The sequence below is a fragment of the Oncorhynchus nerka genome, linkage group LG26 (genome assembly GCF_034236695.1).
Source record: "Oncorhynchus nerka isolate Pitt River linkage group LG26, Oner_Uvic_2.0, whole genome shotgun sequence".
In the NCBI taxonomy this organism is placed as follows: Eukaryota; Metazoa; Chordata; class Actinopteri; order Salmoniformes; family Salmonidae; genus Oncorhynchus; species Oncorhynchus nerka.
The window spans coordinates 6,175,551-6,463,908 of record NC_088421.1 but is presented as its reverse complement, the minus strand read 5'-3'; the positions used below and the strand labels follow the sequence as shown (position 1 = coordinate 6,463,908).

At 41.9% G+C, this 288,358-nt stretch overlaps 1 protein-coding gene and 2 long non-coding RNA genes across 3 annotated transcripts; 2 read left to right on the top strand and 1 right to left on the bottom strand.

Moving 5' to 3' along the window:
• The first annotated feature begins 13,725 nt into the window (after positions 1–13,725).
• Positions 13,726–14,882, top strand: LOC135564645 (uncharacterized). Its single transcript, XR_010461177.1, has 3 exons — positions 13,726–14,299; positions 14,580–14,673; positions 14,785–14,882. It is a non-coding gene; the product is annotated as an uncharacterized LOC135564645 (long non-coding RNA).
• A 19-nt stretch (positions 14,883–14,901) lies between these two features.
• LOC115109848 (uncharacterized) lies at positions 14,902–17,570 on the top strand. Its single transcript, XR_010461176.1, has 4 exons — positions 14,902–15,069; positions 15,238–15,433; positions 15,518–15,645; positions 15,740–17,570. It is a non-coding gene; the product is annotated as an uncharacterized LOC115109848 (long non-coding RNA).
• A 92,995-nt stretch (positions 17,571–110,565) lies between these two features.
• On the bottom strand, positions 110,566–275,481 carry LOC115110128 (corticotropin-releasing factor receptor 1-like). Its single transcript, XM_029635516.2, has 14 exons — positions 274,442–275,481; positions 237,552–237,639; positions 222,354–222,407; positions 212,042–212,161; positions 181,188–181,270; positions 164,215–164,321; positions 145,283–145,403; positions 139,422–139,575; positions 139,246–139,306; positions 137,204–137,276; positions 134,451–134,536; positions 123,890–124,028; positions 123,639–123,680; positions 110,566–111,834 (listed from the first exon to the last, which is right to left on the bottom strand). The coding sequence occupies exons 1-14, from the start codon at positions 274,463–274,465 to the stop codon at positions 111,694–111,696; spliced, it is 1,293 nt and encodes a 430-aa protein (XP_029491376.1). The 5' UTR covers positions 274,466–275,481; the 3' UTR covers positions 110,566–111,693.
• Between the last annotated feature and the right edge of the window lie 12,877 nt (positions 275,482–288,358).

The window sequence follows — 288,358 nt, the reverse complement described above, 5'->3', positions numbered from 1 at the left end:
TAAAGCTTAAGAGGGTGTGAATGATGTTGTATGGGTGTAGACAATGAAGAGTTGTTCACTAGATACCAAAACATTCCATTCCAAAACAAGGCCATTTTCTCAAAAGTGAGAGTTCAAGTTGATCAACTTTCAAAGCAGAATTACTTTCCCATTGTTCCTCAACAATGCAGTGTATGATATACCATTTTGTAGCTCTGAGTCTCTACTTTTATCCAATGTAAAAACCACAATTTCAAATGTTGCTACATAAGACCAAATCCAGGTGGTGAGTCACATATAGCTATAGCTCTCTCTCTTGCTTCTCCATTTTTTTGTTCAATTTCGTTAAACTATTGTCTTTCTCTCTCTTTGAGTCAACTACTCAACACATTTTATGCACTGAGGTGCTAGCTAGCTGTAGCTTATACTATCAGTACTAGATTCATTCTCTGATCCATTGATTGGGTGGACAGCATATCAATTCATGCTGCAAGAGCTCTAACAGGTTGGAGACGTCCTCCGGAAGTTGTCGTAATTACTGTGTAAGTCTACGGAAGGGGGTGAGAACCATGAGCCTCCTAGGTTTTGCATTGAAGTCAATGTACCCAGATGAGGATGGAAGCTAGTTGTCCTCCGCCTACACCATAGTGCTGCCCTACACCATAGTGCTGCCCTACATAGTGCTGTTGAGGCTTTTAATAGATTATTTGGTGCTGTGAAAATATTTAATATAGTTTGATCTAAAAAGGCTAACCTTTTTTAGGTTTGACTATTTTTAAGAAATTCACTGAGGAGGATAGTGTCCGCATTTGACCCCCCCAGAGTGAGAGGAATTGAAAGAATAGGAGGACCTTTGCCAACCCCAATAGACGAGGGACATGACTTATTCAAGTAGCGTTTAAAGTCTGGGAATCAACTTACTTGCACTGGCCCAATGTGACTTCCCTTTAAATTTTTGTCTGTAAAGTCAAGTTTCTTCTGGTCTCTGTTCAACAATCCAAAAAAACAATGTTTCTTATGCATCGTTTTATAGGAAAAGGAAGACATTTTAACCGTTCTAAAGTTTTCTATCAATATAATTTCAAATAAAAAGTTTTATAAAAAGACAGAATAACAGTGCTTATGAGTGCTTTCAGCTCTTTCCCTCCCACAACTAGTAAGCGGGTGTTTTTCTTTCGGCTTTGGAAGAAGCCCTAATTTGACAAAATGCAGGACATCAGGCTGCTTCTTTGTTTTGGCATTTCTATTCCATTTTCTCTTCATCATTTGTATTTGAACAGCAATTTGTCATGCCACCTGCTGTGTATGACTACATCTATACCCTATTTGACATTTCTTCAGGCTAACAATGAACCTTTGACAGAGAACATTTTTGAATAGCTGTTCCATGCTCTGATGAAACATAGTCATTACCTTTTTGAGAGTTTCTAGTATGTTCTAGTGCTAGTCTATTACAATTATTTTGGATGGCAGGGAATGGGTACACCAAGAGATGGATGTAACTGAATATGAAAGTTGTCATAACACAGCAAAAGGATACAACACTGAAAAATAGTGCCCCATCTTTTTGTCTTTGCGAATCGCTCCAATTTAAGACCTTTAAATACCAGCCCCACTGACCCATTACCCTGGTTTTAAACTTCCAGTCTTTTACCTTTTGAAGCTGGCCTGTTGTCACTAGCATCCAGACTAGCATCCAGACTAGACTAGCATCAATCTCTTTTACTTGATTAATACTATACAGTGCATTCGGAAAGTGTTCAGACCCATTGGTCTTTTCCACATTTTGTTATGTTACAGCCTTATTCTAAAATGCGTTAAAAAAAATATTTTCCTCATCAATCTACACACAATACCCAATAATAACAAAGCAAAAACAGATGTTTACAGAAATAACTTATTCACACCCTTTGCTATGAGACTCGAAATTGAGCTCAGGTGCTTCTTGTTTCCATTGATGATCTTTGAGATGTTTCTACAACTTGATTGGAATCCACCTGAAGTAAATTCAGTTGATTGGATATGATTTGGAAAGGCACATACCTGTCTATATAATGTCCTACAGTTGACAGTGCATGTCAGAGCAAAAACCAAGCAATGAGGTTGAAGGAATTGTCCCTAAAGCTCCGAGACAGGATTGTGTCGAGGCACAGATCTGGGGAAGGGTACCAAAACATTTCTGCAACATTGAAGGTCCCCAAGATCACAGTGGCCTCCATCATTCTTAAATGCAAGAAGTTTGGAACCCACAAGACTCTTCCTAGAGCTGGCTGCCTGGCCTAACTGAGTAATCGGGGAAGAAGGGCTTTTGGTCAGGGAGGTGACCCTGGTCAGGGAGGTGGTCACTCAAAGAGCTCCAGAGTTTGTCTGTGGAGATTGGAGAACCTTCCAGTACTCTGCAGTACTCAAATCAGGCTTTTATGGTAGAGTGGCCAGACGGAAGCCGCTCCTCAGTAAAAAGGCACATGACAGGCCGCTTGGAGTTTGCCAAAAGGCACCTAAAGGACTTTCGGACCATGAGAAACAAGATTGTCTGGTCTGATTAAACCAAGATTGAACTCTTTGGCCTGAATGCCAAATGTTAAATCTGGAGAAAACCTGGCAACATCCCTACGGTGAAGCATGGTGGTGGCAGCATCATGCTGTGGGGATGTTTTTCAGTGGCAAGGACCACTAGACTAGTCAGGATCAAGGCAAAGATGAACGGAGCAAAGTACAGAGAGATCCTTGATGAAAACCTGCTCCAGAGCGCTCAGGACCTCAGACTGGGGTGAAGGTTCACCTTCCAACAGGACACAACCCTAATCACACAGCCAACACAATGCAGGAGTGGCTTCGGGACAAGTCTCTTAATGTCCTTGAGTGGCCCAGCCAGAGCCTGGACTTGAGGAGACCTGAACATAGCTGTGAAGCAATGCTCCCCATCCAACCTGACAGAGCATGAGGATCTGCAGAGAGGAATGGCGTTTTGTAATTATGGGGTATTGTGTGTAGATTGATGAGAGAAAGAAAACTATTTCATTCATTTTAGAATAAGGCTGTAACTTAACAAAATGTGGAAAAATTGAAAGGGTCTGAATACTTTCCAAATGCAAAGTACATTATCCACCAATCAAATGAGATACTGCATGTTGATGAGACTTACCTCATATTACCTATTTTATTAATGGCTTCCAATCTATACTCTTAGAAAAGTGTCCCTAAAGGGTTCCTAAAGGTTTTTTGGCTGTCCCCATAGGAAAACCCTTTTGGGTTCCATGTTGAAAGCAAAAGGAAAGGGGTGGAAAGTTCAAACATGGAAAGGGTTCTACATGGAACCAAAAAAGGTTCTTCAAAGGGCTCTCCTATGAGTACAGCGAATAACTTTTTTAGATTCTAGATAGCACCTTAGAACATTATTTGCTTTGATTTAAATTGTCACCCCATGGCCCCGACTCCCAGCTCCCTTATCCTAAAGAAATCACAGTACCTCATAACCAAGGCCATGCGGATTACAATGGGTTTCATAATTCTGGGTGGGCTCCCAGGTGCGGAAATGCAGAGCCCTCCGTTTTCACCCAAGGTGGCTCTCAATGCTGAAAAGAGCTAATATGTGTAAATCTTTGTGATGATGGGTAAAATGGAGGCAGTTTGCTGACCCTCGAGAGAGGCCCAAAAAAACAGAGCACCAAACCACTTTGTCATATCATTGTTGTATCTTTGTGGCATGAACTTGAATCTTAGGCCCACCGTGAATTATTCATACATTGGCTTTTCCTTGTGGGTAAGGGGTGAGGTTGGGACAGGCTATTATTGGAGCATCATAACATGGGTCTAGCAATATAGTACAGATGTAGGATCTTACATTTGACCAGTATTGTTGTTGCAAAATGATCCTGCAGCAACAGGATTTGAATGTTTAGTCCATAATGTTGCTTGATCGATGGTTAGGCTATTAGCTGGACAGAAGTAGGCTAAATGAAAAAAGTAATACTGTTAATATAACCCTATTTTAGTGCAGGTTTTCAGTGAATTTATTTAAATCACAAAGCTCATCTGCATTTCCTGCAGCAAAGAAAAATTCAACAAAAGAGTGATCAAATTAAATCCTACACCTGTTTGGTTTACAGTATTGTTTTCTATATGAGTTTGCTACTATGTGAGAAGATGGTCTGGATTATAGTCAACTCAGGGCCATCAGTTGTCTTTGAAGAACATAGGTTTTAAAGGGGTAGAGTATGGAAAGTGTCGTTAAGGCCTGTGGGCTGAGGGCAGGGTTGACGACAACAACCGTGTCCTCACAAGCACCACCAGAATGACACACCAAGAAGACCTTGAAGGAGGCAACCATTGGCATGTCATGAAAGGATAATTGAACAAGGGGCCAGTGGAATTTTTGCAGGGCCTTTGGGTGTGCATTAATGGGAGTGATTCCAAGCAATATTCCTATTCCCGCTCTGCCCCCAGGGAAAGTAGAGCTATTCCGTGTTTGTTTCCAGGCTTGCTGAGATTTCACCCTAGTTAAAAGATTCTGACATGTGGGTACCTCAACAAGACTGTAATGTGCCAGTGCCACAGGCTGAATAAGTCTTAAGACAGTGAAGAGGCTGCTCCCAAAACAAACCAGCAACGACATAGGGATAAACACATCCATATTCATGGAGAGGAAAGTAGACAATAGATTAATCTGTGTGCTCTCTTAGTAAACAAGAAACTGCAAGTTGTTCGTAGACTTATGTCGGAATAATCTCGCAAGATTCAAATGACATAACACAGAAGTCCATTTCCATTTCCATAGACTGAAGGTGCCCTTATAGGCTGGTTTAAAGCCAGTTGTTCATGTTGAGTGATATAGGTTCAGGATTAGTGGTATGTTGTATGTTGTATCAGCATTTCATGTTGAGTGATATAGGTTCAGGATTAGTGGTATGTTGTATGTTGTATCAGCATTTCCGTGGTTACGTCTCAAAGTCCATAAGTAGCTCAACTTGCTCATCCATTTGAGTATCTATCTAAGTGGTTCCAAGGCAGGCCCGGCGCCATGAAGGTGCAAAAGGAATTGGAATATTGTGCCCCCTCAGTTTTGTATCCCTATCACGTTTGAGGTAAGACCCAGATGCAGACCACGTCGAATTAACAACAGTTTATTAATCCAAAGGGGGAAGGCAAAAGACAGGTCAAGGCAGGCAGGTGTCAATAATCCAGATAGGTGGGCCTCTCCTTGTAGTTACTTCCGGCGCCGACAGAGATGGCCGCCTCGCTTCGCGTTCCTAGGAAACTATGCAGTTTTTTGTTTTTTTACGTGTTATTTCTTACATTAGTACCCCAGGTCATCTTAGGTTTCATTACATACAGTCGAGAAGAACTACTGAATATAAGATCAGCGTCAACTCACCATCAGTACGACCAAGAATATGTTTTCCGCAACGCGGATCCTGTGTTCTGCCTTACAAACAGGACAACGGAATGGATCGCATGCAGCGACCCAAGGAAACGACTCCGAAAAAGAGGGAAACGTAGCGGTCTTCTGGTCAGACTCAGGACAAGGGCACATCACGCACCACTCCCCAGCATTCTTCTTGCCAATGTCCAGTCTCTTGACAACAAGGTTGATGAAATCCGAGCAAGGGTAGCATTCCAGAGGGACATCAGAGACTGCAACGTTCTCTGCTTCACGGAAACATGGCTTACTGGGAAGACGCTATCCGATGCGGTGCAGCCAACGGGTTTCTCCACGCATCGCGCCGACAGAAACAAACATCTTTCTGGTAAGAAGAGTGGCGGGCGTATGCCTCATGACTAACGAGACATGGTGTGATGAAGGAAACATACAGGAACTCAAATCCTTCTGTTCACCTGATTTAGAATTCCTCACAATCAAATGTAGACCGCATTATCTTCCAAGAGAATTCTCTTCGATTATAATCACAGCCGTATATATCCCCCCCAAGCAGACACGTCGATGGCTCTGAACGAACTTTATTTAACTCTTTGCAAACTGGAAACCATTTATCCGGAGGCTGCATTCATTGTAGCTGGGGATTTTAACAAAGCTAATCTGAAAACAAGACTCCCTAAATTTTATCAGCATATTGATTGCGCAACCAGGGTGGTAAAACCCTGGATCACTGTTACTCTAACTTCCGCGACGCATATAAGGCCCTGCCCCGCCCCCCTTTCGGAAAAGCTGACCACGACTCCATTTTGTTGATCCCTGCCTACAGGCAGAAACTGAAACAAGAGGCTCCCACGCTGAGGTCTGTCCAACGCTGGTCAGACCAAGCTGACTCCACACTCCAAGACTGCTTCCATCACGTGGACTGGGACATGTTTCGTATTGCGTCAGATAAAAATATTGACGAATACGCTGATTCGGTGTGCGAGTTCATTAGAACGTGCGTTGAAGATGTCGTTCCCATAGCAACGATAAAAACATTCCCTAACCAGAAACCGTGGATTGATGGCAGCATTCGCGTGAAACTGAAAGCGCGAACCACTGCTTTTAATCGGGGCAAGGTGTCTGGCAACATGACCGAATACAAACAGTGCAGCTATTCCCTCCGCAAGGCTATTAAACAAGCTAAGCATCAGTACAGAGACAAAGTAGAATCTCAATTCAACGGCTCAGACACAAGAGGCATGTGGCAGGGTCTACAGTCAATCACGGACTACAAGAAGAAACCCAGCCCAGTCACGGACCAGGATGTCTTGCTCCCAGGCAGACTAAATAACTTTTTGCCCGCTCGAGGACAATACAGTGCCACTGACACGGCCTGCAACGAAAACATGCGGTCTCTCCTTCACTGCAGCCGAGGTGAGTAAGACATTTAAACGTGTTAACCCTCGCAAGGCTGCAGGCCCAGACGGCATCCCCAGCCGCGCTCCCTCAGAGCATGCGCAGACCAGCTGGCCGGTGTGTTTACGGACATATTCAATCAATCCCTATACCAGTCTGCTGTTCCCACATGCTTCAAGAGGGCCACCATTGTTCCTGTTCCCAAGAAAGCTAAGGTAACTGAGCTAAACGACTACCGCCCTGTAGCACTCACTTCCGTCATCATGAAGTGCTTTGAGAGACTAGTCAAGGACCATATCACCTCCACCCTACCTGACACCCTAGACCCACTCCAATTTGCTTACCGCCCAAATAGGTCCACAGACGATGCAATCTCAACCACACTGCACACTGCCCTAACATTTACATTTACATTTAAGTCATTTAGCAGACGCTCCTAACCCACCTGGACAAGAGGAATACCTATGTGAGAATGCTGTTCATCGACTACAGCTCGGCATTCAACACCATAGTACCCTCCAAGCTCGTCATCAAGCTCGAGACCCTGGGTCTCGACCCTGCCCTGTGCAACTGGGTACTGGACTTCCTGACGTGCCGCCCCCAGGTGGTGAGGGTAGGCAACAACATCTCCTCCCCGCTGATCCTCAACACGGGGGCCCCACAAGGGTGCGTTCTGAGCCCTCTCCTGTACTCCCTGTTCACCCACGACTGCGTGGCCACGCACGCCTCCAACTCAATCATCAAGTTTGCGGACGACACAACAGTGGTAGGCTTGATTACCAACAACGACGAGACGGCCTACAGGGAGGAGGTGAGGGCCCTCGGAGTGTGGTGTCAGGAAAATAACCTCACACTCAACGTCAACAAAACTAAGGAGATGATTGTGGACTTCAGGAAACAGCAGAGGGAACACCCCCCTATCCACATCGATGGAACAGTAGTGGAGAGGGTAGCAAGTTTTAAGTTCCTCGGCATACACATCACAGACAAACTGAATTGGTCCACTCACACTGACAGCGTCGTGAAGAAGGCGCAGCAGCGCCTCTTCAACCTCAGGAGGCTGAAGAAATTCGGCTTGTCACCAAAAGCACTCACAAACTTCTACAGATGCACAATCGAGAGCATCCTGGCGGGCTGTATCACCGCCTGGTACGGCAACTGCTCCGCCCTCAACCGTAAGGCTCTCCAGAGGGTAGTGAGGTCTGCACAACGCATCACTGGGGGCAAACTACCTGCCCTCCAGGACACCTACACCACCCGATGTTACAGGAAGGCCATAAAGATCATCAAGGACATCAACCACCCGAACCACTGCCTGTTCACCCCGCTATCATCCAGAAGGCGAGGTCAGTACAGGTGCATCAAAGCTGGGACCGAGAGACTGAAAACAGCTTCTATCTCAAGGCCATCAGACTGTTAAACAGCCACCACTAACATTGAGTGGCTGCTGCCAACACACTGTCATTGACACTGACCCAACTCCAGCCACTTTAATAATGGGAATTGATGGGAAATGTTGTAAATATATCACTAGCCACTTTAAACAATGCTACCTTATATAATGTTACTTACCCTACATTATTCATCTCATATGCATACGTATATACTGTACTCTACATCATCGACTGCATCCTTATGTAATACATGTATCACTAGCCACTTTAACTATGCCACTTTGTTTACTTTGTCTACATTCTCATCTCATATGTATATACTGTACTCGATACCATCTACTGTATGCTGCTCTGTACCATCACTCATTCATATATCCTTATGTACATATTCTTTATCCCCTTACACTGTGTATAAGACAGTAGTTTTGGAATTGTTAGTTAGATTACTTGTTGGTTATCACTGCATTGTCGGAACTAGAAGCACAAGCATTTCGCTACACTCGCATTAACATCTGCTAACCATGTGTATGTGACAAATAAAATTTGATTTGATTTGATTTGAAAGGTACAGGATGGCAGGCTCAGGGTCAGGGCAGGGCAGAAAGGTCAAAACCGGGAACTAGAAAACAGGAACAATCGAGAGAAACGAACTGGCAACAGACAAACAGAGAACACAGGTATAAATACACAGGGGATAATGGGAAGATGGGCAACACCTGGAGGGGGGTGGAGACAATCACAAAGACAGGTGAAACAGATCAGGGTGTAACAGTCCCACAATCTGCCATCTCCGTCATGCCCAACCGATTTGTTGTGTATGCTTCATTCATGCAACTTCCTTGCATGCATCATACGTCATACACATTTTACCAGTTGAAAAAACACATTTGGATTGGCCTTCACAGTAGAAGGGCAGGGTTAATTTGACCGTTTAGGTTTACTTTCAAAGTTACATACTACAGAAAAAAAAAGTTTCACTGCGCAGCTGGATGGAATTGAGCTAATCTTAACAGTTAGGTAGGTAGCTGATACCATGATGGATATTAGAAAGTGGCTTAGGTACAACGGCAGCATCAGATCAAAGTGGCGGGAAGGGAGAGAAGCATGCCACAGAGGCCAAGGTCGCTGAGCCGACGCTAATCACCGATGCCAAGGCTGTCGAGCCCAGCAGAAAAGGCACCTGCGCAACCGTGTTGCAGCCTGGTGATATAGGAGGTAACCAACCCGAGGAGGGGCCTGCAGCCGCCAAGACTGAACCTAGCAGCAGCACCGCCAGGATATTACAAGCACTGATGCCTCCGTTAGTGCCTGACGACCTCAGTGATGAGGAACCAGCGCAGGTTTGTTTGGGGAAATACCCCCCGCCTGTACTGTGGGAGAAAACGGGCATTTTGTAGCACGTGGTTCAAAGGCAGAGAGTGGCTGGAATATTCCTGCAATGCAGATGCAGCTTTCTGCTATCCTTGTAGAAAATGTAACATTGTCTCCAATGCTAACACCGATAAGGCATTCACCGAAATTGGATATAATAACTGGAGACATGCCATTGATAGCAACAAGGGACTGGGGAGGCACTGATAAAGCAATGAGCATTTGAAATGCATGGTATTTTGGACAGAAAGACAAGCAAGGAATGCACAGGAAGTGGAGGTTTCAACACTTGTGTGAATTCTGCACAGCTTCCATGAAATTGTATGTGTTTGTCATCAATTGTGGACTTTCTTGCTGTCGACTAGCTTCCTCTCAGGGGAACTTTGGATGTGATGGATGCAAGAGGGGAGGGGGCGGTGGACTAATACTGGCAATGTTAGATTATACGCTCAGGAAAGACAAGGAACTTTGCTAGTGCCTTAAGTACAATTCCCCGCAATGCCACATACACATCTCATGACATCCAGAACGAAATTATTGGGCTCATGAGTGAGGTAGTCACAGAGGAAATTGTGAAGGAAGTAGGGGAGTCATGGTACACACTTCAAGTGGATGGGACTAAAGACCCAACCGGGTGCGAGAACATTTCAATTGTACTCCGTTACGTGGGCGAAAACAGCCGTGTTTGTGAATGGCAACGAGTAAAGAATGTGATGCTTTATCGCTGACTAACTTGGTCCTGTCAGAGCTAACAAATATTGGCCTTAGCACCAAGAAGATTCTTAGTCAATGTTATGATGGGACCGGTGTGATGTCTGGTAAACATGGGGGCATGCAAAAGGTAGTGCAGGACAAGCTGAATCGGGAAGCGCTGTGTGTGCATTGCTTTAACCACAGGCTGCATTTAGTCATAGTGCACGCTATGTCCTCTGAGGGTGCACTGGATTACTTTTTGAATGTGTGTAATTCCCTTTACAAGTTTCTCAGGAAACCAACTGTGGCTGCGCAATATACATAAGATAAACTGAAACGGCTGCTTGAGCAGCGCTGGACTGGTCATCTGGCCACGGTGAGTGTTGTTATAAAATCTCTGGACAACATTACCCAAGCTGTTTCTGAGCCGAGTTTCAGATTCAGATTCCCCCCTAACAAGTTACTTCAAAATGAAGAAACTGGTCTATACACTGGCATCCGACGCCCACAATTCCATGGAAAAACTGCGACGTGACAGTGAGTTTGATGAGTTATGGGAGAAATACAATCACATGGACACCCCCGCTCCAAGCAAACCGCAAAGAGTAGTAATCTGAAAGAATGTGGTCGAAACATCAATGGGCCAGCAAGAAGAGGATAATGCACTCTGGATGCTGTACTGGGAGAAATGTCAGCACGATTTAACGAACGAAACAGCCAACTTGTTGAGGCCCTGTGTGCCTTGCACCCAGAGAATGAAACCTTTATGGATGTGGAAAAGGTGAAACCACTGCTGGACTTAATCTCAGGAGACTGAGGAAACTGAGTTTACTGTAGCATGCCAGTTTCTACAGAATGAAATTGTCCAACCTGGAGAAGAAAAATGGACTACGCAGAGCATTTTGGATAGATACTCCGGGCCTCTAACAGCGATTCCTACTGTGATGTTGGCATTGAAGCTGGGATTAACATTTGGAGTATCGACGACAACTGGCGAGAATTCTTTTTCAACATTGAAAAACGTATTCAGTGAGCACAGATGGAGCATGTGGCAGGAGGAAAGCGCAGCTGATTCAACTGGCATTTGCTCTTATCCAGAGCGACTTACACAAATTGGTGCTTTCACCTTATGACATCCAGTGGAACAGCCACTTTACAATAGTTCTAGGTCTTTTAAGGGGGAGGGGGAGAAGCAAATTCCGTGGGGAGTGGAACGAGAGACTGCTGAGGAGGTTCAACACAGCATTTAAGGTGGCTGCAACTCTTTTGAATCTGGGTAAGAACAGGCAGCCTGGATGGGCTTGTGTTATTTTGTTATTTGCTAGCTTTTGGAAATCAGAAATAGGTAATAGGTGTAGACGTGATTTTCTTTATTAGTGTTGCTGCCATGTCTCCTGCTTGATTTCTGTGATGTGATTGGAAATGTTTGTTTATAATATAATCAGATTGTTTTTAATGTTGTTTTCTATGGTAGAAGAGGTGTTTTGCATTTCATTGATGAGGGTGGGCAGACCTTGACCAATGATTGAGTAACGATGTAGCTATAGTGTTGCCATAAACAACTTGTTGCTATGGAATACTACTTTCTCTATCATACGCAGCGAAGTATCGCACTCTTGTGAGAAGACAGTTTGGTAGTTGCGTCGAAGCTGCATTGTACCGATAAATCGCGGTGGTGCAAACATTATTGTTTGCTTTACGCGATTGGAAATGCATTGTATTGGCATGGGGAAGTGTTATTACAGTAATTGCATTGATGGGTATTGTACATAACTTGCCCCCTAAGTAATTTCTGATGCCCCTCTTGCCAAGTTAATCCTGCCGCTGGGCCTGTTCCAAGGGCAATGTAGTTAGTTTTTTTTCTGACAAGGATTTGTTCAACTTTTCAAAACAATACTGTAGGGTTGTTTTAGGGCATGCAAGTGTGATTGAAAGGGAATCCCCACTAGGAAGTCAAACTTTGGGAAAGTGTTGTGTATGCATTCCAAAACATGGAACCAGTTTCTAGCCATGTCAATACAAATTGACAGTTTATTCGATTCATATGATAATGGACAGTGGTGGAAAAAGTACTCAATTGTCATACTAGTAAAAGTAAAGACACCTTAATAGAAAATGACTGAAGTAAAAGTCAAAAAGTCAAATATTAAATGTCAAAGTATTTGGTTTTAAATACAGTTAAGTATCAAAAGTCAATGTAATTGGTCAAATATACTTAAGTATCAAAAGTAAAAGTGTAAATAATTTAAAATTCCTTTTATTAAGCAAACCAGTTAGCACAATTTTTTTGTTTTTGTTTTTCATTTACAGATAGAAAAGAGGCACACTCCAACACTCAGACATAATTTACATACAAAGCATGTGTGTTTAGTAACTCTGTCTGATCAGCGGCAGTACGGATGATCAGGGGTGTTCTTGTCACGTTCTGACCTTAGTTCCTTTGTTTTGTCTTTTGTTTTAGCATGGTCAGGGTGTGAGTTGGGTGGGTTGTCTATGTTAGTTTGTCTATGATTTTCTATTTCTGTGTTTGGCCTGGTATGGTTCTCAATCAGAGGCAGCTGTCAATCGTTGTCCCTGATTGAGAACCATATTTAGGTAGCCTGTTTTCCATTGTGTTTTGTGGGTGGTTATTTTCTGTTTAGTGTTGTACCTTACAGGACTGTTCGTTGGTTGTTTATTATTTGGTTTCAGTGTTCATTAAAATATTTAAAATATGAACACTTACCATTCTGCACCTTGGTCCTCCTCTCCTTCCCCAGACGATAAGCGTTACAGTTCTCTTGGTAAATACGTGAATTGAACCATTTTCCTGTCCTGCTAAGCATTCAAAATGTAACTACACAGTAAAATCACCCGTGGTAAATTCACGGTGTAAAAAGTGATCAACTCCCATAGAGTTGTTTTAGCAACTGGCAGTGCCAAATGACCCCTGGAGTCAGTGCTGATAACTGGTGTTAATTGCTAAGGTGTACAATTTTACTCTACTGGTGTAGACTTTAACTCAGTCAGTGTAAACATCACAACCCCACCCATGAATTCAGTTTCTGCGTTCAAATTTCCTCTTTTCTCGACACCATTGTTGGATCAACAAAATCCTAATGTGTTCCCCACAAAGGTGAGTTTTAAACAACTGTTTTACTGATATTATTTAGCATTTTGATACATGGATGTCAGACTGCAGTGTAACATAAATAGTCTTGATTGTGTGTGTGTGTGTGTGCAGCTAATGTTAGAGTTGCTAGCTAACTAGGTCACCCCTCTCTTTTGCAGTTAGTCTGCTCCACGGTTCCATGGGCGCGTCTCATTTCAGCACCAAGCTTTTTCGCCTCATGCTAGTTTGTTCTCTTTATTTCGGGTGCTTACTATATATTGAGGACTAATCTGATTAAGGTGAGTTAATCAGAAAGCGTCAAATATCTGATGGTGAAGCAAAAAATGTACGTTTGTAAAATCATTCTTCAATTCCCTTGGCATCAAATCGATTTTTCATTGCTTCACTTTTTTACAGCTAATAGAGAGCATACTGGGGAAAAAAGCCTGGTGGAGAGGTTGTCATCAAGGAATACTCTAAAACTAAAAGCCTGGTGGAGAGGTTGTCATCAAGGAATACTCTAAAACTAAAAGCCTGGTGGAGAGGTTGTCATCAAGGAATACTCCAAAACTAAAAGCCTGGTGGAGAGGTTGTCATCAAGGAATACTCTAAAACTAAAAGCCTGGTGGAGAGGTTGTCATCAAGGAATACTCTAAAACTAAAAGCCTGGTGGAGAGGTTGTCATCAAGGAATACTCCAAAACTAAAAGCCTGGTGGAGAGGTTGTCATCAAGGAATACTCCAAAACTAAAAGCCTGGTGGAGAGGTTGTCATCAAGGAATACTCTAAAACTAAAAGCCTGGTGGAGAGGTTGTCATCAAGGAATACTCTAAAACTAAAAGCCTGGTGGAGAGGTTGTCATCAATGAATACTCTAAAACTAAAAGCCTGGTGGAGAGGTTGTCATCAAGGAATACTCCAAAACTAAAAGTCTGACTGACCTGACCAGATGAAAGATGATCAACGTTCTTGTTTCAGGCGATGACGGAGACTCATGGGTAAGTTTAAAGGAAAGATTCCAAATACAAATTGTTGAGTGTTACTTGCTCCCATATCTGCTGAATGTTAAAAATGACTTCTGTATCAGTATCTCAGTCACATAATTGGTTAAGCTACTGCTGACCATCCACTGCTATTGGTAGACGATTTATCTTGTATCAAACTCGATGGGCATGATACTGATTAAAAAAATCACTCCTGATATTTAGCTGACTGGGGACCAGTGCTGCTTGTGGAGATTCTGATTGCTGCCTAAACATAACATTATATTTTTGTCAGGACATCAGCACCGCGCAGTGTGAGAGAAACGTTTGCACAAGGCATTGTGTCCTTGTTCCCATACCTGAATGATCCCTACATCACAAATGGATATGTAAGTATACATTACAACTGCGTTTAATTCGTCTGGTACAGTATCTGAGCAAATGGGACTTGGTTATTTGTTTTTTCTTTCAAGATTAGTAACCATGTTCATTTTCTTAAGGAACATTATTACGACCCTAATAGTGGAGAAGGGTACCTCTCGTATAGAATCAAAACCATTCAGAGGAATTTGGCTTCATCAGAGAAACTGCCCACTCAACTATACTCTGAAGTGCCAACTGTTGAGAGGGAGCCCAGTCCATCCACTTTGGCTACCCTGAGTGACGACCAGTGCTGAGAGGCTAGGAAATTGACGCTTGAGTACAGGAAGAAGATGACCCACGACCCGGGTAAATGCTCCACCATCCTAACCGAATTTCCACACTTTCTGGATGTGAAGGGCTTGGTAAGACTTTTTAATTAAAACAGTTTCAAATTGTATAAATTGCATTTAAGCTCTAGATGTCAATTTGGGTTGGCCAATAATAGTCGTTCAAATAATGTGTGGGCTGGTGATTTACTCAGACTCTGTTTTGGAGGTTAAAGTGGAATGTTTTTGTCTTATTTGTTTCAGATTGAACAGGATTTTATGCTGCTGTTTGGAGAGGGAACATCAGACACGTTTTTGGAGAGGTGGCCAACTACATTCAAGCAAAATACCATCATGCTAAGCAAGACCCTAAGCAAGGCCACTCAGGGAGCTGAACTTCAGGAGCTGATCCAGATAGCAGAATCTGCAGTTGATGAGGGAGCTGACACAAATGCTGATGGTTAGATGATCATAATTTATCATTTATATTGCAAATAACTCTGACATGTTAATATCAGTGATGAAATTTCCAATTTTTGTTTAGGATGGGACGATGACCTTTCGTCCATCCTTCTCCTGCTCCATTTGATTCTTCCTTCATCACAAGGCCGAAAAAGACCAGGCAAGATGTCTGCATCCCAAACTGAACAGCATCTTGTGATATTCCAAAAGGTTTGTATTGGCATTCTTATTCTTGGACAGTGCTGCAGCCGTTATGATGAACTAATGATGGTGTTTGTTTTTGTCGTCTTCAGGCAGGAACCAGTATCCAGGAGCACCTTGATGTGATTAACCAGAGCCGCCAACCATGTCGTCTTGCAGTCGAGACCAGGAAGAGCAGCATCCACGCTTACTTCTTCCTCCTGGACAAGCGAGCCTTGCCGTGCAAGTCAACGAGCGCTCTTGGTGCCTTCGATGAGCTTTTCAAGACTCACTTTCACTTCTTACAATACAATGCTGCGCAACATGTACACCTTCATACAGACAGCGTATACAACATAGACATTGGGAAGGTTAAGGAGACTCCGAGGGTTGCTGAGCTCAGAACTAAACTCCTGTACTAACGCTGATTAAGTTCTAATAATATGTTTTGTTTGCCATGCTAGTCATGGAAGTACCAACTTGTTCGTGAGGCATCTCAAGTTGATGCATGGATTGTGCCCTGGTAGAACTCGTAGACTAACATGTGGTCAAGCAGATTGTTGTCGGGGATTTGGTACATTTTCAGGCTTCAGGAAGCAGTTGAGAAGGGCACATTCCGGAGACTCAAATTTTGTTAAACACTAACTTGGATGCTAATACAGCCATTGATAGTGAGCCAAATAATGCTAATTTCCCTTCAAATTCTAGTTGTAACCATGTTGTACCAATATCTAACAAAAACACACTTGATATGTGTACGTCTGCTATTGCACAACTGCAGGCTGCAGGTGTTGGTCAGATGACTGTAAATAGTTTTGTATCTTCCATGGAAGAAGCAGTTCAAGAGATACAGGGTCAAGCTAAAGTGACTGCTCTTACACGTATATCTTCAAAAGACACAGAAACTGTCAGAAAAATCAAACATTCTTTTCAGGATATTGAAAATCCTTGCACATTGTTGAATTCGGTATCAAAACGAAGTGCTTATTTCATACAAAAATGGGGAACAGTTCAACCAGTTGAGAAAGTCCTTGGTGTTAGATTTGACAATAGAAGAAACAACACTACTGGAAGTTATGATCAAATAGTCATAACTGATACATTTTCTGACGTTCCAATTCTCCAGACATTGCAGTCAATTTTGAAGAACCCAAACACAAGTGGCATGTTTAACTTGGGGCACAATTTTAAAGATGGAGTTTACTTTGATTTGGAAGATGGACTATATATGAAGAGACATATATAGGTCGTATACATGGCAGTATCGTCCAAGTAACTGGAGATAATCTTGGTATACATTGCCTGTTTGGTTTTGTGGAATCTTTTAGTGCTAGTTTTTGTTGACGTTTTTGCCTCACCGAGAAAGTGTATTTTCAAACTGTTCTCTGAGGATGACCCAAGAGTGACTTTACGAACAAAACACATGCACTCAGACCATTGTGAAACTATTCAGTCAAACCCAACACTACCTCATGTGTACGGTGTGAAGCATGCTTACTTATTGAACTCTCTGCAGTACTTCAATACGACAGACACTTTTTCCGTTGAAATAATGCATGACATTTTAGAAGGAGTTGCACAATTTGAGGTAAAACTTGTCTTACAGTAAGATGATAAATACTGGCAGCTACTTCTGTTACTACTACTACTCATTGTAAATATTGACTATCTGTCTGAAGCAGTTAATTGCTGAACATCATAGGTTTTTCAAGTATCTGTTTCCTGACAGAAATCTGTTTACCGAAACACCAATGCATGATACAATATCCTCATTGTATAAGGAATATTGGGCCCATTCTTCACTCGTGTATGCGCTACAAGGCAAAACAGAATTTCTTTAAAAAAGCAATTGTAGAGTTTTAAGAATGTCACTATGAACTTAGCCAAGGAACACCAAAATCACATGGCATATAATTGGGAAACGTTCAGCCAGGATAGACTAGCTTCAGATCAAGGCTCAAGGCTGAAAAAAGGCCATGAGATCGCTGCCAAGTTGAATGTCTCAGTGCGCACAAATGTTTTGTCAGTTAAATGGGAAAGCCCCATGGTATAGAATATAGTATTGATTTGGTCATATGTGGTGAAGTAGCCATTGAAATGCCAGTATTTGACAAGATTACGGTTATTGTTCTGAAATAGGAAAATGTTGTTTTGGGTTGGGTCAGCTCTTGAAGCATTATGTTTTGATCATTTGCATGCATTTACAGTTGTTCTGAAGCAAAGTCCACCATGCAAGGTATTTCATGTAAATGACATCATGTACCACAAACCTTTTCATTTGCTCATGTCATATGGAGCAATGGATTTTCTTGACTACATTGTCCCCTACTGTGACTTGATAACAGTTTTAAGCCAGGGCTGAGAGTTATGGATAGGTTGTGAGAAACATATTTGAATGTTGAAACAGCTTTGCTTGAGTTTATTGTGAAATTCCAAGTGCTTTTACAAAATATAATTTCCATTTACATGGGGGAAGAGTAAATAAATTAACACTGAAGAATAAACACATTGTTACTTTAATGGGAGTCACCCTAGATCAACACTAGTGAGTGTCACTATAACACTCAAAGTGTTGATTACCTCTTTGTGTTACATTTTATCAAGGCCGGCCAGTGTACTGCAGTGTTAACTTTTTGCACTCTTCAGTGTTAAATCAACACTAGAAATGTAACACTTTGATCAGTGTGCTTTTTACTCTGTGTAGAGTGGGACCATATGTACTCACTGACAGTCTTAAATGTAACACTTCAGGTGTTGATTTAACCCTTTCAAATTTACTGTGTAGTACTTTTAGGTGTCAGGGAACATGTATGGAGTAAAAAGTACATGATTTTCTTTAGGAATGTAGTAAAGTAAAAGTTGTCAAAAATAGTAAAGTACAGATACCCCCAAAAATGACTTAAGTAGTACTTTAAAGTATTTTTGCTTGATTTCTTTACACTACTGATAATGGAGGAAGCGAGGAAACCTTTCTTTTTGAAAATCTGAACACAAACATTCACCACAGGATGTATCAAAGAAACAAATTAGTTAAAAATGAAAGAGAACATGAAGGAAACCATAAAACTATTACATTTTGTCAAATGGAATGACTGTGCCAGTTAAACAAGCAAGCTTGCCTCCCACACGGCGTCCATTGAGCCATCAAAGAAGAGAGGGGAAAGAAAACATGGATCGAGTGTTGATTGTTTATGGATCGGGGAAAAACACAGGCAGGGGGTGAGCTGAGCAAAAACATGCATGGCACCATCCGCTTCCATGATGCATTCAGATGCTCCCCGTGACTGACTGACATGCACGTGCACATGCAGATTCACACGGCATGTCTTTCTCTCCACACATTCTGATCCAACGCAGGGGACCTCTCTTCCCTTTAACATTTTTCATTGTCAGTTGGTTTAACAAAATATACAAATGAAGTTTTGCCCTCTGGGGGAGCTTGCCCATTCTCCATCTGCCCAGGGTGCACTTGTTACATTTTGGATGTTAAAAAATATGTAATGAAAAGAAGAAACCACGTGTTCAAGGGATGGCTGCCAAAAGGAGTTTTAACATTATGCAGTTAACCTCCTTATTGAATGTAATGATGCTTTCCCTCAACTTCCCCCTCAGCATCTTATATTCTCTTAGAAAAAAAGGATTCCAAAAGGGTTCTTCAACTATCCCTGTAGGAGAACCCTTTTGGTTCCAGGGAGAATTATTTTGGGTTCCACATAGAACCCTTTAGGGTTCCATGTAGAACCATCTGTGGAAAGGGTCCTACATGGAACCCAAAAGGGTTATATCTGGAACCAAACATGGTTCTTCAAAGGGTTCTCCTATATGGACAGCAGAAGAACACTTAGGTTCAGATAGTTCCTTTTCTAAGAGTGTACAAGCACAACACATTCATTTTCATTAGTGGGCACTTTGCGGATCACTGCTCTGACACACCTGGGTCTCCTTATGGCCTGTTAGAGAGTCTATGGACAGCAGTCTGACAATGCTGCCCTCATTCCTCAGGTGCTCTGGGACACACACACACACACACACACACACACACACACAAAGAGCATCACAGCCCGCCGAGTATCTATGGACAGCACTCTGACAATGCTGCCCTCATTCCTCATCTGCTCTGGGACACACACACACACACACACACACAAAGAGCATCACAGCCCGCCGAGTATCTATGGACAGCACTCTGACAATGCTGCCCTCATTCCTCATCTGCTCTGGGACACACACACACACACACACACACAAAGAGCATCACAGCCCGGCGTGTATCTATGGACAGCACTCTGACAATGCTGCCCTGACAATGCTACCTCTCAGCTTCCATATCAAATCTGAAAATTTCAAGCAATCTTAAATTAAATGATAAAATATACAGACTACAAATTCAAATAGGCTTTTAACCAAATTACCATATGACCACATATTCACCCTGCACACTCTAATTGACAGACAAACAAAACAAAACCAAGGCAAAGGATTCTTGTGCTTTGTTGATTTAAAAAAATCTTCAGAGTCAATTTGGCATGAGGGTCTGCTATACAAATTGACAGAAAGTGGTGTTCGGGGAAAAACATGTAAACATTTCTTTCCACAGGGCCGGGGATGAGATAGTGAGGCTTAAGCTGCATCCCTCTCTTCAAAATATATATCAACAAATTGGCGAGGGCACTTGAACAGTCTGCAGCACCCGGCCTCACCATACTAGAGATTTGAAGTCAAATGTCTACTGTTTGCTGATGATCTGGTGCTTCTGTCCCCAACCAAGGAGGGCCTTCAGCAGCACCTAGATCTTCTGCAGAGATACTGTCAGTCCTGGGCAGTGACAGTAAATTTCAGTAAGACATCAAATTACAGAAATACTCATCATAAAGATTGTTGAAAAATACAAGTTTATACATAGGATTAAAGATAAACGTCTTGTTAATCCAGCCGCTGTGTCAGATTTCAAAAAGGCTTTACGGCGAAAGCACACCACTCGATTATGTTATGTCAGTGCCTAGCCACAGAAAACCATACAGCCATTTTCCAACCAAGGAGAGGTGTCACAAAAGTCAGAAATGGCGTTAAAATTAATCACTTACCTTTGATGATCTTCATCTGGTGGCACTCCCAGGTCTCCATGTTAGACAATAAATGTTTGTTTTGTTCAATAATGTCTCTCTCTATGTCCAAAAACCTTAATAGAAACATGTCAAATGATGTTTAAAATCAATCCTCAGGTTGTTTTTGTCATAAATAATCAATAATATTTCAACCGGACAAAAGCTTCGTCAATAGAAAAGGAGAAACATCATCCCGATCACGTAAAAGCTTGAAATAATGCCTATAGACTGGCCACATGTAGAAGAAGCCATAGAGATCGTGCACTGGGTCCCAAGTCTTTATATGGTGGATAGGCTTTCAATGGAAAAACAGCCTTTTAAAATAATAATGCTTCCTGGATGGATTTTCCTCAGGTTTTTGCCTTCCATATCAGTTCTGTTATACTCACAGACATTATTTTAACAGTTTTGGAAAATTTAGAGTGTTCTATCCAAATCTACTAATTACAGTGGGGCAAAAAAGTATTTAGTCAGCCACCAATTGTGCCTGTTCTCCCACTTAAAAAGATGAGGCCTGTAATTTTCATCATAGGTACACTTCAACTATGACAGACAAAATTAGTAAAAAAAATCCAGAAAATCAATACTTTGTTATATACCCTTTGTTGGCAATGACAGAGGTCAAACGTTTTCTGTAAGTCTTCACAAGGTTTTCACACACTGTTGCTGGTATTTTGGCCCATTCCTCCATGCAGATTTCCTCTAGAGCAGTGATGTTTTGGGGCTGTTGCTTGGCAACAAGGACTTTCAACTCCCTCCAAATATTTTCTATGGGGTTGAGATCTGGAGACTGGCTAGGCCACTCCAGGACCTTGAAATGCTTCTTACGAAGCCACTCCTTCGTTGCCTGGGCGGTGTGTTTGGGATCATTGTCATGCTGAAAGACCCAGCCACGTTTCATCTTCAATGCCCTTGCTGATGGAAGGAGGTTTTCATTCAAAATCTCACGATACATGGCCCCATTCATTCTTTCCTTTACACGAATCAGTCGTCCTGGTCCCTTTGCAGAAAAACAGCCCCAAAGCATGATGTTTCCACCCCCATGCTTCACAGTAGCTATGGTGTTCTTTGGATGCAACTCAGCATTCTTTGTCCTCCAAAAACGACGAGTTGAGTTTTTACCAAAAGGTTCTATTTTGGTTTCATCTGACCATATGACATTCTCCCAATCTTCTTCTGGATCATCCAAATGCTCTCTAGCAAACTTCAGACGGGCCTGGACATGTACTGGCTTAAGCAGGGGGACACGTCTGGCACTGCAGGATTTGAGTCCCTGGTGGCGTAGTGTGTTACTGATGGTAGGCTTTGTTACTTTGGTCCCAGCTCTCTGCAGGTCATTCACTAGGTCCCCCCGTGTGGTTCTGGGATTTTTGCTCACCATTCTTGTGATCATTTTGACCCCACGGGGTGAGATCTTGCGTGGAGCCCCATATCGAGAGAGATTATCAGTGGTCTTGTATGTCTTCCATTTCCTAATAATTGCTCCCACAGTTGATTTCATCAAACCAAGCTTCTTACCTATTACAGATTCAGTCTTCCTAGCCTGGTGCAGGTCTACAATTTTGTTTCTGGTGTCCTTTGACAGCTCTTTGGTCTTGGCAATAGTGGAGTTTGGAGTGTGACTGTTTGAGTTTGTGGACAGGTGTCTTTTATACTGATAACAAGTTCAAACAGGTGCCATTAATACAGGTAACGAGTGGAGGACAGATGAGCCTCTTAAAGAAGAAGTTACAGGTCTGTGAGAGACAGAAATATTGCTTGTTTGTAGGTGACCAAATACTTATTTTCCATCATAATTTGCAAATAAATTCATTAAAAATCCTACAATGTGATTTTCTGGATTTTTTCCCCCATTTTGTCTGTCATAGGTGAAGTGTACCTATGATGAAAGTTACAGGCCTCTCTCATATTTTTAAGTGGGAGAACTTGCACAATTGGTGGCTGACTAAATACTTTTTTGCCCCACTGTATATGCATATCCTAGCTTCTGGGCCTGAGTAGCAGGCAGTTTAATTTGGGCACACTTTTCATCCAAAATTCCGAATGCTGCCCCCTACCCTAGTTACATTACATTTACATTTAAGTCATTTAGCAGACGAAGTTCAACTTTAAAGGGAACATCATATTACATTCTTTCACAAAAGGTTTTATCTTTACTCATTCATTTCATACAAGAATTATATGCAAACCCCATCATTGACTAATTTACATATTCAGAGATATAGTCATGTGTGTTTCCTGTCCTCTCTGAGGTCACCAAATGAAACACACTCGTCATTACCCGTCTCTTAAGTGTCCACGGACCATTCCCACCTTCTCACAAGTGGACATTTTGTATCAGATCCTCAATTTGGGCATTTAGGAGTTTGCCATTTGAAATCCTTTGTTCTCTCTATGTGTCTATTTCTGTATGGCCAGGGGGAGAGAGTCTCCTCCAGGAATTTATGACCTGAGATAACAGAACCTGGGTGTAGGAGAGAGAGAGGGAGAGAGACAGGGGGAAGCCACTAGCTATATCCAAAAAGGACCACGTCATGACACACGTCTCTGAGCTCCTCCCTATAGGCTGTCTCATCGTTGTCGGGCCTACCACTGTTGTGTCGTCAGCAAACATAATGATGGTGTTGGAGTTGTGCTTGGCCATGCAGGGGTGTGTGAACTGGGAGTACAGCTGGACTAAGAGGTGTTGTGTTGAGGATCAGCGTGGCAGATGAGTTGTTGCCTAGCCTTACCACCTGGGGCGGCCTGTCAGGAGGTCCAGGAAATGCAGCCAACCAATGCATAAGGGGTTGATATTAAGCCTATGCCCTCAGGACAGCAAATTAACCTCCTGCTCAAGAAAACAATAGATAAGATGGCCTGATTTAAAAAGCTATTTTCCTACAATCTGAGAAGAAAAGGTGTTTTATACTGTAGAACCCCAAGGAACCTTTTTTTGAGATGTACAGATATCACAACAATAAAAAATTTGTCAACTGTAACATATCTTTGTGCTTCTGTACAACTAAGGAAACCTGTCATCACTATATCAGGGCCGTGTCTCCCTTTTTAGCTGGTGTCCTCTAACATCAGTGTTCAAGGGGCAGGGGGGAGCAAAGCAGCCGAAATAGAGGGTAATGTGTAAGAGCATATATATTGTATTAGGCCTGAATCCTAACTTGAGATCTGCACAAGTAATTCAAATGTTAACACAAATCTGGCTTCTGTCTCTTACCTTTTCTTCTTACCTCTTCTCTCCACCTCTCCCTCTTTCTTTCAGACATTTAAGAGTGCTCCCACCTTTGACCTGTGCTATTGAGTCCTATGGGTGGGTCTCGTCTGCAGTCACTATTGAATGCACCACTGATGGCTCATGTAGAGTGTCTTCATATTAACGCCGCAGCACAGATCAATGATGTTGTACATTGTTGAGAAGCGTTGTCAGCGTGTTGTCGTTGAGCGCTGTGGCAAACATCCCCACCAAGTCAATTACATTGTCAGTGTTTCCCTGTACCATGGCTCTCTCAAATATTTGCACACACACAAGGATCAGGGGATTTTTGGTCTGTTGCGGTGACGATATTACCGCCACACCGGCAGTTATGACTGCAGGCAAACTCCACTTTAAATTGAGTCATGGTAATCTCCTTTTATGCACTCTGGACATGTGTTGGTAGTACCCAACTCTCTAAGACTGTCAGGTCACTAATGGCCTGGTACTCAGCGCTCTGTTGTCACTCTCTCACTCCAACATCATTGCAAATGAAGTCAAAGATCACATTTAACACTAATCAAAAACAGTATCATGCTTTTAAAACTCAGCTCACTGTGATCGATCATTTTTGAAGAAATTGAGTGGAAAACATGGTTGTTGTGGATATTGTTTCAAAGCCAAACATAACGAAATGGACAGCGCTTTCTAAGGTGATGATTAATTCAAAACACCTATAGGCATATTAAAGCTTATATCAGGTATGAAGGTAAGACCCAGATGCAGACACGTCAAATTAACAATGGTTTAATAATCCAACAGGAGCAGGTAATAGACAGGTCAAGGCAGGCAGGGGTCAGTAAACCAGAGGTGAGGCAACGATACCAGACGGCAGGCAGGCTCAGCGTGGGCAGAGGTCAATAATCCAGAGGTGGGGCAAAGGTTCTGGCAGGCTCAGGGTCAGGCAGGCGGGCTCAGAGTCAGCACACGCAAGGGTCAAACCAGGAGGGCGAGAAAAAGAGAGACTGGGAAAAGCAGGGGCTGAGAACAAAAACGCTGTGTGCCTTGACAAACAAGACAAACTGGCAACAGACAAACAGAGAACACAGGTATAAATACATAAGGGATAATGGGGAAGATGGGTGACACCTGGAGTGGGGTGGAGACAATCACAAAGACAGGTAAAACAGATCAAGGTGTGACCGCTTATGCATACGCATAACTGAATTACCACATATTACACATGGCAGAAAAAAACTGATTTAATATGTCTTTGGTACATAATTGGTCTAGTCTACACTCCAAAATTAAACAAATTCTAGTAATTGCCTTTGAGTGTGGACTGTATTATTATGCATGCTGGATGGACTGATACCTTATGCTACACTCCAAACTTTCTATAGAGTCTGGGAGAAAACGTATAGGCCTAGGCGATGCTGTTGGTTCAGGGATTGTGCAGCGTGGATTACAGAGTTAGTTGTATTTGATTTTTAATAGCCTAGTAATGGGGAATTGTAATTGCTGACATTTCCATCTCCTCCTCTATCTCCTTCATTCCTTTCTCAAGTGCATAGAGACAGGGGCTGCCAACAGTTTAATGAAATATGTTTTAGTTGTGAAAACATGTTACTATAGACATTCCCAAACAGATTTCACTTGGATTCTAAAATGAAGCACTGGGTAGCTGCAGGAACAAGGGTTGGAGAGCCCATGGCCTACAGAGTTTGGGCTGAATATCACCTGTCGAGTAGCGAGAGGCTGCAAGCTCCTCAAACAGTGGTTGATGCGTGGAGTGAAATAGGTGAAGTGTTATTATAAGCCCAGATATTTCTACATGCAATCCCGTGTGAATGCAGAGTGTTGATGGTTGCCACTGAAAAGATGAGGATCCCAGCTGCTACTATATTTATTTCTCGGTTGCTAATATTAAGCAAATGCTCTTCTATAAAACCGGAGTAGCCTTCCCAGCACAAACTGCTGGAAAGCACCTCGATTCGCTATTTGAGTGAATACAGATGACATGTCTTTTCCCCTGCCCCTGTTCCTGCACATTTGATAATGGCCCATTCTGATTTCGAAACTAATTTGACATATTAGAAAATACCAAATTAAATTGAGAATAGCGTGATAGGTGAAAATATGTTCACTTGATGAGAACCGCACATGCAGACTGAGGCAAGGAACAGTGTAAGCTTTTTTTTGTGACTTTTTCCAATCATCAATATCCTATAATCGCATCATGCAGCTCATAAATGTTTTGATTTCTAAGACATTCTAAGGTTTGTATCATTCACAACTAAAGTTGCCAAATAACTCAACATCTAGCATATAGAACCTGTTTCAAATGATCACACTCAACATAGCTACTTCGTATGGGCACTCGCTCCGGAATGGAAAAAATATACTTTATATTTTATTCAGCTAAGTTCAATTATATTCTTCTTACTATATCATCATACATACTCTTAGAAAAAAAGGTTATGGATACAACAAAAAAGGGTTATATTGCTTGCTTCATGTATGGCACCCCTAAAGGTTCTTTATAGAACCCTTTTTGTAGGGTTTTTTGATTAGAACCCTAGAGGTTATTTTTCACTCTACCAAAATTGGTTTCGAAATAGAACCCTTGGGTTCCAGTCATGTACATGACAATAACCATATGACAAAATGCCATGACCACCACAGCCCTAGTCACGGCTTGTCTTACTTACATTCACTCTTTGGCTGCCTCTGTCTGACTAAAGCCTCTGTCTCAATTGGAATCTGAATCTGAGTTGTGCCAAGTCAGTGTAGTCTGTAAAGGTGTTTAAGCTGGGAGGGGTGCTGAAAGGCGATGAAGGGCTCACCTCTGAGAGGAAGACGTTTTTTTTTTAAAAGGGAGAAGCGTTTTGGAATCCAGAAGAATCCCGTCTTTTGCAACTGTTTGTTCAACTGCTGCTTCTCTGAAGTGCATGCTGTGCGTTAGACAGGTGCACAGATATATCATTATACTCATACTTGTCGTCGCATCATCAAACCAATTATTCACTCTTTATTTGAACATCTTCCAACAACCCTGCATGAACAATTTCAATAATTGCAGCAAATCTTTTTAACAGCATGGTTTGTTGCAATTTGGAGAGCTAGCATGGACCCTCTGTGCTATGCACACAATGCAGAGCTGACACCTTCAGCACATGGAACTGTGAAGGCACTTAAACCATACAAATAACATCCCTGTCACAACAAACACAACAAAGGATGTTTCTCGCTACTGTAGGGACGAAACAACACCTACTGGGGAACTGCCTTCAGAAAAACAGCTGGTTGAGTCTCATAAAATAAACACTATTTAACCATAAACTAACTTTACACACACACACTGGTGAAATGTCCCCACTTGTACAAATTTGCCTCCGGTTCCCATAAGGATAGTAAAACCAAAAGCGTGCACACACACACACACACGTTAAGGCTGTGGAAGTGGAACTGAGTGTAACAGTGACTGTTTGGCATTGGTTTTTCCTACCCACCTGTATATCTAGCCAATCAACACAGTAGGTGGCTAACTTTACCTAGGCTAGGGGCTAAGATTATGGGTTAGATAACATGCTAGCTCAGTAGTAAAAGGGTTAAGTTTAGGGTTAGAAGTTAAGTTAAAGGGTTCAAGTTATGGTTTGGTGAAGGGTTAGCTAACATGATAAAGAGTTGCAAAAGAGCTAGAAAAGTAGTAAGTAGTTGCAAAGTTAGTTAACTAAATGTGTCCGTGATTAGATTTGAACACGTTTGCGTTACAAGCATACCCTCCCTACTATAGTTTCTGTCTTAAGTAACCTACTGTCTTTATCTGTGATTGAAATTCACTGTATTTAAAATAGTGTACTGCGCACAATAGTGTACTGTCACCAATTTCCAATAAGCCATTCATGCCTTTTTCACAAAAATCTTTGATACTGGGTTGGGACAAGCCTCCTGAAGGTTGACATACAAACAAAGATGCCCACAGATACAGATGTCAAGGCTTTTACACTTGGTTAAACTTGAGAATTTTGTGGGAAACTGGAAATATAATTTTTTTAGGTAGAACAAGGATAGACAATCATCTTTCCTTTCATCTGTAGAATTTGAACAATATCATCCGGAATTAAATCGTTCCTGACATGCAATAGGAGGACTGATGATTCTTGAATAAAGTGTCAACCGCAGTTCTATTTCACTAAATACTGTATGTCCATTAATATGTGTAATAAAAATGTTGTATTTCCTCTACACGTTTCTGCACAGTTGATATCATCGGTAGAAATGGGCCACTACTGTACATTTCCTGGTTGTAAAGCAAACCACAAAATCCAGAATTCATAGCGATTTCAGGACATGGAGGACCTCCCCATGGAGGTGTATGTGAGAAATATCAAAATCTCTGTTTGTAGCCAGCACTTTCAGACAGAGGATTTTGAAACGGAACTGAAGCCTCAATTCACAGGGTTGCTATGTTGTCGAACGTTGAAAAGTGATGCTATTCCATCGATTTTCCTCTTCCCTTCAAATTTACTGAAAAAAATATCAACAGTTTTAAAGATTTTACCGAGTTACAGTTCTACAGTGCATTCAGAAAGTATTCACACCCCTTGATTTTTTTTACATTAAAGCCTTATTTTAAAATATATTTTAGTTTTCTATCATCAATCTACACATAATGACAAAGCGAAAACAGGCTTTTACAATTTTATTACAAATATAAAACAGAAATACCTTATTTACATAAGTAAGACCCTTTGCTATGAGAATCGAAAATTATCTCAGGTGCATCGTGTTTCAGTTGATCATCCTTGAGATGGTTCAAACTCTTGGAGTCCACCTGTAGTAAATTAAATTGATTGGACATGATTTGGAAAGGCACACACAATTATGACAATTCCAGTGGGTCAGAAGTTACATACGCTAAGTTGACTGTGCCTTTAAACAACTTGGAAAATATCAGAAAATGATGTCATGGCTTTAGACGCATAGGCTGATTGACATAATTTGAGTCCATTGGAGGTGTACCTGTGGATGTATTTCAAGGCCTACCTTCAAACTCAGTCCCTCTTTGCTTGACACCATGGGAGAAATTGTACACCTCCACAAGTTTGGTTCATCCTTGGGAGCAATTTCCAAACGCCTGAAGCTACCACGTTCATCTGTACAAATAATAGTACGCAAGTATAAACACCATGAGACCACACAGCCGTCATAACGCTCAAGAAGGAGACGCGTTCTGTCTCCTAGAGATGAACATACTTTGGTGCGAAATGTGCAAATCAATCCCAGAACAACAGCAAAGTGCCTTGTGAAGATGTGGAGGAAACAGCTACAAAAGTATCTATATCCACAGTAAAACGAGTCCTATATCGACATAACCAGAAAGGCTGCTCAGCAAGGAAAACGCCACTGCTCCATACAGCGATTAAAAAAAGCCAGACTACGGTTTGCAACTGCACATGGGGACAAAGATTGTACTTTTTGGAGAAATGTCCTCTGGTCTGATGAAACAGATATAGAACTGTTTGGCAATAATGACCATTGTTATATTTGGAGGAAAAAGGGGATGCTTGCAAGGTGACAAACACCATCCCAACCGTGAAGCAAGGGGGTGGCAGCATCATGTTGTGGGGGTGCTTTGCTGCAGGAGGGACTGGTGCACTTCACAAAATAGATGGCATCATGAGGTAGGAAAATTATGTGGATAAATTGAAGCAACATGTCAAGACATCAGTCAGGAAGTTAAAGCTTGGTCGCAAATGGGTCTTCCAAATGGACAATGACCCCAAGCATACTTCCAAAGTTGTAGCAAAATGGCTTAAGGACAACAAAGTCAAGGTATTGGAGTGGCCATCACAAAGCCCTGACCTCAATCCTATAGAAAATATGTGGGCAGAACTGAAAAAGTGTGTGCGAGCAATGAGGCCTACAAACCCGACTCAGTTACACCAACTCTGTCAGGAGGGATCTGCCAAAATTCACCAAACGTATTGTGGGAAGCTTATGGAAGGCTACCCGAAATGTTTGACTCAAGTTAAACAATTTAAAGGCAATGCTACCAAATACTAATTGAGTGTATGTAAACTTCTGACCCACAGGGAATGTGATGAAAGAAATAAAAGCTGAAATTAATAATTCTCTCTACTATTATTCTGACATTTCACATTCTTCAAATAAAGTGGTAGTCCTAACTGACCTAAGACAAGGATTTTTTACTAGAATTAAATGTCAGGAGTTGTGAAAAACTGAATTTAAATGTATTTGGCTAAGGTGTATGTAAACTTCCGACTTCAACTGTATAACGTCCCACAGTTGACAGTGCATGTCAGAGCAAAAACCCATCCATGAGATCAATGGATTTGTCCGTAGAGCTCCAAGACAGAATTGTATCGAGGCACAGTTCTGGGAAAGGGTACCAAAACATTTCTGCATTATTGAAGGTCCCCAAGAACACAGTGCCCTCCATCAATTTTAAATGAAATAAGTTTGGAACCACCCAGACTCTTCCTAGAGCTGGCCGCCTGGTGCAAAATGAGCAATCGAGGAGAAGGGCCTTGGTCAGGGAGGTGACTCACTCTGACAGAGCTCCAGAGTTCCTCTGTGGCGATGGGAGATCCTTCCAGAAGGACAACCATCTATGCAGCACTCAAGTCAGGCTTTTATGGTAGAGGGACCAGACGGAAGCAACTCCTCAGTAAAAGGCACATCACCCGCTTGGAGTTTTCCACATGGCACCTAAAGGACACAGACCATGAGAAACAAGATTCTATGGTCTGATGAAACCAAGATTGAACTCTTTGGCCTGAATACCAAGCTTATAGTCTGGAGGAAACCTGGCACCATCCCTACGGTGAAGTATGGTGGTGGCAGCATCATGATTTGGGGATGTTTTTCAGTGGCAGGGACTGGGAGACTAGTAAGGGTGGAGAGAAAGATGAACGGAGCAAAGTACAGAGAGGTCCTTGATGAAAACCTGCTCCAGAGCGCTCAGGACCTCAGACTGGGGTGAAGGTTCACCTTCCAACAGGACAACCCTAAGCACACAGCCAAGACAACCCAGGAGTGGCTTTGGGACAAGTCTCTGAGCGTCCTTGAGTGGCCCAGCAAGAGCCCGAACTTGATCCCGGTTGAACATCTCTGGAGAGACCTGAAAATAGCTGTGCAGCAACACTCCCCATCCTACCTGACAGAGCTTGAGATGATCTGCAGAGAAGAATGGGAGAAACTCCTCACATACAGGTGTGCCAAGCTTGTAACATCACATGCAAGAAAACTCGAGGCTGTAATCACTGCCAAAGGTGCTTCAACAAAGTACTGAGTAAAAGGTCTGAATAGTTATGTAGATGTGATTTCTTGTTATTCAGTTGCAAAAACGTGTTTCTTTGTCATGACTTTACTTTCATTAATCTGATTACTTATTTATTTAATCCATTAACCAGTATGTTTCATTTTTAGCCGATTAAAATAATAATGTAACGACAACTCATTAGGAATTTGGGGCACCACGGATGAGGTTGTTTAAATAGTTACCATCTCCTGAATGAATCTCTAACTATTATGTTGATAAACAGTCATTTTTATTAATCATTACCTCTTATCATATTATTCTGAATGGTCGTAACCTCATGCATTTGCTAAAACCCCAGCCTTGCTCATTATTAAGTTCTACAAATGTTTTATTATTTATTTACTTACTAGCTAACTGATTAATTAAATAATAAACATACACCCTTTACATGAGACAAACGTTCTCTAGTGAACTGACAAAATATGACGGCTTGTTACAACATAGATGGAGTGGGAAAGGCACACTTATCGTCGAGACATATCAGAATGGTTCTCACAGTAACGTTAATCATATAGTTTGCACACAAACTGACGCCTGTTTGGAATGAGAAATCATGAATGTATTTACGTGTGTTTTATCTCTATCGGAACCAAGCCTTCTTGTAAAGGGTTTGTTTGGGCCTTTCTGCGGCCCACTTGTACATGCTCTGATTGTCCACCAGAGGTCACAATGTCCTTCTTCTTAGTTGTCCGGTCTCCATGGGTGTTCATTCCTTAGGACAGCTACTTAGCTGTACCAGTGATTGTCTGAGAGGGGAGTTCTCCTCTCTTCTCAAAGTTCCAAACCACTTTACACGCACAGCTGCAGACTGGCAGCTTGGATTAGCTAACGACATGCCATTGGAACACATGAGTGTTGGTTGCTGATAAAGGGCCTCTGTACACCTATGTAGATATTCCATAAAAAATCAAATCTGCCGTTTCCAGCTACAATGGTCATTTACAACATTAACAATGTCTACACTGTATTTCTGATCAATTTGTTGTTATTTTAATGGTTAAAAAATTCATTTTCTTAAAAAAAAAAAAGGACATTTCTATGTGACTTCAAACTTTTGAACAGTAGTGTAGGTTTAAATGTTTTTTTGGGGGGACCCCAGTGATTTTACCTATGCACCGCTACTAGATTCCATGGCACATGGATTATGAACTGATACGCTGGATTCAAAACTTACCGTTTTTCAATTAAAATTATTAAACAAAGTTCTTGCAACCAATATAATGTTGTATCGGTTGCAAGAATTATTGAAACATGTTCTTAGAACGTTATTTAATTACTTTCAAGTAACGTATAATTTCAGTTCTCAGAACGTCAATAAAACCTCCAAGGAATACTCTCAGGGAACTATAGTAAAATGTTCTCAGAACCTCCCTGCAACCTAAAAATGTACATTCCCAGAAAAGGCATCATTTTCACTTCCGTATTCGGAACGTTTAAAAAACCATTCAGTTTTACCTGTCACCAATCTTATGGCTTCGTTCCCAGAACTAATGGAAAAACAAACTTCCAATGTTCCAAATGTGCTTAGCTGGGCAGCATGCTCGGCCAATGACAATTTAGAGCCGGACATGGACAGGTGCTGTTGCCGGGTAGACTCTTTCATTGTTTAAATGTTCTCTCTCTCTCTGAGGGCCTTTTTCACCTTTTGAGTAAGGATCTTAGTGATTTCATTACAGGTGCCAATTCACATTCTAGATTGTATACACTGTGGTGTTTCCAGAACATGTATAGTGTCATATGGGATAAATGAGGAGTATGAGGCAGGAGGGTGTTGGCTGTGTCAGTGGCTTTCTTGAATCGTGTCTCTTCTGTGTTACACCACATTAACGGTATACCTTGGAAATACATGTTATACTGTACATGTGCTATGAGCATAACCAGGTTTGTAAAACCATGCAGAAATGCTGATATCGTTCCTTCATATTACTTAACATTAGCAAGAGGTGTAGAACAGTGATGTTGGTATCATGTTAAGTTGGACCCCTGTAAGGATTCATCACTCTGCATTTTTAAATACCAAACCCCTTCCTGTGACTTAGTGTTATTTAATTACAGAGAACAAAAATGACAGAACATTTCTCAACACTAGGACAATATCATTAAGATGGCGCCAGAGGGGATGGCTTTATGGGCTCTTAACCAACCGTATTATTTTGTTAGCTCTTTTGCATTGTTTAACTTATTTTGTACATACTGTTGCTACTACCCTCTCTTATGACCGAAAGAGCTTCTGGACATCAGAACAGCGATTACTCATCTTGAACTGGAAAAATCATTTTTCTTTAATGAGTCGGACGAGAGGGATTTACTCCAAACACCCGAACAGGCCCTCATCACCGTCTTTCGAAGGAGAAAGAGACGGAGGTATCATGGAAGGAGATTGGGATGCCTTGCGAGGATCCGGCGACAAGTGCCTAATCTGCCTTTGCCATTGGTACTATTGGCCAAAGTACAATCGCTGGATAATAAAGTGGACAAACTACAGGCACGTATATCCTACCAACGGGACATTAAAAAACTGTATCTTATGTTTCACTGAGGCGTGGCGGAACAATGACATGAAAAACATATAGCTGGCGGGTTATACACTGTATCGGCAGGATAGAAGAGCAGCCTCTGGTAAGACAAGGGGTGCCGGACTATGTACATTTGTAAACAACAGCTGGTGCTCGATATCTAAGGAAGTCTCAAGGTTTTGCCGCCTGAGGATATAGTATCTCATGATAAGCTGTAGACTACACTATCTACCTAGAGAGTTTTGATCTATATTCTTCATAGCTGTCTATTTACCGCCACAATCCGATGCTGGAACTAAGACCGCACTCAATGAGCTGTGTACGCCCATAAGCAAACTGGAAAACGTTCTAACCCGGAAGCTTGTAAGAAATCCCACTATGCCCTCCGACGAACCATCAAACAGGCAAAGCATCAATACAGGACTAAGATCGAATGGTACTACACCGGCTCTGACACTTGTCGGATGTGGCAGGGCTTGCAAACTATTACAGACAACAAAGGGAAGCACAGCCGAGAGCTGCCCAGTGACACAAGCCTACCAGACGAGCTAAATTACTTCTATGCTAACTTCGAGGCAAGTAACACTGAAACATGCATGAGAGCTTCAGCTGTTCCGGACGACTGTATGATCACGCTCTCCGCAGTCGATGTGTGTAAGAACTTTAAACAGGTCAACATTCACAAGGCCTCAGGGCCAGATGGATTATCAGGATGTGTACTCCGAGCATGCGCTGACCAAGTGGCAAGTATCTTCTCTGACGTTTTCAACCTCTCCCTGTCGGAGTCTGTAATACCAACATGTATCAAGAAGGCCACCACAGTCCCTGTGTCCTAGAACACTAAGGTAACCTGCCTAAATTACTACCGACCTGTAGCACTCACGTCTGTAGTCATGAAGTACTTTGAAAGGCTGGTCATGGCTCACATCAACACCATTATCCCAGAAACCCTAGACCCACTCCAATTTGCATACCGCCCCAACAGATCCACAGATGATGCAGTCTCTATTGCACTCCACACTGCCCTTTCACACCTGGACAAAATTAACACCTACACCTACACCTTGCGTGCTGCCGCAGAATTCTATGACATGTTATTTAACCTCTTCAACCTATGGGGGCGCTATGTCATTATTGGATAAAAAGACGTGCCCGTTTTAAGCGCAATATTTTGTCACGAAAAGATGCTCGACTATGCATGGAATTGACAGCCTTGGAAAGACAAAACTCTGACGTTTCCAAAACTGCAAAGATATTATCTGTGAGTGCCCCAGAACTAATGCTACAGGCGAAACCAAGATGAAGTTTCATACTGGAAATGCCCCAGATTCTGAAGGCGCTGTGTTCCAATGTCTCCTTATATGGCTGTGAATGCGCCAGGAATGAGCCTGCCCTTTGTGTCGTTTCTCCAAGGTGTCTGCAGCATTGTGACGTGTTTGTAGGCATATCATTGGAAGATTGACCATAAGAGACTACATTTACCTGGTGTCCCGCCCGGTGTCCTGTGTCGAAATTATTGCGTAATCTGTAGGTCCATGCAGATTACGCAATAATTTAGGCAGGTTACCTTAGTGTTCTAGGACACAGGGACTGTGGTGGCCTTCTTGATACATGTTGGTATTACAGACTCCGACAGGGAGAGGTTGAAAACGTCAGAGAAGATACTTGCCACTTGGTCAGCGCGTTCCATTTCGCGTTTTAATGACTTAATATTTTTTTTTTTTTTACCCAAACGTGATGAACAAAACGGGGCGATTAGTCGACACAAATAATATTTTTTGTAAAAACGGAACATTTGAGTCTCTTCATTGAAAACATCTGAAGTTCTTCAAAGGTAAATGATTTTATTTGAATCCTAATTCTGGTTTTTGTGAAAATGTTGCATGCTGAAAGACAGGCATAATCCTATGCTAGGCTATCAATACTGTTACACAAATGCTTGTTTAGCTATGGTTCAAAAGCATATTTTGAAAATCTGAGATGACAGTGTTGTTAACCTGTTGCTTCTACTCGGGACGCTTGCGTCCCAACTAGAGCTCTGGAAATGCAAATGCGCTACGCTAAATGCTAATAGTATTAGTTAAAACTCAAAAGTTCATTAAAATACACATGCAGGGTATCGAATTAAAGCTACACTCGTTGTGAATCCAGGCAACAAGTCAGATTTTTAAAATGCTTTTCGGCGAAAGCATGAGAAGCTATTATCTGATAGCATGCAACACCCCAAAAGACCCACAGGGGACGTAAACAAAATAATTAGCATTTCGGCGTTACACAAACCGCACAATAAAATAGAAAACATTCATTACCTTTCACCATCTTCTTTGTTGGCACTCCTAGATGTCCCATAAACACTATTTGGGTCTTTATTTCGATTAAATCGGTCCATATAAAGCCTAGATATCGTTATATGTAGACTGTGTGATAAACGAAAAAAACATTGTTTCAAAACGTAACGTCATTTTTTTAAATTCAAAAAGTCGACGATAAACTTTCACAAAACACTTCGAAATACGTTTGTAATGCAACTTTAGGTATTAGTAAACGTTAATAAGCGATACAATTCATCAGGAGGCGATGTAAAGATCATTAGCTGTCCGTCTGGAAAAATGTCCGGCTAGAAAGTCAACGAAAATATCCGGTCCTAGACCGGAGGAGATACGGTGTCCTGTATGTGTTTGACCAAGAAAAAACTCGAAGGGAAATGACAAGACTCTAGACACCGTGTGGAAGCTGTAGGTACTGCAACCTCAGTCAATTAATTGTGGTTCACGTTTATCAATGGGTTCAAGTAGCGCATGGATTTTCCCATTTTCAGTGATCAGTTTTTCCTGTGCTTTTCGATGTACATGCCGTTCTGGTAAAGCCACAGCAGTGATTTAACCAGTTTTTTTAAACGTCTGAGTGTTTTCTATCCACACAGACTAAGCAAATGCATATACTATATTCCTGGCATGAGTAGCAGGGCGCTGAAATGTTGCGCGATTTTTAACAGAATGTTCAAAAAAGTAGAGGGTCGACTTAAGAGGTTAACAAAAGGCTAAGCTTGAGAACAAATAGTTTAATTTAATTTAATTTGCGATTTTCATGAATAGGTAACGTTGTGTTATGCTAATGAGCTTGCGGATAGATTTACACAATCCTGGATACAGGTTTTTTTCGTAGCTAAACGTTACGCAGAAAACGGAGCGATTTGTCCAAAACAAATAATCTTTCAGGAAAAACTGAACATTTGCTATCTGATAGTCTCCTCATTGAAAACATCCGAAGTTCTTCAAAGGTAAATGATTTTATTTGAATGCTTTTCTGTTTTTTGTGAAAATGTTGCCTGCTGAATGCTAACGCTAAATGCTACGCTAAATGCTACGCTAGCTATCAATACTGTTACACAAATGCTTGTTTTGCAATGGTTGAGAAGCATATTTTGAAAATCTGAGATGACAGTGTTGTTAACAAAAGGCTAAGCTTGAGAGCAAATAGATTAATTTCATTTCATTTGCGATTTTCATGAATAGTTAACGTTGCGTTATGGTAATGAGCTTGAGGCTGTAGTCACGATACCGGATCCGGGATGGCTCGACGCAAGTTAATTGTCAGCCATTGTTGCCATTAATGCTAGTTAGTGCTAGTTTGACCAGCAGCGGGCATCTTTGAGAAGCATTTGACAGTCTTCAATATTGTCTGTACCAGAGAATTTAACATCTTAAGGATCCGCACCTTTTTTCAATTTTCTCCTAAAATGACATACCCAAATCTAACTGCCTGTAGCTTAGGACCTGAAGCAAGGATATGCATATTATTGATACCGTTTGAAAGGAAACACTTTGAAGTTTGTGGAAATGTGAAATGAATGTAGGAGAACAACACATTAGACCTGATAAAAGATAATAGAAAGAAAACAACAACATGCATTTTCCACATCCTAATTGTAATCTAACCAATACGATTCAGTGAAAATAAACATCTCATTGATTTATTAAGACCAGTCCCCATGCTTGTCTCAGAGCAGCGCGAAATGGTGTTGAAATAGTTGACCACAGGCTATTGCTTCAAATCCTAACTTCAATATGCTTTAAATGCTTTAAATGCCACACTGTCGCAAATAATTGAACATACACAATTCTTAAAACTCTAATGCTTTACTATTTAATAATTTCTGCCCTCCGAGTTCATGTTCATTATATAAATAGGCCCATGTGCACCTTGATATTGGGGTTGCACCACAGGGCCATTCCTTAACGGGGAAAGAGACACGGCAGTATGGCGCACCCCAACGGGGAAAGGGGGGATGGAGCTGGTTGGGCGCAACCCAGGCGACATGGAGATGCTGGGATCTGAGCTCGGGTGAGAGCCGACGCCACCCTCCCGGCCCAGAACCCAGCTCCGAGGGAATGGAGAAGCGGAAGGCGTGGGCTCCCTACCCTACCCAGTCCTCAGAGAGTCATAGATAACCCTCTACATACACATTTCTTTACCAAATCTGTAAATGAAAATACTGTCAGATCCACAAAATGTCCTTGTACAGTAGTAGATCTAATTAAATTTGGAGGATTCTAAATGAAGGAGCTTTTATACACTTATAATGCAGGGTAAAATAGTTGACTGAAATAGTTGACCACACGCAGGTATGCTATTGCTTGTTGAGGGGGGGATTTTCACACAGTAGCCGGGCTATTAAACTAATCCAACAGATCGGCTCTCAGAACTCATTAACATGCGTTAATGTGTGTGTTTCGATATTCTCTCTCTCTCTCGCAGAACTCATTAACACGCATTACTGTGTGTGTTTCGATATTCTCTCTCTCTCTCTCTCTCTCTCTCTCTCTCTCTCTCTCTCTCACTCACACTCACACTCACACACACGCACACACACACACACTTGCTGTCTTGACCTGTGAATGCTCGGCAATGAAAAGCCAACTAACATTTACTCCAACACTTGAAAAAGGTTCCTTGAGTATCCTTTAGGGGTTCTTCAAATTGAAACTTCTTCAAAGAACCATTGAAAAATATTATTCAAAGCACCACTTATAATGGTTCCTCGAAGAACCTTTTGAGGCTAATTTTTCATAATGATTATACAAATATTGACAATATTGATTTAAATATTTAATTGTTTATTTATTGGCACAACAAATGTGAATGATTATTTACAAAGTAAGTTACCAAACAAAACACATTACAAATTTGCAAAAATAAAAGTAATCTTTATTTAACTGGGCAAGTCAGTTAAGAACACATTTTTATTTACAATGACGTTCTACTCCGGCAAACCCAGATGACGATGGGCCAATTGTGTTCCGCTCTATGGGGCTCCCAATCACGGCCAGATGTGATACAGCCTGGATTCAAAGCAGGGACTGTAGTGATGCCTTTGCACTGAAATGCAGCCCCTTAGACCGCTGCGCCACTTGGGAGCCATGACCAACAAATATATTTATTTTCTTCAGAACATTAACCATGTGTGTTCTCTTGTTTTGTACAGTTCTGTAGTTTCAACCCAATGATTTGTCTGACAAACAAATACATTTGCGTCCTGCAGGCCCAGGCATGGATCAAAGCTGGCGAGTATTTGTATCATTATTTTATTAACGAAAGCATAAAGATGTTGATGAAGAAGCCACATTTGCCTCATTTACCATACAATTGTTTTGATGGTGGCATTTGTACGTATGAGTTTACATTCCCATTCAACAAGCCTCAAAATATAAAGGTTGAATATGTTGAATTCTGTTTTGTGTTTAAGTTTTCCTGTCTCCTTCTCCAGAGTTAGCAGATGTATATAATGAGATTTTATTCTGTGGAACCATGCGTTTTTTTTCTCGGTGTGGCCCGTTGTCCAGCCCTTTGTCCACTGATCTCCACGGATGGTTGTCGGAATGGTTTTTGTAAGATCTGCTTCCAACTCACACTGTCAAACACATAGATTCCCTGAACGCAGCTCACTCTCCAGATCCCAATCACCTGAATTCTGATCACCTGTTCACACACCTGTATGTCATTTTGTATACCTTCTATTTGGAGGGCTGTTTATTTCCATATTAGTCCTCCTGTGTATCGTAGTTTTGGCCATCTTCACTAACAACGTACTTTTGCCTATCTGATATCCTGTCATCAATCTCTTGCCTGATCTCCCGGACTACGTTATAAGCCTATCCCCCTGCCTATATTGTTACCTTTTTGGATTCCCTGTGTATGACCTTCTGCCTGTCCATGGACCCTGCTACCTGCCTCCACCTGTGGTCCTTTACTAAATAAACACCTGCTGCACCCTGCGCTTGAAACCAGCACTCTGTCTCCCATCATACTCATTACAGTTATATGCTCGGTAAAAACACATTCACGTTTTAAGTACACAATTATCGATTTTATTACACAGTATGCCTACACATTGATAGGCTATATAAAAAAAATGTTGTCATAAAATGCACTGAAACCAAAATACTTAAAGTTTTGGAGATCCTCTCAGCTGCGGCTCATTTTCAAGTCTTCTGGTGGTTACAGTCCTAACCCTGGAACAGGTAGCACCAAAATAAATAAAGTAAAGATCTACAACACCTATGGTAGGCCTACAATATATCCAAAAATATTTTTTTCATCTCTACATGTAGGTGTCCTGATTTAAACCTGATCGAACTTGTTTGGCATCAACTGAAAACATTCATCCGTAACGATACAATTCTCCCCGTACCCTCTTTCTTGGCAAGAGTCTATTGTCCTGCAAATAGCCCATAATGAGTGGATCGATGGCTTCTTTTTAATTCCAATGTATTGAACGAATGTATTAATTAGTCATTTACCATTCTCAGCCTGGAAACGTTGTTTGCAGTTCACAATCTCATTTTCAAGTCCTTGTTTAAAAAATAACGACATTTTGGAGTTGATTTTGTTTTCAAGTAACCGAAAGTGAGCGGTTGTAATCGGAATAAAAGGAAAAAGTCTATTGTCCTGCTAATAGCCCATCCTAGAAACGTTGTTTGCTGAATTCACAGCCTGCTAAGCTTGTTTTCTCTCCCTGTTGTGCGTCACCTCAGGGGTCTACCGGTCGCAGCCAGCATGGGTATTGAATCAGCATCTGAAGCAACAAAGTTTGCACTCCAATGCAGTGTCTTAGACCACTGGCGCCACTCGGAAGATGCCATCCACAAAGTTTTTAAAGCTGATCAATTGCCTTGCACAAAGTATCAAAATACTAAAACACGCACAATTTATACAGCCAACCTAACTAAGAAATACATTTGACGATACAATTCTCCCCCTACCCTCCTTCTTGGAAAGATTCTGTTTTCCTGCTAATAGCCCATATTGGCAATGTACAATGTGACCGGTCAGGAATAGGTTACAGCACTACAGTAAGAGCAAAATAATCCTAACATTTCCACACCCTAATTGTAGTCTAACCAATACCCAAACGGAGAGTCAGTGAAAATAAAAGACTGATTGATTTGTCAGGAGAATTGGCATGGGTCCTCAGGTCCTCAAAAGGTTCTACAGCTGCACCATTGAGAGCATCCTGACAGGTTGCATCACTGCCTGGTATGGCAACTGCTCGGCCTCCGACTGCAAGGCACTACAGAGGGTAGTGCGTACGGCCTAGTACATCACTGGGCCAAGCTTCCTGCCATCCAGGACCTCTGTACCAGGCGGTGTCAGAGGAAGGCCCTAAAAACTGTAAAAGCCTCCAGCCACCCTAGTCATAGACTGTTCTCTCTGCTATTGTATGGCAAGCGGTACTGGAGCACCAAGTCTAGGTCCAAAATGCTTCTAAACAGTTTCTACCCCCAAGCTATAAGACTCCTGAACATCTTGTCAAATGGCTAGCCAGACTATTTGCTTTGTTGCTGCCTCCCCCCCTTTTATGCTGCTGCTGCTCTGTTATTATCTATGCATAGTCACTTCAATAACTCTACCTACATGTACAAATTACCTCGACTAACCTGTGCCCCCACACAATGACTGTACCGGTACCCCCTGTATATAGCCTTTCTATTTTACTGCTGCTCTTTAATTATTTGTTACTTTTATTTCTTTAGGTATTTTTCTAAACTGAATTATTGGTTCAGGGCTTGTAAGGAAGCATTTGTTGTATTCGGCACATGTGACAAATAATATTTGATTAACAGACAACTTGGGGCTTGGATTAATCAAATTACTGCACTGCTAATTTACAACACCTTCCTAACATGGGCCCCATTAGAAACCATGGTTCCAAACTGCTACTGCTGCCTCACATTACCAGAAGCTGTTCTTGGACAGTCTGAGAATGTACACAGCCGTGAAATTGCCTTTCTTTGGACTGCGCCGGCATGCTAGCTTGTTAGCAGTGCTAAAACCTGCACTGAACAAAGAGCCTGTGGCTGTCCAATGAGAGCGTACAGGAGGGAATGACCTGCGTGGGAAGATACCCTCAATGGGATTCCTTCAGTGTAGCCCTATATCACAATGCTAACGTCCAATTACACAAACAGATGTAATATGAGAAGCAAGAGGTAGAGGCGCATCTGTAATTACACGTTCATCGGAGAAGTCAGGGAATTTGTGTGCTGAAGTCGTCCGGTTACTGTGTGTTATAGACTAGAAGAACTTGTGTGCTGTGAGGGACTGGTATTGGCTTTGGCTTTGAAAACAACAACAACAACAACAACAACCAGTGGGTTTTTGTTTTGCTCAATCAAAAACATTTGAAATACGATTGACTTTTGCAATGGCCACCTGACAACTTGCTTCTCCCTGGCCTATCCCCTTAGTCCTTCTCCAATCTCTTCACCAGTCCAGCTCTCGATAGCCTGGTTGCCAGTCTGTTTAGCTTACATTCGTCTCCAGGCATAAGCGACATAAGCGGTCACTTGGGGCCCACTGCAGTTTTTTCTTTTTTTTGGGGGGGGGGTCTCAGTCGGGGTCTCAACTTAATGTTGAGAGTTACAATAGTAGAATACACAAGGTCAAATTTCTAAATTTGGTTGTGCATCAGCAGTTTCTCTTGTTATGTCAGTCACTGACTGTTACTCAGTGTCAGCAAGTTAGTCTTGTCAGCTTTTTAAAGTGGAACTGACAGCGTTTTAACTACCCATGCAGATATGAAACAGACCATCATAACATCAGTCAAAACTATCACATCTCCAGTTCACGCTACAGAACCAGCTTTATAAAGAGGTTTTGACTCAATATTCCATGACATAGAGTAGGTCATTATTGACAGAAGAGATGGATGCAGTTCAATGCATGATTAATAACAAATATTGCTATCATGTTGTAAATCACAGCTGGCCTGGTACATTATTTGCTACCTCCAGCCATTTAGGATGAACTGTTTCAGTTTCAATTACTCAATATTTTGGACAAAAACGGATGAATCTGAAGACTGGGAATGTGAATACAATTAAACTAGCAAATGCCTTAGTATACGTAATTCCCAAGCATTTTATGAAAACGTTAAAATGACTAATTTCTCGCTTGTCAAATAAAAAAAAAAAAAGCAACATATTCTTCCTGGGGGTGTAAATGAACAGATGTCATGTTGCTAAAAAGCTGTCAGTTCCACTTTAAACTTGAAGTAATCATGGCCGAATACTGATCGGGCATGCAAGGCAGGTGACTTCCAGGGGACCCCCACTGATTTTGTTATTAAATCTCACTCTGATATCATAAACTCTTGGCAAAATGTATAGACTTGCAGGAAATTAGCTTTAAAACTGCAAAGATTTCTCTCCACCCCATGACAAAATGACTAGAAATCTGCTGTAAAACTGCAATTTCTTTCTCTCTTGCCCATGGCAAAATGTGCACAATTGCAAAAAGATTCCTTCCTTTAGAGGCCTTGGACTGTCACTCACGTTACATTTTGGGAACATGCCTCGGCTCAGTTCGACAGCACCACCCATTAATTGGAATGGACAACGACCCTGGCTCACACAAGGTGTGTGTCCATCAGCAGTGTTTTGCTACAGGTTTAGGATATTCATTTGATTTGTAGCTGAGAATTTTCCTGTGACTGAAATCTAAATGTGTCTTGTTATTTAGATAAATTCCCTTAAACCTGCAGTTATCTTTCGCTCTCGCTCGCTCAAACGCTAAAACACCAGACAGAATAAATCTCCTACTTCTGCAAAAGGAATTTCCTGTTAGGAATGATCACTTAAATGTTTTTTATTATTATAATAATAATCCCCATGCTGCAGGATTACAGAACGAAACTAGTAAAATAAGATCCTATGTCGTATGTATATGTATGTATGTCGTCTAGTCTCCCTTCACTCATCTCTTAATTATTTAAATGATTCAGACCTACTTTAATGACTTGAAGCCATAGTAACATACACCAGAGCAGGGTTTCCCAAGCTTGGTCCTTGGGCCCCCTGGGGTGCCCCAGCACTACACAGTGGTTTCAGAACCAAATTTGGGCAACCCTGCACTAGACTAGGATTCTACAACCCTGGGGAGCTACTTCTTGGGGAGCTACCGTCCTGTCTCTTTCCACTCCAACCCCAGTTATAACTAACCTGATTCAGTTTATCAACCAGCTAATTATTAGAATCAGGTGCGCTAGATTAAGGTGAGAAAAAAACTGGTTAGTGCTAAACAGAATACTTGGGACATCCCTGGGATACTTGGGACATCCCTACCCTAAATCTAACCTTAACTTACCCTAACCTTAATCATAACCATAAACCATTTTAGATTTCAACTTCAATGGGTTAGGGATGTCCCCAGTGGTGATTTTAGCATGTTAATCTTGGTGGGGCAAAAATAAAAGTGGGATGCATGCCAGCAAAGCCACTACACTACACAACACAATACTAAACAATTAATGAATTGCACTATAACGTTGACAAACGGTGCCCACAAATGACCTATACATAAAGCTGTCCCAACAGCTGTCTCAACATCTTACCAGTGCTACACATGGCTATCAGCAGAGCCTTGTCTGGCAGTGAAACAGTTAATTCAGCCTCATTTACTGCCTTAAAATACATAGCTAATATGGCTGACTTGCTTAAACAAGTGTAGTTTCTAATGACAATTGAGATGTACAAACTATGGCATAATGGGACGACAAGTGGATAAGAGGCAATCCGTAATTTCGATTAAGACATTAATGAACGAGCTAGAATGGACTTAGGCAATATAACTATTTGTTTCGCACTTTTGAAATGTGTGTTCTCCCTGTACACCAAGTCAGAACCGTAGGATAAATAAAGGGGGCATATAAGCCGACAATAAAAGCTCTTACAATATTTGATGATTACATTTCTCTAAAACAGGTTATAGGCTAGATGTGCACCACCAAGTCAGAACACTAGACAAAATGAATCAGGGTAAATTGACCAAATTATTAGGGTGAGGCACATAGTCTACTATTATCTTACTACACAACATACACTCAGTATTGCTTTCTTAGCAACAATATACATACCTTCCTGGCATATTACAGAATTTATGCAGCAGCATACAAGATATTTTTGGATTCACCTTGTTGTGCTGTACTCACATGAAGGTGGCGCAGCGGTCTTTTGTGGGCAAATGTTGTCATCAAAGTCTGGCATTCTATGGATTAATGGTGCTTTCAAAACAACTAGGAACTGTGAAAAAAACAAGATTGAATCATGATAGCATCAATGATCTTCCGGTCGTAGCTCAAGAAAGAGGCCAGATTTACAATTCCGAGTTGGATGACCATTCAAAACGTATTTTCCCAGTCATAGCTTGTTTATTCCCGACTTCCCAGTTGTCTTGAACTCACCGAAGTCAAGTTTTTGCAGTTCCGAGTTAACAATTGTTTTGAGTGCAGCACAAATTATGCTTCATTGATAGCATAACCAGTGTTGAATGTTTATCATTTTAACAGCCCCTTAATCCCAGATTTGGGACCACACAGCCACTCCACTGAATAGCAGGCTATTAGCCTGTCACTAATTCCTTCCAAATTCATTGTTGAATTTGCAATTTCCAACATGTTGTGTAATGTTTATGTCCAATGTCTGATGAGTACCGATATGTTTTATCTATCATTTCTCTTCTTTATTTTTCTTCATATGACAAGGATTAAAAATGATTTGCCAGTAGCTTGTCGATTTTGAAAGTATGATGTTGACATCAGTCCAATCAAAGCTATTATACATATAACGTGATTTGAAGTCATTTTATCTGTGGCCAATGACTTTGCGCCTTCTTGGATGGGCAGTTCTAATTTAACTCTATGGCAGCACCCAAGGGGCTAGAAGAGTGTGCAAAGCTGTCAAGGCAAAATGTGGCTATTGTGAAGATTCTCAAATATGTTTAAGACTTTTTTTGGTTACTACACCATTACATATGTGTTATTTCATATTTTTGATGTCTTCACTATTATTCTACAATGTAGAAAATAGGAAAAATAAAGAAAAATCCTTGAATGAGTAAGTGTGTCCAAACTTTGACTGGTACTGTAGACAGGTGTGCCTTTCCAAATCATGTCCAGTCAATTGAAGTGACCACAGGTGGACTCCAATCAAGTTGTAGAAACATCTCACGTATGATCCATGGAAACAGGATGCACCTGAGCTAAATTTTGAAACTCATAGCAAAGTGTCTGAATACTTATGTAAATAAGGTATCTGTTTTTTATTTTTAGTAAATATCCAAACATTTCTAAAAACCTGTTTTCACTTTGTCACTGTGGAGTATTGTGTGTAGATTGCTGAGGATTTAATTTAATTTAATACATTTTAGAATAAGGCTGTGATGTAACAAAATGTGGAGAAAAAAAATCAAAGGATCGGAATACTTTCCAAAGGCACTGTAAACTGGGTAAATCAGTTGAAGAATAGCAAAGAAATAAGTAATATACTTTTAGGTCATGTTTTTCAGAATGGAAATGTTTGTCTGTTTTTTTCCCTCCAGAAAATGCATTTAGTCCTACCCACTAATTTATTAAAAATATCTTAGAATAAAATGAAGTTAAACATTGCAAATGTATTAAATCAGTCTACAAAACATCTGTTTAAGAGTATTGTATTGTGTAATCCACTTGACTCTTTATCTGTAGTACAGGAGGCAATCACTGACAGAGAGAAGGAACACAGAAAGAACAAAGTAATTCCCTGTCCGCACAAATTGAATAATCACTTGAGAGGAAACGTAATAGAGACAGACAATACAATTGCAGTAAATGCAGGTATCAAAAACACACAGTGATTTCCAAAACAAGCTACAAATTGGCTATGGTTTTATTTTGACAATGCAGGCAAGGTACAATAATTGCTTTCAGAGGGCTTTCGATAGCGAACAAGTCTTGCCTATTGATAGAGGGTCATGATCAGTGACATCGAAAATAAACACTGGCTTTATATTCAATAAAACATTGCCATTTGTGTGTGTGTGATTGTGTGTGTGTGTGCATCATTTTAGAATTACAATCAATTCTACGCTGTAATAAAAGACTAGGCAACCCCCCCCCCCCCCCAAAGTAACACAATATATAATGAGTCATTCACACTGTGTTGGTTCGATCATTACTGGAGTGAGTTTGGATTATTGATGCTTAAGTTGAGATGGAGGAATGTCTGGTGTTTTGAACATACTGCGAATCTTACTTACAGACTGAATCCCACGGCTTTGTCGCAGACAGACAGCAGCTCATGATACTGATACACCAGAGGAGCAGCTTGAGGAGCTCATTGGCAAACACTTGTGGTTAGTAAGCCCTGAGCATGCAGGCTAAGTAGCGGCAGAGGATGTTTAGAGAGTCTGACTGTTTTCCCAGGCATATCGACGGGTCCCTTTGACCCTTTCTTCCCAGTGTACATCCATTTCAAACCTCCACTTGCCTCCCTCCGGCCCCTCTGCATCCACTCACTAGCCCGCATCCAACTCAATGCAAGTGAGCTAGGAAGACAGTACTCTGGAGAGCTGCACAGCACTCTCACAAGAGACACTCTGAAAGTGGAGAAGCATTGATGTTTCATAGCAATCTTCTCCCAGAATCGATCTATAGTGAACAAAAGAGACTTGGCTCAAAAAGGACTGCCGATTAAAATGCTGAGCTTGAATGGTGGCCGTTTAAATAGAATAGGTAGTATTCAATTCAATTCAAGGTTCTTTATTGGCATGGGAAACATGTGTTAACATTGCCAAAGCAAGTGAGATAGATAATATACAAAAGTGAAATAAACAATAACAATTAACAGTAAACAATACACATACAGAAGTTTCAAAACAATAAAGACATTACAAATGTCATATTATGTATATATACAGTGTTGTAACAATGTACAAATGGTTATTCTAGAATAGTATTCTAGAATAGTATTCTGGTAGTGAAAGAGAGTCGGAGACACTGTAATCGAGCCCTAAAACATTAAGGTAGTAGAGGACAAGAGTGAAAGTGTGTGAAAGCCATCTCATCTAAGAAAAAGGGAATTATAAACACTTAAATTGTGGAGTGAAAGTCACTGAATCAATTCATGAAAGGACGCTTTAGGACTCGGGGAGCAACGCCTGAAATCTTGCTGGTCGTTTAAGTGAAAGTATCTAAAATCAAATCAAATTTATTTATATAGCCCTTCGTACATCAGCTGATATCTCAAAGTGCTGTACAGAAACCCAGCCTAAAACCCCAAACAGCAAGCAATGCAGGTGTAGAAGCATGGTGGCTAGGAAAAACTCCCTAGAAAGGCCAAAACCTAGGAAGGAACCTAGAGAGAAACCAGGCTATGTGGGGTAGCCAGTCCTCTTCTGGCTGTGCCGGGTGGAGATTATAACAGAACATGGCCAAGATGTTCAAATGTTCATAAATGACCAGCATGGTCGAATAATAATAAGGCAGAACAGTTGAAACTGGAGCAGCAGCACGGTCAGGTGGACTGGGGACAGCAAGGAGTCATCATGTCAGGTAGTCCTGGGGCATGGTCCTAGGGCTCAGGTCCTCCGAGAGAGAGAAAGAAAGAGAGAAGGAGAGAATTAGAGAACGCACACTTAGATTCACACAGGACACCGAATAGGACAGGAGAAGTACTCCAGATACAACAAACTGACACTAGCCCCCCGACACATAAACTACTGCAGCATAAATACTGGAGGCTGAGACAGGAGGGGTCAGGAGACACTGTGGCCCCATCCGAGGACACCCCCGGACAGGGCCAAACAGGAAGGATATAACCCCACCCACTTTGCCAAAGCACAGCTCCCACACCACTAGAGGGATATCTTCAAACACCAACTTACCATCCTGAGACAAGGCTGAGTATAGCCCACAAAGATCTCCGCCATGGCACAACCCAAGGGGGGGCGCCAACCCAGACAGGATGACCACATCAGTGAATCAACCCACTCAGGTGACGCACCCCTTCCAGGGACGGCATGAGAGAGCCCCAGTAAGCCAGTGACTCAGCCTCTATAATAGGGTTAGAGGCAGAGAATCCCAGTGGAAAGAGGGGAACCGGCCAGGCAGAGACAGCAAGGGCGGTTCGTTGCTCCAGAGCCTTTCCGTTCACCTTCCCACTCCTGGGCCAGACTACACTCAATCATATGACCCACTGAAGAGATAAGTCTTCAGTAAAGACTTAAAGGTTGAGACAGAGTTTGCGTCTCTGACATGGGTAGGCAGACCGTTCCATAAAAATGGAGCTCTATAGGAGAAAGCCCTGCCTCCAGCTGTTTGCTTAGAAATTCTAGGGACAATTAGGGGGCCTGCGTCTTGTGACCATAGCGTACGTGTAGGTATATATACAATATGCCAGGGTTCTTACACACACAATTATGAACTCAAGCAAATGTGAACTAATCATCGGATTTTAGTCTAATCACCTCTTTTGCTCTTTATTCATATCCTACCTCCTCACCCTTTTTTTCAATATTTTGAGGAAATGTATAATCTCATGCCATGTGGTCAAGCAATCACGCTTCGCTCGTTACAACTTAATGTTCAATTTGACTGCTTCAGCATCTGACTGAGCCCCCTATCCTTCTCTACCTGCCTGCCATTACTCTTAGAGTTAATAACCTTTTCTAATTACAATGTCCTTTGGGATATCATAATTATAATTTCAAAATTAAATCATCACTCGATTGGCACGCGATAAAAAGGAATGATGCAGATGTGCCAAAGATGAAGTGTACACAGTTTGAATTATTATTAGTGTTACTGATGTTATAGACAGATGTAAGAAATAACCCAAACAGACATATTAAAAATACATTATTCAAAACATATGGTTTAATAAGTATATTTGGAAAGTCTTTATAGGGGCTGTCTTTGAGTATAATGGTAAGTTGTTGATATCGCGCTATACTGAGTATTCGTTAATTTGGAACTTCCAAAATGATATGTTCTTATTACAGACATGTTCCTGTTACAGGCTTTTGTTTTTCCATTTATATTTCGAGGTTGGACGTTAGCACGTGGGGCGGATCAATTGGTGTCACCTCGTTAGTCATTATGTGTAACACCTGTGCTGGTTTGTCATCTCGTTAGTGGGAAGATGTTTCACCTCTGCTGGCCCAGGTTATATTTAAGAGTGGCTGGCTCAGTGCTCTTGAGAGATGTGGCGGGTTAACACCTTTAGTTGGTGCTCCCTATTTTCTAGAAAAACATTCCTTTGTCTGATCTTCCCTATTTTCATTTTGCTCCACTTTTTGGTTTGCTTCCTGTCTTTAAGTTTGGCATGGGTTTTTATTTTGTTTGCCTTTTAGTGGGCAAATGTAGTTTGTGCTCATGGTGGATGTCTTTTAGGACCCAGTTGTTGCTAGTCAACGTTCAGTGGACACCCTCATGAGTATCTTTCAGAACCCCTCCTAAAACCCCACTTGTTTTGGATGTTGTCAGTGACTCTTTGTTAGTTCCCTTTTCTGTTTGAGTGACATTTTTGTTTTTCTTGCTGGGGAACACAACAGTTCAGTTGGACTTATCCCAAGATAAATTTGATTATACGATTATCCTGTAACTAGTACAATATGTGTTTCAGTCTGGGATTGTTTTGCCTCGTTAAAATTTATTTACAAACCTTATTTTTTCCCCTTGGGGACAGTACTGTAGTATTGGGCGGATGGAAGAATGCCTGAGGGAGGTTGGAAAGAAATGTGAACCGTTCACATGTAGTGGTTAGCAGTATTGGACACATTAAAATGGGCTCTTATAAGGCCAGAGCAAGGAGTACTCCAATATTTCAATATCTCAGTATCGTTCTAGCTAGATGAGTAATGGACATGGATTTGGCCTCAAAAACAGTACCAAACAGTTATGTTGTGCACTTAAACACTCAGTTCCTTGAAAATCCACTTGATGAAACCATAGTTGAAGAATTCACTCTGACTTCTCCATCTGCCCATTCACTGCCCATAGCCCAGTGACTGGTTCCATGGAGTGCATTGAGCCTCTGGCAGATCTGATAACAGATGGGATCTGGACTGGGTTCACGTTATGATAATAAACAGGGGTTGGAACCAAAGTTATTTTCCAAATGTTTTTGTTCTGAACAGAACCATTATTTTCTTTTGTTCCACTTTTCTGACCAGCAACCATTTCTGAACCTGTTTAAACCCCAAAAAGTTATGGTTTTATATTGTTCCTTTTAAAGTCTGAAATATATATTTTTTTACATTTAGTTCAGCATGAAATTACTTCACCAATAGATGCTGTCAACAGGTCAATCAAACTCAACCAAAAACAATGGAATTGCCATAGAAATGTTATGGGGGAAAAATCCCAACTCTCATTGCTCTGTAGCTAAATTTGCCTACATTTAGGCTATTGTTTATGTGTATTTCATACTATGTTGAGGTAAAAATTGGAGTATAATACTTGTATGAATGTCAACCCCAACATGATGTTCATGTCATTGTCACCAATCAAATGCATTACAGTTAAAAAAATAACTGACTACCACCACTGATTTCTGTATGCTAAACCAGCTTGTACTGTATGAACTGGAGTTAGCATTTAGCAGTCACTTCTAAACCTGAAAAGGGATACCTTCTAGATGTTCTCCAGCGATTAAAAACAGACAAATCCAAATCAGACTTAAGTAACCACTTTTTGGTGCTAATTTCAGAATCACGATTGTAATGTCAGTAGGCTACTAGACTATGCTTCGGTTGGGAAGGGCAGGTTGCCTACATGCGCGCGCACACACTGACTGGCAAAGATTTTCAGCTGGCAGGCGGACAGACATTGGAATACATTTCTGAGTGACTAGGGCTGTTGGGTAGACCGTATTACCACCACACCAGGGTCATGAGTCATGAAAGCAATCAAATTCCACGGGACCGTTTAGTCATAGTAATTAGGCTTCTCCAAGCTCTGATGCTGCTGATGGTCATTAATAGCTTACCAAACTTGCTAACTGCCTGGTACTCAGCACTCAATTGTCCATCTAATCACTCTGACATCAATGCAAATGTCATCAAAAATCTAATCAAACACTTAATGAGAGCCCATGACCTCGTGTTGCGCAACATTTCTATAGGCTCTGCAATTATGAGAGAAAACAGAGTGATGGCCTCTTAAAAAGAGGCTAGGCCTAATATATTTATTTCTCAAATTGTCCTAATATTAAGCACATTGCTTCTCTTTAAGATAGGAGTATAGCCTACCTGGCTGGCATGAAAATGAACCACTGGAAAAGCGTCCTCCATTCGCTATTTAAGTGCAGAGATGACGTATTTTTCCGCCCTGTTTCAAGACAAATGCATGATAATGGTCCATTCTAAATCAAAATGAATTCACATATATTATTTAGTATATGTAAAGACAATATTAAATCAAGAATAGCCTGATGGGTGACAATATTAGCTCATTTGTGAATTATATATTATCACTTGTGAATGATGCCCAGCTAAAGGCAAGAGACAATGGCTTTTTCAAATCAAGTCTCACACCTCAGGTAGCCTAGCACATAGGCCTATATGTTTGATAAGGTTTGTATCACAACTAAATTGGCCAAATAACTTCTTAAAATGAAGCACATGAACCTTCTTTACAAGGGGTGTAGAGCATAATTGGCATACATAAGCAGTACGTGAGTTTCATGTTTGGGGAAGATAAATTTCACCATTTAAAAATGCACTTTTTGTACTAAAAGCATTACATGCATAATTGCATTTGCGGTCACTTTTGATAATGGTGTTTTCATGCTATGGAACATTCGTGCTTATAGCCTACTGCTTTGTATGCATTGCTGCACTTATAATGTGAATAGCCTAATAGTTTATAAACATTTTAAGCTTAACGTTCTGGTCTGTTGAGTCAGCCTCATTGCATAAAAAAGTTTGTTTGATGCTAGTGGTTGTATTAATTTGGGATCTATCGCATCCCACAACTGTCCCAGACAATGTTTGGAATATAATTTTTTGGGGACAGAATAGGTCAACTTTGTACTATGAGGGATAGTAGATTGACATAGGCTAGTGCTTTTGCTGTTCGTTAGGTTTACTCATCTTGTTGGCTGACGAAAAGTAGATGTGGACAGTTCTTCCAATATCTTCAATATGCACCTCGGGAATTGAATAAGGACACGCAGTTGCGTCTCAGATGTGTCTGTTTTCACTTGTAGCCTGTGAGAAAGACTCGATCACTTGATGGAGAGCCATGTGAGTGAGATGAGGGGAGCAGGCAGGCATTTTTTTAGGGTGCATTATGGCCACACAAAGGGGATGCCTGTCACGACCTCTGCTGATGTCGGTTCCTCTCCTTGTTCGGGCGGTGTTCGGCGGTCGACGTCACCGGTCTTCTAGCCATCGCCGATCCATTTTCCATTTGTTTTGTCTTGTTTTCCCACACACCTGGTTTTCATTTCCCTCATTACGTGTTGTATATTTAACCATCTGTTCCCCCCCCATGTCTTTGTGTGGTATTGTTTGTTGTAAGTGCTTGTGCACATGTTGACTGGTGCGTGTTTTGGTTTTGTACCCATGTTGTTATTTTCTTGATGCTGTTGGTTTTGGAAATTAACTGCTCCGGCTATTACCTAGTTCTGCTCTCCTACATCTGACTTCCCTGCCACCAGTTACGCACCCCCTTACAATGCCGTCGGGACATTAGAGGCATTATCAAGTGCTTCTTAAATTGTGAATGAGAGTCTGACGAACTATGTACAGCCTGCGCACATTTTTTATTAATTAATTCATGCCTTTCAAGTAACTTTTTTCAAATCATCATGCAACCTTACTGTCACACCCTGACCATAGTAAGCTGTTAATTCTCTGTGTTAGTTGGGGCATGATAGTGACTTGGGTGGGTCATCTAGGTGTTTTGTATTTCTATGGTGGCCTGATATGGTTCCCAATCAGTCAGCTGTTTATCGTTGTCTCTGATTGGGGATCATATTTAGGTAGCCATTTCCCCATGGTTATTCGTGGGATCTTGTCTACGAATAGTTGCCTGTGTGCACCAGTAGCTTCACGTTTCGTTTGTTTTGTTTTGCTGAGTTTCAGTTTATTAAAAATATGTGGAACTCTACTTACGCTGCCTTGGTCTACTCATTACAATGAGCGTGACAGAAGATCCCACGGACCAAGCAGCGGACCAAGGAGGACTGGACCTGGGAGGAAATCCTGGAGGGAGCAGGACCCTGGACAAGGGCTGAGGAGTATCGCCGTCCGAAGGATAGGAGGAGTTAGCTCAACGAAGTAAGCACGAGAGGCAGCCCCAAAATAGTCAGGGTTCAGACCTGAGCCAACTCCCCATGCTTACCGTGGGGAGCGTGTGAACGGTCAGGCACCGTGTTATGCGGTTATGCGCATGGTGTCTCCAGTGCGCATTCACAGCCCGGTGCGCTCTGTTCCAGCTTCCCGCAGTTACCGTGCTAGAGTGGGCATTCAGCCAGGACTTATTGTGCCGGCTCACTGCTCCTGGTGTCCAGTACGTCTCCTCGGTTCAGCATATCCTGCAACGGTTCTACGCACGGTGTCGCCAGTGCGCCTTCACAACCCAGTGCATCCTGTGCCAGCTTCCCGCATTTGCCGGGCTGGAGTGAGCATCCAGTCAGGAAGAGTTGTGCCAGCTCTGCACTCCAGACCTCCAGTGTGCCTCCACAGTCCAGTGCGTCCTGTGCCTCCTCCCCGCACTCGCCCTGAGGTACGTGTCACCAGCCCGGTACCACCAGTGCCGGAACCACGCATCAGGCCTCCAGTGCGCCTCCACAGTCCAGAGCTTCTGACTACAGTTCCCAGTCCAGAGCTTCTGGCGACAGTTCCCTGTCCAGAGCTTCTGGTGACAGTTCCCATTCCAGAGCTTCCGGCAGACAGGAAGGGTCAGGAGACACTGTGGCCCCCTCTGATGATACCCCCAGACAGGGCCAAACAGGAAGGATATACTCCACCCACTTTTCCAAAGCACAACCCCCACACCACTAGAGGGATATCTTCAACCACCAACTTACCATCCTGAGACAAGGCCGAGTATAGCCCACAAAGATTTCCGCCGCGGCACAACCCAAGGGGGGGCGCCAACCCAGACAGGAAGATCACATCAGTGACTCAACCCACGCAAGTGACGCACCCCTCCTAGGGACGGCATGAAAGCCATTAAGCCAGTAAGCCAGTGACTCAGCCCCTGTAATAGGGTTAGATGCAGAGAATCCCAGTGGAAAGAGGGGAACCGGCCAGGCAGAGACAGCAAGGGCAGTTTGTTGCTCCAGAGCCTTTCCGTTCACCTTCACACTCCTGGTCCAGACTACACTCAATCATAGGACCTACTGAAGAGATGAGTCTTCAGTAAAGACTTAAAGGTTGAGCCCAAGTTTGCGTCTCTTACATGAGTAGGCAGACCATTCCATAAAAATGGAGCTCTATAGGAGAAAGCCCTGCCTCCAGCTGTTTGCTTAGAAATTCTAGGGACAATTAGGAGGCCTGCGTCTTGTGACCGTAGCGTACGTGTAGGTATGTACGGCAGGACCAAATCAGAGAGATAGGTAGGAGCAAGCCCATGTAATGCTTTGTAGGTTAGCAGTAAAACCTTGAAATCAGCCCTTGCCTTGACAAGAAGCCAGGTTAGGGAGGCTAGCACTGGAGTAATATGATCAAATTTTTGGGTTCTAGTCAGGATTCTAGCAGCCGTATTTAGCACTAACTGAAGTTTATTTAGTGCTTTATCCGGGTACCCGGAAAGTAGAGCATTGCAGTAGTCTAATCTAGAAGTAACAAAAGCATGGATTAATTTTTCTGCATCATTTTTGGTCAGAAAGTTTCAGATTTTTGCAATGTTACGTAGATGGAAAAAAGCTGTCCTTGAAACAGTCTTGATATGTTTGTCAAAAGAGAGATCAGGGTAAAGAGTAACGCCGAGGTCCTTCACAGTTTTATTTGAGACGACTGTACAACCATTAAGATTAATTGTCAGATTCAACAGAAGATCTCTTTGTTTCTTGGGACCTAGAACAAGCATCTCTGTTTAAAAGTAGAATGTTTGCAGCCATCCACTTCCTTATGTCTGAAACACAGGCTTCTAGCGAGGGCAATTTTGGGGCTTCACCATGTTTTATTGAAATGTACAGCTGTGTGTCATCTGCATAGCAGTTAACATTATGTTTTCGAATTACATCCCCAAGAGGTAAAATATATAGTGAAAACAATAGTGGTCCTAAAACGGAACCTTGAGGACCACCGACATTTACAGTTGATTTGTCAGAGGACAAACCATTCACAGAGACAAACTGATATCTTTCCGACAGATAAGATCTAAAGCAGGCCAGAACTTGTCCGTGTAGACCAATTTGGGTTTCCAACAAAGTACTGAGTAAAGGGTTTGATGTTTTGAATACCATTCCACTCATTCTGCTCCAGGCATTACCATGAGCTAGTCCTCCCCAATTAAGGTGTCACCAACCTCCTGTGATGCATTTTTTTCTTTTTCACACACACCAATTCTTACCCAAATGTTCCCTTACTTAAAGTGACTTGTGTAATTTTGACCAACCAATAGAATTTTCACTCTGTGGCACATTGCCATGTGGTCTCCCGATTTTAAATTGGCGGATGGTGAAGTCGATGTGGTTGTTGTTCATATACCGGAAAAGTTGAGCTATCTTGCAATTCCATAAACAATTTCCCCTTAGGTTTACATGCACAACATTTAATTCTATCGCACATTTGGAGACGTTACAAGCTAGCTAAGCAAACTTAATAATTTCAATTAAATGAATGTCTCAAGCTTCCTCTTTAGACATTCATTTAGAAAATGTCTAACAGAGGCAGAAAAACATAGGCTACTTCTGTATGATTTGAGGATAAAACTGCATCTTGGGTGGTGATTGGTGAAACTATGTCTCACGGAGGCGTTATATACTATTCATCAGCTAACACTTAAACTTTACACATGTTAAGGTTTTGGAATAAGTCCTATCAACTTTGAACATGTCTTAAATCTCCACAATGCTGACATATTCATTTCTTCGCCATAAATCATCCCCGGATGGCTACCGCGCTGTGGAATCATCATGCATGAGGTGTCAGCCAGTCGAATACATGCTGCCTGTATTACACTCATTGATCTCTGGCAAGGTCACACCAACTGCTCACTATCAGATAATAAGGGCTGCCAAATACCTTTTACATTGTGCTGCTGATATATGGGATGGATTCACACTAGCCCACTACACTGGGTGCTGGTGGTGTGGAGAAGAGGTGTGATGCCTGAGATAAAGGAGTTGGTGGTCGTTGAGGCTAACTGTAGCTAATGAGACATAGTGGACAACCATGGGGGGAAAAAAAGGATTGATAAAACGTGGTAAGGTCGTAGTCAGCAGGTCACAAAAATGTAACCCGGAGGGTTTACCTTAAATTGTCTGATGCTTTAACATTGCTAGACACACATATGCGCGCACACACACACACTAGCTGGATTCCCCAGCCCCACACCCAACACCAAAGTTACTTGGGGTAGCAAAGGCTGTTTCGCCTTTTTAATCTCAGTATCCTCAAACACAGAGCGGCTCCCGAGAGCCTGTGTAATAAAGTCGAATTGCAGACTCTGGCTTGACTAATCTCTCTGCACCCACTCCACTCCACCCTCTCTGCTAATTGTTATTAGGGGAGCTATGCCAGCCTCAAGGCAGAATCGAACTCTCTCCTTTTATCTAAGATGTTTTTCAATCAGAGGTGAGGAGATGGTCAGGGTGGGATGCCGATGATAACCTGAGAGGCTGTTTCCGTTCCTATTGGGAAGGAGGGAATTAGTTCCATGGATTTGGCAACGGGAACCGGCAACACAAGCAAAATAACCCTCCAGTGTAGCTCTTAACAGAACTGTTTGTACGTTTCTCAGAAGTTGTGGTGAGAAAGTCGGGATGTCAGTGAGGCTCTGCCGTCTCTTTAAGTCACAATTATTGACTTCCTCAATTGATTGGTTGTTTTCTTCTCACTCCTACTGTACTAAGTTGTTTTGAGCATTTGTAATGAGTTGTATGGTCAAGGTTTAAACAAGGAGAATTGAGAGCTGCACTCAAGTGAACTGTTTTCCTCTACAAGCATCCCCATGACAATTTAGCATAATTAGTAAGTGAATCATGTCATTTGTGTAGCTTTACAAAGTTTGAGTAAAGCTTCCTGGACTCAAGTTGCTTTCTTTCGTTTGCTTGAGTGCACAAAACTATATTGTTCTGACTCCCCAATTAAAATATGTTTTTGACAGGATTATGATACATTAAAAGGTAAGAAATGTCTGCCAACCTGCTCTCTGTGAGAGATCCATAATGGGATGGTGCTGTACAATGTTGTTCGCATCAGTTCACCCTTTCAGGAAAATCAGTGAGTCAAAATTGCTTTGCATCCAATTATATGTTTCTGAGAGAGGTTCAGAAAGGTTGATAATGGACAAGCATACGCAATATTTCCATTTCCTTTCCATTTCTTGGAAATATGATTTATTACATTGAAAATGAATAATTCAAGGGATAAGGGAGGAGTGGATGATAGAGTTGAACATCTTTAACATCATTCATCGATCGTCCGCAACCATCCAACCGACCTTGCGCAGTTATGCCTTGAGGTTATAGTATACAGTATCTTCTGACAGTGTGCTTGAGACAGTCGTATATGAGTGCTGTCGCCAAACGATATGAGTGCTGTCTCAGCCATTGGTACTTTAGCATGTTTTGTTACTTGGCTGGTTGACAACCAAAATGGCTAAATGTGTCATTCCCTGTGACTTTTACACTGAAGAAATGCATGATTTTGTTTGATATCCAAAATGGATGATGACTGCTTCCCTTCACAGTGAATTGAATGGTTCATGAGGGGGAAATAAGATGCTTCAGCCCATCCAACATTATGTAGGGGAAAAGTCTTCTCAGATTGTAAAATGGTTTGTGAAAACAATGCTGGAAATGTTCTGAGGTGAGTTTCCCAAAAGCTATTTGGCACATAATCTCTCTCAACAAATGCAGCTGCACAGCCGCAAGAGTGTAACAAAAACGGCAAGACAATCGTAAATGAACAAAATGATTCAAATGGAGCTCTGCACTGGTCTGGGTCTTTGAGAGAAACAAAGTACCACATTAGCAACAAAGATTTTAGGAAACTCAAACTAGTTTTGACCAGCTCGTTTAATACCATATGATCGGTTGGGGGTAAACAGTGTGCACATACAGGTATCTGCCAAAATAATGGAAACAATTGAGTAAATTAGAGTTCTGGCAGCTCTCATGGTGTGGGGTGCATTTTACTGGCATGGTTTAGGTCCTCTCATCCCTCATCCCACACCTGACCAGTAACACGCTCCTTACCGTAAGCACGAGGAGTTGGCTCAGATCTGAACCCCGACTGCCACACTCCCCGTGTGACTCCCCCAAACATTTTTTTTTGTTGAGCTGCCTCTCGTGCTTGCCTCGTTGCCGTGACTCCTGGTATCGCCGCCGTTCCTCCCTTGCTGTTTCCATGGCAGGGTCTTGTCCCCTGCCATGCCCATGAGGTCCTCCACTCCCTCTTCTCCTGGGCCCAGGATCCCTACTCCTCCTGGCCACGCTGCGTGGTCCTTTGGTGGTGGGTAGTTCTGTCACGGCTCTCGTCGCAATGAGGATCAGACCAAAGCGCAGCGTGGTAAGTGTTCATGATTTTATTAGATCACAAAACACTCGAACGAAATAAACAAGAGGGAAAACCGAAACAGTTCTGTAAGGTGCATAAACTATACAGAAAACAACTACCCACAAAACACGTGGGAAAAGGGCTGCCTAAGTATGATTCCCAATCAGAGACAATGATAGACAGTTGTCCCTGATTGAGAACAATACCCGGCCAAAACATAGAAATAAAGAAACTAGAATGCCCACCCTAGTCACACCCTGGCCTAACCAAAATAGAGAATAAAACCTCTCTATGGCAAAGGTGTGACACCATTTCAATTATTTTATAAATAGGCTTTCTTTGAATATCCTACAAAACTCTCACTTGTCTTCTGATATGAAAGAATAATGGATAAATATAATAATTTGACCTCATCCAGGCCCTAAGGCAAGGAGGCAGATGAGGACATAGGCAAGGAAACTTCTATAGACAGTTGACCTGGCCCAAGGCCGCAGGAAGATATTTTGGGGTGGGGGTGCTGTCGACAGGGGGATACTTTTTGTTGTGGTGTTCACTTGTGTACAGTTTCCAGCTTTTGAAGCAAGCTTGGAGAGATTTGCTATGTGAATTTCATGGTGAAATGTGGAAAGATTCTATTTGATTTCTGGAGCATTTAATATTCAATGGTTATTTGTATGACTTATTGAAAACTGTCTATGAATGGCTGCAATTTAGCCTCATAGCATTCATTTTCAAAGACCAAAGTAGGCATATCAGATTTGAAGTATATGATTATACTTACAAAATTGGGAATAAGTGGAATAATAAAATATGTTTGGGGAATAACAGTAGTTCTTTCTGACAAGCAGAGTAAATACCCTATATTTAAGGGTAAGGCCTGGGTTTGATCCTGGGCTGTATCACAGCCATCCGTGACTGGGAGACACACAAGGTGGTGCACAATTGGCCCAGCGTCGTCTGGGTTAGGGGAGGGTTTGTCCTTGTGCTCTAGTGACTCCTTGCGGTGGGTCGGGCACTTGCAAGCTGATTTCGGTCATCAGTTGTACGGTGTTTCCTCTGACACATTGGTGCGGCTGGCTTCTGGGTTAAGCGAGCAGTGTGTCAAGAAGCAGTGTGGCTTGGCAGGGTTGTGTTTTGGACGCACGGTTCTCGACCTTCACCTCTCCCGAGTCTGTATGGGAGTTGGAGCAATGGGACTAAACTGTAGCTATCAACTTGGATATCACAAAAAACGGGTAAAAGTAAAAAAAAAAAAAAAGATAAAAAAAAAAGATGAATAATTAATAATCAGACTAAATAAAGTAAATAGATAAAATCTTGTAAAGACAAGATGACATAAATCCATTCATAGTCCCCCCCTCTAGAATGAAACTTTTCTGACCAAATTAATTTCACAGGTACAAATATAAAAACATGTAGGTCTGTCTGCTGCCTTTTCGTTGTCACAGCCTAAATGCCAATCACCAAACGAGGGGCTAATGCGGAATAAATCGACTTTATTACATGCTGTCAATTGGCTGCATTCTGCAATAGGGATGGGAGTAACAGCAAACTCATTTTGTTGACAACATTGTACATAAAACAGCACTACCGTGCTGCTCATTTGATAAACTCTGCGAAGAACATTCTCTCCCCATTTAGCCACTCTGATCATTTCATTTAAACATGCATCCAATCCCCTTGATCCCTTACATAACTAGACCAATCATATGCTTCAATGTGCTGCGGTTCACAGTTCTGTGGCAAAACAGGACAATGATACAGGTTCTGCTCGTGATGTCAAATTGCAGGCACAGATGCTCCGATTTCTAAACGATTTGGAGCACAGTTGAAAAGTTAACTATACAATGGATTAGTTAGACTTTTTTTTTTTTTTTTACTTTTCAATGCATGAAATATAAAAGGTGTGCTGTAAGAGCTTGAGACGAGAGTCAAATGCATGTCTCAGGGCCAATGTGTGAGAGTTGGCAGTTCTGAGTTTCACATGTGGAATCGCTGTTTTGACATGTCAAGCTTAAATTTCACACGTGAAACCATATTTCACATGTGTTACATTTAGTGTTTACATGTTAACACCACCTTTTCACACGTGAGGAGAAAACAACATGTTTTCGCCTCACATGTGAATAGTAGTTTCACATGTGATAATCTTGTCCATCTTTGGTTGTTACCCTAGTCTTTGCTTTCACTGACTTTTTCCCAGTTGTACGTTTTGGCACATTCATTCCAGCAACATAGCACCCTGCATCCTACTGCTGGTTTGCCTCTGAAGCTAATTAGGGTTGGTCCTTGGATGGGAGACCAGATGTAGCTGGAAGTGGTGGGGAATTTGTCTTTTCACAGGTGATACAACTGTGTGGAGGGAAAGCCGTCATGGGGTAATAATATGACAGAGCTATTTATTCTGTGTGAGAGCGAGCCCATTGGAATAGGTGTCCACTGACCAACTCATCACTTAAGTAATGGAATTCTCACCTTGCGAAGAGAAGGGATTCTTAACCTTATTTTATCCACTTTAATCATTTACCATTTTCTTGCTCATTATCATTGTTATTCACCATTGTACTTCACCATTTTTCTCCCTCGTACTTGCCCTTCCCTACTGTAAGTGATACATTGTTTACAAAGGCTTTCTATCAATAGCAGATCACAAAACAAAATCAACTTAGAATTGTGGACTGATTTCATAAATGGATTTGAAATCCTCTCTCAAACACAGTTTAAAGAAAAATTATTGTGCACATGTTTTTAAGATGACATTTGTGGTGAATCAATTACTTCAGTGTATTAAGGTTTCTAAACAGCCTATCATTCTATTATATCGGGTTACTACAGGAAACTGCCAAAATAAAGGAAACACCTGAAACCCCACCTCTTTAAGGAATACCTAGGATAGGATAAAGTAATCCCTCTCACCCCCCCTCCCCCTGAAAAGATTTAGATGCACTACTGTTCCACTGGAGGTCATAAGGTGAATGCACCAATTTGTAAGTCGCTCTGGATAAGAGCGTCTGCTAAATGACTTAAATGTAAATGTTAAATGTGAAACACCAACATAGTGTCTTAATTGGACCTTGGGCCACCAGGAGCCGCCAGAATATAGATTCTACAAGTGTCTGGAACACTATTGGAGGGATACGACACCATTCTTCCATGAGAAATTCTATAATTTGTTTCTTTGTTGATGGTGGGGGAAACGCTGTTTCGGGCGCCACCCAGAATCTCTCATAAGTGTTTAATTGGGTTGAGATCTGGTGACAGAGACACATCGACACTGCAACTCAATGTCACGTTTCAGGTATTGATGGGGACAGATGCCTATTGACTTGTTTATCTCTGCATCGGGTTCTCTTCCTGGTCCGTTGCTATTTACCCAGACCTATTGTACTGCTGCATCAGATAAGCTTCTCCAGGCTCGCTGTTTCTTGGAGTCACACAATGACATGTTGTGTGGTCTTCCCACTACTACTCGTGAAAGCATGCAGTTGATTAGGCTACAGACAACTTCACAGGGTGGTGAAAGTGAAAGATGATGAGCTTGATGCTCCTTTCGAATAAATATTGAGGGGCTTTTTCTGGTGACCGGATGGTCAAGTCAATTTGATGGAAAATGGGAAAATGCACATGTTTGCGGATTTTCTAATATTTGCGTAAATCTGTTGCCAATTGGATGGAAACTTAGCTGGTGATCTTTGTCCATGTCAATAACGGAGGATGGAGTAATGGACATGCAAATGGTTTATGTTTGTGTGTTCAGACTCTTAGTATTTACTGTCATGAGACTGTTGATGATATGTGGGTGGTTTCTGGACACACAGAACTTACAGCCAGGTATAATCAGAGTATTGAGCGGCTGGCAGAATTCTACATGAGCAGGGCAGTCAGATTGAGGTGTCTAAATGATTTGTTGGCCCTATTTATTGATTCATGTTGACCTATTGATCTATGCTGGATTAACGTAAAGGTCAATCTTATATATTATGACAGGAGCCCACCTATCAGGATGGCGGTCGACGTCGCCAGTCTTCTAGCCATCATCAATCTATTTTCCATTTGTTTTGTCTGGTTTTCACACTCATCTGGTTTCAATTCCCTCATTACATGTTTTATATGTTCCCTCTGTTTCCCCCATGCTCTTGTCGGGAATTGTTTATTGTAAGTACGTGTGCTTTATGTACTGCTGCGATACGGGTTTCATGCCCATGTGTTTTGTTATTTTTGTATACCGGTAGTTATGTACATTAAACGCCTACGGCTATTTACCAAGTTCTGCTCTCCTGCGTTTGAGAGAGCAGTTATGCAGTTATGCAGTTATGCACCACCAGTTATGCACCACCAGTTATGCACCACCAGTTATGCACCACCAGTTATGCACCACCAGTTATGCACCCCCAGTTATGCACCACCAGTTATGCACCACCAGTTATGCACCGCCAGTTATGCACCACCAGTTATGCACCACCAGTTATGCACCCCTTGACAGTGTCCTGTAATGTTGAGTTTTTGCATCTTTTACTTTAGGATGAAAATACATTTTTTTTTGTCATGAATAATATATTTCACAGCAGTTTAGGTGGTACTGTGATTCTCTACACAATAACTGATTGTTTTGTCACCAACTGATATTAGGTGACCTATTAGAATTTCAGTGACCAGAAAATGGCAGCACAATTTCTGCATAATGTATCTTTAAGACTGCAGAACTAGCAATGTACAAGCTTAAACTTAAATCAAACAACATCATTAACTGGCATGGCAATCCATCTAATCAGAGGCTAAAAATATAAAAAAAAGCCATGCCTCCAAGTCTTCTAATAGGCTACTACCTCTACAATATATTTTGTCAAAATACTTTTTTAATTGTACTTGACAGATACCAAAAACAGTAACATGCATTTAAATGACAACAACAAAAAATACTACAAACATGATACATTATCGGTCATGTAGTGAATCCATGTCTTTCATGTGCATAATATGACAAATAAACAAGCGAACTTGACACGTGAATTGCAACCAACATCCAACTGGAAGAACTTAACCTGTACTAGGTCATTCCATGAAATGAGTGCCTTTGATATGTTAAGTGGAAATGATGCAACAATATTGCCTGTTTTTGAAATGAAGTGCCCTTAAGTATGATTTTCAATATGAATAAAGACTTGCTAAAGTGACAATTCAGCAATTTGACATGTCCTTCTGTGCACGTTGTGACTTCTAGGAAGATTTTAAAACACTAACCCCCCAAAATACTCCCAAGTTCTCAACATTGTAAAGCCCTAGTTATGTTCTTGCTTTGACAGTTATTTCTGAAGATTATTAATTATTTCATGCGAAATAGTGATTTATGTCTGTCCCTCATTTTAAGGTCAACCCTGTTTGAACTGAACTATCATTTTAAATATGGTGATACTATTCTTTTTCAAATATGTATTTCAAAATAAACATTGAACATCTAGTAGTTAAAACAGTGTAAATCCAGGTGAGCTGGTTTTACTCTTTTTGGTGTTGTGGTAAACTGAGCGTGTTGAGCATAACATGTTAACACTGTTACTCATAGACAAGTTAGAAATGTTTTAACAATTGACGTTTTTTGTGAATCTTGCATTCAATTGCCCATCCTTGTTGCACAAAACAAGCTTAATGGCTGATTTAACTAGTAATTACCAGACGGAGGGCCATCTACAGTTGAAGTCATACACCTACATACACCTTAGCCAAATACATTAAACTCAGTTATTCACAATTCCTGACATTTAATCCTTGTAAAAATTCCCTGTCGTAGGCCAGTTAGGGTCACAACTTTATTTTAAGAATGTGAAATGTTAGAATAATAGTAGAGAGAATGATTTATTTAAGCTTGTATTTCTTTCATCACATTCCCAGCATACATATTTGGTAGCATTGCCTTTAAATTGTTTAACTTGGGTCAAACGCTTCAGGTAGCCTTCCACAAGCTTCCCACAATAAGTTGGGTGAATTTTGGCCCATTCCTCCTGACAGAGCTGGTGCCACTGAGTCAGGTGTGGAGGCCTCCTTGCTCGCACAAGCTTTTTCAGTTCTGCCCACAAATGTTCTATTGGATACAGGTCAGGGCTTTGTGATGGCCACTCCAATACCTTGACTTTGTTGTCCTTAAGCCATTTTCCACAACTTTGGAAGTATGCTTGGGGTCATTGTCCATTTGGAAGATCCATTTGCGACCAACTCTAACTTCCTGACTGATGTCTTGAGACGTTGCTTGTATATATCCACATAATTTATATTCCCCATGATGCCATCTATTTTGTGAAGTGCACCAGTCCCTCCTGCAGCAAAGCACCCCACAACATGATGCTCCCATCCCCATGCTTCACGGTTGGGATGGTGTTCTTCAGCTTGCAAGCCTCTCCCTTTTTCCTCCAAACACAATGATGGTCATTATGGCTAAACAGTTCTATTTTTGTTTCATCAGAGGACCAGAGGACATTTCTTCAAAAAGTATGACCCATGTGCAGTTGCAAACCGTAGTCTGGCGTTTTTATGGTGGTTTTGGAGCAGTGGCTTCTTCCTTGCTGACCGGCCTTTCTGGTTATGTCGATATTGGGCTCGTTTTACTGTGGATATAGATACTTTGTACCTGTTTCCTCCAGCATCTTCACAAGGTCCTTTGCTGTTGTACTGGGATTGATTTGCACTTTTTGCACCAAAATACATTAATCTCTAGGAGACAATGCGTCTCCTTCCTGAGCGGTATGATGGCTGCGTGGTCCCATGGTGTTTATACCTGCGTACTATTGTTTGTACAGATCAACGTGGTACCTTCAGGCGTTTGGAAATTGCTCCCAAGGATGAACCAGACTTGTGGAGGTCTACATTTTTTTCTGAGGTCTTGGCTGATGTCTTTTGACTTTCCCATGATGTCAAGCAAAGAGGCACTGAGTTTGAAGGTAGGCCTAGAAATACATCCACAGGTACACCTCCAATTGACTCGTGTGACGTCAATTAGCCTATCAGAAGCTTCTAAAGCCATGACATATTCTGGAATTTTCCAAGCTGTTTAAAGGCACAGTCAACTGAGTGTACGTAAACTTCTGACCCACTGGAATTGTGATTATTTCACTTATAATTCACTCTGTCTGTAAACAATTGTTGGAAAAATTACTTGTGTCATGCACAAAGTAGATGTCCTAACGGACTTGCCAAAACTATAGTTTAGCAAGATATTAAAACTAGTTTTCATGACTCCAACCTAAGTGTATGTAAACACCCGACTTCAACTGTAAGTGGATTTTTCCAAGTTGTGGTATATTCCCACTTAATTACAAACACCACATAACACTGCTAAACATCCACTGTAGAGGTGGGGGGTGCAACTCAATATTAGGTGTACTCAGTGTACAGTATGTACATGCATCTCTAGAATACATTAATGAATTACATGCATTTTAGCATAGATTTTTGAATTACATTTTTGGGCCACACCTTCTGCTATACTCAGGTTAGGACAAGAGGATTCTATTATCCCATAACTATTTGCATAAATTAGGAAGAATTCTAGACAAAGGCACCAGCGATGCTAGTTAGTAACGGCACTGGTCCCATAAGTCTGTTTATTTCTTAAAGCTTCTGCATTGGAATACGCGGTTGTACCTGTATCTTCAACCTAGACCTCCTGTGCTCCTTTGTTTGGTATCTTAGAGGTTAAATGGCTTCCAACTTCAAGCTGTTCATGGGTAAAAATCTCTGCTACTGAGCCCTTCCATTCCAAAGTGTCAAAGAACATTACTCATCACCCAAAGTTTGACAATTTTATCGGCACCAAAATCCTTAAATGTGGATTAAAGAGTTGCAAAGGGCTGCAGCCGCCAACGTGTCAGGTTGAATTTATCACGGTAGTATTTCACAACTTCAACATGCTCTGCTTTGATCCAAGTAGTTGATGTCAGATCAGTCATGAGGTTTCTGTTCCCTCTCTGTAGGGGATCAAAGAACTAGATGTCCGTGTGAAAAAGGAAATCAAGGAGAAATTATCCTGATAATATATGCTGTAAATGTCACGCCTGCTCCCGCTCTTCCCCCCCCTGGTGCCCCCTGGCGCCCTCTTCCCCCCCTGGCACCCCCTGGCGCCCTGGCGCCCTCTCCCCCTGTATCAAATGTAAATGTATGAATATGCTTAAGTATCAAAAGTATAAATCATTCCAATTTCCTTATATAAACAGACCAGATGGAACCATTTTCTAGTTTTTATGGAAAGTCAGGGGCACACTCCAACAATCAGACATCATTTACCAAAGAAGCGTATATGTTCAGTGAGTCCGCCAGATAAGAGGCAGTATGGCTGCCCAGGAATGTTCTAGAGGTGAAAAGGTAGCCTAGTGGTTAGTGCATTGGGCCAGTCACTGAAAGGTTGCTGGATCAAATCCCTGAGCTGACACGGTTAAATGATGTTGTTCTGCTGCTGAAAAAGGCATAACCCATTGTTCCCCAGTAGGCTGTCATTGTAAATAAGAATTTTTACTTAAACTGACTTGCCAAGTTAAATAAAGGTTAAGTAAAAAAAAATCTTTCAGTCCCTGAATTGGACTTTTCCTGTCCTGCTAAGCATTCAAAATGTACTTTTGTGTGTAAAGGAAAATGTATGGAGTAAAAAGGACATCATTTCCTTTAGGAATGTAGTGAAGTTGTCTAAAATATAAATAGTACAGATACCACCAAAAATGACTTAAGTAGTACTTTATAATATTTTTACTTAAGTACTTTCACCACTGCATGTACACTGTTCTTCTACTGCATAATAATGACATTTCTGCAGAGGGTTTTGTCTTCATTTTGGTAGATCATCTTTATTATAAAAACAAACTCTATTCATAGATTCAGATAACAACAAAAACAGTACAATCCCAACCCCTCATTCTCCCATCCATCCCATCCCCTCCCTCCAAACCACCCACCCACCAAGGCATCTATAAAAGTAATTAAATAGGAAAAGAACATACAGTAATAGAAACAAAAACAGTGATTTACAAAGATTATCAGCACTAATGGCCACTAGAACGGACAGGACTGCTTACCAAGATATGCAAGTTACACTAAGTAAAAGACAGGCTTTCCAAATATTATATTAATGGGGACCAGTTGAAGTCAAACTTTTGTTGGGACCCATACACAGTGTACCTAACCTACTCCAGAGGCAGAGATCACATCATCTCCTTAACCCACTGCATAAAGGAGGGCGGCTTGCAGACTTCCAGTGAAAGAGGACAAGGCGGCGAGCTAGCAGCGAGGCTGATGCGTGGTAGCATTCTGGTCTAGGGGAAATATCCCAAAAATGGCAGTGACTGTGTTGGGGCTAACAGTTGTGTTGCACATATGTGAGAATGCCTAAAAAATGAGGTCCCAGAGGCCACTCAAAGATTGGCATGACCAAAACATGTGTCCCACAGTCGCATCTCAAACACTTGGGGTCAACATTTGGGTATATTTTTGCCAATCTGTCATTTGAGTAATGAAGACGGTGCAAATCCTTAAACTGAATAAGCCCATGCCTTGTGCAAAATGTTGACATGTTGATACGCTCAATACCTTGTTGCCATGTATCATCGGGTAGCTCGCCACCCATGTCTTGCTCCCATGCAGATTTTGTATTGGCAAAGGACGGCGGATTAATGTTCTGTATTATGTTGTATAATCTGGAGATTGTGCCCTTCAGACAAGGGTTAAGATCTAAGCACCTCTCGACTGGATACTTAGTAGGCTTGAGTGGAAATGAAAGGAAATGTTTTTTGGCAAAGCTGCGAGTTTGTAGATATCTAAAAAATGGGTATTGGGAATGTTATGGTTAACCCTCAGAGTATCGAATGAGACTAATTTGTTATCAACAAATGGGTCACAAATAACACCAGACTGTTCCAATGCCAGAACTGGAATGCAGTGTCAATATGCGACGCTGGGAAGAGATGATTAGATGTTAATGGAGAGAAGCCACTTGCTCGTTTAAGGGTAAAGTGATTTCGGAATTGGGACCAGAAGGGAGTTAAGGGAGTTCTTAACAATGGGGTTCAAAACATGGGTACCAAGGTTCATGCGCATTGGGGAGCACAGGAGCAAGACAGGAGAAGTTGGAAGGCTTGACTGTAACTCCATGATGCCCCAAGTTGGGCCATCCTTGTTTTCAAATGTAGAAACCCAATAAACACATTTAGAAATATTTTCTCCCCAGTAGTAGTGTACATTTTTTTCTATATATACCTTTCTCATTCGTGGATTTGACTTATTCCAAATTAAGTTGGAAATGTAGCTGTCCAGTCGTTTAAACATCGACTTGGGGAAAAATTGGAATCATTTGGAATAAGTACAAAAACCTAGGTAGTACAGTCATCTTAACAAAATTCAATGTTACCTGCTAATGAAATGGGAAGAGACGAGAGTTATGTTTAAACAGAGCCTTAAATGAGCATGTGACCTTAATCCCCAAATAATTAAAGACCTGATGCACCACCTTAAATGGGAAATTGGCATACCCAATTCCTTCTGCTAACTGATTAATGGGGAGGAGCACACTTTTAATTAGGTTTAACTTATAACCAGAGATGTCCCAAATCCTTGTAGCATGTCTAAAAGAGAGGGCATAGACTCCACAGGGTTAGAGAGTTGTGAGTTATGTTGCCCCTTAGCAAGAGGCTCAATAGCCATATCAAATAGGAAAGGAGATAAACAGCAACCCTGCCTGGCCCCCCTGTGGAGAGGGAAGTAGCTGGAGGTAACCTTGTTGTTGCGAATAGAAGCGACTGGGGACGAGTACAAAATCTTAATCCAGGAAAGGAATGACGGGCTAAACCCAAATCTTTCTAGTACCATAAATAGATATTCCCACTCAACCCGGTCGAAAGCATTTTACAGCATCAAGAGAGATGACGACCTCTGGCTGTAGAGTGGAGTGGGCAGAATAAAAAACATTAAATAGACGGTGCATATTATATGCAATAATTAATCGATTTTAAATACAGATAATTGTTTGAATAAATGACCAATAAGCTCATGAGGCATGTATGTTATATTATTCAAGAATCAATGGGTAAGTATAATTATAATTCATTTATAAGTGCAAGAATGGATTTGGCAACTGGGGGTTGCCCCTTTAAACAGTGGAAACACCTGGTTAATTTGCTCACCATCATGCTACCTGTCCCTTGTGTACAAGCTGTTTACGAAATATATCAAATGAGTTGTGAAAACTTGATTAGCTATGTGCAGTGTCGCTCTGATCAAAGGTCTAACAATAGATTAAACTTTCCCCCAACAACAATCATCTGTCTCATCACATACTAGTATCTGGGAACTTTAAGTTCATTTTATGGCAATGTTAGAGGTCAATTTAGTTGTAATTGTCCTTTAACATTGATTTTGAGTCTGTTTTCCAGTCTACTGCTGTCCGGTCAGAGTTTTGGATGAGTTTGGGCATTTTGGCTGAGGCTGCTGCCCAGTGCTAGTCACAGCATTACAGTCAAGGCCCTGTGCCCAGACCGATCAGCTAGGCTGCTTCGCACTGTTCATCTCAAATCAACTTCTCTCCTATGTGATTGTTCATTCTCTCCTTGCCATAATGCGTCTGCATGAATCTCACACACACACAAACTACGATAAAGTCAACGAGCAAAACGAACGAGTGAGTTCTTCAAGGTTCTTAATCTCAACCTATTACAGATGTCCTCAGAAACATGCTTTTTCCATTACTCTGAGCGTGTTTTTTTGTCCATCTCTCAGTGGAGGTCGACAGTTGTGTGCATAGAGATGCTTTCTCTTTTCACTAAAAAAAGTTATTCTTGAACAAAGGGATTCAAACTTCCAGTTGAACATGGTCTCATTTGTAAGCTATGTGCTGACAGCATAATCAACAACATTCTCTCTCTTTCCAAACCCGTGGGCAAGCCATTTCATACTGCCTCGCTAACTGCCGCTTCTAACTTTTATGTGCCCAACTGTAATGTTGTGCAATGGGAGTTTTGATCTCTATGACTTTCATTTGCAGATTTAAAACAATATGGAAGTTGTTTTAATATTGGCTTTATTCATTGTCTGTCCATAGATGCCCGGCAGCGAATCTGCTACTATTCAACATTTTTAGATGTGGGAAAAACAGTCACGGTTCGTGTCCATACGTGGAAATATTTCCATTGAGAGTCATTTGCCCTAAATACAATATTCCCACTGTTTTGTATCTTAGAGATGCATGTTCAGAGACCTTCACTGAGCTGCCATTTTTTATTTTCCCACAGTGCATTATTCACTTGGATCATAAAGGAAAATCTTTTTTGACATCTTGCCAGTCTTTCGCTATTTTAGGTTTGTTGACACAGAGAAATATATAACAGTATATACTTGATCTAAGCACTTGATACTTGATACTTGATCGAAAGTAAAGTATGGTGTCAGAATACCCACGGCCAACATTCAGAATTCCTACCCAGAGACTGATTTTAAATGATTATAACTTCACACTTGCCACAATACTGTCACCGCAAGGACAGCCATGTTCTTTTAAATTAAAATTGACATATTTTAAGTGGGGTCAAGCCAAAGAGGATCAAAGTTTTCATCAGAATATCCCTTTTCCACAACCATGTGTTTTCCCTGCCTGTCAAAAGGGAGGAAAAATACTTGTGGTCTTGGAAAACTGTAGACAAGACTCAAGTAACAGGGTTTGAAAGGTACAGCTATCATCCCTGATCTGCAGAGTTCTCACATAAATTGTCACGTGATTTGCGGAAAGAATGTGTTGACACTTGTCAAGTTGTCAGACAATGTCACATGGAGAATCTTGATATCAACTCCAGTGAATGTTATTTTATTGTGACTACATTAACTTATGGGTGAGGAATTCAACAGCATCACTCTTGGGCAGACGACAGCGAAGTTATTGAGAGGGAGAAAAAAATAAACTGAGAAAATAATGGAAAGAGAGAAACTAATGAAAAGTTCACATTTTCAACCCTTGCGTTGTCTCAATTGTTTACTCTATTTAAACTTGAATACAAGGCCAGTGTTTCTTTCAAAACACTTTACCTTTTCAATATGACATCCCCTACATAAGCACATACACACTGAATCTAGTCCATTCTTTGTGTGCACTCTGTCATGCCTTTCGTTGATGATGATGATAATAATAATAATGCTTTCACATAATAATCATTGGAAACTTTGAAAATGGCTGACATATTAAAGGAAGAATCCACCCAAAAGCAATAATTGCTATAACTTGCAGTGTTAAATAACACTATGTGAGAACATTTGAACAAATGTTTAATTTTGTTATGAGGTTGGTAGCAAAGTGAAAATCGTTGTGGAAATCTGTTGCAGCTCAAGTCGACTACAAAACCCACAATGCAATGCTCTCTGGGCTGGCTGGCTAGCTATAATACCAAAGTCAATATCAGCATGTGAAGTAGCTAGCTATCGATTTGAGTAATCCACTCTTTCAACGTGCAGAGAAAGGAATCCAAAAACTTTGTTAAAACAAGTCATAATACGTTTCTATTTAATCCTCAGGTACCCTAAAATGTAATTAAACTATAATATTTCACAGGAAAAGAAGTATGTAAAATTTGCAAGCCTGAAACCTTGAACAAAATCTGTTGACATCTAGTGGAAGTCATAGGGATTGCAATCTGGGAGCTGGAATTGCATAGGACCCATAGCTTTCCATTGAAAGAGCATGGGCTCTCAAAAAAATATAATTTCCGATTGGTTTTTCTTTGGATTTTTGGCTACCATATCAATTGTTATAGTCTCATACATTATTTTAACATTTATACAAACTTCAAAGTGTTTCTATCCAATGGTACCAATTATATGCATATCCTGGCTTCTGGGCCTGAGTAACAGGCCGTTTACTCTGGGCACGTCAGTCAGACAGGAAGTGGAGAAAAATAGACCCTAGCCTGAAGAAGCTTAGTGCAGTTTGTTTTACAGCTATCAACTTAGGAGTTTACAATCTCTCCATGATCAACCTGAAGATTGTATGCTTCGCAGAGAGAGATGTTCGCAACTACACCATGCAATGCACCCTGGACTGAAGAGGCAGAAAAATTGGAGAAATGTGGTGGACCCTCTGTTGAATTACACATTTCTTGAGGTAGGGATATTGCTAAAATATGATCAATGGCTCATTCGAGAGAAGACAACGTCCCGCATTATGACTTTGACCAGTATTGAAATCTGACATGTATGATAGACGTTTTCACGATCTAAAAGTCATCTTCCTATTAACTTCCAGTGTAGTGAGAGCAGCATTATCACAACGCTAGAGGGGTTATGGCTATTGACATGACTTTTGTCAGTTCCTGTACTTTATTTCCCAGAGTGCTCTCTTCTTCCGGCGATTCTAAAGTTGTTTTCACATCTCATTCTGCACATAGCGAGGCTAAGCAGATGGCCTTGTGTTTGTCATTGAGACGCCACTTTTGGCTCCTCTCCCACCTAGGAACGCTTCCAGCATCCAGCATCAGAACTGGCCTGCTCTGCTCTGTCGTCCACAGCTCACAGACCAATTGCAGCCTGACATCACTGATAGGTTCACTGGAGTATAGCAGCATTTGAGATAGTGTAGAGAGCTAGCCACTGTCTTTGTTTATGGCCTCGTGAAATAGTCCGATTCTTCCAGGCAAATGGGCTGGGGTTACCATTTTAATCTCTCACTTTTGTGATGGTTGAGCTGACATGGCTGGTGTGATGGAGGTGATAGGATGACTGACTGCAGTGGAAATGTGCCAACAGCAGTGGATGGGGGATGTTTCACCATGTAGCCACTAGAGAAACAGGGTGAGGGTCTGATTCAAGGCTTGTAGGTGGTTGGTGTGTAAATTAGTTGAGCTCAGAAGGCACTCACACTCAGAGTAGAATATTAGTAATATGTCAGCAGTAACATGCACATTATGTGCCTGAGAGTGAATATATTTGAGCTTCAGTACCTTGATTATCTTTATCGTCTTTCGATCTTCATTGAGAAAATATAATCATCTTTAAGGAGATGGATGTCAAAGGGAAGTAGGAAAGCTGCTGTTTACACTTACTGTTTAGCTGATGAAAGCTCAATTACTGTATCTCTAATCAACTCATAACGATCCCTTGGAAATTATATGCTGCTGATTTTTTTTCTCATTTCAAATGCCCCCTTTGACCCTCTAAACATCGTGTAATTTTCCTCTCATTGGAATTCAGATCATGTCTCGGTGGTTTTAAAACACGGACTGGTGACCACCCGCATGTCACAATCAGACCTATTACCGTGAAACGTTAAAACACCATCTTTACCACTGCCTTCATAACACAAGACATCCACAAGAGAGGATTGAGTATCACAACAAATTAGTTTCTGCGTCCCTAAAATGGATTTACTTTCCTCCAGGAAGAGTCAACTCTATAAAGGATATCATGACAAATTGTCTCGGAGCCCACTTTTTTTCATTTAACCGGTAATTAATCACTGTGAATAAGCAGCTTTGGAGATCTAATATACTTCTCCTGCATTCCTCAGGAAAGAGAGGCTGGGCTCTGGTCAAAGGTAGTGCACTATATACTGTAGGGTAGCATTTGGAGCACAGACTGCCTGTGTGCGAGGTGAATAAAATGGCTGACCCGTTGGCTGGAAGGCAGGCTGTTAATTATCCTCCATGTTGGTATTCCCATGGGAGGTTCAGTCCCAGGGTGGGCTCTGACACTGGGTGATAAATTATACAAACATTACACCTCTTATGCAGATTCAGAAAGTAGCTTAAAATACAGTGTCTTCAGAAAGTATTCACACCCTTTTACTTTTTCCACGTTTTGTTTTGTTAGCCTGACTTTAAAATGGATTCAACTTTGATTTTGTTATGGCAAGCCACAATACATTCAGGAGTAAAATGTGCTTAAGTTATTTTGTTAAGTTGCATGGACTCATTCTGTGTTCAATAATAGTGGTTAACATGCTTTTTGAATGACAACATCATCTCTGTACCCCACACATACAATTATCTGTAAGGTCTCTCAATAAAAGTAGTGAATTTCAAGCATAGATTCAACCACAAAGAACAGGGAAGTTGTTTAATGCCTCTCAAAGAAGGGCACTGATTGGTAGATATGTAAAAGAAAAAAAAAGAAAAAAGCTGAAGCTGAATATCCATTTGAGCATGGTGACATTATTAATTAGGCTTTGAATGGCGTATCAATACACCCAGTCATTACAAATATACAAGTGTCCTTCCTAACTCAGTTGCCAGAGAGGAAGTAAACTGGTGATTTTATAACTGTTACAGAGTGTAATGGTTGTGATATGAGAACCTAGCATGAGGCAACATTATAGTTACTCCACAATACTAACCTAAATGGCAGACTGAAAAGAAGGAAGTCTGTACAGAATAAAAATACTACAAAACATGCCACATTAAGACATACTGCAAAAACATTACCAAAGAAATACACTTTGTCCTGAATAATATGTTAGTGTGTTTGGGGCAAATACAATATGTTACTGAGTACCACTTTTCATATTTTCAAGCATGCTGGTGGCTGCATCATGTTATGGGTATGCTTGTCATCTGCAAAGACTAGAGAGTTTGTTTTGATAAAAAGAAATGGCAAATTCTTAGAGGATAACCTGTATCAGTCTTCTTTCAGTTTTTAGCAGGACATTAATCTAAAATACTAGGCCAAATATACACTAGTTTCTTACCAAGACAACATTAAATGTAACTGAGTGGCTTTGTTACAGTTTTGACTCAAATGTGCTTGAAACTCTACGGCAACACTTGAAAATGGCTGTGTAGCAATGATCAACAACTAACTTGACAGAACTTGAAGAATTGTAAAAATAATTGGCACATATTGTACAATCCAGGTGTAGCAGACCTCTTAAACTTACCCAAAAATACTTGCAGCTGTATTTCTTACATGTATTATCAAGGGTTTTAATACTTATTTAAATAAGATATTTCTGTATTTAATTTTCAATCAATGTGCAACATATTATAAAATCATGTTTTCCATTTTTTATTATTTGTCAAATGTTTGTTGAAATTCAGGCTGTAACACAAAATGTTTAGTAAGTCAAGGGGTATCAATGCTTTCTGAAGGCACAGTACATCACAATAATGTGTACTCCCTGTTCACCCATGACTGCGTGGCATCAACTCAATGATCACTTTTTTTCTTTTGCATTTTCCTATTTGACTCCTGCATACTTTGTTGACTACAAACTTTCTTTACCCAACCGTGGGACAGACTGCTTGTTCCCACAATCAGGACAATGACTCCCTGTTGGTTACACAGACATTTGGTCTCTCGCTGGCTTTGTATTCATGTTACCTGATGAAATTGCTGTACAATATGATCTTGTTGCCATCTGATGGACATTCAGCACTGCAGAGCTCTCCCTGTCCTCTGCCGTGCCTTGATTGCATTACTGTTGATGATATCTGGAAATGTACATGTACACCCTGTTGCTAGCCCCAATTCTGACTTGTGCTCTGATATCTGCTCCGCTGACTTCTGCTCTCGTAAAAGCCTGGGTTTTCTGCACGTTAACACAAGAAACTGTCACGAACCGGCTCAAAGCCCGTAACAAAGGGAGACAACGTGGAGATAAAGAGTAGAAAATATATATTTATTAAATAAGTAACTAAGTATAATATACAATGGTGTGTGTAATCAGTAATCAGTAGTGTAAGTGAGTGTTTTGCATGCATGAATGTGATAATGCAGGGTGTTGAAAGGTGCCAAAGCAAACAAACAAAAGGCCACCAAGAACCACAACACAATCTACAAAGGTGTCTGCATGGAGAGAGTCTCCTCCATAAATGTGGAAGAGGTCTATTTATCCTGGGAGACACCTGGCCCAGGTGTTTCCCATGTAGCTGACGACCCTCCCAACTCCGCCCACCGGCATCCTAATAATGAAACAAGAACAAAGACAGAATACGGCAGACAGAGTGGGAGGGTCGTCACAAAACTTATTAAGTAAAATGGATAAATTGAAAGTGTGGGTTCACAGCTCCAATCCAGATGTGTTGGTCATTACTGAGACGTGGTTAAGATAGTGTTATGAATACTGATGTTAACCTTTCTGGTTATAACCTTTTTAGGTAAGACAGATCTTCCAAAGGTGGGGGAGTGGCAATCTTCACCAAGGATCACCTTCAGTGCTCGGTTGTCTCCACCAAGTCTGTCCCCAAACAACTTGATTTGCTGGTTTTAAGCATTAAACTTTCAAATAGCTCTTTGTTGACTTTTGCTGGGTGCTATTGTCATCCATCAGCACTGGCTTGTATCCTACCTGCCCTAAACTCTCTCCTGGCCCCTTACACTAAGTCTGAATTTGTCCTGCTAGGTGACCTAAACTGGGACATGCTTAAACCACCTGACCAAGTCCTAAAGCAATGGAACTCCCTAAATCTTTCTCAGATTATCACCAATTCCACAAGGTATGACTCCAAACATCAAGAAAAGGCTACTATCCTCACAAATAATCCTGATAGGTATCAGTCTGGTGTTTTCTGTAATACCTTAGTGATCACTGTTTTTCAGCCTGTGTTCGTAATGGCTGCTCAGTGAAACGACCTGTCCTGACTTGTCATAGAAGCTTACTAAAACACTTTAATGAGCAAGCCTTCCTTCATGAACTGGCCTCTGTAAAATGGTATAGAATCAGCTTTGACCTTACATTTACATTTACATTTAAGTCATTTAGCAGACGCTCTTATCCAGAGCGACTTACAAATTGGTGCTTTCACCTTATGACATCCAGTGGAACAGCCACTTTACAATAGTGCATCTAGGTCTTTTAAGGGGGGGGGGGAGGGGGAGAAGGATTACTTTATCCTATCCTAGGTATTCCTTAAAGAGGTGGGGTTTCAGGTGTCTCCGGAAGGTGGTGATTGACTCCGCTGTCCTGGCGTCGTGAGGGAGTTTGTTCCACCATTGGGGGGCCAGAGCAGCGAACAGTTTTGACTGGGCTGAGCGGGAACTGTACTTCCTCAGTGGTAGGGAGGCGAGCAGGCCAGAGGTGGATGAACGCAGTGCCCTTGTTTGGGTGTAGGGCCTGATCAGAGCCTGGAGGTAGTGAGGTGCCGTTCCCCTCACAGCTTCTTTTTTGATATTTCAGTTGTATTGTTAACAAACATTCCCCCATAAAGTGAGAATTGAAAACAGGTTCAGCCCCTGGTTCGACCGTGATATTGCAGAGTTACTCCACCTCAAGAATTGCATTTGGTGAAAGGCTCGGCACACGCATACTCAAGCTGACTGGCTATCGGTCTGGCAAACTAGAAATAAGTGCACTCAGGCTAACCAGAAGGCCAAAGTTAGTTCCTTTTAAGGAGCAGTTCTCTCTCTGTGGGTCTAACCCCAAGAAGTTCTGCAAAATGGTTAAAGACCTGGAGAATAAACCCTCCTCCTCACAGCTGCCCATGTCCCTTAATGTTGTTGTGGTTATTACTGACAAGAAGCACATGGCTGAGCTCTTTAATCACCACTTCATTAAGTCAGGATTCATATTTGACTCAGCCATGCCTCCTTGCCCGTCCAACATTTCCTCATCTCCCACCCCTTCTAATGTGACTATCCCTGATGCTTCTCCCTCTTTTTTCCCCCTGTCCCACTACAAAGTTTCTCCCTGCAGGCAATCACTGAGTCTGAGGTGCTAAAGGAGCTCCTTAAACTGGACCCCCCAAAAAAACACCTGGGTCAGATGGTTTAGACCCTTTCTTCTTTAAGGTTGCTGCCCATATCATCGCCAAGCCTGTCTCTCCTTTCTGGGGATGTTCCCATTGCTTGGAAGGCAGCCACAGTTTGTCCTTTATTTAAAGGGGGAGATCAAGCTGATCCTAACTGTTATAGGCCCATTTCTATTTTGCCCTGTTTATCAAAAGTGTTGGAAAAACTTGTTAATAATCAACTGACTGACTTTCTTGATGTCTATAGTATTCTCTCGGGTATGCAATCTGGTTTCCGCTCAGGTTATGGATGTGTCACTGCAACCTTAACCAGTTGGATTTAGGGGGCACTATTTTAATTTTTGGATGAAAAACGTTCCCGTTTTAATGGAAGCCTCTCAAATATAATCCAGGTAGAATCAGGAATTTACCCAAGGTAGCTTTTTAGGCCCCTTACATTTTCAATCTTTACTAACGACATGCGTTTGAGTAACACCAGTGTGTCCATGTACAGTATGTGGATGACTCAACACTATGCACGTCAGCAACACTTGACTGCAAACTTAACAAAGAGTGTGGGTAGCAAGGAATAAGTTAGTCCTAAATATTTCTAAAACTAAAAGCATTGTATTTGGGACAAATCGTTCATCTAAACCCTATACCGCAATGACATCTCATAATGAATAATGTTGAAATTGAGCAAGTTGAGGTAAACTGCTTGGAGTAACCCTGGATTGTAAACTGTCATGGTCAAAACATATTGATACAACAGTAGCTAAGATGGGGAGAAGTCTGTCCATAATAAAGCAGTGCTCTGCCTTCTTAACAACACTATAAACAAGGCATGTCCTACAGGCCCTAGTTGTCGCACCTAGACTACTGTTCAGTAGTGTGGTCAGGTGCCACAAAGAGGGACTTAGGAAAATTGCAGTTGGCTCAGAACAGGGCAGCACGGCTGGCCCTTAAAAGTACACTGAGAGCTAACATTTAATGACATGCATGCCAATCTCTCACGGCTAAAAGTGGAAGAGAGATTGACTTCACCGAGCTGTACTGTACTGTGAAGAGACACACACAAAGGCATTGTGACATTGTTGTATAGTGGTATCAAACATTTTGTATTATATATGTAGTGTAATAATGTTATTTGATGTATTGTTTTGATGTAATGTTTTATCTTTTGACTTAATGTAATGTAAGTGCTTTAATATGTTTGGACCCCAGGAAGAGAAGCTGCTGCCTTGGCCACAGCCAGGAGCTAGCATATATAGCATTGTCCAAATTCATGAATGTAAACAGCTGGACCGATGTCAGCGATGCTGCATTGCAAGCAGAAACTTCCGAAAAACACTGAACTATCCCTTTAATAACTTGTCCCTCAGTGTCACAGCTACAGCGTTCCCTACTGTTAAAAAAATGTACCTTGGGTCTGGACAAACAGAAAATAATCCCATTTGGCTTAAGTGGTGTGTGAAGTGGGCACTTGATAATATGGTAAGGCTGTATATGCTGTTAAAGAGAGAGCACTTAAGGAAATCCAATAATTGGAGGGGAAAGGGATGCAAAGCAGTTAAAACTGACCGAGCTACAGTCTTCCTTAGTAGTTAAAACTGACCGAGCTACAGTCTTCCTTAGTAGTTAAAACTGACCGAGCTACAGTTTTCCTTAGTAGTTAAAACTGACCGAGCTACAGTCTTCCTTAGTAGTTAAAACTGACCGAGCTACAGTCTTCCTTAGTAGTTAAAACTGACCGAGCTACAGTCTTCCTTAGTAGTTAAAACTGACCGAGCTACAGTTTTCCTTAGTAGTTAAAACTGACCGAGCTACAGATTTCCTTAGTAGTTAAAACTGACCGAGCTACAGTTTTCCTTAGTAGTTAAAACTGACCGAGCTACAGATTTCCTTAGTAGTTAAAACTGATGGAGCTACAGATTTCCTTAGTAGTTAAAACTGATGGAGCTACAGTCTTCCTTGGTAGTTAAAACTGACAAAGCTACAGTCTTCCTTAGTAGTTAAAACTGACAAAGCTACAGTCTCCCTTGTTGGAGGAACTGTTAAAACAGGGATGGAAGGGATCTTTAACTGTGGTGACTGCCTGCTTGCTGGACACTCCAGGCAAGCTTATGTCCCTGCCATCACCCACTGTGTCTGGTGAATGATTCCTTGGGCCACCAACTTCTCATCTCAACCCCTAATCTGTTTAGACACCTCAGAAGGGCTACCCCGGTATCCTCTAACTGATTTATTCATCTAAACACACACACACACACACACACACACACACACACACACACACACACAGATTGACCTCTGTCTAACTTCCTCCTCTTAGCTGAACAGTAGTTATTTGGATGCGGAGAGGCTCTTTGGAAAGTAAATGTATTTGAGTTAAACGTAACAGACATGCTGACATTTCCTGACATACTTCCAATAGCTTATTTCCAAACATATCATGCAATTTTGCTCAAAGGTCGCATGTACAGTATCTGTATACAGTGCCTTCAGAAAGTATTCAAAAAAAGTATCACCCACCTTGACCTTTTCTACATTTTGTTGTTACAGACTGAATTTAAAATGGATAACATTGAGATTTGTGTCACTGGCATACACAATACCCCATATTGTCAAAGTGGAATGTTTTTTATACACTACTGTTCAAAGGTTTGGGGTCACATAGAAATGTCCTTGTTTTTGAAAGAAAAGCAAATGTTTTTGTCCATTAAAATAACATAACATTGATCAGAAATACAGTGTATTACAGACATTTAACGTTGTAAATGACTATTGTAGCTGGAAAATGCTGATTTTTAATGGAATATCTACATAGGCGTACAAGAGGCCCATTATCAGCAACCACCACTCCTGTGTTCCAATGGCATGTTGTGTTAGCTAATCCAAGTTTATAATTTTAGAAGGCTAATTGTTCATTAGAAAACCATTTTGCAATTATGTTAGCACAGCTGAAAACTGTTTTTCTGATTAAAGAAGCAATAAAACTGGCCTTCTTTAGACTAGTTGAGTATCTGGAGCATCAGCATTTGTGGGTTTGATTACAGGCTCAAAATGAGCAGAAACAAAGTACTTCATTCTGAAACTTGTCAGTCAATACTTGTTCTGAGAAATGAAGGCTATTCCATGCCAGAAATTACCAAGAAACAGAAGATCTCATACAACGCTGTGTACTATTCCCTACACAGAACAGTGCAAACTGGCGCTAACCAGAATAGAAAGAGTGGGAGGCCAATATCAAAGAAAAAGCCATATCTCAGACTGGCCAATAAAAATAAAATATTAAGATGAGCACTGGACGGAGGAACTCTGCCTAGAAGGCCAGCATCCCGGAGTCGCGTCTTCACTGTTGACGTTGAGACTGGTGCCTTGAAGGTACTATTTTTTTAAGCTGCCAGTTGAGGACTTGTGAGGCATCTGTTTCTCAAAACATTGAAACATATATTTTTAGATATACTGTAGGCGACATGAGTCTCACTAATGTTGAGTAATGTGCTGTTAAGTGGTGTAGGTCTTATTTATTTTTATTGAACTTCTACCTTCCCTCAGAGTGGGGTTCTGGGCCAGGAGGCTCGAGCTCGGATCCCCTCATCTCCATGTCGCCTGGGTTGCGCCCGACCGGCTCCATCCCCTCTTTCCCCATAAGGCACGGCCGCACGACGCACCCTCAATAGCAAGGTGCAGATGGGCATATTTATATAATGAATAGGAATTCAGAGGGCAGAAATGATTAAATAGTAAAGCATTAGTGTACGTTCAATTATTTGTGACATTGTGGCATTTAAAGCACATTGAAGTAAGAAGCAATAGGATATGAAGCAATAGCCTACCGGCATGTGGTCAACTATTTCAGCAGACAAGCATGGGGACTGGTCTTGATAAATAAATAATTTTTCTTTTCACTGAATCACCGTTTGGGTATTGGTTAGACTACAATTAGGGTGTGGAAATGTTATGCTCTTAGTACTGTAGCCTACTCCCGACCGGTCACATTGTACAATGCCATATTTACCTAACTGAAACCGAGGCTTTTTTTTTCTTGGAATAGAAACACCACAATAATAATCAAATTAAGCTACATTTCTTAATCAATCCCATATACCAGGTTCTTACAAAAAAAGGGTGTGAGTACAGCCAATATTGAAGACTGTCAAATGCTTCCCAAAGATGCCCTCTGGTGGTCAAACCAACGCGACCTAGCATTAGTAGCAACAAGCTGACAATTAAATAACATGCCATAGAATTCTGCAGCAGCCCACCACGTGTGTTGCAGTATGACCCAACTTTTACAGGAGGAACCACTGTACCTGCTGCTTCCATTTGTTGAGGCAGTATTCTGTAACATATACACTGGGAGTCAGAATGCAAGAGCAGGTGGTGAGTTTAATAATAAATGGAACATAGCCCAATACAAGAACCACGAGTAGCGTATAGACATGAAACACAGTCAATGGACCAAAAGAGGTGACAGATATAGGGGAGGTAATCAGTGAAGTGATGGAGTCCCGATGTGTCTCATGATGAGACACAGGTGCGCGTAATGATGGGTGCCAGGTGCTTGTAAAGATGGTTGCCTTGGGAAGGTGGTTAGTAAACCGACGACGTCGAACCCCGGAGGGGAGCAGCGGGAGTGGACGTGACACTTTCAAAATTAAATTTCACTAAATTAATTTTCATCTTTGAAGTAGTCAACCTTGCATGTTAAATGTAATAATAAAAAGTAAATCAGTCAATTTAATGCTGTCTGCTTTACTTTGAGACAGCGGATGCTTATCACAGGAAAACATCTGCATTTGTTTACAGAGAAGCACGGTTTGACTTTGAGAGGAAAAACTAAGGCAAGAAACAAAACATCGATTTCACAGTCAGTTTAGGGATAATAGTCACAGTATAATAAGAACCAGGCCTCCAACTCTAACAGCCAGACTCCCGGGGTTGATTTTATTAACCAAAACATAAAAAGCAACTGCTGCCATAATACCTATTTAGTTTATGCCAGATTTTTTTTAACCAAATCTGCTGTGAGACACAGGGATGGCCTCTAATGGCTAAATGGCTGGTCTGGTAAATATCTTGGCATAGTGTGTCCTTGCATTGATATTCTCCACATGGTTGCCTTAGCCTGGTAACTCTTTGATAGCCTGGTTAAACCAGACAACGCACAGTGTCCAGTCTGGTTTATTCAAAATAGCTAATTGACACTAGTAGTGCATTGGGCAAGGGGAGGTCAAGGTTGACAGGTAGGAGGTAGGCACTCTAAACCAGCTTAAAGGGATAGTTCAGGCAAAATCTATATTTGGGTGAAATTGCTCTTACTTTGAGTTGTGTCTGAAGGCCCATAGTTACAGAATCCACATTATGAACTGGCTGGTTCGAGCCTTGAATGCTGATTGGCTGATAGCCGTGGAAATTCACTCTGTATACCATTGGTATGACAGAACATGTATTTTTACTGCTCAATTACATTGGTAACCAGTTTATAATAGCAGAAGGCATCTCGGGGGGGTTGTGGTATATGGCCAACGTACCATGGCTAAGGGCTTTGTCCAGGCACTCTGTGTTGCGTCACACGCAATAATCACAGTAAAATAAGAACCAGGCCTCCAACTCTAACAGCCAGACCCCTGTGGTTGATGTTATTAACCAAAACATAAAAAGCAACTGCTGCCGTAATGGCTATTTAGTTTATGCCAGATTTATACGTTAAAAGACAACTAAAAAAACGGCCAATCATTTCAGGTCCAGTATCCTCGTTGGGCCGCCGGTGTGAAAGATTCAGCAGGCTACCGGCATTACACATCTGGCTAAAGGATTACTGTAGCTCTGCTGGAATCACTTTTATAGATAACTTTGACACCTTCTGGAAAGATACTCTACAGGAATGAAGGAGTCTATCCAAATCAACTTGGCTCCTGGGCCCTCATTTATCAATGTTGCGTAGAAAAGCTCCTAAATGAACTCATATGAAGAACATTTTGAATGTTAGCAAATACAAAAAGTTGGTATTCATCAATTGCTCTTACGATTTATTTACACACACCTGTAGGTATTTTGCCTTGATAAATCAGACACGTTCTAAAACCCTGTGCCTAGTGCACGTGAAGCTTCGTTTACATAAAGAACCGCACTAAATGACCATATATGGTCACAAACTCTCCCTTTATAGCTGCAAGAAATATCACTAATTTCTGTCCGTCAACATGGAGAAATCAAAGAAGACGCAGAAATACAACAAGCCATACTTTTTGGAGCCCTCAGCAATGGCTTGACAAATAAGAGAAAAAATATTGCTTGGGAGCAGGTTAGAAATGATAAAGAAATGGTTTGATTTCAAAGCATATGCAAAAAAAGATCCAGGGCAGTGTGCCTCTTCACTGTCAGCTATGGACCAGCGCATTAGCACCATAATTGGAGAGACCCCAGTGTCTGGCATCATTTGTGATGGTGATACTGAGGACCCTCTCCCAGACCTTGAAGGAATACCAGACACCATCAATTGTCAAGCTTTATTTTTGCAACCATATTCAGACATGGATCACATAAATACATATTTTTTCTTGATAAATATACACTACCGATCAAAAGTTTGGGGTCACTTAAATGTCCTTGTTTTTAAGGAAAATCACATTTTTGTCCTTTAAAATAACATAAAATTGATCAGAAATACATTGTTGACAATGGTGCAGTTAATGTTGTAAATGACTATTGTTGCTGGAAATGGCTTATTTATTTTATGGGATATCTACATACAGTAGACATTTTCACTTAGGGGTGTACTCACTTTTGTTGCCAGCGCTTTAGACATTAATGGCTGTGTGTTGAGTTATTTTGAGGGGACAGCAAATGTACACTGTTATACAAGCTGTAGACTCACTACTTTACATTGTAGCAAAGTGTCATTTCTTCAGTGTTGTCACATGAAAATAAATACTCAAATATTTACAACAATGTGAGGGGTGTACTCACTTTTGTAATATACTGTAGGTGTACAGACGTGGACCCCACTTCACCATAGTTTTTGTCCGCCTCCTCAACCGCCCCCGTGGCCTCTTATGAGCGGCGACCCTCGGACTGGGGACCCTCGCCACGGGTCCCGAATGGACGGGAGATTCCGGCAGCGCCGGACAGGCGGGAGACTCTGGAGACTCTATGAGATAACACTGACAGAGGAGATTTACGATATTTTTGTGCTATACTATACCAGGGTGAGACGGTTCCAGTTTGGAGTAGGAGGACCAGACACTGGTCTATACAATGAAAACTGTTGACACAGCAGGTACTGTCTGCTATGTATTATAGATACCTTTCATACAAATCTTAATCTTGTGACCAGTATATGTATCTGTTGTTCGTCATGTAGGTTGAGAGGGGTGTATCTTGGCTATAAAAGATCTTTGTACTTTTGTGTTGTCACTTTCAATGGTTCATTAGAAATGGAGCATCATTGAAAGTCATTGCTATTGCAAAGCTCTTATTATTAAAGATGTAGTTTAAGTATAACTCTGACTCGTGTGTGAAGTTTGTCTCTCTCCTCAATTGGTAATACAGAAATTAACCACCGCAAATTTTAGTTGAGCAACCACTGTAATCAGAACATATCCAAGATGGTTGATGAACTGGGATACCTACTTTATCAACACCACGACCATCTGGCGCAACTGGGGGTGCTATGGAAGAGGTTCTTTGTAGTCTTCAATCTCTCGAATATGATTGAGAAGCGTTGCCTTCATCTAGTGAAGGATACTCTGCCACCAGTCAACCTAGTGAGCCAGCACACCAGTCCACTCAGCAGTCCACCAGTTCAGTGACGCATGCCTGTCCCTCCTGGGTAAATATGATGGAACCCCATCTAATTGCCACAGCTTTCTACTCCAGTGCTCCCACTATTTTGCGCTCCAGATGGGAGTTCCCACCACTGAGAGGTCCAAGGTTGCCACAGTTATTTCTCTGCTGACTGGGCAGGCAATGGAGTGGGCTACGGACACCTGGGAGAGAGGAGGAGCTGAATTCGTATAAGGGGTTCATGTTATCTTTGATCATCCACCGAAGGGGGGTGGGCGCTTATTCCATCTACGGCAGGATGACCAGACCGATGCTGAGTACTCACTCACTTTATGGACTGTAGCAGCATCCAGCGGATGGAATGAGCTGGCGCTCTGTACACTATTCAGAAGAGGACTGCGTGAGGAGTTCCAGACGGAACTGGCACGTCGAGATGAGAACCTCTCCTTGGACACACTCATCGCACTGAGTAACCTGCTTCTCTCCCTCCCTCAGTAACCACTTTGTATCAGAAACTGAGCCAATGGAGGAGAGGGTCACACACCTCACCGTGGCTGAACGACGTAGACGGATACAGCTGGGGCTCTATCCCTATTGTGGTCATGGAGGGCAACAGCTTCAGCAATGTCTGGTATGTCCCAACTCGGGATCCATGAGAGCAGAGGGATAGTAACATGATATTCCACCCCTGCTGAAGGTGTGAGTATCCCATCTTCAAAATGTTCTGCCAGACCCTTTTTCATGTCATTCACACAAGCTGGCTGTCCCTCGGGTACTGTTTCTACAGCGCTAGTGGATTCCGGTGCCGCAGGGAACTTTATTGACCAGATCCTTGTCTCCTCTCTTAATATAACCTCATACCCACTCTCCTCTCTGTTTCCAGTCCAAGCCCTTGATAATCGACCACCAGGATCCGGAACCATCACGCACATCACCACACCACTCACCCTCACCATGGAGTCCATTCATCAGGAGAATATTCCCGTGCCTCAGTGTCCCTGGTCTCATCTGTCCATTGACTTTGTTACTGATCTCCCCTCTTCTGACGGATTCACCACCATTCTGGCGGTTGTGGACAGATTTTCAAAACTATGGCTGTTTTTCCCTCTCTCTGGTCTCCCCACAGCTCTCCAGGTCACTGGGGCACTGTTCCAGCAGGTATTCCGGCACTATGGCCTTCCGGAGGACATCGTCTCCGACCGTGGGCCCCAATTCACGTCACAGTGTGGAAGGCGTTCATGGAGAAACTGGGGGTTATGGTCAGCCTCACTTCCGGGTACCGGTCTCAGTCCAATGGGCAACTAGAGAGGATGAAACAGGAGCTGGGGAGGTTCCTGAGGAGTCACTGCCAGGACCGGCAGGGGGAGTGGGCCCGATTCCTTCCCTGGGCGGAATACAACCAAAATTCATTACGTCACTCCTCCACCGGGTTACTCCCTTCCTGGGTTATCAGCCGACACTGGCTCCGTGGACTCCGAGCCAGACCTAAGCCCCTGCGGTGGACGAATGGTTCTGGTGCACCAATGAGGTTTGGAGTGAAGCTCATGTGAGGCGCAAGCGCGCTATCCCATTACCAGAAGAAGCAGGCGGATTGCCACCGCAGTGAGACGCCCGTGTTCCATCATGGTCATCATGTCTGGCTTTCTATCAGGAACCGCCCACTCCGCCTGCCCTGCGAGAAGCTGAGCCCCCGGTTTGTGGGGCCATTTAAGGTTCTCCAGAGGGTCAACGAGGTGACGTATACCTTACAGCTTCCCAGGAACTACCGTATCTCACGTCACGAACCACTCATTCACCAAAGCAATTTAATTGTGTTTGAAAAAAACTGGAGAAAATAACAGGACAAATCCCATTTCAACCCTGAAATCAATTAACCATGTTCTACTACATAGTAATTTAGTGAACACTGTATTTCAATGACTTACAAACAGCAATAGAATGAGGCTTTCTATAGAGTTCAGTCCAAAAACATTTGGACTGAATGCTTCACCATAAAATATTTTCTAAATATGTTAGCAAAGTATTGTCAGGACTTAGGGAGAACACAACCATAACTATATTAATCGACTATAGTTCCTCCCTGTTTGTATTGTCAGTATAGTCATAACTCCGGTGGTTCAGTTTTGAATTTTAACAGTCCTCTTGTGACTGACATTGGGACCCTTTTCAAATCTATTGTTCATACCACCCCTAACAGAATATCAACAAAGCTTACTTACAGACTCTGGATTCATCTTGTGAGTGAATATTTTAAAATATGAATAATGTGCATGCTGTTTATACCCAGAGTGCCATGCATTGTTTGACATAACAGAACTATATGTCAAAAATCAAATCTTTGAAAGCTTTCCCCGCTAAGTGTTTTGACAACCACATGTTTAATAGCCAACCTCTAACTTCTTACTGCGGTGTTAAGTTATGTAATGTTGTCAAAACTCAGCATTCATTAGACCCTGCTTGTTTGGTTGGTTACACCGGTTAGGTCATTAATGTCACACGTTTGTCAAAGTATGGATCAGGCTCTGCCGCTAATTGCAAGTGTGGGATTGAATGTATAATTAACACCTGTTTAAAGTGATATTAAAAAGTTCATGCACTTTCATCTATCTCATTAAAAATGTTAAATCTGTGGGCGAAGTATCACTTAGCTAGCTGTCTACCAAACTGAAACTTACAACTGCATATGTTATACATACTACAGTCTTCATGTGACAATATGGCACTGTAGAATCACTGATCAAAGATGTTGATTTGACCCTGACAAGTCAACTTCATTTTAACAGCCAACATGTAGTTCAGAGGGCCATAAATATTAAAGACCCCCCCCCATCTTCACAGCACCTCCATTTGAAATAAGAAACTCAGTTATAACCTTGTTTTTTAGGACCATAAATCAAGGTAATCATAGAGGTAATCCTTAAAACACCTGACTCCTCTTGTTTAGCTTTGGCAGCCCTCCATTTTGCATGAGTGCTCACTTTCTTGCCATTTTGTTTGAGTATCTATTAAAAAGGAGGATAAATTACATATCACTGGCAAATGTTAAATTGATTCCAGTCTCCTGTGTCTCGTCCACAGTATAACATCTACATTAAGAAGCTTTACTCTGCCATCTTCTTAGTATCTCATTTCAGCATTTTAGATGCTGGCTCAAAACTTTGGAGGTCGTTGTTGTTTTTGCCATTCGAGCTCCTCCACTCTGCCAAGTAACCAATCTAAATAAGGAAGTCAGTCACATTTGTTATGGTATTGTCTTCCTACCCGACCTGATGATGAGTCATTTCGCCTCGGCAGGATACTGCTGTCTGCTATAATACAGCTTTGACTGCAGAAGCTGTTCCTTATATGTAGACAGAGGAGGCACCATTCATATCTGAATCTAAAACGTAATATCCACATCTATAACAACATCTATAAGTAATGCATATTTGTATGTACTAACACCCAGTGCCATGGTGAGAGAGGTTATGCATTGAATGATGTCTCATATTTTGTTGACAAACGTTGTCCTGGATATGTGTATTTCCTTATGTTACAAATGATCAATTTATACCAAGTGCATGTTTACCTAGCTGTTCATGTGAGAACCCAAGTTTGCAGTGTAGAAGTGAGCCTATCCTCATTAAACACTGGAAACTGACTTGGAAATCGTTTGCTGGGAAGAGGCATGCAAGAGACTCATTAGCGCACTGTACAGTGGAGGACAATAATAACGTGGAAATAACTGTGTGGGAGTAAATTAATTATGTTTGTGGTCTGATAATGGTATGAGAACTAGTTTGAGAAGTTTATGAAACTCATTAACATATAGTAGAGCATAACAGGAGAAACAGCAGATGAACTGAATAAATAATGTAGAAAAAAAACATAGAAAAAAGAAAAATAACTCCAGGTGACTGTGTTAATAAAATGTGCTTATTGAAATGAAATGGAGTGTTTTCATAGTAGCCAATCTCTGTTAGAGAAAAGTCCTTGGAGATTTCCCAGCTAGAAGCAGGAAGCAGGCTGGTGGGAGGAGCTATAGAAGGTCAAGCTCATTGTCAAGCTCATTGTACACAAAACAGGTGCTGTGTCTAGAACCTAAAAGGGTTATTCGGCTGTCCCCATAGGAAAACTCTTTGAACAACCCTTTTTGGTCCAAGGTAGAACCCTTTTGGTTCCAAAAAGGGTACTACCTGGAATCAGAAAGGGTTCTCCTATGGGGACAGCCAAAGAACCCTTTAAGAACCCTTTGTTCTTAGAGTGTAATGGATGGAATGGAATAAATGGAAATATCAAAGATATGGAAACACATGTTCCCCAGGTCGTTGGTGTAAATGAGAATGTGTTCTCAGTCAACTTACCTGGTATAATAAGGGTACATTTAAAACATTTTTTAAATGTTTGACTCCGTTACATTTATTTCATTCCAGAGAGAGCCAGCAGCCTTGTGAAGGAGTTGATCCCTGGACATTATCAGTGTGTCACTTGCTGGCGAGATTAAACAGATTTTCTCTTCTCTCAGTACTGTGGAATAATGGAAGTGACATGAGGGAGGAATCTTCTGGGCCCAGGAGAGGCCACAGTTTAATATAAATTAACTGAAGCATTGCGAGTGTGTGTGTGTGGGGTTCACTGTTATGTGAAAAGATAACATCTGCCTTTCGGTCAAGTTCTCTATCTCTCTCTCCTTTTTCACATCCTCTCTGTGACACACACACACACACACACACACACACACACACACACACACACACACACACACACACACACACACACACACACACACACACACACACACACACACACACACACACACACACACACACACACACACACACACACACACACACACACACACACACACACACACACACACACACACACGCCCCCATACGTGGACAATCCCTATCCAATGGTGCATAATAGCCTCTCATCTCTGTATGCCATGTCAGCCACCATTGTCCATTGAGGAAGTAGACAACTGTAAATAACAACCTCCTGCTGGGAGCCGTATAGTTGTGTCAATGTGTGAGTGTCGGTGCCCAATGCATTTCCGTCCTACCAACCCCATCAACCAGTTGGAGGATAGAAAAGAACACCAGAGGGGTGGCAATATTTGTGTTTTGAGTGAAGGCGGTATGGGGATAGACGGGGCATATTATTGCCAAACCAGTCACAGCAGGTTAGGATGTGTTTTGAATTAAATGCAGGTGCGGCTGGATTCTATACTCCTCAGGTGGACATGTTTTAGGTCGGTGAGGATGCGATGGAAGTTGGCACTGATTTCAAAGGGGCTCTAGCTGCCCTAATGGTGACTGAGGGGAAGAGGACTGTGTGTGTGGGTGTCTGTATGTGAGTGTGAGTGTGTCTGTGTGTCTGTGTCGAGGTTCACAAATGAGCTCAGCCTATGGACAACATCACTGTCACCGATCTCCTGAGTAAGGCAGGTTGAGGTGTCCTAGAGGGGTGACTCCTCTATCCCTTACCTGTTGGGATGGGCCTGTCTGACTCTAGCATAAATATAGATGGTGTCGGAGGACCATGAATATAGATGCTGATAGCAGAGGGGCTACTATTAATAACAGGACCTTGATCTTTCCCTGGATGGAGATTGTGTAGAAAGAAGAAGTGGGGATGTCACGGTAAGTGAACTGTCCTCATTCTTCAAGTGGGGCACACTGTTTGGAAGGCTTACAAACGGAAGGCACACATTTTAGGGGGGCATTAGTCAAATCCATAGGCACCCACTTGTTGATGTGATGGATATTAGAAGTGACAGTATATTAATATGGAGGAAGCAGTGTGTCCCCTGGAGCAAGACTTAGTTTACTGGGCGAGTCCACTGAAGTAAACAGGCACTAATAAAGTTGGAAATGACTGATAGTAATGCACCCTCCCAATGGCACACAGCCATGTTCATTGATCCAATGGGGAGGGGTAATGAGGATTACAGGAAGTGACACAATTGCACTTCCTCTCTGGTTGCCCAGGACCCAGGAAGTGCAATGCCTTAAGGCAATGTCCTTGCTATTTTGGCACAGCAAGGAGGACAGCAGAAAACCGCTGAGGAGACAATAAATACAGTACTGTCAGACTTCATACAGTAATAGCAGTCCTTAGCAGAAGAAAAATATTATGAAGTGGATACAAGCATGAAATTTGGAACAAACATTCCTCAGGTGATACAGTATGAAAACATATCATAAGAGGTGCCATTTCAAAGTTATTGTGAAAATTCAAAATGGCTGCCACAATAGCTGGTATTTGACCAGAAAAACTGTTATGCAACAGATAAAAGCATGGAATTTGGTACAAACATTCCTCAGATTATAGAAACATATCCTATTAGTGGTGCTCAGTTTTGAATTAAACAGGAAGTGTATTTCAAAATGGCCACCGATGGAGATGGTAATACATCCATAGTTTTGTTTAATGACTTTCCATCATCCCAAGTTTGACACTTCTGAGAACAAAGGGGCTCACTTTTGCAGGAGTTCTCTGCAAGCTTTGTCAGTCTCTGGCCCATCCCAAAACTTATGGTGAAGGTTCCGATTGGTCCAGCAGGTATATCTCACTGGTCATCCCCAAAGCCAACACCTGCTTTGGCCGCCTTTCCTTCCAGTTCTCTGCTGCCAGAGACTGGAACGAATTGCAAAAATCGCTGAAGCTGGAGACTTACATTTCCCTCACTAACTTTAAACATCAGCTATCTGAGCAGCTAACTGATCACTGCAGCTGTACATAGTCCATGTGTAAATAGCCCAACCAATCTACCTACCTCATCCCCATATTTTTTAAATTTACTTTGCTGCTCTTTTGCACACCAGTATCACTACTTACACATCATCTGATCATCATCATCTGCTCATCTATCACTCCAGTGTTAATCTGCTAAATTGTAATTACTTTGCTACTATGGCCTATTTATTGCCTTATCTCCTCATGCCATTTGCACACACTGTATATAGACTTCTTTTTTTCTATTGTGTTATTGACTGTACGCTTGTTTATTCCATGTATAACTCTGTGTTGTTGTTTCTGTCGCACTGCTTTGCTTTATCTTGGCCAGGTCGCAGTTGTAAATGAGAACTTGTTCTCAACTAGCTTACCTGGTTAAATAAAGGTTAAATAAAAAAAATGGTTTTCAGACTTGTTGACCAAATGCTGGTTTGGCACACTGCTCGGTCTGAATGGTGCAGCCTGTGTTGGGGGGGGGGGGGGGGGATGTTCTCCATTCAGAATGACCTCTTTGAGAAGAGAGCCTTCCTCAGATCATTGAAACAATCTAGGATGATTGTTTAGACATAGATGGCACAGCTGTATCTCTCAAGTAATGTAAAAGTGGATGAATCCAGATCAAGGGGTTAAAATGGTTCAGCTGCCATGGAAACAAAGGCATCAGTCACCTCTGGAAATTACTTAAATGCACTTCAAGCTGTCTTTTTGCCCTTTCCATTCAATTCTGAAGTTCTATCACAACCTGTGAATGCGTGGAAGCCTCACAAAGCCAAACTTGTGCATTCCAAGCTTCTTGTAGATGGTGTTGATGCAAATATGCTGGTAGGTTTTAACCAAACCAAAAGCAACCCACGGCTTTATGGTAGGATAATCCTTGGTAAGATGGAAGAACAGCCCAGCAAGGAGGACAATGATGTTTGTATCAACTGATCGAATGATAATGGTTTGTGCACCCTTTTGAAGGGTATTTTTACGATGAAGGCATACTCCTGTGTCTGCATCTTTGTGGTCACATTCAGGAAATGATGTCGGCCAGTTCTTTGAACTCTTTTTTCCATCTTCAAATCCATTGGCACACACCTTCTGCGTCAACATTTGGAAAAGCTCCTGTTTGTTGTTATGATTTCTGGGAAAGTCAGAGAACTTACATGGAAGCTTGGTTGTCTTCAGACTTTCATCGATTCTCTCTCATTGAGTATTTAATTTGTATGTGTCTCACGTTATCAATTAAATTGCAGGTTTTCAACTTAAGCTCGACACTACTGCCATATTTGCCAAATGTGGAAACTTGGTGGGTAGGCAAGGACTGGACAATGAGAGCTCCATCAATGATTTTGGCATCAAAGGAAGAGAGCACAGGTGGGTAGGAATCTATAGTGATCAGGCCTAGCCGATCAGATTTTTGGGTTTGTATTTCGTTATTTGAATGGGCTGGAGGACATGGGTTATCCTCGCGAGAGAAAAATAAATCTAGGTTTTCATCTCAGAACTTGTTCGCGTTGTAAAGTCGGCTCAAAAGTGTAAAATCACTTTTGAATGCAGTTAGTTGCTTTCCCTCTTTTGTGACTGGCTTTGCTTTGGCATTTTCAAGCAGTGGTACATTATTCCTCTTACATTTACATTTACATTTAAGTCATTTAGCAGACGCTCTTATCCAGAGCGACTTACAAATTGGTGCTTTCACCTTATGACATCCAGTGGAACAGCCACTTTACAATAGTGCATCTAGGTCTTTTAAGGGGGGGAGGATTACTTTATCCTATCCTAGGTATTCCTTAAAGAGGTGGGGTTTCAGGTGTCTCCGGAAGGTGGTGATTGACTCCGCTGTCCTGGCGTCGTGAGGGAGTTTGTTCCACCATTGGGGGGCCAGAGCAGCGAACAGTTTTGACTGGGCTGAGCGGGAACTGTACTTCCTCAGTGGTAGGGAGGCGAGCAGGCCAGAGGTGGATGAACGCAGTGCCCTTGTTTGGGTGTAGGGCCTGATCAGAGCCTGGAGGTACTGAGGTGCCGTTCCCCTCACAGCTCCGTAGGCAAGCACCTCTTAATGCTCTGATGGATGGATGTGTTTCTATACACAATGACTTCCTGGAGATATTTAAGATTTTTAAGAAGTGCCTAGTTTCTCAATGGTGCAGACAGTGGCAATAACATCTTTGCTTGCACAATTGCGTGTATCCAAAACCAGTGTCACGCCCTGACCTTAGAGAGCCTTTTATTTTTCTATTTTTTTGGTTAGGTCAGAGTGTGATTAGGGTGGGCATTCAAGGTTTTCTGTTTATATGTTTTCTATTTCTTTGTTGTTTTTACTATGTGTGGCTCCCAATCAGAGGCAGCTGTCTATCATTGTCTCTGATTGGGGATCTGTCACACTCTGACCATGATTTTATTCTGCTGTCTCTCCGTCTCGTCCCTACAGGTGCTCCCACCTGTCCAGCGCTGCCAGAGTCTCCTGTCTGTCCTGAGCCGCCAGAGTCTCCCGTCTGTCCTGAGCCGCCAGAGTCTCCCGTCTGTCCTGAGCCGCCAGAGTCTCCCGTCTGTCCTGAGCCGCTAGAGTCTCCCGTCTGTCCTGAGCCGCTAGAGTCTCCCGTCTGTCCTGAGCCGCTAGAGTCTCCCGTCTGTCCTGAGCCGCTAGAGTCTCCCGTCTGTCCTGAGCCGCTAGAGTCTCCCGTCTGTCCTGAGCCGCTAGAGTCTCCCGTCTGTCCTGAGCCGCTAGAGTCTCCCGTCTGTCCTGAGCCGTCAGAGCCGCCAGTCTGTCCTGAGCTGTCAGAGCCGCCAGTCTGTCCTGAGCCGTCAGTCAGCCAGGACCTGCCAGAGCCGTCAGCCAGCCAGGAGCTGCCAGAGCCACCAGTCAGCCAGGAGCTGCCAGAGCCGTCAGCCAGCCAGGACCTGCCAGAGCCGTCAACCAGCCAGGAGCTGCCAGAGCCGTCAGCCAGCCAGGAGCTACTGTCACACTCTGACCATTATTTGAGTTGTTTGTTTCTATGTATTGTTTGGTCAGGGTGTGATATGAGTGGGCATTCTATTTCTAGTTGCCTGTGTCTGCACATTTGTAGTATAGCTTCATGTTTGTTTAGTTGTTTTGTAGTTTGTTTAGTGTCCGTGTTCATTAAAATATAAGATGTATTCAATTCACGCTGCACCTTGGTCATCTCCCTACGATGAACGTGACAGGATCATATACAGTGCCTTGCGAAAGTATTCGGCTCCCTTGAACTTTGCGACCTTTTGCCACATTTCAGGCTTCAAACATAAATATATAAAACTGTATTTTTTTGTGAAGAATCAACAACAAGTGGGACACAATCATGAAGTGGAACGACATTTATTGGATATTTCAAACTTTTTTAACAAATCAAAAACTGAAAAATTGGGCGTGCAAAATTATTCAGCCCCCTTAAGTTAATACTTTGTAGCGCCACATTTTGCTGCGATTACAGCTGTAAGTCGCTTGGGGTATGTCTCTATCAGTTTTGCACATCGAGAGACTGACATTTTTTCCCATTCGTCCTTGCAAAACAGCTCAAGCTCAGTGAGGTTGGATGGAGAGCATTTGTGAACAGCAGTTTTCAGTTCTTTCCACAGATTCTCGATTGGATTCAGGTCTGGACTTTGACTTGGCCATTCTAACACCTGGATATGTTTATTTTTGAACCATTCCATTGTAGATTTTGCTTTATGTTTTGGATCATTGTCTTGTTGGAAGACAAATCTCCATCCCAGTCTCAGGTCTTTTGCAGACTCCATCAGGTTTTCTTCCAGAATGGTCCTGTATTTGGCTCCATCCATCTTCCCATCAATTTTAACCATCTTCCCTGTCCCTGCTGAAGAAAAGCAGGCCCAAACCATGATGCTGCCACCACCATGTTTGACAGTGGGAATGGTGTGTTCAGGGTGTTGCTTTTACGCCAAACATAACGTTTTGCATTGTTGCCAAAAAGTTCAATTTTGGTTTCATCTGACCAGAGCACCTTCTTCCACATGTTTGGTGTGTCTCCCAGGTGGCTTGTGGCAAACTTTAAACAACACTTTTTATGGATATCTTTAAGAAATGGCTTTCTTCTTGCCACTCTTCCATAAAGGTCAGATTTGTGCAATATACGACTGATTGTTGTCCTATGGAAAGAGTCTCCCACCTCAGCTGTAGATCTTCTTCATGATGCTCTCTGCGCTTTTAACGGACTTCTGAGACTATCACAGTGCAGGTGCATTTATACGGAGACTTGATTACACACAGGTGGATTGTATTTATCATCATTAGTCATTTAGGTCAACATTGGATCATTCAGAGATCCTCACTGAACTTCTGGAGAGAGTTTGCTGCACTGAAAGTAAAGGGGCTGAATAATTTTGCACGCCCAATTTTTCAGTTTTTGATTTGTTAAAAAAGTTTGAAATATCCAATAAATGTCGTTCCAGTTCATGATTGTGTCCCACTTGTTGTTGATTCTTCACAAAAAAATACAGTTTTATATCTTTATGTTTGAAGCCTGAAATGTGGCAAAAGGTCGCAAAGTTCAAGGGGGCCGAATACTTTCGCAAGGCACTGTATAAGTTGTGATTTTCCGTTTGGGTTTTGTGGGGAGTTATTTTCTGTTTAGCTGTTTTGTTGCCTGCCAGAACTGTGGTCTTTCGTTTTTTCTGCTTTGTTATTTTGTTGCGGTGTTGAATATTACAACTACAGTTTGGAACTAGCAACATTTTCCATTGGCTGAGTTTTTGGCTAGTTGTCATGTAGTTTTGGTATTTACAAAATGTTTGGAATTTCCCAGCTAGCTCCTCAGCTGATATTGACATCCTAGGGACGTTCCAACATTTCCCCTCAGGACGTACTTTTGTTAGCTGTGTAGTTAGTTTGAATTAATATTAATAATACCATGAAACAAGATTAACCAGGTGTAAAGGAGGCATTGCGCTTACATAACTGAAAGTGAGTTGATTAGACAAACAAATGTATTAGCTAGCTTCAAAGACTCGTATTATTGATTAGTGTTACGAATTCCCTACTGCTGCACACTCCACTGCCCATCCCCCATGACAGGAGCTTGAGAGTCTATGGGGTAGCATAAACCTGCCTCTCAAATCCTCTGACCTGTGTGACCTGTGCCCAGCTAGGTAGCTAGGGAGGTTAGTAGGGGGCTGTATATCTGCCCATCCTCTTGACTATACAGGTCATACAATACAAAGTCTCCATCAAGCAGTGGCAGAGCGCAACATCTCTGTCTTAATTATTTATTGACTAACTAACTAATCAAATCACAGAAATACATGAAAACATACACACAATTAGCTACACATGGGGTATTACATAATACAAAGGAAAAAGTCCCTAGCAGACAAAACCGATATGACGGCTTGGTAGACAAAGGAAAGGGGTGGGAACCGCTCAATAGCGGGAAACTGATAGCTGATAACTACACTCATAGAAATTGCTAATACTTTACATGAACGACCCCTTATTGCAATTTACATATTTACGAGTGTATTTCTTGCTGTCTCTCTCTGTCGGTGCTGGTCCATCTGCTGAAGAGACTCGACAGAAAAGTCTCTGGTTGGGTTCCCCAGAAGTCACATTCTGTCGTAGTTGTTATAATGAATACTTCAGAGTACCATTCGGAAATCTTCTTAGAATTGGGTGCGTTTACCAAACTTAAGTATTTAAACAGCTGCAGTCTGAATATTTATTTGTTAGTTTGTAGACTTCTTCGCCATTTCAACATGGGAATGATCTCCACGTTCTCTGGTCTTGTCTTTTGGTAGAGTTGTAGTTAAACCACTTCACACACCAGCGTCACCCGGCATGTTTTGGTCTAAGAAATTCAAACATTTGCAACCTTAGCTTACATCGTGGTTTGCGTGGTCTGGTGTGAATTGCATCACGGGGGCTTTTTTGCTTGGGTAGCAAAGGGCTGTCTCATCATGTTTGTGCCCACCTGGGCGTGGTTACTGATTGTGCATAAGTTACCATAAAACAACGAACTCTCATTTAGAAGACTAAATCACATTATCTTTTCAAAAGTAGTATTATACTTATTCATCCATCTTACACAACATTCAGAAGTAAACCTGACAGCTGGGAAATGTACACTTTAAGAGATATAGTTATGTGTGTTTCCTGTCCTTCATGAGATCACCAAATGAAACACACTCGACATGACTGTCCCTTAAGTGTCCACGGACCACTCCCACATTCTTGACTGAATGTATTAATGTCTTCTATGTTTTTAGTGTATGCGACATGATGGACTGACTGGTTTAAAAGTGCATGATGTGAGAATGTATGTTATGTGGAAGGTCATGCCAAAGAAAAATGTCCATCCTGGATGGACAATCACATTTTTTTCTATTCTATTTCATTACGACCTCACCTACCATCAATAGGTACCATGACTGAACACAACACATCAAAACAATTTCCTTTTTCTACAATTATTTGAAGGCATTTCTCCATAACTGACAAAGCGGTTCAGGTTAATCTAAAAACGATAGCCTTTATATGAAATCCATTTAAAGTGCCAACTCATCATGTTTGCGATGCAGATCCTTTCCAGCATCTGAATAAATATTTTTGAGGATTTACTTCAACTTCAACCTCTACACGTCATGCTATTATCTATCATGTGTTCCCTTCATGTATTTTAAATCAAAAATAGAACATTCAAAGGAACATTTTTGAGGTTCTTATTCGTCTCCATGAGCTAGTACATGTCATACCCATGTGCTTCATTTTAGGTCATTTGATTTTAAATGACTTTAAAGTCAGCTCTCTGAACTCTGCACAGTGTGTCTTGCTTTCATTACGAATCATTTTACTGTGTTCCCTGGCATCACTGTCTAACAGCCCTGGCAGACAGCAGATGTATTGGGGTGAGGGTGTGCTGGCTCAGCTTGGTGAGAGTATGGCTTAGATTAAATCAGATCAAGCGTTAACCTGCTATGCCTCGTGGGCATAAAGATCCAACAAAGCCTCATTGTTTGTGTGCTTTCTTTCTCTCTCCTCTCTCTCTCTCTCTGTCTTTGTATCTAGCACTGAGATGCAATCCCTTAGACCGCTGCGCCACTTGGGAGCCCATATGATAGTGGCAATTAGATTTTGATGTGAAAGTTTTTCACATGTGAAAATGCAATTCCATATGTGAGACTTAGAGTTCAGAAGTCCTCTACAGATTCATTACCTATAATACAGCTCTGCACTTAGAAAAAGAGTGTCATCTGCATTGCTATATTAGTTAATCCTATCAATTAATCCGCTATCAATTAATCCAATTTTTGTCTCGTCATTGATTTAATTGACTTATTTAAGCAATTTGAGGGTTTTCCTTATAGTTATCTAATGTTGGTGGGGCATATGACAAATATAATATTTTTTCTTGATTGTATTTTTAGAAACCTGAGATTTCCTTTGAAGTCCAAAGTGTAGGAATACAGGTGAAATCAGTTATAGACACAGACATGGTGGCATTGTCACGTTCTGACCTTAGTTCCTTTATTATGTCATTGTGTTAGTTTGGTCGGGGTGGGTAGTCTATGTTATTTTTTCTATGTTGTATTTCTGTGTTTGGCCTGGTATGGTTCTCAATCAGAGGCAGCTGTCGATCGTTGTCTCTGATTGAGAATCATACTTAGGTAGCCTGTTTTCCCCCAATTTGGTTGTGGGTGATTGTTTTCTGTGTCTGTGGTTTCCACACAGAACTGTTTTCAGTTTGTGTAGTGGTCAGTTTTGATTAAAAATATGACGAACACTTACCACGCTGCGTATTGTTCCGATCCTTCCTACTCCTCCTCAGAAGAGGACGAAAACCGTTACAGGCATGGCAAGAAGATGGGAATGCAATGAACCAAGAGGTTGTGGGTTTAAATCCCAAATAAGCACATGCTGAATAATAATTGATGTATAAATAAACATACACAATGGAGTCATGTGTGTCAAATATGTACAAATGTGTGTATAATAAGGACTTGTTTTTGTTTGCAGGTCATCACAAATTGTTATCCCCATGTGAAAGACTGATCACATGTGAAAATCCATATGTGAAACTTCATAGAATGTCACTTGAAGTGATCCAAAAACACATGATTTTACATGTGAAATCATGTGTTTTCTTCCACCCCGTAAGGGACACACCCGTCTACACATATGCATGTACACTTTAGTCTGACAGAACAACATAGCCACAAACACAGCAGCCAACTTTAAGTTTGACTTGGAAATCGTCTCGCTAGAGGTTGAAGATAACATCACTTTCAGTGGTACACACTCTTAGTGTAATCTATTTTCCCTTTCTACATGTCTGCTTTCAGTTAATAGTGCTCTGTGTTATTGAACCCAGACCTCTTCTAAGAAGCTGTACTGTGTTCAGAGAAAGACAATCTTTTGCTCTATAGAATCCCAGTGACCAATGGAGAGATCGCAATGGAAGCAGATGACATAAGTAAGCCCACAGCCCTCGCCTGGGCTGAATAGTTTGTAATAAGTCAAATGAGGATAAAATGTCTTAAGCAAACTTATAAGTAACGACTGTGTGAAGTGTTCGTTCGAACAAAAACACACCCACGCAACTTGTAAAGCTCTCACTCGTCATCGGCTTGACCCGTGGCTCTCTCCACTGGGCTGCTGTGAGATAGGTATGTTTACTCAGTTTTCACTCTTCTCCTTAGTCAGAGATTATCTCATCCACATTAAATCCTCTGGACTTTGCTGGCGGGGCTGTTTCTGTGTAAAGCATTTGAATTGCAACCACGTGGAGGGATCACAAGCTAAAGGCCTTTCATTTACATTTACATTTGTAAAGGTGTGCATGTATGAATGAGTTGCTCTGGCTTGTACAAGGCTTAATGACTTTACTTACTTAAAGCTAGAATCCGCAGTTGAAACAATAACAAAAGGGTTATGAAACCTCTGTTTTGGTAAAATGCTGAGGGATTTGCCTGGAGAAATGTAACCACTCTAAAATTTATAGAGGTATGGAAGTAAGAACTGGCCATCCACAATATCAAAATTATAGTTTTAACCATGTTTTGAGGCTATACAGTGTTTGTTTTTATCAAACATTGGCGTAAGCTTATATTTTGGGTTATTGATGGGGTACGACAGTTCAATTGAGCACATGAGGCATTTATACGTTATATTCTTCAAGAACCAAAGGGTGTATCATTCATTTATAATTCCAAAAATGGCTGTAGCAACTACGGATTCCAGCTTTAAAGGTGTATGTATGTATGGGTTTGTCAGATCAATACATATGTTTTGCTTGTCATGCGGAAGGGATCAAAGGCTAGTCTGTAAGAATCTCTGATCATCTTCTTATTCATATGGTGACGATAACAATGAATGTACTGTACATACAGTGACATGTATCTGCCAGTTGTCATGAGAGCACTGACAAATAAAAGGCTTAATGCCACAGAATTCTATTGACAGTATTTATACAGTATACAGTTTAACTCGGAAGTGTACATACACCTTAGCCAAATACATGTAAACACAGTTTTTCACAATTCCTGACATTTAATCCTAGTAAAAATCCCCTGCCTAAGGTCAGTTAGGATCACCACTTTATTGTGTGAATGTGAAATGTCAGAATAATAGTAGAAAGTGATTTATTTCAGCTTTTATTTCTTTCATCACATTCCCTGTGGGCCTTTTTGAGTTTACATACACTCAATTAGTATTTGGTAGCATTGCCTTTGAATTGTTTAACTTGGGTCACACATTTTGGGTAGCACTCCACAAGCTTCCCACAATAAATTGGATGAATTTTGGGCCCATTCCTCCTGACAGAGCTGGTGTAACTGAGTCAGGTTTGTTGGCCTCCTTGCTCGCACACGCTTTTTCAGTTATGCTCATATATTTTCTATAGGATTGAGGTCAGGGCTTTGTGAAGGCCACTCCAATACCTTGACTTTGTTGTCATTAAGCCATTTTGCCACAACTTTGGAAAATTGCTTGGGGTCCATTCGGTAGACCCATTTGCGACCAAGCTACAACTTCCTGACTGATGTCTTGAGACGTTGCTTCAATATATCCACATAATCTTCCTGCCTCTTGATGCCATCTATTTTGTGAAGTGCACCAGTCCCTCCTGTAGCAAATCACCCCAACAACATGATGCTGCCACCCCCTTGCTTCACGGTTGGGATGGTGTTCTTAGGCTTACAAGCCTCCCCCTATTTCCTCCAAACATAACGATGGTCATTGTGGCCAAACAGTTCTATTTTGGTTACATCAGACCAGAGGACATTTCTCCAAAAAGTACGATCTTTGTCCCCATGTGCAGTTGCAAACCGTAGTCTGGCTTTTCTATGGCGGTTTTGGAGCAGTGGCTTCTTTCTTGCTGAGAGGCCTTTCAGGTTATGTCGATATAGGACTCATTTTTACTGTGGATTTAAATACTTTTGTACCTGTTTCCTCCAGCATCTTCCCAAGGTCCTTTGCTGTTGTTCTAGGATTGATTTGCACTTTTTGCACCAAAGTACGTTCATCTCTAGGAGACAGAACGCATCTCCTTCCTGAGCGGTATGATGGCTGCTTGGTGCCATGGTGTTTATACTAGCATACTATTGTTTGTACAGATGAACGTGGTATCTTCAGACGTTTGGAAATTGCTCCCAAGGATGAACCACACTTATGGAGGTCTACAATTTTTTTCTGAGGTCTTGGCTGATTTATTTTGATTTTCCCATGATGCCAAGCAAAGAGGCACTGAGTTTGAAGGTAGGCCTCGAAATACATCCACAGATACACCTCCAATTGATTCAAATTATGTCAATTAGCCTATCAGAAGCTTCTAAAGCCATGACGTAATTTTCTGGAATTTTCCAAGCTGTTTAAAGGCACAGTCAACTTAGTGTATGTAAACTTCTGACCCACTGGAATTGTGATACAGGGAATTTATAAGACAAATAATCTTGTCTGTAAACAATTGTTGGAAAAATTACTTGTGTCATGCACAAAGTGGATGTCCTAACCGACTTGCCAAAACTATAGTTTGTTAACATGACATTTTTGGAGTGGTTGAAGAATGAGATTTATTGACTTCAACCAAAGTGTATGTATTTCCGATCTTTCTGATACATTGCCTTCAGAAAGTATTTACACCCCTTGACTTTTTCCACATTTTGTGTAAAAGCCTGAACATATAATTGTTTAAACTGAGATTTTGTGTCACTGGCCTACACATAATACCCCATAATGTTAAGTGGAAATATGCTCTTACAAATTCATTTAAAATGAAAAGCTGAAATGTCTTTAGTCAATAAGTATTCAACCCCTTTGCAAGCCTAAATAAATTCAGGAGTAAAAATGTTTGTAACAAGTCACATAATAGGATGCATGGACTCACTCTGTGTACAATAACAGTGTTCATGACTTGAATGACTACCTCATCTCAGTACCCCACACATATGTTAGGTCCCTCAGCTGAGAAGTGCATTTCAAACCCAGTTTCAGGGAGGTTTTCCAATGCCTCACAAAGAAGGACACCTTTTGGTAGTTGGGTAAACATAAAAAAAGTAGACATTGAGCATGGTGAAGTAATTAATTACCCTTTGACATAAAGCACAGAGTCACTACAAAGATACAGACGTCCTTCCTAACTGATTTGCAGAGAGGAAGGAAACCGCTCAGGTAGTTCACCATGTGTGCTTGTAATTGGCTTGGACTAAAGGAGATTTTTTTGGGATAAAAGTAAACGGAATAGAGCTACTGTAAAAAATCCTATAGGAAAACCTTTATCAGTCTGTTTTCCAACAGAATAATTCACCTTTCAGCAGGACAATGACCTAAAACACAAGGCCAAATATACACTGCAGTTGCTTACCTAGACGACAATAAATGTTCCTGAGTGGGCTAGTTAAAATGTTGATTTAAATCGGCATGCAACTCTACGGAAATACTTGAAATTGGCTGTCTAAGCAATAATCAACAGCCAAAGGTGATTCTAACATGTATTGACTCAGGGAGTGGAATACTTACGTAATCAAGATATTAGTGTTGTATTTTTCATATTTGTCTTCCACTTTGAAATTACAGAATATTCTGTGTAGATTGATGTCACCCAGTAAAATACTACTTGAGTAAAAGTCTAAAAGTACTCGGTTTTAAGTATCAAAAGTAAATATATTTTCTAAAGTATTCTTAAGTATTAAAAGTACAAGTAAAAGTTTGAGAAACAGACACCTCACCGGTCCTCAACTGGCAGCTTCATTAAATAGTACCTGCAAACACCAGTCTCAATGTCAACAGTGACAGATTTTTTGGGGTTGTTAAAAAAAACAAATTTTAATGCACAATTTATGTAGTAGCACTGTTCCATATATCTTGATCTCTCTCCACATATACTTTTTCTCATTAGATTGCTTCTTTTTTTTAAATATTTTTTTTTACAAACTATGTACGATTCCTTAACGCTTTCCAACATTGAACAAGTAGAGTCATAAACATAATAAATACCATTTTTCCTTATTGGACTTTGAAAGAGGAAAGAAGAAGAATTGCAACATTATCAAACATAACAACAAAAGTGAAAAAAATGACATCAAACTACGTATCGCACCTTTCATCACAAAATCTTAAGTAGACACATTGTGGACATAATTAGATTTATTTATCAATCTATAGTATAGGTAATGTGGGCCTGTGTCCTTCAATAAAAGTTGTACCCTTTAAATAATGTGATAAATATTTAAAAAATCTGTGTGCCTTAGACAGTTAAATAAATACAAATATTTTTGGTTCTTACACCTTCACAACAAAAGACGAACACATTGTAAATACCCGAGAAAGAACACTTACATACATCGCTGTTATCGTAACTATAACTGCATCGAGACAAATCGGTCAAGACCCCTCTGCACAATTTAAGGAAACAAATCAAACCCAATAAACAATCAAAAAAGAGAGAGGGCAGCAGCAGACTTTCTTATTGAAATAAAGAGAGAGGGCAGCAGCAGACTTTCTTATTGAAATAAAGAGAGAGGGCAGCAGCAGACTTTCTTATTGAAATAAAGAGAGAGGGCAGCAGCAGACTTTCTTATTGAAATAAAGAGAGAGGGCAGCAGCAGACTTTCTTATTGAAATAAAGAGAGAGGGCAGCAGCAGACTTTCTTATTGAAATAAAGAGAGAGGGCAGCAGCAGACTTTCTTATTGAAATAAAGAGATAGGGCAAGAAATAAGAACAGCCTATAGACTAGATAGATGCGCTTGTGCCTTTGGAGGATGTCCGTGCCCACAACTATTTTGGTAATGACAAAGAAAAACGAGAGTACATTTGATTACACTGATGTTGCTGACAGGCAGTGGAATGACAGCTGATTACACTAATAGCATATGTGCAAATAACTGGAATTCACGATGAAGCTGTCTGTGTACTGTATACTGGAGCCATTTTCAATGTCGGCATTATATTAAAGAAGTATGAGGACTACGACACACTTTGAGAGACATCTACTGTATATAGAATGATGATAATAATACTAGTAATAATGACGGCTGCCTCAAGAAACGACTTCCCTGGATTGACGTCAGTTAGCAAAATGAGAATTTCAAAATCGGAGTCTGACCATGCACCTGTATACATGAAAATATTTTATTAACTAAAATATTCCTGTTTCCTGGAAAAGGAAGGAAAATAGCTGTATTGTCCATTTGCTACAAAATACTGAAATACTGCATTTCATTGAACATCTTTTCAATAGGATCTGGTTATTGGTTATGATAACTGGAATATGTGATCAAAATATAATTACATTCAGTGTTTGGAATACAAGTCTCGGAAATCTGGTAGCAGTGATATAGAACAGGGTTCTTGTAACATTATAACAGAGAACCAACTGGCTTTGGAATTCCAGGGTAAATCATTTTGGTTAAGAGATAACATATTTTCATGACAGAGGCAGGTACCTGGAATTGGAATGCATAACACTATCATACATTGGCAATTCCATTCCAGGCCAACCTCTAATCTCATGAATGTAATATCGTCATGTATCCTGGCTGTTGAGGAATACATGGTGTGTGTTGGAGGGCAGTAGCATCCCTGGCTGGGTGAGCGAAGAGTTCGTTTTGACATATCAACCGCCAGACATTCTCTCTCTCTCTCTTCAATTTGTTAAACAGCATGACAGGTACATAAACAATGGGATTGTGGAATAAACTGTGCTCTGTTAGATGGGGTTGGACAGTAGTTTTATCACATTTTCCACATGAAAAATAAATCAGCCTGCCTTCAGCAGACATAGATGAAGCCACATCTGTGATTCTTGTGACCGTTTCTGTCAGCGATTAGGATACATCTGCCTGACAATACGTTCTAGAACTATTACTTAAAGCGATCTGTAAACATTGCCAATGAAATCACATATTTTATTCTGACTGCTTTATGCCAATGATCAAAAGGGACCGGGAGGAAAAAAGGATTCAGATCAAACCATTTTTGTTGTCTATAGACATATCTGGCAACAGAGGATTGGCTTTGTTTTACTTTGAAAAATAAACACAGCAGTTTATTTTCTTTTGGTGTTTAAATGTCAGTTAGCGCTTCAGGATGCATTTCAACTGAATACCCACTCGGCACAGAAGTCACTTCAATGTCTAGTTTTAATATTCATTTGGTTGAGTTGTCAACTAACGTGAATTCAACGTGAAATACACCAAAAATGCCACCCTGTCATTTGATTGGTGTGAGATAAAGGCCAAAATCCCATCAATTTAAAAATCCAATCAGTTTCCCACGTTGATTAAACACCACATTGAATTTTTGGGTTGAAATGACGATTCAACCAGTTTTTTTGAAATACTGTTTATAATTGTGTTCCAAATAAGCACAAAAGTATGAATGAACAAATACAGCACTTTATGCCTTTCAAAGCCAAAAGAAAAACATCAAAACAATCCCTCTTTCTGGTCCCTGGTTGTGAACTATGGCCTGGGGGCGTGGAGTGAGGGTGCTTTCACCGTTATACTTTTTTAAATGTAGATTTATCAGGGGTGCTGCAGCAACCTCAATACCCCTACTTCATGCGGCTATGCCCGGGGGAACATTTTAAGTCAAATCCCAGCAAGTCCCAGTTCCTATCCCTGCCTCTATCCATACCACAAAAGCCCTTTTCATTTCATTCTCAGTTCTTCCATTCACTCGCTCATTCATAGAGATGCTGCACAGCAGGGAACTGTGTCAGGATACAGGCTTTGGTACTATTCTCTCTTTCCTGAATTGTCCCTTGCGCTCAGCTTTCAGTCAAACTAGCTGTGACTTCCCTGCAGATAGAGCTAATTAGCAGACCATGCTAATTAGCAGACCACGTGCACGAGAGAGAGTGCGGCAGATGAGAAGTCCTTGTGGGTGAGGCCATTATAACTCTCACAGTCCTCTCACAGCTCTACCTACTGGGGTGAGCTATCTTAACAACACCAAGTAAAACTTTGGTCTTAATTGGTTTCATCCTATGCTGTGTGGGGTAGTGTGTGGAAGCCAACTGGTTCTCTGAGCCCAGAGATTCAAGCTTCAAGCTCACAAGCTTTTTGGGAGGGCTCCCACGTGAGCCAATGTACAGAACAACAAAAACAAGGGAGATTTTGGGGAGCTGATGATTGTGAATTATTTTTGCTTTTGTACTCATAATTACAATATTTTTCAGCGAGAGAGTGAGGGGGGAATCCTACTGCAAAACATTTGAGACTGGTCCTGTCTAGACAACGTCTATCTGAAGATGCATAACTATATTCCCCTTTGTCAGAACAAACCACAAGAAGTCAGCATTCACTCAATCATCTGCCAGACAGTGTCAATCTTTTCCTAGTTACTTGGACTTATTCATGTGTCATTCAAAAAAATAAAAAGTTGTGCTATGTGCATGACAATATCTGATAAATGGTTTTATGTTCTGGAATTGGAATGATGATCAGATGTGTTACGGTCCTTCATAATGGGTGGTTAAATTTGAATGGATTTGCAGAATTTCAGCAAAGTATTGTCAGTACCCACTGGGTACAGGCGTCAATTCAATGTCTATTCCATGTTGGTTCAATGTAATTGTGTTGAAATGATGTGGAAACAATGTTGATTCAACCAGTGTGTGTGCCCATTGGGTACCTTCTATGACACAATAGCAATGTAACATATTGCCTGTTTGATGGCAAGAAAGAGTTTGAAGAACAAAATGATTTAGTCTGAAGATTTAGTATCGATACGTTTTGCAAGTTGCAGAGATGAAGCATCCAAAAACATCCACGTTCCTCTCAGACCTTAACATGGCTAGCCCAAAAAAATGATATTAATAATTGGCATTTCTCCCAATCCAGCTTTCAACAACGATATACTAAAGTGGACGTTATCTTATTATTAAATTAAATTATTATTATTAAAGTCCTGGTAATTTTGGAATTTGAAATAAATAAAAGTGCTTTTAATAAAGGAGTGCTTATTCGGTTGAAAATTAACACCTTTTACAACCTTACGCAACAGAAAAAAATATATTCAGTTATGTTTCATACTGTAGCCTATGATAAGTCCTCTCCATATGTGTGTGTTTGTATTTGCTTGAGCCTCAAAAAAACCTTACCAGGCGTGAAATGCCTTATTGATGTTAAACTGCTGCTCATCCTTCACCCCCCCAGGTCTGACTATATCTAAGCCAACTTTACGTTTGAGTCCCAGGAAAAGGCTAAGATGAAAGGGAGGAGAAGAAGTCCTCACAGTTTGAGGAGAGTTATGCTAAATACTTACTTCCTGAAAGAACTGGGCAACACAAACACAACTGTTTTGTCCTCTAGGTAAATTTGACGGTGTGTACCAATGTTCACAGTTCATTCCCATTAGTAACAGTCTTGGATGTCACATCACGTTTTTTCCGCTTGCACAATGTCTTGGTTGTTGTTGTAAGGATAACGGGGAAGGCATCCATCTTCAATGGTGGCCTAAGATTTCACATCAGAACATGGTCTCTATGAAGATAATAATTCATCAGAAAAACAGAAGGAAGGAATGGGAGAATGTTTACTAGAGACAGTAGTCTGGACAGACATGAAATGAATGGTCCATGGCGGTCATTCGCTTTATGATGCAGCGCCAGAAAGCATAGCCAGCTCAAAGTTCAAAAATTGCTCCACAGGAAATAAAAACATGCAAAGGAACAAGAATCAAATTGTTTGTGTCAATGATCTTGAACAGGTCAGTTAGTCCAACAGGGATAATGTATTTGACACGTGCCCCAGTACCATTTTCTTCCCACTTTCTGAGTATTCTTATGGACTCCAACTCCATCCATATGGACTCCAACTTCTGGATTTTGCAGAATAAAAAACAATAAGAGAACACTGGACTTACTGACAAACGTGATTTAAAAAAAAAAACGGACATCAAAAGTCACCTCTCAGCTGAATCTGCCAACGCCACAGGGATTGTACCAATTCCCTGTGCTGCCTTTTGGCAAAAAGTCAGCTCTTGACATTGCTTAGCTTGGCCGTTGTCATCCTGACCGTCTGTAGCTTCCAGAGGGAATGCACTGAGCGAACGTACCTCAATGTATTAGCAGGCGAGAGACTACAGAGGTCACCGCACCCTGGGAGGGGGTATGTGAGGTCTGTGTTTACAGACCAAGTGTACCCTGTGTGAACCATCACGGTAGCTGTTTCCCTCGGTTGGTTTGGAGAGAAGAGGGGAAAGCGGTGCTCTGTGGGGGACATGTTGGAGGGGTGGTTGGCGGTGAGAGGTTAGAAGGGGGCGTTCAGCCAAAGCAGAGTGTTGCTGGTCCTCAAACAGCTGAGGACTGCTTGATGCTGTGAAAGCTGACCCGCGTGGGCGACGTGGGGATGGACATGGCGCGCGCCACCCTAGCCCTGATTGAATGCTTGTCCTGCCAGCGGTGCCATCTCTTCCTAACTGCAGAACGCACCTGAGAGGATAGCAGAGAGAGAGAGACGGAGAAAAAGAGGGAAAATTCAAATTTTGTTTGGTCTGATGGTGTAAATTGTTAACGAAAGTAACATGTATTGTATTCACTTTCTTCACAGAAACTATATAAATCGGCAATGTCAGTTTGATTGAATACCACTTATAAAACAACCTAAGTAATGTACACTGCTCAAAAAAATTAAGGGAACACTAAAATAACACATCCTAGATCTGAATGAATGAAATATTTTTATTAAATACTTTTTTCTTTACATAGTTGAATGTGCTGACAACGAAATCACACAAAAATTATCAATGGAAATCAAATTGATCAACCCATGGAGGTCTGGATTTTGAGTCACACTCAAAATTAAAGTGGAAAACCACACTACAGGCTGATCCAACTTTGATGTAATGTACTTAAAACAAGTCAAAATGAGGCTCAGTAGTGTGTGTGGCCTCCACGTGCCTGTATGACCTCCCTACAACGCCTGGGCATGCTCCTGATGAGGTGGCGGATGGTCTCCTGAGGGATCTCCTGGACTAAAGCATCCGCCAACTCCTGGACAGTCTGTGGTGCAACGTGGCGTTGGTGGATGGAGCTCAATTGTGCTAAATTGGATTCAGGTCTGGGGAACGGGCGGACCAGTCCATAGCATCAATGCCTTCCTCTTGCAGTAACTGCTGACACACTCCAGCCACATCAGGTCTAGCATTGTCTTGCATTAGGAGGAACCCAGGGCCAACCGCACCAGCATATGGTCTCACAAGGGGTCTGAGGATCTCATCTCGGTACCTAATGGCAGTCAGGCTACCTCTGGCGAGCACATGGAGGGCTGTGCGGTCCCCCAAAGAAATGCCACCCCACACCATGACTGACCCACCGCCAAACCGGTCATGCTGGAGGATGTTGCAGGCAGCAGAACGTTCTCCACTGTGTCTCCAGACTGTCACGTCTTTCACATGTGCTCAGTGTGAACCTGCTTTCATCTGTGAAGAGCACAGGGCGCCAGTGGCGAATTTGCCAATCTTGGTGTTCTCTGGCAAATGCCAAACGTCCTGCACGGTGTTGGGATGTAAGCACAACCCCCACCTGTGGACGTCGGGCCATCATACCACCCTCATGGAGTCTGTTTCTGACCGTTTGAGCAGACACATGCACATTTGTGGCCTGCTGGAGGTCATTTGCAGGGCTCTGGCAGTACTCCTCCTTCTCCTCCTTGCACAAAGGCGGAGGTAGCGGTCTTGCTGCTGGGTTGTTGCCCTCCTACGGCCTCCTCCACGTCTCCTGATGTACTGGCCTGTCTCCTGGTAGCGCCTCCATGCTCTGGACACTACGCTGACAGACACAGCAAACCTTCTTGCCACAGCTCGCATTGATGTGCCATCCTGGATGAACTGCACTACCTGAGCCACTTGTGTGGATTGTAGACTCCGTCTCATGCTACCTCATGCTCATGCTACCACTAGAGTGAAAGCACCGCCAGCATTCAAAAGTGACCAAAACATCAGCCAGGAATTATAGGAACTGAGAAGTGGTCTTGCTAATTGCCTATAATTTCCACCTGCTGTCTATTCCATTTGCACAACAGCATGTGAAATTTATTGTCAATCAGTGTTGCTTCCTAAGTGGACAGTTTGATTTCACAGAAGTGTGATTGACTTGGAGTTACATTGTGTTGTTTAAGTGTTCCCTCTATTTTTTTGAGCAGTGTAGTTAACTGCCACGTTAAGTGAGTTTCCATTTAATTGTTTTCACCTAATTAAAATATGATCTCATTTATGCAATTTCCAAATTGTGGTAACCAAGGAGAAGTGGACAGTGTTGGGACACTGCCATGGGATTAAAAATAAGAGGGAGGTAGAAGCTTTTAAGGCACTGGACTTCTGCCACACCATGAGGACCACCATGTTTTCTCTAATAACAAGTCAGTGACATGACTACTTTCCTTATTTGCTTTTTGATTGTATTAACCTCATTAGAAGCCCAAACTTTGACTGGATGTATCAAAGGATAAGTGTACAGGCCCCTTTCTCACTAATGACTGAGTTTACAAAAGGAGAAGCGGCACTATGTTCTTTGGCTCCCCGGTTTAAGTGTGCTGAAAGATACAACATCTAAGTTCTGGTTGTTCCCTTTCTAAACTTATATTCATGAAACTGTGTGCTCCATAGAGCTTCCACATCTTGAATAGCACTCTTTCTTCAGCAGGAAAGTGTTTATTTGATTTGTATCCATGATTCTACCAAAACACAGGCTTTACGTAAGACGCCGATCACAGTATATTTAATCAAAGCCAACCTGTTTTTTGTTCACCTGCTTCTAAAGAACTAGAGCAACAAGCAGCTCTATCTTTTCACTTTGTATCATGTCAAACCCTGCAGGCCCCTTTGGAACACTTCACACAGTTGGCTGCGGAATTGAAGGAAATATGTCACAGAGGATGAGGACTGTGTACAGTAGGGGTGTGAACGCAGTAAAGACACATTTGGTTATGTCTGCGGAAAGAGCCTTGAGTGTTTAATACAGAATTAGAATAACATACGGTATATTCATGATCATAGATAGAATAGCTGCCTGACAGTTGGATTACACTGTGGGAGTGATTTCATGGATAAAAGGAAAAAGGAATCACTTTCCCGCTCTTTTCTCAGAGACTGGAAGCCTTTCACACAAAAGAGGTTTCCATCTAACCTTTTTATTAGAGTAAAGTACATTGGATAAAACATGTAAAGACAAGCCTGTTGGAAACAGCTAATTTGTCGACAAAACTAAATATGTGGGCAAATTCTTTGGTCTGTGAAACAGAATATGCGACAATTGCAGTAGAAAAGCTTTTATCTGCAAATATTTATCGCATACTGTTTGTGCCAAAACCAGCGTCAGAAATAAAACTAGGGTGGAAACGCAGAACTTCTGTTTTATTCAGTAAATTAGTAAATATGTAAATTAAATCAGTACATTTTTTAAATATGTGGATTTTAGAATATCCACATTGAAATCTGTCACAAATTGGATGTAAACCTGATCCATTTAAAAGAAATGCCAACCAAGGCGGAGATTGTGGAATTAGTGAATGCGTATGTGTGAGGTGAGTGAATGCGTATGACATAAAACCTTCGATTATTTCCTGTGCTTTTCATTCTAATCATGTCTTATATCAGAGTGAGCTCAACTTATTGGGACAGGGACTCTGTACTCCAGCACTTTGGATTTGAAATGATATAATACACAAATATCATAACCCCCTCCCCCCCAAGATGCTAACCTCCCCTGTTATTGTAATGATGAGAGGTTAGCATGTCTTGGAGGTATGATATTTGTGCGTCTAACATTCTCACTCGTTTAGGATTATCCGTAATCATGGTAGCATCCACATTAATGTAGAAGTGTTTATAAATATTTTCTGTTATTTACAATAAAAGTGACTCAAAGTTACACATTATTTACAATTCATTTCTATTGGGCACAAAATCATCTGAAACACTACCAAAACAAACATAATGCATCAAACTAATTTATAGCGTCACAAACTTGAAGTAGTCATTGTGTATGCAATGAATATGGGACCAAATACGTACATTTTTACTACTTTAATACACTGAAGTGAATTTATCCCTATACTTTTGGTCCCCTAAAAGTGAGGGACTATGTACAAAAAGTGCTGTAATTTCTAAATGGTTAATCAGATATGAAGGAAAATACCCTAAAATTAAAGCAGACATTCTGCACTTTAATCTCATAGACATTGAATAATTTTTAAATGGAAATTGCTGAAGTACAGGCCAAAATAATAGATGTGTCACTGTCCAAATACTTTTGGAGCTCACTGTAAACTGAGCGTACAAAACATTACGAACGCTTTCCTAATATTGAGTTGCCCCCTGTTTTGGATCAGAATAGCCTCAATTCATAGTGCTGAGGTAGTGCTGAGCGATTTGTGTTTCTTGAGGTCGGTTCGGTTTCGGTTCCTTTGTAAATAAATAAATAAAATAAAAAATAAAAAATAACAGTTTTCGGTTATATATTTTTTTACATTAATGGATCCAGTGGATTTACTGACTGGCAAAACTGAACTTTTTTTTTTAACATTCTGTGAACAGAAGTGACAATTTTGCCTGTTCTGGGAATGTTTATTTTTAGGTTGCAGGGAGGTTCTGAGAATGTTTTACTCTGACCACCACTTGGTTTTCATGGGATTCAATACATGTTATGACACACTGTGTTTATCAGCTTGTGGGGTCCAGTGGCTTTGACACAAACTACAAAAAGACTCTGCCCGGACTACGGAATATTGAACAAATACACCATAACTACCACCACAACCCAGGTATTGCTCAGTCTCTTCACACAGGAGTTTTTACTCAGGACTACACGCTTAGATACCCAACAGATCCAATTTAAGGAGCATTTTCTCCCTGCTTAGCACAAGGTGAAGGAGAGCTGTATTAGATAGGAATGCTAAAATACCAGTGATTGAAGTCAGTCGCGGCTGACTGGTACGGAAAAACCGGCACCTCTTTCTACTCTCTTTCCTACTGCTTGAGTAACGGCACTTCTTCTAGAATATCAGAGTAGAGAAGGCTAGTTAATAACATTTACCTGTGTGTCTGATGTTAGTACTACTCTGGTTCTCCTTATGTGGTAAATGGTGAAAAAAAGCTGGAAAAAAAACAATCGGTCCTGGCTTTACTTCACAGATCGCTGATGGTTCATGATAACATATGAACACCCGCCGAACTCCACCATTTGCCCTTAGGATGTAGTCCCATGACTCCACCAAGAGCAACGAATTAGCTGCTGCTCGACATTAGCAAGCCGACAGGAGAAACGGAGGTTGATTAGCTAAGCAAACTGCCAGCACACATCTATTGAGTGGCCACTTTTGCCCTAAGTAACTGCGCCTCAATGGGAGATATCTGCCACACTAAGTGGCGTCATGCTAACATATTGTACATTGACCTCTACTCAGCATTAGTGTGTAGGCTTCATTTCATTTCGATTATACATTTTTCACATTGGTGCACTATGAATTATCTGGGTTGAATCCTGTGATAACACTGAATACAACAATAATAATCCCATGATGGTATGGACTGCCCATTAATGCTTATCACTTATTAAACATGATTTATTCACTTCGCTTTAATCAAATATTTCCGTTGTTGTGAATAAAACATTAGTTTTATTTGATGACTTTATTATTTAATTCCAAGTCATATTCTCATCTCTATAGAGCTGCTGCCTATGCTGTCTGACAAAATCACTTTTTCCTTTCAATTAAGACCTAGAAATCCAGGTGAGGGGTGTTCCATTCTAATTAGTGACCTTAATTCACCAATCAAGCATAAGGGTGGAGCAAAATCCCACAGACACTCGGCCCTCCACTTGATGTAGCTTATTGGCCTGTTGGAAACTATATCTCCTTACTACCCTCATACTCAACTCTGGACCTCGAAGCCAGGTCCACTGCATTTTCTTTTATTGTTCCCCTCTAATCAGTGACTGATTTAGACCTGGGACACCAGGTGTGTGCATCTCATTATCCGATAGAACAGAAAACCAGCAGGTGCCAGACCTCGTATGGTAAGAGTTGATTACCCCTGTCCTACTCAATGGCACAGTTCAGGCTGGATCTGATTTATCTCTAGAGAAACTGTGCTATGTGCGCACAGAAAAAAAAACGGAACAAAATGCAATTCAAATAAGTCAATTGGTTGTTTTAAAAAACGAAAAAGAACCAACATTTCGGTAATCACTCAACACTATCATCAGGGCAAGGACTCTACAAGATTTTGAAAGCGTTCCACAGGGATGCTGGCCTATGTTGACTCCAATGCTTCCCACAGTTGTCAAGTTAGCTGGATGTCCTTTGGGTGGTGGACCATTCTTCATATACACGAGAAACTGCTGAGCGTGAAAAACCCAGCTGTGTTGCAGTACTTGACACAAACCTGTGCGCCTGGCACCTATTACCATACCCCTTTCAAAGGCACTTAAATCTTTTGTCTTGCCTATTCACCCTCTGAATGGCACATATACACAATCCATGTCTCATTTGTCTCAATGTTTAACAATGCTTCTTTAACCTGTCTCCTCCCCTTCATCTACGCAGATTGAGGTGGATTTAACAAGTGGCATCAATACTGGATCATAGCTTTCACCTGGATTATTTCCCCTGGTCAGTCTGTCATGGAAAGAGCAGGTGTTCATACTATTTTCTACACTCAATGTTTGTGATAACCTACAGTATTTTACTGAATGAAAATGATTCATGATGTGTTAGTCCAGCCTTAAAGTATGGGTCGCAGCATCTGTGTGATGCCTCAAAAAGCATCTGGTTTCAAAAATGTAAATGACTTCTTGTATTATAACAGCAACATTTCCACCCTAGAAAGATATATATGTAAGAGCGTTTTTAATGGAGAAAAATAAACATGAATAGCTATTTATATGGGTATTTTATTGTTATTTGTTTATATTGCAATTTTTCTAGGCATAAGGGCAATGAAATGTACTGATATCTACAGTTGAAATCAGAGGTTTGCATACACCTTAGCCAAATACGTTTAAACTCATTTTTTTTTTTTTTTTTTTTACAATTCCTGACATTTAATCCTAGTAACAATTCCCTGTCTTAGGTCAGTTAGGATCTCCACTTTATTTGAAGAATGTGAACTGTCAGAATAATAGTAGAGATAATGATTTATTATAGCTTTAATTTCTTTCAGCACATTCCCAGTGGGCCAGAAGTTTACAAACACTGAATTAGTATTTGGTAGCATTGCCTTTAAATTGTTTAGCTGAGGTCAAACATTTCAGGTAGCCTTCCACAAGCTTCCCGCAATAAGTTGGGTACATTTTGGCCCATTCCTCCTGACAAAGCTGGTGTAACTGAGTCAGGATTGTAGGCATCCTTGCTCGCATGCACCTTTTCAGTTCTGCCCACAAATTTTCTATAGGAGTGTGGTCAGGGCTTTGTGATGGCCACTCCAATACCTTGACTTTGTTGTCCTAAAGCCATTTTGCCACAACTTTGGAAGTATGCTTGGAATGTGCTTCCATTTGGAAGACCCATTTGCGACCAAGCCACAACTTCCTGACTGATGTCTTGAGACGTTGCTTCAATATATCCACATCATTTTCCCGCCTCATGATGCCATCTATTTTGTGAAGTGCACCAGTCCCTCCTGCAGCAAAGCACCCCCACAACATGATGCTGCCACCCCCGTGCTTCACGGTTGGGATGTTGTTCTTCAGCTTGCAAGCCTCCCCCTTTTCCTCCAAACATAACAATGGTCATTATGGCCAAACAGCTCTATTTTTGTTTCATCAGACCAGAGGACATTTCTCCAAAAAGTACAATCTTTGTCCCTATGTGCAGTTGCAAACTGTAGTCTGTTTTTTTTAATGAAAGCAGTGGCTTCTTCATTGCTGAGCAACCTTTCAGGTTATGTCGATATAGGACTCGTTTTACTGTGGATATAGATACTTTTGTACCTGACATAATTTTCTGGAATTTTCCAAGCTGTTTAAAGACAGTCAACTTAGTGTATGTAAACTTCTGACACACTGGAATTGTGATACAGTGAAATAATCTGTCTGTAAACAGTTGTTGAAAACATTACTTGTGTAATGTACAAAGTAGATGTCCTAACCGACTTGCAAAACTATAGTTTGTTAAGAAATTTGTGGAGTGGTTGAAAAATGAGTTTTAATGACTCCAACCTAAGTGTATGTAAACTTCCGACTTCAACTGTACGTATAGTTGCATGTTTTCATAAGCTTGGGTTCCAGGAAAACAGAATTTCTCATTTGGGTCCCAGGCTGAAAAGGTTTAAGAACCCTGTGTTAGTCTAATAACAGTATGCAGCTTTGATGTAGCGATTTGCACTACACTATAATTATTCACAGGTTATTGTAGGTGAATGTCAGATCTACTCAAATGTGAGTTTTACATGTATTTCCATAAGGTTGGAGGTGATTACTGTAGTATAGGCTAGGCTGGGAGTTTGGCCTGCTCTTTTTCTTGTGCGTGGGTGTGAAAATGTAACTGGCCTATTGTCCTGACAGGTTTGACAATCTTATACACAGCCTGCCATGAGTGTGAAATCATTAACATTTCAAAATAGCGAAGGCAATTGTGTAAGGCTAAAGAGTCGCCAGAGAAATTAAGGTTTGAAAAACCACATAATTTCACATGGAAAAATCACAGGATTTCAAATGTGACATTTCCATTTAGTTTTGGAACACTTCACGTGGATTTTCACAAGTGATCACATGTGAAACTATATGGTTTTGGAACACTTCACGTGATGATATTTCGTATTTAGTTTTAGAACACTTGATGATATTTCCTGTGGATTTTCACGTGTGATCACATAACCTTTCACATGTGGAATCATGTGTTGTAGGAGCATTTGTTTTTAGTTTCACACTGGTTGTGGGAACAAAGCCATATGCTTACTGACCGGTGAGAACGTTTTGCCTGTTCTGGGGACGTTTATTTATAGGTTGTAGGGAGGTTCTGAGAACGTTTTATTCTGACCACCACTTGGTTTTCATGGGATTCAATACATGACATTCAATTCAATAGGTTTATCTGCTTGTGGGGTCCAGTGGCTTTGAAACACACTACAAAAAGACATCCGTCCGGACTCTGGAATATTGAACAAATACACCATAGCTATCACTACAATTCAGGTATTGCTCAGTCTTTTCACACAGGAGTTTTTACTCAGGACTACATGCATAGATACCCAGCAGATCCAATTTAAAGGGCATTTTCTCCCTGCTAGTGAGGTTAGCACAAGGTGAGTGAATCTTTGTTTTGGCTAGGCTAGGTTTTCCCCTTGCAGCATGCTTTACGTCTGTCATTAGAGTCAGAGTTGTGTGTATTGCTTCAAGGGATCTCCCAGCAGCATAGGAGTTATTAAAATAATATTCTGGAGAGGAGAGAAGGTTAAAACCCTGCTGTTCATCATGATTTCAGTGCAGTTGGTTAGCGTTAATATCAGTTAGGTCATTAACCGAGCTTGCACTGTAAGTGTGACGGAGAGCTGTATTAGATTGAAGTTGGCCGCGGCTGACTGGTACGGAAAAGCGGCACCTCTTTCTACTCTTTTTCCTACTGCTTGAGTAACGGCACTTCTTCTAGAATATCAGAGTAGAGAAGGCTAGTTAATAACATTTACCTGTGTGTCTGAGGTTAGTACTACTCTGGTTCTCCTTATGTGGTAAATGGTGAAAAAAAGCTGAAAAAAAAACAATCGGTCCTGGCTTTACTTCACAGATCGCTGATGGTTCATGATAACATATGAACACCCGCCGAACTCCACCATTTGTCCTTTGGATGTAGTCCCATGACTCCATCAAGAGCAATGAATTAGCTGCTGCTCGACATTAGCAAGCCGACGGGAGAAACGGAGGTTGATTAGCTAAGCAAACTGCCAGCACACATCTATTGAGTGGCCACTTTTGCCCTAAGTAACCGCACCTCAGTGGGAGATATCTGCCACACTAAGTGGCGTCATGCTAACATATTGTACATTGATCTCTTTTCAGCGTTAGTGTGGAGGCTTCACTTCATCCTTCATGACTCTCCTTGTAATGAGGTAAAATTAATGCATTTATAAACCAAAATACACGGATGAGTTATCCAGGAGACATGATCCGGATAGTCTCCTGTTGAGAAAGAATGCTCCAGGGAGAATGGGATACCTGAGGAGGTAACTGCAATGTTTACATCAAGCTGTGTAGCAAGAGTACTTTCACAGCTCTCCCAAGGGTTTTTCAGGTTTTAGGGCAAGCCATTTTTTGTAACTCCAGACAGATTTAGGTTTCTCACCGGTTAATATTTTATGACAAATCCATTTAGGCATCCTATTCCTTATTATAGTGCACTACCTCTTAACATGGTACCATGCAGCCTCTGACATGGGGTGTGTATACAGTGGGGCAAAAAAGTATTTAGTCAGCCACCAATTGTGCAAGTTCTCCCACTTAAAAAGATGAGAGGCCTGTAATTTTCATCATAGGTACACTTCAAGTATGACAGACAAAATGAGAAAAAAAATCCAGAAAATCACATTGTAGGATTTTTTATGAATTTATTTGCAAATTATGCTGGAAAATAAGTATTTGGTCACCTACAAACAAGCAAGATTTCTGGCTCTCACAGACCTGTAACTTCTTCTTTAAGAAGCTCCTCTGTCCTCCACTCGTTACCTGTATTAATGGCACCTGTTTGAACTTGTTATCAGTATAAAAGACACCTGTCCATAACCTCAAACAGTCACACTCCAAACTCCACTATGGCCAAGACCAAAGAGCTGTCAAAGGACACCAGAAACAAAATTGTAGACCTGCACCAGGCTGGGAAGACTGAATCTGCAATACGTAAGCAGCTTGGTTTGAAGAAATCAACTGTGGGAGCAATTATTAGGAAATGAAAGACATACAAGACCACTGATAATCTCCCTCGATCTGGGGCTCCACGCAAGATCTCACCCCGTGGGGTCAAAATGATCACAACCACACGGGGGGACGTAGTGAATGACCTGCAGAGAGCTGGGACCAAAGTAACAAAGCCTACCATCAGTAACACACTACGCTGCCAGGGACTCAAATCCTGCAGTGCCAGACGTGTCCCCCTGCTTAAGCCAGTACATGTCCAGGCCCGTCTGAAGTTTGCTAGAGAGCATTTGGATGATCCAGAAGAAGATTGGGAGATTGGTCAGATGAAACCAAAATATAACTTTTTGGTAAAAACTCAACTCGTCGTGTTTGGAGGACAAAGAATGCTGAGTTGCATCCAAAGAACACCATACCTACTGTGAAGCATGGGGGTTGAAACATCATGCTTTGGGGCTGTTTTTCTGCAAAGGGACCAGTTCGACTGATCTGTGTAAAGGAAAGAATGAATGGAGCCATGTATTGTGAGATTTTGAGTGTTCCATCAGCAAGGGCATTGAATATGAAACGTGGCTGGGTCTTTCAGCATGACAATGATCCCAAACACACCACCCGGACAACGAAGGAGTGGTTTCGTAAGAAGCATTTCAAGGTCCTGGAGTGGCCTAGCCAGTCTCCAGATCTCAACCCCATAGACAATCTTTGGAGGGAGTTGAAAGCCCGTGTTGCCCAGCAACAGCCCCAAAACATCACTGCTCTAGAGGAGATCTGCATGGGGGAATGGGCCAAAATACCAGCAACAGTGTGTGAAAACCTTGTGACGACTTACAGAAAACGTTTGACCTCTGTCATTGCCAACAAAGGGTATATAACAAAGTATTGAGATAAACTTTTGTTATTGACCAAATACTTATTTTCCACCAAAATTTCAAATAAAGTCATAAAAAATCCTACAATGTGATTTTCTGGATTTTTTCCCCCTCATTTTGTCTGTCATAGTTGAAGTGTACCTATGATGAAAATTACAGGCCTCTCTCATCTTTTTAAGTGGGAGAACTTGCACAATTGGTGGCTGACTAAATAGTTTTTTGCCCCACTGTATATGTGTTGGGCTAGGGTGAAGCTCATTGTGATCCTATTAATTCTGCTGTCCAGTGGTGTAAATCTGCATGTCCAAGGTAACCCTGCTGCTTGCCTTGCATTTTAGATGACACAATACATTTTTAGCTCTGCATGTAATGGTGCCAAGTGGACATGTTTCTAATAGTCCTGGGAGGAATGAGAGTAGGGTTGGAGGGAGGGATAGTGGGAGGGAGGGATCGGAAAGGAAAACGCATTAAGGGTACAGTGTGAGCGGTGGGGGATCATGGGACAAACATGAATCTGCTTACCTCGCTGTTCAGGAAGCAATAAAACACTGACACGAAAAAGCCCTGGAGAACAGAGACAAAGGGAAAGATGGCGAGAGGAGAGAGAAAGAGTGTTAAACATTTGAAGATAGGATGAGCAGTGCGAGCAGCACTACATTGTACTGTAGCCTACATCTATTTTTTTTTGTGACACGTTATATGCTTCAGAATGTTTACAGCGTCAAACAAGTTCTCAAACCCTCTATAACACTTTTCATTTGGCCTGGGCATACCTGAAAAGACTCCAGGATGGAGTTGAAGTAGATGAAGACTATTTGGGCGACCTCATCCTCCCCTCCCGGGTTGACGAAAAATAGCATGTAGGTGATGCCCAGGAGAGGCAGCAGCACCAGAGTGGCCTTCACTGCTTTCCTGATGGACACACAGTAACACAAGAGTCAAATTATTAAATAAAGACCTGGCCGCCAACTAGAGAGTCAATTAGAAACAGACACAGAGCCATACTAAAACACAAATAGATACCTAAAATAGACCTGCCAGACAACTAGTGGGCCAATACTAATTTGCTAACGGCTGCCAAGTTTTTTTTTTCTCCTGTTCTGTGATTTTATGGTTCATGAGAGCAACTCACAATACTGTCGTGTGTAGTTTGGATTTATGGTGTCGACATATCTTTAAGGGCAGTGATAATGTTTGTCAAGTTCTTACAATACTTTGATTCCACACTGGGTCTGGGGTTACATATTCAAACCAAGGCAGCAGTTTCCAGTTCACATGCATACTGAATTACCTCATAGTCCTTACAGCACTATAACAGGTAGACGAATAACTCCCAATTTGAATTGCTCTGTTAATATATTTATGTTCTTAAACTTGCTCAGTCAGTGGCTGTGTGTTTGTTTCTGTGTGTGTGTGTATATGTCTGTTTCTGTGTGTTTGTTTCTGTGTGTGTGTGTATATGTCTGTTTCTGTGTGTGTGTATATGTCTGTTTCTGTGTGTGTGTGTATATGTCTGTTTCTGTGTGTTTGTGTCCGTGTTTGTGTGTGTGCGTGCATGGCATTTATGCCATGTGAATGCCTGTGCGCGTGCGTATGTGTCATCCTCGGCCTCCCCATGGCGCTCTCACACCTGTGAATGAGTGAGTGGCAGCTGTGTCCATCACTTCCATGCAGAGACCCCCGATGTCAGCTGCTGAAACTGTTACCCAGCGCTGTCAGAGCTAGCATGTTGCCGTACTGCCCTAAATGAATGTACAATTTTTAATGTGACACGGACACATTCTTTCAATTCATCCATTTCCCAGTGGAAGTGCATTGCTGTGGTGCATTCCAGCTATACGGCCCACCAAGGGGTTAATGTATGAGGACAAGGTCATGTTCTAGGTCATACTGGCCTCTCATCCATCAGCATATTATTCATCATCAGTGAAGTGCTGACCAGGAGAGTCCAATAGAGGAGCACTAGCTGAGGCTCAATGGCGCGAGACCCACAAAATGGCACCCTATTCCCTACATAGTGCACTACTTTTGACCAGGGCCGGCCCTGGTTAAAAGTGGTGCACTGTATAGATAATAAGGTGCCATTTGGGACGCAGGCTAAAAGCTGACTGTAGGGTAACGAACGTAGCCTTTATAATCACATTAGTGAAGCCAAATTGAATTTGCTCAATAAGAAGTTTGATTGACAAATGACTCCATTAGAATAACAATAATGAGATATTTGCTTGGCTACTTTCCAATCAGATGACCCCATGCAGCGTCTGCCACTCTGGTTTCATTATCCAAGGAATCAGTCTGATTTTACTGTTCCAAAAAAAGGTGTGAAAATTATTACGGCTTGTGAATAGTCAGCATGGTGTGTTGTGTTAGCTGGTTACAGTAGCTGTGAAGGGTGCGAGTGTTTCTGAAGATACAGCTACACACAGGCACGGGCATGGGCACGCACACACGCGGAACACACGCACACACTCTCCCACCCCACCTGGTTCCATACAAAAATAAATTATTACAATTCAACCAGACAGGTATCGATCATTAGGTTTCTTCCAACGAGGCCATTGATGTTTCCTGGGCGTGTATTAATTAACAGCATATTGATGTCTACTTTACAGCTGAGGCTGGCTCAGCTGACCCTGGATGCGTCCAAAATGGCACCCTAATCCCTACAGTGCCTATAGAAAGTCTACACCCCCTTGGACTTTTTTTCACATTTTGTTGTGCATTCAGACCCCTTTTTTAGGCAAGCCTAAATAAGTTCAGAGGTCAAATTTAGCTTAAAAAATAATATAATAAGTTCTATGGACTAATAGGGGTTGATATTATTTTTTTATGACCACCCCTTCCTCTGTCCCCCCCATACATTCAGCATCTGTAATGTCCCTCAGTCAAGTGTTACATTTCAAGCACCTATTCAACTACAAAGACCAGGGAGCTTTTCAAAAGCCTCATAAATAAGGGCAGTGATTGGTAAATGGGTAACAATAACAAATGACATATTCAATATCCTTAAGCATGGTCAAGTTAATAATTATGCTGTGGATGATGTATTAAACCTCACAGACACATCAAAGATGCAGTCATCCTTCTGCACTGAGCTGCAGGACAGGAAGGAAACTTCTAAGGGATGTCACCATGAGGCCATTGGTGATGTTAAAACAGCTGCAAAGTTCAATGGCTGTGATGGGAGAAAACGGAGGATGGATCAACAACATTGTAGCGACTCCACAATAATGACCTAAATGACAGAGTGAAAAGAAGAATTCAAATACACAAAACATGCATACAGTATGTATGCAACAAAGCATCAAAGTCATACCAACAACAACAAAAAACATGGCAAAGGAATACACTTTTGGCCTCAATGCAAAGCCTTATGTTTGCAGAAAATCCAATACAACACATCACTGAATAACTTCCTCCTTATTTCTAAGCATGGCTGCATCATGGTATGGGTATGCTTGACATCGGCAAAGACTGGGATAGAGCTAAGCAAAACATCCTAGAGGAACACCTGCTTCAGTCTGCTTTCCACCAGACACTGGGAGAGGAGTTCACCTTTCAGCAGGACAATAACCTACAACACAAACCAAATCTACACGAGTTGCTTACCAAGAAGACAGTGAATGTTCCTTATTGGTCAAGTTACAGTTTTGACTTAAATCTGCTTAAAAATCTATGCCAATACCTTAAAATTGCTGTCTGGCCATGATCCCCAACAAATAAAGCAAAATCAAATTGTATTTGTCACGATACACATGGTTAGCAGATGTTAATGCGAGTGTAGCAAAATGCTTGTGCTTCTAGTTCCGACAGTGCAGTAATATAACAATACCCCAAGTCATCTAACAATACCCCAACATCTAAAGGGGCGAATGAGAATATGTACATGTAAATATATGTATGAGTATATCAAACTTTTTTTTATATACTCAGAGGACCAGCATGTTTTAGCCACTCCTATATAAACGTTAGATTATCAGAACATGCAACAAGGAGGTCTGATTTCATTATTACTGAAACAGGATCCAAGTGGTGTGTGTATATATATATATATATATATATATATATATATATATATATATAAAGATCGAGGCCTCTTACACTTTAGTGTTGTGATGCAAAAATTTGAGCTAAATGCTTGGCACATAGAATTAAAAAGGTATTGTCAGACATTACTCATCCTAATCAGACAGGTATTTTACAGGGACGATACATTGGAGATAATATAAGACAAGTACTGGAAACAATAGAATACTATGGAATTTTGGGGAAACCAGTCCTGGTTTTCATAGCTGATTTTGAAAAGGTTTTTGATAAAGTACGACTGGAGTTTATATATAAATGCCAAGAATACTTACATTTTGGAGAAACTCTTATCAATAGGTTGAAGTTATGTATAGTATCCCTAGGTGTAAAATAGTAAATAATGGCTACATCTCAAACTTTTAAACTGTCAAAAGGGGGTTAAACAAGGTTGTCCACAATTTTTATAGGAAAGGAAAAAACCTGTCTATTTGTGGAAAAATCACCCTGATTAACTCTTAAGTCATATCACAGTTTACCTATTTGCTTATGGTTTTGCCTATACCTAGTGACCTGCTTTTTAAATAATAAACTCAGCAAAAAACAAAACTACCCCTCACTGTCAACTGCGTTTATTTTCAGCAAACTTAACGTGTAAATGGGGGGGGGGGATCAAAGTAACAGTCAGTATCTGGTGTGGCCACCAGCAGCAATAGGTACTGCAGTGCATCTCCTCCTATTGGACTGCACCAGATTTGCCAGTTCTTGCTGTGAGATGTTGCTCCACTCTTCCACCAAGGCACCTGCAAGTTCCCGAACATTTCTGGGGGAATGGCATTAGCCCTCACCCTCCAATCCAACAGGTTCCAGAAGTGCTCAATGGGACTGAGATCCATGCTCGTTGCTGGCCATGCAGAACACTGACATTCCTGTCTTGCAGGAAATCCCGCACAGAACGAGCAGTATGGCTGGTGGCATTGTCATGCTGGAGGGTCATGTCAGGATGAGCCTGCAGGAAGGGTACCACATGAGGGAGGAGGATGTCTTCCCTGTAATCCACAGTGGACTGAACAAGCTCAGTCCGATGATGCTGTGACACACCACCCCAGACCATGACGGACCATCCACCTCCAAATCGATCCCACTCCAGAGTACAGGCCTCGGTGTAAACGCTCATTCCTTCGATGATAAAAGCGATCCTGACCATCACCTCTTCTGAGACAAAACCACACTTTTTCCAGTCCTGTCTGATGGTGGGTTTGTGCCCATAGGCAACATTGTTGCCGGTGATGTCTGATGAGGACCTGCCTCTCTCAGCCTATTGCGGACAGTCTGAGCACTGATGGAGAGATTGTGCGTTCCTGGTGTAACTCGGGCAGTTGTTGTTGCCATCCTGTAGCTGTCCCGCAGGTGTGATGTTTCGGATGTACCGATCCTGTGCAGGTGTTACACATGGTATGCCACTGCGAGGACAATCAGCTGTCAATCCTGTCTCCCTGTAGTGCTGTTTTCGGCGTTTCAGTACGGACATTGCAATTTATTGCCCTGGCCACATCTGCAGTCCTCATGCCTCCTTGCAGCATGTCTAAGGCATGTTCATGCAAATGAGAAGGGACCCTGGGCATCTTTCTTTTGGTGTTTTGCAGAGTCAGTAGAAAGGCCTCTTTAGTGTCCTAAGTTTTCAGAACTGTGACCTTAATTGCCTACTGTCTGTAAGCTGTCTGTATGCTGTTAGTGTCTTAATGACCGCTCCACAGGTGCATGTTCATTAATTGTTTATGGCTCATTGAACAAGCATGGGAAACAGTGTTTAAACCCTTTACAATGAAGATCTGTGAAGTTATTTGGATTTTTACGAATTATCTTTGAATGACAGGGTCTTGAAAAAGGGACGTTTCTTTTTTTGCTGAGATTATGAACGGCAAGCCAGACAAAATTAAAAGGGCCTATTTATATAACGAATATGAATTCGGAGGGCAGAAATAATTAAATAGTACAGCATTAGACCTCTCACTAAAGGCATCAGTCACACAAAAGTTATACTTAAAACCTAAATGGTTCTCTAGTAAATTAATAAGAATACCTCACCCCATGTTCAAGAATGGCCTTTTTTCTTTTTTTCAGATTATAACTGCTCACTTTCGGTTATTTGACAATGAAATCATCTCCAAATATCATTTTTTTAAACAAGCCTTAGAAAGTTGATAGCAATTTCAGTTTAATCCACCTGAAAAGACAGAACAAATAATACAACAAATATTGTGGTTAAACTCAAATATACTAATTGAATAAAAAATTTAACAAATTGATTAAATTTTTTAAAAAAGGTATAATTTTTGTAAATGATCATAAATAGGACTGGTGGAGTTGTCACACATGCAGCTATCACAGACATATGGAAATGTCTGCTCTACCCAAAATTATAACCAACTAATTGCAACAATACCACAAAAATGGAAGAGGAAAGTAGAATGGGGAAAAGTAAGGAACTTGTCTGTCGGCCCTGCATTAAAGACCATAAATGGTTTTAAAAAAGGTGATAAATAAAACCACATACCAATTTAATTTAAGGACCAACAAATTGACAGCTGTGCCATATAAATTGAAAAATATTTGGGAAGAGATTTTCAATGTACTGATCCCATGGCACATCGTTTATGAATTGACATGCAAAACAACGCCGGATTCAAAACTTCAAATTTTTCAATTGAAATGATTATACAAAATTCTTGCAAACAATAGAATGTTATATTTATATGGGGGATACAATCTTCCCAGCTCTGCGGATTTTGCTGCGAGGAGGCAGTGATTAGATCATATATTCCTGTTGTACGCTGAACGAGGAAGAGCTCGGTTTTGTTTGTTTGGAAAGTTTGTTGGAAAGTTCTTGGCTTGCCTAGCTTCTTATGATGGATCCAGGGACGCAGTTGGCATCAGTTGCTGGGACTGCTTGTATCTTTCCAGTGATCCTACCGACCAAGGACGGGTCTGAGGAGCTATTTGGCATCGCAGCTAGCCTAACAAGCTGGATATCAAGCTAGCGAGGTGTTCTTAAACGCAGCCCGTGGCGCAGTTAGCCATTGTGCCTGGGACCGCGGATTGTCCCGGGTTTGAGGCTGGCTAGATCTCTGCTGTTTGTTGTTTTCAATTTTCCCCATGACCTGCCCTGTCTGGAACTGCGAGGAGTAACAGCCTAACATATGTTGCTAGCTACCATGACAAATACCAAAGCCAGCGGGAGTACCATTGAGGACAGTGCCAGTGGTGTCTCTCTATCACATGTGAAGGATATTTTAAACCTATAACCTATAAGCAGTTGTTACAACAACAATAAAATAGTTTCAAGTGTTTTGTCCAAATACTTGTGGATCCTACTAACAAAAGAATGGACGACCAGACCAAAGAGGTCCAGAACCTGAAGAACAGTTTGCAGTTCTCCCAGGGTCAGCTCGACGAGTTGAAACAGGAGAACGGCAAGATGACAGCAATCTGTAAGTCATTGAGAGAGGACATTGGTGTGAATCCATGATAACAATTACAGATAAATCAGACTCTCGAGAGAGGTGAAACAACATGGTTGTTGACGGAATTGCAGAACTCCACATGAGACCTGGATGGAGTCTGAGGACAAAGTGAGGGAAATGAGAAATCTCTGAGAAATTGAAGATGGACCACAGCAAGGTCAATGTGGAGCACTCCCACAGGACTGGAAAACCCACCACCGGCCCAGGTGATAGGTCCAGGCCGATAGTGGTCAAGTTCCTGAGGTTCAAGGACAAGGTAGCTGTTCTGGAAAGAGCCAAGAACTTGAGAGGAACGTATATCTTCCTCAACGAGGACTATCCCGAAGCTGTGCGCCAGAAGAGAAAATAACTGATCCCAACAATGAAAGCTGCCAGAGCGCATGGGTACATTGCGTACATCTGCTACGACAGGCTCATTGTCCACCCTCCCTCCCAGAAGCCTGCAATGGATGAGTGAGCCAAGCCTATGGGTTCGTGGCCTCAACCCCGCAGCGCACACACAAACCAATTGATTCACGGACTGCTGAATGTATATATTTTTTTATCTTGTTTTGTCTGCTCTTTTCAATATTATGTCTATCTCCGATAAGCTTCCCAGGAAAGGGCTGAAAATAGCCCATATTAATACATGTAGCCTTAGAAAAAAGGTTCATGAAATCAATAACTTGCTAACATCGGATAACAATCATATATTAGCCATTTCTGAGACTCACCTAGATAATTCATTTGATGATACAGCAGTAGCAATACAAGGATATACCATTGTTACGGATACATTTATCCTGTGTGTGTGTGTATCCTGTGTGTGTGTTTCTTTTCTCTCCTTCTCCCCTCACAGGTGAAAACCATCACTGCCCAATCAGTCAACAATCAATCATCAATCAGAAGACACACCTCCTCCTACTTCCTAGCCTATCACAGTTCCTCCCCCATGGTTTAAAAACCCCATCATTTGTTTGTTCTAGAGCTCAATCTCTCTGTAAATGCCATGTCTGTAGGTCTCTGTGGTTCACTCTCGCTTTGTGTCTTAAACCTCTCTTTTGTTTAAAGCACCTCCATAGCACTTTGTCATCACCTGTGAGTATTGTTTTTGGTTATGGTGTTTGTTTGTTGCTGGTGGGAAAAGGGGGAAACCAAGACAAGTCGCCCATGGGCATACACTACCCGTAGGTGAACTTTGTTAAATACACTAGTTAGAACTGGGCGGACCACCCACTGTATTTTTGGTTAGTTAGTTAGCTGTTGTTAAAGTAGGCTAGTCTAGCTTAGGGGTGTTTTTGAATACTTATTGTTTCTTTTCTTGGGTCCAGCTCAGCCCCTTTTCCTGCTCCCCCCATTACCGTGTGTTTATAAATAAACCTAGAGTTTGACGGTAGATTTCTGTTGTCGTGGTTATTTCGTGCACACTTTTACTTTGTCACAATAATAATTTGCATGAGTTATGTTACGGGTCTCATTACCATCCCCCCTAGACTGTCGGGCCAAAAGGGATTCGTAACAACCATCTATGGAAGAGACAGAAATGCTTATGGGGGAGGAGTTGCTGTATATATTCAGAGCCATATCCCTGTAATGCTTAGAGAAGACCTTATGTCAAGTGTTATTGAAGTGTTGTGGTTGCAGATTCACTTGGCACATCTGAAGCCTTTTTCTTTCGGGGTGTTGCTATAGGCCACCAAGTGCTAACAGTCAGTATCTAAATAATATGTGTGAAATGCTCGATAGTGTATGTGATGTAAACAGAGAAGTCTACTTTCTTGGGGATCTGAATATTGACTGGTTTTCATCAAGCTGTATTCTCAAGAGGAAGCTTTTTACTGTAATCAGTGCCTGTAATCTGGTTCAGGTTATTAATCAACCTACCAGGGTGTTTACAACTACTACAGGAGCAAGATCATCCACATGTACTTTTACTAATGCTGTAGAACTTTGTTCTAAAGCTATATCCATGCCCATTGGATGCAGTGATCACAACATAGTGGCTATACCCAGGAAAAGCCACAGTTCCAACAACTGGACATAACATTTAATATAAGAGATCATACAAAAGATTTTGCTGTGACTCTTATTTGATGATGTTAAAAGTATTTGTTTTTCTGATGTGATTAATGAGGTGCATCCAGATGCTGCACTTGATGAATTTATGAAATTACTTCCAATTAATGATAAATATGCACCAGTTAAGAAACTGACTGTTAGAAATGTTAAGGCCCTATGGATTGATGAGGAATTAAAATACTGTATGGTTGAAAGAGTGGCTAATAAGTCTGGCGGTACATCTGACTGGCTTACTTACTGCAAATTGAGAGATTCTGTAACTAAACTCAACAAAAAGAAAAAAAAACTTCATTATGAAGCCAAAATCAATGATACAGTGGGGCAAAAAAGTATTTAGTCAGCCACCAATTGTGCAAGTTCTCCCGCTTAAAAAGATGAGAGGCCTGTAATTTTCATCATAGGTACACTTCAACTATGACAGACAAAATGAGTTTTAAAAAATTCAGAAAGTCACATTGTAGGATTTTTAATGAATTTATTTCAGTGGGTCACGCTATAACCACACTATAACTTCCTGACTGATGTCTTGAGATGTTGCTTCAATATATCCACATAATTCCCCCCCGTCATGATGCCATCTATTTGTGAAGTGCAACAGTCACTCCTGCAGAAAAGCACCCTCACAATATGATGCTGCCACTCCCATGCTTCACAGTTGGGATGGTGTTCTTCAGCTTGCAACCCTCCCCCTTTTTGTTACATCAGACCAGAGGACATTTCTCCAAAAAGTACGATCTTTGTCCCCATGTGCAGTTGCAAACCGTAGTCTGGCTTTTTTTATGGCGGTTTTGGAGCAGTGGCTTCTTCCTTGCTGAACGGCCTTTCAGGTTATGTCGATATGGGCTCATTTTTACTGTGGATATAGATACTTTTGTACCTGTTTCTACCAGCATCTTCACAAGGTCCTTTGCTGTTATTCTGGGATTGATTTGCACTTTTCGCACCAAAGTACGTTCATCTCTAGGAGACAGAAAGCGTCTCCTTCCTGAGCGGTATGACGGCTGCGTGGCCCCATGGTGTTTATACTTGTGTACTATTGTTTATACAGATGAACGTGATACCTTCAGGAGTTTGGAAATTGCTCCCAAGGATGAGCCAGACTTGTGGAGGTCTACAATTTTGTTTCTGAGGTCTTGCCTGATTTCTTTAGATTTTCCCATGATGTCAAGCAAAGAGGCACTGAGTTTGAAGGTAGGCCTTGAAATACATCCACAGGTACACCTCCAATTGACTCAAATGATGTCAATTAGCCTATCAGAAGCTTCTAAAGTCATGACACAATTTTCTGGAATTTAGAGGAACTTAAAACTTTCCACCTTCTCCAGCAAAGTGGAGATGTTGTTTCCTACCTTCACCACCTTGACAGCGCTCGAAGAATGTTGGAAATAACAATGGGCAAATATTGTACAATACATGTGTACAAAGCGCTTACCCAAGAAGACTCACTGCTGTAACCGCTGCCCAAGGTGTTTGTAACATATATTGACTCAGGGGCATAAATACTTATCTAATCAAGTTATATTAGTATTTTATTTTTCATTATTCTTTAAATATACTTTTTCTTCCACTTTGACGAGTAGATAATAATTAAATGTATTTTAATCAACACAACAACACAATAAAATGTGAAGAAATCCAAGGAGGTAGAGCACTACCTATGGGGGCCTGGTTAAAAGTAATCCACTGTAAAAGGTATAGGGGGGCATTTGGGGCCCTGGTCCTGGCTCACCTGTACTGTATTGTCTCTGAGGTTGTGGAGGCTCTCAGCTTGGTCATTAGGATTCTCACAATGTTGAAGAGGAATATAAAGTTGATCTGAAAACAGAGAGAAAATAAGAATGTAGGAAGATTTACATTGGTAAGTTATGAGAAAGAAACATTTAATAAAACAATCTTTGTCTGTGCTGGAAATAACTGTCACATGGTTGACATTTTTCTCAATACATTTCAGGAAATTAGAAAAGATGTGTCACAGGCTTGACCTTTCTCTCAGTACATTGCAGTCAATGGGAAAATATGAGTGTAACAGGTTAGACATTATTTTCAATACATTGCAGTCAATGCGAAAATATGATAGTCACAGGGTTTCAAGTTTTCAGACTGATATTGGGCTGATACAGTATCTTGACTGTATGTCAAACAAGGAGTAAAAAAAAGCCAATTTAATGCTTCAGAGCAAGGTCTTAGGATTATTGACTACTGAGGAAAATCAATAAAAATCCATTTTTTACATTAAAATGTGGGAGTTACCTCTGTTGCAGAGGATTGGTTCATTAGAGTTACCAGCCCAAAAAATTGCTTCGAAGGGTTCAAGCAAGACACATCTCAACATCAAGGAGACTGTGTGAATCAGGCCTTCATGGTCAAATTGATGCAAAGAAACCACTACTAAAGGACAGCAATAATAAGAAGACTTGGTTGAGCAAAAAAAACATGGGCAATGGACATTAGAACAGTGGAAATCTGTCCTTTGGTCTGGTCTGATGAGTCCAAATTTGAGATTTGTGGTTCCAACTGCCGTGTATTTCTGAGACGCAGAGTAGGTGAACGGATTATCTCCGCATGTGTGGTTCACACCATGGAGCATGGAGGAGTTGGTGTGAGGGTGCTTTGCTGGTAACACTGTCAGTGATTTATTTAGAATTCAAGGCACACTTAACCAGCATGGCTACCACAGCATTCTGGAGTGATACGCCATCCCATCTGGTTTACGCTTAGTGGGAATATCATTTGTTATTGAACAGGACAATGACCCAACACACCTCCAGGCTGTGTAAAGTCTATTTGACCAAGATGTAGAGTGATGGAGTGCTGCATCAGATGACCTGGTCTCCACAATCACCCGACCTCAACCCAATTTTGAGATGGTTTGGGATGAGTTGGACCACAGAGTGAAGGAAAAGCAGCCAACAAGTACTCAGCATATGTGGGAACTCATTCAAGACTGTTGGAAAAGCATTTCAGGTGAAGCTGGTTGAGAGAATGCCAACAGTGTGCAAATCTGACAAAATGTGGCTACTTTGAAGAATCTCAAATATAAAATATGTTTTGATATGTTTAACACTTTTTTTGTTTACTACATGATTCCAGTGTGTTATTTCATAGTTTTGATGTCTTCACTATTATTCTACAATATAGAAAATAGTAAAAACATTGAATGAGTAGTTGTCCAAACCTTTGACTGGTACTGTATTTTCAATCATGTTCCAACGTTATGTGTGAGTATCTGATTAGTTATGTAGGGAGAAGGCATCAAATCAAATTTATTTATATAGCCCTTCGTACATCAGCTGATATCTCAAAGTGCTGTACAGAAACCCAGCCTAAAACCCCAAACAGCAAGCAATGCTGGTGTAGAAGCACGGTGGCTAGGAAAAACTCCATAGAAAGGCCAAAACCTAGGAAGAAACCTAGAGAGGAACCAGGCTATGTGGGGTGGCCAGTCCTCTTCTGGCTGTGCCGGGTGGAGATTATAACAGAACATGGCCAAGATGTTCAAATGTTTATAATGACCAGCATGGTCGAATAATAATAAGGCAGAACAGTTGAAACTGGAGCAGCAGCACGGTCAGGTGGACTGGGGACAGCAAGGAGTCATCATGTCAGGTAGTCCTGGGGCATGGTCCTAGGGCTCAGGTCAGTTGGAACTGGAGCATGAGATAAACAGTCACCTTTTTAAACTTTCTGATAATCAAAGGTTAGTGATTCATTTGATCTATATTTATTCTTTTGTGACTGAAAAATCGCTGTGTGCGCTTTTGAATTTGGTGGTCATCTAACGTAAATATATGTTGTTTTCGCTGTAAAAACATTTTAAAAATCGGACACGATGGGTAGATTAACAAGATGTTTATCTTTCATTTGCTGTATTGGACTTGTTAATGTGTGAAAGTTAAATATTTCTAAATAATATTTTTTTTCAGCTGAATGGGAGGGGGTGTTCCCTTTAGGGGACTCCTTGTGCCCCCTAGTCCCAACAGGTTAAGGAGGAAATGAGAGTGTAAAGAGAGTCAAAGTGAGCTAAAACGGTCACAGTTTAGCATGCTGCCAATCATTTACGATTCATACATATTCCTCATATCATATTCATTCCAACTGACCCAGTCAGTTCTCAATATGTGTAGTAGGTGTCACACCGTTCAAATAGCTTCACACAATGGTATTACTGCATGTGCGTGAGTGTGTGCGTTGGAAGGCTGCGGTATAAAGTTCACACACCATTGAATGTCAATGACCTTTCTACTGTTTGTCTTGAAGGAATTACTTGACGTCGGAAAACAATTTTCTGCTTGAGTGCCACAATAATGTTATTTTGTCAGTGTTCCTAACTGTGCGGTGCTGTAAATACAAACACACTTAGAGGGAAGATGTAAAGGGGAAGAACTTGGTGTAGGACAAGGCTAGAACACTATGTCTATAAATGTCTATACTAGGAGGACAAATATGGAGAAATGTGAAAAGGATTGTGGAACACTGTCTTACCAGCAACACCAGGATCATTGGGCCCTGGTAGATGTAATCTGTGTACACTCCTGCCTTCTTCCCAAACCAGCACCTGCAATTTAGAACACAGAGAGTTGAGCCAATCATACTGGCAGATGCAGAAGGTCCACCACAGTCACATTTTGTCAATGACAAAGCAGACTGCGGGACCTTTGCCAACATTTTTTTTTATAGTTGACTAAAATGAGCATCGGCCTCGGCCAATCACAATTGACATCATAGGTAGGTGAGAGGGCTTAGCCTATCAAAGCCAGTACTGGCAGAGAACAAGAGGCCTTTGTAAAGTCCAGCACTCATCTCTAGCAAAGAATTTTGTGGAATTACATCCACTTTGCAGTGGGATGAAAAAAGGATGAATAAAGGAAGCGAAGACACTCTCCGAGGGGATGAGATGCCTCAGATTCACTCATTCTACAGACTCAGTTCAGTGGAGTGAATCGTTCATTTGTTCTGTCTTCACCTTGTTGGTATCAGAGCGAGAGAGCAAAACGGCTCATGGTAAAACAAAGCAGAGGGATTGGGGGAACTATGTCTGGATAGAAAAGCCAAGTGCACTACTTTTATGATTTAAAAAAAAATATATATTATTATAAACTCAGCAAAAAAGAAACATCCTCTCACTGTCAACTGTTGATTTTCAGCAAATTTAACATGTGAATATATTTGTATGAACATAACAAGATTCAACAACTGAGACATAAACTGAACAAGTTCCACAGACATGTGACTAACAGAAATGGAATAATGTGTCCCTGATCACTGGGGGGGGTCAAAGTAACAGTCAGTATCTGGTGTGACCACCAGCTGCATTAAGTACTGCAGTGCATCTCCTCCTCATGGACTGCACCAGATTTGCCATTTCTTGCTGTGATATGTTACCCCACTCTTCCACCAAGGCACCTGCAAGTTCTCGGACATTTCTGGAGGGAATAGCCCTAGCCGTCACCCTCCGATCCAACAGGTCCCAGACGTGCTCAATGGAATTGAGATCCGGGCTCTTCGCTGGTCATGGCAGAACACTGACATTCCTGTCTTGCAGGAAATCACGCACAGAACGAGCAGTATGCCTGGTGGCATTGTCATGCTGGAGGGTCATGTCAGGATGAGCACCACATGAGGGAGGAGAATGTCTTCCCTGTAACGCACAGTGTTGAGATTGCCTGAAATGATAACAAGCTCAGTCCAGCCTCTCTCAGCCTATTGTGGACAGTCTGAGCACTGATGGAGGGATTGTGCGTTCCTGGTGTAATTTGGGCAGTTGTTGCCATCCAGTACCTGTCCCGCAGGTGTGATGTTCGGATGTAATAATCTTGCGCGGGTGTTGTTGCAAGTGGTCTGCAATTGTGACGACGATCAATTGTCCTTCCTGTAGTGCTGTCTTGCCCTGGCCACAACTGCAGTCCACATGCCTCCTTGCAGCATGCCTAAGGCACGTTCACGCAAATGAGCAGGGACCCTGGGCATCTTTCTTTTGGTGTTTTTCATAATTAATCTTGTTTTGGAGACAGCTCTGCACTAGCTGGCACAGCCACAAAGTCCAAAAATCTGATTTTAAACCGAACCCTAACCTTAATCCTAACCTTAACTATACTGCTAGCCCTAATGCCTAACCTTAAATTGAAACCAAAAAGGCAATCTCTGTTTTCATGATTTTTTGCAATATAGCCAATTTTGACCTGGCAAATAAGGGGACATCGCTCAGTTCTGCCACCAGGGCAAGACTCATGACAATAAATGTCAACCTGCTATTCTGTATGCAGAGAAATGGCTGGTTACAGGTTCACTAAGACTCCCTTAAAATGTGAATTAATTGGTTGTTTAATGACTTGGCAGAAAGCACAATTAAGGAGATGACTAGGCGGCATCCATCTCTCATCCACTACAATGATCACTCTGATGGGTCTGAGAGGAGCTAGACACGGACAAGATTGTTGCCTGATTCCAAAGACAAATCGATACCACAGGGACATGAATAGAGATAGAGAGAACCCGAGAGAGAATGAGAAAAAAAAAGTGCTTACTTTTCGTTGTCGTAGTAAAGCTTGCCAATGGCCCATGCGATGATGATTGGAAGAGGGATACCTGTAAAACATCACACATCGTCTCTGTTACAGTTGACTTTCATTCTTTGTGATGAGTGAAATTAATCAATCAACCCACATCCGTCTTTCCTTTGATGAACTAAGTGTTAACTCACACCACCCGATGCAGATGAACATCCACTTGCGTAGCTTGTCCGTAGAGTAGGTGAGCACGATGGCTGTATGCAGGTAGCAGCCCTCCCCAAACATCCAGAAGAAGTTTGTCACGTGGAAATAGTTATAGGCTGCCGTGACAAGCCGGCACCACAACTTTTATAGAGAGGAAGGAAAGAATAACAAAAAATATTAAGGCTAGTAAAAATGAAAAAAAGTGAGAGCTGTCAAGCCACCACTGGTTCCTTTCCTCACTCCTTAGGGGGTTGTTGCCGATCCAGGCTGCATCTGAAATGGCGCCCTGTAGGCCCTTGTCAAAAGTAGTGCTCTATATAGGGAATAGGGTGCCATTTCGGATGCAGCCCTGGTTCTCTAAAAAACACTAAATTTGCGAGTGACACTCCCACTGTGGAATCCGTATTTAATTAACATATGCAGCTTGTTGAGCTCTGAGCTCTGAGTAGTGTCAAAAGGTCTCTCTGAATGTTTCCAATTTGGGACTGGTATATAGGCAGATGTCTGGCAAACAAAGATCACCGTGGCAGTATAAGAATGGCAAATTTGACCTCCTGCATTACTTGTTAAACTGCATCATAGCTCTCACTTCCCATGGCCTATGATAGTCTGAGTCATCCAACACTGACAATACCTCTCAACAAGTCCAAAGTCTATATAGATCTGCTATCTTAACCTCACTTGGGTAGGGGTCAGTATTTTCACGCCCGGATGAAAAGAGTGCCCAAAGTAAACTGCCTGTTACTCAGGCCCAGAAGCTAGGATATGCATCTAATTGATAGATTTGGACAGAAAACACTCTAAAGTTTCTAAAACTGTTAAAATAATGTATGTGACTATAACAGAACTGATATGGCAGGTGAAACCCCGAAAACAAACCATCCCCCCCAAGAAAAATTCAGCCTACCACTATTTTCAATGGCTGTCACCTTTATTATAAGGCGAAGTCCTCCCAGATTACAGTTCCTAGGGCTTCCACTAGATGTCAACAGTCTTTAGAAAGAGTTTCAGGCTGTTTTTTGGAAAAATGAGCCAGAAATTGTTTTTCTAGGTGTCTCCCATTTTGGCTGTAGTGTTTCCAAGCGTGTGAATGAGAGCGCGTTCTTTGGTATTTTTCTCCGGAAAAGACTAACGATTCTCCGTCTTAAATTGTATAGTTTATTTACTTATTAGGGTACCTAAGGTTTTATTATAAATGTTGTTTGACTTGTTTGGAAAAGTTTATTAGTAAGGTTTGGGATTCCGTTTTTTTATGGAGGGAAACTGGGTGGATGATTGACTGAAGCTCGCCAGCTAAACTAAGTTTTTATGGATATTGTAACGGTATTCTTTAGGTGAAGTAGAGGCGGACCAAAATGCAGCGTGGTTGTTATTCATTGTACTTTAATAAAGAAACTGTACACGAATAAACTAACAAAACAACAAACGTGCGAAAACCTAAAACAGTCCTATTTGGTGCAAAACACAGAGACAGGAACAATCACCCACAAACACACAGTGAAACCCAGGCTACCTAAATATGGTTCCCAATCAGAGACAATGACTAACACCTGCCTCTGATTGAGAACCATATCAGGCCAGAAATAGAAATAGACAAACCAGACATCCAACATAGAATGCCCACTCAGATCACACCCTGACCAACCAAAACATAGAAACATACAAAGCAAACTATGGTCAGGGTGTGACAGATATAAAGAAGGACACTATCGAACAAATGGACCATTTGATGTAACTGGTACCTTTTGGAGTGCCAAGAGAAGAAGATCATCAAAAGTAAGGCATTAATTATATCACTATTTTTGACTTTCGTGTCGCACCTGCCTGGTTGAAATATGTTTTTCATGGTTTTGTATGCGAGGCGCTGTCCTCAGATAATCGCATGGTGTGCTTTCGCCGCGAAGACTTTTTGAAATCTGACACAGCTGCTGGATTAACAAGAAGTTAAGCTTTATTTTGATGTATTACACTTGTGATTTTATGAAAGTTAAATATGTATAATTCTGTAGTTTGAATTTCGCGATCTGCAATTTCACCGGATGTTGGCCAGGTGGGACGCTACCGTCCCACCTGCCCATAAGACGTTAATTTGATCACTCTGTTGTCGCAGAGAATTTTCCTGCGCAGCAGAAAATTCTAATTGTAGTGTATTCGAGGTTTAGAAAGGGTTCTAAAGTTTGCAATTTTCACTTAGAAATGTAAAACTATTTGTCCTAAAGAAATCTTTATCAACACCAACAAAAATGTCCATTAATTCAAATCCACATAATAATTCACATTCTCTGCTGCTGCAGGATTATTTTCATGCTGTGAGAAACTGGTCAATTTAAGATAGTACACATCTGTATGCCACTTTTAGCACTTCAACCTCTATCTTTGACAATTACTGAGACCAGGTCATTGAGGGCCACTTGGGAGTTACTTTGGATTGAAAGAGTCAGAGAATGGCACTTGGGGGAGTCTGGACTAGGTGTTGTGAGAGCAAAATTGAAAGACTATGTCATAATACTGTAATTGCGTCAAATGGTTGTTTTATGCAACAGAATAGAGGGTTCTTATAACTCTATTGTGTCTGTGTGAACTGATAGTGGGCCTCTTGGAGATTTAACACTGACAGAAGATGCATGATGTCTTTGGTTGATAAACCTAAAGAGACCACATTCCATAGCATGGGTTATGTTTCTGTACTGGTGTACCAGGGGGAGATGGCTCCGGTATGGAGTTGGGGGGACAGACCCTGGTCTCTATACAATGAAAATAGTCTCCATAGGAGATACTGTCTGCTGTGAATTCTAAGCATCTTAACCTTGTGACTCAATCCATACATCTGTTGTTTGTCATGTAGACTGAAGGGGGTGTATCGTTGCTATAAAAGACCATGGTATCTTTTGACGTTGGGCTCTCAACTAATCGCTTACGGGTGGTTCGTTGACAACCTCCATTACTGCAGTCATTAAATAATAAAGTTTACTTGTTTTGAAGAAATTGAAAAGTCTCTCCTTTTGATTACAATAATTCCACAACAGTGTCTACAGCTGGGAGATGAGACAGGAGATTTGTCAGTCTTTAATCTCTCTCTCAAGATTGAGGAAAGATGACTCATTGGGCAATGATATCAGTTCGGAAAGAGGGGGGAGATGCTCCTCTTTGGCGTTTGTTCAAAAGTAGCAAAGCCCATCTCTGAAGGCCTGTGATGAATATGTTGTCTAAGTGTTTAACTATAGTAGTTTCATGAAAATTCCTTAACATATGTAAGACTAGAATCTTAGACGAGAACTCCTTATTGTCATGCAGGTCGGGAGTGGCCTTGGTTCACAATCAGGTGTTTCTTATTTACCTCATTTTCACGACAATAAGAAAAAATATTCTAATTTAGCATTTGTTCAGGTAGTTATTCATATGGTACCTAGTGAAAAGAAAAGAGTAATGTACTGAGTGGGAAATATCTCTATTCAATATGAAAGTGTCATTGACTCCTTGTCTAGCTTCACAGTCTCACCCCACTTACTTCAAGGACATACCAAAAGACTCCCTGACCCTGTACTACCCATCCAATCATCAAAGTCGCAAAGAAAATGGGACTCTATAGCTAGCAATCTCAGTGTATTTGGGCTAAGATCCCAAGTTACCCTTTCCAATTCCCTCCACTCTACCCCTTGTGTAGTCTAAAGGCATTTCAGGGCAGCTGTCAAATCAGGATCGCAGTTCATTCACAACTCTCCATTTTCTCTAGCCTCTACTCTAATCGACCCATTGAGGGTGAGAGACTCCCAGTCCGATCAGTGAAGTGGGGCCGTGGTTGAGTGTGATAGCGTGATATCGCTACCATCCTGACATCCCCGCCACTGACACACGTCCCCTCTATATTCGCAGGGGGAACCCAGTGTACCAAGGACAAGAAAAAACACAAAAATGACAGCTTTCAAAAGTGAAAAATAACTCTCCTGAGGTTCGAGAGTTGCTTTTGACCGAGCCAACTCCCGTTTTGAAAATAGAGAATCATCTTTTGAGGCAACAGCTGATAAACAGGTGAGGGGATGCACTGTACCAAAATGATTGAATGGCAGGAATCAACGCAATTGCGCATTAGCTGACGTGTTCTCAGTTAGGATAAGCCTAGTATGCTGATATTTTGTCTTTAACTGCATTCGTTTTTCATAAACAGTACGCTGTAAATAGTATGTAGTACGACTGCAACACAGTTACAGTGCCGCAAAATAGGATTCTTGCATACAGAACTGCTTTAACTCAGTGACATTTAAGGGTTTCAAGCTGCGCATGAACTGCTCATTTAAAGTCCTGCCACATCTCAATTGGGAAAAGGTCTGGACTTTGACGAGGCCATTCTAAAACTTCCAATTTGTTTGCTTTTGAACTATTTTCATGACTTGATTGTGTGTTTTGGATCATTGTCTTGCTGCATTGTCTTGCTTCAGCTCACAGACGGATGGACATTCAGCATGATCTGATACAGCGCAGAATCCATAGTTCCTTTTATTAAGGAAAGTAGTCCAGGTCCTGATGCAGCAAAGCATCCCCAAACCATCACACTACCACTGCCATGCTCGACCGTTGGCATTCGGGTTCTTACTGTGGAATGTAATGTTTGGGTTTTAACCAGACATAATTGGACCCATCTCGTTGGACAAGGGACATCTCAGCCGGCCAAACCCTCTCCTAACCCAGACGACGCTGAGCTAATTGTGTGTCGCCTCATGGGTCTCCCGGTTGCGGCCAGGATCAAACCAGGATCTGTAGTGACGCCTCTAGCACTACGATACAGTGCCTTTAATTTTTTTTTTTTACCTTTATTTAACTAGGCAAGTCAGTTAAGAACAAATTCTTATTTTCAATGACGGCCTAGGAACAGTGGGTTAACTGCCTTGTTCAAGGGCAGAACGACAGATTTCTACCTTGTCAGCTCGGAGTTTCGATCTTGAAACCTTTGGGTTACTAAACCAACACTCTAACCACTAGGCTACCTGCCGCCTTAAATGACTGCGCCACTCTGGAGGCCTCTGGGTTGCTTTGAGCACGCCCAGTCTGTCTTCTTAGGTCAGATATTGACAGTGAGGGTTGGATTCATTCCTTACTGAGGGCTGGGGGGCCGAGCTAATTAGTAAAGTACTAGTAAAGTCTAATTGAAAGAGCTGGGAAGGAAAAGAAGCATGTTCTCTTTTCTCTGAGATGAGTGATGTTTGCAGAAGCAATAACATGAAGAGGCAGGCGAGCTGAGGGGCAATTAACAGTGAACCAGGACGACATGATGGTACTCCAAAGCCTGTTAGGTAGTTCGGAGTATGTGTGCGTGCGCCCGGACCCTGGAGATGTTTTTGAAATGATAGCTGTGACATTGCAATACAATTTGATCGGAGAGAGGAAAAAGGAGGATGAGTGAAAGTGAAAGTTTGAATGTGTGTGTGTGTTCATTAGTGAGCCTGGAGAGGGGGAAAGTAATAGAAGGAAAGAGTGGGGATTTTTGTATGGGTGTCTGAATGTGTGTGTGTGTGTGTGTGTTTCCTTATCTGCATGAATGTATTGCCCTTCTGTGTTTGTGTTGCCTCACAGTGTATCACAGCAAACTATATACAGGTAACTGCCAAAATAAAGGAAACACTTGAGTTGTTTGAGCTGTTATAGTGTGGGGTGCATTTTCATGGAATGGTTTAGGTCCACTGAAACCCTTAGAGGGCAAGGCAAGTTAAACAGCAATAAATACACAGACATTCTGAGTGATCAAATTCAGTCTATGGTGTGTAATTTATATCCTTATTTTGGCAGTTACCTGTATGTATATTGCATATAAAGCGGCCTGAAATTGATGTACAATTAACTCCCTTGTACTCACCACATTGCTCTCGTGCACCTCAGGGTTCATGGTAAGCTGTACGACGAACCAAGTGGCGTTCCTCAGGATGAAAGCTGTGATCAGGTTCCAGTGGATGATGTTTCTCAAGCAGCGGATACTCCTGGTGGGAGAGAGGAGAATAGAGGAAAAGGTAAGCACGGGTACCTATTCATTATACTGTACAGTGCAACATGGTATCAATGCTATGCATCACATTGTGAATCTTTTGAAAAAAGATATGTATCAAGGTTCTTGATGCCTAAGTCAATACATTGCACCGTTAATACTCCTGGTGGTAGAGGAGAGAACAGATGACAGGTTAAGGGCTGGTGGTATGTAGTATAATTATTGCAGTGTTTGCAGTGAGTGCAGTTTTTCCTTCTTCGGTATAATTATGACATTTTGAGTCGAGCACGCCAATTCCTCATGCTATGCAGTATAATGTTGGTAATACATATGACGGGCTGATGGATAATGGGACCATAATAAAAAGTGGAAAAGTTAAGAGACAGTGGGGACGTTTGTGTGAGTGTGTTTTGTTTGGATGTGTGTTTTGCATAATTAGTACAGCATGTGCATGGACTATGGCCGCGTGTGTGTGTGTGGTGTGTGTCTCTGTGTGTGTGTGTGTGTGTGTGTGTGTACCTAATATCCCTCTGTATCCCTAATATCCCTCTGTGGAAAGGTGAGACCATCACGAACACGTTTTGCTCTAGGACGCCCACATGCCTCACAAGACTCGTCTGAATGTTCTTTTCAAAATTCATCAAGCTCTTTCAAATTGGTCATTGATCATTTCTAGACAACCATTTTCAAGTATTGCAGTAGATTCTTCAAGCACATATAAGTCAAACCTGTAGCTCGATAACTCAGGAACATTCACTGTGTTCTTGGTAAATAACTCCAGTGTATATTGTTGGCCTTGTGTTTTAAGTCATTGCCCTGCTGAAAGGTGAATTCATCTCTATGTCTGAACCAGGTTTTTATTTTGGATTTTGCCTGTACTTATTGCTTTTTTATCCTGAAAAACTCCCCAATCTGTAAAGATTACAAGCATACCCATAACATGATGCAGCCACCACGTGCTTAAAAATATGCAGAGTGGTACTCAGTAATGTGTTGTACTGGATGTGCCCCCAAATATAACACTTTGTATTCAGGACAAAAAGTGAAATGCTTTGCCACATTTTTTGCAATATTACTTTAGTGCCTTGTTGCAAACAGGATGCACGTTTTGAGATATGTTCTGTTCTGTACATGCTTCTTTATTTTCATTCAGTCATTTAGGTTAGTATTGTGCAGTAACTACAATGTTGTTGATTCATTCTCAGTTTTCTCTGTGATAACAGGCATTAAGCTCTTAAACTGATCTAAATTGGAGTGATTGTGAAATCATTGAGCGGTTTCCTTCCTCTCCGGCAACTGATCTAGGAAGTACACCTGTATTTTTGAAGTGACTAGGTGTATTGACACACCCTCCAAAGTATAATTAAATGAAAATTCCACCCAAAAACTAGTTTAGACTATTTGTGTAATTTGTCATTGTTGATATAGTCCAAAAATGTTCTGCAAATAACAATAACAATAACAATAAAGTTCAGATATACAACTTTTAAAATAAAGAAATACAGCTGGTATGATGCATTTTCCATAAACAATGGTATAATGAAACAAATACCAAAATGTAGTTTTTGGGTGGTTTTTCTTTTAATAACTACACCATGCACAAAGGAATATTCAAATCAAATCAAATTTGATTTGTCACGTGTAGACCTTACTGTGAAATGCTTACTTACAAGCCCTTAACCAACAATGCTTTAAGATTTTTTTTAAACAAGTAAAATATTGAAAATAGAAAATAAAAGTAACAAATAATTAAACAGCAGAAGTAAAATAACAAGCGAGGCTATACACAGGGGGTACCCGTACAGAGTCAATGTACGGGGCACCAGTTAGTTGAGGTAATTGAGGTAATATGTACACGTAGATAGAGTAAAAGGGACAATGCATAGATTATAAATAGAGAGTAGCAGCGTAGAAGAGGGGTCTGGGTGGTCCTTTGATTAGCTGTTCAAGAGTATTATGGCTTGGTGGTAGAAGCTGTTAAGGAGCCTTTTGGACCTTGACTTGGTGCTCCGGTACCGTTTGCTGTGTGGTAGCAGAGGGAACAGTATATGACTAGGGTGGCAGGAGTCTTTGACAATTTTTACGGCCTTCCTCTGACACCGCTTGATATAGAGGTCCTGGATGGCAGGAAACTTGGTCCCCGTGATGTACTGGGTTGTACACACTACCCTCTGTAGTGCCTTGCGGTCGGAGAACAAGCAGTTGCCATACCATTCTGTGATGCAACCAGTCTGTATGCTCTTGATGGTGCAGCTGTAGAACCTTTTGAGGAACTGAAAACCCATGACAAATCTTTAAAGTCTCCTAGGCTTTGTCGTGCCCTCTTCACGACTGTCTTAGTGTGTTTGGACCATGAAACTTTGTTGATGTGGATACCAAGGAACTCGAAGCTCTCAACCTGTTCCACACCAGCCCCGTCAATGAGAATGGGGACATGCTTGGTCCTCCTTTTCCTGTAGTCCACAATCATCACCTTTGTCTTGATCACATTGAGGGAGAGGTTGTTGTCCTGGCACCACACGGCCAGGTCTCTGACCTCCTCCCTATAGGCTGTCTCATCATTGTCGGTGATCACTGTTGTGTCATCTGAAAACTTGGTGTTGGAGTTGTGCCTGGTCATGCAGTCATGAGTGAACAGGAATACAGGAGGGGACTGAGCCCACACCGCTGAGGGTCCCCCGTGTTGAGGATTCAGTTGTAGATGGAGGTGTTAAGTCCCAGGGTCCTTAGCTTAGTGATGAGCTTTGAGGGCACTATGGTGTTGAACACTGAGCTATAGTCAATGAATAGCATTCTCACGTAGGTGTTCCTTTTGTCCAGGTGAGAAAGAGCAGTGTTGAGTACAATAGAGATTACATCATCTATGGATCTGTTGGGAGGTATGAAAATTGGAGTGCGTCTAGGGTTTCTGGGATAATGGTGTTGATGTGAGCCATGGTGGAACACGTGATAGACCGGATGGCAACCTTGTGGCCCCTGGTACGGGAACACGTGCTGGAAGCTCAGGAGGCCCAAGCACGGGTGTACAACAGAGGGGCACAACAAAGAGACTTCCAGCCAGGAGACAAAGGGTTGGTGTTGGTCCACACCTCAGAATGTACGTTTTTGGACCAATGGATGTCCTTGAAGGTGGGTGAAGTTAACTATAGGGCCAGACAGCCAGGACACAGGCACCTGACCCAGATTTAACATGTGAATTTGCTGAATAAATGGAATGCACGTGATGTACTCGACTCAGACGGCAGGGAGAGGTGAGGGGAGTGGTAATTGAAGGGAGACATCTTTCAGCCCGCTGGCTCCACCCCCGAGCCTTATATGGACTTTCTGCCCCAAAGAGGCAAGTCTGTGGGTCATTAAGCCATGGAGTGCTTGGGGATGAAAGAGGAAGCGGGCTGCATAAACAGAGAAAGGACTGAGAAGGAAGCCTGTGTTGTGGAGTGTGAGACAAGAGAGAATGATCTGTGTGATTACTCGTTGTGACCTGGACTGTCTGATTACCCCCACTGTGTACTGAACCAGTTTGGCTGAGGACCCGAGTTTTAGGATTGCCCCTGGAGAACGGAACGGACAAAGAGAACGGATTGTGGGCTGTGAACTGGTTACTGAATTCCCCCCTTTCCCAAGGTGTGCTCCCTAATAAATTCCCCATTCGTATTCTAGTTGTGCTTTATGTGCGTGTTTGGTTATTGAACTTGGTGACGCGGAAAGCTCACCCCCTTGAGCCTGCTACAATACACAATAGCACAAATCAAATCACATTTTATTTGTCACATACACATGGTTGGCAGATGTTAATGCGAGTGTAGCGAAATGCTTGTGCTTGTAGTTTCGACAATGCAGTAATAACCAACGAGTGATCTAACCTAACAATTTCACAACAACTACCTTATACACACACAAGTGTAAAGGAATGAAGAATATGTACATAAAAATATATGAATGAGTGATGGTACAGAACGTCAATAGGCAAGATGCAGTAGATGGTATCTAGTACAGTTATACACATGAGATGAGTAATGTAGGGTATGTAAACATTATATGAAGTGGCATTGTTTAAAGTGGCTAGTGATACATTTTATGAATTTTTACATTATTAAAGTGGCTGGAGTTGAGTCAGTATGTTGGCAGCAGCCACTCAATGTTTGTGGTGGCTGTTTAACTGTCTAATGGCCTTGAGATAGAAGCTGTTTTTCAGTCTCTCGGTCCCTGCTTTGATGCACCTGTACTGACCTCGCCTTCTGGATGATAACGGGGTGAACAGGCAGTGGCTCGGGTGGTTGTTGTCCTTGCTGATCGTTATGGCCTTCCTGTGACATCGGGTGGTGTTGGTGTCCTGGAGGGCAGGTAGTGTATCCCCGGTGATGCGTTGTGCAGACCTCACTACCCTCTGGAGAGCCTTACGGTTGTGGGCGGAGCAGTTGCCGTACCAGGCGGTGATACAGCCCGACAGGATGCTCTTGATTGTACATCTGTAAAGGTTTGTGAGTGCTTTTGGTGACAAGCCAAATTTCTTCAGCCTTCTTCACCACGCTGTCTGTGTGGGTGGACCAATACAGTTTGTCCGTGATGTGTACGCAGAGGAACTTAACTTACTACCCTCTGAACTACTGTCCCGTCGATGTGGATAGGGGGGTGTTCCCTCTGCTGTTTCCTGAAGTCCACAATCATCTCCTTAGTTTTGTTGACGTTGAGTGTGAGGTTATTTTCCTGACACCACACTCCGAGGGCCCTCACCTCCTCCCTGTAGGCTGTCTCCTCGTTGTTGGTAATCAAGCCTACCACTGTAGTGTCGTCTGCAAACTTGATGATTGAGTTGGAGGCGTGCATGGCCACGCAGTCGTGGCTGAACAGGGAGTACAGGACAGGGCTCAGAACGCACCCTTGTGGGGCACCAGTGTTGAGGATCAGCGGGTTGGGGATGTTGTTACCTACCTTCACCACCTGGGGGCGGCCCGTCCAGTACCCAGTCGAGCTTGATGACGAGTTTGGAGGGTACTATGGTGTTAAATGCTGAGCTGTAGTCGATGAACAGCATTCTTACATAGGTATTCCTCTTGTAGAGATGGGTTAGGGCAGTGTGCAGTGTGGTTGCGATTGTGTCGTCTGTGAACCTATTGGGGCGGTAAGCAAATTGGAGTGGGTCTAGGGTGGCAGGTAGGGTGGAGGTGAAATGGTCCTTGACTAGTCTCTCAAAGTATTTCATGATGACGGAAGTGAGTGCTACGGGGCGGAAGTCGTTTAGCTCCGTTACCTTGGCTTTCTTGGGAATTGGTTTTGGGATCGTGAAATGGCGGCCATCTCCTTCTGCGCCATTGAAACAACGTTTGCTTTTTTATTTTTACTCAGCTACCAATAGGTGCTCTTCTTTGCAAGGCATTGGAAGAACTCCCTGGTCCTTCTGGTTGAATCTGTGTTTGAACTTCAGTGCTCGACTTAAAGACCTTACAGTATGTGTGGGGTACAGAGATGAGGTAGTTGTTCAAAAATCATCTTTGACACTATTATTGAACACAGAGTGAGTCCATGTAACGTATTATGCGACTTCTTAAGCAAATGTTTTCTCCTGAACTTATTTAGTCTTGCCCTAAAAGTGATTGAATGCTTATTGACTCAATACTTTTTTTAAATTAATTTGTAGAAATGTCAAAAAACACAGTTCCACTTTGACATTATTGGGTATTGTGAGTAGGCCAATGACAAAATCTAAATGTAGTCCATTTTAAATTCTGTTACACAACAAAATGTGAAAAATTAAAGGGATGTGAATACTTTCTGAAAGCAAGTATTGACAACATTCCTCCCACTTTATACTAAATGTTTAACGGCTCATTACATCATGTTTATTAAAAAACCTTTCCTACCAATGTTAAAATGTGACAGAATGCACACTGTGGTAGATGACCTGTTTCAGCCATAGTACAGCTAGTGCTTTGTGGTTGTACAAGAAACAGGCACATGCGCAAATGTATGCACACACGCACGCATGGCTGACATGGCTATACCTAGAGGTTCTGACAAAAACAAAGCCCTTTAAGCTTTGAAAAAAACATTTGAATTCTTAAATGATTAATGGCTAATCCACCAGAGACTGTTTGGAGTACAGCCAATGTAGACGTTGTCCTCTACCTTTCCCTCTGTTTATTTTACTCTCACAAGCAATTTCACTAATTCCTCTGACTCTCTCTCTCTCTCTCTCTCTCTCTCTCTCCTCTCCCCACTGTGCGTCATCTTTCATTTTAACCCTCACCTTCGTTCACCCTCACCTCATTCCTTCTCCCTCTTTCAAAATGACCACTGTAATTTACTCCTAATTTTTTCCCCATTTCTCTCTGTCCTCAACCTTTATCTCCTTTTCACTCTCTCTTTCTGTCATCCTCCCTCGTTCTATTTTTCTCTCTTTCCCCCCTCCTCTTCTTTTCTCTTCATCAGGCCGGACTAAATTACCGGAGGCAGAGGAGACTGGACCCATATTTCCTTATCCTCCTAATTATCCCTGACATCGTATTGCTGGACAAAACCATTTGTTAGGATGGAGTACAACAATTCACAAAAAAAGTAAAGGGTTACTGGCTCAGTTCCCTCCAGACATAACCTTACATGTCTTACTCGTCATTTGTCAGCCAAAGAAAGTATGAAGCTCTAGAAATCTACCTCATTTCTATTTACAGATGCAGCTCATGGAGATCTCAAAGCCTGAACGAGGATGCCAAATTGCACTCTATTCCCTTTGTCGTGCACTAATTTTGAACATGGGGCCCTGGTCAAAAGTATTGGGCTGAAGAGGGAATAGGGTCCCATTTGGGATACAGACAAGGACTGCGATGGTCTTCTTCGGGAGAAAATATTTTGGAGTATGGTTAACTCTAGCTAGTGGGTATGCCGAGTTATACACGTGTGTTATGTTTCCAATTAAGTAGACATTTGAGCAGTCCGGGGGCTGACCGATCAAATCCTATTAAATTAAAGGGACTTAAAAGAAGTCTAGAAGACAAATATTTGAAGTACAGACACTCACATAAACCCAAAATATCTGGTGTGTGTCATACAGGAAATGTCACTTTTAATCTGAAATCCAAACACTAAGGAGGTTGAGGTTTCAGAATGTTTCTTTTTGTGGAGTGTATGTAGACAGTCTCTTGTTGACAGAGTATCTAGAGGAATGGACAGAGACACACACACACTTTCAAAAGGATTATCTTATATAAAACGCACCTTGAAAGGCACACACACACATGCACACATGCATACTGTACGCAAGCGCCCCTGGTCGTCACAGCTCTCCACAGACAAGTGCCTCAGGGATTGTGTTAGAGTGTGCACATTCATTTATTTTAAAGTGCAGGCTTCAGAGGAACAAATGGGGATATTAGAGGCATCAAACGATTCTTTGATTTATTTGCCTCTGCATATCAATGTATGTAAAAAAGGGAAACAGAATGGCCCTGAAGAGGAATGCAATACAGGGCTTGGATGGAGCTCCGTGCTGTGTAAGAGCAAAAGACTGGCCTGAAAATGAACTTCATCATTATTCCTTTCATTTTAATTTGATTAATAATAAGACAATTCATGTAATTTCACAGGGAATTTCAACTTTTGTTTTTAGAAAAGTGATAGAGAGGAGATCAAAGTGAAGCGACAATAAACACAAACTCAAATTGCGATTCTCTTCTCCGGGCCCTAAACCTATTTGCAGTGTTTCTTGAATGTGCCAGCCTGCCCAGCGCACAGTTTATTCATTGGGGAGTATTGACTATAAGCACACGACCAATTTACAGCGTTTACAACAATACGAGGGAGAACAGGATATGATGCTTCAGTAACTTCATGCTACATTACAACAGGCCGTGAATGGGAGTCCCATAGGGCGGCACACAATTGGTCCAGCGTCGTCCGGGTTTGGCCGGTGTAGGCCGCCACTGTAAATAAGAATTTGTTCTTAACTGACTTGCCTAGTTAAACTCAATTTTTGCCAAAAATGACATACCCAAATCTAACTGCCTGTGGCAAGGATATGCATATTCTTCATACCATTTGAAAGGAAACATTTTGAAGTTTGTGTAAATGTGAAATTAATGTAGGAGAATATAACACATTAGATCTGGTAAAGATTGCCCAAATGTGCCTAATTAGTGTATTAATACATTTTCAAGTTCATAACTGTGCACTCTCCTCAAACAATAGCATGGTATTCTTTAACTGTAACAGCTACTGTAAATTGGACAGTGCAGTTAGATTAACAAGAATTTAAGCTTTTAGCCAATATCAGTATATATATATAATATAATAATAATAATAATAATAATAATATATATATAATATAATATAATATATATATATATATATAATATATATAGGTATGTCTATGTCCTGGAAAATGTTCTTGTTATTTACAACCTCATGCTAATCGCATTAGCCTACGTTAGCGCAACAGTCCCGAGTTCTGGACACCGATCCTGTAGAGGTTACAAAGGTTAAAAATATATATTTAAAAAAAATTCAGTTCACAGCGATTCTGTGTGACTCAGTCAGTAGAGCATGGTACTTGCAACACCAAGGGTTGAGGGTTCAATATATGCCAAATATATGCACGCACGACTGGTTAAAAGTGTCTGCTAAATGGGATATATTATATTTTCAGTAAGTCCCCTTTTTGCCTCCAAGAGGATAAAACACTCTCAAATCCTAACAAACCTCTTTCACAAGAATTTTACAGCGGTAGACATGAACTAGAATGAAAACAGGCACATCAGTTGTTTCGGGTCTCTAAAACAGGATTTGGTTTTAAAAATGGTCAGAACAGAACATCTCCAGTTGGTTTACCCAAAGGCAGTTTCTAAGAACGAATGCCCTCCAACCTCACTATAGGAGGCATTCTCTCTCTCTGTCTGTGGGTTGATGTCATCACGCATCAATAGAGGTGTCATGACATGACCGCCAAAGATGGACACTGGCGAGATGTCTTCAGGGGAGGGACTGAGGTTCCAAGGTTCTGCTTGCGTCCTAATCGGCACCCTATTCCCTTTATAGTGCACTACTTTTGACTAGGGGTCTGGTCAAAAGTAGTTCACTACATAGGGAATACGGGGCCATTTGGGACATACCCTCTATCTATCTCTATTGAGAACATGCCAAGACTGTCAAGCTGTTGCCTAGCTCCATGAATGACAAGAGAAACTCTACGTACTAAATTATCAAACACACCCAGACCACCAGCAGTGATGTAGCCCTTATCTAAATGAAGAGAAACAAGCTTCTCTGTATGGGGTCCCAGGCTATATGTGGAGGTTCGGAATGAGGAATTGATACGCACACACACACCAGCCTGGCCTCAGAGCCATATGAAACATACTTGACATATTTCTGAGCACCTGCAAGACTTATGATACCTACTAGTAGTCTAGCTACTTCAGACGGAAACAAAAGTAGGGAGGTTGGTCAAGGAGGATGGGTAAGTGTGATGCGCAACTGTCTAGCAATCCAAAGGTTGCGTGTTGGAATCGTGTCAGGAAAAACTGTAGTATTTTAGCAAACCCTTCCACTAACCGGGGCGGCAGCGTAGCCTAGTGGTTAGAGCGTTGGACTAGTAACCGGAAGGTTGCGAGTTCAAACCCCCGAGCTGACAAGGTACAAATCTGTCGTTCTGCCCCTGAACAGGCAGTTAACCCAGGCCATCATTGAAAATAAGAATGTGTTCTTAACTGACTTGCCCAATAAAGGTAAAATTAAAAAAAAAAAATAATAATAAAAATTTTAAAAAACCCCCAGGCCGTCATTGAAAATAAGAATGTGTTCTTAACTGACTTGCCCAATAATGGTAAAATAAAAAAAAATAAATAAATAATTAATTTAAAAAACCCTCGTTCTAAACTTAAACCCAATTCAACTATCCTTCTATGTAAATTCACCTAACCTTTGTCGCTTTAGTTCCCCCAACTTTTAATGTAAACGATCCAAACCTTTGTAGTTAGTTCACCTAACCACTAATGTAAATTCTCCTTTGTTGTTAAGACGCAACAAGCAACCTGGTTTTAGAGAAATGCGTATAATACTACATGACTTCCAAGACCCTTCCAAGACCTATGACATCATCCAATTGAGCAGACTTGCTGGTGTTTTTACAGTCTTTTATGTCCAACAATGCAAATTCTAATATATATATTTTTTTATATATACTTGGGGGCCATAATAAAAAAAACAGGGGGCAACAGTGGGGAACCCTGCTATATGTCCTCTAATTCATATGATATTTTACGACTGCTATTCCATTCATAATGTAATTTAACACAATGTAACATATATTACTGGAGTGTCACAGAATAAAACAAATTGCCCTGAGACCAAGTTACACGCACACACACACACACACACACACACACACACACACACACACACACACACACACACACACACACACACTTGCTTTCTGTTCTCTGGGCTCAGTCGTAGTTCAAATCTCTGGCAACAGAATCTTGTCAAAAATCGGACACACTTCTCGTTCTTACTTCCAACTCCAGCATCCAGACCTTAACCACCAAGCATAGCTGAGCAGCAGGGATCTGCAGAATAACAGATTACTTCACAAGAAGTTAAATGGGACTGTGAAAAATAACTGGGGTGTGGTGCAGTGTTTAAAGCCACACCGGGCTGGGTAAATATGGGGGCACAGCCACAAGTGTGGTAAAACCAAGACCATTCAATCCCAGAGCAGTCCTACCAGATAATGAGGTTCAAACCACACCAATGAGGCTGCAGCTGAGCTAAGTACCATGTACAGTATATCTAAAGTGGTTTACCTGAACAGGATATTATGCATATCAACATCCACAACATGCAGTGGCTACATAAGTATTCCCACCTAGAACTCATTAGAGATGTTCTGTTCTAGACTGTGTTCTATTTTGGACATGTTCTATGGGATGTTATATTCTCGTTCATTCTATTCTGTATCGTCTACTACTCTAATACAATACTAGGAACAAGCGCCAAATGCATAATACATCATAGCTACTTGAATAATACATTGTCGTCGATGTACCCTCTTGGTTAAAGTTCTGATTTTGAAATGGTTCAAATAGATTTCTGGGTGCACTGGAATCACCTAATAGTTTCCTGTTTGTTGTGGCAATAGTAATCAATGGGGAACCCAAGTTTGTGTGTGTGTGTGTGTGTGTGTGTGTGTGTGTGTGTGTGTGTGTATACTGTATGTAACTTTGCAGTGGTGGAAAAGGTACCCAATTGTCATTCTTAAGTAAAAGCAAAGATACCTTAATAGAAAATGACTCAAGTAATAGTGAAAGTTACCAAGTAAAACACTACTTGAGTAAAAATCTAAAATCCTTATGTACATATTCTTTATCCCCTTACACTGTGTATAAGACAGTAGTTTTAGAATTGTTAGTTAGATTACTTGTTGGTTATCACTATTTCTCAAGTAATTTTACCAAGTAAAACACTACTTGAGTAAAAGTCTAAAAGTATTTCATTTTAAATATAATTAAGTATCAATTGTAAATGTAATTGCTATAATATATACGTAAGTATCAAAAGTAAAAGTAAAGCATAAAACATTTCAAAATCCTTATACTATTTACGGATCGCCAGCAGCACACTCCAACACTTAGACAATAATTTACAACAAAGCATTTGTGTTTGGTGAGTTCGCTAGATCAGAGGCAGTAGGGCTGACCGGGGATGTTCTCTTGATAAGTGTGTGCATTTGACCATTTTCCAAGCATTCAACATGTAACGAATGCTTTTGGGTGTCAGGGAAAATGTATGGAGTAAAAAGGACATTATTTACTTTAGGAATGCCGTGAAGTAAAAGTAAAATTTGTCACAAATATAAATAGTAAAGTAACTACTTTAGAAGTACTTTATAGTATTTTTACTTAAGTTTACTGTAAGTAACTTAGTACTTTGTAAAGCTCAATGACATTTTCATTTAGAGTTTGAGTAGCAGTCACCTGCTGTTGAACTATGAAGGGGCTTCCACTGCAACAAGCCGTTTGAAGACACCACCAGGTCAAGCTGAAGCCTCCCATGACCCCTCACCCCAGAGTCCTGCCTCCCAGAGCAGGCACACACGGGTAAACAACACCACCACACATGTGCAGGTCTCATGGGCAGCTGAAAATGTCAACCGAAGCCCCAGCTTGGGTTTGTATTATTAATATATAAAAAATATCATATCTGGGCTAACTATTCCCTTGTGTGTTGTGTGGCAGAAATCCAATAATTAAAGGTCAGAGATTCTCTGAATCACTAACTTCTAGCAGAATGAGATGAACATGTGAGTTCAGTTTACTCAGCAGAGAGACACAGGGAGTCATCCCTTCCTTGTTTTTTTTATTTAGGCAAGTTCCAGCCTTGGTAAAAAAAGAAGAAGAATAATTATGTCCTTTTTGATATACCACACTTCTGCCATTGTGCATTACCAGATAAAGTGATTCTGAATCAGTATAAACGAGAATTGACTGGTTCTTTTAGTCAATTTCTATTCATGTATCTTACATTATACACCATTAACCCAGATCGCAGAAATGGGGTCTGTTGAGCCATTAATAAGTATTATTTCATCCCCCAACGTCAAATACGTTGATGAACAAACATCACGTGTTTACACTAGAGTCAAGTCAGCTATCTGTGTGACTGGTTAGTGCATCTGCTTGCTCAACTGCAGGCTATTTGACTTGACCTTTTCAGGAGGATGTAACGCTGGAGTGTGTGTGGGGAATGGAAATTGCATCTGTGAGTTGTGTGTGTATATGTGTGTGGCTGTGTGTGTGAGTACAGGTTACTCATCAAGATAATGCCTTGCCTTAGATGGGTCACCGGGTCTCTCTATAATGACTCGATGACTAAAACGACCTCGTCGTCAAGGTTAGAGAGTACCTGGGTATTGAAGCAAAGTAGCATAATCAATGGTCCCATGATGTTCCAGAATGCCTTGAAGGTTGTCATAAATGACTCCCATCACCCCAATCATCAAGAAGTCTCTTTATGGAGTTGTAAGGATTAAGGGCATGAGTTCAATCTCCTCAGCCTCTCCCATTCTCTGGCCATCAGACGTAGTTGGTACGCAACATTCATTACACTTTTGGAACGTGCTACAGGTTGAAGTCCTAAACTATGTAATTAGTACTTTGGTCAGGGTAGAATTAGTTAAAAAAGTCGTTAGTGAAGCGAAGTGAAATTAGACAGACACGTGGCTAAGATCCATTAAACCAAATAAAGACTGAACATACATAGTTCCATTGGCTACCTCAGGAAGCCCTTTGAAGCACTAACCAGCAGTGGGCTGAAGGCTCTGTTTCATATTTCTGAGCTCTGGGCTCTTGTAAAAAAGAAAGCAGGATCAGGGACCCCACTCCAGGAAAAAAACATGCCACATCGCTGTTAAAACAAGCCTGTAATCGTCCCCTTTAAGTAACCGGAAAAGTGCCTTGGTTTACAATGAGGATATCTCTAAGTTGGGTAGAAGTGTTGTGGTACAGTATCTCTGCAGCTTTTTGCTTTAATGTTCCTTTTTGGTAGCAGAATGTCCCTATCAACAGGGTGCTGTATTTATGTCAATGATTTGCAGCTTGATTCAATGCTGATGTTAAGTTCATGTTCGGTACCTTGGCAACAAAGGTCTTTAACAACATGTTTGAACGGGAACTCTGCAAAACGGACTCTAATGAAGTGGGCTCAAGCAAAGTTAATAACAAATAAGGCCAAGGTGAAACATTGGCTGGCACTAGGCTAGACAGCTTTTCGTCTGATGCGTCGATGCCAGCCAGTGCCAGGTGAGCTGTGACAATCACTGACAGGCACCACTCCAGCCGTCACGCTAGAATGCGTGCTCTGAAAGTGGGCGAGCAGCTGCTTTGGGATCCAAAGTTCCGCCGTGTTTGTTCCAAGTGAGAACACTGGCTTATGTCTTACACTTTATTATATGAATAGTATCACAGTTTTGAGGGAGTTTGTGCTGCTGTACAGCCCAGGGCACTGTGCTGAGTGGATCTTTACTACATGTGATCTCAAGGGCCTAGTGGTACAGTAGGGTTGACAGCAAACCCCTTCCCACATCACCACAGTTCCTCTCATCTTACTGGCTTATCTCTTGGTTAATATCCCTCTCCCCAGGGAGTCCTGTATCTTCACTATGCACATTCTTGAAAGCATCAGCATTTCCCGTTTCATGCTTTAAACCCCCTCCCCACTGTGAACGAACTTGGACAGCGTCATGGGTGTTGCAAACCAACCTGGTCTCAGAGCATTTCGTATTATTCTGTACATAAATCAGAGACACTCCATTTAGTATGATATGTTACGTTTTGTTACATAAGACAGATGTTTACCTAAGGCAAAAACAAAAGGAAGGTGGCTGGTCGGGGTGGATGGGTAGGCATATAATGGGAATGTCTAGCTACTCAAAGGTTGCGAGTTCAGAAATTATCACAGATAACTTGAGCATTTTGGCTAATTAGAAGCATTTTGCTACTTTGCAACTACTTAGCATGTTAGCGAACCCTTCCCCTAACCCTTCCCATAACCCTAGTTTAACTATTTAACTTAACTCCTAAACTTAACCCTAACCCTATCTATCATGGGTCCTCAGATCCTCAAAAGGTTCTACAGCTGCACCATTGAGAGCATGTTGCTGGTTGCATCACTGCCTGGTATGGCAACTGCTCGGCCTAAGCAGCAGGATGAAGAGGCACTCCAGAGGGTAGTGCGAATGGCCCAGCACATCACTGGGGCCATGCTTCCTGCCATCCAGGACCTCTATACCAGGTGGTGTCAGAGGAGGCCCTAAAAATTGTCAAAGACTCCAGCCTTGTCATTGAATGTTCTCTCTGCTACCGTATGGCAAGCGGTACCGGAGCGCCAAGTCTAGGTCCAAGAGACTTCTAAACAGCTTCTACCCCCAAGCCATAAGACTCCTGAACATCTAATCAATTGGCTACCCAGACTATTTGCATTGCCTCCCCACCCCACCTCACCCTCTTTACACCACTGCTACTTTCTGTTGTTGTCATCCCATGCATAGCCACTAAAATAACTCTACCTACATGTACATACTACCTCAACTAACCGGTGCCCCCTCACATTGACTCTGTACTGGTACCCTCCTGTATATAGTCTCGTTATTGTTGTTTTACTGCTGTTCTTTAATCTCTTGTCCATATTTTTTGAAACAGCATTGTTGGTTGGGGGCTCATAAGTAAGCATTTCCCTGTTGTATTCGGAACATGTGACTAATACATTTGATTTGATTTGAACCCCTAGCCTAGCTAATGTTAGTGAGCTAGCTAACATTAGCCACCTAGCTAGAATTGTTAACATATCATACAGTTAGCTTATTCATAACATATAATACGAATTGTAATTCATAACATATCATACGAAATATGCGATGGACATCCACAAAAAAAATACATACTATACGAAACTTAGAATACCATAAGCATTTCACTGTTGTATTCGGCGCATGTGACTAATAAAATTTGAAAAATTGAGTCCTCGGATTTACATACAAAATAATACGAAATGCTCTGAGACCCGGTTGTATAAGCGCCTGCTCCTTTACCTGTTAACAAAATGAGGGGGGATAGATCAGGCAAAGATACTGGTTAGCTACGTGAATAATGCCTCTGTCGTTTTCACAACAGGGGGTTTTCCATTAGTGGATAACAGCAGTGCTGCTCTGCTTGTCCTTTTTCCACTGACGCAGATTCCCCCTGGTGTGTTTCACAGTCCAAATGGCATATCACTGCGTTGGTAACACCCTGCCAGTGCAGTGCTGGGGTCCTTGGTCTGTTCGCTGTCGGTGCGTTTCTCAGTTCACTGGGGAGCTGAGGAAAGCTGGCCAGGGGCCATCACTTCACACTGAGACCATGTGTCTCTGAGGTCTGTAGCCTCCTATCCTCTACATCCCCTGTCTCTTCCTCCTGCTGCTACGTCAGTATGGACGGGAATAGAATCCGCCAGGTCCTCCTAGTTCAGGGATCAGTGGAAAGTCAATGATCATCTAAAGTCGTTGTTTCCCTGATAAATCTTTTCCTCTTTCGTAATCACTGAAGTGTTCAAATAATTGACGAATCATGAAGTTGTGTACAAAGTTTCCAAGTGGTGGCAATTACAAAACTTGTGCACGAGAAATATCCACATGGGTATAACGCGAAAGTAATTCAGGTCCGCCCAATTCAACACAATTCGATACATGTCAGCTGAAGTTCCCACACAAACAACTAAGTCCTCGTCCCATACAAAAGCACCTTTACCTCTTTTACACTTATGCGTCTGTATGTTTCAGTGCTCGGCAGTATCTTACCAGATGTCAGCAAGTGTGAATGAAAGGAAGGGTGAAGCAGAAGTGTTCTTCCACGGATGCTTTGTCTACAACTCAAACTCGGCAATACCGTTCACAGTGCATTGGGTGCCTTAACTCAGTGGGGCTTGAACAAGTAGGCATAGCAATGTGTTTACCCTCTTCTTACCATTGTGTTCCCGGACTGAAAATAACCTCAAGTCATTCGATCTAAACGTGTCCGCACACTAAACCAGGCCTGGGGTGTTCACTGAGTTTGAATAGGAGGTTTAGGACTACCCAAACAAAGTGTAACGGAAGCTTATGTGCAGACACTAAACCTCTTAGAAGTGGTTTCCTTGGCCGAGCTACCCAAACAATCCGCATGCATTGAACGCACTGATACTGTACAGCAAAGCATTACACGATCAAAGAAGAGCGTATACACCCAGGAGTGACAATGATGTGCATTGTTTTTCAACTGTATAATGCATTCAGGCAGTGAAGATATTTTGATTCATCTCCGTAATCTGATAATCCTTCAAATTGTATTATCGATTTTGTAATCAGTCCTGAAGAGCAGATTAGAGGGGATATAATAGGAGGATATATAAAAGAAAAAACGCACCTTTTGACTTTCGATTTTATGCCAAAAGACATTGAAGGCCTATAATCTCTCAAAACAAGGCATGTGAATGAGAAAGTACTCCTTTCAGGGACTTTTCTTCTGCCTTTACAGTACGTACAATGTATGACTCACACAGCTACCATTCTCCTGTGAGAGGTCTATACCCGTGAAGTAGCCAGAGGGGCTTTAGAGCCAACCTTTTTTGTTGTTGTGTGTGTGTGTGTGTGTGTGTATGAAATATTAAAAAGGACAGCTTTATCACAGCCAGATCAAATGAAAAGATAAAACAGGCCGTGATTTCAGCGAGTTCAGCCCATGTGCGGAGAAGGAGTAACGAAGTCTCAGGTGTGTGTGTGTGTGTGTGTGTGTGTGTGTGTGTGTGTGTCCATCCCAGACATCTGTTCCTGCTAGCTGTTTCATTTCAGTTTAGGAAGTAAACAGTAGACCAGCGCTGGCCGGCCTGTCTGCTACTTTACGACCTTAGCTTTTCCTGCCCTCTATTCTCTACATACATACAGTACGACCAATCCCAATATCTTTATCACACACCACTCTCCATATTAGCTGAGATGGTCAGAGGTTAATAAACAGGGCACTGATGTCGAAGATGTAACTATGTTAACCAGATTGAGTGAGCCTAAACAATCTTCCTCTGTTGTCTCAACTCAAATGAGTCTTCTTGATGATTGGAGCAATTGAAGCAGTGAGACAGTATCTTGCTGACATTAATCGGACCAGATTAATCCAGGATAATCTGTTCTAAACATTCTCTTACACTATATGTTTAATCTCAGAGTCCAGATAATCTGTGTTGGTGTGGCCTTTGAGAAAACACAGACATGCGTGGTTTTTGGCTGACTGACATGTTGGGTTGTTAGTGGCATGCTGTTTGTCACGTATCACTGCCTTCACCACCGCACAGCGCCTTCACTGGTCAACACCTTCCCAAACAGACATAATTTCAGCATCTAGTTTTGGTTTACATTTGGTTGAGTCACCATGTCATTGTCATTGGATTGAGGTAAAACAATTTCCTTACGTTGATTACTTTTTTCAAATCCAATCATTTCTCCACGTTGATTCAACGTCATCCCGTTTTCTTGGTGGAAACAACGTTGACTCAACCAGTTTTTGCCCAGCGGGTGAGCCCTGGGAGTCCAGAATGAAACTCACAAAAGAAGACTGCGCTTGTGTGAACATGTGTTTGAGTCTCAGAGTGGATTTGTTTGTGTGTGTGTGTGTGTGTGTGTGTGTGTTGTGCGTGCGTGCGTGCGTGCGTGCGTGCGTGCGTGCCTGTGTGTGTGAATGTATTTGAATAATACACGCCACTCCAGCAGGACACACTTCACTAATATGCTGGACAAAACCGAACAAGGCTGCATTACACCTAGGTCAAACCAGCGCTGCATTACATTCACCACCTCATTCATCCAACCTTGTCATGAGTCAGAAAATCAATTTAGACATTGATGGGTCATGACAGAGCATGCACTGCAGGGTTGAGGGCCGGGCTGGTGGTACACATAATGACATATCCCCCCCGGTGAGTGACAAGTATCGAGCACAAGAACGTGGATCCTGTCTACTGAGCCATTAAATAACACAAATCTTGGCGTGATTATTATAGAGTATTATGAACTATGGAATAATGGTATTTTCTTCTCGGTTTCATACTGTACTGTTTCATGTTGCATTGGATTGAGTATGAAACACTTAGCCGTAACCAAGGCTATGGGGTTGTGTGGGTGTGACATCAGAACATAGGATGTGTTGAGGAACGTGAAGGAACGTGACAGGCGGGTGTCGTGTTAATATCTGTTTCTGTCATGTGATGTGTTTGATATGATGGAGGAATGACAGTAGGAGGACGACAGTGTTACTCACCTCAGCCTCATAAAGAGGATGAAGGCCACCAGCAGGGCTGCCAGAGAGATACAATGTCCCATGTAGTTTATGATCACCGCTATGTGGTAGTGCAGCTTGCTCTTTTTCTGCAGAAAGGAGGGGGAAAAAAGCCAGATAATACGCCAAAGAAAAACAGTAATATGCAAACAATAGTGTGGACACACAAATCTATACTTGGCAGTGTACGTCATTGTCAAAGTTAATATAAGATAGCTAATAACTCCATGAGAGAGAGAGTGCACTTTCGTATTGCCTACTGAAACAGTGCAGAATGTATCATCTATGAATCGTATTATGGCAATTGCTTGGCATCCGACTATAAGGCGCTGCAGAGGGTAGCGCGTATGTCCCGAGTACATCATGGGGCCAAGCTTCCTGCCATCCAGGACCTCTATGCCAGGCAGTATCAGAGGAAGGCCCTAAAAATGTTATAAGAGTCCAGCCACCCAAGTCATAAACTGTTCTTTCTATACCGCACAGCAAGTGGTACCGGAGCACCAAGTCTGGGACCAAAAGGCTCCCGAACAGCTTTTACCCCCAAGCCATAAGACTGCTAATCAAATGGCTACCCAAACTATTTGCATTGATCCCCTTCTTTTTGCACAGACTCTCTTGCACTGGCTCTATGCACCCTCACTGGACTCTACTCACACATACTGCACTGACATTCCAACACACACACACACACACACACACACACACACACACACACACACACACACACATAGTACGCTGCTGCTACTCTGTTATCTATCCCGATTGCCTAGTCACTTTTACTCCTACCTACATGTACATATAACCTAAAATACCTAAACTAGCTCGTACCCCTGCACGTAACCCTAACTCGGTACCTGTACTCCTTGTATATAGCCTCGTTGTAATTATTCAAGTTAAAATTTCCTTTTGGCTATTTAGCAAATGTTTCTTATTTTAAATATCTGCATTGGGAAAGGGTTCGTAAGTAAGCTTTTCACGGAAAAGCCGACACCAGTTGTACTTGGCACATGTGATAAATACAATTTGATTATGTGGTCTTTACATGTCAATAGTTCATGCATCACAGCCTGCGCTCATGAGGTCATCATGTACAGCAGACATTGCAAAGGATCTATAAAAGTCACAAATTAATTTCACCTCTAAAAACAGTTTACAGTTTACAGTTGTTTACATTTGCTAACAAGCGTTTACCTATACTTAAGATACTTTTTCCTAAACTCTTAACACAGCAACACACCTGCATCACACAATTTGCCAAATAGTTCACTTTCTGCTCAGAACCACATTTTGTTCATTAAATACCAACTCTACATTTCAAAATGCAAAGAAACGTTCTTTACAAAAACTAACTCAATCAAAACACGACAAACAAGACTCATTATCTAATAATTCCGTCAAAACACTAGCACACGTTTTCTATCCAAGAGGAACATACAGTTGAAGTAGGAAGTTTACATAGACTTAGGTTGGAGTCAATAACTCGTTTTTTCAACCACTCCACAAATTTCTTGTTAACAATCTATAGTTTTGGCAAGTCGGTTAGGACATCTACTTTGTGCATGATACAATACATTTTTCCAACAATTGTTTAGAGACAGATTATTTCACTTATAATTCACTGTATCACAATTCCAGTGGGTCAGAAATGTACATACACTAAGTTGACTGTGCCTTTACACAGCTTGGAAAATTCCAGAAAATGATGTATTGTCTTTAGAAGCTTCTGATAGGCTAATTAGCCTAATTTGATTCAATTGGAGGTGTACCTGTGGATATATTTCAAGGCCTACCTTCAAACTCAGTGCCTCTTTGCTTGACATCATGGGAAATTCTAAAGAAATCAGCCAAGACCTCAGAAAAAAAACTGGTTCACCCTTGAGAGCAATTTCCGAACACCCGAAGGTACCACGTTCGTCTGTACAAACAATAGTACGCAAGTATAAACACCATGGGACCACGCAGCCGCCATACCGCTCTCCTAGAGATGAACGTACTTTGGTGAGAAAAGTGCAAATCAATCCCAGAACTACAACAAAGGACCTTGAAGATGCTGGAGGAAACAGGTACAAAAGTATCTATATCCACAGTAAAACGAGTCCTATATCGACATTACCTAAAAGGTCGGTCAGCAAGGAAGTAGCCACTGCTCCAAACCACCATAACAAAGCCAGACCATGGTTTGCAACTGCACATGGGGACAAAGATCATACTTTTTGGAGAAATGTCCTCTGGTCTGATGAAACAAAAATAGAACTGTTTGGCCATAATGACCATCATTATGTTTGGAGGAAAAAGGGTGAGGCTTGCAAGCTGAAGACACCATCCCAACCATGAAGCACGGTGGTGGCAGCATCATGTTATGGGGGATGCTTTGCTGCAGCAGGGACTGGTGCACTTCACAAAATAGATGGCATCATGAGGCGGGAAAATTATGTGGATAAATTGAAGCAACATCTCAAGACACCAGTCAGGAAGTTAAAGCTTGGTCACAAATGGGTCTTCCAAATGGATAATGACCAGAAGCGTACTTTCAAAGTTGTGGCATAATGGCTTAAGGACAACAAAGTCAATGTATTGGAGTGGCCATCACAAAGCCCTGACCTCAATCCTATAGAAAATGTGTGGACAGAACTGAAAAAGCATGTGCAAGCCAGGAGGCCTACTAACCTGATTCAGCTACACCAGCTCTGTCAGGAGGAATGGGTCAAAATTCACCCAAATTCACCCATGGAAGGCTTGTGGAAGGCTACCCAAAACGTTTAACCCAAGTTAAACAATTTAAAGGCAATGCTAGCAAACACTAATTGAGTGTATGTCAACTTTTTTTTTCTTCTCTTTTTTAAAAATGTTACCCCCTTTTTCGCCCCAATTTCGTGGTATCCAATTGTTAGTAGCTACTATCTTGTCTCATCACTACAACTCCTGTACGGGCTCGGGAGAGACGAAGGTTGAAAGTCATGCGTCCTCCGATACACAACCCAACCAAGCACTACTGCTTCTTAACACAGCACGCATCCAACCCGGAAGGCAGCTGCACCAATGTGTCGGAGGAAACACTGTGCACCTGGCAACCTTGGTTAGCGCGCACTGTGCCCGGCCCGCCACAGCAGTTACTGGTGTGAGGTGAGACAAGGATATCCCTACCGGCCAAGCCCGCCCTAACCCGGACGACGCTATGCCAATTGTGCTTCGCCACACGGACCTCCCGGTCGCAGCCGGTTACGACAGAGCCTGGGCGCGAACCCAGAGTCTCTGGTGGCACCACTGCGCCACACGGGAGGCCCGCGTATGTCAACTTCTGACCCACTGGGAATGTGAAATAAATCATTCTCTCTACTATTATTCTAACATTTCACATTCTTAAAATAAAGTGGTGATCCTAACTGACCTAAGACAGGGAATTTTTACTAGGATTAAATGTCAGGAATTGTGAAAAATTTTGACTTCAACTGTGTAGTCAATCATAGCACAACGACTTTCAAAATATAGTACTAACATTTGATGGCGTTACAAAAACTGCATTACTTTACATTTTCCAGTTCTACCTGCATACAATATGATTTTTTAAATATATATTTTTTAAATAATTCAGTTTCCTTTTACTTGTTAACCACTCTAAATTTCTTGGTTGAGTGTCAAATGTGTGCATTTTTGTGTGCATACTATCTTTTTTTACTATTTTTGTGTGCATGAATGAGTCATCTTTACTCTGTAGAATGTACAGTAGCAAAAAATAGTAAGTGACAGAATTGCTGCAGTAAAAGCTTTATTAGCAACATGAAATTGCTGCCAGTAATCAACAAAAACTCCAACAACCATGGTCTTTGGTTCCAAACGTGTGAAATAAAACACAATTACAGTAAAAAAAAAAAAAAGGCACAGAAAGGGGGAAAAAAATAAAAAAATTCACAGTCCTGTTCTAATCTATACGATCTTCAGCATTTGGCCACATGTTCTCGTCCACGTCACATTTTATGTCGTCTCTCGCTATGCACCTTGGATAGAATCTCTTGGCCTGCTTTATCCACCCCTGGCAGTCTTCAGCTGAGATGTCTCTGCACCCAGCATCCGTTGCATCCGGGAGGGACATTTGGTCATGTGGCCGATGATCATACACTTTCCACCTCCAGGCAACAACAAAAAATACCTCAATGGGGTTCAAGGAAAGGCGAGTAGGGAGGGAAACCGTTCTTGGATGGGCTGCAAACCAGTTTGTGATTGCATGTGATTGGTGGAATGCTACATTGTCCCATGCAATCAGAAATGTCCTCGTGTTTCCTCCCACCTGTTCCCTTTCTGCTTCTGTCACCAGTTGTTGGCGGAGGTCATCTCAAAACAAAAGAAGGCCCTCAGTGTTGTAGGGACCAATCTGGCATTTCTGCAGGACCAAACCAGCACTCCAGATTGCAGCACACATTGTGATATTTGCTCCTCTCTGACCCGGCACATCAACGGTGGCCCTTTCCCCAATTACGTTTCTTCCCCGCCGACGTGTTTCTGCCAGGATAAACCCTGCCTCATCTACATAAATGATTTAATGTGGGGTCTGATTAGCCTCCAACTCTATGACTCTCTGAAAAAAAAACACAGTATGTGTAAATGCTTTTCAGTGTGTCCTACTGTATGTAGAGTAGCATAGTGTAAAACTCACTATAGAACAAGACATTGGATAGACACCATACTCGGGCGTGCCGGAGTTCCTTGACCTCCCAAAAGGAACTCCGAGTTTGGTCAGAGTCAGAGCAATGGTAGTCAGGCTGATGCTTTCCACATTGTGAATTACCAGGTTGTCCTCTACAATTCTGGTATGAATTTCTCTCAATTTTATTGCATTGTCCGCAATGAACAATCCTACAATGGCATGCTCTTGGTCTTCACTGAGGAGCGTTCCTCCCTCCCCAGAGGGAGGAAGACGTCCTTTGGAGGAACAAAAATACAACATATATCTCTGCATTGAGACTGGTGGCCTACAGTTACAGTGAGACATAGCAATAGTAATGATAGAATAAGCCCTTGTGAAATCCATTACTTACCTGTTGGTTTGTTGAAAATTCCGGATAATGGAAGCCACGGTTGACTGTCTGAGATTAGGCTGGACTCTTTCACCAGCCTCTCTCAGTGATAAACCATGGTCTGTGATGGTGGCTCTTATTTCATCAGTGACAACAGAGCTTACTCTCCTTTGAACCCCACCACCAGTTTTCTCTCTCTCTGCTCCTCTGTGTTCTTCTGTCTCCACATTGGTCAAAATCCATCCAAAGAGTCCACTTTTACTGTTTATGTCCATGTAATTGAAAGAACTTCAACACCTGGCTATGTCTCCGATTGAGATTAGAATCAGCTGTGGTTGGTCTATTTTACACAACTTACAGTAAATCAGCTATTTCTAAATGTTTCAATGATCTGTTCATTCAAAGTTCTTATCAGCTGTTTCAATATAGCTTTTGAGCTGCTGTTATTCCAGAAGTAGAGGCTTTAAACATTAGGTCTTCATTTCTGGCACACTGTGTGCAAGCATTTGTGAATAGGGCAAGAAAGATCCATATTTTTGGTATTGGGTAAGCTTGTATGTAAAGAAAATGTAAGCATTTTAGAAACGTGTTAACTGACTACATATTCTGTGAAAACAACATGAATTGTGTTAATGGTATGGTCCACAACAGACGGATGTTGTGCTAATTGTGTTTAGAGTTTTGAAAATGTGACTACAGATTGGACAAAAGGATATTAGCGATTGTAAAAAAACTGTAATATGTCTTGTCTGTATTATGTACTGTTCGAACTGTCTGGTATTGAATAGACATAGTCAAAGTGCAGAGGTTTGAGTTGACACTGGATTATATGACTTCCCATCATTATCTGTGAAAAAGACCCCTGTATAACTCAACCAGATGGCATTTTATAAGGGACAAGACGATCACTGTTGTCATTAATATCAACGTGCAATGAGTGATATCAAATGTCACATACTGGTCATTTAGTCAATTTCATTGACATCAAACAGGGAAATGACATGTCATTCGTACTTTAAATCACATCTTTACTTTACAACATTTAAACGTTCACAGTCTCGTACAGTTAACACCTCTGGGGCAACTGTCTATCTCCTTCTCTACAAACAACAGCCTCCCTGTCTTCTTTATGGACATGTTGTTTTGTACCTGTTGTCATTACCTCATCACAGAGCACACCTTCTAGTTTTGTCTCCTTTAACATGTTTCTCTCTGTCTCTCTCTGTGTGTGTGTGTGTGTGTGTGTGTGTGTGTGTGTGTGTGTGTGTGTGTGTGTGTGTGTGTGTGTGATTTAGCTCTGCCCCACAGTGTTGTTTCCCTCTGTATTCTATCCACCACACTATTGTAATTTTGGAGAACTGGATACCGGGGAGGTAGGGACTAAGATCTACTAAGAGACAAAGAAATAAAAACAAACTCCCCCCAGAGACAAATGTGAATCTTTATCCATCCAGATCATCCTGATGGGATTATCTCCTCGGTAATCCCACAATCTAATCTGTCAATTTGATGGATTACCAACAGGCAGCCACTGGCAGATTACAAATGTACGCCTTGATGAGTCATGAGAAAAAAATTCAAACTGGAAGCATCCCATTCCCCTACCATCTCACTCACTCACTCACTCACTCACTCACTCACTCACTCACTCACTCACTCACTCACTCACTCACTCCCCCCCCCACACACACACACAAACATATGCATATACACACTTATCCTAGCAGCTGTTTCACGCAGGGCTATCTTGATCTTGCAGGTAGGGGAGTCTGTTTTACCTCAGGCTATATCACTGCCAAGAGTCTCCTAGAGATTCTTAATCTACACTCTATCCTGTCTGCCATCTCTGTCTGTGTCTCTGTGTCTCTTTCTGTGCTGTGCTATAACTGGGGGGACCCAGCTTTGTCATTCCCATACGAACCAACGACTCCCTTGTATTCTGCATAAAATAGGAACTCTGGGATCTAAGGCAGACAAAATTATTAAACTTTTATAGCGCTATTCATTACGTAAAGAATCTCAAAGCGCTTTATACCTACACAAAAAAGAAAATCATTATAAATGAGACAATGTCAAGAGAGGGTTGGAAAGTTCACGGCTTGGAGGGAAGTGGTCTATGGGGGAAAGCAAGCAAAGGTGGTCTCTGGAAATGGTCTCTAACATGGTGATAGTACTCAACCCTGAGGCATCTCTTTCTCCTTCCTGGCTGAGCAGTAGCAGCATTCAGAGCAGCCCCCAAACAAACACAGCGAAGGCAAGCTGTAACTCATCCCATCATACCAACCCATAGTGAAAACAACTGCCAGATTTATAAGGATCACTTTACATAGGGTCTCACACATGGTAACGATGATCCTAATGCTCCGACTGGCAACAGTTTCTTAGAAATATTCATATTCTTGCTGGGTCTGAGAGAAACAGATGTCAGGGAGGGACCCAGAGTGCTTCTGTGGACATCCTTCCTGGCCCCTATCTCTTTAATTAGGCAATTGGGACAGACCGGATAGTCCTAGCATACGATGTGGTACACAGGCCCGCATCTATCTATCTATCTGTCTATCTATCTATATATCTATCCACCCACCTACCCATCTATACACATCAGCAGGACATGCATGTGTATTGTGTATGTGCCGGTGTGTATGTATTTGTTCAAGAGTTAACATGTTTATTGAAACATCGGAGGCTGTGAGCCTTGTGTTGTGTGCCTGACCTCCCTGAAACCTGATAAGAACAAGGCTCATATGTTTTGTCACGTAACGCTGGTCCGCGGAGGTGGAGGATAGGGGGAGGCTTTTTGATGGCGGTGCCCAGCCGCCTCCCACTCTTAGAGGCCAGCCTTCCCGCTGGCCAAATCTGTCACCAATTTCCTCCTGCCCTCTTAAAGGAGGCCAGTGAAAGCTCTCCGAGCCAATAAAATAGGACGAGGAGAATGGAGGAGCAACACGCCATGCAGAGCCAAACAGAGGGAGCAGGCTGCATCGCCAGCCTATGAACAGTAGGGATGGCTGGGCCCTCGTCTCATTTCTCCTGACTCCCCTGCCTCTCCTTCTGCTTCAGTGCTGGTTTAGAGAAACAATTATTTTAGTTTGATGTTTATATGAATGACTCCTGATGATGACTAAGATCTGTGATTATAGAAAACATTTGTGCCATTGGTACACAATGGCATGTGTTAAGACTGAGTCAGAGATTTGAGCTGGTACATTCAGTTGGTATTTAGCCATTTGGTCAAATTACTTTTGGCTTTGTACTTTGGAACACAGGGAACATCTCACTTGTAGAGCTGAAATTTTACTGATACATTTGAAATCTGCAAGAGGAGATTCCAGCACCTTGAAATTGTAAATGGACATACAGTAGTGATTAGTACAAGTGGGTGAGAGAGAGAAAAAAAGCAGGTTGAAAGGGGTTCCCACTAAAACACATCCATGCCGTTTCCCTTTATTTCTAACGGGGCAGGCTAACAATCTGCAGTATGTGCAAAACATGATCCTCTCCCCACCTTCTAATGTTTTAGTTCTAAGACAGTGCTCTGACACAGAGGTAGCAGTTATACTCGCAGTTTCATTCGCTCTGTGCCCAACTGTCTTCCCCACTACACTTTGTGAAAAATGTTAAATTCATCCTATCAGCTGTTTCAAGCAGGGCTATCTTGATCTCGCAGGTGGGGGAGTCTCTTTTACCTCATGCTGCAACACTGCTTAGTCTACACTCTCCTGTCTGCTATCTGTGCCTGTGTCTCTCTCTTTCTGTGCTGTGCTCTAACTGGGGGGAAATAGCTTTGTCATTCACAAATGAACCAATGAGTACCTTGTATTCTGTATAAAACAGGAACTCTGGGATGTAGGGCAGACATTGGGATGCATTTTTTGCTCGGAAATGAGTCCCTCATTGCTCATTTGTCTGCCTCAGCATAACGAGACATGGTTATAGTACTATGTCCTGAGGCATCTCTTTCTCTTTCCTGGCAGAGCAGCAGCATCCCCCTAATGCACAGCGTAGGCAAGATGTAATTCGACAAGATAACTTGCCTGAGCCAGTTGTTGTACCCCCATGAGGAAATAAGGGGGGGACAATGGATCTGTCTCCGTACGTTCGTCACAGTCGACACCACTGGCAAATGAGGCGTCTTTCAATGGAGATGGAGATCCGACATTTACAAAATTACACTGATTGGCCCAAGAGGGGCGCTATAGTAATCAACTGAAAACTTTGAACAAGCATATCTCCAGTCCCGTTTGAGCTACATTCATGAAATGTTGTACATATATGCAGCCCTCGATGAAAAACGTGTTTCCCATAAGGACCTATAAGCATTGCACATTAACAATTTATTTGGAATTTGATGTGTGCTTTGGGTTATTGTCTTCCTGGAAGATCCATTTGCGGCCAACTTTAAGCCTCCTGGCAGAGGCAACAAGATTCTGGGCTAAAATATCCTGGTACTGGGTGAAGCTCATGATGCCATTGACCTTATCAAGGGCCTCATGACTAGTGGAAGCAAAATAGCCCCATAACATCAAAGATCCACCACCATATTTTACAGTAGGTATGGGGTTCTTTTCTGATCATACATTCTCATTTGGACAACCAAACCCACCTCTGGTGTGCGTGGCCAAAGAGCTCTATGTTCATGTCATCCAACAAATGCAAACACCTTGAGATTGCTAAACAGCATTTGCACTTGGATGGGACCTGGTGCTTTAGTCAAATGTCATGAACATAGAGCTCATGACCAGAAAATAACCCCATACCTACATTAACATCTTTATCGGGGGTGTTAATAATTTTGGACCTCACTGTATACGCATCACCTCGTGAGAAACAAGCATCCCATAAGGACCCATGACTGTTGGGGGGGATATACACTACCGTTTGGGGTCACTAGGAAATGTCCATGTTTTTGAAAGAAAAGCACATTTTTTGGTCATTAAAATAACATCAAATTGATCAGAACTACAGTGTAGACATTGTTAATGTCGTAAATGACTATTGTAGCCCATTAGCAGCAACCATCGCTCCTGTGTTCCAATGGCACGTTGTGTTAGCTAATCCAAGATTATCATTTTAAAAGGTAAATTGATCATTAGAAAATAATTTTTCAATTTATTTGCACAGCTGAAAACTGGTCTTTAGACTAGTTGAGTATCTGGAGCATCACCATTTGTGGGTTCAATTACAGGCTCAAAATGGCCATAAACAAAACATTTTCTTCTGAAACTTGTCAGTCTATTCTTGTTCTGAGAAATGAAGGCTATACCATGTGTGAAATTGCCAAGAAACTGAAGTCACACCCTGGCCTAACCAAAATAGAGAATAAAAACCTCTCTATGGCCAGGACGTGACAATTATAGTGTCTGGTTTGAGAAACAGAAGTCCTCAACTGGCAGCTTGATTAAATATTACCCGCAAAACACCAGTCTCAACGTCAACAGTGAAGAGGCGACTCCGGAATGCTGGCCTTCTAGGCAGAGTTGCAAAGAAAAAGCCATATCTCAGACTGCCCAATAAAAATGAAAAGATTGAGATGGGCAAAAGAACACAGAGACTGGACAGAGGAACTTTTCCTAGAAGGTCAGCATTCCGGAGTCGCCTCTTCACTGTTGACGTTGAGACTGGGTGTTTTGCCGTATCAGGCGGTGATACAGTCGCACAGGGCGGGGTGGGTCTCGAGCTTAATGACGAGTTTGGAGGGTACTATGGTGTTAAATGCTGAGCTGTAATCGATGAACAGCATTCTTACATAGGTAGTCCTCTTGTCCAGATGGGTTAGGGCACTGTCTATTGGAGCGGTAAGCAAATTGGAGTGGGTCTAGGGTGTCAGGTAGGGTAGAGGTGATATGATCCTTGACTAGTCTCTCAAAGCACTTCATGATGACGGAAGTGAGTGCTACGGGGCGATAGTCGTTTAGCTCAGTTACCTTAGCTTTCTTGGAAACAGGAACAACTAGACTAAAGTCTAAAGGCCAGTTTTACTGCTTCTTTAATCAGAACAACAGTTTTCAGCTGTGCTAACATAATTGCAAAAGGGTTTTCTAATGATCAATTTGCCTTTTAAAATGATAAACTTGGATTAGCTAACACAACGTGACCATTGGAACACAGGAGTGATGGTTGCTGATAATGTGCCTCTGTACGCCTATGTAGATATTTCATTTTTTTAAATCAGCCGTTTCCAACTACGATAGTCATTTACAACATTAACAATGTCTACAGTGTATTTCTGATCATTGAGGTTATTTTAGTGGACAAAAAAATGCTTTTCTTTCAAAAACAAGGACATTTCTAAGTGACCCCAAGCTTTTGAACGGTAGTGTATATGTTTTTATAAAATGCTGCAAATCTTCCTTCCTATATGATTTGATGACATTACATAACTGCAAAGTCTTTTTTCACGAAACTTTGCACAATGGTGTCTTAAATGTGGCTATGGCGTGCTTGGCCCCAGAATTGTTACTTGCAGCTATATTATTTGACAACTGATATTCAGATTTAGACCAAATAAGTTTAACAGCATTTCGCAACAGCTCTGATGACATATTCCTTCCTGTGAAATAAACACATTTCCCCACATGCCACTAAGGTTTTTGTTTTGGCTTTTCTCCTGTAACGCACCTCCCCATCAAGCAGTGGGGTCCGTTCTCTGACATCCTGTCCATTGTAAGCTATCAAGTTTTGATTTCCAGCGAGGGATTAATTCTCTCTCTTATTAATTCATACAACATAAGTTGTAATAATTGTCACTAATTGCCCCAAGGGGGGGGGGCACTGCATCATTTATGGACAACATGTTTACTGTTGCCTTGCTTCTTTGTGCACTTTCTTTCACAGTTGAGCAATTTAAAAAAAACTTTCTTTTGTCTTTGGCCCATCTACCGAAGCCCAGAGGGCCTAATTTTCAACCCGAGTTCACATATACAACACGTGAAAAGCATTGGGCCAGTAAGCATTTTATCTCATGTCAAGTCTATGGACCTGAGTGACAAGCAGCCCTCTTTAGAGGCCATGATTGACCTGGGAAAATAGACTCTATGGCTATTTCTATAACCCCTGCCTCTGGGGCTCTGGTGAGAAAGACATTTTCCTACCTTTAACAAAGTGCTTTTTCTTGTTTAAGAGTACATGTGCCACAGTGGAATGGGATGAGGACATGTGTCTGCACTGGTGTTGTTGTAGTACAGCAGAACAGATATGTACTGTATGAAGCAAATCAAAACAGTACAGTTGTGTGTGGTAAAAAAAAGGTTGTTTGCAATCATCTATTGGTCGTTTAAACCCGGGTAGTCAAGTCTTTAGGACATGGCTTCATTCCTTACTACATATGCCACTGGACTGGAATGAAGAACATTTCACAGTAATTCCCTCTTTCTATTACAAATGCATGCAGTGAATGACCAGATACACTACATACATCATTCAAGTCCATGATCATGGTAATCACATGAAAAGCAAAGTCTATATGACCTCTGGTTCTGCCAAGTTCTTTTAAATCAAAAGAAAGCTTAACATGACTCCTAACCCATGAGCTCTCTCTTACGGGTGTGGGGGGGGGGGGGCCTAGCCCAGGGAAAGGAAACTTAAAAGCAGTGAACTAGCTATGTATTCCAGGGTCAAAGCTCATCATATCTGTTCCTCACTATTTTAGTCTGTAAAGTCATAGGAGTGCAGCATTCACTCGGTTGCCTTCTAAAGAGGAAATAACCCCCAAAACATCCAGCCTGAGCAGGAGGAGACTTACCACAGAGAAAATGAGTACATAAACCAACAGCTGGACATGATTTTAATGAAATCAGCACTCTAGCGACAACAGCAATTCCTCCTTAAACAACCATTACCAACTGAGCAACCACGATATAAACTATGGTGAATCATAAGCCAAATGCTCTCAAGGGTTGCTGGGATTTCAAGGAATGCAGGTTTGTGATTGGACCAAGAAGATTATAGCCCATTGTCAGCTATAAGCTTTGCGGACCGGAAGATGCCCTAGAAAGCAGTTACTCAGCCCCCTCCTGCTGTGCTGGTATACGGAACAAATGGTGAGATCAAATTGAACATTTTGTAACCACACTGAAGTGGTTGACTCATCTTGTCAGTAGCCCACTGTGCTGTAAGTGGGTTAAAATGTTCTACAGGTGGAAAGGGCAAATTATCATTTACAACACGATCCAGCTAAAAAACATAGTCAAAGACCTTTCCGGAAAAACAAATACCTTGCTTTTGTACTCTCCTGCTCTGAGATGAGGCTAGATTTTTCTTTGCTCCTCTCTGCATTCTGTCTTTCCCTAAAGGTGATATTGAATGCTGATGCTAGCAACACTGGCAGCAGATGGCTCGTATTCCCTCTCGACAAAACCTAGTCATATAAGTTTCTACCACTATTTATGCAACCGGTGTTAAAACCCAACACTTAAAAGTGTTCAAATTCAACTGTTACTGCATACCTCGTAAAATGTGTGAATTGCTGGCATAAACAGCTCCAACAAAAGAACCACTGTAGTCAGATATAGTGAAGGCCAAAAAAAAGGCCCCCAAAAAAAGAGTAATATAGTTAACCTTTTCCCTACTTGATTTAAAAAAGATTTGTAAGCAAAAGCTACACCCTAAAGGGTTGCACACTTTCTGAATATCAGTAAAGGTCACTAGAACTACTTTTAATTAAGTGCATCGGGACCTTTGTGTCTGCAAGGTGACACTGTTTTAATACAGTAGCACTGCTTTGCCACTGTCCTCAGTCTTTGAAAAACCCTGCAATTGATTCCCATACTGTTTTTAATTGTCCCTATACCACAAGGTTTGATTTTGTAAATGCTTAGCACCAACCTTCCCCATGCTTGGATCTGGATGAGCCAAACCACAAAGCAGTGGGCGTCTGTCGACAGGGTGCTCCCCTGTGTGAGTGGACTTATTCATTTGCATGTGTATGTCCCTCAGGAAACAGATGGTGGGGAGAAGAGAGCAGGCAGTGTGCAGCCGTCTGCCCAGTGGCAAGGGGGTCCTCAACAACCTTAGATGACTCATATGTTCGCCTGTTAACAATACTGCTAGCTAGCAGCTGTCTGCTTGCCAATGGCAATCACAATCAATCTGTGTCATTGGTTTTGGGAAGGGAGATAATTTGTTTATTATATGACTCATAGTCCTGTAAGTGATGCATATACTATAACTGTCCGACTCATTCAAATGAAGGTTGATGTTTTTTCAGGGAATGGAAAGGAAGGCAAAAAGGTCACAGGTCAAATGTGGGGTTAAAAAGTATTTCAGAGAAAAATGTCAATGTACAGCCAGTGTTGTTATAAGGGAATCTAATTGACCTGTTTACAATCAGTGGTACAGGCATTGGAATAGCTTGATGTGAGAAAATTCACAGAAAATGTGTTTTTAGCTCACATTGTACAGTAGGTGTAACAAGTGCTCGGGAGACCAAGTATACAGTACTACCTCACACTAACTTTCCTTCCCTCCAACCAGATCACCTCCATTACACTCAATAATGATCTGGTCGATGTAAACAACCACTTATGCATTGTTAAATACAAGCTACAAATAAGATAACAAGCCTATACATAATTCAAGCTCTCTCCCACTCTCTTATCCTCCCAAAACAACCCATGATACATATTTTAACTGGCAGAAGGCATGTATGGCCCATAGTAGGCCCGCTTACTTGCCTGTCTGTAAAGGCTAGAATCAGTGCGGGTCCTATTGGCACCCCAGGACCCACAACAATAATAGGACTCCATTAACGTGTGATGGAGGGTAGAGGGAAAGGTACTAAGCATCCTATCCCATAAAAAGTGCTCCATTAACTGTGTCTGACTCAATAGAGCTACATGAGGTGCTTGTTGGAGATGGAAGAAAAGTGGCTAGGTAAAAGCCCTGTTGTCTTGAGGACTGAGATATAAAGGTATGACTCTGTATGACTGGTAGATTCTGCTGTGAATGACAAAGCTGAGCTGGGCCCTAGTTCTGTTATTTTATTCTTTGTTTTAGTATGGTCAGGGCGTGAATTGGGGTGGGCAGTCTATGCTTGTTTTTCTATGTTGGTTTTTGTGTTCGGCCTAGTATGGTTCTCAATCAGAGGCAGGTGTCGTGTCGTTAGTTGTCTCTGATTGAGAATCATACTTAGGTAGCCTGGTTTCAATTTTGGTTTGTGGGTGTTTGTTTCCGTGTGAGTGTTTGGGCCACACGGTACTGTTTAGGTTTTGTATATTTCCTGTTTAGTGTTTGTCATTTACCTTACGGGACTATTCATTTGTTGCTTATTGTTTTTGTTCAGTGTTCATTTTGCTTCATTAATTTATGGACACTTACCACGCTGCGTTTTGGTCCTCCGATCCTTCTTGCTACTCCTCCTCAGAAGAGGAGGACGAGATCCCTTACAATATATTTCAAGGCCTACCTTGAAATCAGCCAAGAACAGAAAAATGTGGTAGACCTCCACAAGTCTGGTTCATCCTTGGGAGCAATTTCCAAATGCCTGAAGGTACCATGTTCATCTGTGCAAACAACATTACACAAGTATAAACACCATGGGACCATGCAGCCATCATACCGCTCAGGAAGGAGATGAATATACTTTGGTGCGAAAAGTGCAAATCAATCCCAGAACAACAGCAAAGGACCATGTGAAGGTGCTGGAGGAAACAGGTACAAAAGTATCTATATCCACAGTAAAACAAGTCCTATATCGACGTAACCTGAAAGGCCGCTCAGCAAGGAAAAAGCCACTGCTCCAAAACCACCATAAACAAACAGACTACGGTTTGCAACTGCACATGGGGATTAAGATCGTACGTTTTGGAGAAATGTACTCTGGTCTGATGAAACAAAAATGGAACTGTAATGACCATTGTTATGTTTGGAGGAAAAAGGGGGAGGCTTGCAAGCTGAAGAACACCATCCAACCTGTGAAGCATGGGAGTGGCAGCATCATGTTGTGGGGTGCTTTGCTGCAGGAGGGACTGGTGCACTTCACAAAGTAGATGATATCATGAGGAAAGAAAATGATGTGGATGTATTGAAGAAACATCTCAAGACATGAGTCAGGAAGTTATAGCCTGGTTGCAAATGGGTCTTCCAAATGGACAATGCCCCCAAGCATACTTCCAAAGTTGTGGCAAAATGGCTCAATGCCCTGATCGCAATCCCATAGAACATTTGTGGGCAGAACTGTAAAAGCATGTGAGAGCAAGGAGGCCTAGAAACCTGACTCAGTGTTACACCAGCTCTGTCAGGAGGAATGGGCCAAAATTTGCCCAATTTATTGTGGGAAGCTTGTGGAAGGCTACCCGAAACGTTTTACGCAAGTTAAACAATTTAAAGCCAATGCTACCAAATACTAATTAAGTGTATGTAAACTTCTGACTCACTGGGAATGTGATGAAAGAAATAAAAGCTGAAAGAAATCATTCGCTCTACTATTATTCTGCATTTCACATTCTTAAAATAAAGCAGTGATCCTAACTGACCTAAGGCAGGGAATTTTTACTAGGATTAAATGTCAGGAATTGTGAAAAACTGAGTTTAAATATATTTGGCTAAGGTGTATGTAAACTTCTGACTTCAACTGTATGTCCATTTAAAGAAATGCATATAATTTTTTTTTTTTAAGTTTCTCAAAACCATTACATTTACATACAAAATAGAGATGTGGTTGTAAAAATGAAAACTTCCTCTTTAACTAACTCCCACAATGCTTTAGGGATGCTGCTCTTTGTCTGACCCTGTGCTGCCTCCAGACTGTCATGTGTGTGTTTCTGTTTGAGCGATACTGAGAATTTCTCTGCAAATAGATAGTAAAGATATTTTCAGCAGTGCTTGTATCCTTAGAAGAAGAATGGAAGAATATATATTTTACTATCCATTACAGAGGCTCAGTATTCTCAGAGTTAAACAGTTACCTTTCCATACACCAATAACAATGCTACATACAGTACATACCTCATTGAGAATCTCTTGACACTGGGTGTAGTTGCCTTTCACCGCCCAGGACCCGTTGGAAAGGCATTCTCTGTACACATTGTCTGTGGAAATAAAGGATTGGAAAACCATGTTATGAAAGTTAGCAAACATGCACCATTTCTCCTTTCATACAAGCGACTAAAATTAACCGAAACCTTAAACTCAGATTCTGCAAAAACCACGCAGGGTGGCTGTAATTTATGCAGCTTAGAGTGCTGATAGACCCAGATAGAGAACACACGATCCGGTCTTGACAATGTTGCACGCCAAACCCATTTCCAAATAAGTATTTGAAGTCTTGACAGTGCAGACACTTTTTTTATGCTCTAAATAATAAATAAAAAAATCCAACAAAGTGGAGCAAAGAAACCCCCCAAAGCTGAGAGGTGTCTTTGTTTGATTTCAGGTACACATGCTACATGCACACAGTGGAGGTATGTGACACAAGAAGTAAGCAAGAGACAAACAGAGAAGCAAAGCCACAGACTTCTAAAAGACTCTCCGCTGTGTTCCCTGCGGTACACCACACTTTACATGTTTGACATTAGAGAAGCTTCCATTAAGCTAACCTAAAATAAAGACTGTCAGCTTTCGCTCCACTAACACCTAATGAACCATCATAATATTACCTGACAAATTGCAAGAAATGAAGCATCATGTCGTTACCCCAAGACAGGTCTAATGGGTTGTTCTTAAGTTGATTGACATAGAGTAGGTGGCATGCCATGCTCTCAATATGTTACATTATGTTACATCATATGAATCCTACAGACAAAATACAAAACATATCAAACGTAAGCACGACCTAAGGCCATAAGATTTTGTATACTTCCTGCTATGCTCTCAACATGATCTGTACAAACACGAAGTAATGGGATTGAAAAAAAAAACATTTTGATAGACTTGGTAAATCATTACAAAAAGTATGGAAAATAAAAATGAAATCCAAAACTATAATTAAACGAGAGAAGTGTGATGACATGATATATCAGTAATGACACTCTTGATGTGGTATACACATAAAAATAAAAATAAGTAATATTTGACAATATCAGATATCAAAATATCAAAAGACAATTGTTTTTGTTGTTGCAGGGGTTCTGTATTACAGTAGATAGTTACAACCTTGTTTGTCTACATGTACAGATACACAGTTTACTGTTTGAGATCAATATTTGCAGTTAAACAACATTGTCATTGACATTCCGTTCATATCATGGTCTCTCCTTGGCATTGTTGATTGATTTATTGACCATTATGTGTAATCTTTATTTAACTAGGCAAGGCAGTAGGCTGCATTGATTGACCTGTTCTGATCAGTGGGAGTTGGGGGGGTAATACAAACATTAATTAACACACGCTCATGCATTTATTGATCATTGACAACATTTTAACTTGCATAGTCTGTATCACCAAATACTAATACCCGTTGGACCAACCTATGCTTCTGTCCTACAGCTTAATTCTTTGTGGCTAGTATTACACCATGACTGTCTGCCAAGCGCATCACGATAGATGGTTGACAGTATTCATTATGTAATTAAGAATACACACGGTTCAGTCTTTGAACTGGGCTGGAGGTTGGGTTGTACTGAACATATGGCATGCTATGGATATGACATACAGTACATACTGTATGTGATAGAGAATGAGACAGTACAAACACACACAAACACAAACACACATATACACACGCACTGCAGAAAGCAAGGGATGGATGGTCTTCTGAAACAAACCGCTGACAATACATTTCTGCCCAACTGCTCTGGCCCTCCATGTGAATGATATCACTCTCCCACTTGAGTTGCCCCTATTGTGGGGTTCTGCTGTAGGGGGAATTGAGGAAGGCCTTAAATCAATACCTTTAAGGCTGAGTAGCTATTATCAGTGTGATTCAATCATTCCATTGCAGCTGAGAGTGGCTGGCCCTGCACCGAGCAAGGACCTCTTCCTCACTCTACACTGAACTTTGAGCTATAGTACACTTTCTCTGAAGGTGTAAGAATGCCATACCGCTGTCCATGGAAATAAGCTTTCTTGGAAAGATTAAGGCAAGAACATTGAACTTAGAGGAGAAGATTACATTTAGTCATGGATGAAAATATCCACAAAAAACGATACTGTTTTCATGTTTTTGACTTTGAAAATCAATCACAGTGACCTTTTTCTAAGCCGCCCATCCCAAGGGTTTCTCTTCCTTTTAGCTTTGTTTGAAGATGAGGTCGCTAGGAATTAATGGTGCACCACGGGGAATAAGTGTGGCCCCTGTGTCTGGATCCCATCAAGCTATGATGTCCAGAATCAAGTCAATGTGACCTTGAACTCAGGCTAACTCACTCACAGCAACGCCCCTGCGGCTGCGGATTTACACCCATCAGTCCCTGTATTGATCAAAACCCACTAATATCATAAATAAAAACAATAGAATGCTGGAGTTTGGTGGAGCGGTATCACTGCAGAGATCGGGAACCCAGGTCCGGAACTTCCTTCCTCAAGATAGAGTCTGGAATTTCTACACTTCATATCCTCCCTCATCTGTCTCCACCTCTCCTTCGAACTGTCTGAATAAGTATAAACATATATCAAATATAAAAAGGAGAATGGAATTCCATGAGTAAAAGTAGAACTCCAGCTGAGAGCTAGACTTAAATTGGAAAGGAAGAGAAGGAAAGATTTAAAGTCTGGATCTGCATTCTGCATTTTCCGACAGAGTCAATATCTGCCCTGAAGAAGAGGTCCCCATGTACGCCCTCCTGACTATAATTTAAACAATCCAAAGGCCAGTGCAAAATTCAGACGTCCAGGAAACCACCTTGAGATGGTCCAACACTAATTTTCAGTACATAGCAGTTCCAAAGATCAATCATGCTTAAACTCCAATTATAAACACATACAGTTGACACATTACCATTTATTGACTTCGGGGTGCCTGTGATTTGCTACAGTCTCCTTCTCATTCAGTGTGATATCATTCTCACTTTCCCTCTCTCTGCCCACCCGACTGCCACGGAGACCCCCATGGGTATTGGATACTCACTGTCAGCCTTCCACGCTACAATTCATCTAAATCTAGCTGAATCCCATGGAAGCCCCCGCCAGAAGCTTAGCATTCTCTCTCGCCCCCTCAAACGGGATGGGTATGTTGTGTTCCGCTCTGATGCTCAGCCGTCGGAAGTCATCGCTACAGCCGGCACGTCTTAAGTGGGCTTAATCGACGAGCTGCCAAGTTATGTAGTTAGCATGGCAACGCAGAACAGTGAATACTGTCTACCATTATTTGAGGAATTATCTTTGTACAGGGGAGAATATATCTGGTGAATATGAATGGGGTACAATCTTCACCTTCTGAAGAGCTCTAAGAATTCTAACAAGCAAGTGGGAAGCCCAGTTATATAGTTATCTGATCTGAACACCTACAGTCAGTAAACCCAGCCACAAAGGAGATGGATGTGAAGAATGATCAGGAGTCGGGGCCCAATTAAACGGTTTAATTCCAGACTACATCTAGGGGTGTGAAACACTATGAAGTTGTATGAAACGATAATACCAATGTAACCTATCTGGGAAGACAGCTACAGCTCTGAAAATATGATACAGCACCATGTATGAAGGAAACTTTCAGCAAACGTTCTGCCAAAGTTGTCCAGCTTCAGGCTGGCTTGTACCCTTCCATCATCCACGCTTGGGTTATCCATAATGACGAATACACTGAGCCAAGAGAGAAGCAATTGCCGGGTAGTCAAGGACTTTGGCCATCAGTTGTCTCAGCTCTTCCCTCCAACTGTCTGTCTCCTAGCAGGTATAAGCTCCATTGAACACAGACGGTAATGTGACGAGTACAGTTCCAGTCAATCACTCTAGCTTGGACCAGAGGGACTAGGGAAGCACCCAAAACAGCTTCTGTTAAGTTCTTTGGGCTGGGGGAAGTATTGAGTAGCTTGGATGAATAAGGTGCCCAGAGTAAACTGTCTGCTACTCAGGCCCAGTTGCAAATATGTGCATATTATTAGTAGATTTGGATAGAAAACACTCTGAAGTTTCTAAAACTGTTTGAATGATGTCTGTGAGTATAACAGAACTCACATGGCAGGCAAAAACCTGAGAAACAATCCAACCAGGAAGTGGGAAATCTGAGGTTTGTAGGTTTTCAACTCATTGCCTATCGAAGATACAGTGGGATATTGGTCATATTGCACATCTTAAGCCTTCCACTAGATGTCAACAGTCTTTAGAACCTTGTTTGATGCTTTTACTGTGAAGTGTGGGCAAATGAGAGGGGAATGAGTCAGAGGTTTGCCAGAGAGCCACGAGCTGGTGACACGCGTTCACGTGAGAGTTAGCTTGAGTTCCATTGCATTTCTGAAGACAAAGGAATTCTCCGGTTGGAACATTATTGAAGATTTATGTTATATACATCGTTTGACATGTTTCTACGGACTGTAACAGAACTTTTTGACTTTTCGTCTGCTCCTAGTGATCGCGCGTCATAAATTTGGAAGTCTGGGCTAAACGCGTGAACCAAAAGGAGGTATTTGAACATAAATGATGGACATTATCGAACAAAACAAACATTTATTGTGGAACTGGGATTCCTGGGAGTGCATTCTGATGAAGATCATCAAAGGTAAGTGAATATTTATAATGCTATTTCTGACTTCTGTTGACTACACAATGTTACTTCCGGCGCCGACAGAGATGGCCGCCTCGCTTCGCGTTCCTAGGAAACTATGCAGTTTTTTGTTATTTTACGTGTTATTTCTTACATTAGTACCCCAGGTCATCTTAGGTTTGATTACATACAGTCGAGAAGAACTACTGAATATAAGATCAGCGTCAACTCACCATCAGTACGACCAAGAATATGTTTTCCGCGACGCGGATCCTGTGTTCTGCCTTACAAACAGGACAACGGAATGGATCGCATGCAGCGACCCAAGGAAACGACTCCGAAAAAGAGGGAAACGAGGCGGTCTTCTGGTCAGACTCAGGACAAGGGCACATCGCGCACCACTCCCCAGCATTCTTCTTGCCAATGTCCAGTCTCTTGACAACAAGGTTGATGAAATCCGAGCAAGGGTAACATTCCAGAGGGACATCAGAGACTGCAACGTTCTCTGCTTCACGGAAACATGGCTCACTGGAAAGACGCTATCCGGGGCGGTGCAGCCAACGGGTTTCTCCACGCATCGCGCCGACAGAAACAAACATCTTTCTGGTAAGAAGAGTGGCGGGGGCGTATGCCTCATGACTAACGAGACATGGTGTGATGAAGGAAACATACAGGAACTCAAATCCTTCTGTTCACCTGATTTAGAATTCCTCACAATCAAATGTAGACCGCATTATCTTCCAAGAGAATTCTCTTCGATTATAATCACAGCCGTATATATCCCCCCCCAAGCAGACACGTCGATGGCTCTGAACGAACTTTATTTAACTCTTTGCAAACTGGAAACCATTTATCCGGAGGCTGCATTCATTGTAGCTGGGGATTTTAACAAAGCTAATCTGAAAACAAGACTCCCTAAATTTTATCAGCATATCGATTGCGCAACCAGGGGTGGTAAAACCTTGGATCATTGTTACTCTAACTTCCGCGACGCATATAAGGCCCTGCCCCGCACCCCCTTTCGGAAAGGCTGACCACGACTCCATTTTGTTGATCCCTGCCTACAGGCAGAAACTTAAACAAGAGGCTCCCACGCTGAGGTCTGTCCAACGCTGGTCAGACCAAGCTGACTCCACACTCCAAGACTGCTTCCATCACGTGGACTGGGACATGTTTCATATTGCATCAGATAAAAATATTGACGAATACGCTGATTCGGTGTGCGAGTTCATTAGAACGTGCGTTGAAGATGTCGTTCCCATAGCAACGATAAAAACATTCCCTAACCAGAAACCGTGGATTGATGGCAGCATTCGCGTGAAACTGAAAACGCGAACCACTGCTTTTAATCAGGGCAAGGTGTCTGGCAACATGACCGAATACAAACAGTGCAGCTATTCCCTCCGCAAGGCTATTAAACAAGCTAAGCGTCAGTACAGAGACAAAGTAGAATCTCAATTCAATGGCTCAGACACAAGAGGCATGTGGCAGGGTCTACAGTCAATCACGGACTACAAGAAGAAACCCAGCCCAGTCACGGTCCAGGATGTCTTGCTCCCAGGCAGACTAAATAACTTTTTTGCCCGCTTTGAGGACAATACAGTGCCACTGACACGGCCTGCAACGAAAACATGCGGTCTCTCCTTCACTGCAGCCGAGGTGAGTAAGACATTTAAACGTGTTAACCCTCGCAAGGCTGCAGGCCCAGACGGCATCCCCAGCCGCGCCCTCAGAGCATGCGCAGACCAGCTGGCCGGTGTGTTTACGGACATATTCAATCAATCCCTATACTAGTCTGCTGTTCCCACATGCTTCAAGAGGGCCACCATTGTTCCTGTTCCCAAGAAAGCTAAGGTAACTGAGCTAAACGACTACCGCCCCGTAGCACTTACTTCCGTCATCATGAAGTGCTTTGAGAGACTAGTCAAGGACCATATCACCTCCACCCTACCTGACACCCTAGACCCACTCCAATTTGCTTACCGCCCAAATAGGTCCACAGACGATGCAATCTCAACCACACTGCACACTGCCCTAACCCACCTGGACAAGAGGAATACCTATGTGAGAATGCTGTTCATCAAGCTCGAGACCCTGGGTCTCGACCCCGCCCTGTGCAACTGGGTACTGGACTTCCTGACGGGCCGCCCCCAGGTGGTGAGGGTAGGCAACAACATCTCCTCCCCGCTGATCCTTAACACGGGGGCCCCACAAGGGTGCGTTCTGAGCCCTCTCCTGTACTCCCTGTTCACCCACGACTGCGTGGCCACGCACGCCTCCAACTCAATCATCAAGTTTGCGGACGACACAACAGTGGTAGGCTTGATTACCAACAACGACGAGACGGCCTACAGGGAGGAGGTGAGGGCCCTCAGAGTGTGGTGTCAGGAAAATAACCTCACACTCAACGTCAACAAAACTAAGGAGATGATTGTGGACTTCAGGAAACAGCAGAGGGAACACCACCCTATCCACATCGATGGAACAGTAGTGGAGAGGGTAGCAAGTTTTAAGTTCCTTCTGACAAACTGAATTGGTCCACTCACACTGACAGCATCATGAAGAAGGCGCAGCAGCGCCTCTTCAACCTCAGGAGGCTGAAGAAATTCGGCTTGTCACCAAAAGCACTCACAAACTTCTACAGATGCACAATCGAGAGCATCCTGGCGGGCTGTATCACCGCCTGGTACGGCAACTGCTCCGCCCTCAACCGTAAGGCTCTCCAGAGGGTAGTGAGGTCTGCACAACGCATCACCGGGGGCAAACTACCTGCCCTCCAGGACACCTACACCACCCGATGTTACAGGAAGGCCATAAAGATCAGCAAGGACATCAACCACCCGAACCACTGCCTGTTCACCCCGCTATCATCCAGAAGGCGAGGTCAGTACAGGTGCATCAAAGCTGGGACCGAGAGACTGGAAAACAGCTTCTATCTCAAGGCCATCAGACTGTTAAACAGCCACCACTAACATTGAGTGGCTGCTGCCAACACACTGTCATTGACACTGACCCAACTCCAGCCACTTTAATAATGGGAATTGATGGGAAATGTTGTAAATATATCACTAGCCACTTTAAACAATGCTACCTTATATAATGTTACTTACCCTACATTATTCATCTCATATGCATACGTATATACTGTACTCTACATCATCGACTGCATCCTTATGTAATACATGTATCACTAGCCACTTTAACTATGCCACTTTGTTTACTTTGTCTACATTCTCATCTCATATGTATATACTGTACTCGATACCATCTACTGTATGCTGCTCTGTACCATCACTCATTCATATATCCTTATGTACATATTCTTTATCCCCTTACACTGTGTATAAGACAGTAGTTTTGGAATTGTTAGTTAGATTACTTGTTGGTTATCACTGCATTGTCAGAACTAGAAGCACAAGCATTTCGCTACACTCGCATTAACATCTGCTAACCATGTGTATGTGACAAATAAAATTTGATTTGATTTGAACATGGCGGATATCTGTTTGGGTTGTTTTGGTCTCTGAGCACCGTACTCAGATTATAGCATGGTGTGCTTTTTTCGTAAAGTAAAAAAAAAATCTGACACGGTTGCATTACAGCCTGAGCAGATTGGGGGTAGACAGTGTTTCTGGACAGAATGTAGAGGTGGAATGCAACCGAGCAGTGACAGGAGAGTTGGGCTGAGTTGTTGAGGGGTGGGAGTGGTGGTGTACAAGGCTGGAGAACTCACTCTACTGACTGTCAATATAACAAGGGGGGAAATACAGAGAGAGAGGGGGCCATATGGAGTGTGTGTGGGTGTGAGAGAGAGAGACAGACAGACAGACAGACAGACAGACAGACAGACAGACAGAATAGGCATCACTGTAGGCCAAATGGACATGCTGATGGGCAAGTTATAGAAGAGACCTGGGAGACTGGGAGGAAGAGCGAGAGTCCAGGAGATAACCTCTTTCCACCTCTTACTTTCCAATTTATGTCCATCACTCTACTGGAGTTCTCTTTGTCTCGTTAGATTTTTAACTTCTTGACTTGAATCCTTCCTGGACTATTTCTGTCCTTTTCCTCCTAATCTCTTTTCTCCCTGCTTACAGGTTGCGCTGATATTGATCACACGTACACAACTCAATGACTGTTGTAAATGTTCCTGTCATCATTTCCCCTCATTTCCTTTTTCTCCCTCTCCGTCCCACTCTTTTCTGCCTCTAATGCTACCTATAGTTGGTAGTTGTATTGATTAGTCATATAAAATCCAAGGGCTTCCTTAATTGCTCCTGTCAAACCGTGAAAGAGCTCTCAGTGATCACACACACACGCAAATGCACATGCACTCGTAGACACACACACTCATGCATATGCACACGCACATACTCACACATGCATATGCACGCACGCACTCACACACACAACACACTCCTGACAAAGTGGTGGGCGGAAGGCAGAACCATGGATCGATTAGTTAGTTAGAATATGGCGATGTGAATTGGCAGGAGACTGATTCTAAGTAACTTAACATGAGTCATCATTTAGCTAATTAATTTGATTTGCGATGACACTGATGGGTAATCAAGACATTTATGAACTTGTAATTACAGTGATCATGAACATCAATAAGCGTTCATGACCATCAATAAATATTGAGTGTGTGATTACATTTTTTGTGGAGCTGGTGGTGGATCTTCTGCAACGAAGATTGAGATTGAGATTTTTCCAGGATTGCCATGGCTCATTTAAAGATAAACCACGACTAAGCCTTTTTTAATCGCACAACTCAATGATCAACTTTTAGTAACAAAACAGCCTGAGACAATTGGTCTACTTTTGAGGTCTGACGAACTTTGCTCTTGGGGTGAAATGTCCAGATGTTTGATAATGTGTGGCTGACATTACAAAAAAGGACCAGACCATTGCATGTGTCCAGATAGAGTGGGGCAAAAAAGTATTTAGTCAGCCACCAATTGTGCAAGTTCTCCCACTTAAAATGATGAGAGAGGCCTGTAATTTTCATCATAGGTACACTTCAGCTATGACAGACAAAATGAAAAAAAAAATCCAGAAAATCATATAGTAGGATTTTTTTATGAAGTTATTTGCAAATTATGGTGGAAAATAAGTATTTGGTCACCTACAAACAAGCAAGATATCTGGCTCTCACAGACCTGTAACTTCTTCTTTAAGAGGCTCCTCTGTCCTCCACTCATTACCTGTATTAATGGCACCTGGTTGAACTTGTTGGTAGTATAAAAGACACCTGTCCACAACCTCAAACAGTCACCCTCCAAACTCCACTATGGCCAAGACCAAAGAGCTGTCAAAGGACACCAGAAACAAAATTGTAGACCTGCACCAGGCTGGGAAGACTGAATCTGCAATAAGTAAGCAGCTTGGTTTGAAGAAATCAACTGTGGGAGCAATTATTAGGAAATGGAAGACATTCAAGACCACTGATAATCTCCCTTGATCTGGGGCTCCACGCAAGATCTCACCCCGTGGGGTCAAAATGATCACAAGAACGGTGAGCAAAAATCCCAGAACCACACGGGGGGACCTAGTGAATGACCAGCAGAGAGCTGGGACCAAAGTAACAAAGACTACCATCAGTAACACACTACGCCGCCAGGGACTCAAATCCTGCAGTGCCAGACGTGTCCCCCTGCTTAAGCCAATACATGTCCAGGCCCGTCTGAAGTTTGCTAGAGAGCATTTGGATGATCCAGAAGAAGATGTGGGAGAATGTCATATGGTCAGATGAAACCAAAATATAACTTTGTCATAGAACTCATCTAGAACTCGTCGTGTTTGGAGGACAAAGAATGCTGAGTTGCATCCAAAGAACACCATACCTACTGTGAAGCATGGGGGTGGAAACATCATGCTTTGGGGCTGTTTTTCTGCAAAGGGACAAGGATGACTGATCCGTGTAAAGGAAAGAATGAATGGGACCATGTATCGTGAGATTTTGAGTGAAAACCTCCTTCCATCAGCAAGGGCATTGAAGATGAATCGTGGCTGGGTCTTTCAGCATGACAATTATCCCAAACACACCGCCCGTGCAATGAAGGAGTGGCTTCGTAAGAAGCATTTCAAGGTCCTGGAGTGGCCTAGCCAGTCTCCAGATCTCAACCCCAGAGAAAATCTTTGGGGGGAGTTGAAAGTCTGTGTTGCCCAGCAACAGCCCCCAAACATCATTGCTCTAGAGGAGATCTGCATGGAGGAATGGGCCAAAATACCAGCAACAGTGTGTGAAAACCTTGTGAAGACTTACAGAAAACGTTTGACCTCTGTCATTGCCAACAAAGGGTATATAACAAAGTATTGAGATAACATTTTGTTATTGACCAAATACTTATTTTCCACCATAATTTGCAAAGAAATTCATTAAAAATCCTACAATATGATTTTCTGGATTTTTTTTCTTCTCATTTTGTCTGTCATATTTGAAGTGTGCCTATGGTGAAAATTACAGGCCTCTCTCATCTTTTTAAGTGGGAGAATTGCACAATTGGTGGCTGACTAAATACTTTCCCCCCACTGTATATACCTTTGCTAATCTAATACATCACCTAAAGTGTGGTGTGGGACCATTTAAAATCCAGGAGAAGCAGTTCCCAGCAGTTCATCATCGTTCTGTTCTTGTCAGCATATTTCATAATTTTTACATTTACATTTAAGTCATTTAGCAGACACTCTTATCCAGAGCGACTTACAAATTGGTGCGTTCACCTTAAGACATCCAGTGGAACAGCCACTTTACAATAGTGCATCTAAATCGGGGGTGAGAAGGATTACTTTATCCTATCCTAGGTATTCCTGAAAGAGGTGGGGTTTCAGGTGTCTCCGGAAGGTGGTGATTGACTCCGCTGTCCTGGCGTCGTGAGGGAGTTTGTTCCACCATTGGGGGGCCAGAGCAGCGAACAGTTTTGACTGGGCTGCGCGGGAACTGTACTTCCTCAGTGGTAGGGAGGCGAGCAGGCCAGAGGTGGATGAACGCAGTGCCCTTGTTTGGGTGTAGGGCCTGATCAGAGCCTGGAGGTACTGAGGTGCCGTTCCCCTCACAGCTCCGTAGGCAAGCACCATGGTCTTGTAGCGGATGCGAGCTTCAACTGGAAGCCAGTGGAGAGTGCGGAGGAGCGGGGTGACGTGAGAGAACTTGGGAAGGTTGAATACCAGACGGGCTGCGGCGTTCTGGATGAGTTGTAGGGGTTTAATGACACAGGCAGGGAGCCCAGCCAACAGCGAGTTGCAGTAATCCAGACGGGAGATGACAAGTGCCTGGATTAGGACCTGCGCTGCTTCCTGTGTGAGGCAGGGTCGTACTCTGCGGATGTTGTAGAGCATGAACCTACAAGAACGGGCCACCGCCTTGATGTTAGTTGAGAACGACAGGGTGTTGTCCAGGATCACGCCAAGGTTCTTAGCGCTCTGGGAGGAGGACACAATGGAGTTGTCAACCGTGATGGCGAGATCATGGAACGGGCAGTCCTTCCCCGGGAGGAAGAGCAGCTCCGTCTTGCCGAGGTTCAGCTTGAGGTGGTGATCCGTCATCCACACTGATATGTCTGCCAGACATGCAGAGATGCGATTCGCCACCTGGTCATCAGAAGGGGGAAAGGAGAAGATTAATTGTGTGTCGTCTGCATAGCAATGATAGGAGAGACCATGTGAGGTTATGACAGAGCCAAGTGACTTGGTGTATAGCGAGAATAGGAGAGGGCCTAGAACAGAGCCCTGGGGACGCCAGTGGTGAGAGCGCGTGGTGAGGAGACAGATTCTCGCCACGCCACCTGGTAGGAGCGACCTGTCAGGTAGGACGCAATCCAAGCGTGGGCCGCGCCGGAGATGCTCAACTCAGAGAGGGTGGAGAGGAGGATCTGATGGTTCACAGTATCGAAGGCAGCCGATAGGTCTAGAAGGATGAGAGCAGAGGAGAGAGAGTTAGCTTTAGCAGTGCGGAGGGCCTCCGTGATACAGAGAAGAGCAGTCTCAGTTGAATGACTAGTCTTGAAACCTGACTGATTTGGATCAAGAAGGTCATTCTGAGAGAGATAGCGGGAGAGCTGGCCAAGGACGGCACGTTCAAGAGTTTTGGAGAGAAAAGAAAGAAGGGATACTGGTCTGTAGTTGTTGACATCGGAGGGATCGAGTGTAGGTTTTTTCAGAAGGGGTGCAACTCTCGCTCTCTTGAAGACGGAAGGGACGTAGCCAGCGGTCAGGGATGAGTTGATGAGCGAGGTGAGGTAAGGGAGAAGGTCTCCGGAAATGGTCTGGAGAAGAAAGGAGGGAATAGGGTCAAGCGGGCAGGTTGTTGGGCGGCCGGCCGTCACAAGACGCGAGATTTCATCTGGAGAGAGAGGGGAGAAAGAGGTCAGAGCACAGGGTAGGGCAGTGTGAGCAGAACCAGCGATGTCGTTTGACTTAGCAAACGAGGATCGGATGTCGTCGACCTTCTTTTCAAAATGGTTGACGAAGTCATCTGCAGAGAGGGAGGAGGGGGGGGGGAGGAGGATTCAGGAGGGAGGAGAAGGTGGCAACGAGCTTCCTAGGGTTAGAGGCAGATGCTTGGACTTTAGAGTGGTAGAAAGTGGCTTTAGCAGCAGAGACAGAAGAGGAAAATGTAGAGAGGAGGGAGTGAAAGGATGCCAGGTCCGCAGGGAGGCGAGTTTTCCTCCATTTCCGCTCGGCTGCCCGGAGCCCTGTTCTGTGAGCTCGCAATGAGTCGTCGAGCCACGGAGCAGGAGGGGAGGACCGAGCCGGCCTGGAGGATAGGGGACATAGAGAATCAAGGGATGCAGAAAGGGAGGAGAGGAGGGTTGAGGAGGCAGAATCAGGAGATAGGTTGGAGAAGGTTTGAGCAGAGGGAAGAGATGATAGGATGGAAGAGGAGAGAGTAGCGGGGGAGAGAGAGCGAAGGTTGGGACGGCGCGATACCATCCGAGTAGGGGCAGTGTGGGAAGTGTTGGATGAGAGCGAGAGGGAAAAGGATACAAGGTAGTGGTCGGAGACTTGGAGGGGAGTTGCAGTGAGGTTAGTGGAAGAACAGCATCTAGTAAAGATGAGGTCGAGCGTATTGCCTGCCTTGTGAGTAGAGGGGGAAGGTGAGAGGGTGAGGTCAAAAGAGGAGAGGAGTGGAAAGAAGGAGGCAGAGAGGAATGAGTCAAAGGTAGACGTGGGGAGGTTAAAGTCGCCCAGAACTGTGAGAGGTGAGCCGTCCTCAGGAAAGGAGCTTATCAAGGCATCAAGCTCATTGATGAACTCTCCGAGGGAACCTGGAGGGCGATAAATGATAAGGATGTTAAGCTTGAAAGGGCTGGTAACTGTGACAGCATGGAATTCAAAGGAGGCGATAGACAGATGGGTAAGGGGAGAAAGAGAGAATGACCACTTGGGAGAGATGAGGATCCCGGTGCCACCACCCCGCTGACCAGAAGCTCTCGGTGTGTGCGAGAACACGTGGGCGGACGAAGAGAGAGCAGTAGGAGTAGCAGTGTTATCTGTGGTGATCCATGTTTCCGTCAGTGCCAAGAAGTCGAGGGACTGGAGGGAGGCCTAGGCTGAGATGAACTCTGCCTTGTTGGCCGCAGATCGGCAGTTCCAGAGGCTACCGGAGACCTGGAACTCCACGTGGGTCGTGCGCGCTGGGACCACCAGATTAGAGTGGCCGCGGCCACGCGGTGTGGAGCGTTTGTATGGTCTGTGCAGAGAGGAGAGAACAGGGATAGACAGACACATAGTTGACAGGCTACAGAAGAGGCTACGCTAATGCAAAGGAGATTGGAATGACAAGTGGACTACACGTCTCGAATGTTCAGAAAGTTAAGCTTACGTAGCAGGAATCTTATTGACTAAAATAATTCAAATGATACAGTACTGCTGAAGTAGGCTAGCTGGCAGTGGCTGCGTTGTTGTTGTTCTATCTCTCTATAGTGCTGTTTCTTGTATTATGGTCTCTTGTTTCTTTAGAGGTTTCACTTTGTTGTCCTTTTTCTTTTCCTTTTTCTTCTGTCCTTATTTTGTCTTCCTTTCTTCTGTTAACTAGATATTTTTTGTTGTTATTCTTTGTAAGCTAGCTAGCTTCTTCTAGGAGAGTCCCTAGCAACTGCTTAGCAACAAGTAAACAATTCAGCTAGCAATTCAGCTAGCTAAGATAACTGTACAATTTTATGAAAAATAGTTACTTCTTCAAAAGCCTGTCTTTTTGGTTTGTTCCTTGTTTTGTCTTCTATTGAGTCTTGCAGTTTTCTTTTGATTTTTTCGATGTACTTCACTCTAAAAAACCATTTAAATCTCAATATATACAGGAGCTCATTTTTCAGCAGCTGCTCAATTTGGAACTCCGGAACATAATCTGCTCTGATCGTCTGACTATACTGCTGCATGAGCTAAATGGCGTTTGCGCTGGCTTCAGACCAACGTTGATTCACTCGGGAGATAGTTCATTGTTATAAAATCCACTGGACTATTATATCACAAATCGTATGGAGAAAATATATACAGTACCAGTCAAAAGTTTGGACACACCTACTAATTCAAGGGTTTCCTTTATTTAGACTATTTTCTACATTGTAGAATAATAGTGAATACATCAACGCTTTGAAATAACACATATGGAATCATATAGTAACAAGAAAAGGGTTCAACAAATAAAAATATATTTTATATTCTTCAAAGTAGCCACCCTTTTCCTTGATAACAGCTTTGCACGCTCTTGGCAGTCTCAACTAGCTTCACCTGGAATGCTTTTCCAGCAGTCTTAAAGGAGTTCCCACATATGCTGAGCACTTGTTGCCTGCTTTTCCTTCACTCTGTGGTCCAACTCATCCCAAACCATCTCAATTTGGTTGAGGTCGGCTGATTGTGGAGGGCAAGTCATCTGATGCAGCACTCCATCACTCTCCTTCTTGGTAAAATAGACCTTACACAGCCTGGATGTGTGTTGGGTCATTATCCTGTTGAAAACAAATGATAATCCCACTAAGCGCAAACCAGATGGGATGACATTTCGCTATAATTTTGCACGCCCAATTTTTCAGTTTTTGATTTGTTAAAAAAGTTTGAAATATCCAATAAATGTCGTTCCACTTCATGATTGTGTCCCACTTGTTGTTGATTCTTCACAAAAAAATACAGTTTTATATCTTTATGTTTGAAGCCTGTGGCAAAAGGTCGCAAAGTTCAAGGGGGCCGAATACTTTCGCAAGGCACTGTACTTCACAATGGAAACCACACATGCAGAGATCATCCGTTCCCCTGCTCTGCGTCTCACAAAGACACGGCGGTTGGAACCAAATCTCAAACTTGGACTCAGACCAAAGGACAGATTTTCACCAGTCTAATGTCCATTTATTTTGTTTATGGCCCAAGCAAGTCTTTTATTCTTATTGGTGTCCATGAGTAATTGTTTATTAGCAGTAATTAGACCATGAAGGCCTGATTAACGTAGTCTCCTCTGAACAGTTGATGTTGAGATGTTTCTGTTACTTGAACTCTGTGAAGCATTTATTTGGGCTGCAATTTTATGAGGCTGGTAACTCTAATGAACTTATCCTCTGCAGCAGAGGTAACTCTGGGTCTTCCTTTCCTGTAGTGGTCCTCATGAGAGCTAGTTTCATAGCGCTTGATGGTTTTTGCGACTGCAATTGAAGAACACTTTCAAAGTTCTTGAAATGTTCCTGACTGACCTTAAAGTAATAATGGACTGTCACTTCTCTGCTTATTTTGAGCTGGCATTGCCATAATATGGACTTGGTCTTTTACCAAATAGGGTAAACCTTCTGTATACCACCACTAACTTTTCACAACACAACTGATTGGCTCAAGAGCACTAAGGGCAAAGGGTGGCTATTTTGAAGAATCTCAAATATAAAATATATTTTGATTTGTTTAACACTTTTTTGGTTAATACATGATTCCATATGTGTTATTTCATAGTTTTGATGTATTTACTATTATTCTACAATGTAGAAAATAGTACAAAAATAAGAAAAACCCTGGAATGAGTAGGTGTGAACAAACTTTTAACTGGTACTGTATATATAGATTTTTTTCTATGATCATTTCTATATATTATGAAGAAAATGTTGCATACAATGAGCTGTAATGAAACCAGGAATCTCATTATCATCATTGATGTAAAATTCCCAATACCTTCAGAGGCAGGAAAATATGACAGTGCTATAGACAGGTTGATTGTTTTAAGCAACAAAACCGACCGCTACACAACTATGGGCAAAACAGACGGGGTTGACTTAGATTGTTGACAACATGTAGGCCTAAACTGTATTTTGTCTCCAAATGTTTATTGAAAACATAAATACATTTGCACAATGAGAACTTCTTGTCTCTCAAATACATTGTTACATTTGTTGGCTAGCTAGCTAGCAATTTATTGACATATTAGCATAGACATAACATCAGTCAAAACACCTCAAAATAAGACATGACATCAAGAATAAGATAATACTAAAGGAAATCAGCCACCTACGATTCCCCATGTGGCAGCTTCATGTTGTTGTTAGCTACCTGACTGTTCAGAATCAAAACATCACAGGCCCTTCAGCTTCATCGATGTGAGCACATCATTTTTGCATAATTTAAAAAGCCAATAATATTAGCTAACATACTAAAATCTCTATGTGCTGTGTGGACCAGGATACAGAAAGATGACATCACAACATAGCTCACAGAAGGTGCACTCTGACCCTTTTCAATGGAAGTGAAATGCCATTCCATGGTGTACTGTACGTCTATGTTTATTTTATGGAAACACTGACATTTACTTATTAAATGAATATCCCTTTGGATTGTGTGCGATGACAGAAGAGAGGAAGGACTACCATCTTGAAAAAGGTCTCTGTCCTAAATGTCCACACAAACATGCAGATGCAATACTAATGTGTGGGAGTTATCTTTTCTACAATGAAAGTGAAGGACTAGAGAAATGAAATCACAGAATAGGATGTAAAGGATAGATCATGCGATAAATCATGTCTCTTAGGTCAGGTTGTGACATATGGATTAACACGTTGCTGTTTCTCACACTGTAATGTAACCTTCTGGAGTGTTGTATTTCTCATTCTGTAATGTAACCTTCTAGAGTGGGGTGTTATCTAATTTACATGGCCCTTTCGTCCTTTTCCTAGGGCCTAAGTGGACAGAGAAAGAGTAATGGGGCCTATGGTGGTACTGCGGGTAGTTTTTGTGTGTCCTCCACTTCCCTATCATCACTCGTCTTTAATGGTTAGTGATTAATTACTAGAGTGAATATCACATAAATAGGCCTAAGCACTTACTCCAGCAATTAAAAAATCATCAACATTTTTAATCTACAGAATCAGAAGACATTAATTTATTAAATTGGTGCATCCACACAAAACTAGGATAATTTAACTCTACTGATCATTTCTAGAGAAGCACACAAATTAATATGCATTCACACATTGACCCTCTGAGAAAAGGAGGAAATGCTTGTTTCTGATAGTGATTAGTTGATTATGGTTGGAATGGGAGCTACATGAAAACAAAATCAATGACAGTCCTCTTTAACTAACATCAGCTAATTAAACTGTCCACATTGATGTCTCAAGAGTTTACTAAATTTTACTTTGTAAATTATTAAAAACAGATTTTGCTGTTGGTTTGAATCTTTTACATGACGTCAAACTGAGAGAGCGAGCAAGAGAGAGAGAGAGAGCGAGAGAGAAATACTGAGAACCAGGGCATCTGTTACTGCAGTTTCCGTTGACTTTTTAAGTGGATTTCTCCGAAAATGGATAATGACGGGAGAAATTGGTAAACAGTCCCTTTTCTTCACCAATTGAACATGAGAGCTTAAACCTTTACAAGCTCCGCCGTGAAATGTCCCATGACCAACAGCCCGAATCATATTACATTGAATATATACATTAATATTCATTGCTCACCTTTCTATTGCATTTGTTTTTGTACCGCTTCCATGACTTGACATTATTCAGATGACAATCTGTGAAGGTGTGCCCTGAAAGTAGGACTAATTGATATTCAGAACTCTCCCTCTCTCCATTTTTTTCCAGTCAGTCCCTCCTCTTCTCATCCCATTCCACACCTACTGAAAGAAACACATCCAGAGCGGATATGTTTAGCTAAAAAGTAGAGCATAGGCATACATAATGTACCCCTTTCTGTTTGTCATGCCCATGACTACATCACTAACTGGTTTCCAAAAGTTTTCTAAACACTACCAGTTCCCTCGGGGTGAATTCAAAACAAAGAAATAGACCTTGGGGAGAAATATGACACACAAAAATGAGAAATAAAATACAACGGCACTGCACCATTTGACATTATGCATTATTCAAGATTTCAGTTCCAGTCAAATCACTGCCCTTGGGTATGTCTTGCTCTGGTGTAAAGAGCCATGGGCTGAATTACCAAGGATTTGAATAAGCAGTGTGTGAATTTGCATTACTTGGTGTCCTAATTTACAAAACCTACCTCCCTCTCCGTAGACAGAGAACCCATTAGGAATTCTACAACACGGTGCCCTCCGTAATTATTATTATTTTGGCTCTATACTCCAAAGGTTTGGATGATTTGAAATCAAACAATGACTATGGGGTTAAAGTGCAGAATGTCCACTTTATTTTCAGGGTATCTTCATCTATGTTGGGTGACCCATTTAGACATTACAGCACTTTTTGTACATAGTCACCCCATTTTAGGAGAGCAAAAGTATTGGGACAAATTCACTCATGTGTAAAGTAAAAAGTAGTAAAAAGTTGAGTATTTGTTCCCATATTCCTAGCATGCAATGACTTTATCAAATCAAACTGTATTTGCCACATGCGCCGAATAAAACAAGTGTTGACTTTACTGCGAAATGCTTACTTACAAGCCCTTAACCAACAGTGCAGTTAAAGAAGCAGAAAATATTTATCAAGTAGGCTAAAATAAAAAGGTACACAATAAGAATAACAATAACGAGTCTATATACTGTACAGGGGGCACCGGTACCAAGTCAGTGTGCAGGGGTACAGGCTAGTTGAATCTGTACATGTAGGTGGGGGCAAAGAGACAATGCATAGGTAACAAACAAACAGCGAGTAGCAGCAGTGTATAAGGGGGGAGGGGTCGATGTAATTTGTCCAGTGGTGATTTTTATGAACTGTTCAGCAGTCTATTGGCTTGGGGGTAGAAGCTGTTGAGGAGCCTTTTGGTCCTAGACTTGGCACTCTGGTACCACTTGCCATGCGTAGAAGAGAAAACAGCATGTAACTTGGTTGACTGGAGTCTCTGACAATTTTATGGACTTTCCTCCGACACCGCCTATTATATACGTAGGTCCTGGATGGCAGGAAGCTTGGCACCAGTGATGTACTGGGCCGTTCGCACTACCCTCTGTAGCGCCTTAAGGTCAGAATCCGAGCAGTTGCCATACCAGGCGGTGATGCAACCGGTCAGGATGCTGTCGATGGTGCAGCTGTAGAACTTTTTGAGGAACTGGGGACCCATGACAAATCTTTTCAGTCTCCTGAGCGGGAAAAGGTTTTGTCGTGCCCTCTTCACGACTGTCTTGGTATGTTTGGACCATGATAGTTCGTTGGTGATGTGGACACCAAGGAACTTGAAACTATCGATCCGCTCCACTACAGCCCCGTCGATGTTAATGGGGCCTGATCGGCCCGCCTTTTCCTGTAGTCCACGATCAACTTCTTTGTTGTCCTGGCACCACACTGCCTGTTCTCTGACCTCCTCCCTATAGGCAGTTTCATCGTTGTCGGTGATCAGGCCTACCACTGTTGTGTCATCAGCAAACTTAATGATGGTGTTGGAGTCGTGTTTGGCCATGCAGTCGTGGGTGAACAGGGAATACAGGAGGGGACTAAGTACACACCCCTGTGGGTCCCCAGTGTTAAGGATCAGCGTGGCAGATGTGTTGTTGCCTACTCTTACAACCTGGGGGTGGCCCTTCAGGAAGTCCAGGATCCAGTTGCAGAAGGAGGTATTTAGTCCCAGGTCCTTAGCTTAGTGATGAGCGTCGTGGGCACTATGGTGTTGAACACTGAGCTGTAGTCAATGAACAGCATTCTCACATAGGTGTTCCTTTTGTCCAGGTGAAAGGGCAGTGTGGAGTGCGATTGAGATTGCGTCATCTGTCAAAGCACTTCATGGCTACCGATGTGAGTGTCATGGGGGGGTAATCATTTAGGCAGGTTACCTTCGCTCCTTTGGGCACAGGAACTGTGGTGGTCTGCTTGAAACATGTAGGTATTAAAGACTCGGTCAGGGAGAGGTTGAAAATGTCAGTGAAGACACATGACAGTTGGTCCACACACGCTTTGAGTACAAGTCCTGGAAATCCATATGGCCCAGCAGCTTTGTGAATGTTGACCTGTTTAAAGGTTTTGTTCAAATCGGCTACCGAGAGCGTTATCACACAATCATCCAGAACAGCTGGTGCTTTCATGCATGCTACAGTTTTGCTTGCCACAAAGCGAGCATTAAAGGCCTTTTGCTCGTCTGGTAGGCTCACGTCACTGGGCAGATCGAGTCTGGGTTTCCCTTTGTAGTCCGTAATAGTTTTCAAACCCTGCCACATCCGACGAGCTTCAGAGACGGTGTAGTAGGATTCAATCTTAATGCTGTATTGACGCTTTGCTTCTTTGATGGTTCGTCTGAGGGCATAGCGGGATTTCTTATAAGTGTCCGGATTAGTCTCCCGCTCCTTGAAAGCGACAGCTCTAGCCTTTATCTCGAAGCGGATGTTGCCTGTAATCCATGGCTTCTGGTTGGGATATGTATGTACAGTCACTGTGGGGACGACGTCATCGATGCACTAATTGATGAAGCCGATGACTGAGGTGGTGTATTCCTCAAAGCCATTGGATGAATCCCAGAACATATTTCAGTGTGTGCTAGCAAAACAGTCCTGTAGTGTAGCATCCGAGTCATCTGACCACTTCCGTATTGAGCAAGTCATCGGTACTTCCTGCTTTAGTTTTTGCTTGTAAGCAGGAATCAGTAGGATATAATTATGGTCAGATTTGCCAAATGGATATCGGAGGAGAGCTTTGTTTGCATCTCTGTGTGTGGGGTAAAGGTGTTCTAGGATTTTTTTTCCCGCCCTGGTTGCACATGACATGCTGGTAAAAATTTGGTAAAACTGATTTAAGTTTGCCTGCATTAAAGTCCCTGGCCACTAGGAGCGCCACTTCTGGGTGAGCATTTTCTTCTTTGCTTATGAGCTTATAGAGTTGGTTGAGAGCGGTCTTAGTGCAAGCTTCACTTTGTGGTGGTAAATAGTCGGCTACAAATAATACAGATGAAAACTCACTTAGTAGACCGTGTGGTCGACTTATCATTAGGTACTCTACCTCAGGCGAGCAATACATGGAGACTTCTTTAATATTAGACATCGCGAACCAGCTGTTATTGACAAAAAGACCCCCAACCCCACCCATCGTCTTACTAGAGGTTGCTTCTCTGTTCTGCCATTGCATTGGAAAATCCCGCCAGTTCTATATTGTCCGTTTCTTCGTTCAGCCACGTCTCGGTGAAACATAAGATGTTACAGTTTTTAATGTCCCGTTGGTAGGGTAATCTTAATAGTAGATCTTCCATTTTTTTTCCAATGATTGCACGTTAGCAAGATGAATGGAAGGCATTGGGAGTTTGCTCGGTTGCCTCTTGATTCTCAGAAGGATCCCCGATCTGCGTCCCCTTTTGTTAACGGAAAAAGTTTATAGAGTAGTCGCGTTTCTGATGTCCAGAAGTTATTTTCGGTCATAAGAGACGGTAGTAGCAACATTATGTACACAATAAGTAAAAAATAAGTTACACAAAACGCCAAAAAATACAAAATTGCACATTTGGTTGGGAGAATGTAAAACGTCAGCCATGTTCTTCGGCGCCATCTTAAATCAATCTTGTGACTCTATACATTTGTTGGCTGCATTTGCTTTTTGCTCTGGTTGTTTTTCAGAATATTTTGTGCTCAACAAAAATTATAGAGGTGTCATAACCAGCCATAAAATAACGCAATATATGTCACAACAGGTCTAAATATATGTGTTATGACAGTGTTATGACAATGTTATGTCAGCTGTTATGACATATGACACGGTTATGACCATGTCATAACGTGTTACGAATCTGGGTGTCAAGCAAATTGTTACCCAATTATCATACCCCCAAGACATGATAACCTCTCACCATTTCAATAACAGGGGAGGTTAGCAATGTCTTGGGGGGTGGGGTGATATTTGTTTGTCTGTAACTTTCTCACTCATCATGGAAGCATCCACATTCATGTTGAAGTTTTTAGAAACATTATATTCTTATTTACAATAAAAGGGACTCCAAAATGACACAATCAATTATTTACCATTCATTTCTATTGGGCACAAAATCTGAAAAAAACTGAAACGCAACCTAAACAAATAGCAAATGCGTCCAACAAATTTGTAGAGTCACAAGCTTGATGTAGTCATTGCATGCTATGAATATGGGACCAAATACTTAAATGTGCACTACTTTAGTAAACATACACTATATATACAAAAATATGTGGACACCCCTTCAAATTAGTGGATTCAATCACACCACCATGCAATCTCCATAGGAAACATTGACAGTAGAATGGCCTTACTGAAGAGCTCAGTGACTGTCAACGTTGCACCGTCATAGGTTGCCACCTTTCCAACAAGTTTGTTTGTTAAATTCCTGCCCTGCTAGAGCTGCCCCGGTCAACTGTAAGTGCCATTATTGTGAAGTGGAAACCTCTAGGTGCAAAAACGACTGGTAGGCTACACAAGCACTCAGAACGGGATTGCTGAGTGCTGAAGCGTGTAGCGTGTAAAAAATTGTCTGTCCTTGGTTGCAACACTCACTACAAGAACTGTCAGTCGGGAGCTTTATGAAATGGGTTTCCATGGCTGAGCAGCCGCACAGACGCCTAAGATCACCATGCGCAATGCCTAGCGTTGGCTGGAGTGGTTTAAAGCTCGCCGTCATTGGACTCTGGAGCAGTGGAAACTCGCTCTCTGGAGTATTGACTCACGCTTCAGATGCCAGGAGGATGCTACCTGCCCCAATGCATAGTGCCAATTGTAAAATTTGGTATAGGAGGAATAACGGTTTGGGCTAGGCCCCTTAGTTCAAGTGAAGGGAAATCTTAATTTTAATTAGGGGGACATACATTTTAGACCATTCTGTGCTTCCAACTTTGTGGAAACAGTTTGGGGAAGGCCCTTTCCTGTTTCAACATGACAATGCCCCCGTGCACAAAGTGAGGTCCATACAGAAATAGTTTGTAGAGATCGGTATGGAAGAACTTGAGTGGGTGTATTGGAACACCGACTTAGGTCAAGTTCTCATCGCCCAACAACAGTGCTCTCACTCTCTTTCCCTTCTCTCTCCCTCCCTGTCCCTCTCTCTCTCTGACTGTTTAACTGTCTTCCTCTATTTTACTCTTTAAAATGCAAAAGTGTTCATATACACTTGTCATGCCTCCCTCTCCTTGGTGAGGATCAAAAGGACCCACAGCTAGGCAAATGTTTGAGGATAATCTCTACAGACCAGACAGCATGGAGCGGTCGATCATGTGCTGAAAGTCTACTGTAGCTCTGCTGGAGTCACTTTTATTGATAACTTTAACACCTTCTGGAAACAGAAGATACTCTACAGGAATGACAGAGTCCATCCAAATCACCTTGGCTCGTGGACTCTGTCCACACATTTCAAGGCTGCGTTGAAACAATGACTGCTAAATGATCCAAGACCAGCTCAGTTAATCCCTACCATTGTGACAACGAGTCGTCATAATTCTGCATCAAATGCACATGATCTTATGGGCACTGTCAAACACAATATAAGTAATTTAATGTATGTACCCCTAATTTCACCGAATACATCCGTTTATCCTTCAGATATTGTGAGCAGTAATCATGAGCCTATAAACCAGAGTTACACTGTTAGCACTGAGGTGGTGTGCCCTAGTAGGAAGACCACTTTATGCAGCTCACCCTGCACTATCAGCTCCAATGTAAACAACATAAGTAAGTCCACTTCTGATAAGCTTCCCAGTAAAGCATTAAAAACAATCAAACAGCCCAGAAAAGTGCTAAACAATAGCCCATATTATCATATGTTGCCTTAGAAACAAGGTCCATGAAGTCAATAACTTGCTTGTAACAGATGACATTCATATTCTGACTCTCTCTGAGACTCACTTAGTTTAGGTTCATCACCTAAAGCCCATTCTTGTAGAAGCTGCTATAGACCACCAAGTGCTAACAGTCAGTATCTGGATAATGTGTGTGATATCAACAGAGAAGTATATTTTCTGGGTGATTTAAATATTGACTGGCTATCATCAAGCTGCCCACTCAGGAAAGAAATTCAAACTGTAACCAGTGCCTGCAACCTGGATCAGGTTGTCAGTCAACCTACCAGGGTAGTTACAAACAGCACAGGAATTAAATCCCCAATATGTATTGATCACATCTTTATTAATGCTGCAGATATTTGCTTTAAAGCAGTATCCAAATCCATGGGATGTAGTGATCACAATATAATAGCCATATCTAGGAAAACCAAAGTTCCAAAGGCTGGGTCAAATATAGTGTATAAGAAGTCATACAATAAGTTTTGTTGTGATTCATATGTTGATGATGTAAAGAATATTTGCTGGTCTGTGGCGTGTAATGAGGAGCAACCAGACACTGCACTTGAAGCATTTATTAAATTACTTATTCCAGTTACTAACAAGCATGCACCCATTAAGAAAAGGACTGTAAAAACTGTTAAATCCCCTTGGATTGATGAGGAATTTAAAAATTGTATGGTTGAGAGGGATGAGGTAAAACGTATGGCAAATAAGTCTGGCAGCTCAACTGACTGGCAAATACCGCAAATTTAAAAATCATGTGACTAAACTAAATAAAAATAAACATAAAAAAAATATATATATTTTTAAAAAATGACAGTAAAAAGGGGCACCTTAAATTACATTTTTTGGGGGGGAAAGCCAACTCGGCTCCTTCATTCATTGAATCAGATGGCTCATTCATCCCAAAGCCCACTGATATTGCAAACTACTTTAATGACATTTTCATTGGCAAGATAAGCAAACTCCGCAACAAACGCTGACACTACACTTCCAAGTATATCGGACCAAATTATGAAAGACAGGAATTGTACTTTTGAATTCCGCAAAGTCGGTGTGGAAGAGGTGAAAAAAATATTGTTGTCTGTCAACAATGACAAGCCACCAGGGTCTGACAATCTGGATGGAAAATTACTGAGGATAAGCAAAAGTAATTCCGCTACCCATGAATAGTAAAGCCCTCTTTACTGGCTCAAATAGCTGACCAATCAGCCTGTTACCAACCCTTAGAAAACTTCTGGAAAAAATTGTGTTTGACCAGATACAATGCTATTACATAGTAAACAAATTGACAACAGAATTCCAGCTTGCTTATGGGGAAGGACACTCAACAAGCAGAGCACTTACACAAATGACGGATGATTTGGCTAAGAGAAATTGATGATAAAATAATTGTGGGGGCTGTCTTGTTAGACTTCAGTGCAGCTTTTGACATTATCGATCATAGTCTGCTGCTGGAAAAACTTGTGTCATGGCTTTACACCCCCTGCTATAACATGGATAAAGAGTTACTTGTCTAACATGACACAGAGGGTGTTCTTTAATGGGATCCTATCAAATATAATCCAGTTAGAATCAGGAATTCCCTAGGGTAGCTGTTTCAGCCCCTTGCTTTATACATTTTTTACTAACGACATGCCACTGACTTTGAGTAAAGCCAGAGTGTCTATGTATGCGGATGACTCAACACTATACACGTCAGCTACTACAGCGACTGAAATGACTGCAACACTCAACAAAGAGCTGCAGTTAGTTTCAGAGCGGGTGGCAAGGAATAAGTTAGCCCTAAATATTTCTAAAACTAAAAGCATTGTATTTGGAACAAAACACTCACTAAACCTCAACTAAATCTTGTAATAAAAAAAATGTGAAAATTGAGTAAATTGAGATAACTAAACTGCCTGGAGTAATCCTAGATTGTAAACTGTCATGGTCAAAACATATTGACGCAGTAGTAGCTAAGATGGGGAGAAGTCTGTCTATAATAATGCGATGCTCTGCCTTCTTTACAACATTGTCAACAAGGCAGGTCAAAATCTCCTGGCTGAAAGTGGAGGACTACTTTTATTTATGGTATTGACATGTTGAATGCACTGAGTGGTCTGTCTAAACTACTGGCACATAGCTCAGACACCCATGCATACCCCACAAGACATGCCACAAGAGGTCTCTTCACAGTGCCCAAGTCCAGAACAGACTATGAGAGGCACACAGTACTACAAAGAGCCATGACTACATTGAATTCCACATCAAGTAACTGACGCAAGCAGTAAAATTAGATTTAAAAAACAGATAAAAAAACACTTTGTGAAACAGTGGGAACTGTGAAGCAACACAAACATTGGCACACACACACACACACACACACACACACACACACACACACACACGGCTGTTAATTTATCATCGAATCACAGCCTACATCAATTTGATGATTTAACAAAAGCGCATTCGCGAAAAAAACACAATCGTTGTGCAAATGTACCTAACCATAAACATCAACGCCTTTCTTAAAATCAACACACAAGTAAATGTAGTTAAAAGAAATTCAAGCAGAGGCAGGGTATATGCAGCAGTTTGGGCCGCCTTCCTCGTTTGAACTGTTGAAAGGCCATTTTATTCCTAACAAAGACTGTAATTAATTTGCCAGAATTTTACATAATTATGACATAACATTGAAGGTTGTGCAATGTAACAGTAATATTTAGACTTAGGGTTGCCACCCGCTTCGATAAAATATGGAACGACAGCATCTCTTAACAATGCTGCGATGCACAGCGCTGTTTATGACTTCAAGCCTATCAACTCCCGAGATTAGGCTGGCAATACTAAAGTGCCTATAAGAATATCCAATAGTCAAAGTTCTAGGAAATACAAATTAAATAGAGAGAAATAGTCCTATAATTCTTATAATAACTACAACCTAAAACTTCTTAACTGGGTATATTGAAGACTCATTTTAGAAGGAACCACCAGCTTTCATATGTTCTCATGTTCTGAGCAAGGAACTTAAATGTTAGCTTTTTTACACGGCACATATTGCACTTTTACTTTCTTCTCGAACACTTTGTTTTTGCATTATTTAAACCAAATTGAACATGTTTCATTATTTATTTGAGGCTAAATTGATTTTATTGATGTATTATATTAAGGTATAAATAAAAGTGTGCATTGTTCATTCAGTATTGTTGTAATTGTCATTTATTACAAATATATATATATTATTGGAGGACCAAAAAAAGCAGATACCAATTAATCGGCTGATTTATTTATTTATTTATTATGGTGAAGTTTACTAGAGGTCGTCCGATTATCACCATGAAAACAGAGAGGAGCAGACAGGCCCCTAGATGGGGATAACCTTAGAACACATCTACAATATCACTGAGGTGTACCACACTGGTCGTCAAAGAAGTCCAGTGGACTTTCCACCTCCAAAACAAATGTCAACAATAATCATTCCTTGCCATGTGTAGTTTCAACAACAATGCAACTAGTAAAATGCTCTAATCATATGTTAGATAACATTTCAGAATAAATCGGTAGGATAACTGGTCCCCTTTAGTACCAGTACCAATCCCGGCACAGTCAGTCCAGGCACAATCAGTCGAAAGGTTAGAGACCTAACAAGTCAAATTGCTGTTGATGACAGCGACAGAAGAGATAGTAGTCACTCAGATTGCAACTCGTGGAAGGGAATCGCCAAAACACTTTTCTGATGGTTAACACACATGCCTCTACACATGCCTCTACAGTGGCAAGAAAAAGTATGTGAACCCTTCGTAATTATCTGGATTTCTGCATCAATTTGACTTAAAATTTGATCTGATCACAACAATAGACAAACTCAGTGTGCTTATAACCTCTTTCAGCTAGGGGGCACTATTTTTATGTTTGGAAAAATAACATTCCCAATGTAAACGGCATATATGCATATAATTGACAGATTAGGATAGAAAACACAAAAGTTTCCAAAACTGTCAAAATATTGTCTGTGAGTATAACAGAACTGATATTGCAGGCGAAAACTGAGTAAAATCAAATCAGGAAGTGGCTTCTATTTTGAAAGGTAAGTGATTCATTTGATTGATTTTCTGATTTTCGTGACCAAGCTACTTTGATGCTAGGTGTTCATAATGTTTCGTCTAGTGATCGATAAACTTACACAAACGCTTGGATTGCTTTCGCTGTAAAGCATATTTTGAAAATCTGAAAATGCTAAGCTGTGTTTTGTTATATTGCACTTGTGATTTCATGAATATAAATATTTTTAGTAATATTATTTGAATGTGGTGCTATGCAATTCAACAGTTATTGATGACAATAGGTAACACACAAATGATTGTCTATATTGAAGACATAATTTAAACATCCAGTGTAGGTTGGAAAAAGCCAGACCCCCCCCCAGGATAGGAGAGGGCGGAGTTGGGACGGTTTTAAACTTTCTCTGTATTGCATTGCTGTATGGAGAAGTTAAAAATCCATTTGTTACAAAAGAGAGAGACTGTGCCCCCAAATGTCAACATCAGAAGATTGGACATTGGAACATAATGTTTGGAATGGTCGGTGGGGAGCCAAACAATAATCATGTCATATCATTTAGCATTTTGTCATGTCATTACGGATCGTATAACAAGATAACTGTATCTTTAAGAGATTTCACAATGTAGATATCAGATTTACATCTAAATGTTGTAATCTTATATGATTAAATATGAAGCTATTTGTGAAAAGATAGCAATGTGATTTTAGCCTTCTAATTTAGATAATTGTTTTTCATATTAACTTTTTCCAAGTCAGTAACCATGCCCATATGACCACAGACATTGTGGCAACTTGATGGAACCACCCTCAAAGGCGAGAGCTTGAAATGACACGCTGAAGAATTAACATATTAGAGCAGAGAATGTGAGGATCATCCACACGTTGAAATGTTTGGAATTTAAATCTCTACAGATGAGACAGTGTTGAGCAGTGGCTACATGGCTGACAAATGTTTAAAAACTACAAGACCAGAACGTGGTAAGACACTCCGAAACTCACAAGTGAAGAAGCTAAAGACTATACCGGAACATGCAGTCTGCAGCTGTTTTAGTAAACTCGAGCAAAGACCACTGTGTGCAACATCTGGAGGATCCATTCTAGCAAACACTCAGAGACAAAGAAAACGACATCTACAAAGGACAGTGGGGCCTCTGGTGGACAAACCAGAGACTTCTGTTGAACTACTCCCCAAAGGCATAGCCGGACCGGGTGATTTCAACAGAGAGACGACAAAGACATACAAGCGTAAATATATACATTGCAATTCTTTTCGAATGAGCGGTGGTTGATGTGCACAGTATTCATTCTCATGAGCATAGCTTCCACATGTATGTACCAGCCCATTCCCTTTGTCTCTCCCACTCTCCTTATCTTTCCCCTCCCTTCCCATTGTGTAACCAAATGGTCATATCGGGTTAGTCCACTAGGGACTTTTCATTGCATGATGTTAGTAATCGATAATCTATTTTGTGTGTGTGTTTATATAATTCTGTGTGATTATTTAGTTAGTTAGTAAATAAATAATTAAGCCAATTTGTGTATCGCTGATTCATCATTTAGGCTAGGGTTTGTGCAGATTTACGAGGTCAAAAATGTTCAGAATGAGACTGATTTGAGGAAATGATTTATTATTGACTGTTATGATATCGAGATATTCTGATATATTCTTGTGTTAATTCAGGAAACGGTGACTCATTAAACAAACTTTTCCAAAGGTGCCCCAATTTATTAATGAGTGAGTTGTTGCATTATTAATTTAATCACGTAATAATTAAACATAGGTAATTTTTCGATAAATAGCATATCATCACATGAATGATAGTCACGTCACGACACACTCTAACATGCACAGATGTACAAAGATTTACTCAGATGTTTGCATTTGCATGCATACGTGTGCGTGTGTGTTTGTGTACTGTATGCGTCTTAAGACAGGCCTGCATAAATAAACAATAGCTAAACCCTGAAAATCGATATACAACTGTGGATATTGGACAGACACGCACAAATAAGCATTGTCAATGGGGCTCTACTCACTGGTGGTGTTGTATTTGACACCATAGAACATCTCTGGACATGGCCGTGACACCCACTCCCCTGCAGTGCTCTTGGGCCAGCAGGTACCGATGGGATCGATGGACATGTTACAGAACAGGCCTGAGTGACAGAGAAAGGATGGAGGGAGATAGAGAGACATACACATAGAAGAGGATCACAAAAGGAAAGAGAGAGGACAAGAGAAAAAAAGCCAGCATTACAACCAGTGGACTTGTGTCTGTGATTGTGGATGGACAGAGGTTAAAGAGCGCATTGTCACAGCTGTCTAACAGAAAGGGGATGGTAAATTAAGGAACAGGACCTGACCACTGTGACCTACCTAGCAGTGCTTACAGGTAACTGGACCTGGCGACAGCAGGATCGACCACACACACGCATGGTCACAGACGTCGTAACCATGGCACCAGTCATCAACTGAGCTGCAGCCTCAGGGCGTGTCCAGCTGTATTCAATTATAATAACCCGTAACTTTTCTAATGTTTGAAAATGGTACGTTTTGGAAAGTTGTACCATGTTAACCCATTACAGTTGACATTTCCATCCCTCTTATATGAAGCGGTGTTAAACAGTAGGAAGTCACTGCTTTTAGACCACCCCTCAATCTATAAATGGAAATCTAGAAATTAAAGTTCGTTTACAAATACTTGAAATGTGCAAAGTGCAAAGTACGATTACAGTTGCCATGCTGTGATGTACACTCACAATACAGCTACACTGTATCTGACTATGTAAGTATCATTTAAATACATGGTTATAGTGCCACCTCATAAAGTGGGAAGCCAATTTCCTTGTTGATTTTTCCCATCTCTGTAAACGTGGCATTGTAATACAATGCGATGGCAGTCAAGATAGGGCTTGTTATTGCCTGTGGAAAAATGATGGGTTCAGTTATGATTACAAACATTACAATAACCTATTACATTTAATGATATACTGTACTGTGTCTGAGCAACAATCTGTTTGCACTCAGGTGAAAAAGAATTCTGAATGGTTTGTCCTCTGAGTTTCGCTTGCTAAATAAGTTATGTTATACTCACAGACATGATTCAAACAGTTTTAGAAACTTCAGCCTGTTTTCTATCCAAATCTACTAATAATATGCATATCTTATCTTCTGGGGACGAGTAGCAGGTAGTTGAATTTGGGCATGCATTTCATCCAGACGTGAAAATATTGCCCCCTGTCACCGAGAAGTTAAGAACAAATTATTATCTACAATGACGGCCGACACCGGCCAAACCCTATCCCGGACGATGATGGGCCAATTATGCGCTGCCCTATGGGACTCCTAATCACGGTCGGTTGTGATACAGCCTGGAATTGAACCAGGGTCTGTAGTGACACCTCTAGCACTGAAATGCAGTGACTTAGACCTCTGTGCCACTCAGGAGCCGTGATGGGGCAAAAGGAGTGGCTAATAAGTCTGGCTGCACATCTGACTTACTGCAAATTGAGAAATTACGTGACTTAAGCCAAAACTATAGTTTATTAACAAGACATTTGTGGAGTGGTTGAAAAATGAGTTTTAGTGACTCCAACGTAAGTGTATGTAAACTTCCGACTTCATCTGTACACATATATGTCAGTACATACACACAACAAGTAGGTCACTTGGGGGAGAGGCGTTGTGTCGTAAGGTGTTGCTTTATTTGTTTCTGGAAACCAGGTTTGCTGTTCACTAGTGCTATATACGATGGAAGGGAGTTCCATGAACTCAAGGCTCTGTGTAATACTGTACATTGTTCTGGATCTGGACCACTCTATTCTGGGCCAGCTGCAGCTTAACTAGGTCTTTCTTTACAGCACTTAACCCTATGACTGGGGAATAATCAACATAAGATAAAACTAGAGCATGCAGGACTTTATGCTTTATGAAATGGGGTGTAAAAAAAAGACATCACTCTTCCCATCTTTACAAACATTGAATCTATATGTTTTGACCATGACAGTTTACAATCTAAGATAACACCAAGTGTCACACCTGTCATTACCAGATTCAGCTGAGGTCTAGATTTGTACCAAATATAATGCTCTTAGTTTTAGAGAGGTTCAGGGCCAGTTTATTACTGGCCACCCATTCCAAAACAGACTGCAGCTCTTTGTTAAGGATTTCAGTGACTTCATTAGCTGTGGTTGCTGATGCATACAGTATATGGTTGAATCATCAGCATACATGGACTCACATTCTTTGTTTAATGCCAGTGGCAGGTCATTGGTAAAAATATAAAAGAATAGAGGGTACAACGATCATACTTTTTGGAGAAATATCTTCTGGTCTGATGAAACAAAAATAGAACTGTTTGGCCATAATGACCATCATTAAGTTTGGAGGGAAAAGGGGAAGGCTTGCAGCATCATGTTGTGGGGGTGATTTGCTGCAGGAGGGACTGGTGCACTTCACAAAATAGATGGCTTCATGAGAAATGAAAATAATGTGGATATATTGATGTAACATCTCAAGACATCATTCAGGAAGTTAAATTCTTGGTCGCAAATGGGTCTTCCAAATGTACAATGACCCCAAGCATACTTCCAAAGTTGCGGCAAAATGGCTTAAGGACAACAAAGTCAAGGTATTGGAGTGGCCATCACAAAGACCTGACCTCAATCCTATAGGAAATTTGTGGGCAGAACTTAAAAAGCGTGTGCGAGCAACGAGGCCTACAAACCTGACTCAGTTACACCAGCTCTGTCAGGAGGAATGGGCCAACATTCACCCAACTTATTGTGGTAAGCTTGTGGAAGGCAACCGGAAATGATTTACGCACATTCAACAATTTAAAGGCAATGCTACCAAATACTAATTGAGTGTATGTAAACTTCTGACCCACTGGGAATGTGATGAAAGAAATAAAAGCTGAAATAAATAATTCGCTCTACTATTATTCTGACATTTCACATTCTTAAAAGAAAGTGGTGATCTTAACTGACCGAAGACAGGGATTTTTTTTGTCACGATTAAATGTCAGGAATTGTGAAAAACTGAGTTTAAATGTATTTGGCTAAGGTGTATGTAGACTCCAGACTTCAACTGCAACTGATTGATGCTCACACACACACACTACATGTTAATTTATTTTAATGTACAGTACCAGTCAAAAGTTTGGACACACCAACTCATTCCAGGATTTTTCTTTATTTTTACTATGTTCTACACTGTAGAATAATAGTGAAGATATAAAAACTATGAAATAACATACATGGAATCATGTAATACCCCAAAAAGTGTTAAACAAATAAAAATATATTTTGTATTTGAGATTATTCAATGTAGCCACCCTTACCCCTGATGACAGGTTTGCACACTCTTGGCATTCTCTCAACCAGTTTCATTAGGAAGTCACCTGGAATATATTTAAAATAGCAGGTATGCCTTGTTAAAAGTGCTTTTGTGGAATTTCTTTCCTTCTTAATGCATTTGGGCAAATCAATTGTGTTGTGACAAGGTAAGGGTGGTATACGTAAGATAGCCGTATTTGAAAAATACCAAGTCCATATTATGGCAAGAAGAGCTCAAATAAGCAAAGAGAAATGAGAGTCCATCATTACTATAAGTAAGACATGAAGGTTAGTCAATGCAGAAAACTTCAAGAACTTTGAATATTTCTTCATTGCAGTCACAAAAAACATCAATTCTTGTGATGAAACTGGTTCTCATGAGCACCGCTACAGAGGATAAGTTACCAGCCTCAGAAAGTGCAGCCCAAATAAATGCTTCACAGAGTTCAAGTAACAGACACATCTCAACATCAACCGTACAGCTGAGACTGCGTGAATCAGGCCTTTATGGTCAAATTGATGAAAAGTAACCACTACGAAAGGAAACCAATAAGAAGAAGAGACATGCTCATGGCAAGAGTCACAAGCAATGGACAATAGACCGGTGGAAATCTGTCCTTTGGTCTGAAGAGCCCAATTTTTTTTATTTTTGGTTCCAACCATTGTGTCTTTGTGGGACACAAAAAGGTGAAAGGATTATCTCCACATGTGCGGTTCCCACCGTGAAGCATGGACGAGGATGTGTGATAGTGTGGGGGGGTGCTTTGCTGTTGACACTGTCATTGATTTATTTAGAATTCAAGAAACACTTAACCAGCATGGCTACCACAGCATTCTGCAGCGATACGCCATCCCATCTGGTTTGTGCTTGGTGGGACTATCTTTTGTTTTTCATTGGGATAATGACCCAACACTCCAAGCTGTGTAAGGGCTATTTGACCAAGAAAGAGAGTGATAGAGTGCTCCGTCAGATGACCTGTTCTCCACAATCACCCGACCTCAACCCAATTGATATTGTTTGGGATGAGTTGGACCGCAGAGTGAAGGAAAAGCAGCCAACAAGTGCTCAGCATATGTGGGAACTCCTTCAAGACTGTTGAAAAAGCATTCCAGGTGAAGCTGGTTGAGAGAATGCAAAGAGTGTGCAAAGCTGTCATCGAGGCAAAGGGTGGCTACTTTGAAGAATCTCAAATATAAAACATATTTTGATTTGTTTAACACTTTTTGGGTTACTACATGATTCCATATCTGTTATTTTATCGTTTTGATGTCTTCACTATTATTCTACAATGTAGAAAATAGTTCAAATAAAGGAAACCCTGGAATGAGTAGGTGTGTCCAAACCTTTGACTGGTACTGTATGTAAATTGTAAAGTCTTGTGTCTGTAAAGTGTTTTTTTGTTATGTGTCGGACCCCAGTAAGACAAGCTGTCACCATTGGCGTCGGCTAATGAGGATCCTAATAAATCAAATCTAATAGATATTGAAAAGATGTTAAACATGACTTGAAAAAGCAATCAGTTCCATCTCCTACAGAACTCTATGTGTAACCCCAGCTGAATGGAATTGAAATGTCTGCTAAAGAGATTATAGTGCATTGAGGTGAAACTGGACCTGTGTAGACAGAGAAAAGTGTACGTTTTCATTCACGTCTGAAACAGAGCCTTTCTAGTTGATTTGCATCAGGGCTTGAAGTGGTTGGGTATGTAGACATTGCATTCACTCTATAAAGTGTGTAATTGTCCAAAGCCTTGGTGCTCTCCGTTTCCTCACATCTTTGTGTGGCAGACCTATGCTAACAGATTGTGTTAATGCCTTGTGTTAATCTGCTTTGCATTGGGTGGATGGCATTTTTACCTTGTAATTGGGAAGGAAGTGGGCGAGTGTGTGTGTGTGTGTTTAGAAGATCTATTAAAAGGAGCTGTCAAACCTCTTGATCGTTTTGACACGGCAGGCAACATTAGTGACCTTTTAGATACACCACATCACAGAAGTTACCACAAACGTCACAAGCCGTGACCGGTCTCCTATTGATTATCCACACTACTGAGTACACAGAAGCGGTTTTACAAGAATCCCAAAGATAATTAGATTAATAGTCTTGTATACCCGACCCTTGTCAACAGCAGTGGCTAGGGTCTGCAATTCATGACGGACTCTTTTGGTAGTTCGATAAGGTGGAAAATGATTGTTTCCGGGGTGTTTCCCCTTCAGACAGACAAATCTCCCAACAAATCATGAGGCAAACATGCCAGAACATTACAATTTCAATCCAAAATGTACAAGAAAAACCTTTGCAGTTGTTTAAATTATGGTGGTTGATTAGCTACTTGCACACATTAAAAATAACCTTTGTGATCTCCATCTTACTAGCCACTATTTTGTGTATGGGGTATGTGGCCAACAAGGCAGTGACGCAGGCAGTTTCTCTATGACAAACTGACATTCTATTATGACAGACATTACGTGTTAACCCGGAACATTGGATAAATAGTGGGAGGCGACTAGGTTAGCTTTCGTTGTATATAGATTATCTCAGCAATAACCATTTTAGCAATACACTCTTATCAGAGCAATTTACAGTTAGGGTTAGGTTGCAGTTTTCCCCTGTCATGTTTGTTCATTACTACAATGCCTGAGCACAACAGAAGATAGCAATATATGTGCATAAAGATGAAAGCATGATAAAATAATTTTTCCAATTCATGGAAGATAAACAAAGATGAGTCACAATCTGTGTGGCCTGCTATGGACCCGTAATCCACCGTGGCTCACTAACGTACTAGCAACAACATCTGTGTTAATGTGCTAGCAACAACATCTGTGTTAATGTGCTAGCAACAACACGCTAGTGGAAAACATGCTTACAGATGGCGGCAAACCTGAACCTGGGGATAATGGGATTAACACCTCACTGCGGCCTTCCATGATGACCATACCAACAACAAAACAGCAACAACAGCAACCACCATACTAGGGATACAGCTGGGCAGGTAACCTTTAGTGACAGCTGCTGCACTACCAGCGAGGCGGCTGTGTCTGTTAGTCAGGTGAGCTGGGAGAGTGGGAGGAGAGAGGGAGAGAATGAGTGAATAAGAGGGAATGGTAGATAGAGCGAGGTTGAGAGAGCGACACCAACTGAATGAGAGAGAGGGAATGAAAGAGAGAAACGTAGAGAGCAGCAGACTGTGATGAAGAGGTAGGCAGATTGCTCAGGTGGATAGGCTCTGTTTAGCTATAACACCATGTTGAAATAGTAATTGAGGCAAGCCATATCTGGGCTAGGTAGATGTCAGTAACCTTACGGAAAAAAACACATTAATTTCACATAATCACATGTGTTTCACATATGATCACGTGATCTTCTGTGAAGTTATTGTCATAACGTGACAACATGTAAAAGCAACCTGTGATAACACAAAACTAAACATGAAAACATGACCTCGTGAAATAAAATGTGACAATAAATGCGTTTTTCACTTGTGAAAATGCAATTGAACATGTGAGAGTTAGATTTTCACATGTGAATTTTCCTTACATGTGGAACTGCAAATTAGATTTTAACATGTGAAAATTATATTCCACATGTGAGAATTCAGTTTTCACGTGAAAGTTGTTCACATGAAAGTACAAATTCGATTTTCAAATGTGAAAATGTGTCAAATGTGAAACTTCATTTAAAATATCATCACGCGACGTGTTCCAAAACTACATGGTTTCACATGTGACAGGATATATGATCACATGTGACAGGATATATGATCACGTGACAGGATATATGATCACATGTGACAGGATATATGATCACATGTGACAGGATATATGATCACATGTGACAGGATATATGATCACGTGAAAATCCACATATCATCACATTTAAAGTGTTACAAAACCATGATTTAACATGAAATTATGTGGTTTACTGTAAAGGGTTATGGATGGTTAAATGGAGTAAGAGAAGAGAACACATAAGCAAAATAGGAGGTGTCTGTCTGGGTACATTTAGCGTTGTTGGACTACATATACTAGTGATTCAATGAGTCGTAAGGGGAGAAGACCTTCCAATGTTTTTTTCTCCCCAAAGATTTAAAACTTCAGTGAAGACATCCAAGCCTCACTATGTAAATGAATGAGGTAGAGACGCTGGAGGGATTTGAAAACCCAGCACAACCCCAAACACGATTCTGATAAACTAAAATGGAGATAAAACGCAAAGTTGTGCAGCTGCAGGCAGTTTAAAACTAATTAGAGCACGTCAGATTGGAGGAGGCAAGCAGGCAGCCTTCATACGGCTGATGACATTACTCTGGGCTTTGGTAGAAAAATGTGTTACTTATTAATCAAACAAAGGGGACTCTAATTTGTCCTGCACAACTTTTACAACTACAGGCAGCAATGCATCATGGGCTGCCAAAGAAAAGCCCTAGTGATTGGCTTAGAGAAAATCCTCCCCGTCATTTCATGGAGGGGGGTCAAATGTATCTTTATTTTTTCGAAGAGCACAGCGGGATGTGACATTTACTTTAAACAGTAAACCGAATATTTTTAAAAATAGGACCGTAAAATAAAGTGTAGTGGCTAAATTGTCTAATATAATTGTCCCAATGCAATTTCCATCTTAATAATTTAGCTACAATGGAGAGTGGTGGAAGTATGAAAACAAGCATTTCGCTACACCCGCAATGACATCTGCTAAATATGTGAATGTGACCAATAAAATTTGAATTATTTGATTTGTATAGTTCTGACTCATACAAATCCAATGTCCAGAGTTTGATTCAAATTGGAACGTGTTAATCCATTTATTTGTTGTTATTCTCTTGACAAAAATTGAAAGACTGTTATAACAAAATGTCATGATTGTTATAAGGAGTGGACCAATGTGCAGCGTGGTAGGCGTACATTTTCCTTTGTTAAATGAACACCGAACAAAAACAACAAAAATACCAAACGTGAAGCTAAATAATAGTGCTAACAGGCAACTATCCAAAGTCAAGGTCCCAAAAAGCACAATGGTGAAATGGCTGCCTAAATATGATCCCCAATCAGAGACAACGATAAATAGCTGTCTCTGATTGGGAACCATACCAGGTCAACATAAATCACTAACCACCTAGATGACCCACCCGAGTCTCTATCACGTCCCAACCAACACAGAGAATAAACAGCTCTCTATGGTCAGGGAATGACACAAAATGGATTCTGATCGATAATGGAAATGAAAACGTCCTTAAATTCAAACTAAGCTAACATACATTGCATGGCCTGGCATTACCAAAACTTTTTTACACATACCTTCAGAACCTGAAGGTTGATTAATGTCTAAGATGTTGCTGTGCATAAGTGCAGCCCTTGGTCAGTTGAGTAACAAAACTAGCCCTAGACACATGTTTTCTCTGTATCAAAATGAATAGCAGCTCTTTTGTTTTACATACCGTGAATCATATACACTGTTCAATAAAATAAAGGGAACATTAAAATAACACATACTAGATCTGAATGAATGAAATATTCTTATTAAATACTTTTTTCATTACATAGTTGAATGTGCTGACAACAAAATCACACAAAAATTATCAATGGAAATCAAATTTATCAACCCATGGAGGTCTGGATTTGGAGGAAAACCACACTACAGGCTGATCCAACTTTGATGTAATGTCCTTAAAACAAGTCAAAATGAGGCTCAGTAGTGTGTGTGGCCTCCACGTGCCTGATCTCCTGAGGGATCTCCTTCCAGACCTGGACTAAAGCATCTGCCAACTCCTGGATAGTCTGTGGTGCAACGTGGCGTTGGTGGATGGAGCGAGACATGATGTCCCAGATGTGCTCAATTGGATTCAGGTCTGGGGAACGGGCGGGCCAGTCCATAGCATCAATGCCTTCCTCTTGCAGGAACTGCTGACACACTACAGCCACATGAGGTCTAGCATTGTCTTGCATTAGGAGGAACCCAGGGCCAACCGCACCAGCATATGGTCTCACAAGGGGTCTGAGGATCTCATCTCGGTACCTAATGGCAGTCAGGCTACCTCTGGCGAGCACATGGAGGCCCCCCAAACAAATGCCACTCCACAACATGACTGACCCACCGCCAAACCGGTCATGCTGGAGGATGTTGCAGGCAGACTCTGTCACGTCTGTCACATGTGCTCAGTGTGAACCTGCTTTCATCTGTGAAGAGCACCGGGCGCCAGTGGCGAATTTGCCAATCTTGGTGTTCTCTGGCAAATGCCAAACATCCTGCACGGTGTTGGGCTGTAATCACAACCCCCACCTGTGGACGTCGGGCCCTCATACCATCCTCATGGAGTCTGTTTCTGACCGTTTGAGTAGACACATGCACACGTGTGGCCTGCTGGAGGTCATTTTGCAGGGCTCTGACAGTGCTCCTCCTGCTCCTCCTTGCACAAAGGTGGAGGTAGCGGTCCTGCTGCTGGGCTGTTGCACTCCTACGGCCTCCTCCACGTCTCCTGATGTACTGGCCTGTCTCCTGGTAGCGCCTCCATGCTCTGGACACTATGCTGACAGACACAGCAAACCTTCTTGCCACAGCTCGCATTGATGTCCCATCCTGGATGAGCTGCACTACCTGAGCCACTTGTGTGGGTTGTAGACTCCGTCTCATGCTACCACTAGAATGAAAGCACCGCCAGCATTCAAAAGTGACCAAAACATCAGCCAGGAAGCATAGGAACTGATAAGTGGTCTCTGGTCACCACCTGCAGAGCCACTCCTTTATTGGGGGTGTCTTGTTAATTGCCTATAATTTCCACCTGTTCCATTTGCACAACAGCATGTGAAATGTATTGTCAATCAGTGTTGCTTCCTAAGTGGACAGTTTGGTTTCACAGAAGTGTGATTGATTTGGAGTTACATTGTGTTGTTTAAGTGTTCCCTTTATTTTTTTGAGCAGTGTATTTGGAAAAGCATCAAAAAGTGACACATAAACTGATACCATGCAAAACACACTTACACTTTGGGACCACATGAACATTTCTACTGTACTCACCGGCAGTGACATTGCTGGGCGTGAGGGTCAGATTCCACAGTGCCAATGTACGTGCTGAAACACAAGAGGAAAATCATATATTAATACACCACTAAAATATACAGGAAACACATGAATAAAACACATGAATAAAACCATGTATAGTCCTATTCAGGTTTGACATGAAGATGGATACGTGTTGGAACAATGGTGACAACAAAGGAAAAAAAGAGACTCAAAATGTCATAAAAGTCTTGTAATTATCATCTTTGTATTCTGCCCTCCATTACTTTTAAAATGTGCTACCAGTCAACATAGACAATTAGGCATGCAAGACGCAACACCAGAGAAATTATTTCAACAATCTGACAAGGTGGAATACAAGAGACAAAAGAAGAATCGTCTTTGATTAATATCTGTAAACATGATGCTTGCCACTGTAACTAACCATTCCCTACGCCCCATTCCCCCTATCCCTCACCCACCACTCTCCCCTTATAATATATAAACTCAGGAAAAAAAAGAAACGTCCCTTTTTCAGGACCTTGTCTTTCAAAGATAATTCGTAAAAATCCAAATAACTTCACAGATCTTAATTGTAAGGGGTTTAAACACTGTTTCCCATGCTTGTTCAATGAACCATAAACAAATAATGAACATGCACCTGTGGAACAGTCGTTAAGACACTAACAGCTTACAGATGGTAGGCAATTAAGGTCACAGTTATGAAAACTTAGGACCCTAAAGAGGCCTTTCTACTGACTCTGCAAAACACCAAAACAAAGATGCCCAGGGTACCTGCTCATCTGCATGAACGTGCCTTAGGCACGCTGCAAGGAGGCATGAGGACAGCAGATGTGGCCAGGGCAATAAATTGCAATGTCCGTACTGTGAGACGCCTAAAACAGCGCTACAGGAAGACAGGACGGACAGCTGATCGTCCTCGCAGTGGGAGACCACGTGTAACAACACCTGCACAGGACCGGTACATCTGAACATCACACCTGCGGGACAGGCACAGGATGGCAACAACAACTGCCCGGGTTACACCAGGAACGCACAATCCCTCCATCAGTGCTCAGACTTTCCGCAATAGACTGAGAGAGGCTGGACTGAGAGCTTGTAGACATCCCTGGCAGCATCACCAGACATCCCCGGCAACAACGTCACCTACGGGCACAAACCCACCATCGCTGGACCAGACAGGACTGGCAAAAGTGCTCTTCACTGATGAGTTGTGGTTTTGTCTCATCAGGGGTGATAGTCGGATTTGCGTTTATCGTTGAAGGAATGAGCATTAAACCAAGGCCTATACTCTGGAGCGGGATAGATTTGGAGGTGGAGGGTCCATCATGGTCTTGGGCGGTGTGTCACAGCATCATCGGACTGAGCTTGTTGTCATGCAGGCAATATCAATGCTGTGCGTTACAAGGAAGACATCCTCCTCCCTCATGTGGTAACCTTCCTGCAGGTTCATCCTGACATGACCCTCCAGCATGACAATGCCACCAGCCATGCTGCTCATTCTGTGCGTGATTTCCTGCAAGACAGGAATGTCAGTGTTCTGCCATGGCCAGCTAAGAGCCTGGATCTCAATCCCATTGAGTACGTCTGGGACCTGTTGGATCAGAGGGTGAGGGCTAGGGCCATTCCCCCAGAAATGTCCAGGAACTTGCAAGTGCCTTGGTGGAAGAGTAGGGTAACATCTCACAGCAAGAACTGGTAAATCTGGTGCAGTCCACAAGGAGGAGATGCACTGCAGTACTTAATGCAGCTGGTGGCCACACCAGATACTGACTGTTACTTTTGACTTTGACCCCCCCTTTGTTCAGGGACACATTATTCAATTTCTGTTAGTCACATGTCTGTGGAACTTGTTCAGTTTCTGTCTCAGTTGTTGAATCTTGTTATGTTCATACAAATATTTACACATGTTAATAAGTTAACATTAACACAATAAGTTAAAATAAACACAGTTGACGTTTCTTTTTTTGCTGTGTTTACATGGAAATATTTCCTTTTTCTCTCCGGCGTATGCTTTGATGTACAGTTGCATTATTCAAAAAGTGCAGGGTACATGGCACCCATGGAGCATGTTTTGTTTGAGCCAGGGCCGCATCGCATCTCATCATGAAGGAAACCTAGCACTCATGACTGTCAAATAGTTCCTTCCAAACATAATTCCATGTCCGACAACCGTCTCTTTTCCACTCATTGAACTTAGATCAAAGGACAGTTGGATAGAGGACGCTATCTATGTCAATAAAACATAAATATATATTAAAACATTCATAAAGTACAGGCAGTTTGGGCTGATGAAGTCAGAGGCAGTCTCACATGAATGGACAGGCCGTCCTTTCATTTAATGTTAGATCATCCTCAAGTCCTGAGCCGGAATATAGAGGTCACACAGCACACTGTAGTGGCTCAAACACACAACCCATTTCATCCTCAAAACACTGCTAACTGTTTCCATGATTCATCCTGTATCTTTGGTGGATTTATATCCCATTTTGGTAGGAGTCCATGTTCATGTTCAGTATGTGAGACTTGGCCTTGCTAGTAGGCCGTGTAATGTTGATATGATGGTTGATATTTACAATGCATTTTCACAGCTCCTAAAGGCCTGTCTCTTCGGCCTTCAGTCTGTTCCCCCTATCTGCCACTGTGGCTGCCATCCACTGACATAAAACAAGTTGGCCCAAGAACATGATTTCAACATAAACGGTTGTGTTATGTTCAGAGAAAGACACACACAGACACACATCCAAGCACTTAGCATGCATACACACATGCACACACACCCACTAACCCTCTAACCAATGGACCGCATGTCCACACACTGTGAGCACTTTGAGGACATGCGGTCTTGCTAGTTGGAGGGTAGGTCACACAGACAGCACACACAGAACGTGTGGTACTACATTGATAACACAAGTCCTACAATCCATCTTCAGAATGATTCTATAATAGAGGAATTCCCCAGGGACGTACTCATAACTCATAACATCCTCCCCTTACAGGGAACAGGCTCTGGACATGGCTTGTGACAGTCCATCCATTATAAATAGTTATAATTAGAGAGGCTGCAACCTATTCCCTACACAGTGCACTACTTTTGACCAGAACCCTATCGGCCCTGGTCAAAACTAGTGCACTACATAGGGTGCCATTTGGGACTCAAGCAATCATTCCAGAGAGACTGTAGGCCCCTAGTGATCCTATGCCCTTGGTTCAGGGAGCCCCTGCATGGGTAGATGATATGTCAAAGGACCAGTCCAATGAGATAACATGCCTTGCAACCTGTACAGGCTCAGAGCCAATACAGTACAAACAGATCCCTGTGATCTCTCTGATACCTTGAAAAACCCATAGAGATACATAGTATTGAATTTGCTTTTCCAATTCAGTAAACAATAATTTCACAGTACTGTATGTATTCAATGGGCACTCTAATAGATCACCCATCTCCCAAGACCAAGTCCCATCTCATGATGTTCTTCTGTACAGTAGCAGAGGTCAATGCCCTCTATTCTACCAGACGGGGTCAGTGCGGCTGACTGAATGCAACTGAAGAGGGGTCAGAGTCAGAGTTGTCTTCCAGCTAGTCACCCTATTGTAGCTCTCAGAGTATACCGTTCACACTGGTCTCAAATTCTATCAAGAACTCAAATATGACACAACTACTTGAGAAAGGTGCCACTCTTCAGTGCACTGGTGGTACTGTTTCCTCTAAACCAGCTACCATAACAATTGTCAAGAGCATGCCATCTGCTGCTGGATTGCTGTCACGTTCTGACCATCGTTCCTGTGTGTTTTCCTTGTTTTAGTGTTGGTCAGGACGTGAGCTGGGTGGGCATTCTATGTTGTGTGTCTGGTTTGTCTATTTCTATGTTTGGCCTGATATGGTTCTCAATCAGAGGCAGGTGTTAGTCATTGTCTCTGATTGGGAACCATATTTAGGTAGCCTGTTTTGTGTTGGGTTTTGTGGGTGATTGTTCTTGTCTCTGTGTTTGTTGCATCAGATAGGGCTGTTTTGGTTTTTTCACATTTCTTGTTTTGTAGATTGTTCATTGTTCATCTTTATTAAAGATGTTTACAAGTAACCACGCTGCGTTTTGGTCCGCCTCTCTTTCCCCAGAAGAACGTTACAGAATCACCCACCAACCAAGGACCAAGCGGCGTGGTAAACAGAGGCAGCAGTAACAGCAGCGACAGGTGCAGCAGGAGAAACAGCAGCAAAAGCAGCAGCAGGAGAAGCAACAGGTGCAGCTGCAGCAGTAGCAGCAGCAGTGGGAGAGGCTGCACTATTTGGAGAAATGGACTTGGGACGAGATCCTTGACGGGAAACGACCCTGGGCAGAGCCAGGGGAATATTGCCACCCCAAAGCCGAGCTGGAGGCAGCGAAAGCAGAGAGGCGGCATTATGAGGAGCTAGTACGGCAGAGCGGCTGGAAGCCCGAGAGGCAGCCCCAAAAATGTATTGGGGGGGGCACAGGGAGAGTGTGGCAGAGTCAGGAGCCAGACCTGAGCCAACTCCCCCTGTTTACCTTAAGGAGCCATGGATGTTAATCGGAGCTATTGGCGAAGCTGAGGGCTGAGTCTGAGAGGGTCGAGGAGTTATTGGACAGAATGGAGGAGTGTGAACGGATGGGAGATGAGGAGACACTCGAGGAGGTGTTAATAGAATTGGGGGAGTGTGAAGAAAGAGAGCAGTTGATTTGGCGTAGTATGCAAGGCCTTCACCCTGAGGTGCGTGTCCCCAGCCCGGTACCACCAGTGCCGGCACCCCGCACCAGGCTGTCTCTCCGTCCCATCAACACAGGTGCTCCCGCCTGTCCGGCGCTACCAGAGCTTCCGCCCCTCAGTCCAGAGGCGCCAGAGCCCCTCAGTCCAGAGGCGCCAGCGCCACTCAGTCCAGAGGCGCCAGCGCCCCTCAGTCCAGAGGCGCCAGAGCCCCTCAGTCCAGAGGCGCCAGAGCCCCTCAGTCCAGAGGCGCCAGAGCCCCTCAGTCCAGAGGCGCCAGAGCTTCTCTGTCCGGCGCTGCCAGAGCTCCCGCCTCTCAGTCCAGAGGCGCCAGAGCCCCTCAGTCCAGAGGCGCCAGAGCCCCTCAGTCCAGAGGCGCCAGAGCCCCTCAGCCCCTCAGTCCACAGGCGCCAGAGCCCCTCAGTCCACAGGCGCCAGAGCCCCTCAGTCCACAGGTGCCAGAGCCCCTCATTCCAGAGGCGCCAGAGCTCCTCAGTCCAGCTCCGCCTGAGCTACCCGTCTGCCCAGCGCCGCCAGCGCCGCCAGTCTGCCCAGCGCCGCCAGTCTGCCCAGTGCCGCCAGTCTGCAAGGAGCCGCCAGTGCCGCCACTCAGCCAGGAGCCGCCAGTGCCGCCACTCAGCCAGGAGCCGCCAGTGCCGCCACTCAGCCAGGTGCCGCCAGTCAGCCAGGAGCCGCCAGTGCCGCCAGTCAGCCAGGATCCGCCAGAGCCGCCAGTCAGCCAGGATCTGCCAGAACTGCCAGTCAGCCAGGATCCGCCAGTCTACCAGGATCCGCCAGTCAGCCAGGATCTTCCAGATCCGCCAGTCAGCCAGGACCCGCCATTCAGCCAGGATCCGCCAGAGCCGTCAGTCAGCCAGGATCCGCCAGTCAGCCAGGACCCGCCATTCAGCCAGGATCTGCCAGAGCCGTCATTCAGCCAGGATTCGCCATTCAGCCAGGATCCGCCATTCAGCCAGGATCTGCCAGGATCTGCCAGAACTGCCAGTCAGCCAGGATCCACCAGTCTGCCAGGATCCACCAGTCAGCCAGGATCTTCCAGATCCGCCATTCAGCCAGGATCTGCCGGAACCACCAGCCAGCCAGGATCTGCCAGAACCACCAGCCAGCCAGGATCTGCCAGAACCACCAGCCAGCAAGGATCTGCTAGATCCATCAACCTGCCTGAGCTTCCCCTCAGTCCCGAGCTTCCCCTCAGTCCCGAGCTTCCCCTCAGTCCCGAGCTTCCCCTCAGTCCCGAGCTGCCCCTCAGTCCAGTGGGGCCCGTTGTTAGGGTTCCTAGGCCAAGGTTAGCGGCGATGGTCACCACTCAAGGGACGCTAAGGAGGTGGACTAAGACAATTATGGAGTGGGGTCAGAGCCGCCACCGCGGACAGATGCCCATCCAGACCCTCCCCTATAGGTTTAGGTTGTGCGTTCGGAGTCCGCACCTTGGGGTGGGGGGGTGGGGGGTTACTGTCACGTTCTGACCATTGTTCGTGTGTGTTTTCCTTGTTTTAGTGTTGGTCAGGATGTGAGCTGGGTGGGCATTCTATGTTGTGTGTCTGGTTTGTCTATTTCTATGTTTGGCCTGATATGGTTCTCAATCAGAGGCAGGTGTTAGTCATTGTCTCTGATTGGGAACCATATTTAGGTAGCCTGTTTTGTGTTGGGTTTTGTGGGTGATTGTTCCTGTCTCTGTTTGTTGCACCAAATAGGGCTGTTTCGGTTTTTTCACATTTCTTGTTTTGTAGATTGTTCATTGTGTGGCAAAGAAGGGGGTCGAGTGATAAGTGGCAGATATGTGAGAGCAGAACTAATAAACGGGCCCTGCCCGATCACTAAAATGGCCACCCCTGTCAGAACTACAGATCACAAAATGGCCGACCGCCAAAACTACAAGTCCCAGAAGCAAGGGGAACCCTCAGAAGTTGGAGCCGACCCACAGATAAAGGGTCAATAAAAACCAGGAAGAAAGAGAGAGTGCTGGAAGGATCTATGAACAATAGAGAAAGAGACTATAGAGATTGGCTGGATTTACCGTGTATGAGCTGGATTGTTTTGGACTTACCTGTTGGCGTTTGGACCTGGACCTACCGAGAACCCGATTCGTGTACCGAACCCTGCTATCCTTGACCTCGCCTACGGCCTGGGTGGACCAGGACGGAGAAACAAACACACAGGTACTGTCCTGTTCGAAAGAACTCTCATTCTTGGGTGATTTGGTGACAGTTTATCACTTAGTTTGTGACAAACGCTCCTAACCTTGAAGAGGTTTGCCACAATTGTTAATCTTTATTAAAGATGTTTACAAGTAACCACGCTGCGTTTTGGTCCGCCTCTCTTTCCCCAGAAAACCGTTACACTTGCCTCTGAAGCTAAGCAGGGTTGGTCATGGATGGGAGACCAGATGCTGCTAGAAGTGGTGTTGGAGGGCAAGTAGGAGGCACTCTTTCCTCTGGTCTAAAAGTAAATATCCCCACTACCTCGGGACAATTGGGGACATTGCCCTGTGTAGGGTGCTGTCTTTCTGATGGGACATTGAACAGGTGTCCTGACTCTCTGTGGTCATTAATTATTGTAAGAGTAGGGGTGTTAAACCCAGTGTTCTGGCTATATTCTGTCCCTCATACCATCATGGTCACCTGATTATCCCCAGCTTGTAACTATTCCCCAGGTTGTTGCTGTGAATGTGTTCTCAGTCAACTCTCCAGGTTATAAAAAAAACAGATCCAGCCCTACCACTCACCTAAATACTGTGCTCACGCACCAATAATTATTCCTTGCATTCATTCATGTGCGTGAGTCATCCCACACACACGTTCCAATGATTCATTTCACCGCTGACTGGCGTAATGCAACTTGACAAGTTTATTGCTCAATTAATAAACTATGACTCATGCAAACTGCAGATGTTAGAAACAGAGCCTAAAACAGTTGCAATCATCTTTTCACACCATTTCAAGTAAAATCAAGCTTTTTGTTCTCAATAATTGGCTTACTATGAAGATTGATGGATAGGCAGGATAGGCAGCACCGCTCTCTCTCTCCCCCACACACTGAAAGCTATTAGTGACTGTGTGATGAGAACAGTATAAGCTATGGAGATAAGAGATATACCCAGGCGAATCCTGGATAAATACAAATAGGTTAGAATTACTTACGGTAGTCATTTCGGAAAGTTGTTAAGGGAGACGTTCAATACTACAACCAATTCAACAACTTGTTGGTGTAATAGCACTGATAAATCATGGCCTTCAGAGGCCCATTAAGGGGAGACAGACATTGATTCATGAAATCTGAGATGAGATGTTGATCACTGTTTGATCCGCATACTTTCCCAAAGCTTCCCTCTGTTTAACAGGCACAGATATCAGAGATGGATGGAGCCAGAGATGTGTGAGAGAGAGAATGAGACAGAAAAGGAGAGAGAGGGAGAGATGAGAGAGAGAGACAGATTACTCTCTTGATATGTGGAAGGGAGTAAACATCCTCTGCTGCAGATAGCAGGATGTCTGGTGGGAAGGAACATCCAATCCATAGGAAAACATGCTCTGAATTTTGTGAATGAAATGACAAAGCCTATAGAATAAACAACCAGGTATACAATTATGGGGAGGTGTTCATAACTTACTGGACATATTAAGTTTACACAGCAGCAGGTAATAATACGAGGGGGCCACAGTACATATCCCCATTGAAGTTTTCTGTTGAATAGTCACCATGGAAACAGAACAACTGCTGCACAACCCCCCCCCCACCACCACCCCACCCACAAGTTTGATATGTCAACGTCTATTGACGCCAGCCATCGCCCTTGATTGCGCTGACTTCTAAACAGCAGTTCTTAGAACAGTTTATTGAAGTGGGCTGAGACGATTGTGTTAAACAAAGTCGATGATTTCTCTCTGCGTTAACAGCTTGTCTATTAGACATCCTCAGTGTTCTTTCTCAGCACTGCAACGACCTTAATCATAAGCCACTATCATCACGTTCCCCTCTTTTCTCTGCTCATAATAATTTGCCACAGTATCTTCCCTTTGTAGGTCAAAAGGGGGCTCATAAAGGCTATGGATAAAAAAGATATACATTATTCTTTCTTTTTACTAATTGCAACCAAGTAGTGGCTAATGTGCATCTTATCCTTCGATATCCCTTCAAAAGCACTCGTGGCTAATTAAAGAACTGTGTGGGTACCCATGATTGCATGCACATGAGTGTTACTGAACCATCGCTCCCTGGTCCAACTGCCACAAAGTTAATTGCAAACAAGCTAATTTGATCCATAAAGGAATAAGGAAATGTCTTATTGCTGTCACGTTCGTCCTAATGATGAGACCAAGGCGCAGCGTGCGTAGAGTTCCACATAATTTTAATAAACTGAAACTCACTGAACAAAACAACAAACAACCAAACGAACCGTGACACTATACAACTAGCGCTGACAGGCAACTAAACATAGACAAGATCCCACAACACAGAATGAGGAAAATGGCTACCTAAATATGATCCCCAATCAGAGACAACGATAAGCAGCTGTCTCTGATTGGGAACCATATCAGGCCAACACAGACATACAAAAACTAGAGTAGCCACCGTAGTCACACCCTGACCTAACCAAAATATATAGAAAAATAGAGATATATAAGGTCAGGGCGTGACAATTGCATTCGTTGAAAATGGATTCCATCCAATTAGCAGGCTTATTCAAGGGAGACAACATCAATACTGCAGCTTCATCAGCGTTTTTTTAAACCTTTATTTAACTAGGCAAATACTGGGCTGTATTGTATGCAAACATTTTTTTTAAATTATATTATTTTATACTAATACAATTGTACAAGATTTTGTTTAACAAGTAATACACGTTTTGTATATCCCAAAAGCACAAATCAAAATCGACAAAGAAGTGGTTAATTGGCAACAACATTTAGCAATGGCCATCTCAGTCTCAGAACGTCAAACCCAATAAAAACTGGTGGTTTGAATTTCAGAAGGAAGTCCCAAAGCGCAGACGAGGGATACCAAGGATCTAGAAGGATTTTTGCATGGAGAAGGATTGTGTATGGGGGAATGGTCTAAGCTCCCTCCCAATGTGTTCTCCAACTTATACAACAGCTCAGTGCAGTTATCTTCGCAAGTTGAGGTATTGAACATTTTTGAAAACATTTTTTTTTAAATATATATTACTTGTTAAACCAAATCTCTTTCTCTGAGCAATTGTATTAGTATAAAATATACATTGTATGTTCCAAAAAATATAACTTAGTATTTGAATTATTTATTTTATACAGTAATTTTTGCTCATCTTTTCAAGGGTGTCAATAATTTTGGAACCCCACTCTATTTGCATAGTTTATTTGCAAAGCTCTAGTCTCGTCAGAGATGGGCAGTATTTCTGTTACATGTACTGTGTGAAATATGTATTTTAATTTCTTCTGAGTATTTTGCATTTTGTATTACACTGGGCTGAACTACACTCAATGTATTTTCGAACAAGATATTTCGAAAGCTGTAATTTGTATTTTCAAAATATTTCTCTATACCATTTTTTTTATACTCTGTTCACATTTTTGTTGTCCTCTTTCACCCTACATTGGTATCAAAAGTCTGATGGCGCTACTGTGTGATGAGAGTTTCTACTAAATGAATGGTGCATTTGGAAAGTATTCAGACCCCTTTCCTTTTTCAACATTTTGTTACATTACAGCCTTATTCTGAAATGGATTCAATTACTTTTTCTATCATCCATCTACACACAATACCCCATAATGACAAAGCGAAAACAGATTTTTAGAAATTTTTGCTTTGCTATGAGACTTGAAATTGAGCTCAGGTGCATCCTGTGTGATTTGGACAAGCACACATCTGTCTATGTAAGGTCCCACAGTAGACAGTGCATGTCTGAGCAAAAACCAAGCCATGAAAGTCAAAGGAATTGCACATAGAGCTCCGAGACAGGATTGCGTCGAGGCACAGATCTGGGGAATGTAACAAAACATTTCTGCAGCATTGTAGATCCCCAAAAGACAGTGGCCTCCATCATTCTCAAATGGAAGAAGTTTGGAACACCCAAGACTCTTCCTAGAGCTGGCCATCTGGCCAAAATAAGCATTAGGAGGAGAGGCCTTGGTCAGGGAGGTGAGCAAGAACCCGATGGTTCAAGAACCCCACTAAACTAGGCCAATGACAGTTCCCAGTGTGCTCTGCAGTTGTTCATTTTCATATATACCTTTACATTTTGGTCATTTAGCAGACAATCTTCTCCAGAGTAACAGTGCATTCAACTTAGGTAGATGAACAACAACATATCCAGTCATAGTAAGTAAGACGTTTCTGTAACGTTACTGAGAATGTTGTTGCTTTTCAGGTGGCTACTTGCAAATGTATTTTTGCATTCTAAAAAAGAAAATACATGTATGTTAACTAAATACAATACTTTGCAGAAATATGTTTTATTTGATTTTGATACATTGGTCTTTGGGGTATTTTTGAAGTAGTATATTGTCATTGTAGTTTGTCATTCATGCCCATCCCTATGTTGTGTTTTCACCTTTCATGTGGAAGTTGAAAAGACAAGGAAGAAATAGCTCTGAAAAATTGTGTGATGGGCAGGGAAGACTATGTTCCCGTTCGTTGTGTGTCATCTCAGGACTTTTGCGTTGTTTATTTCCCAAGAGTGCTCTAGGAGAAGGTGGTGACCTCATGACATGAGAATGACAGTTGAAGAAAGAAACTGTTACATTTTGTTCTGTGTAAACTCTATATCCAACCATATTTCTGACCTTTTCCTCTGAAAGAGACACAAAATAACCTATCCTCTGTGGTGGCTGACAATTTCATGTGAAAATGTATGATGAAGGGTTGAGAAAATATATTTGTCATCCTTTCTCAGTAACCATCTTTGAACAGACTGGGTAAAAGGGAAACAAAGAAATGACCCCAGAAAATCCCATTGAATCCCATTTTAAACACTATCATGGTGAGTGGGAGTTATGGATAATTTCATCTTTGACATGTCTAGATAATGTGCTTGACATGATATCCTCGATGCTCTGACGTTAAAGCTCTTCACTTTTCATGGGCCTCTGTATAGCCAACTGTATAGTCGTGGCCAAAAGTTTTGAGAATGACACAAATATTCATTTTCACAAAGTCTGTTACCTCAGTTTGTATGATGGCAATTTGCATATACTCCAGAATGTTATGAAGAGTGATCAGATAAATTGCAATTAATTGCAAAGTCCCTCTTTGCCATGCAAATGAACTGAATCCCCCAAAAACATTTCCACTGCATTTCGGCCCTTCCACAAAATGACCAGCTGACATCATGTCAGGGATTCTCTCGTTAACACATGTGTAAGTGTTGACGAAGACAAGGCTGGAGATCACTCTGTCATGCTGATTGAGTTTGAATAACATACTGGAAACTTCAAAAGGAGGGTGGTGCTTGGAATCATTGTTTTTCCTCTGTCATCCATGGTTACCTGCAAGGAAACACGTGCCGCCATCATTGCTTAGCTCAAAAAGGGATTCACAGGCAAGGATATTGCTGCCAGTAAGATTACCCCTAAATTAACCATTTATCGGATCATCAAGAACTTCAAGGAGAGTGGTTCAGTTGTTGTAAAGAAGGCTTCAGGGCGCCCAAGAAAGTCCAGCAAGTGCCAGGACCCTCTCCTAAAGTTGATTCAGCTGCAGGATCGGGGCACCACCAGTACAGAGCTTGCTCAGGAATGGCAGCAGGCAGGTGTGAGTGCATCTGCATGCACAGTGAGGCGAAGACTTTTGGAGGATGGCTTGGTGTCAAGAAGGGCAGCAAAGAAGCCACTTCTCTCCAGAAAAAAAACATCAGGGGCAGACTGATATTCTACAAAAGGAACAGGAATTGGACTGCTGACGACTGGGGTAAAGTCATTTTCTCTGATGAATCCCCTTTCCGATTGTTTGGGGCATCCGGAAAAAAGCTTGTCCGGAGAAGACAAGGTGAGCGCTACCATCAGTCCTGTCTCATGCCAACAGTAAAGCATCCTGAGACCATTCACGTGTGGGGTTGCTTCTCAGCCAAGGGAGTGTGCTCACATTTATGCCTAAGAATACAGTCATGAATAAAGAATGGTACCAACACATCCTCCGAGAGCAACTTCTCCCAACCATCCAGGAACAGTTTGGTGACAAACAATGCCTTTTCCAGCGTGATGGAGCACCTTGCCATAAGGCAAAGGTGATAACTAAGTGGCTCGGGGAACAAAACATTGATATTTTGGGTCCATGGCCAGGAAACTCCCCAGACCTTAGTCCCATTGAGAACTTGTGGTCAATCCTCAAGAGGCGGGTGGACAACCAATAACCCACAAATTCTGACAAAGTCCAAGCATTCATTATGCAAGAATGGACAACCATCAGTCAGAATGTGGCCCAGAAGTGAATTGACAGCATGCCAGGGCGGATTGCAGAGGTCTTGAAAAAGTAGGGTCAACACTGCAAATATTGACTCTTTGCATCTTCTTCATGTAATTGTCAATAAAAGCCTTTGACACTTATGAAATGCTTGTAATTATACTTCAATATTCCATAGTAACATCTGACAAAAATATCTGAAGACACTGAAGCAGCGGACTTTGTGAAAATTAAAATTTTGTCATTCTCAAAACTTTGGCCACGACTGTACACCTGTCTGAAGGTTTGTGCTACAGGTCAAATTATCGTTGCATTACAGGCCAAATGAGCCTTGCATCTTGTCAGTCAAACCCTCATAAGAAGCTATAAAGACGGGTCTATGAAGTGTGCTCTGTAACATGATATCTATTCCACATGCAGTCTCTGATAACTCAGAGACAATCCATCTTCATAGATCTTATCGGATCTGAGCTCCACCAAATCACGTCCTCAAACACATTGTGTTCACACATACAGCACAGAGCAACTGCTCCACGTAATGTTTTGATTGGCCTTTGAAGTGAAAGTGGAGGGTGATGGGTGCGAGGTGTGGGGGTGGGAAGGCTAATCCTTATGGAAAAGAGACTGCAATCATCACAGACTACTCCTAGATTGATACTGAGGGTAACTAAGGTGCAACTCTAAGTCCCATCACCATCGTAGACGATTAGACAGATTTGATAAACTGCTCATGCAATAAGATCCCACAGCCTACGGAAATCTCCTGCCCACACCATTGTCATGTAGTCAAGCAAAACACCAGTCTCAACATCAACAGTGAAGAGACGACTCCGGGATGCTGGCCTTCAAGGCAGAGTTTCAAAGAAAAAGCCATATCTCAGACTGGCCAATAAAAATAAAAGATTAAAATGTGCAAAAGAACAGACACTGGACAGAGGAACTCTGCCTCGGAAGGCCAGCATCCCGGAGTCGCCTCTTCACTGTTGACATTGAGACTGGTGTTTTGCGGGTACTATTTAATGAAGAGTCCAGCTGAGGACTTGTGAGGCGTTTGTTTCTCATACTAGACACTCTGACTTGTTTACATAAGACAACATGTCGCCAATGTTATGTTGAAAGAACACTTGGCCCCTAAGCATATTGAGTTGCAACTTGCTGATGTGTTTGATAGTAATCACTCGAGTCTGCCACTGTTTTGGGCAAAATTACAAATGGAGACCCTGCTCCCCTTCTCCTACCCCCATCCCTCCTCTGAGGTTTCCTACAAATGACAATATTCAATATTGAAAAATTCAAAACACATTTGCGAGCATCTTGTGTCCCACCGCAATCTACTTTGTAACATGATTCCCTATGAAAGACTACCAGACAGACACATACTGTGCTCGGGTAATAGGTTGTCTTAATGAGCTGCAGGACATCAGTAGTGAGCGTAGTAGCAGCTGACTCGATACTGCAGTGCACCTTGAGAAATACTGCACCAGACACCTTAGCTAGATGTCAAATTGAAAGACCAAGACCTCCTCGGCAAAAACGTTGATGTTAATGGCAGACTTCATGATTTATCTGAATTAATTCGGACTATTTTGAAGGAAAATGGTTGCTACCATGACTCAATAGGGACAAACAACAATAACTGCCAGGGTACGATATAGTGAACGTAACACACCCACACCGAACCATACCTCCAAGACCCACACCTTATTTTTCTTAATGAGCAGCAGATAAACAGATGCAAAATTATTGCTTTCAGCCCTCCATTTAAAAAAAAAAAACGTTTTGAAAGCTTTGTGTTATTATAGGTGATTGGGACTACAAAGTGCACATGGACTTCTACTGGGAACACATTCTTGCTCAGTTGCCTTGCTGTTGGCCACTGATGCTGTGGACTGACCAATATGACCAATATGACTGTTGTTGCCTATGTACAGTATTCCACCAGTGCCTATTCAGTGAAGGGGAAACTCAGAATGATTCAACTTCCGATTTAACATGATAGACCATTAAAAATGTTCCGACACCATATTCCCCGCCCACATAGAAAACCGTCCTTAGACGATTGGAGGAGGGCCTCACCAGTGAGATTGGTGGACAGCAGGAGCAGTGTATCACAGGTCAGGTCAGCCGTTGTCACGGAGATCACCACTGCCCAGATGGTCAACACCTGAAAAGGAAAAGAGAAATAAATAAAGAGAAAACAAGTCTAGTCAGTCTGTTTCTGGAACTGGGGTAAAACACATTTATCTAAAAGACAGATGACATAAGTTTAGTACTGATGTGAACTTCACTGTCGACTTGAGACGAGGGAAACATAGGCGGAGACTATGTCTAGTGTCTAGCATTAGTCAGCCTACCTCCCACACGAAAAGGCAGAAAATATCCCCAAGTTCCCAATAGTGCATTTCTATGCTGTTCACTGAATAAAAAAATTATGCTAATGTATCAAATTCATTGACTATCAGACATACTCCTAGTCTCAGCATCGTAAAATACTGCATTCATTTTACATGTTGGTTTTATGCACATATTTTACATTTGTGGCATGAATTGTTCGTTATTTATATACATTACTTCACTATAGGGTTCCGTGATGTACAGTATAACGAACAACCTGCAGAGTTAAAACCTTCAGGACTTTCCATTGAACCTGAAGCACAAACATTCATGTCAATTATGCATGCATATTGCACTAGCTTGTCATGTAGGCTGTAAATAATATATTCACATGCACCCTTTCCCTTCTGAGTACCCTGGCCCTCACGAGTGGTGCAGTGGTCTACGGCACTGCATCTCAGTGCTAGAGGCATCACTACAGACCCTGGTTCGATTCCAGGTTCTATCACAACCGGCTGTGATTGGGAACCACATAGGGCGGCGCACAATTGGCTCAGCATTAAATAAAGATTCAATCAAAATGTACAGACCTAGAGAAACATATGCAGTAGATACATAAATATCCCTATAGGCCAGGAATCATCAACTAGATTCAGCCGCAGGCCAATTTGTTCTTGAGCGAACGTTCAGGATGCCGGAAGATGATCACACATCATTTGTAAGACTGCAAATTGTACGCAAGATGCCCAAACGTATATAATAGTTGACAAAAAATTTTTTTTTCATAAACTCAAACCGCCCATTCTTTCCGTGGTCGGTCTCACGTGAAGAGCCTCTAGCGCCATAGGCGCTAGAGGCCCTTCGTCGAGGAAAAAGGTATTTCAATGCCCACACAGGGAAGAGGAGAAGAGGCGGTGGCCTGCTCCCCTCCTCCTACCCCCATCCCTCCTCTGAGGTTTCCTACAAATGACACTAAATTGATTTGTGACCTACATTTTGTAATATGTTGAAATTGGAATGCAATAATCCATGAAGAGAGGAAGCAAGAATATAAAATAAAAAACACACACAGGGGCCTGGTCTGCCGTAGAGCCAGTACACTCAAAATAGCCTTGACTGCTTGAGAACATTAATGGGGTTTTATGTAACCTCATCTGCTTGCTTGTTTGCTTTGCTTGTGTCCTTGTTGATGAAATGAGAATTCAGAATTCAGAGCGTGTCACAAGGAGCTGCGCTTGAAACATTACTTATTTACATTTACATTTACGTCATTTAGCAGACGCTCTTATCCAGAGCGACTTACAAATTGGTGCGTTCACCTTAAGACATCCAGTGGAACAGCCACTTTACAATAGTGCATCTAAATCTTTTAAGGGGGGTGAGAAGGATTACTTTATCCTATCCTAGGTATTCCTGAAAGAGGTGGGGTTTCAGGTGTCTCCGGAAGGTGGTGATTGACTCCGCTGTCCTGGCGTCGTGAGGGAGTTTGTTCCACCATTGGGGGGCCAGAGCAGCGAACAGTTTTGACTGGGCTGAGCGGGAACTGTACTTCCTCAGTGGTAGGGAGGCGAGCAGGCCAGAGGTGGATGAACGCAGTGCCCTTGTTTGGGTGTAGGGCCTGATCAGAGCCTGGAGGTACTGAGGTGCCGTTCCCCTCACAGCTCCGTAGGCAAGCACCATGGACTTGTAGCGGATGCGAGCTTCAACTGGAAGCCAGTGGAGAGAGCGGAGGAGCGGGGTGACGTGAGAGAACTTGGGAAGGTTGAACACCAGACGGGCTGCGGCGTTCTGGATGAGTTGTAGGGGTTTAATGGCACAGGCAGGGAGCCCAGCCAACAGCGAGTTGCAGTAATCCAGACGGGAGATGACAAGTGCCTGGATTAGGACCTGCGCTGCTTCCTGTGTGAGGCAGGGTCGTACTCTGCGGATGTTGTAGAGCATGAACCTACAAGAACGGGCCACCGCCTTGATGTTAGTTGAGAACGACAGGGTGTTGTCCAGGATCACGCCAAGGTTCTTAGCGCTCTGGGAGGAGGACACAACTTATCCTCTCAGGGAGCTCTACTTATATGCTCTGTCTTTTAACGGTGATTCATTATCACAACAAAATGGTGCTCTGTGTCAGTAGCATGTTCTGGCATAACCTTCAGCTTAAAAACAGGATGAGCAAGACGTGGAAATGTAGTTCCACTGAATGCATTCTTCCGTAGTAATAAACTGGCAGAATATTTGATCATTCAATCTTTACAAAAACGGTGTCAGCCTTGATAATGCAATCACACGTTCATTAAAGTACTTCTTGACTGACATTCACATAATTACCATGTTTGGCAAAATCTTAGCCGTGGTTCTACAGTAATGCACTCTAATGCCGCATAATGACCACACATCATCACTGCAGCTGGCCAATACACTACGACATTAATTCATTTCATTCACTCAACTAATTCAGACACTGCCATGTGGTGTGAAGCTGATGCACAGCAGGTATCTTTCACACATGAGGAATATCTTACCAAGCATAACACTTCTGTGCTAAGTAATTCCACATTTATAATCCATTTGAATAAGTACATGGTTGGTAAAAACAAAGAAAATGAAGGGTGACAGAATGGTGGGGACTTTGTAGTCTTTGTTGTCCCTAAATCCCAAGTCATTGTAGTATCTATATATTCCTAGTCCCTAGAGAGAGAGAGGTAAATCTGGGTTGGCAAGGAGATACTGTATATCCAGGGGTCATGGGCAGGTTGGTATGGAGACATATCCAGGGGTCATTGACTCATTATGCCCATGTAGTATTCTATACAACTTAATCCTTCTCCTAAGCAAAGTGGATAGGAGTGAGTTTGTTTGAGTGTGTGCGTGTGTTTAAAAATGTATATTTTTAAAGTGAAGTTGGCAGTTTAAATGTGAAATACTTATCAGCTGGCTTATGATTAAAAGGTAATAATAAAATCTGCACATCTCAATTTGGGTGGACTTAAATGGGAAGTCTCCACTCTTAATATCAAAAGCCTGAGGAAAGAACCTGTCCCATGGGGGATTTTTGCTAAATCAGAAACATATCTGTGAATCACTCTCAAACCATAATTTGAAATAATGTCTGAGCTAATGAATCCCAATCCACAAGGAGCAAAGAAGCTTATGTCACTCACAAACTGCACCTCTAGCAAGTAGATCTCAAGGCACATATCATGCACTCATGCGAGCACGAACAAGGGGTTAGAATAGGTGCAGGGAACAGAACTGAAAGCCGGAACAGAACGTGATCCAAGGAACAGAAACGGAAACGGGAACGAATGTGATCCATACTGTTCTGGAATAGAACTGTTATTTTAAAAGCATAGGAACATTCCAGGCATTTATTCAGGCATTTTTCTAGTACCACATAAAAACTCAACAAAGCGCCTATGCAAAGCCCTCACTCTGTCACCCAGATATCTATTCCAATGTCTTCCTCCAAGCTGAAAATCTTTGCCAGTGTTTGTGTGTGTTCAGGCTACCTGCCCCTCCCCCTCCGAAGTACAGGCTACTGTACTGACGTTACAAGCATGATTCAGGAAATATATTTTAAACTAGTTATCACGTTTCATGTTGGATTCATTAACTACAAAAAGATAAGACTTGTTTTTAATTCTGGTGCCACTCTGCACACACAAGCTTGTTAGCTAGCTCAAAGGACATTCAAAGTTCCTCTATGGAAGCCGCTCCTGCTAGGTATAATTCTGTGGTTCTAATTCAGAGAATCCATGTCATAACAAGATGTCCAGTGCTTCAAGCCTCCTTCTCAACCTTCTCTCGCTCTCTTCCCACCCACAACATTTCAGACACATCTTGCGCCATAGGCTACACTCATCTGTCCATCATGCATGTAAACAACTAGCTTGCCTGCTCTGTCCGCACTGATTGGCAAAGTCATTTAATGGGCTAAATGTAAAAAACTGTGGATTTCTCAAGTTAAGAAAGGAATGATATAAACCTGTGCTTTTGTTGTTGTTGCTAGAACCGGTTAAGAACTTTATTTTGCTGGTCGGAACAGTGGAACAGGACAGAAATAATTTTGGTTCCAAACTCTGGCACGAACGCACAACCCCCCCCCCACCCCACTCAACACACACTCACACACTCCCCCAACAAACATCTGAGTTACACATAGCCCAGAGTGAGTGCTTCTGTGCAGAGTGGAGAGGAAGGAAAACACAGGAAGCCAGCCTTCTGCCCTCAGTCAGTTATTCAAAAGAGCAGAACAGAGGAGTAGGCATGGGGGAGTTTAACTCATAACCTAAAGGTGGTTTGTCCAGCAGAGACATATGTGGTCACCTCTGACTTCTTGTGATTCGCACTGTCTGCACACTATGGGAAAATGGAGCCTATATGCCAACCATGGGTAAAGATATCACAAAAGGAACTGTCACACACTACATGCTGAGAAGTTTTTTTTTTATGTAGCTACCGAGTTGAGAACATTATGTGTTTCTTAAATATGCATACATTTCTTAAAGTTTGGTGAGAGTGTGGTTGTCTTATGGTTATTTTGCATATAACCTTTCCACAACTTTCTGGTAATGGTGCAGGATAGACGCTTGGCTTTCTCAACATTCTCAGCATTTAAGTAACTTGACAAAAAAATGTTTTTCTTGGTATTTCATTTCTTTAAACAGAACGTTCCTAAAAGTTCAAACATGGTTACATTTCATTTCAATGTTGGTAATGTTTAAGGAATGTAAAACCATGAACGTTCTCAAATAGTTCAGAGAATGTTAAGAACCAATGTTCTACTATAGGAATGTCAGTACTTCAGCATAATGTTTCCTTCAGGTTTCCTCATGGTTCTATGGAAAGTAAAGTTTTCAAATTGCTCCGAGAACGTTAAGAAAACAACAACATAAAAACGACAAGAGAACGCTCAAAGAATGTTCTTTAAAAAAAGAAGTACATTCCGTTCTTAGCATCAACAAAACTCTCTCTATCCTTTATCTTGATAAGTGTGTTCAGATGTATTGGTCTTAATGAGTGCTTGCTTCCTTTTAAATGGGGTCTGTTTCAATAGACTAAAATGAAGAGCTTTGTATGCGTAAAAAAACATGGCGTGCTAGCTCCATCCTGGTGGCGCAGTGGACTAATTCAATATATAGGTATAGAGAATAGAATATTATAGTTTTGAATCTCACTGATGCCTAGTCACAATAAAAAAATCCAAAATGTCCAAATAACCTATAATTTCCTTTCTAAGAGCGTTAATAAAACCTCCCATAAAAATGTCCAAGGAACCAGAGTAAAACATTCTCAGAACCTCCCTGCAACCTAAAAAGAAACGTTTCCAGAACAGGCTAAATGTAATTTTGTTTCACTGTTTTTTTTTACTGTTATTTTTTACATTTATTTACTTATCTTTTGTTAACCTAATACCTATTTTTTACTTAAAAATTGCACTGTTGGTTAGAGCCTTAAGTAAGCATTTCTCTGTAAGGTCTACACCTGTTGTATTCGACGCACATGACAAATAACATTTGATTTGACTTTGTTCACTTCTGTTCTCAGAACATTTTAAAAACGTTAAGTTTTAACCGGTCAGGAAACATTCTGTATGGCTCCGTTCCCACAACTTCCAAGGAACCAAATGTGCTAGCAGGGATAGCTTTCTCACAGGCTTTGGAAAGTCTGCTTGAGATACCATTGCTTGTATTTGTCTCCCTCGTGAAGGACTGTTTTACTGAGTGTACCAATTTTACTCCTTGATCAACCGTAAGGCAAACTTGGGTTTGAACTGACCCTGACTAAGTTACAGTACTGTTGCACATCCTCATTTAGGAAAGTTTTATTGGAGTGTTCTATTAGCCACAATCACAGGGTGTGCCCTGTCCCTTCCTGTCCCGTCCTGTCCTGCCCTGTCCCGTCCTGCCCTCTCCCGTCCTGTCCCGTCCTATCCTGCCGTGTCCTGCCCTGTCCTGCCCTCTCCTGTCCTGTCCCGTCCTGCCCTGCCCTGTCCTGCCCTGCCCTGCCCTGCCCTGCCCTGCCCTGCCCTGCCCTCTCCTGTCCTGTCCCGTCCTGCCCTCTCCCGTCCTGTCCCGTCCTGTCCTGCCCTGTCCTGCCCTGTCCTGTCCTGCCCTCTTTGACTTTTCTGAAGATTTCTTATTGCAAATGGGGTGAAACAAGTGAGGGTCTGTTCAAGTTTGAAAATACTTTGCGTGAATACTGAATACTGTGGTTTAATTGCCAGAACATCTAACAGAGACAGAGTCAAATCAACTTAGACAAAGCGATAAAAAATAGAACTAGAACAATAGAATACATTTTTAGGCGCAATTGTATTGGCAGCAGAGCAGTGTTCATTTTATGAGCAAATCCCCCGACAGTTTAGCCTAAAATTGTAAACAATGAACAATACATGGTAATTCAAACAGGCCACCATAGCCCTGCTCCCAATCCGCAGTTGCCAAAAGGGTTGCAACTAAATCTAATTCTGACTGTCCATAGTCAGTGCATGTGATAAACTATTCTTCCTGGTTCCACTTTAAACAAACTACAACTTTTGTCTAAATGAAGCCTTTATAAACCCGGAATAACACATTCATGCCTCAGAAAACATTCATTATCAATAATCTTCAAAAATGAAAATGTATGTGTCAAAATGCAATTGCTAAAATGAAAGGGGTCAACAGGGAAATTGCTCCTGATCTTCCATCGAGTTCCTTTTGACTGTGAATGAAAGTGGATTGTATTGGTGCCGGGAGGACTACCTGACTATCTGTCTAATGGAGTTCACCAGATAGCACTGGCCCAACTGGCTTTACAACTGATACACTGGCTGGCAGCAGGCCTTCAATCAAGGCAGAGTGACTGCCACAATGTTGTTTTTCATTCTTTCCATTCTTGTTTTCCATTCTTGGGCAGAAAGGGGTAGAATCGATCACAGCCAGTATTGTATCTTCATTTGTATATAACGGAGGATTTGAGCTCCGGCTTCCTTTAGAGCTCAGGGCATGGCACTCATAACCATTCAGCAATGCACCTGTGTGGTGAGTGAAGCTAGGTTCGTGCCCAGGTCACAGCCTATTAATCAGCCTATCAGGACATGAAAGAACACCCGGAGAGGCAATTTTCACTCCTTTATCCACCACCGATCCCCTTAAAGTGTCTGACATCACTTTGTGGCTTTATCAAAACTTTTCAAGGTCCCACACAATACAGGTTTCTACAAATATACTACTTGACCACACACTATAGTGAGTGAATAGAGATACAGGTTTTGAAAAAAAATAAAGTGATTCAGTCTTCGCAGAGTATCAAAACCCTAAGCTGCCTGAACGACCGCTGGGGTAGAGAAGTCGAGTGCCTGAACTCCCTCCCTCTCTCCACTGTGCTGCACCACGGAAACCCACGACTCTCTCCCAGGCTTCTCAGCATGATTCCTGGCTCTCCTACTTCCCGGAAACGTTTGATGGTAAATCCGGAAAACAATGTGACAACGCTGGAAGACAACTGCATTTTGAACCATGTTTGGACACTGGTTTCAGGGGAGAGATTCTTGGACTAAGTCGAGACAAATCATATGAGTTTATCCCAACTACCTTGGTGTGTGATTCACATAGGTCCTCCTTATATACTAACAAGGCATTAACATGTGGTATTGACATTGCGCTACATAAAATGGCATTGGCATTACACCACCATGATGCATCTAATGTTTATACTATCCAACGTTTCAGACAGGGTTCTACATGCCTTGCCAGAAGCCTTTCCATGCGAGTTGAATGGCACCTCATAAAATCCTCTTCAATTAGATAATGCGTGTGTGTGTGTGTATTGGAGAGAGTTACTGTGTGTGTGTGTGTGTGTATGTCTGTGTGTGTGCCCATGTATGTGTGTGTCTGTTTCTGCGTGTGTCTGTGGTCACTGACTAAACCACACACAGAGTGTTGTCTGAGTACACCAGTTTTAGCAGCAGCAGCCATCTGTAAAATTGATAATCCACGTCTAACAATAGGTACCAGGCACCAACAACATGTAATATATATGCTGGGCTCTTACAAATGGCAATGCTGTCCTTACACTCTCCATTCTCATCCCCATCCACCACTATTGGCCCAACTCCATCTTGGAGAGGCTGCGTAACAAGAGGCTTGACAGGCACACAGATACAGACATGGAGCCAGGGGCTGGAGCATGCAGTAGGAATGGGTTCACCGCAGCTGACTACAGTCAACAAAACAACCATCAGAGTTATGATACGTTTGGCAGGTTGGTTCTGAGAACAAATAGAATTGGATGATACAAATAGAGTGGAGATGATCCCTGCTTTGGAACGACTGATATCCAGGGATTGTTGTTCTTCCACTAACCCCTGTGCCCCCAAACACGAGACAGCATCACCCCCTGTCATGATCCCCTTAACCCTCAGGTTCGAGGAAGGCTGAAATTATTCTGAGAAATAACTATTTTTCTTGTGGAATGTAAGAGGTTGGTTGGTTTCAACAAACCCCTCCCCCCAGAGGCAAGAGTCAGCTCCGTGTGTGCCTGTGAGGGCCAAAATGCTACAGAGGCCAAGAGAAAGCGGAGTAGATGTTGGAGAGATATTCATGTATTAGCATTGTATAAGCACTCTAAACCACTAAATGTATATTATGTGTTGTAAAGTGTCTTAGGAACTCTAGGGGCAGTATTGTCATTTTTGGAGAAAAAAACGTTCTCGTTTTAAACAGGATATTTTGTCAGGAAAAGATGCTAGAATATGCATATAATTGAAAACACTCTAACGTTTCCAAAACTGTAAAGATATTGTCTGTGAGTATAACAGAACTGATGTTGCAAGCGAAAGCCTGAGAAAAATCCAATCCGGAAGTGCCCCAGGTTTTGAAAGCGCTGCGTTCCAATGACTCCCTATATTCAGCTGTGAATGTACCATCAACGAGCTTACGCTTTCTACGTATTCCCCAAGGTGTCTACAGCATTGTGACGTAGTTTTACACATTTCTGTTGAAGAATAGCCGTATGGGGGCACATTGCGTAAGTGGTCACATGGTGGCTCCGAAAGAGATTCTCGCGTAAAGTACAGAGGTAGCCATTACTCCAATCGGTCCTAGAGAAAAACGAATTGTCCCGACGGATATATTATCGAAAAGATATTAGAAAAACACCTTGAGGATGGATTCTAAACAACGTTTGCCATGTTTCTGTCGATATTATGGAGCTAATTTGGAGAAAAAAAATGGTGTTGCGGTGACCACAATTTCCGGGCGATTTCTCAGCCAAACCTGAAGAACAAACGGAGCTGTTTCGCCTACAAAAATAATATTTTGGGAAACAATGAACTTTGGCTATCTACCTGGGAGTCTCGTGAGTGAAAACATCCGAAGTTCATCAAAGGTAAACCATTTAATTTGATTGCTTTTCTGATTTCCGTGACAATGTTGCCTGCTGCTAGCAAGGCATAATGCTATGCTAGGCTATTATAAACTTACACAAATGCTTGTCTAGCGTTGGCTGTAATGCATATTTTGAAAATCTGAGATGACAGGGTGATTAACAAAAGGCTAAGCTGTGTCTCAATATATTTCATTTGTGATTTTCATGAATAGGAATATTTTCTAGGGATATTTATGTCCGCTGCGTTATGCTAATTAGTTTCAGGCGATGATTACGCTCCCGCATGCGGGTTTGGGAGTCGCTAGAGGTTTTTAATACATCACAAACAACTAATCCTCCATCATGCTGTGTGATATAATGACAAAAACTACAAATACCACAAGCATCATCCAAATACCAGACCTTCTGTTATTTTCACCCAATTGGTCAGGCAGAAAATTTAAAGAGCATTATCTATAACTTCAAGCTGCCACAGTCTCTCTCTGATTGGATGACCCAGTCTGGAAAAACAATGGAGTATGTCCTGAACTGCACACAACCCACAATCTTTCCATTGCTCTTTTTTGTCCGTCCTAGTGCCAGGATTTAGCTTGACAACTGAATTAAGGGTGGAATTTAAAATGCTAGGTGAAGTTAGTAACAAGTGAAAAACAATTACTTTTAACATTGAAATCAACTTTACACATGGGAAGATTATGTTACCAGGGGCAATGTGTGTATTGCTATATAAAGAGTGACGGGTGCTTGCTACATGAAATGCTTGTTCTGCAGCTAATGAGAGCCAAACAAACACATAAACACGCATAAACACACAAACACATGCTCAAGCACACACACACACACACTTTTTTTTAATCAACGCTCACAAGTGATGTCCCGCCTGTCACATTGAAGACGCAGTATATAATATGATTGAACTCCCTCACGCTAAGCGGCACATTACTTATTTATTCTTCAAATGGATGGGGTGATGGAATTGCTCTTAATTCCCCCCCTGCCATAATGAATGGGTTTAAGAGCATTGCTGGCTGCTGTAGTAGTGCTCCCTCTTTCTCTCTCTTTTTGTGTGTGTGGCAGTAGTGATGCGTGAGAGATACAACCCACGCAAAGTGCGCATGGCATGAGTCGAAAAGCATGTCTCCATTAGCTCACTCTCCAATGACACGAGACAATGTAATGCAACATCAATTAACTTCTTCTATAATATAGCTGTCCTCATGTAATCTATTTGAAGAATTTATTGATGGGAGATATACACTGAGTATACAAAACATTAAGAACACATGCTCTTTCCATGATATAGACTGACCAGGTGAATCCAGGTGAAATCTATGATCCCTTATTGATGTCACTTGTTAAATCCACTGCAATCAGTGTAGATGAAGGGGAGGAGACAAGTTAAAGATGGATTTTTAAGCCTTGATACAATTGAGACATGGATTGTGTGTGTGTGCCATTCAGAGGGTGAATGGGCAAGACAAAAGATTTAAGTGCCTTTGACCGGGGTATGGTAGTAGGTGCCATGGGCACCGGTTTGTGTTAAGAACTGCAATTCTGCAGTTATTTTTACACTCAACAGTTTCCCGTGTGTATCAAGAATGGTCCACCACCCAAAGGACATCTAGCCAACTTGACACAACTGTGGGAAGCATTGGTGTCAACATGGGCCAGCATCCCTGTGGAAGGCTTTCGACACTTTGTAGAGTCCATGCCCCGATGAATTGAGGCTGTTCCGAGGGCAAAAGGCAATTCAATATTAGGAAGGCGTTCTCAATGTTTTCTAGTATCAGTATACTGCGTTGGTGTTTGTGGTTCTATTCACTTGTGACATGCCCATTTCTGATCCTCCACTTCAAGAGGTACAAGAGCGACCATTTCTTCAGCAGTATCACAGAAACCTTATTAGTGTGGCACTACACAGTAGTTGTGGCATTAAGTTAATATTGCCGGAGACTCAATTTAATTATATTGACATTAATTAATGTGCTATATGACCCACAGCTATGAATACTTTAAATTGCTTCCACCACATTAAGCCTGATTAAAAGGTGACATTTTTTTAAATGAGCAAATACTGCATCGTTTAGTCATGGTCAAAACCAAATCTGATGCCCCGTGTTATTATATATATGCCTCCCTAGTGTCCATTGCTCAGAACGTATCTGTCAAAAGCAGTATTGGCATTGTACTGTAGTAATTTGGTAGGTCTTTGTCTTTCATCTCATCCAAATACACAGTATACTTCATGCCCTAACAGTAATTATAAAACTGCTGGTTTGAGGTCAGGCACATCAAAGGAAATGTGTTAATCAGTTTTTCTACTACAGATGGAGCTTTTGCCTCTTTCCAATATAAATGTAACCTATGAATAATTAGACTGCATTTGTTTGGGTAATTAAAATGTATAACCAACAACAACTCCATTTCCATCTGATAGCTAACAAGAAAGCAGCTTTGAAATACAAACAGAACTACTTCCCTTCCCTATTAGAAGTCATCCGCAATTGTTATACACAGAGCTGAGCTCCCAGACCCGGTTTGAACCATACTACCAAATGGTGAAATAGTTCAGTGCTCAGAAGCAGACCAAATCAAAGATGTTTGCCTTCTTTGCATCATTAACCAAAACAAATCAAAATTCAAAAAGACATGAAAATAGAGGGGCCAAATGCTAGTTGTTGATAGGTCCTTGGTGATGGCAAAGGCTACTAGTCTTGCGGGTCAGACATCTAGCTTACTTAACTACTCTGTAGTAATAGTTTACTCACTGCTTTGATGTTTGTCAGAGAGCCGATGACAGCAGAGAGTCTGACATCATACAAACCCCTATCATGTCTGATCATATGTGACAAATTGTACTTCCCTGTCACAGTTGAATTGCTACTGATGTGTATGCTATTAAGGGGGAGCAAGATAGCAGCTCCAATGGCAGACTCCATTATATCGAGATTTAAGTGTCAGTCCGCCAGTACGCATGCTAGCTACAATTAGGCTAGCATGGCAGATAAGCCTGACAAACAGACCCTTAGACACGTCAATGCATCAGGGCCAAGTGACACCATGTTGAATTATAGGCAGTGCCTGAGAGATCTGATTAATGGGCCATCCTACATGATTTTCTATCTTGCTTCGTGCTTCAAAACAACTGGGACAGAATTGGGAAACAAGTGGAACCTTTCACCAATGCAAGGTTCTACGTGGAACCCCTTTACCACTAAAAGGTTCTAAGTACAATATGTTTCACCACCAAAGGGTTCTACCTGGAACCAAAAAGTGTTCTCCTATAGGGACAAAAAATTATCTTATTTTCTTAGAGTTTAGGCAAGGGGGATAAATGGAGTCTGTGATGTCTGTGATGCGTGACAAACACATATTTCTTTAGACTTTGATTACACTCAGTGGGTTTTAGGATGAAAGGGGAATTTAACTTTTGATCAACTGTATCATACTCTAAACCAGTGGAAGGCCTTTCTCATAAGAACCTCAGTGCTTACATTTAGTCAGCCACCAATTGTGCATGTTCTCCCACATATTTTTAAGTGGGAGAACATGTAATTTTCATCATAAGTACACTTCAACTATGAGAGACAAAATGAGAAGAAAAAAAGTCCAGAAAATCACATTGTAGGATTTTTAATTAATTTATTTGCAAATTATGGTGGAAAATAAGTATTTGGTCACCTACAAACAAGCACGATATCTGGCTCTCACAGACCTGTAACTTCTTCTTTAAGAGACTCCTCTGTCCTCCACTCATTACCTGTATTAATGGCACCTGTTTGAACTTGTTATCAGTATAAAAGACACCTGTCCACAACCTCAAACAGTCACCCTCCAAACTCCACTATGGCCAAGACCAAAGAGCTGTCAAAGGACACCAGAAACAAAATTGTAGACCTGCACCAGGCTGGGAAGACTGAATCTGCAATAAGTAAGCAGCTTGGTTTGAAGAAATCAACTGTGGGAGCAATTATTAGGAAATGGAAGACATTCAAGACCACTGATAATCTCCCTCGATCTGGGGCTCCACGCAAGATCTCACCCCGTGGGGTCAAAATGATCACAAGCAAAAATCCCAGAACCACATGGGGGGACCTAGTGAATGACCAGCAGAGAGCTGGGACCAAAGTAAAAAAGCCTACCATCAGTAACACACTACGTCGCCAGGGACTCAAATCCTGCAGTGCCAGACGTGTCCCCCTGCTTAAGCCAATACATGTCCAGGCCCGTCTGAAGTTTGCTAGAGAGCATTTGGATGATCCAGAAGAAGATGTGGGAGAATGCCATATGGTCAGATGAAACCAAAATAGAACTTTGTCATTGAACTCATCTAGAACTCGTCGTGTTTGGAGGACAAAGAATGCTGAGTTGCATCCAAAGAACACCATACCTACTGTGAAGCATGGGGGTGGAAACATCATGCTTTGGGGCTGTTTTTCTGCAAAGGGAACAGGACGACTGATCCGTGTAAAGGAAAGAATGAATGGGGTCATGTATCGTGAGATTTTGAGTGAAAACCTCCTTCCATCAGCAAGGGCATTGAAGATGAAACGTGGCTGGGTCTTTCAGCATGACAATGATCCCAAACACACCGCCCGGGCAACGAAGGAGTGGCTTCGTAAGAAGCATTTCAAGGTCCTGGAGTGGCCTAGCCAGTCTCCAGATCTCAACTCCTTAGAAAATCTTTGGAGGGAGTTGAAAGTTCATGTTGCCCAGCAACAGCCCCAAAACATCACTGCTCTAGAGGAGAACTGCATGGAGGAATGGGCCAAAATACCAGCAACAGTGTGTGAAAACCTCGTGAAGACTTACAGAAAACGTTTGACCTCTGTCATTGCCAACAAAGGGTATATAACAAAATATTGAGATAAACTTTTGTTATTGACCAAATACTTATTTTCCACCATAATTTGCAAATAAATTCATTAAAAATCCTACAATGTGATTTTCTGGATTTTTTTTCTCATTTTGTCTGTCATAGTTGAAGTGTACCTATGATACAAATTACAGGCCTCTCTCATCGTTTTAAGTGGGAGAACTTGTACAATTGGTGGCTGACTAAATACTTTTTGCCCCACTGTATTGGCAGCAGCATAAAAAGTAAAGATGAGTATAGCCTCTTCGGACATGAAATGCCCACAGGCTATTTGATAAACAGGGCTTTCTTTCTGTCTACAGTTTTTCTGCTCTGATGCCGGTTAAGGGCATATTTTCATTTTAGACGTAACCTTCATGGAGATAAACGTCCCTATCAGCTTTGGTATTGATCTGTCAATCTTACATTGATTCCTATTTTCTCTGTCCACCAATCAGATGCAGTGGCGGCCGGTGCCATTTAAGATGAGGAAGGATAATTATTATTTTTATGAGCATGGCCTTATTTCTATTACAGCATATTGGATGACTGGCATTCATATTCCATTCACCCAGCTCAATGTAACACGAATAGGTTTAGGCTACTACATGATACTAAAATTTTTCCTATACCCACCATGAGGTTGCTACAACCTAGCCTATGAATGAAAGTACACTGCTCAAAAAAATAAAGGGAACACTAAAATAACATATCCTAGATCTGAATGAATGAAATATTCTTATTAAATACTTTTTTCTTTACATAGTTGAATGTGCTGACAACAAAATCACACAAGAATTATCAAAGGAAATCAAATTTATCAACCCATGGAGGTCTGGATTTGGAGTCACACTCCAAATCCAGTGTGTGTGTGGCTTCCACGTGCCTGTATGACATCCCTACAACGCCTGGGCATGCTCCTGATGAGGTGGCGGATGGTCTCCTGAGGGATCTCCTCCCAGACCTGGACTAAAGCATCCGCCAACTCCTGGAGAGTCTGTGGATGGAGCTCATTTGTGCTCAATTGGATTCAGGTCTGGGGAATGGGCGGGCCAGTCCATAGCATCAATGCCTTCCTCTTGCAGGAACTGCTGACACACTCCAGCCACATGAGGTCTAGCATTGTCTTGCATTAGGAGGAACCCAGGGCCATCCGCACCAGCATATGGTCTCACAAGGGGTCTGAGGATCTCATCTCGGTACCTAATGGCAGTCAGGCTACCTCTGGCGAGCACATGGAGGGCTGTGCGGCCCCCCAAAGAAATGCCACCCCACACCACGACTGACCCACCGCCAAACCGGTCATGCTGGAGGATGTTGCAGGCTGCAGAATGTTCTCCACGGCGTCTCCAGACTGTCACGTCTGTCACGTGTGCTCAGTGTGAAACCTGCTTTCATCTGTGAAGAGCACAGGGCGCCAGTGGCGAATTTGCCAATCTTGGTGTTCTTTGGCAAATGCCAATCGTCCTGCACGGTGTTGGGCTGTAAGCACAACCCCCACCTGTGGACGTCGGGCCCTCATACCACCCTCATGGAGTCTGTTTCTGACCGTTTGAGCAGACACATGCACATTTGGATCCTGCTGGAGGTCATTTTGCAGGGCTCTGGCAGTGCTCCTCCTGCTCCTCCTTGCACAAAGGTGGAGGTAGCGGTCCTGCTGCTGGGTTGTTGCCCTCCTACGGCCTCCAGGTCTCCTGATGTACTGGCCTGTCTCCTGGTAGCGCCTCGATGCTCTGGACACTACGCTGACAGACACAGCAAACCTTCTTGCCACAGCCCGCATTGATGTTCCATCCTGGATGAGCTGCACTACCTGAGCCACTTGTGTGGGTTATAGATTCCGTCTCATGCTACCACTAGAGTGAAAGCACCGCCAGCATTCAAAAGTGACCAAAACATCAGCCAGGAAGCGAGAAGTGGTCTGTGGTCACCACCTGTAGAACCACTCCTTTATTGGGGGTGTCTTGCTAATTGCCTATAATTTCCACCTGTTGTCTATTCCATTTGCACAACAGCATGTGAAATTTACTGTCAATCAGTGTTGCTTCCTAAGTGGACAGTTTGATTTCACAGAAGTGTGATTGATTTGGAGTTACATTGTGTTGTTTAAGTGTTCCCTTTATTTTTTTGAGCAGTGTACATTGTTGTCACCATATTAGCTAACGACATAGTCAACATAGCTACTAGAAATAACACGTTTATACAATGATGCAGTACAGTATAGAGTCAGCAAGCAATTTAGCAGTTGCTCCAGTGGGCCCCGTGGCAATAAATTAATAAGCCTCTTAAATGGTTCTGGTACCGTTTCCGACCAACATTTTCGCTTATAAATGTATCTGTGGTCACCGTAGATCAAAATAGCTTTCATTTGAGCGGTAGCCCTGACTCTTCTGCCAGTGTGAAGCAGGGTGTGAAATCTGACACCACTTGAAGCTGGGATGTCCCTCCTACCATTTCTTTCTCTCTTCTGACTGTCCATCAACTCCTTGCTGAACCCTACGTCATAGCCACTAACAACGCATATGCCTGGAATTTTTATGTTTCCCGTTGCTCCTCTGAGGAGCCTCCACTGATCAAATGTGATATCAACAAATCTTCATCCAATTGGTTTTGGTAGCAACAATGCCCCCTTGCCCTTATTTATCTAAATGGAATTTATACATTTCCTAGAATGGACATTAGGAAACCAGCAATAAAGAGAGTCCCATATGTTGCTATGTACTGTACACTTCAAATCCAAATACATAATTTTCTAATTAGAATGATTTCCCACTCAAAGGATTCCACAAGCTCTTTGTTGAATAAATATCTCAGCTCTACTCCAGCCCAAGATGTAGAAGAGCGAACGGCAGTGATGGTCGCATATGTTGCTTTGTACACATCATCCAAATACTTAATACCTCATTTTGATATGTATACTTGAAATCCAAATACCTCATTTTCCCATTAGAACCTAATCACTTTCCACTCTCAAAGGATTCTCCACTTTAGCCTTTGATGTAGAAGAGCACAGATCCTAACAGTCGTCTCCAGCCATACTACTCTGCAATGCCGAATGATGATGTTCGGATGGGGAGAGAGAAAAAGAAACAGTGGAAGCCAGTGCAAAACAGCTGTAGAGCTGTAGAGCTGTAGAGTGGAAGGTAATGGACTCAGAAGCAGAAAATTGGTTAAACGGCCACGGAGGTCTCCGTCGCCATATGTCTTCCCTCTGGCAGTGGCTGCAGGGCTGCTGCCCCCCCTTATCCCTCCATCCCTCTATCTCTCCTCCCCCAGCCAACCCTCCATCCTTCTCTTTATCTCCAGAGCCAGGGACCGGGCCTTCTTGAAGCTTGACAGCTGGGATAGGGAGTGGAAGTGTGGCCAACGTTGGCCCATGCAAGTGTATGTTGCTGTCACTGTGTGGATCTTTGAGTGGCTGATGACAGGTGCTAGAGACTCCCACACACAAACACACCGCCTGGCTATGGGCCCCATCGGCCCCATCAACCCCGAAACGACCCTTTCCCTCCATTTAGCTTAGTTTCCTCTCTTGGCTCAGCATTTACTCTGTTCTCCAATCATATCAACGTGGTAATGATTGGACAGGATGAGAGGGGGACTACTTGGCTGTGTCTCAAATGGCTCCCTATTTCCTATATAGGCTCCCTATTTCCTATATAGTGCACTACATTTGATCAGAGCCCACAGTGCTATATATAGAGAATAGGGTGCCATTGGGACGCAGACCTTGATAGCCACTACCTCCTCCAGCTGTCGAGAGTAAGGTGCCTCTGGCTACTTTGGTGGCCCATAAGGAGCGGCTGTTTGTGTTAGCTACAGTGTCGAAGCTTCACTTATCTAAAGTGAGCAGGCTGCTCACTGTGAATGAGTGGATAGTCTGGGACCAGCAGGAAAAGGGGCCCTGCTTGACATTCAGCACACCAGCAGCTTTCTAGGCAGAACTTCTGAAATGAATCAAACCGGAAGACGCTGTGGTTCCAAAATCTTCTCAAAATATGTTCTAAAAAAAAACAAGTTGATAATCCCACTTGGGGAGAGAAATCAAATGGCTAAAGGTTGGTGTATTATAACTGAGACTGGGGGCCTTTTGATGGTTGAGTGGCTTGATGTAGTGTTGGATGTGAAGATCACCTGGCAGAGGATGTGGCTGTGAGGTAAAATACAGTAAATTGGACATTTTCCGCAGTCACTGTGGTCTGGCCAAACACTTAAATGAGTTTTCCTGCTCTTAGCCTGAGGGCAGATCAAATTTTAACAGCCACTATAAACACCTCCAAAGGGGAAAGAGGAGAGACAAAGGTGCTTTCAAATTACCACAAGGATTAAAACTTTCTGCCCTGGTCTCAGTCTCCTGACGATGCAGGACATTCCAGTCATTTTAAACAGCCTCTCTCTCTCTCTCTCTACGTCTCTCTCTACATCTCTTTCTGTCTCTCCATCCCTCTCTGTCTCTCTCCTAGCACATAATCGAATCTCCATGGTCACTACACAAATCTTCCTCCAGGCTAGCGTTAGGCTTGTGCTAGCCACAGACGTAAGCTGTTAATTCCTCCACGGTGTGTTACAAAGCAGGAGAACTCGATGCGCAAACATGCAACAGTCAGGAGAAGACTTACACTGCATTTATGGATGCGGAACAAGACAGCAGAGTCAACCGCCCGTGAATACATTTTCCATCATGCTCTCTGTGTTGCGTTTTGCAGCCTCAGAGGTGGCTCATTTGAGATTCAGATTCAGAGAAGTGTTACTGTCCCATTGCCGAGCAATTTGGCTTTCTCTTTAAAGTTATGAAATACAAATGGGCATGGCACGACGACAAAGAAAAAGTTGCAGCACATATAAAAGACAACAACGTCTACTGCAAAGACGACAAGTTGTGAACGAGCCCATAAAAAGACAGTGTGCGGCACCATTATTTCATTAGGCTTTGCAGCCTCGCCGGCGCTGCCGACGTGAGCGATGGGATGCAGAACTTGGTCTGCCTCTACCAGACTTAACAAACAATACATTACAACTAATGGGGGAGAGGGAGCGAAAGAAAAACAACGCGAGTAGACAGTGATGAATGCCTTGTTTGTTCAACTACCAGATATCTCCAAGTTTGTTCAAACCTCCCACATTTCAAACAGAAGCCCCGCAGAGCAGGAAGCACACAGCAATGAAAAAGAATAGCACACAGAGGCCTTTGAGCTTCAGGAGAATGCAAAGTCTTTGCCTGCTTTGCATCCTGCACTGATGATTGATTTCACAGGCACAGCTAGAGAAGCTAGACTCAATCTAGGATGGCCGTCTTGCAAAAACCAACATTGATATATGGAGGTAAACACTAGAAAAACCAGCTACCTTCACCCTCGCAGCTGGGCTTGTATACTGTAATTTGTGTTCATCCACCAACCTGTTTTGAAATGACATGGTAGATAGACAACCAGCACTACAGGTGCCATGGCAAGCTAACAAACTCACTAAGCAGGTGCCATGGCTAACTAACTAACTGGCACAGAGGATGGTGGGGACCGTGCTCCGTGGGCGTAAGTAAGGAGGACAGACCCTTGTCACTGTTGCCTGCCAGGCTGCCTGGTCTACTTTGATCCCTGGGGCTAGATCCAGCTAGCATACTGTGGTGCTGCAGCCTCAGCAGCTCTAATGGTGTTTACACTTGCAGGGCATTATGACGCTCCACTGTTTACCCTGCCTTATTATCACAGGGGGGGAGGAGAGAGAGAGAGAGAGAGAGAGAGAGATGCTTGCATGGGTGGCATAATATGGATTGCATTATATTGATTGTTGGCCACACTTCCACTCCCTATCCCAGCTGTCAAACCATGGGTGTATGTTTGTTTGTGTGTCAGTCAGAGCTTGTGGGGTTTGTAGTATAGAACTTGTGTGTTGGTGCATATCATGAAAGGCAAGTACGCAAGAACGCTAATACTGTCAAGAGACAGGTGTGTGCGTGCACTCACTTTGGTATCATTAATGGAAGTTATATGTTTGAGTGCTGTGTCGTCAGTACTGTAGGTGTATATTTGTAGGAGGCTGCATGGCATGTATCTATTAATTAATGAGGCAGGTTACTTGTTGTGGGTGTTGTGGATCTCTCTATCCGTATCCATGGGAGCCAGGCCAGTGTGTGTGTGTGTGTGTGTGTGTGTGAGTGAGTGAGTGAGTGTGAGTGAGTGAGTGAGTGAGTGAGTGAGTGAGTGAGTGAGTGAGTGAGTGAGAGCATCAAAGCCCTGAGAGAAAACATGTCTATGGGAGATCCCTATTTCTTCCCATTTTGATACCCTCTGAGGTAGGACTGTCGGATCAATATTTATTCTGCCTCCCCTATGGGCTGTGGTCAAAAGAAGTGCACTACATAGGGAATAGGGTGCCATTTGGGACAAAGACTAAATATGCATCTCTACTTTGCCTCTTCACTTGCCCTTGCGGTTGTGGTTGATTCTGGGCTGGTATCGCCGCTGTAAGGTTGTTAATTGTGATAAATGAGAATGTCACCAGCTCCTACGGTAGCCCAGCAAGTCAATATATTTTATGCCAGCTCTGGCATGGCACGGAGCTGATGTCTCTGTGGGTAATTAATGGAGGATGCTCAGCCTTGTATCAAGGATGGCGGTAAAAAGGCACAGTGCACCTCTCTCTTGCATACTCCTCTCTCTCCCTACTCTATAATTCTAGTGCAGCCACTTGGGCAGTCTTGTGTGTGTGTGTGTGTTTGTGTCCGTGTGTGTGCAGGACTGTGTTGTGCTTGCATATGGGTGCATGTGTATGTTTGGGAATGGAGGTGATTGTACTCGTACATGTTCAAATAAATTAGACGTCGGAATGGTACGTGGATAAGATCCCTTGGTCATGCCCCATACAGACTGATTCTGTCCTTTGTAATTTTGTCTTTCCTCTGGAGGAACTAAACGATGACGTTCATCTGGATAGGTGCAGTTTCTCTGAGACGTTGTGACACGGGGGAGCGAAACATGGAGTCAAGCGCTTCCACTTGACTTCCTGCATATCTCAGGCGCCTCGAGCCTACGACAGATACCGGGAGACCTGGGATATATAAAAAAAAAGTCCCCACTCACAGGACAATAAATATGTCTTTGTCACAGGAAAGGAGGCCAGTGTTTACAGCCTGACCAAGCATGGGTTATCAGGCCTCTGGACAATCCACAATGCACCATAAACATTACAGCAGAGATGGAGGGGGAGAGAGGGAGAGGGAAAGAAAGAAAGAGAGCAAAAGGAAGGGAAGAGTTTGTAGTATAGTGAAGACTTAAGGGCCATTTACATTATCTCTCTTCAACATCAGATTTGTTACTTTTCTGTTTATACTGGCCTTGGATGTGTGGCCAAAGCTACATTCCTGCTTCATATGTGAGCGCAGCTATTAGCATACCGTAAATACCATAGTATATAGACAAACAAAATAAGGATAGCAATTGAAATTATACAGGAGCTTCTCATCTAAACTATATTCCACAATGTTTTACACTTAATTAATGCAATGATTCAAACATTTGTGGATATTTTCAAAATATATTTCCATTTGGCTGAAGCAAAAATGCTGTAAATAAATGTATATTAAAATTTCCGTTGTAATTGTGTTGATGATTTTCTTGTGCTTATTCTATTTTATATGAATTGTGTCAAATAATTCAGCATCAGCTGCCATCAATACTTTGTAATGTTGAATTTGAAATAAACCATTCTAAATACAGTGCATTCGGTAAGAATTCAGACCCCTTGACTTTTTCCACATTTTGTTACTTACTGCCTTATTCTAAAATTGAATTACACATAATACCGTATAATGAAAAAAGCAACACAAAAAAAACGTTTTTTAGACTATTTTGCAAATGTATGAAAAATGTCAAACTGAAATATTACATTTACATAAGTATTCACACCCTTTACTCAGTACTTTGTTGAAGCACATTCGGCAGCAATTGCAGCCTTGAGTCTTCTTGTGTATGATGCTACTGTACAAGCTTGGCACACCTGTATTTGGGGAGTTTCTCCCATTCTTCTCTGCAGATCCTCTCAAGCTCTGTCAGGTTGGATAGGGAGTGTTGCCACACAGCTATTTTCAGGTCTCTCAGGAGATGTTCGATCGGGTTCAAGTCTGGGCTCTGGCTGGGCCACTCAAGGACATTCAGAGACTTGACCCGAAGCCACTCCTGCGTTGTCTTGGCTGTGTGCTTAGGGTCATTGTCCTGTTGGTTGGTTGAACCTTCGCCCCTGTCTGACATATATAGACAAGTGTGTGCCTTTCCAAATCATGTCCAATCAATGAAATATACCACAGGTGTACTCCAATCAAGTTGGAGAAACATTTAAATGATGATCAATGGAAACCGGATGCACCTGAGCTCAATTTCGAATCCATAGCAAAGGGTCTGAATACGCATGTAAATAAGGTATTTCTGTTTAAAATGTTTAATACGTTTGCAAAATGTCAAAAAAATCTGTTTTCGCTTTGTCATTATGGGGTATTGTGTGTAGATTGCTGAGGATTTTTTTTTTTTGTGACCAATTTTAACGTAACAAAATGTGGAAAAAGTCCAGGTGAATACTTTCCAAAGGCACTGTACACAGTAGAAGTTGAAGTAATTGGAAAAGCAAGTAACTTAGAAGGACAACAAAAATAACATATTTAACTTGTAAAAGTACCTCTTGTTAGCTACTCCCTATAGTTGTGCAGAATTACTCTAAACAAAAATATTCACCCAACATGTAAAGTGTTGATCCCACGTTTCATGAGCTGAAATAAAAAGCCCCAGAAGTTTTGCCAAGACAATCCATCCACCTGACAGGCGTGGCATATCAAGAAGATGATTAAACAGCATGATCATTACACAGGTGCACCTTGTGCTGGGGGCAATAAAAGGCCACTTTAAAATATGCAGTTTTGTCTGACAACACAATGCCACATGTCTCAAGTTTTCAGGGAGAATGCAATTGGCATGCTGATTGCAGGAATGTCCACCAGAGCTGTTTAGAGCATTTAATGTTAATTTCTCTACCATGAACTGCCTTACGTCCACCTGATTTCAAAACCGCAGACCACGTGTAACTATGCCAGCCCAGGACCTCCACATCTGGCTTCTTCACATGTGGCATCGTCTGAGGGGGGAGTAATTCTGTCTGTAATAAAGCCCTTATGTGGGGAAAAACTCATTCTGATTTGCTGGGCCTGGCTCCCCAGTGGGTGGGCCTATGCCCTCCCACCCCTGCCCAGTCATGTGAAATCCATAGATTAGGGCCTAATTTATTTAAATTGACAGATTTCCTGATACAAACTCTAACTGAGCACAATCTTTGAACTTGTGGCATGTTGCGTTTATATTTTTGTTTCAATATAGTTCACATCAATAACAGTTGAGTGAAAAGGCTTGTTATTTACAGACTATCGAGACACGGCTATAGTGTCTCTTCGCCCTACATCATAAATATCTCCCGCTTCCTTTCCTAATCAGCTAATTTGTGAGCTGCTTGAAGGCTATGTAATTGCACTGATAATAAGAATACAAAACCTCCACAAATAAACCAATAAACAAGACAAGCATCCAATTCTGTTCTCCAACTACACTCCAGTCCTCTGATCAAACAAAAGGAAAAAGAAAAACAACATACCCCCTTTTGGGAACCGCAAACAATTGCTTTGATGAGTTTGTGTTAGCTTTAAGTGGGAAACCGAGTATGTACTCTGCAAAAACAAAACAATCACACAGTAACTTAATTTAAGTAACTTATCGGAAAAGTCAACCAAACCATGGTTGGCTCTCCAAAGCTTTGTTATGGCACCGCCCCCAGTACCTGCTGCTCTCAAACCACCATAGACTGTGCACTTTCATTGAATTATTTTGCAGATTTGAGTGGTCAATTGACTTGGGTGAAACCCTGATGCAGGTATGGAAATGTGCTGCCTTTGTCCTCCCCTGAGTTAGTTGGGAAATATTTTTTTCTCATAGTTATTCAAGCAAAAAACCGTAACAAGCTTCAAAGCTGCATGGGACTCAAAGAAAAAGTCCCCCTGAATTAGTAGTGCCTTCAGAAAGTATTCATACCCTTGACTTATTCCCCCCAAAATTGACCACCTGAATTCAAAAATGTATTAAATTGTTTTTTTTCTCAGCTATCTACACAGAAGACCCCATAATAACAAAGTGAAAACATGTTTTTGAAATATAGTAATATCTCATTTACATACACGACTGTTCAGAAGTTTGGGGTCACTTAGGAATGTCCTTGTTTTTGAAAGAAAATCACAGTTTTTGCCCATTAAAATAACATCAAATTGATCAGAAATACAGTGTAGACTGTTAATGTTGTAAATGACTATTTTGGCTGGCAACGGATGGAATATCTACATAGGCATACAGAGGCCAATTATCAGCAACCATCACTCCTGTGTGCCATTGGCACCTTGTGTTTGGTAATCCACGTTTATCATTTTAAAAGGCTAATTGATCATTAGAAACCATTTTGCAATTATGCAAAGCTGAAAACTGTTGTTCTGATTAAAGAAGCAATAAAACTGGCCTTCTTTAGACTAGTTGCGTATCTGGAGCATCAGCATTTGTGGGTTCGATTACAGACTCAAAATGGAAAAATCCATATCTCAGAATGGCCAATAAGAATAAAAGATTAAGATGGGCAAAATAACAGAGTAACTCTGCCTAGAAGGCCAGCATCCTTTTCTTTTAAAAACAAGGACATTTCTAGGTGTCCCAAAATTTGAACAGTAGTGTAAGTTTTCACATCCGAGTCAAAACTTTGTAGAAGCACTTTTGGCGGTAATTACAGCTGTAAGTCTCTAAGAGCTTTGCACACCTGGATTGTACAATATTTGCCCATTATTATTTTAAAAAATTCTTCAAGCTCTGTCAAGTTGATTGTTGATCATAGTTAGATAGCCATTTTCAAGTCTTCCAGGTAAGGTTCTGTATTTATTTTCTTAGTCAAACTTGTGTTCTGTTTAGTTGTGTTCTTGAACGTAGCCCTGTATTTCGCCAACCTGATCCGACCCTTCCTTTCACCCTGGAGGTGGATGCCTCCGAAGTAGGAGTAGGAGCCATACTCTCTCAGCGGGTGGGAACATCTCCAAAATCACATCCCTGTGCCTTCTTCTCCAGGAAGTTATCCTCCGCTGAGAGGAATTACGATGTGGGGAACAGAGAACTCCTCGCCATCAAGCTGGCCATCGAGGAGTGGCACCACTGGTTGGAGGGCACACAACATCCCATTCTCATCCTAACAGATCATCGTAATATGGAATATATCAGAGGGGCCAAGAGGTTAAACTCCAGACAAGCCCGCTGGGCTCTCTTCTTCACAAGCTTCCATTTTCATGCTACTTACATCCCTGGAAAGAAAAACGTAAAAAGCTGATGCTCTCTCCCGCCAGTTTGACCTTCCGACCAGTAACTCAGACCCTACATCCATTCTTCCTTCCTCTTGCATTATGGGACCGGTACAGTAGGAGGTTCCCTCTGCCATCCAAGAAGCCCTAACCTCAGACCCGGCTCCTCCTGGGACACCAGCTGGGAGGAGTTACGTACCAGCAGCTGTTAGACCCCAACTGATACAATGGTGTCACACGTCCTTGGGGTCAGGACATCTGGGCATTACACGAACCACCGAACTTCTAGCCGTAAATTCTGGTGGTCCGACGTAAGGGATTACGTGCTCTCCTGTCCAGTCTGCGCCCAAAGCAAAAGCCCTCGTCATCTCCCTTGTGGTAAGCTTCAACCTTTGCCAATCCCTCACAAACTCTGGTCCCACATAGCTGTTGACTTCATCACAGACCTTCCTGAATCCTCTAGTAACACCACCATCCTTGTCATAGTAGATTGTTTAAAAAAAATGTGTCATCTTACCTAACGCCGTGGAATTGGCTGTATGTTCCAGCAGGTGTTCCGTCTGTATGAGATTCCGGAGGACATCGTCTCTGGGCCCCAGTTTGTCTGCCTCTCCACACGACTGGAGTCGTGTGGAGCCCAGTTTATTCTGCCTCTCCACACGACTGGAGTCGGTATGTGGCCTGGGCCGAATACGCTCAGAACTCACTCATGCATTCATCCCACCGCCTTACTCCGTTTCAGTGTGTACTTGGTTACCAACCCCCCATTTTTCCCTGGGAGGCGGAGCCTGGTACTGTCCCAGCTGTCGACTACTGGTTTCGGCATAGTGAACGGGTATGAGAGACCGCTCACCGGTATCTGCAGGAAGCCTCCAATACCCAGAAACGCTTTGCCGACAGACGCCGCCGACCTACGCCACTCTTTCACCCCAAACAGCGTGTGTGGCTCTCTACCAGAGACATCTGGCTCTGCTTCCCCTGATAAAAAGTTATGTCCTCGCTTCATTGGTCCCTTCAAGATAACCAATCGCATCAACCCTGTCACGTACCACCTCCAATTACCCAGACAGTACTGTACTTACAGTACTGTAAGGTCAGCCTTGTGTTCTGCTTCGTTATGTTCATTAACGTAGCTCTGTCTTTCATTTTTTTCATTGATTTGACCTATGTTAGTTACTCGCCTGGTCTCGTCAGCTCCTTATTTAGTTCAGTTCATTCTGTTCATTTTCTTAGTCAACCTTGTGTTGTGTTCTTGTGAGGTATTGTTCGTTTTGACTCTACTAAGCCTTTTCCTAGCTCGTTTGTGAGAACCAGTTTTAGCCTTCAGTCCTAGTTTTTTTTCGCCTGCCTGTTTGCCTACCTATGTTTGACCATTGCCTGCCTGTGACCACTATTCCTGCCTTCTGCGAAGATGTAATAAACACCTGCCACACTGAATGTGAATCTACACCTTTAAGTCAAACTGTAACTATGCCACTTAGGAACATTCAATGTCATCTTGATAAGCAACTTTAGTGTAGTTTTGGCGTTGTGTTTTAGATTATTGTCTTGCTGAAAAATGAATTTGTCTCCCAGTGTCTGTTGGAAAACAGACTGAACAAGATTTTCCTGTTAGATTGTGCTTATAGCTCTTTTCCATTTCTTTTTATCCCAAAAACTTGTTGATTTTTATTTATTTCTGTGTTATTTTACCAGGTATGTTGACTGAGAAAGCATTTGCATTTACATCAACAACCTGGGGAATAGTTACAGGGGAGCAAATTGTAAACTGGGGATTATTAGGTGACCATGATGGTTTGATGGACAGATTGAGAATTTAGCCAGGATACCGGGGTTAATAACTCTACTCTTATGATAAGTTCCATGGGAAAGACAGCACCCTACACAGGACAGTGTCCCCAATCACTGCTCTGGGGCTATGTAATATTTTTTAGACCAGAGGAAAGAGTGCCTCCTACTGGCCCTCCAACACCACTTCCAGCAGCATCTGGTCTCCCATCCAGGGACTGACCAGGACCAACCCTGCTTAGCTTCAGGAGCAAGTCAGCAGTGGTATGCAGGGTGGTAAGCATGAAAATATTAAGGTATACTCAGTGATGTGTTGTGATGGATTTGCTCCAAACATAACACTTTGTATTCAGGACAAAAAGTACATTTTCTTTGCCAATTTTCTTGCAGTATCTTTAAGTGCCTTGTTGTACACAAGATGCATGTTTTGTAACATTTGTATTCTGTACAGGCTTCCTTCTTTTCAGTCTGTCATTTACGTCAGTATTGTGGAGTAACTACAATGTTGCTGATCCATCCTCATTTTTCACCTATCACAGCCATTAAACTATCTAACTTTTTTAAAATCACAATTGGCCTCATGGTGAAATCCCTGAGCAGTTTCCATCCTCTACGGCAACTGAGTTAGGAAAGACGCTTGTATCTTTGTAGTGATTGGGTGCATCGATACACCACCCAAAGCCTAATAACTGCATCATGCTCAAAGGGATATTCAGTGTCTGCTTAAATGTCTACCAATCAATGCCCATCCTTGTGAGGCATTGAAAACCCCGCCGTGGCCTTTGTGGTTGAATCTGCTTGAAACTCACTATTCAACAATCTTTTTAACCACTGTTACTGAACACGGAATGAGTCCATGCCATTTATCATAAGATTTGTTCAGCACATTTTTACTGAATGTATTTAGACTTCTCATAACAAAGGCGTTGAATACTTATTGACTCAAGACATTTTAGCCTCAAATTACTATTATTTTTTCACAACAAACAAAATTCCACTTTGATATTATGTGGTATTGTTACTAGATCAGTGACACAAAATCTCAATGTAATCCATCTTAAATACAGGCTGTAATAAGACAAAATGTGGAAAAAGTAAAGCACTTGCATGTCTCTAACAGGATAAAATGCCTGGATGATACACTCTGCACACTGCATATAGCTTTGTAGTAAAAGCAGAAAGGGTTTGATACGGACATACAATGCAAGAGTATGAACAAACAAACTGTTTACGCACTCTCCAACTCAAGAGCTATGTAAGAATCATGAAACAATTATGTTTTGAAAAAATCATGGGGCAGTTTCCCAGGTCTGGATTAAGCCTACTTTCAAACCGATCAGAATTTCCATTAAACGTGGTTTGGCGTCCAGGGGAATACTTAATCTGGGTCTGCAAAACTGGCCGATAGATTCCTTTTCAGACATTATGAGACTGTTATCCCTTAGACTCTAAGGTGAATAGCCTTTGAGTACTATACTGAAAATAGACTACACAAAAAATAAATGAGTTTGACAGTCTACAACTCAACAATGGCTAGCATTTGAAAAATAAATAAAAGATTACATTTGTCCAGAAATAGTTGCTTTATTGCTTTGGTATTCATCTGACTTAGCCATGTTTAGTTATGTAAGGACTAGACAGCAAAATCTCAGTGATTTTCAGTTTCACAATGCTCATGTTGGAAAATAATCATCTCTGTATGGTTATATCTATGACAATACCCCCATCACCAAACCTTAACAACATGAAGAGTAAACCAATCAGATTCAGATTATGGACAGTCAAAGTAAAGCATGAAGTAAATAGGAAAATAAATGGGAAATAGGAAAATAAAATAGGAATAGATAGATAGAGAGGCAGCGTGTCCGTGTTATTACATGAGTTTCTGGATGTCCAGTTTTACCAATTAAACTTCAATAGTCAATGCACAGCTTAGAATTATCTTTACATTAGATATCACTGTCTGTGAATCATACTCCTTCAGCCCTGTGCTATGCAATCTCTAACAGTTATCTTCCAATGCTTCAGTGCTGCTTTTTCCAAGGTCAAATAAATAGCGTGGCCCATATCTAATCTATTCAGTATACCTACAAACACCAGTTAAGACCGTGTTACAATATAGCCACGACTGCATCGTCTCTATGTAACCAGGTTATTCCACCACCGTCTCCCCAACCACGTCTTTCCACAGCACTGATTGGCCTTATGACTGACACATCAGTTTCTTACAGCACCCCTATGGAAACAAGACAGCGAGGTCTGCGTCCCAAATGGCACCCTATTCCCCACATAGTGCACTACTTCTAATAGCCCAATGGACCCTCTTGGAATAGGGTGCCATTTGGGACGCAGTCAAGTGAGTGCTCCTACAGTGTCTTTAAGTGCTTTTATACATGTGTCTGTGAGCATAGCGTGATGTAGAAAAATAAATAACAACCATGCAAGTCAGCAGATGGATCGCAGTTTGGCCCAGAATTATTTCCTTCATTTTATTAAAGGGTCAATATGGGAACGGTGAATACATTTTGACATTTTAAAAGTGGCGGCTGTGTTGTTTTTGTTTGAATCTCAGACTGCCCCTTTAAATACCCAGCTCTCCGAGGTTTCACTTGAAATTGATCAGACCCATTTTCTGAGAATTTTACAGGGCTCATGTTGTAAGGGGCTTAGGGAAAGGAGAAGCAAAGGCTTTTCCCGAGCAACTATGATTGTTATCATCCGCATTTGATCTAAAACTGATTACCTTTGGTACGTAATGTCCTGTCCTCCGATTTAGTTCTCTTTTTTCATAGAATGAATTTACACAGGAGGCAATCAATATGTAGTTAACCAAAGACTGCAACTACTGGTACATCTTAAGCCATCAGTCTATGTGATGTGTCGTGACAAATTATTTTGCTTCATACAATTTCCAATTTCTTTTTACACATTGTATTGTTTTGAGGAACACTGAATGTACACTACCGTTCTAAAGTTTGTGGTCACTTAGACATGTCCTTTTTTTAAAAAGAAAAGCACATATTTTGTGATTTAAGATGGGCAAAAGAACACAGACACTGGACAGAGGATTAGCTAACACAACGTGCCAATGGAACACAGGAGTGATGGTTTCTGATAATGTGCCTTTGTACGCCTATGTAGATATTATTTGACAAAATCAGCAGTTTCCAGCTACAACAGTCATTTACAACATTAACAGTGTCTATACTGTATTTCTGACCCATTTGATGTTATTTTAATGAACAAAAAAAATGCTTTTCATTCAAAAACAAGACATTTCTAAGTGACCCCAAACTTTTGAATGGTAGTGTATGTATTGCAATCCAAATCTAATTTCTACTTTATATCTTTTTTTAAAATCAGGATTTTAGATGTGGTGGTCTAAAGAAGCCTGATATCCTGTGACTCAATAACAACAAGTGGTTAGAATTTCTCCTCCAGTTGCTTTCTATACCTTGGGACCAATTGCATAGAAGTGGCATAGATTTCTCATGGGCTAGACTAGGAAACATCTACTAAAATCTGCAGCAGAACTCTTGTCATGATGAGTAACATTAAGCTATTCATCAATGCGATTGGTTCAGGGCTGTGCATTACCAGGGTCATATTCATTAGGGGGAATAATTTTCAAAATGGACTGAAACAGGGAGGTACCACTGTACATGTCCAATAAGAACACTGAGTAGCAAAACGGTTTGCTACGGTTTGCTACGCTGTGCTCTACTGAACATGACCCTGACCAGATAGAAGAGTGCCCCCCTCTGGCCTTCAACTCATCCCACCTGACCTTAATAGAGAGAACCTGTACTTCTGATAAATGTCCATTCTTGCAGAGTGCAAACACTACATTTCCATATCCACTGTAATAGACTTCTGTACCGATAGATACACCTGGCAACCACACCTATAGTATAGCCCAGTATGACATACTGTATAGTGGGATATTGGTTGATTACTGGGCTTCAAACTTTGACTGATTGAAGTTCTCAAGCCTCATGCTATCTGCCGAAATCAGTCCAGTCACCTTGGATTGGGGAAGGTGGGCTTTAAAACATGTGTGTGCTGGCAACCTAGCTATCATTGATTAATATGTTCAGTTGGAGCTGCTGATGCAAGCACATTCAAGGATTTCAGCCTTGCGCCGACAAACACATACTTTATCATCAATGTATAGCCACCTGCTTGGTATAGTGCACTATACAGGGAAAAGTGTAACCTTTCAGACGCAGGCAAGATATTCTATAGATTTATAGGTGACGGGAGTCGGGAGAGAAGGACGCACATTATGCATCTTGAAAGGTCAAACCATAGTGTACAGTAGATGCATGTATTCCATATACAGTTGAATTTGGAGGTTTACATACACCTTAGCCAAATACATTTAAACACAGTTTTTCACAACTCCTGACATTTAATCCTAGTAAAATGTCCCTATCTTAGGTCAGATAGGGTCACCACTTTAGTATAAGAATGTGAAATGTCAGAATAATAGTAGAGAGAATTATTTCTTTCAGCTTTTATTTCTTTCATCACATTCCCAGTGGGTCAGAAATTTACATACACTCAATTGGTATTTGGTAGCATTGCCTTGAAATGGTTTAACTTGGGTCAAAAGTTTTGGGTAGCCTTCCACAAGCTTCCCACAATAAGTTCGGTGAATTTTGGCCCATTCCTCCTGACAGAGCTGGTAACTGAGTCAGGATTGGCCACCTTGCTCGCACACGCTTTTTCAGTTCTGCCCACAAATTTTCTATAGGATTGGGGTCAGGGCTTTGTGAGGGCCACTCCAATACCTTGACTTTGTTGTCATTAAGCCATTTTGCCACAACTTTGGAAGTATGCTTGGGGTCATTGTCCATTTGGAAGACCCATTTGCGACCAAGCATTAACTTCTGACTGATGTCTTGAGAGGTTGCTTTAATATATCCACCTACATTTCCTCCCTCATGATGCCATCTATTTTGTGAAGTGCGCCAGTCCCTCCTGTAGCATATCACCCCCACAACATGATGCTGCTACCCCCGTGCTTCACGGTTGGGATGGTGTTCTTTGGCTAGCAAGCTTCCCCCTTTATCCTTCAAACATAATGATGGTCATTATGGCCAAACAGTTCTATTTTTGTGTCATCAGACAAGAGGACATTTCTCCAAAAAGTACGATCTTTGTCCCCATGTGCAGTTGCAAACCGTATTCTGGCTTTTTTTATGGCGGTTTTGGAACAATGGCTTCTTCCTTGCTGAGCGGCCTTTCAGGTAATGTCGATATAGGACTCGTTTTACTGTGGATATAGATACTTTTGTACCTGTTTCCTCCAGCATATTCACAAGGTCCTTTGCTGTTGTTCTGGGATTGATTTTTACTTTTCGCACCAAAGTACATTCATCTCTAGGAGACAGAACGTGTCTCCTTCCTGAGGGGTATGATGGCTTCATGGTCCCATGGTGTTTATACTTGCACACTCTTTTTTTGTACAGATGAACGTGGTACCTTCAGGCGTTTGGAAATTGCTCCCAATGATGAACCAGACTTGTGGAGGTCTACAATTGTTTTTCTGAGTTCTTGGCTGATTTCCTTTGATTTTCCCATGATGACAAGCAAAGAGGCACTGAGTTTGAAGGTAGGCCTTGAAATACATCTACAGGTACACCTCCAATTGACTCACATTATGTCAATTAGCCTATCAGAAGCTTATAAAGCCATGACATATTTTCTGGAATGTTCCAAGCTGTTTAAAGGCACAGTCAACTTAGTGTATGTAAACTTCTGACACACTGGAATTGTGATACAGTGAATTATAAGTGAAATAATCTGTCTGTAAACAATTGTTGGAAAAATTACTTGTGTCATGCACAAAGTAGATGTCCTAACCAACTTGCCCAAACTATAGTTTGTTAACAAGAAATGTGTGGAGTGGTTGACTTCAATCCGACATCAACTGTAGGTAGTCAATGAGACACATGGCTGTGGTAAAGGTCGCCGGCGCTGTTCATGGTCACACAAATGTATTATATTCCCCAGTGGCAGCTTCTGGTGTGAAGGGAAACCAATCCAAATGGCACCCTGCATTCTACAAAAATATAGTCAACACCTCAGGGGTGTAAAGTACTTAAGTAAAAATAGTTTTGGGGGTATCTGTACTTTACTTTGCCATTTATATTTTTTCAACAACTTTTAATTTTACTCCACTACACTCCTAAAGAAAATGAACACACTTTTTACTCCGTTCATTTTCCCTGACACCCAAAAGTACTCGTCACATTTAAAAATGTTTAGCAGGACAGAAAAACGGTCCAATTCACACACATCAAGAGAACATCCCTGGTCATCCCTATTGCCTCTTATGTGGCAGACTCACTAAAAACAAATGCTCCAATTGTAAATGCTTCGTTTGTAAATGAGTGTTGACAGCAAGAAGCCCACATAGATTTGACAAAAGAAGAAGAATTTCAAATCCTGATTACATTGGGTTACGATAACCTCTTTATTTATGTGTGGGAATACTTGGGAACAGATTTCCTGAATTGCAATCTATTTGAGCTGATTTCCTGATTTCCTTACGGTCTTATATGTAAAAATAAATTAATAAAAATATATGTTTTTCTACAAAAAATTGGGGGCCAAAAAAAATCACCTGGGTGCCGAATTTGGCCCACGGGCCGCCTATTGTAGAACCTTGTTGTATCGTGCTAGCACACACTGTTATTCCTCAAAAGCCAGTTTCCCATCTGTCAGACAAGCAGCCATTGGTATTCAGCTATGTGATATGGTTGGCCGGTAGGATTTCTATCTCTATAGTTTCTGTGCCCGTAGAAATATAATTACTATAGTATACTAGAATTAACTGGATTTGAATGGGAATGTTCGTTCTGTGGTCTGGTCCTTTCCATCTGAGGGCTCTGTGATGAGTTCATTAGTTCAGCGAGGACAGACAGACTCAGACTGTGACTGTGACTACTAGGGGTACATTGAGATCTCTAATTAAAGAGGTGGACATTGAGATTTTATTGAGGAATAGTTTATATGAGAGGCTGAACAGACTGGAGTCTCACTGACATTCACACCTGATGAAGGGACAAGGATCTGTTTGCCTCTGAAAGAGGGCCCTGTTTAGGACTATCCTTAAAAGTTTGGTAGAGAGGAAAAAATATGTAGGCCTTACAGAGTCTGTCTGCCAGGCAAATTGGGAGTATAAAAATAACATTATGTTGGTGATTCATTCGAAAATGTATAGTTTGGTGGACAGGAAAACAATGTTTACAGAGTCAGACAGTTTGGCAAATGGAGAGTATAAAAATGACATTGTTGATTCACTTAAACATAATCAAATGTACCATCAAATGAATCGTATGAAAATCAAAGACATGGGATGGTTGCTCAGTCAAAACGAAAGTGATCTGATCATTTGCATGTTTTCTAGCTAGATGATTGATCTGCAATCAGATATGCATAGTTGGTTTTAATTGCATTTTCACTTCCTCACTGCCCAGGTTGTCTTTTCTGCTTTAATTAGAATGTCAACCCTCACTGCATTTAAAACTGTCAATCACTTCACCTCATAGCCCAGGGTAGAGTTCCCTAATCTCTCTCCATTTGACAAATGCCAGACTAACCTCAAGCAATATAGGATTTGTGTGATTCACAGGCAGTGGCTGTGTAGAAATGAATCCCCTACTGCACCTGCATGAGTTTGATTCTCAATGCATCAGGGTGTCTATATTTTAATGTACTTGCACAAAGAAGATATGATCATATGCATACAACAGATACACAAGTGGCTGTAAGCCAAACATTTTCAGCGTAAACATTAGGTATGCATGGAAGAAATTGTGTCAACCTTATCCGTATTTACTGCTCCTTGTCGTGAGGCATTGCATGGGTAACCCTTGCTTTACACAACAGAACACATGGATCATTTCTGTTCCATGCAGAATTAGAAGGCTTTGTATCTCTGCCCTGTGTTTCCACTGTATAAGCTTACTTTCTCTATACACTTGTGCAACCTTTTGTAAAGCTGCCAAACCTGCACAGCATAAAACATTCCTTTTGGCCACAAGTTGTGGCAAAATATTTTTTATCGTAAAGTGAAAACAACGAGAATAAAGAGGCTTGGCATGTGTCGGCAATGTCGATGGTTCGAAGAAGCTTAATTTGAGTGTTTGTATTTTGATTTATGATACCAAAATGCGGTGCGCTATGCGGCGAGGTGCCAAACCTCTCCAACTTCGCGCAATCAAGATTGAAGAATCCCGTACAAGTAGTAGGCCTATGCAAGTGCTGAATAGTTGTTTTGTTGCTGTCGGTGTTTTCAATCTCCGCAGGTCATGTAGGCTATGTGGATGTGATGATTGTATAAGAAAACAGACATATTTAATCCTACCGATTTAGATTTGACCCTCACTCAACCGTGTAAGGACAATGCGTAATCTTCTCCTGAGTTAGGCGAAATCAGGCGAGCCACAACAACACCAAAGATTGACTGAAAGACTTAGATTGATCCCAAAAGCTATGGCCAACAGCCACCTGCTGAGTCTTATTTGCAATATTTCATGTCTCAGCATTATCAGCGCGTAACTGCGTTTAATTGTATTCTTGAATACAAGCCAAGTGAATGAATCAACAACTCAAAAATGCATATAACAATATTTAGCAATATCCCTTTTAATAATAATAGTTCATAGTGCTAGAGAGCCCCAGTGCCAATATAACTTGCATTTGAAGTAATATTATTCACTAGATATTGTTCTTTGCAGGTGTTGTAAACGGAAAACACACACGCGCACACATACTGCACACACACACTTTTACATTCATCCTTTGCTGCTGCTACTCTTATTTTACTCTTATTATTATCTATCCTGATGCCTAGTCACTTTACCCTGCCCTCGTGTACATATCTACCCCAAAAACCTCGTACCACTGCAAATTGATCTGGTACGCCTACTGGTAGCCTACTCTCTGTATATAGCTCCATTCTTGAGTATTTTATTTTATTTTTCGTGTTACTATTTTATTTGTATTATTAATTTGTAACTCTGCATCGTTGGGAAGGGCTCTTAAGCAAGCCTTTCACGGTCTACACCAGTTGTATTCGGCGCATGAGACACATACAATCTGATTAGATTTGATTTGAAAAAACAAATCTGTCCCAAGCAGTGAGAGGCAAAAACACAATCTCAGCTGCCAACAAAACCATTTTTATACAACATAGCAGTTAACTGAAAGGACAACAATGATTTAAAAGCATCTCGCATGCACCTGACATACCTGGGGAAGAATTCGCAGCCACATTTTTTATGTGTGTTTATTTGCTGATATCTCCAAACTGCACTCCTGCCTTCCCGCAGTTACCGAGTTACCACGAGATGCCTCCGGTACCGGATTAGGGACACTCAATTCTCAGAAGAGAGGATATCACACCACTTTCGGAATGAATCTTGCCCACATGAACAACCAACAGTTACTTATCGTTATGCATTTTCTCAAATATGAAGTCCCAATAAAGTGTTTAAGTAAATGTTCATTTATTTTATAACACAGCCTATAAATTGCCGGTCATTATCTTATCGAGATATGTTTGGTGTTAATCGATGTCAGTCCATTTCAGAGGAAATTCAAACGTCTCTTCGGAAATATTTTTTTGTATAATGTTGATCCGTAGTAGTCTATTTCCGTCTGTATTACACCGCTATATATTCCTGTGAATGGACTTCCCAGGGTACTGCGTTTAGCTTGGTTTTAATAATAGCCTACATGTAAATATCTATTGTTCACCATTTACATAAAACGAACATTAGCGGTTCCGTCCGAAGTATCCAATAATTAATTCCGTGGGCCTATTGAAATTCGGTCAGAGATTGATGTCGGGTCTCGCCAACTTCAAAGCGTTACAGCCTTTTGCGTCGTCCTTTTTCAATCCCTCTTCATAACAGTCCTCTCATGTATTGTTTTTTTTTTTCGATGTCCGACTGGTCAGGTCCTCCAATATTTATTTTCTCAATGCTAAGGTCTCCAAAATACCATTTAACTTATAATATATAGTCAACATACACCACAGCATTAATTAAATCTGCCCACTGCGCTCCAAAAAGTGAAAAGGGAAGAGTGCTTCGCAGGCTCAGCTTCAGAAATCGCCTAATATGATGTGTTTGACAAAACTATACCGGTATCCTCTTAACGCAGTGGCGGGCCAGTCTTTCTCGCGCTTGGGGTGTTTCAGCTCCGATTCCACTTCACTGCAGTTCGACCGGCTGCTTTTAGAATTTGAAATATTTTGTTTGCGGTACTGCTCTCCCAGCCTCCATAGGCAAATAGTACAAACTCCAGCATGCGATCGCATAGACTGTCCTACGTCACTACACACTTTACGGCTCTCCTCTCTTCACTTTAGTTTTTCCTCCTGAGAGCAAATGAACTTGTATTGCACTTCATCAAAACAACATGTTAGATCTGTTCTCGATGTATGTCCAATGGTACACACCAACTCCAGGGAGCACGAAAATGTATGTCTGTGAAGCTGTAATATGGTTCAATGAAAGCAATAATTTGCCAAATAGGCCCATTGAAGCCCCCTTGAAAGCTCTAGACCCATGTCATATATTGTATAGGAACATGAGGATACATAACTATAACATCATTTAGGCTGGCCACTCAAATAATCCCCTGACCCCTTCCTCCCTCTCTCCATTGTACTGCCTTATCTCTCCTGATGCCCCCTCCCCACCATGCGTATTTAATTTTTATTTAACCTTTATTTAACCAAGCAAGTCAGTTAAGAACAAATTCTTATTTACAGTGACGCATAGGAGCAGTGGGCTAAGTGCCTTGTTCTGGGGCAGAACGACAGATTTTTACCTTGTCAGCTAGGGGATTTAATCGAGCAACCTTTTGGTTATTGGCCCAACACTTTAACCACTAGGCTACCTGTCATACAGTTCCCTTATGGACATTTCCACATGTTTTGTACATGCAAAATTGTATTTCACATGTGAAATCATGTAAAACCATGTGGTTTTGGAACACTTTACATGTGATGATATTTCACATGGAGTTTCAAGTGGATTTTCACGTGATCACAACCATTCACAAGTGGATTTACATTTTCCCATGATGCCCTGCAACCCACGTACATATTTGACAGATGTATTTATACAGTAATTATTATTCAGCATTTCCTCACCAGGGATTTGAACAACCTCTTGGTTCATGACATTCCGATCTTTCTGCTACACCAGCAAGGCAGTGTCAATGACTGATTTCACCTGTATTCCCACACTTTGCGGGGTTATAGTAGATATTAGCTTTGTATAATACATTAAAGAAAAACTATTCGATTTATTATAGTGATTCAGGAGTAACATTGAAACAGAATAATATGTCCCACCAACATTAGACTATACAGAAAACCCTCAAATTGATGAGATAAGTAAATGAAATAAACAATAGTCAGATAACTGATAACTAAAGTAGTGCAGATATGTATTATAGGTACTGAATGTGTAGGGGACTTCTAAGAATGCTACAGACTTTGTGACACGGCAGATAGACCAGCGTAACCCAAATCCAGAGGTCTTTGATTTCAAATCCAAGGTGAGGTCATGTTGAAAACTCAGTACCAAGTGATCATGTCAAATGTAATCATATTGTTATTGATTAAAGTTTTGTACACCTTGTTTTATAACACATGTTAACTCAACAGCTTACCACTTACCTTAAATACCCCCCCCCCCGGTACCATTTCATTACCTCCCTTACAAAAACATATGTGAAATGTAATATTTCACATTATGAAGCTGAAATTGAGCTGACATCTACAAATGTGAAAACAAAACAGACATGTGAGGTCAGTTGTTCACATGTAGACCATATGTTCACATGTATTCAATATGGAGTTCACATGTAACGCCACCTTTTCATGTGAGAATAACATGTTTTCACCACACATGTGAATTGCAGATTCACAAGTGGAATTTACATGAAAAACATTCACGTGTGAAAAGAACATTTGGAATTTCACATGTGAACAATTTCACATGGAATTGTATTTTAACATTCGAAAACTTTGGTCCATAGGGGGGCTAGGCCTGCATCTCTAAAATCTGGGTAAAGGATTGAAAGGAATCTGTCTTATTCTGTAAATGTAGCTATTGCTTGCTTTTCTAAAGTCAACCAACCTTGCCAGTAGGCATACCAGCTAACATAGTTAGACAAGCTAGTTACTCTACTCTTGTAGGTACTCGGCAGGTCACCAGGCAGTTATGAGCGTTGGGCCAGTGACCGAAGGGTGAAAAATCGGTCTATATATTGCCTTGAGCAAGGCACTTAACCCTAATTGCTCCTGTAAGTCGCTCTGCTAAATAAATAAAATGCAAATATAAATGTAACTTTGATAGCCTAAAATGGCTACTTGGTACAGTAGCTAGTTATGAAGTTGGGAACCTTTCTGGGCTAGCTAAAGCCAACTTCATTGATAGGTGGCTAGTAGCATTACAGAGAAGAACAAGTATTATATATATTTTTTTAAAGTAAACAGAACAAGTCAGTGGGCACATGCCCCTGTACCCCCTATGGGCACGATGCCTCTGCATACACAAAATGCAGTTTGGGCCACAAGCCTACATTATCCTTTATCTCTCCCAGGTAAAGTAAAGGGGCAGGCTTAAATCATTTCATAGAGGAGCTAGATAGATTGATGAGATGACAAAGACTTTTTTACAAATAGAGTAGGTCTATCTGACATCTGACATATTGCAGCGCTAATGCAATGATATCCCATGGGATGATGTGACGTATGGCCTGTTCTACGAGGGTATTGGAGATATGGCCTGCTCTACGAGGGTATTGGAGAGCTCACCGAATATAAAGATGGGGACTTGGGGAGAGGAACACTTTTGCTTCTTCACTCTCCAATATTAATGGAGGAGCAAACTGAAGAGAAGAGGATGGAAACCATGGAAACCAGATGCATTTGAATGATTTACTTATGAAAAAGAATGCAGTCCTGTCATTGTTGTCACAGGTGTGAAAAGAGCCTTAATTGCTTGTGCGTGCTACCTTGCTTTGAGAACTTGCTAATTGAATGATTGATCCTGTAATTATATCTGCTGACTGTTTCTTTAAATTCCTGACTGTTCTTTAAATTCTGTCCTTTTTTGTTTGAGGTGCGGCTGCCTGGTGGAAGGTGCAAGTAAGAGGGAAGTTTGACATGTGGCTGTTGATTTAAGTTTGGAAGTTGCTGACTTTTTAGCTAGTTGAGGTCATTGTTTTATGTTATATAAATAAAATGACTGTTTAGTTAGGTTCTGGTGCAGGGTCGCAGGAAACACTGTTTTTGTTTGGTTCCACTGGTCCTGAGGCCCTTGTTAAGGTCAACTGCATCTTTGCCCAGTACGAGGATATTTTAGCACAAAACCTGGTTGCCTCTGCCAGAGGCTGAAACTTCTTTGCAAGTGGATCTTCCAGCAAAACAATAACTCCAAGCACAGTATTGAAAACTGGGTGCCAATAATCGATATTTAAAAATAAAAATAAAATTTAAAAAAACTCTCTGAGCAATTGTATTAGAATAAAATAATATAATTTTCACATTTTTATGAGCATACAGTATAGCTCCGTATTTGAATTTTTTTTGTCTTTTATCCTATTTTTTTTTATCAAGGGTGACAATAATTGGAGATGACAGTGTATACTGGATGTCCAAAATTGTGGTGGGAAAGACCAAATGTTTCTTTCCCCCAACATAATAGTCATCATAAGAATACTTCCAGAACCACCTTGTGGAGAACTTAGATACTTAAAATTATTTTATTGCACCACAGTTGGTAGAATATGATATATGTTGACTTGTGTGTACTGTAAAGGTCATCATTACCATATAGTACATCTCTGAATCTGCACATTTTGTAATCATGGGACGGAAGCTTGATTGTCTTCTTATTTTCTTACTTTTTTCGAGGGATCCTATTGTGCCACCCGTCCCCTCAAATCATGGCGTGTGATTGCAGCCAGGTCATCTGGGATACAAGTCAGTATTTGACCTATTTCAGGAAGTCGGGAGATGATGTGGAAACTGGCCGCTAGGAGCAACAGAACTACCTTCAAGTAGTTTTCGTTTTTTGCAAAGGCATTGTGGACGGTATTTGTTATTTATTAGGCTCCCCATTAGCCGCTACAAAAGCATCAGCTGCTCTTCCTGGGGCCCACATGAAATGTGACATAATACATATTATAAACTGGGTGGTTCGAGCCCTGAATGCCGATTGGCTGACAGCCATGGTATATCAGACCGTAAACCATGGGTATGACAAAACATTCATTATTTCTGCTCTAATTAAGTTGGTAACCAGTTTATAATAGCAATAAGGCACCTCCGGAGCTTTTGGTATTTGGCCAATATACCACGGCCAAGGGCTGTGTCCAGGCGTTGCGTTGTGAGTAAGAACATCCCTTAACCGTGGTATATTGGCCATATACCACATCTCCTCAGGCCTTATATCTTTAGTACAGAACATTATTAGTCAAGGACCGAAATACTAGCCTACATGTCAAACATAGCCTACATATCAGTACACACACACAATATCTAGGTCTAATACATAATACATTGCAAATTACAATGCAAGATATATAACATGTCTGTCTCTCCTCACAGTCCCCTTTCTGCAGTAAGGTCTTCTTTTATCTGTTTTTTTTCCACTGGTTTTATTGCTAGCTTGAGTTACCTAGGGTGGCAGAGAGTTCCATGTAGTCATAGCTGTATTTAATACTGTGTTTCCCAGCCTCTGTTCTAGACCTGGGGACTTTGAAGAGACCTCTGGTTGCATGTTTTGTGTTGTACCGATGACTGACCGAACTGTGTGCCAACTGCTTGAACAGACACTTCGGTACCTTCAACACATCAATGCCTCGCACAAAGACCAATAGCCACGCTGTCAATCTCTCCTCAACTTTGAGCCAGGAGAGACTGACATGCATGTTACTTCCTCTATGTGCATCTAAGTGCGATACGTGCTGCTTTGTTCTGGACCAACTTACCTGTGTTCTTCTTTGCCTCACATGACCATACAGCTGGCCAATAGTCCAGGTGCTACAATACTAGGGCCTGTTGGACCTATGTGGTTGACTGAGGTGTCAAGAAGGCAGAGCAACGCCCTGTTATGGACAGACCTCTTTCCATTTTAGTAACCATAGTGTCTATGTGTTTTGACTATGACAGCTTGCTATCTGCTTCTGGTGCCAAAGGTCGCATGTTCGATTCCTGCTATAGAAAGTTAATGCCTAAACTTAACCTTCAACACTTATAAATTGGAAGTTTGAGAAACATGGATGAACGTTTAATTCTGACGTGAGTCTGTGAGCTTATTGGTGATTATGCCACCCCAAATGAAACTCTTGAAAGGCAAATATTACATAAGCTATCTACAGCTTTATGTGCTGGTTTGGTATTTGGTATTTTATTTGGATCCCCATTCCCTGTTGCAAAAGCAGCAGCTACTCTTCCTGGGGTTCAACACAAAACATGAAACATAATACAGAATGACATAATACAGAACATCAATAGATAAGAACAGCTCAAGGACAGAATGACATATATATATTTTTTAAAGGCACACGTAGCCTACATATCAATGCATACACACAAACTATCTAGGTTAAATAGGGGAGAGGCATTGTGCAGCGAGGTGTTGCTTTATCAGTTAAAAAAACCCTGGTTTGCTGTTAATTTGAGCAATATGAGATGGAAGGAAGCTCCATGCAATAAGGACTCTATATAATACTGTACACTTTCTTGAATTTGTTCTGGATTTGGTGACTGTGAAATGACCCCTGGTGGCATGTCTGGTGGGATTAGTGTGTTTGTCAGAGCTGTGTGTAAGTTGACTATACAAACAATTTGGGATTTTCAACACGTTAATGTTTCTTATAGAAAGAAGAAGTGATGCAGTCAGTCTCTCCTCAACTCTTAGCCAAGAGAGACTGGCATGCATAGTATTTATATCAGCCCCCTGATTACAATTAATAGAAAAATGTGCCGCTCTGTTCTGGGCCAGCTGTAGCTTAACTAGGTCTTTTCCCTCGCAGCACTGGACCACACAACTGGACAATAATCAAGATTAGACCAAACTAGAGCCTGCAGAACTTGCTTTTTGGAGTGTGGTGTCAAAAAAGCAGAGCATCTCTTTACTACGGTAATTTAGTCTTCTCAACTTGTTCAAGAACCACGCCATTCATTACCAGATTCAGCGGAGGTCTAGCACTTCAGGACATGTTTATTACTGGCCACCCATTCCAAAACAGACTACAACTCTTTGTTAAGGGTTTCAGTGACTTCATTAGCTGTGGTTGCTGATGCGTATATGGTTGAATCATCAGCATACATGGACTCACTTTCTTTGTTTAATGCCAGTGGCAGGTCATTGGTAAAAATAGAAAATAGTAGAGGGCCTAGAGAGCTGCCCTGCGGTACACCACACTTTACATGTTTGACATTAGAGAAGCTTCCATTAAAGAAAACCCTTTGAGTTATATTAGATAGTTAGCTCTGAATCCACGATATGGCAGAAGTTGAAAAGCCATAGAACATAAGTTTTTTCAACAACAGGTTATGGTCAATAATATCAAAGGATGCACTGAATGTTATACACACTATGCAGTGTGTGTAAGTGTTAGATATTGCCTATTGTTGTATTGGCTTACTACTCCTATATACAGTGAGTGTACAAAACATTAGGAACACTTTCCATGACAGACTGACCAGGTAAGTCCAGGTGAAAGCTATGATCTATAATTGATGTCACTTGTTAAATCCACTGCAATCAGTGTAGATGAAGGGGAGGAGACAGGTTAAACAATGATTTTTAAGCCTTGACAATTGAGTCATGGATTGTGTATGTGTGTCATTCAGAGGGTGAACGGGCAAAACAAAATATTTAAGTGCCTTTGAATGGGGTATGGTAGTAGGTGCCAGGCACATCGGCACCTACTACTACATACCCAACGCTGCTGGGTTTTTCACGCTCAACAGTTTCCAGTGTGTATCAAGAATGGTCTTCTGTGTGAAGCATTGGAGTCAACATGAGCCAGCATCCCTGTGGAATGTTATCGACACCTTGTGGAGTCCATGACCCAACGAATTAAGGCTGTTCTGAGGGCAAAAGTGGGTGCAACTTAATATTAAATCAAATCAAACTTTATTTGTCACGTGCCCTGAATACAACAAGAGTAGACCTTACCGGGAAATGCTAATTTTCAAGCCCTTAACCTACAGTGCAGCTCAAGAGTTAAGAACATATTTAATAAAAATTATTAAAATAGTAATAAAAAGCAACACAATAAGAATTACGAGGCTATATACTGTGGGTACCGAGTCAGTGTGTAAGGGTATAGGTTAGTTGAGGTCATTTGTACATGTAGATATGGGTGAAGTGACTATGCATAGATAATAAACAGCGAGTAGCAGCAGTGTACAAAAGGGGGGGGGATCAATGTAAATAGTCCGGTGGCCATTTGATTAATTGTTCAGTAGTCGTATGGCTTGGGGGTAGAAGCTGTTGAAGAACCTTTTGGTCCTAGACTTGGCGCTCCGGTACCGCATGCCGTGCGGTAGCAGAGAAAATGGTCCATAACTTGGGTGACTGGAGTCTGACAATTTTATGGGCTTTCCTCAGACAAAGCCTATTTTATAGGTCCTGGATGGCAGGAAGCTTGGCCTCAGTGATGTACTGGGCCGTTCGCACTACCCTCTGTAGATTCTTATGGTCAGATGCCGAGCAGTTGCTATTGAAATAGCAATTGGAAGCTTAGGAGGTCAAAGTCAGCTTGGGAGCTTGTTTTTTATTATTATATTTATTTGAGGAAAAATCAACACAATTAAGCCACACATGAAGTGAATGCACAGTAATTAAAATGATCAATTATAGTTATAATTATCCTTGATTATTTAAACAACATATTTTGAGTTGTGTCCTGTATGATACATTTACCCTCTTGGTTCTCGGTCTTCGGCAGGCAGGCAGGAAAATACTCATTGATCTACAAACAATACGCAGGGCTATATCATAGGAACAGATTGTTAGGGCTGTTGAGACCTATGGTCTTGTCATTCTAATTGTGTAGATTGTTTCTTCTTGCCTTCTCCCTGTTTGGTTTCTGTCACTGAACCGCTCATTAGTGAGGAGAAACTGTCCTCTGCGCTCTCCTACTATCCACTAACCTATTGCTGTCTGTGATGTCATGCCTAATTATGTGCATACTTTCTGTAAGATGCAAATGAGGGGCGGACTGTGTGGCCGTTACCAACCTACACAACTGGCGTTACAAAGATGACTCACTGGCTGAGAGTCATTGTCAGGGACACAATCTTGCCTAAAACAACTCTCCTTCTTTATCTGAGACGCATTCAATTGGAAGCATTTTAGACTGTGTGTGTGTGCTCGTGTGTGCTGTCATGGGAATTAGACACAAAATGTGTCACCTCTATTTCAGAAAAAGCGTTTTTGAAGATGAGAAGGCTAGATGAGAATGTCATGAATAAAGGGTGGATCTTTACTCAGTTGACTGAAACAAACTGAATGGCATTTTCAAATGTGTTTAGCACACATGCAGCCAAAATGTGATCTATCTGTCCTCTCTTCTATCTAAGCTCCAACAGTTTAATTGGTTGAGGTGTTTTAATCATTTCGATTGGCCAAAGATATCACTGTGTTGTCGGATAGGGGAGAAGAGGAGAGTGGTATGCAGAAGCAGCTGCACGCTTTTAAATAACCATCTAGAAATGTAACTAAAAGCAGAGAAGGGCTGAGATCAGGATGCTTCCTATGGTTTCTAAGTAGGAAGTCATGAAAGTGGCAGTATCCTAGGGTGAGTCCCAAATGGCACACTATTCCTTACATAGTAAGTTCAGTCATCTTTGTAGCGCCAGTTGTGTAGGTTGGTACGGTCACACAGTCCGCCCCTCATTTGCGTAGTACAGAAAGTACTCACATAATTAGACATGACATATGGGGCATAGGGTGCGATTTAGCAGGGGGCGTAAGTATTTCAGACAAGACCATTCATAAAGTGTACGTTTGAGAAGGATATTCATGACGATGTGGATAATGTTTAGGATGAGGAATGGAATTTATTCTTGACTAAAATATTTCTTTATCTTGAGGAAGATGAAGATGTCATCAAAGTTTACTTCAGAAACAACACTGTTACCCCAAGGCACCACACATCATCTCAGGAGCCTTAATACCTCATTACATGTTTAAATATTTTAATTAGACCCCAAGCAACTCTCGCTGTGGTTTTAACAAACAACTCATCTCCTCACAAATGTTGGTTTCTTTCAACGTCACAAATGCACTAATATAGCTTGAGAGAAGGAAACATGGAGAAAACCCAGTGCCCACACATTTGTCTTTTTCTGAACATTTATGTCAAAAGGTTGTATTGTTGTACACACACACACACACACACACACACAGACAGACACACAGACAGACAGACAGACAGACAGACAGACAGACAGACAGACAGACAGACAGACAGACAGACAGACAGACAGACAGACAGACAGACAGACAGACAGACAGACAGACAGACAGACAGACAGACAGACAGACAGACAGACAGACAGACAGACAGACAGACAGACAGACACTGTGTGGTGCATACACCCAAGGCATGTGTTGCTTACAGTTTCGAACATCATAGGTTATTGCTGAATGAGTCAACACATTAATATTTTCCGTTTTGATGGTTAGCTTTCCTTTTAAATTGAGTTGATCATTTAAATTGCACATATTGTACATTTTGTAATAATAAGTTTAAACTTGTGGCCAAGTTGACATTGAGGAAGGGGGCAGTAGGCACACCGCACCTTTCTGTAGAAAAGGTACATGTTCTGGTATAGCCTCAATGCCATGTGTGAATGCCTCTGGGCTATATTTAAAGCGATGGCGTCGTTTTTTAGCTCTTTTTTACGACAGTGCCTATCCGTAGGGCATTCCAGTGGGAGGCATGCCAGTGCTGGTGACACACTCGTTTGGGTAGGGCATGACAGTGCAGTCAGGGTGTCCCTGAAGTGAGTGGGAGGTGGACAGTGATGTATGGTGACACTGTGGCAACAGCCAGGGAGGGGTGACTGAGTATGAGTATGTCTGTGACAACAGCAACACACCCTTCACTCTACTCCACCCCTTCCTGAGGGCTAGGCTGTCTGTCAAGTGCCTACGGGCCAGTCTCTGGCTGTGTGACTGACAGAGCCCAGAAACACGGCTGTCTGGTTTGGCGACATTCTGAGCTCTTGTTCACCTGTAGCGTGAAGGAAATCGAGTGCTGTTGTTGAATATGATTTCATTAGTGCCTGTCTGAAAAGTTTCATAGGGTTGTGTAGATTTGAGCAGGAAGCTTTGTAGACTACTGTATTTATGCTCTGCCCACTATCTTAAATGGTCCCTACACGCTTAGAAAAAATTGTTGCAAATCGGTTCTTTGCGATGGGATAGGTTTCTCCCAAGAACCGTTTTGAGCTGAAGATCCCATTTTGGAAGACAAGGGTTCTTTGTAAGGCAACAAGGGTTCTACATTGAACCATATATCATATTTCCCAGCATTCTCTATTGCAAGGTGATTTTCAGAATTGTTTGTTTTAATATCTGTGTTTTTGCATGTACATTGATCGGTTCATTCATTTTGTGCTACAAAAAGATATATAACATACATTTTTCTAAAAAAATCCAATCTGTTAGTACACTCATTGGACTTATTGCTCCAGTTACTGAGATGGTTGTTCCAGTTTATATGATTGAGGTAGTCTGCAGTCATTCTGAATGCAGGCTGTAGGTGATTAAAATGTTCACTTATTGGATATCCTAACTCTGGCTGGATTCCAATCGGAATTACACGTCACTTTGTAAGCCAGCATCATATTGTGACTTGTAGGTATGATGTGGGGCGGGGGAGAGTTCAACTAAGCAAACATATGTAATTGTTTTAAGATTTAGCTATTTGATTTTGAATATTAGGACCCCTTTAGGTATAAAAAATCATATCTAATGAAACATTGAATTTGACCTTACTGTATAACACGTACATGCAAAAAAAGATACTCAAAAAAGGGTATGGTAATAAAAAAAGGTACTTCCATACATGCAGTACTTCCACACATTTTTTAAAACTGGAACCGGCTTACCTTAAGACGAGTCTTGTGAGGCGCCCTAGAGCAAAACACTGACATGTACGTGTTTTGTTATAGTCTCATCTTTAGTGTGTAGCCCAAACTGTTTGGATGCCTCAGAAGTTTTCGTGAGAAGACCATGATCTGAAAAACACTGCTGTAGCTCGGCCACCTTCCACCGCAGATGCGGAAGGACGCCATTGGCATATGCTGTAAATTGAGACGCAGCCCATGCAAAAAATATCTCTAGTTTAAACAGACAGATTTTTCTGGGGATTTTTGTATTATGCTAATTATATTTCTGCAGTGGCACGGACATCGACTCTAGGGGGAGTTATATTGTGCATGGAGATGGAGAGAAGAATTACAATTGTTTCCATTTCCTCTTATTAATAATTCAGACTGACCTGAGGGCGACTGGGAACCAACTGGATATATTTGGTTTGTCTCCTGCTCAAATTATGAGTACCACACCATACGGTAACCTTTCAGGATAAGACTGCGACACTGAAACTTTGTTTGGGAGGGTTGTCGTTCAACAAAGTGGTGGTGAATGATAGTAAAATGTCCTCCTCTTTCCTGGTAAGGTGTCCTTGAGGGATTAAAAAAAATACAGTTGATGGCCACTCCAATACTTTGACTTTGTTTGGAGGAAAAAGGGGGAGGCTTGCAAGCCGAAGAACACCATCCCAACCGTGAAGCAGGGGGTGGCAGCATCATGTTGTGGGGGTGCTTTGCTGAAGGAGGGACTGGTGCACTTCACAAAATAGATGGCGTCATGAGGGTGGGAAATTATGTGGATATATTGAAGCAACATCGAGACTCAAGGAAGTTAAAGCTTGGTCGCAAATGGGTCTTCCAAATGGACAATGACCCCAAGCATACTTCCAAAGTTGTGGCAAAATGGCTTAAGGACAACAGAGTCAAAGTATTGGAGTGGCAATCACAAAGCCCTGACCTTAATCCAAATACTAATTGAGTGTATGTAAACTTCTGACCCACTGGGAATGTGTTTTAAGAAATTAATGCTGATATAAATCCTTCTCTCTACTATTATTCTGACATTTCACATTCTTAAAATAAACTGGTGATCCTAACTAACCTAAGACAGGGAATTTGAACAGGAATAAATGTCAAGAATTGTGAAAAACTGAGTTTAAATGTGTTTGGCTAAGGTGTATGTAAACTTCCGACTTCAACTTTATTTTTTTATCCCTCAAGGACACCTTGCCAGGAAAGGGGAGGACAGTTTACATAGCTGGCCATATCTGGATGTTATTTTTTACTTTATGGGCTGGTTATGTCAGCTTCTTCTAACCCATCGCTTTCTACTACATATAATAATACGATTAAATTATATCTTTACTATCTTTACATTAGAAACCAAAGTATATCAGAATTCCAGTCATTCCAATAAATGCTCTTGATCTTCAATAATTGGACTTGGAAATATGAACGTATAAATTATCCAAATGGTTTTACCTGAGAATAACCCCAAAACTAAGGACTTATTAACCAGCCCTACTCTGATGTTTATGAGTTTGTTGTCAACAAGGACTGATTGGGCTCATTGATTCAAGTTGAAAAATAAATGCTCCGCTCATGTAATGGCATGCTTTGAGCACCACTGAAAAGTGCTATTTACATGTGAAAAATGAATACCATATGCTGCATTTGCTATAGTTCTATTATTTACCTTTTTTTTAAAAATTTGTTTAATTTGCAGCTGTTTAAAAACCTCTTGAAACTAGGGAGCAGTGTTTTGATGTTTGGATAAAAAACGTGCCCAAAGAAACACTCTGTTTCTCTATTGTCTGTGAGCTTAACAGAACTGATATTGCAGGGAAAAACCTGAGGAAAAACCAACCAGGAAGTGCTGTTTTTCTGAAACCTCTCTTTTCCATTGCAAGCTTATCCTCCATTTAATGGGATATAAATCAGATTCCTTTCCCTATGGCTTCCACAAGCTGTGAATAGTCTTTAGACATAGTTTCAGGTTTTTATTCTGAAAAATGAGCGAG

Excerpts from the sequence above, each read along its gene's own strand:
- LOC115110128 (XM_029635516.2), bottom strand. The coding sequence starts at position 274,465 with ATGTGGCTGCGAATTCTTCCCCAG. Across the intron at positions 212,162-222,353 it reads GCCCAGCAATGTCACTGCCG|GCCTGTTCTGTAACATGTCC; the intron begins GTGAGTACAGTA and ends TCTGTCACTCAG. Across the intron at positions 137,277-139,245 it reads CTTTACTACGACAACGAAAA|GTGCTGGTTTGGGAAGAAGG; the intron begins GTAAGCACTTTT and ends TCTAAATTGCAG.